The following is a 226,413-nucleotide window of genomic DNA, read 5'->3' on the forward strand; positions in this document are numbered from 1 at the left end:
GATTTCTGGCAGCGGTGAAATAGAACAGGCGCGGGGAGCGGCGCTGGTCGCGCTCGCACGGGCACGGAGCTTGTGTGAGCACTCACGGCGCCCTGCCCGGCGTCAACTGCGGGCACACGCCCCGCGCCGACAGGCGTGAGAGCGCAACTGATGGGCGACAACAGCGCGGGACGAGAGCGCATCCTCGGGGCGCCACGGGACACCGGAGCCCCCAACCCACCGAGCGCTACAGGCGAGAGACACACGTGTGCTCCCTTGCTCCGACACACATGTGCACATGTGTTCCCCGCTCCCGCACACGTCACACGCTCCTTCCACCCACGGGCGACGCTCAACGCGTGGAAGGAGCGAGAGGCGCAACCGCAGCGCGGGTGGGCAGGGGCAGGGGCTGGGGCTGTCCGAGCCCTCGCTGGAGCAGGAAGGCAGAGGCAGCACTAAGGCCACGCTGCTGGCACACAGGCGGGTCGGCTCCTGGGCTCCCACCCGCGGGCCCGGGGCTGTCCGGTGTCTCCGGGGCTGTCCGGTGTCTCCGGGGCTGTCCGGAGTGTCCGGGACTGTCCGGAGTGTCCGAGGCGCCGAGCGCCCCCTGCACGGCGGGGACGGGCGCCCTCTACCGACCGATGAGATCACCGCGACCGCCCCGCACAACCGGGGCCGGGGCACGGGCACCATTGACCGGGGCACGGACACCACTGACCACTGACCAGGGCATGGACAGTCACTGACCAGGGCACGGACACCACTGACCATGGCATGGACAGTCACTGACCAGGGCACGGACACCACTGACCAGGGCATGGACAGTCACTGACCAGGGCACGGACACCACTGACCAGGGCACGGACACCACTGACCAGCGTCGGACATCACTGGCCAGGGCATGGACACCACTGACCAGGGCACGGACACCACTGACCAGGGCATGGACACCACTGACCAGGGCATGGACAGTCACTGACCAGGGCATGGACACCACTGACCAGGGCATGGACAGTCACTGACCAGGGCACGGACACCACTGACCACTGACCAGGGCATGGACAGTCACTGACCAGGGCCGGACATCACTGACCAGGGCATGGACAGTCACTGACCAGGGCATGGACACCACTGACCAGGGCATGGACAGTCACTGGCCAGGGCATGGACACCTACTGCTTGGGATACTGACATATCCACTGTCCCTAGCACGGACACACACTGCCCATGGCATAGTCATTGACCATGGCATGGACACCACTCATCACTGACCACAGCAGGGACACCCACTGGTCATGGCACAGACCCCTACTCCCCATAGCATGGATATTCACTGCCGACAGCATGGACACACCATGCTGTACCCATGGCACAAACACCCAGGACATGGACACCAAGTGACCATAGCACAGACACCCACTGCCCACGGCACTGACATCCAATGCCCAGGGCATGGGCACCCACTGCCCAGGACACAAACACCCTCCCAGGGCACAGACACCCACTGCCCAGCAGCACTGCCAACTCCATTATGGATTTATTATTCAGGTCAGGAGCAAGATGCTCTTACTTTCTATTAATATCAAATTTCAAAACAAAAAACTGTGTCTTCTCCCATTTTCCATGGACTGCACACCCAGAATTCTAACAGACATTTCAATCACCACTTAGCATCACCATTAAGGAACAAGCTGAAAAGGTTTCCACTGTTATCTCAGAGCTCTGTCAACTGTGTGCCAAAAAGGGCTGGGGAGCACTTTCACACCAGCACAATTGTTAATAGTGTTTGTAATGCAACAAGGACTTTAAGCCCTGCTCATCTATAGAGTGTGACTGAGGGACACAGACACTGAATTTTGGACAGTCTCCTCTGGAAGAGTTCATGGCAGTGGAACAGCAGAAACAACACATTGGGACAAAAGAGGAGGAGCAAACAGACAAATATCCAAACAGTGCTTAAAGGAGCAATTGGAAAACAAACCTGCTGTGATTTACTCAGACTCATTGTAATGGGGCAGGACACACACCAAGCTCTTGTGTTTTATTTGTGCTTTTATATTCTGAAATCCCATTCAGGATAAAGGGAAAAGGTGTAAGAGTTGTATAAGAGCTTTGACCTTGCTCCTAAGTCAGCGTTTCCCCAGAGGGGAACCCTCTCACATACCCAGCTTGAACATGAACCCTCAAAGTGCTAAATGCCTTCAGAAGAGGCAGGAACCAAACACATTGGTCCAGGTCAGCAGCTGTGTCTTCATCTGCTCAGAGAAGACCCTTGGAGGTTCTCCACCAAATTGCTTTAATAGGAAGCCACTGGTGGCAAGAAGGACCCTTGAAGTTTCTGTCTATACAATCCATCACAGGAGGATCTGGTGATCCATGAGTGGGATTTTTAGATATTACCACAATACCAAGATCTAAAGATGGGATTAAACAATCTAGGCCATACAGTCCTTGTTGATTCCTGATGCTAAGAGAAAGCAGGGCTAGGAATATTCCTCGCTGGGTAACAGGATCATCCAAAAGGTTTTATTTTAGTTAAGAATAATTTTTAAATTACATTCTTCAGAAGGTGCATATGGTACCTTTTGTTAATATGAGGGCCATCCATCCACTGCGCCATTTCCAAACTGAAGGGTGTGCTTTGGTAGAATGAAAACCCCTCCCAGCAATCAGCCTCCTCCTAGAGAAGCTCTGACTGTGGCTGTGACAAGGGAGAAGCAGCAGACACACAGTGAATTCCCCCAGGGCTGTGGCAGCTGACCAGACTGTCATCAGAGACACTCGGATACAATGGGGACCAGCAGCAGGATCACTCTCTACATGGATTTTGTGCAGTTTCAGGCCTTTTTATAATCCACTAAAATATAAATGGCTAGATAAACTCAAACATCACATATGGAGTTCCTGATTCTTTTAAAGAACCAAACTAATGCCTGCAGGAACTTTGGATAGCAATGGAAAAGTTTCTCAACTCTGGAAGCTGGGTTGTTTTTTTTCACTCTCTCTCCTTCATCCCCTAGAAAGAAAGGACAGCAAGCAGTAGCTGCAGTTCATTTTCAGAGAGGTGCCATTTTCTCTTCCAAATGACTTTTTAATGCAAGTAAATCACTGGATCGTGCAACAGATTGTTTCTGGGGGAATTCGTAAATGGAATTCCTGAAGCAGAGGGGACTACCAAAGAGACAGGAAGGATGGTCTTGTGGTTAAGACAGAAAACTCAGGACATCTGGGGTCTATTCCAGATCTCCCACAGATTTCCTGTTGCCTTGGGCAAGTTGCTCAGTCTCTCTGTGCCTCAGTTTCTGTATCTGCAATACTCAGACAGTGAGCAATTGGAGTGGCAGCTTCCAAACCGAAAGCCATGACGGGACAGAAACCAAGCTCCAACTCCTGCAGGAACAACACAGCAAAACTTCCACGTCTTTACATCCCACAGCCTCTGCAGAACCAAACAGCAGCAGGGCAGGAGGAGAGGGAGCCACGGGAGCCGTGATGTGGCATTAAGGTGCCAGTGGCTTCTCAAGTCTCTGCCTCTCCATGAGGGACTGTGAGTGCTGCATCTTAAAATCAGATTCATCTGTCCCCCAGTCAGTCTTGCTCCAGTTCCAAAGCCCTGGAGCTGGAGAAAGGAGAGGGGAAAAATATCTCTGAGGAAGGGCCCTAACACCACAGTGTTTTTCTCACTCTCTCCCTCTTCTCCTCCCCCTCTCCATTGGCTTCAAGGCCAACAGCTCCTGGAACACAAACACTCTTGTAAACTTCTGAACCACACAGCCCTATGGTGGGTGGGTGTTTGCTCCCTGCCTGCCAGTTCCAATCCACCCACAGATTCCAAAGGCCCAGAACAAAAAGCAGACTCCATTTTCCATATTTAACAGGCACTTCTCCTCCCTCCCCATCGCCTTCACTCGGTGCCTCTCCCCAGCACCGGGTCCCACCTTCCGCACGTCCCCCGGGCTGGGGGGATGTTTGTGCTGTGTTTGTACACACACAGGAGACGTGTGCTCCCCCCAGCCCCCTCTGCTTCTCGCTGCCTGCCTGCTCGGGGAGAGCTGGGGATTAGCAAGGGCTGTGCTGCATATTGCAGCTATTTGACAAAACGTTTGGGAAGGGCCTATTGTGAAGATTGTGAAGAGGGAAGGGGGGAGCGTGGGTGCGAATGCGACACGTCAAAATTCCTGCTGCAGCTCACATGAGACAGCACAGCCCTTGGAGCAGCCAACTTCCACTTGCTCCATGCTTGTACTGTACATATTCATTGCTAATTGTGACACAAGTAAAACGATTTCTGCATGGCCAGGATATTTCCTTCCCTCTTTTCCTTTAGAGATTATCATTTATCAAACTCATGATTTTAACTGATCAATTACAGTGAAACTGGGGAACACCAAACTATCCAGAACCTGAGGAATAAGGTTTCAAACTCTCTGTTGGAAAGGATTATCTGAGAGCCAGGTGGTCTTTTTCATTCAAATCTTTCAATTTTTCATCAACACACATATCCACTTACAGAAAATTATTTCACAAATGTGATCTAATTATCTTTTCGGCCAAAATTAATTTTGAAACATTTATTTTAAAGACGCCACTTCTTTTTGTACATATTTCTCTGAGATATGCACTGAAATAATTGAATTTAAGCCATCTAAAAAGTCACCAAAAAAAGTTTCAATCAGTCAGAGTTAAGATGAACAAACAAAAATTTTTGCTGTCTGAGGTCAGCAATAGACTCATAACAACTAAAATAGTTTTCTTTTTTTTTAATTAATGGAAAAGTCAACTATTTACAGCACACCTTTCAGGACAAAGAGCTCAGTGAGGTGGCTGGGACTTTTCAGCAATGGCAGCAAGGCTGTGTTTTAGGGCTTTGGTCCAGCTCACTGATTTTATTTTACCAGGTTCACAGCAGCTTCTCCCAGAGAACCCCATGGATTCAGAACTCATCATTATTTCCTTAACCCTTTTCCTTTTGTTCAGCTCAGCTCCATGGCCTGCCTCCTGTATCTTTTCTATCTTTCCCAAGTACAGAACCTCTTGGTCATGGACTACTGGCCATATATCCATGATGAATACATGTAATGAACATATGACCTGCTTAAAACATGACTTGCTCTCACCTAAAATTCATATGTAATTTGCAGGAAATCATCAGGCATCCTAGGAAGTATGGGAGGTGAGGGGTTGTTAACAGCACATGAAAGAGTTCTCCATTTTTTGGAATTTTTTCATCCCAAATTGCCTGGTATGTTGCTCAGGGCTGCCCCTCCCTCCCTCACACACTCTGCACCTACATGTCCCAGTGGAGGCTGCCAAACACCTCATTTTAAAAAATCCAAAAAACATGCTTGCTACCTCCAATAGAAAAATGAACTCACTGGGAAAAATCAGAGTTGGAGAAGGGAATAAAGCTGGAACTCCTGGGATTCCCAAAGGAGCTCACAGAATAGTCCTGCAGGGAGTCAGGCTGCACAGACTTTTTGCCATTTACATGAACAGCAAATCTTTCATTTCTCAGCACAGCCAGCAATGAGCAAACAAGGCAGAGCCCCACATCCAGCTGAGGCAGCGACAGGAGCACCAAGCCAGAGCCCTGTCCCTGTCAACAGTGCCCTGAGCTGCTGCTGTCCCCCCTCAGCAGCTCCTCCCAGAGCCACCCTCACCATTCCAGGGAAGAAAAATCAACCATTTGTGACAAAGTTAAGCCTGGATTTAAGCAAGTCTCTCTCACAGCTTATCCCAAGCAATCCATATTAAAGGAAGTGTGCCAGCCTTGCCCTAGAGGAGCTCCTGATCAGCAAAACCTGAGCTGCAGCACACAAGGTGGGTGACCTGCCCTCCCTGGCCTCCCACACACACCCTGCTATGAGGAGAGGCTCTGGGAATGCTGACTGCAGCCAGGGAATTCACCTCTCTCTTCCATAATCTCTCCCATCTTTGAGATCATTTCTCATCATCATGGTATCTGTATTTTGCAAATAATATTGATAAGCTCAATGAACCTTTGCTACAAAGACTCTGTCAGATCTCCTGATCTGCTTGCTGGGTTTTTATCACCACAGCTTCTGATCCTGGTGTCTCTCCTCATGTCCTCTGGTACATCCTTTACAGCAGCTCAACATCCAAAATCATGGCAGGGAATGACTCTGCCTGCAATTTATGACCTCTTCCCTCTTGTTGTAAAGTGATCCCCTGTCTGCTGGTCTGACAGGTGAACCTGCAATTTATTGTAGAGGCCTGTGCCTCCTATAAATAACACACAGAGCACCAGGCACTCTGTGGAGATCAGTGCTTGCATCATCACTTCACTCATTCAGAACGTGCTGTCCTAAAAATCCCACATTTCTACTCCTTTCTCACAAATTCTTATGCCTTGATCTCATATTTATTTCATTTATGGGCTTTCTGAATGAACCTGTGATTAAAGCACATGCACACCTCATTAGCATAATGAGATTTTTCCTACAAGCATGTAATGAAAACGAAACAACTTCATTCTGTCATTTTACAGATGTGGAACTGCAGAACAGAGAAGATACACAACTGACTTAAGGCCACCCTGCAGATCTTTATCACAATCCAAATCTTTTACCCAGTTAGAATCAACTGCTTTTAGCTTCATGACTGGGTTTTTTCCTGACAAAACTCCATGATATTCCTAGAATTACTCCCAGATCAAAACTATGCAATAACAGAATCCAGCACTGAAAGACAAAGAGGACTGGGGTTGTTTGAATTCTCTTTTTTTGTCCTGTTCCATACTTCATTGGACAAGACAGGCTATATTTTGAATCAGCCACTGCAGTCTGGTAGAAGCAGGTAGTGAGAGTCCCCCAGCAGATCTGTATTTACTGAAGTGTCTGATTTAACACTGCCCTGTTCTCTTTTCCAGGAAAAAGGCACTGAACGTTTTCATTTCTAGACAGCATCAACTCTCAGACCAGCTTTTATGTAAAGCATTTTCATTTCAAGCCTCTTCAATTTTTAATTAGCTGTGTCAGAAGAGAGGAGCACAAGAGCTGGTGGCAGGAGGCATTGGGGCAGCAGGCTCCCAGTGTCCCAGTGTCCCAGCAGGACATTTCCACAGCCTGCCCTCCTCCAGCTGCACAGAGCACAGGGGATGTTCCAGCAGGACCTGCTCACATGAGCTTCCACCAGACTTTCAGAGAGTTCCACTCCAGTCTCCAGCAGTTCTGCACTTTCAGGGTTCCCTATGGCTACAGGAATGGTATTTATGTAGATTAAACCCACTTCACTTACGTGGCCCTCTGACAAAGAATGGTGCATAGAAAAAATAACTAGGGTTTCAGATTATTTTAAGTAAGAGATGAGCTCATGCCTAGTAAACTTCTAAACTATTCCTGGGTACAGCATTTATATTAAAATAATGAACAGAGACTGTGAGAGGAAGGACTGCAGGAAAGGCTGGCCTTGCTTAGATTCCCTTTTTCATCTCCACCCTTCAAACATTTTTATGAGATTTCTTTCCTGCACGTGGCAGGCTGACAGTGGGACTCTCTCCTCGCCCCCTCCCATCCATCCTGGAGCTATGATCCTGTCTGTCCCTGCCTGCTGCAGCATCACCACTAGCACCAGCATCCACCAGGGATGTGCCAGCTGGCACCTTTCCCTCCCCTCTGCTTCCCTTCCCTGGGCAGGAGAAACCATTCCTGGCCTTCTGGGGCCAGCCCTGGCCCCACACTGTTCCTCCTAATGAATGCAACCTGTTCTAACCAATGTGAAGCTTATTTGTGAGTGTGGAGCCGCACTCAATTGCCTGACATTTCACATTTCTCACCATAAATCTGGGTAACACTTTATTTTAATTACTGGGACATTTTCTAACTTTTATTGTTTCTGGCAAACACAGGCAAAATGAGCTCATTCATTATATAAGGTATGTGAGCTATTTCTTCAGGGGAAATTGTGTTCTATATTACCCTTGCTATGCAAGAAGATGCCATTCACCTCCTTTGTACATGTCATTAGGTGTCACACAGACTGAGGATTAACTCATCTTCTCCTGAATGGCAGAGACCTTGAAGGTTGATATATCCATCCATCCATCCATCCATCCATGCATCCATGCATGCATCCATGCATCATCCATCCATCCATCCATCCATCCATCCATCCATCCATCCATCCATCCATCCATCCATCCATCCATCCATCATCCATCCATCCATCATCCATCCATCCATCCATCCATCATCCATCCATCCATCCATCCATCCATCCATCCATCCATCCATCATCCATCCATCCATCCATCCATCCATCCATCCATCCATCCATCCATCATCCATCCATCCATCCATCCATGCATCCATCCATGCATCCATCCATCCATCAATCATCCATCCATCCATCCATCCATCCATCCATCCATCCATCCATCCATCCATCATCCATCCATCATCCATCCATCCATCCATCCATCCATCATCCATCCATCCATCCATCATCCATCCATCCATCCATCCATCCATCATCCATCCATCCATCCATCCATCCATCCATCATCCATCCATCCATCATCCATCCATCCATCATCCATCCATCCATCCATCCATCCATCCATCCATCCATCCATCCATCCATCCATCATCCATCCATCCATGCATCATCCATCCATCCATCCATCCATCCATCCATCATCCATCCATCCATCCATCATCCATCCATCCATGCATCCATCATCCATCCATCCATCCATCCATCCATCCATCCATCCATCCATCCATCCATCATCCATCCATCCATCCATCATCCATCCATCCATCCATCCATCCATGCATCCATCATCCATCCATCCATCCATCCATCCATCCATCCATCCATCCATCCATCATCCATCCATCCATCCATCCATCCATCCATCCATCCATCCATCCATCCATCCATCCACCATTGTGCATTTCTAACACACCCATTAATTGTCAGCAGCTTTGTCTCATCTCCACTCCAAAGCTGATGAAGGCACCACCTCAGTGTGATACAGAGGAAAGTCCAAAATGCAAATTTCAGAATCTGGTTTGATTTTTCTGAGGTAATTTTGCTCTACAGGTGTTACAAAGGAGACAAGGAACAAACTGGGGAGGGCTGCACTGCTCAGGGAGATGCTGTGTGTGAGGAATGGGCACCAGAGCCTGCACTCAGGGCCCTGGGGAGACACAGAGGATTTTACAAATGCCCTGAAGCCTTAGTGTAAAAATCCCTTTTTATCTCCAACCCCTCTCAGCAAAGTTCTGTAACTTCACTAAATGAACAGCACTGGAGACCAGAGAGTTTGGACTCCTGCAGCTCTCCAAGGTCACATCAGGAGATCTGCAGAAAAGAACACTCAGCATCTCTGGGCCTTATTTGTCCCACAGCAATCGGTGCCAAATTTCAAACGGAGTCCAAACAAAGATTAGGTTTAGACTCTCTATCTCCATAATGATAATTTGGGGCCACGACTCAGAAGGCGCTGAGCACTCTGCAGGCAACAGAACATCCCCCCTGTAAACCCAGCCCATAACTTTTCAATTACTGAATTCAGACTGGAGAACCATAAATCAGGCCCCTCCTTCTGACAATTCTTTGAGCTCTAGAACTGGACTCCTGCTCCTGGCCTGTGGCAATGGCTCTCCCCTTGTCTGTGCATTACATCCCTCCTCAGACTGTACCTTCCTTGTTCCTACTGAGCCTGAGATGATGGAATTGGCCATTTGCCCAGGTGAAGGGGGAAAAAAAAGGTAGTTACTGTAATGGAAGGGCTTTCTGCCTCCTCTGACTGCAGAGTGAAAATCCCAGGCAGATAGCACAGAGCCTGTTTAATGACTCACACTCCGCTTTTTCACCAGGGAAAAATTTCAGGCCTGCACTCAGTTAAAAAATGGAAATTTTTATAAAACTTCCATTGTGGTATGTTACCATCTGTTCAGAAATTAACAAAAACAAAATCAAAGTAAGCAAATGGGTTGATTTTCTTTCTTTCTTTTTCTTGTAGTAAGAGCTTTCTGTTCTGTAGATAAGAGTGAATCTCCAAGGGGAACTGTGAGCACATGGAGTTCAGCACAAGAAAATAGAGACTGCAGTGTAATTGTCTGCTGGCTGTGCGCAAATCCACGTCCTGCAAAGCCAACTGTGCTCCCAGTGAGGGCCATTTCCTCCTGCAGCCATCAGGAGTGTTCCTGCCACTCAGGGAGGGACACAATTCCTGTGGCTGCAAGCATTTGCATGTGCTCAGCCCCAAAACCTCCTCGGATCTGAACTGCATCCAAGGGCTTCTGATGAGATGACTTTTCTGACAAAGTGTTCCCTCTCCTGGGAACCAGGCCACTGAGGATTTGGAAGAGATGTGTATAATAACACAAAATTTCAAGCTTTTGTTGGAGGAAAAAAATAAAGAAATTGCAGACAGCAAATTTTGCTTCACCCTTTCTAAGGCTTCATAAGAATACATAACTTTTTCCACCTGGTTTTGAGCAAGAACGCTGGTTTTTTTTTTTCTTTTCAGAGTTGAATTCTTGGAACTCATTCCATTTTCATTTGGCTATTTTTACCCGCCCTGCTCCTTCCTGTATCCATGGAGTTTCATCAAAACATTGAATTCCAGCCTCTAATGACATAACCTTCCCCTTTCCTTCCTGTTCTCATGTCACCTCTCATTTTCTCACCAGCTCCAAAGCCTTCTCTGATTTTCAGACTTTTTCTACTTTAGCCTTCTTATTTTCTTTATGTACTTTGCATCAGCACTGTCTTCTACAGAGTGGAATATTAAAAAGTCACAAACTTCTGAATAAACAAGCCAACAAAGCAGCCCTCCAGCTGCCTCAGCTGAGGAGAACACCTTCTCTTCTTCCTTACTCTAAGGAAAAATCTGATTTCAAACATTTGTCAATCTGATTTCAAACAAACAGTTTTGTCTTGCATCGGTATCAAACTGGAATGATTTGACTCCAGTCACTCTCTGAGTGTCTGATCTGCTGGGCTGGGGATAAATCAGCTGCAGGACAGCTCAAGTGAAATGAAGAGAATGATTGCCATGTGAAGCTGAGACAAAGGGACTGTGACACCCAGCCAACAACTCCACTGCCTGTATTTACCCATTAATGTGAGACAAAAGTGCCATTCAATGTATGGCTCCAGTTACTTAATGGATTAGCACTGCAAAATACCTGGCATAGTCTGGCTCTTTGCACATGGATCCCACTCTTGTGTATTCCTGCACCACAGAGAGCTCCAGTGCTGTGTGAGCTTGGAGGGAAAATGTAGGAACAGCAATCTGGCATGAACATTCCTTGTCTCAGGAAAAAAATCGAACTGTGAATGGAATTCATTTGCTGATTTGCAGGAACAATGAAGTCAAGCAACAAAACTTAGCAAACCATATTAAAAAGCATCTTCACAAGTATTTTTGCAGGCAACAGAGGTGTTTATGAACCAAAAAAAGAGGTGTAGAAGTTACAATTGCTCCAGGGCAAATTTTAACTGGTTTCCCCTCCTTATTAGATTTCTCATTCATAAAAAATTGTTGGCTGACTTAGCAGTCACTGCACCATGTGGGATTTTAGGTGTTCCTAACCATCTGCATGCATTTTTTCCATTTGTCTAACTAATTTTCCATCTTCAGTTTATTTGTCTTAATTTTATCTCCCTGTCTATATAATTAGAGTTATCTGGAACACCAAGACAAGCCTTGGTCCCAGCAGAGGGATGGACAGTTTATTTGCTATCAGAAGCAAAGAACATAAGCTCTAAGCTATTCCAAACTCCACTGCCATTCTCTGCTGGCAATAAAGAAAGTTCTTCATGCTTTAAATTATGTTTGATCCTGACAGTTTTCCTGATCTGGAGCCTGGAAGTTCAGAGTCCTTCCAAAGGGTGTCAATGAAGTTCCCAGCCAGGTTTGCTCTCAGAAAATGACATTCTCAAATCCAGAGGAACAGCCCCAAGGGAATCAGTTTGAGCTCCACACTGACAATCTGCCAGGAATTGAAGGTCTCTGTATAAAACTGAAATGTGTCAGGTGCCCAGAATTTCCATCAAATGCAGTGGCTGAGCCATTCAGTGGGATTCAAGGATTAGAACATTAACTTGTGCAGAGTTACACCTATCCATAACTTCCCTATGGGAATGCCCTGCTGGAAGATTACAAGACTAAGTCAGCAATTTCTCAGTCCCACAGACTTATCTCCTGGTGCCCAGCTAAAGTCTTTTATCACCAGAAAACAGCTGGAAAGCTTTATACAAAAAGTTATGATCCTGCAAGATTCAGAATATTATTTGCACGATAAGCTGAGAAATGAGGTTTGAAGTCTTTCCTGTGTTTAAGCCTAAAAAGAAAAGCTTAGTAAGATTCAGAAATGCCAAGTTGAGTCTCCTTAGACACAGAAAATTAGGACTGTTTGGATCCCTGCAGATTACTTTGGGCTAGTCTACAGAAGCTCCATGGGGAACACATCCAGGTTGAAGAAGACATGCAAATAAGAGGTGTGGGACCCAGACTTGTGCTGCCTTTCATGTTTGCTCATACCTAGAAAAGCTCCATGACTAGTGATACCACTAATGTTTCTTTTAGATGTTCAGTCTTACCCACACTGCAGTTGTGTATGTTTACAATTCACCTGCAGTTTATCCATATTGAATCTTTTCCATGCCCTCCTTCCCTGCTTACTCTACACAGATCCTTGACGTTTCCATCAGTTACAATTACAAAGTCACATGGAATGATGGATTTGTGTAAGTCCAGAACTGAATCCCTGGTGCTTCCCCAGCTTGGAAAGGCCATTTCTAGCAAGTCAAACCAGCACAATTTCCTTTAGCAGAGCTGTACATGGGCTGTACCAAGAGCAGTGTGTTACAAGAGCAAACAATGGAGAGGGTCGTGTTTAGTGCCAGGATGAGACAATTTTGTCATGACCTGCTGTGTTACCTACCAAAACCAAGTTTTTGTGCCATGTTTTCATTCCTCCTGATCACAAGGAGCTATTGCCTTAAATTGCCTCTGTGAACAGAGCCTCTTCTCCCTCAGCAGGAAAAACAATGAGGTCCTTAAAAGGGCTGCTTGGAAAAACTCAGCAAGTTCACAGAGATGCTTTGTCATTTCTGCCCATTGCCCAGTGATCTTCCTTATATAATTGATTAATAAAGTCCATGAAATTTCTCTGGAGATAGGCCAGGCCACAGATTCTGTTCTCATTTTATTTTAGTTCTAGGAAAAGCAAGCAAGAAAAGATTGCTTCTAAAAAGCTTCAGCTACTGTTGCTGACACTTGGTTCCCACAGACATCTGTCAATAATGGGGTGGCCAGGAGGTTGTTCCTGTGTCCAGGTCTGTCCTGGTGTCCAGGAGGTTGTTCCTGTGTCCAGGAGATCTGTTCCTTGGCCCAGGTCTGTTCCTGGTGTCCAGGAGGTTGTTCCTGGTGTCCAGGAGATCTGTTCCTTGGCCCAGGTCTGTTCCTGGTGTCTTAGGAGGTCGTTCCTGTCCAGGAGTTGTTCCTGGTGTCCAGGAGGTTGTTCCTGGTGTCCAGGAGGTTGTTCCTGGTGTCCAGGAGTTGTTCCTGGTGTCCAGGAGTTGTCCCTGGTGTCCAGGAGTTGTCCCTGGTGTCCAGGAGGTTGTTCCCGGTGTCCAGGAGTTGTTCCTGGTGTCCAGGAGTTGTCCCTGGTGTCCAGGAGGTTGTTCTGGTGCCCAGGGGTGGGCCATGAGCTGAGCTCTGTGCACTGGTCTCAGCCACCTGAGGGAATGCCCCTCCAGATTTATTTTTAATGAATTTTGCTGCCACACCACAAACAAATAGGAGTATGCACTGTTTGTGCAATTTCAAAATCTTACTTGAAAGTATTTCATGTGCACCACAAGCACTTCCTTCCACCTCCATGTTTCCCTTCCTTTCCAGGGCTTTGCACTGGAATTCTGGCTTCCAAAAGCCTCAGAAGTGCCCCTGAATCTGTCTAAACAAAGAACACGTGCAGTTCATGCAAACCAGAGCATTGCCATCTGTTGGATCTCCCCAGAGCTGACATTTGGTAATGACCATCACCTCCTAAGGGCAGACTGCACCTCCAAGTGAAAACTGTGCCAAGCATATTGGGATTTTCATTTGCAAGATTTAACTTGGAAAGATCTGGTGACAATTCCTGAGTGGAAGTCAACAGCCAGTTGGAATGACTGTTAGCATGCCAGGAGGAGGGGGCAGGGAGGGAAATAAACCTAAATTAGCTGTGGTTTGTGAGCAAGGGAGGTCAGCTCTGAAAAAAAGAACATGGTCCCAGTGGGATAAACAGTACAGCAGATAAATCAGTAACTGGGCCACTCATGAAATACAGGTCCTGCAAATATTTCACAGCCATGGAAGGGGGGCTAAGGAGAAAACAATTGCCTGGTTGGGCACCACATACTCAGAGGGAATGTACAGTCCCTGCAAGGGGGACACTGCAAACTGGACACAGAACAGCCAACCACACACAGGATCCTCAGGATTTGTGTCATCAGTGCTTGGGCACCAAGAACTCAAACCTCAGCAGAGGCTCTGTGGCTGATGCTCTGTAGTAAGCCAAAGGTCACCTCCTTCATCTTCCAAAGTTCAGTTTTGTACTCACTAAACCCATGCTAATTGTCTTCACCAACATTTGAATTTTTAAGATGGTGTTTCTCAGACATTGGATTTGGATAGCAAGTTATACTCTTTGAAAATCAGAAAGATTTGCCTCAGATGATTTCAACTTAGTGCTCCCACGTATCACTCCCTAGAAATGTGAAGTGCAGAAAGAAATCCAGCAGGTCAACATGATCAGTAAGATTCTGAAAGTTTTCTTCAAAAACAGAACCTTGAAAACATCATACACTCAAGCACATAAAGGAATCATTTTTATGTACTTTTCATCACACTAAAAGATTCAAAGACTCTCTCCTTCTTGATTTTCTTCACGAAAAATGAGTCACAGAACAGATAAAAACTAGCACATTTTCATAATGAAGAGCTGCTCTGACCTCTAGTTTATATTAATTGATGCAGGGAAAGAAGGGGAAAATTTCCAAAAAAACATAAGAAAGTAGTAACTGTTCAGTGTAAGTAAGGAATCAGTTGAGCATTTAAAAAAACCTACAAGTGTTTAGGGCCTGGCCTTCAATATTCAACCTGCTGTGAATGGATCATACAATCAACACAAAGTACCCATTTCCCCCTATATTCCAGGTCCTGAGCACAGGTCTGTGCTGCCACCCCAAAAGGTCTGAGCTGTTCTGTGGGGTGTTTCATGCCACATGGCCCCAGTACATCGAGTGACCCACCTCTAGATCAGGATGGCTGAGCACAAAATGCCCTGTGGGGATGGGCTGTGGCTCACACCACCAAAAAAACCCCTGCACAAGGTCACTGGTGTGTCCATGCCTCCCAAAGCTGCAGAGCCCAGGAGCTCTCCCTGAGCTGGAGAGAAGCAGCACTCCCACCCCAGGCTGTAGCTCTTGCAGGAGTTTGCAGTTTGGAAGCCACTCTGCTTATTGGCCATTTCCTGTTGACTGGAGCACTCAGAAGAGGGGAAACATCTGTAGGTGTTGCTGTAACTTAAAGGTTTTCCTTGCACAGCCTGGAAGGACAGAACTGCTTCCCATGTGCCTTAACTCAGAGGAAACCTCTGGTGCCAACCTGCTCAGCTCTCAGTGGAGGACAAGGTCTGAGCTGCCACACACATCCTACAACATTCCACAAAATCGTTAAAGGAGGACTGGAAACAGGAAAAGTAGCAATTCACTGAAAGTGCAGGGAAGTGGGTTCTAAGAAGAAAAGGCAAGCTGGACTATTTGCACTGACAGGGCTGAGGTTATTCAGCACCTCAGCAAAGAACTATCACGTGTAACCTCCACCCCAGGACTGCAACAAGTCCTCCACAGGGCTTCAGAGAACTCAGAAAGGTTACACTGCACTGACAAACTGAGACAAGAGAGGGGAATGAAGCAATTCTCTCAAAAAGCAGAGCAGGTCTGGAGAGAAGCACAGATTTCCTGTGCTTTTAACCAGTCAAGAGGGCTCTGCCTCATCAAGCCCACGCAGGTGATGGAAACTCATCAGAACCAAGGATCATTATGCAAGAGAGAGGATACAGGGCTGCTCTGACACCTTCACCCAGCAACTCACCCAAGCCACAACTCAGAACAGGAAGTTTCAGTCAGACTTTCAATTCCCACACCAGGCTAAATCAATCTAAATCAAATACATTTAAAAGAAAAAGCCTTGAATGGAAAAAACCAGTCTTTTTATGCCACCCACTACCAGAAAGATTATTGTTCTTGCCTCAAAACTATTTCTGATTTGAAAGCTGCTTGAATTTAGAAATCCAGGGATTGGATTATTTTTTCTGTGTTTGAATTTCTACACAGGAAAACTGAGTAATTTGTACAGTTAGCTAAGCCAAAATAACAAAAAAAAAAAAAGAAAAGAAAAGGAAAGAGGCGGCGAGGAGGATGGCCACTGCTGGATTAGAATGAATTTGTGCTGATAGAATGACACTGTCAAAAATCCCTCAGGAATAAACGTTTTTTAAAGTCTTTAATCAGGCCTTATTTTTCTTTTTTTCTTTTTTTTTTTCTTTTTTCATTCCATTCTCAAAAGCTTACTCCTCTGGTCTATAATAATTTTGGGAGCAAGCCTTTCTTGACACTAAAGTGCTGTTGATGTTATTTTCAGCACTGGAATTGCTGCAATGGATCCCATGCAGTGCCCACTATCCTTTCCCTGACACTGGCCATGAAAAGCTGCTTCACACAAAACTTTAAGAGACTTCAAGAGGTACCAATCCACACAAAAAGAAGTCCATCCTTCACAGCAAGAGTTAAAAGGTTCTCTTGTCCCCTCTCTGCTGCATTTTGTTTTAAAGATCATTACTGACACAAATCCGGGGGTTTTGCACCATACAAATATCCCATCATTCCTGGATCCTTCCACACTCTCAGCTGCACAGCCAGCAGTACACAGTTAAAAATACAGATATAAATATATGTATTTATGCTTCACAGTACATGTTACAAGTCTGTGCCTCCACACAGAAGGGAGCTGAAGCAGGGTCTGCCTCTGCTCTCTCCCTTTCCCTGTGCATTTGTTCCCACTGAAGGATATCAGACATGACAGCCCTGGAGTCTGCAGTCCTTTGTCTCCACAAAAGGTCCAGTTCTGACAGCAGGAGGCTGGGACTTCACTTGGACACTGCTTCAGCAGTATATTTCAATCAACAATGCCTTGAGAAATTTCCAGGAACCACCAGCAAAAGTCAGGAATGAGCAATACTGAGGCTAAATAACCAGTCAAGGTTCTCTCTTTCTGAGAGCTCTTTCTGAGAACTACCAAGGAAACCAATTAAGATCAATCGTGTTCATCATTTAGGCCGGAGCACATCGGGGACCATGGCCCTGTTTATTTACGGGCCACTTGAAAATAACCCCATGGAAAACAAGCAGGGAATTGCTGCTGGCACGGACTGGATTTGAAATGCAATCAAAGTTTCTGGTTTCCTCAGCAGAGAGCCTGTGAGCAAAGCACAGCAGCAGCTCTCCCTGAGAGCAGGCTCACAGAGCTGGGGGAGGGAAAGGGTTACCCAGGGCACCATAAATGTCACCAAAATATGCTGGGCACTCTGCTCCCCAGAGGGATTTTATTAGGATTTTCCACTAGCAGCAATGCCACAAGTACCCAGGAGTCAGAAAAAGAAATGGAAGCAGTTGTGAAATTGTCCCTTCTACTTTTACCGTCCACATGGAAAAACACACAAAAAGACTGACGGACACACACTGGGAAAAAAACCCAGATGATGCCCTTCAAGTTCTTTTTTCACAGTTTTATGGAGCTAGAGAACATCCTGAATGTCTAAACTCTCCAGAAGCACTGTCCCTTTAAAGTCAGAATGTGACTTTTTTTCACCCACAAGAGAAAGTGCAGTTTCCCAGGTTCTTACTGGAAACATTTCTTGGGAAAATATTAATTTCCAAAGCATTGTTTTTACACTTTTGGTTCACTGGTTGTTTGAATCTTGTAATGCTTTAATAGTGTTTTTACTCCATGAATGTTTGTAATAACTCAATCCATCCTATTTCCTACAGTATCTCCTTTTAAGGATAATTATATCAATATGCTTCTTACATTTTGTAATCCAAAGAACTTATTTTTTCTAGATTTTTTTTCTTAGTTGGGTGATTCAAAACAAGACTTTAATGGTATGATCCTGGCCCCCACGATTTCTGGAAAAGCTGCTGCACAATAAAACTCAATTCAAAACCCAAAAAAACCCATTAGAAACATGGATAATTATAGCATTCTGTTAAGTTCTCACAGCTTTTCTTCCTAATAAGAGAGTTCAAGGTTAGCTGCAATCTGCTGCATTTTCCAAGACAAAAATCTCATGCATTTCTTTTGTGTTCATGTGCCCTAAGAAACTTTGCTTTGGTTTTCTGGGTTTTTTTCTCAAAAAGAGCTGCAAAGTTTTGTAACAGGCTAAAAGATATAACCATAATTAAACTCTCTTACATATAGCCTTGACTAAGGGCCTCAAGCATATCTATTTACAACAGGAAATATCAAAGGACCTAAGCAGATTTAATAGACTTACACAAGTCTTTTCTAAAGCTACTCATGGCCTTCTGCAGAGGACATTGCTCAACTCAATTCTTCCCAAACTTCTGGGCTATTTTGCCACAGTCAAGCCTCAAAAGCTTTTACAGATTATTGGAATTTAGGAATTAATATGCTTTATGGTCCCACAGCCTGGTCTGGGCATTATGAGTTCATCACTTCAGGGTTTGGCCATGCCTGTCTCCATTCAGCCTCCTCTGCTGCCTTTTCTGATGCTCCACTTGGAATACAAACCAGCAATGGACAATTCTGCAAATGACTAAATTTAAAGGCAGTGATACCTAATGCTGTCAACCAGGACTCCTTGTGTCAAGAACAGCCCTGCTCCCCGTGCTGGGAGGGCTGCAGAGCTGCAATGGCTCAGAGCTGGCTGAAAGGCTCAGGGCTACTGACAGGTCTCAAAGCAGAGATCAGACCCCAGGGTACTTTTCTGCCTCCACACCAAATGAAAAGACAGCACTGCAGCCTAACTCAAAACATCTGGCTTGAAGGCAGTAGGAGCTTTTAGTGCTCCTCAGCCTCCAGAAACAGTCTCAGACAGTCAGGCTGAATTTTGGTAGCCTGGCAGCCACTGTTCCCTCAAAGGTCCTGTGCATAATACTGAGTGAGGGAAGGGCTAATGCTGCTTCTTAGCTGTTCATAAAGGAAACAAGAAGATCCCTTGATAAGATGTTATCTTCTTTCCTTCCTCTCACTGCATTCTCTGATCAACAGGGGAATTTCAATTTTGTGTTCTCTGTCCCATACAGCAATCAGAGGCTCTAAAGGGGACCTCTGGCACTCCAGATCAAACTGTTACCCACTAAATCTCTTTTCTCTGGAACATTAGAGATACTTCTGTAACACATCCAATATGTATCTGATGAAAATTGTTACCAGAATGTTTCAATCTCATAAGTTACAGAAAGAAGCCAACTGACAGCACTTGACAACATGGAGCACAGTGCCAGAATGCAAACCAATAAAGTTCCTTCTTCTTGAAAGTGACAAAATGCTTATTTTAAGCATACTGAGACAATAAAGTGCTGATTAACAGGCAGCATGTTCTTCAATGAAACGTATGAGTGTGTAGCCTTGTGCTAAATACAGAAGATGCTGAAGGTATGTGATGATGAGTGTGAGAACAGCTCCCCGTCAACATCCTGAAATTTAGCTTTAAACCAACTCCCTAACAGAGTGTTTGCAGCTCCAGGGAGGACTGACCCAGTGTCAGGGACAATTTCTGTGAACTCAAGAAGCATAAATGCACGTGCAAGGTTTATTTCTCAACAGCTTAGAGCTGTCTCAGACACATCCATGCCTGTAGCCATGTCTTTGCTGCCTTACCTTGGTACAAAGGGGTGTATTGACTCTCCAGGGATTGCCAGGGAGGGATTACTTTAGCCTGAGCTAGAAACTACAATACTTTCTTCTAATCACAGGTTAACACCATGTTCTGCAGAAATTAATAGAGATAATGCTGAAAATAATACTCACCCACGGAGTCTAAAAATAAGCACCGAAATTTCCCCTCCTCGTTTCTCTCTGCTTTGTGTTTCCCCTCAGGTGATGACACCATTCTCCTCTCCAGCTCTCCTGAAATGCATCATGAGCATCATGGTTACAGACTGCTCTGGGGAACAGTTTCTGCATGTAGGGTCAGAGCTGTGGGATGCACTGGGTGAGGCAAATCAGGGGTTATAGTTTTGGGATGTGCTGCGTGAGGCAAATCAAAATCTCCCTAGACCAGAACAACCAAGAGAAGGCACTGGTTTAACATGGTCTCCAAGAATCAGATACCTAGAAACATATTTGAATATGTATAAACTAGGTGGGAAGCCTGATCACAAGAGAGAGATGAACTAATTACAGTAAACGGGGTGTTTTCAGCTGCATACATGAAGAATACACTCCTTCAGAGTATTTTTGGTGTGACAGACTCTGTTTAGTTTTAGTCCTGCAGCTCAGCCCATCTCAGACTTCCAAATACAAGCCAATTAAAACACCAAAAGCTTATAGAATATTAATTGCTTTAGACTGTGCAATGTATGCAGCCTTGATTCATGTAAACACAGGCATTTTGAGAGCACAATATCCTTAAAATCAGTAAAAGGGCAGTAATTTATCAGGAGCACTGCACAAAGAACTTGCAGTTCCACCAGGCAGACAAACTTCCCAATAAAAAGGACAGGTGGAGATGAAGCCAAGTGATACTACCCAAAAATAGGGAGTAGCAACCCCAGTTTTAGGGCAGTTTGATATGCACCTCTGTAGCACTGACACGTCCTCATGCATATACAGAACACACTAATTCATTCTCAAAACAACTTCTTATGAGACAAGGAAAAAAAGTTTCCTTCTCCCAGATGAAAAAAGTGAGGTCAGTAGGTGTGAATACAGATGGAGCTGGCTCTAGAAGTGGCATGAAAAAAAATGGAGTTCTGGGGATTACACAGCAGACTTGCTAATTTTGTGGTACTGAATTTAGAGAATCTGGCTCGGGGAAGGGAGAAGAATCAGTTTTTCATGACACATTGTGTCTCTCTGCGTGCAGCCCCCGCCATAAGGTGTCCCCAGCCCTGGGGACTGGAGCGGGGAGCCCTGGGGGTGATTCCCTGCACAGCCAGGGTGTCCTGCTGCCAGATGCATGCTCCATTACATTCTTCTAGTCCTGAAGGAAAAGCACTTTGAATTTAGTAATATCCAGTATTCCTGTTAATGTGAGGCAGGAGACTGGCAGCACGCCACTCGCAGAGCCCAGCAATGGAAAAAGCAGAGAGGGAGCTGAGGCTCACAATGTGAAGCAGACAGACCTATTGTGAGCTGTCTCCATCCTCGGGGCTGGATGCTCCAGGCTGATTTATGAGCACAATATTTACAACTAACACACATGAAATGCATTATGAGGAGAAATAAATCTCCTAGCATGCACGGAGAGAAGCTAAGATAAAAGAATGCATATGGTAAACTAGGTGACTGTTTGTCATTAAATGTGGTACTGGAGCCAGAGCACGTCTCTGGGGCAGGGGAGGCTCAGGATTTGCACTGGGGTTTATCAATACTCTGGAAAACACGAGCCATTAGGCAGAGACTTTCAGAAAGATGTCCCAGCTTTTTATTTCTTTCCAGTGAACTCAAAGCTGATGAAAGACACTGTGTTGGAAGCTCTTGGGAGTAAAACAGGGCTTGAAAGGAAGAGCAGTCTTCTGCCTACGCAAAGACCCAGTGAACAGGCCAGAGTTCAGTGCCCAGGTCTTGTGTTACAACAGGCAATATCCTTCATTTGTGTGCACCCATGTCCCAGCTCATAAACAGGTACCAGCATGAAATTGGTAAGAAAGGGCTACTTTAAGGCAGAGGGCACATCATAATTAAGTATTCTGACTTACTGCACCATGCTACAGGCAGTAGAAATTCCCCAAATTAATTCCTAAATTAAATCATCACTGAACAGGTAAACATTTCAGAAAAACAACCATCCCTTACTAAATAACGGGACCAGCAAATAAGGATGTCAATTCTAGTTTCTCTGTAATTGCAAAACCCAAACCCCACTCCCAGAAACACTGACAACAATTCCCTGCTGATCCCTGCTGTCCTTTGAACCCTGCAGTGAGCAGGCTCCTCCAAATCTCATTTGGCTGGACAGGGAAGAGGAGGCAGCTCTCACTTCAATGCATCTGTATCTGCCATTTCTGCCTACAAAGCTGCACTGCTCATAGATTGCATCTCATCATGCCCAGCCAACCCAATTAGGCCCAAACAGCTTCTTGGAAGGCCCAGATTCATCTCTTCCTTTGATACTGAGGTTTGATGGTGCCAATATTTTTGCAGCTCTCTGTGATGTTGCCTCTTCCCTGGTGGGATGTGGCTTTAAGTTAAACAACTCATTTTCTGCAGGGTGCAGCACAGTCACGGAGAGCTCTGAGGCTGCTGCTGTTCCTCAGAGGGCTCTGATCAAACATCTGATTCCAGTATGGGAGGACAGACTCATAAAACCAGGCAAACCATGGAAGCAGACTGTGGTACAAACCAGAGCAAGCACTTCAGCTAACTGAACATGTTTCCTGTCCTCAGCCAGCACCACAACATCTTGGTTTAGCTACCACACATCTCCCTCAGAGCACTTCCCACTGCTCAAAAGGGAGCAACCAAAAATTCCTGTGAGAGCAGGACAGTTGGGTTGAAGGAACAGCAGAAGGGATCTGGGGAGCAGGAGAGGTTCTGCTGGGGAAAATCCTCCAAAATGAGCCCAAGAAAATGTAAATAAACCAAACTCAGCCCATGTGTGATACAATTCAATAAATGACACCTGGAGAAAAAGAAACTAGAGCTCTCCTGTATTTTACTGTCAGGAGTCTAAATTAATCACATTTTATATTTCTTTTATCAAAGCATTAATGACAAAGGGAGGGTGAATATGAAAATACACCCTCCTCAGTGAAAATAATTATATTTGCCTCCATAACTTTGATTATTCCTTCAGACTTACCCTATTTTCTTTCTAAAACACTAGACAGGCCTTAAAAAATTGCAAAACTAACTAAACCTACTACCCACATTTATTGAAGCAATAAAGACATACTCATCTGTTGAATTACATTCTATTTTATGTTGATTTTATACACCATTGTAGTTATGGATAAAATCACACCATATTAACTAGCAGGGTAATTTTGTCCCACTGTTTTGTGGTTTCATGCCCATAAACAAGTGATTTATGGATTTTTTTTTTTGTGGAGTTCCTTAGTATGTTGATTTCAAATGAAGCAAAGAAGAGGAACTCAGACTTCTATTGGCTATAATTTATGAGATATATTTTGAATTAAATAAAAACAAACAAAAAAACCAACCAAAAAAAAACCAACCTAAGAACCAAGAAAGCAAGCAAGAAATAAATATGAAAACCTCAAGCCATATTTCATCCTAAACTCAGAGTCTAAATCCTTTAAAGTATGGGGAGATGATACAAGTCCCTCAGCAGAATTCTGGGCTGGGTTGCAGAACCCAGGGCTCTGTGCCATCAAACCTAATCTTTGTTTGAGATCTGACACATTCTCTCCAAGTTTTCAGTCACATTGCAAAATCCTGAGAGGATGAAAGGCAGATTCTCCTCCTCTCTTACACTAACCCCAGGGCCTAGAAACAGCAGGACTTGATTTAACCAAACACACACTGGGCCAGAAAAATGATGAGTGATCCTGGGACTAGAGTGACACCAGGGAGACTTCATCTGATTCATGGCTTTCCAACGTGATCATTGCATCACCTCAGACTCCTGAGCAGATTGTGCTGAAATGAGGAGAGACCAGAATGCCAAAAAGCTTCTCCTCACTGGCCAAGCTGACAGCAAAGTCAGCAGAGTCTCCTCCTCCCTAGGGAACTGCACTCACCAGGCAGGAGCAACCTCCCAGCCCCAAACAGGCAACATCTGCCAGGAGCCAAGGCCCTGGTGCCCTCTTTGCAGAGCTGCCACCAACAAAAATGCCTCCAGGCCTTCCTTCTTCCAACTGAACTCCTCTCCACTGCCTCTATCATCCAAAAAATTTACTGTACCACACAAAGCCTGGACCAAGCTAAATCTGATGGCTCCCAAACAGGCTTCTTAAGCCTCTAGCAAATCAAGAGTAGGATATTTGTTTCTAAATCTCCAAAGGAGGATTAGGCAGGGTGACCATAATCCTAACCAGCCTCACACCTGCCACTCATTCTTAGTCAAGGAGAGATGCATTTTAGTATCTGGAAGTTGCTAGCAGATGAATCTCTTTGTCCAAGGTAGGATATCAAAGATTACAGTTCCTAGCTCCCTTGTTTCTTGGCTGCATAGAAAAATAAGGGTTTTTTCTGTGAGACAAAGAGTGACTATGACTGTTTGGTGAATATGTTTGAGTGAATATGTTTGTTTTGGTTCTGGTGACATCATCTTTTTTGTCAGCACCATCCCTCAGTAACTGACTCTGATCTGAGGAAGGACTAGAGCAGGTAACTGTCTTCTGAAACTTTATCCTATCATCTCCCTCTATTTCAGTGCCCTAAACAAATACAAGGTCACTGAGAGACTTTTTCATATATGTTGTCCAACCTTTGATCAAAACCCTGCATTTTCCATGATGTTCTCATGCAAGTCCCACTGCAATGACATCAGAGCTTCCCAATACCCATTTTAGCACCAATTAAAGGGCAATGCTCAGAGAACCATTTCTCTTTATTCTGTAGGAGTTTAAGCAGTGCTGTTATTACTTTTGAGGGGGAATTGTGCAGGCTCCTTGTCAATTGGTTTAGGTTGCCTAAATGAAGCCAAATTGCTCTTGCCATCCCCAGCTGCTGCTGCTGCCTGTGTGTTCCACCTTCCCCACATTCACATTAATCCATCAGCCAAGAGCAAAACAACCTTCCCTCAGTGCACCTCCTGCAAACAGGGCAGGAAAACACCACAAAAGGGAAAAAACCACACATCACTTGCAGCATTTTTACATGTAATAGTAACAGTCTCTTGGTGCCATCATCAGCCATGGCATTTCATTCACACAGAACACTTGTGGGCACATCACATATGCTTTTCCATTCAATGTATTTTTAAATGTTTCCCAGGCAACTGTTTCAATACAATATGCCTCCTTGGCAACCTGGTACCCGCAAATGCCATGCTAGTCTCCCTAGTCCTCTTTTTAGGCCTTCCCATCTTGGCATATAAATGTCACGAGGCCAGGTTTTCCATCTCCAGCCACACAGGTGCTGATCTGTCCTTGCTTTTGGAAAGGCTGAATTGAAGAGATGAGTCGTGCACTGGGTGCTGCAAATTCAGCTTTGGGGTGCTACCAGAGGGAGCAGGTTTCAAAGGCAGTGACTTTTTGTGGGAATGTCTCCTGCAACTAAAATTAAGGAGAACCCACAAAACTGCCTCCACTGAACTGACTTTCTCTGGAAGCAGCAATGAGCCTGCACTTCCCAAACTGAAATGCACGTCATCTTTATTGTCCTGACTAAGCCAGTCTTACCCAGCCCTCCTCATTTTGTGGTTTAATTGTAAGACATCACATGAATGAAAAGAGTCAGACTTTCCCATTTCACCACAGCCAGTGATTAGCACTGGACTGAGTGGGTCAGTTTGCTGAGTTACTCTTTCCAGGGCTGCAATTGCTGCCACTGGCTATTTAGGGGACACATTGTGACATTAGAGTGGAGCATTTCAGCTGTGGGACATTTGCTGCAGCAGCTTTCCCTGCTGCTCTGCTCTGCACACTGTGGTCTCTTTGGGGACATTGTCCTTTATTACATTTAGCAGGATGGCCATGCTCATCCTTGAGTGAAGTCACAGACTATTTGACAAGGACAAAAAATTATCAACATGAACTCCCAAGCTAAGCACTGATTAGATAAAATAATTAAAATATAATAATATTTCAATGGTCTAGCAAGGAACAATTTCTTCTGAACATTTTTATCTGATACTGGAGCTATCGCTACAGAAGAAATGATATTTCAGAAGGTCTAAAACTATCAGCGAGCATCAGTCGTCATAAAAAAAGAAGTTTTAATAAAAACTGTATGTGCTTCAGCCTCAAAGTGGCACATTAAAAAAAATAATAGCTCTTGCATGCAATGACATCAGGCTCTGAGAGAAACCCAGCAGAAACTGTGGCATCTCTTCTTCATTGATTACTCCATAACAACAGCTGAAAATTACAGTTTTTCCAGGCTATAAAATGCCTAGCACTCCAAATTCTACACCGGCAGCAAAAATCTCCTCCCTGTCTGTGAGCTGTTGTATCTGTAATAGAGACCCTGCATTACCAAGCTTTCTAATTCTTCCCAAATGCAGAAGCTCTCATTCAATGCTGCAGCTGTTGGGGAGGAAATCAGAAATAGCAGAAGGCGGATTAGTTGATAATGTACCAGTTCTTCCCCAGCAAATGCTGGCACCTGCGTTTTACACTCTCCTCTTTCCCTCAGCCCAGGAAAAGATCACTTGGTTTGTTTGGCAGGCAATTTATAGGCTTTAGTGATTGTGGAACTGTAAAAGGATTAGAATTTGTTATAATAGCCCCTTCTTCCTGAGAGCAAGAGTTAAAACTGAGGCCCACTTTACAGCAAGAATCAGGGACCATGTAAGTAAAGATTAAGCGTGTGCAGCTTGATGAGACTCAACAGGGAAGAGATAACTACACATGCTGGCACTCCATTTACAAGGAAATCCCTGCAGATAATCTGTAGGAGCATTCTGGCTTCCACAAGCTCAAATCCCTTGACCACTGGCTCAAATCCAGTCAAGGCTGATTATGATAAAGACTACTCTCTGCATTTCTAGGAGAACTTTTTTCCTAAGACCACTAAACATTCTAATTATTAAATTAGCAAGACCCAAAATCAAGCAAGAAGTAATAGGATTTCCATGCAGTGGAGGAAACAGAAGATATGGGCTTGTGCAAAGGGGCAAGCCCAAGAACAGATCCTGTTCTACACTTTGCCTTCCTATTCTTAGTACATTATTCATTCTGGAAAGATGCAGATGGAAAATACTAAATGCCCTTAATGGACAAAGACTTCTAGTTTGAAATCTGCAGGTAGTTACAGAAGCAGATAGAGCAAGGATGAAAACATTCATGACATGGTTAGAGTGGGTAAAAAACCTTAGAATTTTCACTTAAATCTACAAAATCCAAATTCACCTACAATCTACACTTGCTACAGAAGCAAGGTTTTCTCCTTTTGCTTTTTACAAGCAGAAGCTGCAATAATAATTTTCCCTATTCTTTTTATTATATTCTTTCATTTGTGGCCCTTACTGCACAATAACCAATTTTTATGTTCTCCCATAATAAAGCTTTTGCAAATGCTGTAAGTGCTCACAGCACCACACAGCAACACCTCCAGCATGAAGAACAGGCTGCACTCCTGATGGCTGTTCTGGGAGAAGTCGTATCTAACAACATAAATCCATGGCTACAACACACGATTTAGCAGCAGAGGATTGTCCAAGGAGTATCCATGGGGTCCTAAAACATAAAACACCAACCCAAACATCACAGGAATAAAAAACCCCTGTGGCATCTCTGACCGTTAGCACAGATACACCCAGGAGTGTGTTTGGACGCTTTCACAGCCCCCTCGGATTTTGTAAAATCCCTGGTTTTGCATAGTCTGCTGCCTCCGTGTGGTGACAGCCAGCGCTGGGCCACAGTTCCCAGCGATCCTGAGTAAAATCCCCCAAGGAACACTTCTTCAGCTGGCTGTGAAATCAGATTTCTACCCCTCCTCTGTCATCTCATTTCCCACCACTTCCACAGCCAAACCCCTCTTCAATTCACACTTTTGCTTTATTTACACCCCCTTTCTCCTGCTCTTCTCTGCTGCCACCACCACCTTCCTCTCCACAGCAGCCTAAACCCTCCAGATCCAGATTCCCCCTTTGCCTCTGTTCCACTTACCTTGTTCCACCTGCAGCTTTTGGGGGAACGCCTTTCCCAACAAAGGAAAGGAGGGCCGATTTCCTGGGATCTCCTTTCACCACACTGGGAAGCAGCTTCTTAATGGCAACAACAGTGACAGAAGCCTGTGACTGTACCTTGGGTGTTCCCCGGGCACTGCAGTGGCTGTAACAGATATTAATGTGGGAAAAGGTCAGTCTTTGTGACAGGGGTTGACTTTTCCAGTAGTTTCTTTCTTCCTGGATTTTATTCTCATTTTACTCTGCCCATCACACAGCTGAAATGCTGGCCCTCTTGTGTGACAATTTTTTATTATTTTTGTTTTTTAACTATCCATTGTATAAACTCCACAGATCCCAGGAGCAACCAAACACTGCACTTCCAAGATTTTTATCCACAAAAGGAAACCTAATAATGCTGCTTTAAAGTTAAGAAATTAGTTATTACACAGAGTTAAAGTCATTTTGGACTCACAGAAACACAAAGTACCTGAAGGGAAGGTGAAGGCTGGGCAGAGCCTCCCAGATCTCTGCACAGACAGAATCATCCTCAGCTGAAACACCTCTGGATGGGGCTGAATGGACCTCCTCAGCTTCAAATTGATGTGAAATGTGAATCTCTGAACTCTGATACCCATTTTCAAGGTTCAGATGCACTCAAAGCACATATTAAGTCCACTGTTACTTAATATATTTTTGCTGGGCTGTGTGACCAACACAATAACTCACTAGTGTAACCTCTAACAATCAGTCAATACTGATGCCTCCTTTCTACTCCGAAAAATCCAAGGATGCCACAGTCCAGACATCCAGGAACACATAAATGCAGTTACAGAGAAGGAGAATGTGGACTTGGACTCATGTTTTACCAATAATAAATTGGTTTTATGCAAAGAGTCCTGTGTGCTGGTGCGCCCTCATAAATACCTGTTACCAAACTAGATTTATTTCCTTGCACATTTTTTGCATCAGTTATTAGGAGTTTAAACAGCACAGTTACTTTCTGATCCTTTTATGTACTGTTGGAGGATGAATTTTCTGTCACCATTCTTCTGGGGTCTGTTTTTGAGACAGCTGCAGGCTGGGGAGTGTTTAAACCCTCTGTAGCACGGCAACACTCCGGCCAAAAACGTCAAATCGCATCACTTCAGACTCTTCTCTAAAAGCGAAATTAGGTCAGAGGTGCGCTCCCAATCCGTTTTACTTTTTGGAAGAACACCTTTGGGTCTGGCCCCCTCAGCAGCTCCAGAGCCAGGGCGGGATCGGCCAGGCCCCACCCGGCGCCATCTTGTCCCCCTCAGCCACGGGGACCACCCAGCACAGCCCTGACCCTGCACTTCCCAACACACCAAAACCCTATAAAAACAAAGTTTGAGGGTAAAAGCAACACAAAAAAGGGCTGTTTTCGAGACAGACCAGCCGCCGGCGGCTGAGGGGTGCAGGGGATGCGGAACGCCGGGGTCCCCTCAGGGCGCCCTTAGCACCGCTCACCGTCTCCGGCCACCCCCGCGCCGTGAGGGCGGCTCTGAGGGCGGCTCTGAGGGCGGCTCTGAGGGCGGCTCTGAGGGCGGCTCTGAGGGCGGCTCTGAGGGCGGCTCTGAGGGCGGCTCTGAGGGCGGCTCTGAGGGCGGAGAGTCACAGCCCCGGCAGCGCGCCCAGGGCAGGAGGAGGAGGAAGAGAAGGAGGAAGCCCCGGCCGCCCTCACTCCCCGCCCTCCCGCGGCCGCCAGCGCCGTCCCTCGGCGAGGCGCGGGGAGCCTCGGCCATGTGTGAGGAAGGAGCCGCCAAGCTGCGCCTGAAGCCGCGGACGGCGCCGCCCGCCCGCGGCCGGGAGCGCAGCCCCTGCCCCGAGCCCCCGCCGCGGCCCCAGTGAGTCGGGACCGGATCGGTCCTGAGGGAAGGAATCAGCTCCGGGGGGGATCGGATCGGCTCTGCAGGCCAGGGTGCACCGCGCCGGCGACTCGCGGCGTTTCGCGGTCAGATCTGTGTCTGTTAAAGGTTATTTCATCAAACACCGCCCGTAGCGCCTTTAAAAAATAGGGATAAAACTGCAGGGTAGAGCACAGCGTGCCCCACGCCTTCCGCACGTTCCTCGGCACAGTACAGCACTAGAGGGGACAGGGCCTGAGAAACGTCAATGTATGAAAACTTAGGTTTCTTTCTTCCAGAATATGGCTCACAGGAGCGGAGAAATATTTTCTGGTTTTCCCAGCCCTGGAGTTCGGGAGGACGGAACGCAGAGTGGCTCGGTTTGTGTTCGAGCCTGGGGCTCAGCCGAGTCCCTTCCACCATGGGCTGGGACAGGTTGATCACTGCTCTTTGTGTTGTTTCTAATTTCTTCCCTGTACAGCTCCATTCTTGGACAGCGACCCAAGCAAACGCATCAGGAAGAATGCTGGAAATACCATTGTGACATAAACAATCCATCCTTCTCTTGGAATTGTCTTTATACATTACCTGTTAGTGCTTATAGTTCCTAGGATCAATTTAATCAAGTTGTTTAGGAAGATAATCAGTAATTTCAAATGGCAGTGTGGGAATGTCCAGACATACACGGGAACTGATGCAATTGCCACCCTCAGTGCAAACACTTCCATGATTTCTGTGCTCAGCAGGTGTTAAGTTGGGTATTTGAGAAGATAAAACAGTGGCTGCACTTAACTGCTTCACTTGGAAGTGAGGATAGTGATAGATGCCTACTGCTCATTTGTTACCAGCAGAAAGGAAAGCATTTAGACATTCATTTTTTGCTAGCTGCCCAAATTACATAAGTCATATAAAGCTGCAAAAATAGTTTGCAGGCTCAATAATGTCTTTGTGTTCCAATAAAAAGAGGCAAACTGGTATCAGTGTTAAGAGCATTTTCTTTGTTCTCTCCCACCTTCAAACTATTGGACTGTGTCTTTACAGGGCATCGACTGACAGATGTTCCTGGTTTGAAAAGGAAGAATTAAATGAGTGTGAAAAGACCTGGCTTTTGCTACTGAAAGACATCAGTCAAGATTCAGAGTGCACAAACTGGGACACAGTGCCCAGCTTTCCAGAGTTCTTGGAAAAGGTAGCGTGCTGTATCCTTGTTTTTGCACTTTGTTCCTGCTTCCAATAGCGACAGCCTGCTTAATGGGAAACAACATGAAACAGCTTTTAGAGATGTGGGCTTTCAGCTCTTTAATCTCTGTGTGCAGTGCTGTGCCTGGGCATGGCGTGGCAGGGAATATAAGGACAGCTACAAGAGGCTTTTTTGGCAGTACAGCAAATTCTTTCCAACATTTTGCTGGGAAGAGGGAGCCTGTGTAAGGATGCTGATTGCCATAAACACCAGCATCTCCCTAAGGAATGAAACTGGAAAGGCAAGCTGTAATGGAGGGGTTAATTGCACAGAACCCACCCTGACATCACTCCAGTGACATCAGACAAGATCACAACATCAAAATCAGTCTTTATAAAGTACTTTTTCCTCCCCTGAACAGCAGCAGGTTGTTTTTTCATCCTTAGTCTCTCTGGAACATGAGTACCCATTGTATCCATTTAGAAAGGCTGAGGGAAGACCCATATTCCATCAGCTCCATGGGCTCCTGGAGGAGGGACATAAATAAAATGTTCTTTTCTTTCCTGTAGTTCAGTTTTCTCAGTATTTGCAATGTGTTCTCAAAGCCTGGGTTTAGGTATTGATTGAGCTCCATGTGCTTAAGACATTCTCTGTGTGTGTGTGTGTTGTAGAAACAACAGGAAAAGAGTCCAGAACACCAGGAAGTCTTTACAGTTGGAACTAAAGACTTTCAGTGGGTATCATTCCCATCTTTTCACCAAGAAAAATGTCTGAACCCCACGGATCTGAGCTCCCAGCAGCCAGCACAGAGCCAGAGCAATGCATTACATAAAGGCCAGGGCCAAGCAGATAAACTGAAGAGTTTATCATCCACAGCTGAGGAAACCTGCAGGGGAGCCAGTACAGGTCAAGCCCAAACTGCCTCTGGAGCAGGCACAGAAGGTGTTTCAGAGCCTTGCAAACTCCCCGGGCACAGCAGCTCAGCGCAGCCCTCGGCGCTGGTACAAAGCCCTGCAGGAGCTCTGGGCCCTCAGCAGCAGCAGCACACAGGGACTGCACAGAGCAGCAGGGCACGCAGGAGAGAACAGGGTGAGGAAAAGCCTCAAATCCAGACACACCAGGAGGAGCTTCCAGCAGGGGAGGCCACGGGGGTGCCTGTGGAGAAGCCTCAGCCCGGGGGTGCTCCTGGGGCTCAGAGCCACAAGGAGAAGGAGGAAAACCAGAGTGAAGCAGCTTCAGCTCTTGACAGTTGTCCCATGTGTCTGATGCAGTTTAGTGGAAGGTAAGTTTGTGTTTTGGTTTTTTTTCATCACTTTCCCATAAATGAACCACAGCAGGTTCTGGAGGCATCCTCTATGTACACAATAACAAAAGCAGACAAAACCTCTACTGTAAGCTCCTTTTTAGCTGTCAGAATGACATACTTTAATCCCATTCACGAGTTGAGTATCTGCCCTACAGTAAGAAATGTTAACACAGTGTCATAGTACCTTGCCTGCCAGAGTTGCTGAAAATGGGCTTTTACACAGGTCCTCTAACCCTGCAGCTCTGTTGGGGGCCACTTTCCCTGTTGTTGGGAGGCTGAACAGGGAGACAAGGAGTGGCTACATTAATATTTAGACAATTTTGGTCCTTCTGTCAAGAGACTTAGACAGAAAAGCTTAAAATGCATCAGGTCTGTGCTACTCAGCTCCAGTTTGAGCAGCAGTAACAGCAAGGGTGGGAGGTTTTGCTAGAGGATTTGGGCACAGGACTGAGTGCCCCACTGAGGTACCAGAACACTTGTGGGAGGGAGTGAAGGCAGAAGGATTGCAGTGACTGTTTGTGTTTGCAGACTCTCCCAGCTGGACATCGATGGGCACCTTGCCAGGTGCTTGTCTGAAAGTGCAGATGATGTCATGTGGTAGACCCAGAGGAGCGGGGAGCACGGCAGCCAGGCCAAGGACGAAGCTTCCTCAAAGGAAAAGGAAAAATGTGCCAAGGAAGCACATCCTTGTCTCTGACTTCAACCACTAACTCAGCAGAAGGATAAGTGCCGCCTGCCTATTTGGTTTTGGTTTATTTTAAAGCCTCTCAAATGCACATAAAGTCATTCTAGTTCTGGAAATGGTGCTCTGGGATGTCCCAGAGGCCCCCAGGGAAATCAGGCTTGGTACTCCTGAAGAAATGCACTACTGAAATCCCTTCAGCTTTGTCTGATGCACCAGAGTTCTGAATCTCTCAGGACAGAAGAAAGCAGCTGAGCAAAAGACAACTGTTACTTAGTGTATTACTTTTTTTTTCTAAACAGATAATCTATGAAAATAAACTCAGTTAAAAAGTAATTTGAATTTGGCATTTTTGTTGTTTTAGTACCTAAGTAAGAAAGTGTAATTGTATCATTGATCCTGAGAGTGTAGCTATTGAAGAGAAAACACAGCTCAAACCAAATAAAGGCTGTGGGGGTTTTATGTTTCTGAAGGAGCCCAGCTAAACTCAAACCCTTGCAGTGCAGGTTTCTAAGTCTCTATCAGTGTTTACAGGTGATTAACACGACTGGGCTAATGAGGCTGCAGTGTCCCAGTGCTGGGCTGCAAAGGGAGATTGAACACAGCCAAAGGAGCTGATTTTGGTACCAGCTGCACACGGAGCAGAACTGCCCAGAGCCTGCAGGGGCTGGGAGGGGCCCAGCTGCTCTGTGGTCACTCCTCAGGAGGAGCAGGGGAACACTTGCCAAGCCTGGCAATGACAATAAATGACATTTAGGGCCAGCTCAGTAACCACAAACCAAGGGATGAGGTCACCAAGCTGCTGTGGCTCATCTCCCTGTGCCCTGGACCTCAAATCCTGCAGCTGAGCTGGGATCCAGGTACAGAATAAACACAGGGTACAGCATAAAAATACAGGAGCTCCTGGAGATTTGATTTACAGTGGGGTCTGCTTCAGAGGTTGGACACGGCCCATTTCACTGATAAATAACAACAGTCTGTTAACTTTTTCATTAAAGTCTTTAATAGATGTGCAAGAATATAAATGATCTCAGCTGTTATGGATTAGTATACCATCTTCTGCACAATTAAAACTGGTCAGCAAAGATCCCAACTAATTAATTATACAAAACTACAAGAACATATTTACTGTTTTACAATCATTAAATTAGCTAGAATTTTCATTTACTATTTCAAATAAGACAACTATATATCATTACCAGATCCATTTGTAATATATTAGGATTTTTTTTTTCCAAACCACACATTTAATTACATCCTTCATTTTCTTTTATTTATAAAACAAGTACTTTATATAAAAAATTTCCCCTTCATCATGAACAGAACATTATTCAAACACTTGCACATGAGCAACCAAACTTGTACCCAGCAAACTATTTGGCAACACAGCAACATTGTAAATGCCTGTAAATTCTTAAATAAAAATCAAATAGTCTTTACAATGTTTGATTAGCAAAATGTGTCTTTCTATTCTTCCTTCCCTCCCTCCCAAAATGTCTGAAACCTGGAAAAAAAGGTTAAAAAAAACCCCAACCCACATTTCTAATATTTCCAGTTTCAAGTTCCATGCCCTGGCATGTCGAAGGACAGCTTAACCTGTCACAGTTCCTTTCATGAGCTGCCTGCAGTCACTCTGATCACTACTGATTAGCCTTAGTACCAGGGGAGTTCAAAACACTGAACAGGAAATTATTCAGGGGAAATAAAATAAGAAGGAAAAGGGGAAAAGGAACAATTAAAAAATGTCAGATTACATTTAAAAGGTAATGTTGCCTTTAGTAGATAATAAAGTATCTAAAGTCCAGGCATTTGAGGCAAGTACTTTTTCCTAGTTAAATTATTTAGTGTTGATTAAAAGACATTTTGCTGAATATGAAAAGCTACAGTCCAACAGAGAAACCCACAACTGAAACCTGAATGGGATTCATAGAACTAAACAACCACAGGTCTGCATAATTGTGGCTAAGAGGGGATACAAAACCTAGATTGTTAATCAATGATTAATTGACTATTTCAAACAATGTTTTGGCAGTCTGGTCCTAGCACCTCATGACTTGGATGTGAATCCCAAAGATGTCATGTTCAGCACCTAATGCAATGCTGTACCCTGAGAAAACCATAGGTTAATGTAAAGAGAGTGAAGTGTCCCAATTTCTCCTGTTTGCCCGGTCAGGTCAGAGGCCAGCGCAGGGCGCGCGTCTCCCTCCCCCAGCAGCCCTGGAGCCCAGCCCGAGGGGCAGAGCTGAGCCCGCCCCGGCTCCCCCAGCTCCCACCACAAGGGATTCCACAGTTGTCTTCTGCTTCTTCCAATTTCTTAGGTATTTGTTTTTCTGCCATTAAAAGAATTGTACTGCTTTGATGCAAATCATTTTGCTGAAAGATCCCATTCTCTGCTGCAGAATGATTAATTAGTTATTAATGCACACTGAGCAACTGTAAGCAGACAGTTTATCATAAGCAGGAGGTGTGCTTTATCAGGAAAGTGGATTTTATCTTATGGTTATTCTAGATTTACTACTTTAAGGCTATGCTTTACTATGCTTTTGCTCTACATCTGAATATTTGTATTGTTGATAAAAATACTTTTCAAAAATCTAATATACAACACAATATCATTGTAGGTGTAGGCACTGCTTAAGTATGTTTAGAAATCCTTTGTGTGCAAATTTAGATTTCTTCAATCTCTACGTTTTGGTAAATTTGGAGTTTAAGACAACAGATTCTGTAATTGATACCGTAAATTCTAATTTGGAATTAATCTCACTGAGTCACTCTGCATTCCAAATTCTGTAAAAATGCAACTAAACATCAGGCTGCAGCTGTGAACTGTACGTTTCAGATGGAATTTTATTTAATATTAGCAAGCAGAACTTACCAGGTGTAAGAACGTCCCAAATACGCAATAATCCTTCAATGCAGTTTATCCATTTAGGCACTTAAATCTTGTACCCAAATTTATGTTTTGATTGCTAATAAAACACAACTCCTTTTAAATATATCTGAGATGTTTAGACAGGTACCACTTGTGAAAAAAGGCATCAAAAATAAGCTTCAACACCACTGTAATATATTTTATTCTTCAGGATGTTACACTGTAATACTCTTCAACTGGGAGCTCATTGCATCGAATGTTTGTAGAAAGTGTGTGGATCTCAAAGTTTCTCATGATCTCCTTTTGCAGGGATGCAATGAACGTTTCAATCCTTCATGAAACAGGCACAAAATGCAAATTCCTTCATTAATGAAGCCAGTTGTGTCAGTGCCCAGAACTTAAGAATCACTAAGTGGCAGAGGACACCCACCAAAATCATAATTCTCTTCTTTGATTTTCAGCAGCAAATTTGTTTTTAGATCATTGGTCTCCATCCAGAGTGAGCAGTCCCAGCCTCGCATGCATATACTGTAGTTAAGGATAAATTAATGTCATTCACACTGTCCCCAACGAGGTCATTCCTTCATACTGTCTCTTCTGTTGACAGCAACAATGGATTAATATATTCAAATCCTTCAAATTCTGACTGATCTATTCTCTTTATTATATCCCTGAAAAACAAATGAGAGCAGGGTTTAGTTTACCAGAACACTGGGCAGCCTTCCACCATATAATGCAAGATACAAAGAGTTTCCAATTTACTGTAACATGACCAAGTTCTAATGGCAAGTACATAATTGTGGGAAATAGTAAAGGTGAGAGGATTTTTAGAAGCAAGATAGTAAAAGGTTTTAAGCTTAATAATGGTGTATTGTGTATTGTTAATAGAAAGAAGACAAGCAAACATTGTGTGGAGCAGGTGTATGTGTACATGAAGTAATTGGCTAAAATAACTGTCTCTAAGTTTTAGCAATGTGCTATTGGCTAAAATGTGTTTAAGATGCTCTGTAACAAAGTCTCAAGCTGCACCAAGGGAAATACAGGTTGGATATTAGGAAGAAGTGTTTTCCAGAAAGGTGATAAAGTTCTGGAATGGCTGCCCAGGGAGGTGCTGGAGTCCCCATCCCTGGGTGTGTTTAACAAAGCCTGGATGTGGCACTGGGTGCCAGGGTTGAGTTGAGGTGTTGGGTCAATGGTCTTGAAGGTCTCTTCCAACCTGGTGATTTTGGGGGAATTCTGCGAATTTAGGAATTCCCAGGAACCGGGGAGGTGCTGGAGTCACCATCCCTGGATGTGGCACTGGTGCCAGGGTTTAGCTGAGGGGTTGGGGCTGGGTTGGACTTGATGATCTTTAAGGTCTCTTCCAACCTGGTCACTCTGAATTCTGTGAAAGAAACCTTTGGCTGTGGCTGTACGTGAGCTTTTGCCATCTACCACACAATGAGGCTGATGCTGCAATAAAAGCTCAAGGAACGCAGCCCAGCAGTGCCATCCCCTTTGTGGAAAGGGGAACCTAAGCACACCAACACACACACACACACAGGCTCTTAGTGATTTCCAGCTGCTCTCTGAATGAATCCCAGCTGTGCAGCTGGGGCAGGGCAGCACATACTCATCATCTGGGGTGAGCTGCACGGGCTCGCTGGTGAACTGCGTGTCGAAGTTGTCCAAGCCGTAATCGTCCGTGATCTGCGGCTGGAACGGGGGCGTCGTCTGCTTCTTCTCCAGCTTTACCCAAATGTGGGGAAAAGGACAGAATTACAGTGGGTAAGAGTTCCAGCATGCCTCAGGAAATTCAAATCCAACTGCTGTAAATGCTCTTGGAAAGGAACATCAAAGTACCAAGTGGTATGGCCTACAAGCCAGGCAATGCACAGCAATATAGTTACTGCTCTGCATTTTAAAATAAAAATGCCACAAATAATTCAGCCCTTTAAGTTTTATCTAAATTGGTAGATTAGATTCAGGATTGATGAATTCCCACAGTGCTGCAATACAGCAGTTAGCACAATATATTTACTTTTGTTCCTGAGGAATCGACCTACTTTCCTTCCTCATTTGTGTGCAATCTGTCACATAGACCAATTCATGGTAGCACAGACACCAACATTCTAATTCTGACATTTATATTCAGGTAAAAAGCTGTCTAGGCTGCAGACCTCCATAATCTACCTCAGGACAGGTAACTGGTGACAGTAAGTAGCAGTGACCACTGATCAATATGATCACTTGTATTACCAACATCAGATAAAATCCTGATTTTAAGGTCAGAATCTCTCATGATGCTTGGTACAGAGCAAACAAAACAGGGAATAAATCCCAGAAAAATCTTGGATTTCGGGTTTCACACAAGAGCACAGGAAGTACAGATGGAGATAGGAGGGAACTGTGGAACTGTCCCAGGGTGGTGCATTAATACATCAACAGCCCATCAATGATCAGGTCTGGGAAAGCACCATGAAATCAAACTGATGAGGAAGAAACAATCAGCTCCTCCCAAACAAGAATGGCAACGTGAAGGAACCAGCAAAATGAATATTTTGGTGGCAGGACTGTCCCTGTGAGCTGGTACCACACACTCACATCCAGGCATTATTGCACAAGGGGTTAAACATCAGACTCCCTCCTTTGCTATACTCAGTACAGCATAAATGCTCTCTTAAATCAGCCAGAGAGAACCTGCAGCCTTTAACTTGAGAAAATGAATGAAAAAACAGCTCTAGAAAGCCCCTCACTGCAAACAGGAGCTGTGGCTTTGTAGCTCTTACTCCAGCATGTCATGGGTAAACACCATGAAACAGGCACTGAGATAAGAACAGGCTGAATATCCCCAAACCATCCAAACCAGACCTGCCCTGGATGCTGCTGAGCCTCCTGCAGCAGAGTGAGCAGCCTCGAGTGCTCTGGGCTGTGCCACGCACTTGGGATGACCAACACCAGCAAAAATGTTCTGGGCTGGCTGCTCTCTTTCCCTGTGTTTATTTTTCCATTTAGCCCAAGCTCCACACAGAACAAGTTTTAAAGTTGGTGTTAGGCTCCTTTCCTTCTGTTACAACTTGAAAAGATTTGGAAAAGCTTTTAAATCCAAATGTTTTCTTTGAAATGCAGGTGGTGAGTAAGAGATTCTAGTAACTAAAAAAGCTTTCCAAGTATTTTCTCATTTTTTCCTGAGTACATTTGCCAAAACTTATTAGAAATTTAACTTCAAATTCAAACTTATTAGAAATTTAACTTCAAATTTCTCTGACGTTGATCCTCCTGAGAAGAACTGTCCTAATCATATCACAAAATAGATCACCTAAATCTTCCCTTTTTTTAAAAAATAGGGATTTAATATTAAAGCTTTCAGCCATAAAAATATGTTAGAAAATGTAAAAATTCAATCAGCATAAGAAATACCAATTTTGATTAAGAGTTTTTTTGACAAATAAACAAAATAGAGCTCCACACCTCCAGGTGAGCTGCACTGGGGCATCACAAGATAGCAAAAAATAAAAGACTAAAAAACAAAAAAACCCCACCAAAACCCAACAACAAACCAAAAGAAATCCCACTAAGGTTGAAGGGAGAACTCCAAGCAAGGGATGTCTGACAAAATTAAGGACAGCCCTCGTTACTGGGAGGACTTTGTAAACATCAGGTGTTTTAAAGCACCAATTCCTGCTGCACTGTGCTCTCTGAAGAATGTTACAATGAAATTCAGAGCAGCAGCTTCAAAGGGAAAATGCAACTGTGCAGCTTTCTCTCATCTGAGCTCTTTCATGTTAGTGCTGCCTCTTCCCACACTTCCTGCAGCCTCCCCAGACTATGGAAATACTACAGACACACTTTGCAATTGTTAACTACCTATTGAAAATGTAATGCTGCCAGGGAGGAGCTCCAGACTCTACAGCTTTAATGCTCAAATGTCAATAAATGTTATTATGGCATTTCTGGGATGGTTTCTGCACTGGAGACAGAAGGTAACACAATTACCAGGTAGCAGAATATTTAAAAACCAGCGTCAATAACTGTTATAATGGCATTTCTGGGATGGTTCTGCACTGAAGACAGAAGGTAACACAATTACCAAGCAGCAGAAGATTTAAAAACACAATTTTGATACAATATTTGCTTGCAAACCCACTGAAATGCAAGTCATCTCCTTCACCATGAACCACAAACCTCCCTCACCTCAGCAGTACTAAAGAAAATCTGCAAACTGTAACCAGAGTCCCTGTATAAACAACCCCACTAACGTAACGAAAGGAACTGATCCTGCTCCTCCTCCTCAGGTCACTGAACCCTGACACCCACCCCAATAATCCTGCTTGTTTTAGGAGTCACAGAATTGGTAAATTCAGCTGGGTTTTGGTGTACTAGGACAACTACTTTGACTATGATGATTTCTAGAATGATTTCTAATGAGTTCTAGAATTCATTTTGCCTGTTTGCAGCAGGGTTGTTTATATGCACACAACTAATAAATGAATGAATGGCTCCTTTGGAACACCCAGAAAAAAAGGAGGGATTTTTACCAGATGCCAGCCTATGCACACAACAAATAAATGAATGAATGATTCCTTTGGAACAGCCAGAAACACAAGCAGGGATTTTTACCAGGTCCCAGTCTATGCTGCGGAAAAACGTGTGAGACTTGATATCAGCAAATCCTGTCTGGGGCTGGCAGCCAAGCCTTTCTTTGGGATCCTGTGGAAAACACAGACACTGGAATTACACACTGCAAGCCACTTGCAGCCCACGTTTGCCAAAAGCCCACAGAGATGACTCCAGCATTGCCATGACTGTGCAAACTCTGCTGGGATAAGCACACTGTGGCTAGCAAAGAATGCTGAATTATTTTTTTAAAATAAAATTTGGAACTTAATTTTTAAATGATCTTTTACAACTTCTTCAAATAATTCATGTCCTTCTTTTTTCCATTCATGATAATGGCTCTTCAGATTTCAATCAGCTTAATTAAATTAGTATTACAGAAAAGAGTTTATAAACAAAGCTGCAGTTCTTTTTTAAAAGCCTGCACCTAGTTGAACATCAAGCCTATGCTGTGGAATTCCCCCAGTAATTTTGAGACTGAATGGGGTTTTTAACATAGAGTATTCCAAGGTTTATAGATTTTATAATAGTAAGCAGATTAACTTCTTAACTGTATCACTTTCAACAGGAAGCTCTGACTTCCAGCTTTCAGATGCTAAAAATAAGAGAATGTTACTTACCTTGTTTAAAAATCCTTTTAACACATGGGAAGCCTTGACAGAAAGAAACCTTGGAATCCGGATTGGCTTCTCCAGAATAACTGTGACAGGTTTAAAAACAGCAATATTGGGTTTTGGCTTGTGACATTGACCATGAATTCAATACAAACATTTATTATTTTGGTATGCTATCAGTTAGAAAATGGAAGATAAATGGAAGATTTAAATTTTTTAAATCATGCAAACAAATTTTTTTTAAATCATGCAAAAATCATACAGGAATTCAAGCATAAATCAGCATAAGTGTTGACCAAGAAGTACCAATTTTGATGAAGAGTTTTTTCTACAAATAAACAAAACACAAATCCAACAGTTGTCTTTTTCCCCCTCTCTCAAAAAACTGCAAAGCAGAACAGAGGCATTGTTCTATTGGCATTGCAGGATTTCCTCAGGGACATGTTACCTTCATTACATTTGCTATTATTTTTGTGTGAATAAGTTTCATTCCTCAGTACAGGGCAAAGTGTGATTGTAAACAGAATTTTAAACAGAAATGGATTTGATATCAGGCCCTTCAAGCAGAACATGTCAGATTCTGGTCCAGGAGTGCAGGAACTGCTTTAGAGAAGCTTTGCCCGTTATGGAGTTGGGAGCACCGTGGGGTAACAGTGGGAAAGGAAACCCCAGCCCTGCCATCAACCTGCCCATTTGGGATGTAGCCACCCCAAAGCACCCCAAAGCCAGGCTGTACCTTGGAAGAGGTAATCTTCAGTGTTCATGTCAGGATTGTCAGTGATGATGTCGAACGGGGACCTCCCCGCCATCATCTCGAACATCAGCACCCCCAGCGCCCACCAGTCCACGCTGAAGCCTGCAGGGCACACAGAGGTGGCTCAGCCAGCACTCCTGGAATGTCATCTTCCCTCACACAGACCAAAGCTGGCTTAGCACTGTGTCCTGGCTTAGGGCAAATGAGGGGGAGAACCCCCAGAGGGGTTTGTGGTGCTGTTCACAGGGGGCCCGGGATGAGGGAAGAGACGAGGATCTGACTCCATGTTTCAGAAGGCTGATTGATTATTGTATCATATATATATTCTATTAAAACTATACTAAAAGAATAGAAGAAAGGATTTCATCAGAAGGCTTGAAAAGAATAGAAAAGCATGCTAATAAAATCTTGTGACTCTCAGAGAGTCTGAGCCAGCTGGGCTGTGATTGGCCATTAATTAGAAACATCCACATGAGCCCAATCCCAGCTGCACCTGTTGCATTCCACAGCAGCAGATAACCATTGGTTACATGTTGTTCCTGAGGCCTCTCAGCTTCTCAGAAGAAAAAATCCCAACAAAAGGATTTTCCATAAAAGATGTCAGTGACAGGGGTTCCTCTAGAAAGCAGATTTAAGTGGCCCCTCCCTCAACCAGTTCAGGAAAATATTTCCTTGGAGAAAAGTGGAAAAGCGATTTCTGGGCTAAACAGCAAATGGGCATCATAAATGCCCATTCAACTTATTCCAGGCTAAACAGACAACTGGGGAAATGAACACCATAAAGTCACCCCAGGAGATACTGAAACCCCTGCCATGATTTACACATCCCTGGGTGAGCCTGAGCTTTCTCAGCTGGGATGACAAATGTAGGGGAACATTCTGCAGGCAGCAAAGCTGCAATTTAAATCTTTTCCTATAGTATCATTTAATAAATATTTTTCAGGCCAAGTATGATTTAAAAGAAGCTGAAATGAGTGATAGGAAGAGAAAAAAATCCCTTTATTTCAGGAAAAAATTTAAACTGTACAACAAGCACTCAAGTTTTATTATATATTAACACAGAAATGTGCAAGTCAAAAAATTAATTGAACCAAAAGAATTAATTTGACCCAAGCTAGAGCTGTATTTATTGTAACTATAGGTTGTGTAGTTAGGCCTTACCATATTCTTCTCCTCTGAGGATCTCTGGTGCAATGTAATTTGGTGTCCCACAGAAAGTGCTTGTAGTGTCACCTGGGCCCAAACCTTCCTACATGCAGAAATCATTTCAGAAATTAAAACCTGACCTCCTTTTCTGGGTATTTCCTTTAATTACACTTAAAACCCCAAGTTACTCAGGGAGTTTAAAGAGCTTCCTTTCACAAAATAAATACTCATAGTGCTCAAAATGGCCTAGGACTCCTCAGCTCCTCCTCAGCAAAGCCGATTAAAACTGAGTCACAACATGTAGGTAATAATATTTTGCTTACAGATAAATTTTTAAAAAATCAGTTAAACAATTTGGAAGTCCTTTTCAAATAGATATTCAGGAAAAAAAAACAACTTCTATAACAATTCAGTTCCAAATGTGGTTCTATTCAACAGTTAAGTTTTTTCAGAATAAAATTCCAATTCCACAACCAAATCCTGGAGTCAGTAACACCAGTGTTAATATGAAAATGAATTTTCTTAGTGTTCTCCAAGAGTGACAGAAGAAAGGTCAGGAAAACCCTACCTTGCACATGCCATAATCTGTTAATTTGATATGACCCTCTGCATCCAAGAGAACATTGTCCAGTTTTAAATCTCTGTAGATGATGCCTCTTTCATGTAGGAAGTTTAGAGCAATACAAATTTCAGCAGCATAAAACCTGAAATTAAAAAGGAGAAAGTTCATATTAGCATTAAGATAGTAAAAAAGCTGGTGCAATTTAAATATCTATCCTTAAAACATCATTTTACAGCCAACTTTTATGTATCAGCAGCATAAAAAACTCAAGGTACATTTATTGATAAGGACACTGGCCTCTTATAAGACTATTCCCCATATAAAAGTGATATTTTCTTTTCATTCTACTAATTAAAAAATATTTATTCTTTATTCCACAGATTTTTATTCTGAAAATTCCACGTAGCAAGCCAAAATACGAAGCAATAAGGAGGAGTAAATTGGAATAACTGCTACACTGCTGAACTGCTGGCTCTCTAAAAATATTCAGGTTCTTCAAAACAATAAAATTTACATTTTTTCCCAGGCAGGACACCCCAAACTTGAGAATCCAAGTGCATGAAGCAGCAGAGCAGAAGCAAAGAGTGCCTGGGGCAGGACCTACCTGGCGTGCTCCTCGGGGAGCTTCCTCTGGCGCTGCATGTGGAACATGAGGTCCCCCCCATTCACGTACTCTATGACCAGGAACAACCTGAAACCACAGAGCACAGTTCATGCATTCCAAGGGAACTCTCCAGAAATGCTGCTTTTGTTCTGCCCAGCTGAGCCATTTCCACTTCCACTCTTGATTCTGACTGCTAGATTTCTTATGGATACCCTTTAAGTCTATTTGCTTATAAAGCTAGTTAAGAGGGGAAAAAAGAGCACTTCTTTGATGTATATTATGTAGCAACACTCCCTTTATTTAGGGGAAAGCTGGTTTTATTCTTCCCATCTGAGCTATTTTCACTTCCACTCTTGATTCAGACTTCCAGATTTCTTATAGATACAAAGCTATTTAAGAGGGGAAAAAAGAGCACTTCTTTGATGTATATTATGTAGGAACACTCCCTTTATTTAAATGCTGCCACCTTTACCTGTAGATATAAATTAATTATCATTAATAATTACATTAATATACAATTATATGGATTAAACAAGTGTGACACTGTACACAACACAGGCACCTGATGGAAGCTCTGGGCTCGTTTGTTCCTCTGGAAAATCAATGTTTGAAGCAGGCTGCTCCAAAGCAGGGACAGAGATCCAGGTGGAACTGGGCAGATAGAAGGATTCTGTTCCAGTCTGCAGGAAAGCTTCTGTCCTTGGGAAAATATGATCCAGGCAATGCTGCCAAGGTCAGAGAGAGCTCAGGATGGACCAGAGCTGCTGGGGCAGGCTGGGCTGGCCCAGAATTTCCTTGTACATTCTCATTTTCCATGAGCTGAAAGCTCATTTCCACACATACACACACTGGAAAACATTCCTTCTGGAGAACATGTGCTCCAGTCTCTCAGGTCACTCTAGCTGGCGATCTGAGTGTTCTTTAGAAAAGGATTCTTCATTTGAAACACTTCAAAAGTGTTAAAACTTAAACCAGGAAAATCTACTGGACAAAATCCAGCTGGCAGGGCTCTGAGTGGCCTCCCCACAAGAAGATAAATGCTAAACTGAAATTAAATAAGCAGCAAACAAAACACATAACAATGCCTTGAGTGTTTTATTGCAGCACTCCTGGTGTGCTTTGCTTCCAGCTTCCCTATCCTATTTAGAAGTCCCCCATGTTTTATCACCATTCAGAACTTGAAATTGCAAGTTCCTTGCCAAGTCATATTCAGGAGTGTCAGCAGTGGCAGGCCTTGCTGGGATTACAAGGATTTACTGAAACACCACCAGGTTTGCAGGATGGAGGTTCCAGGCTGTTGGAAAACACTTCTCTGGCAATTCTGGCAAGCCCAGGGCATAGATTTTATTACAATAATGGAAGAGCATCACCGGTATCTGAAACAATGCAGCTACAAAACAGCTACACACAGCATCAATTAGCCTCACATTTAGCTACACATTTCTGTTAAAAACTTATTTAAAACTATATTCAACAGCAAGAACATTTTTTGCAGCTTTCCCCCCATCAGTACCCTTGTCACAACCTGTTCTATTACAACTCATTTTCTTTGGGCCACGTAACACAATCTGATGGTGATGAATTTATTCACTTGGAATCAGTTTTGTGCTTTTCCTGCTTGATGTAAATGAGGTCATAATTATGATTTTATAACATTACAGCTATAATCAAATTGTGAATTCATGACATTATGGTTATATCCATGGCAAATGGCTGAAGTTACCAACAAAAAATTAGAGTTTCACTGCAAGAAGCAGCTGGGCTGGAAAAGCAGGAATACTCATAAAGATAGAGCAGGAATACAGAAAGCTTTGATTATGTTCAGCTTGGGTTTTTTTCCTATTTCTGCTCTTCAGCTCTGTCAGTGGAGCTGCCAAAGAGGAATGCACGGGATCCTGCTGCTGGCTCAGCTTTTTCCTGGGTTTCAGTAGTTACAAGAAATCTTCTCAATCCCTCACCCTGCCTGACCACTTGAATTTTTATATCAGGTGCCCAATTCTACTTTGTGTTTGGTGAGAAAGCGTTGGGGAATGTTGATTTAACTGAAGAGCCTTCCCCAGCAGTTTCTCAGTTGTTTATTTATTTCTCTAAATGTTTCTTTATTTTTTCTGACGAGTTTGTTTGGTCAAATCCTCACTCAGTGACCTCTGGAGATGATTCTTTATTTCTTTCTCCCTGCTTCCAAGCACTCCTTGGTCCATGTACCTTCAGAACACTGATCAGCTCCTTTAGCTCCTTCAGCTCTGCTTTCCCTGCTCGGGAGAGTTCCTCTGCTCCATCAGGGAGGTGAAATTTTGGGGACTGAAGAGAAGGTGCAGTGCATGGCTTTGTATTTTAAAACTTGGCAATACACATTGCAAAAAACAGGGGATTATTCCTAAGGATAAATGGATAATCCATGAAAACTTGAAAACTTTGCACTCTACACTGCAAGTGAGTTGGATAAATGACAATTTTCTGATTATGACATATATGGCCATTATAAAAGTGTAACAGCAAGCAGGTGCCTGTGAAAACAAAAAATATCCCAAACCACATCCCAGTTCCCCAGGAACATACTCAGGCATGGACATGACATTTTTTGTTTTCTTCATATTCCAATTGCAAAATAAGCAGCAAATTATCCAATTTGGATTGTGCACACAGGGACAAAGAATTAGCATTTCTGAGTTAAGAGTTAAATAAGCACTTTCTCAAAATCACACACTGCTCTGATATGTTCTAGAGGCTTTTAAGCCTCCTAGGTACCAAGAGCACTGTGCAGGAAGGGGTTTATATTATTACTAAAAGGTTTGTACTGGGCAGCCCAGCTCTCAGCTCTTTAGGAACTGCTGAGAACTGATCTGGCCTGCCCAGCAGCAGCTGCTGTCAAGTGTTGGGAAGCTCTGTGCTCCCCATTTCACAGGGCTGTGCTCAGGAAGGCAGGACAGCTCCTCCTCTTCCTCATTCCCCCCTCCCTTCAGCTCTGACCCACAACACCACTCTGAGCTACCCCCTAGAACTGACTTTGCTGCAGCACTGAATCCCTGACAATGCTGATATTTCCTTCCAAAAACTCCTGGCTGAGTGCTGGCAGTGGTTACATTTGCTTTGGGGGAAGCAGTTTAGCACAATGACCAAGATTCTCAAGAGAAAAAGAAAAGAAAAAAAAATAAAAGAATTTCAGATCTTTCTTACCGACTTGTTGTTTGAAAGCAGGAGTGCAAACCAACCAGGAATGGGTTACTGGATGCCTGCTCAAACACGTGTTTCTCTGTCTGTACCCAGTCAATATCCTGAAACAGAGTGACTGAACAGTCAGAAATCCTGCTGGGTGACCACTGTGGGTATTCCCAGAAAAACACCTGGGAACATCCCAGTGCTGCCCTACACACACTGGCATTGTTACATTGTCCTTCAGAAAGGCAAGGATCCCTTAAAATCTGGAGGAAATTACAAAACATTGTAATGCAGTTGTACATTCAGAAGTTGTTTAACCATTTAAGGAAGGCCTGCACAAAATCTAAGCCATTGTTAATAAAGCACATCTGCAATATTTGATAAACTGCTCACACTGCTGCATGGAATAAATTCAGTTCTGAGATAAATGATCCCAAAGCTGCTGAAGCAGCTCATGCCAGTAACACAAATAATGTGAATCTCCAGTGTTTAAAAGGTTCAAGTGAACTGAACTTCATCTCCTCATCTGAAATTCAAATTTAATTCAATGAAACTACAAAACCTGCCCAGTTGGTCCAGCCAAAATCATTAAAAGCATCACAGATATCTTTAATCCTTCAACAGGAAGAAGTTCTGAATACCCAGTGCAAAACCACATCATAAAACCAGTTTGCATGATACTGGCACAGTGCTGCAAAACTCAGAGCTGCGATAACACAGCATTTGAGCTTTATTTCATAAAACCACACACAATTTAAACATCCCAGACAGCTGGGTTTAGCAGCAGACATTCACCCTTCATGCAATGCACTCATCACCCTGCAAACACTCAGGACACTGCCAATACACCAGAATTGCAATTGTTCTAAAAATTCTCCTTTGCCCACAGATATTCCCAGCTTCCCAGCCAATCTGGAGACAAACACAAAACTGAAATGAGATTTTCCTGTCAGGGATGGGTGCTGACACTGACGTCTCAGAGGAAACCAAGAACTGTCACCATGAAATTAAATAAACCTGTTAGGTTTTGTGTGTGGACCCTTGTGAAGACACATCACCTTGGAGGGGTAAACCTGAGTCCAGACCAAAATCCAATTTTGAATAAAGCACCAAATATGTCCACTTCTCCTTGGTTTAACTAAATGAGTTTCTCTTTAAGAGTCTTTAAATTAACTCTTCATTAGTGCACTTGGCATTAGGATTGTGCCAGTGCTTTATAACAAAACTAAGCTTAGCAAACCTGAACAGAAGCCCAGATATTTGATTTCCCTCCATCTCCCTTCTCTCCAGCAGCAGCCATACCCTGAAAGCACCAGCTAATTTAAACATGCTGGTACTTGCTGTGTAATTGATTTTCTTTCTTTGTGGAACACTTCAAAGGTGAAATTTCCATTACTTGCAATATCTCATGCACTCACAGAATTCACTGAATTTCCTATCAATTCCCAGAATTTCATTATGCAGCCTATCTTAGAGAAAAGAAAAACCAATTAGCTCTATCTTCTATGTAATTATGAGAGCCACAATTCCAGCAAGTCTTCTCATCTACCTCTGCTTCCCAAACAGCTGCACAACTCATTAAACAGGACTTGGCTTTGGCTGCCACCTTCTTGGAAAAACACATGTTAAAAAGGAAACCTGCAAATAAACCATACAACAGCCTCATCTTGCTTCACAAAAAGGAAACATCAAATAAATAAGAGCCAAAGGATTTTAGGAGAACTAAGCCCAGCCTCAGGAATAATGACAGAGATGACAGAGCAACTGACTGAAACTACCAACACAAAGAGCACTTAAAATAGTGGTTTGATGCTTTTTGCACAAACAGCCTACTTCCAAAAAAGTGTGTGAGGGGAAAAAGATAAAAAAAACCCAAAACCTTTCCCTTTTTAATTTTCCCCCTAAACTCATGCATTTGAGATTTTGTATTAAAAAAAATCTAAAGGATTTTGAAAATAGTGGAGAAATGCAGCAGATTTCTGTGGCAGACAAAAACCACAGGGATCTCAAATGGCAGTAGGATAATTTCTGAACTCATGGAAGAAATATTTCAGAATACTGAGTCACTTGCACATAGGCTCTGCCAGCATGAGTGTAAGAACAAAGTTTCAGCTCCTTTACTGACACACAGACAATGCTTTTGCCTTGGAATACACATTTAAAAACACATTTCTTTCAAAATTAAATGCACAAAATCCAGCCCATTTATCTCATCACTTATAGATTAGCACATCCAGGTTGGACTGTTTAATACAGGATTTCTACCAGGACTATTAGTAATTGTTAGTTGTTATTAAAATAAGGGACATTTCTGTCAGATTGGTGCTTCAAAAGTCAGAGAAACTTCTCTGCCAGAGAGGTCTGAAACATGAGCTTCTTGTTCAGCTGAATGGTTTTTGTTAAAGCATAGTAAGTTTTTATAGTATGTAAAAGAATGCAATTAACACAGATTTTACCTCATCATCATGGACCAGCTCTTTTTTCACCACTTTCATAGCATAGATCTGATCATTCTTTTTCAACCGAACCAGAAGAACTTTGGCGTAACTTCCACGGCCAATAACTCGGATTAAATCAAAGTCCTGGAGTCCAAGCCCCTGAGAAATCTTAATTCCATCCATTCCATCAATGACTGGTTTGAGATCCTGTATAAAAAGAAACAGATGCTAGAAACTGAAGACATCTCCATAGCAAGTAACTATTAGGGCTGAGAGATCTTTAAGCACTGGACAGAATTTGCTGACTCTGCTTGGCACTGGCACCCAGGGCTGGATGCTGATTGGAACACATTTGTTTAGAAATGTTGGGTTTGCTCTTACTAAAAGTTACTGGTTTTTCCAAGGCAGTTGTTCATCCAACTAATCATTTTCATATTCCCTGCTAGAAAGCAGAAGGCAGTGCCTTGAGAAATGAGGTTTAACCAAATTCCTGAGCCTCAGGCCATGCACATTGTATCCTTAGTACAAAGTGAGGAGCATTATTCATATTCTGACAGATACAGCACAAATTAATAAAGGCTATCTAAAAATAAGATTAATAAGGAAACACTAACTGGCTAATGAATATATCTGTCTGTGTTCAGCTCACTATAATTTTAATGAAAATTAAGATTTCTAACAGGTTCCTGGGAACACACAGAAGCAATTCTCAGTTTCTCAAGTCTGAGAATTTGCAGGAAATATTCCACTATGAAGAATGTTATTTTTAAATTCATTATTTAAGAAAGAGAATTTTTATCACCTTGGCTATTTGCTGGAATGAGATGTGAAAACATGGGACTGAAGATGGAGCAGCTGAACTGGATGAATGCAGCAGGTACTTGGACTTTCAGGTTTTACCAATCTACCCAAGGCTTTGACACACTTCTGTGGCCTATTTTTATCTGACCTCACACTACTGTACTTGCAGACAGATCAGCATTCTGCAGAACTGTGGAAAGTGTTTATATAAAGAATCTTGATCTAGGATTGACTGCTATTAGAAGAGATTGCTCTAAGCTCAAAGATTCTAGACAAAGCTCCCAGAACACCAACTCCTTTCTGTAGGATACCTTCAATCATTTCAGAACAGCTCAAAGGCAAGGTGGGCAATCAGAGCAGTGCCATGCAGGACAGCTGAGCAAACAGCACCTCCCAAATTTCAACACAAACCTGAGCACTGACCACAGCCTAAGTGAGCAATTAAAATTCTCTGATGTGCTTTTAATTTCTACCCTTCCATTTCTGAATTTGAGATAAAACTCTGCAGCTACATGACTGAAAATAAGGCAGTCAGTCAGCCAGGAGCAGGAGCTACTCAAGTGTGAAAGGAATGGGAGTGACAAGCATTGTAGTGGAGGCAAAGGAAAAAGGTGCAGCCTCGCTCGGAGGGGAACAGCAGAGCAACCCCAGTGTTGGGCAGAGTGCATCCCATTTATTTTAAACATGCCAGAAGCATTCTTAAAAGAAATGTCTTTAAGCCCTTTAGAATTGAAGCATATTCAGATTTTTCAGACTGCTCTAAAGGAATAACATTGTTGATGTGCAGAGATTGAGTCAGAGCCTCTCCAAAAGACCTGAAAGAAGAGTTGAAGTGTAGGTTATTCTACTTGTGTTTCCACAGGAGCTGTGTAGAAATGTTTGGGTATTATTTATATGAACCCTCTCAGAGCTGGGTGGTTAATGGGTCACCAGACTGAACCAAGTTCCACAGGAACAGCCTGAGGGTGACAAGGGGTGAGCATCCATTAGGGACAGCAGACAAGGCAATGGCAAAGCCACCGTTTGTTGTAAGGGCCATAGAAGTCAAACCCTCTGCTAAATCACTGTTATTCCAACAAATGGAAGTGAGAAAACAGAAATGCTAAAAGGTATCTTGGATCATGAATGGAATGACAACAGCTTAACACAGAAGAAATCTGAAAAAAATCCAATAAAAATGCTTTAAAAAAAATCATCAACATTCAGAAAAGAAACAAAACCCAGACTTTTGAAAAGGGCAGCAGAAAGCCCAGAACAAATAATCAGCTATTTTATAAAAAGTAGAAAGATTAGGTTGGACCTGATGATCTCAAAGGTCTTTTCCAACCTAGTTCATTCTGTGATTTGGAGTACATAAATGCAAATTGCAAAAATATTTTAAGAACATACCTCAGAGTCATCTTTAATGGTGTCATGTTTTCGGTTTGAAGGAATGTAGGGAACTGGAAAAGAAATCAAAGTTATAAAAGTTATAAAAGCCTTTACTGAAGTAGTTTGAAAATCAATAAACTGAAAGATATTTAGTAGCTTATGGCCAGGTTGCTTTAAACATTACTGGACCATATTGATAATTTTATTGACCAGGTTGCTTTAAACATTGCTGGACCATATTTTGACCAGGTTGCTTTAAACATTACTGGACCATATTGACCAGTTGACCATATTTTTCCACTTTTGTAAACAGGAATAGGAAAAAATGAGGGCAAGAGGGGTTCTAAAGTAAGAAAGCACTCACTTCCATCAGTGTCCTCTGAAGGGAGATCAGCCTCATCGTTTTTGTCATCTAAGCGAGGTTCCTGGGAAGGCATGACCGAATCCTGCCAAACACAGGCACACAAACAAACCCCTGGGCATGCAGCCCTGGGACTGCCCTGCCTGAACCTCCAGGAGATCCTGCCCTCTCCCACCAGGAAAACTGGGTTTTGGAGTCTACATGTCCAAAGATGAACATTTTGTAATGCATGGTAAAGCCAGCCTACCAAAACCTCAATGCTGCATTAGCCATTCCCTGCAGCTGCAACGGGTGCTTGGCTGTCTTCTAAAAATAAGAGTGGGGTGTTTTACAGCAAAGTTCAACATTTTATTCTACTTAAAGACCTCTGAGTGTTTGACATGGACCTACAACCAAGTAAACACTTCAGCATGATGTTACACCATTTAGAGCAATGGCATATTCCTTTCCTGCTTAATAAAAACGTGAATTGCTGCTCATTATGCATAAATTAGTGAAGACCACAGTAAAAGATATTTTATATTGCATTTGGACCCTGGGCTCACCCCCAAGACAAGCAGGACTATTCCAGGAAGTACAGCAGCATGAAGAAAGTAATTGGCAAAGAATTGGTAATGTCAAGGCAAGTCACATACAATACCAGCAAAGAAAATTACTGGTTTAAGTCACAAATATGACACAACCACCAGTGAAATACTGGGGATGAATACAAGAAAGGGCTAAAATTGAGATACACAGATGTTTCGATGTTTTGATGTTTAAAGCCCAGGAAAGACACCAGCACTGAGAACAGTACTGGAGAAACTGAGGTGGCAGGAACAGGAAAGCAATAAACTCTTCTGAAAAGAGAAGTGCAGAAATTATATATAGAAATATATTAGCACATCCAGGCTGGAATGTTTAATACATGATTTCTACCAAGACTATTAGTCTTATAGTAGAAATATATCATAAATAGAAATGAAGAACTAAGGCACTATATATATTATATATAGTAGTACCTATATAATATATATTATATATAGTGCCTTAGTTCTTAAAGCCTTCCCACAGGCTATAAGGAATAACTTCTGAGCTTGTCAGTGTCTAATGGAGAAGTCAAATTCAAGCTTGAGCACGCTCAAGTCACATCACAAGCTTTCTTTCTCACTTTGTCTGCTCACAATCCAAAGGCTTGTCCTCCACAGAAACTGCAACCCAAATACTCGCAGGTGTAACAAACCCACAGCCAGGCCCACACTGCATTATTCAGGACGCATCTACCCAGAGCAGCAGAGGCCAGAGAGGCACCCCGAGCCCTGGCCAGAGCACACACTCACCATATGCCTTTTGCAGGTCAGTGGGACAAGGATGTGACAGCGTTTATGGACCAGCAGCTTGCAGTTGATGCACTTGTAGCCTTGCCTTGCGATGCCCCATATCCTTTCACTGCACTGGCCACAGTACGCTCTCTGCAAGGCACAACGCTCACCATCAGTGCAGGGAATCCCTGCTGCCAAGAGCAGCTCTAGCAGCAAGAGTCCAGCCCAGCCACCTACCAGATGTTCAGGAATAATTTTAGAATGTCCAGAATCATAATAATAGCTGAAGGTTACACTTCACACCCAGAATTCAGCTAAATGCGGTTCTTTTTACATAAATAACTCGAGCATATGGAACACATTACAGTGTGACATTAGCAAATCATTTGTTAGAGAATAAGTCTATTTAGAATCTCAGGTTTTGACAGAGATCACCCAAACAAAACTGCTACAAGTTTGTACTACACAATTATGCATAAGAAGCACCCGAGCTGATTGTGTTGGAGAACACAGGCACAAAATGTTAAGCAGACAATGTATAAAAAGTGTTTTACATCTACACCTATACATTTTAACAGTGGTAGAAACTTTGCATAATTAAACCCATTAATCATGCCTGATATCAAGCTTCTGTGTTGCACTGAGCATCAAAAACCTGTGGTGTTTTTACATATGTAAGAAAAGAGCATGTGAGTTAAACCAAAATGAGGGTAAATGAAGAAGCCAGACATCCTGGTGCTGACTTTAGCAGGAGAGGTTTTTAAATCATTGTATGGTTGCTATGGTCACTTTATCCACTCTACCCAAAGCACCAAACAACAATCTGAGATCCTTGCACACCAAGGAGTCACCCAGACCCAGTATAAGTATAAAATTATTGTTGTATTTTGGCAGCTGTGGAAAACAAGACTTAATTCCATCCCCCTCATCTGTGCAGCCAGTCCTCCTCCATCAGGAGAAACTCAAACTGCACTGCCCAGAGGAAAGAAAAACAACCCCAAAACTGCCTGATGAGAGGAAGCCTGGGACATCTATTGCCACCTCTTCCAAAATTCCTGGCCCACCAGACTTCCTTCAGTGTCCTTTTATAGGTTTTGCAGCAGTAGTATTAAGACTAAATAAAACTTGTCAAGCCCTGGAAGTAGGGGCAGGTCCCAAATTCCACCAGGAATTCAGGTAACCCTTTCATACCTCTCACATGCAGTCAAAACCATATCAGAGAATTGACCTTTATGTTATGTTCAACAAGATTAAAACACAAATTTTTGCATGTGTTCATTTATCTGAATGATCTGAAAAAGTTGCAAAAGGTTACTCTGAAACAGGAAAAAATCCTTAATACTCCAGCCTTAAAAATTCCATCAACACTGAAATTTGGTATTGAATTCAGTAATGCAGACATGACCATAATTTCTCATAAATTTATCAATTTTAATGTCACATTTTACAGTTTATGCCAATCTGCTTACTAACTTCAGCTGGATGTGATTTGTGTTCTGGCTCTGTATGATGTCACTTGCATGCAGGTATAAAAGCAGTCTTGTTTAGGACTGTGACATCCTAATGAGGTATCAAAATCTCTGTGTAGAGTCACTATTTGCCTCATTGCAAATAAAACATCACTATCTATAACATTAAGGATTATTAATGTGGCACTATGAATTCATAGTGTTTCAAAGGAAATATGTTGTTATTATGTAGCAAATAAACATTAAAAATATACTTTCATACTATACATTGTTATATTCCTGTAATACATTAATACAAATCCATGTGATAATTCATATATATATATGATATTTTTAACATATTTAGTGATAAAATGCTGAGTTTTAAGAGGCTTTTCCTTCTTTCAGAGCATTTTTGGGATGGGAAATTTTAGAAAAAAACTCTTACTTCAATTATTAGAAAAAATGTCCCTGCTGAATGAAAGAGTTACCTCTTCTGAGTGCACTGAGTTTTGTGTGGAATTCCCCCAAGTACATTTATATATATGCTGCAATACTTAGGCATAATGGGATAAGTGAAGGAGGTGTCTCAGCCTTAAAGCCACATTCACTTGCTTATGTGGATTAAATCAGGCTCTCCAAATGCAGCTGTATTTCAGCTCAATAAAAAATCTTTTTCAAATTCTTGGATTGTGTAGTACCCCAGATACTAAACAGTTAAAGCTCACATCAGCAGCTGTAACTTTTATGGATGGCAAAGTGTTGTGAAGGTAAAAGATTTTGCTAACAAGCAACCAAAATCACAGAAGTGGAGAGAGGAGAAGCTGCTCCAAGGATGTATCAGCTTAAACAGTCACAAACACGGCATTTTAGACTTTAAAAAGAAATAATTTCCAGCAATCCTCTATTAACTCAAATTCAAACACTGCCAAGTTTTGCCTGCTTGTTCCGACTCGAATAACACCGCAGAGCCCGAAATGTCACATCAACGAGCATCCTGCTTTTCCTTTCTTTCCAACACTCCAACACAGAAACAGCACAGACTGAGGCAAACAATGAGCACAGAACATGAGCAAACCCCAACGTTTCACGCAACAGTACTCACTCTGTTAAAACGTTTGGCCTGAAACAAATGCCCATTGACTCGGTACAGCTTCCTCCATCTTCGGGCTCCCCGGCGGTAGATGGATTCTAGGGAAGAAACCAGAAAGGTGTAAAGCAGCAGCATGGCAGCCCAGCAGCACCACACACAGCAGGGGAAGCAAGTTGTGACTCAGAACAATCTTGCTTTCCTAAATATCAACGCACAGCCACAATCCCTGGGGATTTGGATTTTTTAAGGCGGCCGTGAGTGACGGCCGGGGCAGGATGTGCTTTCACCGCTGCCTCTCCCTTCCCTCCAGCCCTGGCTGTCTCCCTCACATGACCATAATCCCGTTACAGCTCCTGCTCTGCCTCAGGTGAGAGGGACAGAGCTGTTAAAGGAGCAGCTCCTCGGGGAAATGGTGCTGCTGCTCTGCCCTGGCACCTTCCATGGCCAGGCACAGAGGATGGCTGGTACTGACAGCGTGAGTGTTTGGTACTGATAGCACCTCACACATGCAGCATTCAACATGCTCGAAGTCTGCAGACTTACAGCATTTGACTTCATTTTTACCTTGACAGAAAATATTTCCTTTGTTCAGGCAGGTCAAGTGCAGGTCTATGATTATTTTTAATATATTCCAAATGATTTGTTACATTTCATCTGTTTAAGCCAAACCCAGCACCTACTGCAAGTTACTTTTGTTGTGGCTGTTTAAATGCAGATGAGCAGCTCCTGTGTGAATGGCTCATCAGAGAGTTTGATATTTAATATTAAGTGTTGTGCCAAGGGGTCCCTTTTAGAGCTGCTCAAAGCTGTAGGGGTGACACAGCCAAGCCCTGCACACCACCAGGGTCAGCAGCTTCCCACAGCTGGTGCAGGTGGGTTCTGTGAGGTACAGACTAAATCAGTCTGACAGACTTGATTCAGAATTGATATTTTGTCAGAATGAAGCAGACTGTACATTTATAATCCTCAGGAATTAATGCAAAAGCATCTTAGATTTTCATCTTTAATGTTACTTTCAAGTTTCAAACATTCACACTTCATCAAAGATGAAGACTCTTTTTAAATAGAAAAACACAGAGATATTTTCTGTGTCAAATGATAATGCAAGTAGTAAAAAGTTTCTTTGTCAAGAAATTATTTTAACATTATATTGAGCAAGCCAAAACTCACAGGCTACTGACAGCAATGTGTGAACACTGGCTGCAATTCTGGATCTGATTTTAGATCCTCTATTTTTGTCCTTCCAAAGGAAGCATTGAAGTTTCTGTGATTCCACATATCTACAGTGCCAAATCCCCAAACATTCATACCTACTCTATTTGCATGTGCAAATGTTTACTGTGCAAGCATTTGAAACAGATACTGCACTATTAAACTAATTGTTAACAATTTGGAGAAAGAAAACCAAGCAGCTTCTCAAAGCAGCTTAAAGACTGCACACCCAAAGTGGCAAAGAGACAGCCACTGGAACAGAGATGGACACTGGGTATGGCCATTTAGCTCCACTCTTCAAAAGCTGCCAAATATCAACTTTAAAGCAAACTTTTCTCAAGTGCAAAGAAAATTAAAATGACAACCTAGCAAAATGACTCCAAGGTTTTTAACTAAAATATGCTCAAACACAAACACCGATGGAAAACCCTTCCACCATTTCTAGGGTGACTTTTTACCAAGAGGAAAAATCTCCACGAGGATTTTTTTTTCCAAAAGAGTTCATTAATTCATTAGACAAAGCACCATATGGAGGCAATGTAATACATCTGTGATCTGAACATTAGCTTATCACTGACATGGGGAATATTAAGTGAATGATAAGTTAACAAGCAGCTTGTGCTGATGAAGTCTGTAAATAGAGGAGCAAGTCACCTCCCTAATTAATGATAAATATTAAATCAAAGGCAGGGGTTTATATCATCTGCTTGTGAGGCAACAGTCTAACAAAAACTGAGCTTAATATAGACCAGCTTTAAAAAGTGGGAACCCCTACAACTGATCCCCAGGACTGCCATGGTTCAGTGCAGGGGCTGAGGGAAATCAATCCCTATTTCCTATTCCCTGACTCCAAAAGGGGCCAAGGTAAAAAATGAGAAACCAGCAACCCTGCAAGACACACCTTTATAGCAGCCATTCTATTATTACTACACATTAGGATTAAGTTCCTATGACAGAACCAAACCCTCTTGCTCACTGAGGATCCAAAACTGGGACAAGTGGCTGAAGCACCACAGGGCTGTGCTGCCAGAGACCTCAGCCCCTGGAAAACAGAGCAGGCAGGAACCTCATGGAAGGGACATCCTTCCCAGAAACTGCCCCAAGGATAATGCCAGGCTGGAAAAAGCAGTTTAGGTTTGCAAGATCATTGTTATTTTGAAGCATTATCAGCTACAAGTCCCAGCTAGAGCTCTACCAGATCAAAACAACCACCTTGAACAAGAATCAGATTCATAAAATGGCAGTAAGTGCATACCTTGAGTTAAGAAACAATTTATTGTCAGTGTTGTGTGAACAAAGCTCTCATCTGACTTTGCATCTCATCCCTTCACAATGCAAAATGAACCCAAACAACATTTTCAGGGATGTGTTTCTAGAACACTTCAGAATAAAACAAGGAATGGATTCTGTGCTTCCTGGTAAGCAAGAATAAAACCAAATTCTTACAGGATTGATCCCAGCTCCCTAGAAGGAGGAATGCCAGCACAAAAGTCTGACTATTTAATTACTGAGCTTATTGAAAAGGGCTATTTTTAAATTTATTTCACAGCACACATCAGTTAACTCATTAAGGAGTTCTAGTTGGCTGCTTGCAGTCTGATGGAGATACACTCCTAATTAAACAAAGTAATGTCTTCTGATGATTAATATTAAACACAAGACATTACCTAACAAAAAAAAATTCTTTCAAGCCCTCATTTTGTATCTGAAAACGTTTAGATAAAAAAATTAAGTATATTTTAAGCTCTTAGCAGGGATAACAATTTTTAAATGGGGAACACAAATACATATTTTAAATAGAATGAAGGTGCAGAACTTTATGTACTTCCAAGACTGGAAAATTGAAAGAAAAAAACCACAGGCTTTTTCAAAGTAAGAGTACAAGGGAAATAAAAGTACTGAAAATAAAATTAACCAGCTGCCTCTACCTAAAAAGCAGTGGGGAACAACTGACATTTGCTGCTGTGCAATTCTTCCCTCTGTTGTCAAACTGTGCAACTACAGCACTAACAGTGAAGCACAGGAAACCCTGCAAATAGATTTGATATTGGCTTTGCAGTGACATTTCCTAGGACTGGGTTTGGGCTTCTTTCCTCATCTTTTAAAAAATATTGTAGAAAAAAGTTCTAAAGAAAAACATGAAGGCACAAAATTTAACTGTGGATATAAATTGACAAGCAATGTCTATTGCTCAGTGTTAATTCCCAATTAATTTATCCACAGAAGATACTCCCCAATACCATAACGAGGTCTGCAGAACTCCACAGAAAGGATGAGACCTTGGTGCTGAAAAATGTAACTTGGAAAAGAAGGGGAAATAGGAGGAGGCACAATTCCTTTCCAAATGCCAACACAGTTGGTTTCCACCAATGAAGGGCACTAAGATGGCCACAAAAATGACTCCCCCTTCATTTGGACTCCAAATGCACTTCCAAAGATGGCTTTTATGTGATCCAGCCCTAATGAAATCTGCTCCTATCCTGGGCACAGAGGTAATTTGCTATTGCTGCAAATCACTTCTCAGAGATTAATACAACTTGTTTACAGGCCAATTACCCAGCCTGCCAGCTGGACACTACCAGAATGGCCAGTTTTTGTTTTGTTCTTTTAATGTTGTGCTGAGCACACAAGTGAGCATTCTTTCAAAACCAACTCATGAATTACAAGGGGGAAATTGATACTGGCATTTCAGATAGACTGGACTTGATAAAGAAATTACATCTAAAAGTAGAACACATTTTTTGGGAGACTAAATTCCAAAGTACACTTTGATAGTACATTGCTTGACATCTGTTATTTAATTTCCTACAAATAGGTACATTGAAACAATTTACATGCTTCAGAAAGCAATTTTAAAACATACATTGGATGTTAAGTGGCCCTTCTTTTTATTATGAATAAGCTGCTGCATACAATTGAAGTTGGAAAATGAAAAGAGTACCCTTAACAATATCGAGGTATTAAATGCTTTGACCCCTTGCAGTTATTGCAAAATATTAAATGGCCAGAAGATAGCTTTTAAAATTTTAATTTAAGGCTGATTAGCACTTGGGAAATCATCTCCCCATCCTTTTCTTTCCAACAGACACTAAAATTAACTACAAAGCCTGTGAAGAAAAAGCACAATTAAGACAGCAACAATGACCAAGGAAGTTCAGTATCAGTGGAGAACCAACAAGGGAACAAATGCCCCACAGAGCAGCAGCACTTCCTGCAGCACAGCTGGGTGAACATTCCCTCCCCAGGGCCTTGGAAGGGGCAGCTGAGTCCCACCTGCACTGCACACACCCCAGAGCTCCCTCATGCCTCAGCTCCTGGGTGTTCACCTTCAAATCCTCTGCTAGAATGGCTCTGTGGCACTGCAAGGTGACAAAGTGACACCTCCAAGGACAATGCCACAAACACAGCAGTGCCAACGGCTCCTCTGGAGCGAGCCTCTGACTCACAAGGCTGATTTCATGTGCAATTTATCAGATGTACTTGGAAATAACAAAATATCCCAGGTGTTACTCAGGAAATGGTCACAAAGTCCAGTCAGTGACCATGTCCTGGTTCTGAGCATCTCTGGGCACATCAGTGACCACAAGCTGCTGATGTCCTTCCCTGCTCTCCTCCTGTGCTGACACCTGGGCTGCTTGCAGGGCTGGCCCAGACACAGCAGAAACTGCTGCTCGATTTGCTGCTCTGATTTGAAAGAATGTTATGAGAAGGGCCACAAGACAACTGGTGGTGAGCCCATGCTTCTGAAGGTGATGAAGATTTTTGTTTAGGAAAGCAGAAAAGGTTCATATTTTCCCTGCTCTAGCTGGGTCCTCTAAGCCATTTTCAATTCACAGCCTTTCGTGATGTGCAATTGGCTCCTCTGGTTACAAAGTCAGTGGCCACATGAACTCCAAAACCAAACTTGCATTGCATGGTTAATATAAGTCCAAAGGCTTCTTTTGATGATTGCATCATTAATTCTCCCAAAATAAAAATCACTTTCATTAAAAGATTTACTACAGTGAAAAGAGAATTTAATGTTCTATTAGCATCATTTAGGAGCTGCATTAAAATGTTTGATCAAGCTGAAAGAGTACTGAGCCAGTACTTATTTAAAATATTTCATTCTTTAATTTAGCTAACTTAGGACTGAAGTACAGCAAAATGAAGTTCTGAACATTTAAGCAATCTGTAGCATCTGCATCAACTTTCAGGCCACTGTTTCATCCTTAAACAAACCTCTGTGTCTTAGTACACCCACGAAACAATACTTTCTATTATAAATAAAAGCCTGATAACAGAAAGCCTCTGTCTTTTATTCACCCTGGGGTCACTGAAGAAAGCAACCAAAACAGTGAGGAGCAACCCAATGGAGTTTGCTGCAGGACTTTGGTTCTGCTGTATCTCATCAGCAGCCTGCATGATTTAAGACTTGCCGGGAGCTTTACCCTAGACCTGACAGCTCACAGAAATTTCCAAGAAACTGTTCATCCTTTGAGCACATGCAGTTCATACCTGTGGGTAACTGAAAGGGAGGAGAAGTTCAGTTCTTGTGACTGAGTGAGACAGCACTCAGAAGGAACTGAATCCACATTGTTCAAGTGTCACCACTTAAAACTTGTTCAGATCTAGTTTTCACCAGGTCTTTTTATCTTAAAAAGCAAATTATGATATGTCTATTGAAAAGGTCAAAGGAAAAATAAAAAGCTAGCTAGTGACAAATCCCTGAGAAAATATTAAGAGAAGATTTTGCTTGAAGAGTGCCACTTCCCTGGCTTCTTGTCCTTTAGAAAATGGTTAACTGATTTATCTTATCCTAGGTCAAACATGATTTTTAAATAATTTTAGCATATTTGATCAATTGTCTTTGTCTAAGTTGAAATCCTAGTCTCGTCTCCATGCACTGAAACATTCCACTGGCTGGGACCTGTCCCACCCACCCATTTCCCCCTCACTGCAGAGTTACCAGGACAATTCTACTTGCACTGCAAAGTGCTACTGCACGTGAAGCTGATCATCACAGAACCACCCAAAGTTTCCAGAACATGTGCTTGGAATGAAATTGAAATTAAAGTTCAGTAACTTTGTATCAGAGTTGACAAAGTGAAGAACAGGGAGTCTTGTGCCACTCACAGGGCACCTGCACTGCCTTACTGAAGAGCACTAGAAAAGAATCTAAATTATTGGAAGAAGCATAGAATAGCACTAGCAGCAGTAGTAATTTACTGTAAAAATAAAGGCCATACTAAAATCCTGGAGTACTGCCTTGAAATAGCTTCTGGTTTCCTTTTAAACTCATCCCCAGCTAACAATTCAAGGACAAGCCCCAAGAGATGCAGGAGAAACAGCAAAGGAACTCGAGTTACAAATGAGGCACTTTCTGGTCAATATTGAGCAGCTCAGTTTTGCCTTTTTCCCCTCCCATGGCAGGCAGCTCGCTCCCCGTGTGGCTCCAGAATGAACTGCACACTCTGCTCACCCTCTCTGTCTGCCAGTGCTCAGGGCTCCCCAGCCTGTCCTGGAGCCACCCTGGCACCGAGCCTCAGGTTTGCTGCTTTTTGCTCGATTCACCCCCCACACCTGTACTACTGCAGGCCCTCAGAGCTCCAGCTGCTATCAGAGCCTCCCAAGGTTTGCTCCTGGTGCTCCCCACTCCAAATGAGCAGCACAATCTCCCACACAATCTGCCTTCTCACAGTAACCCCAAAATCCAGGAGATCAATGCTGAAAAGCCCACATACCTGCCCTGCAGGCCTCTGCTCAGTCAATTCTGTGGCTCAGTTCAACATAAAAAAATCAGAACTTGCATAGAGAAACTCATTTCCAAAAGTATTACAGAGCACCCAAGTATAATAATGTACCATGAACCTTGGCTGTATAAATGAGGAGTTTCATATTAAACAGCTCTTCCAAGCTACTGAAACACACAGGCCTAACTGGGGTTGAGCAGGCCCACAAATATTCACTAATTCTAGCAAAATCAAAAAGCTTCACCACCTCCTTGCCCATTTTGTTACCCAAGTGCCTGAACATCAAGAGTGGATTTACCAATTTATAAGATATGAGACATAACCCAGGGAGAGGAACCAGACATTACATCAAAGAGAAGCTTTCTGAAAGCAGGTGACATCCTTTCTGCATTTAATATACTACATCCTGAGTAACAGCTAGGAGAGGGGAAGTGCAATAAAGGAAAAAGAGCACAGATTATTTGCTATGACACCTTAAAAACCAGCCCATGCAGTCCTTAGTCCATTGTAGTTTTAGTCTGTAGTTTATAAATTGTAACACAAACATCTGCTAAGACACCCAGCACCTTTAATTAAGAACAGATCTCAAATCCCATAATCAGACTTGGGCTTTATCATTTTATGCCTGAATTATAAAAAGCAAGGTCCAGCCCTTTATTCTTCATTGGATGTTTCATAGCTAAGAAAACTGTTAAGATTATTTAGAACTAGAAATCATGAAATTATTATAAGCAAACCAGACCTTGAACTACAATTCTGTTCTCAGTAACTTATGCTGCCTCACAATCTGTCTCTTTTTCAAATATGTCACATATAACATAAACGTGGTGCAATTAAGACAGAGGAAGAAATTTCAGGTATTCTTGAGAAACTATGACACAGCTATTTTTAAATCCTAAGCAAAAATATCTTACATTAAAATAGTACAGTCCCTCCCTCCCCCCCAGTTCAATTACTAAAATCCAGGAGAGGGTTACTAGCAGTTTCAAAATTGCCTAATTATCCAGTGCAATCCAATCTGCATCTTCAGAACAGTCTCTATGGTGGCAATAGTTCTTTTCTTCATTGGGGGATTAAATTGGTTCACGTGCTCTGAATAACCTAATCACTGCTGCCAATACAGTAACAAATGAAGGGAAAAACCTGCCTTATGAGCTAGAAAAATATTTACAGGCCACACTACTCCAGCAAGAAGCCTTTTAAAGCTATTTCACAGTATCAGGCAGGACATAAGGCAAAATCAAATATCTATCCCTAAACCAAAAAGCCCACAACAACAATTAGGTTACTACGATAGCTTTACTCAAGACTATGATGAAATTTTCAAGAAAGATGGCTTGGGGGGAAAATGAAGTCCAAACACCTAATGCTAAAATACTGAGCAGATAAACAAAGAGCACAGGAGACATGCACAACACAGTGTAATCATTACCAAAAAAATAAGGCAGCAAAATCAGCCAGAAATATTAGATAATAAAAACTATCACACTAACATAATGAGTGCTAAAACATTTAAAACATATTAATTCTCTTCTGTTAATTAATTAAAGGTTTCATAGTCTGCATTCTCCTATTTCATGAAGCCAACAGCAAAACAACCCTAAAATTTGATGGCACTAGCTATCCAAACCCAAGATGAATTTTAATATTAAATACACAGATCTATTTGTAAAGCAGAAGTGAACTAGCACAGTTCATTCTGACAATATTAGAAACTAAGTAACCCTTAATTCAAAACAAGTATTTCACAATTAAAACCAGCCATCTATAACAATCCACTAAGCAGAATTCAACAAAAAGGCCTCAGAAAATGATGCTCCTAACTGGTTAGCCTTTACATCAGCAATCCTACAATAAACAGGCCCTGAGCACATACCGTCAGGGTTTTTGGGATACATTTCCTTCATTAATCTCCAATATTAGCAGCAGCAGCATCACTCACTCTTCCATTCCTCTCCTCCTAAAATACATTCCCCAGGAGTCCTTTCAATGCAATTTTATCAGTATTTCCAGGAGGTCTCTCAGCCACATCCCTACGCACAGAGGCAGCAGGGATCTCTGCATTTGTAACAATCCATGGCTGCAAAGGAGGGTGGCAGGCACAGCGACTGTACCATAACCAAAATGCTGAGTTCTCCTCTCTCCTGCAGCACACGTACACACAGCTCGCGTCAGTGCCCGCCGCTCACAACAGCAACCACAATGATGACACAAAATCTACAGAAAAAGCATGCATTACTCACTGGGTTTTATTCTTTAGCCTCTTCAGCATGGAATTCTTTACAATGTAGTAGGTATGAAATGAAACATTTTCCCTTTATTCCACGGATGCCGCTGTGTGAATACCATTAGACACCAAGGACAATAGGCAGGATCAGCTCGAACATTAAGAGCAAATATTTAATGGAAGACTGGTTACCCCCGTCTCTCCCTTTCACATCTCTGCCTCATGTATCCAGGCACGGGTGGTACTGGCTCCCTTGAGAGGCTGTAGCTAGCAGCTGAGGCACAACTAAAACATGGCATGGATGTCAAGGAGCTGATGTCACCAAAACAAGTATTCCTCTGAAAAAGCCGGCAATTCCGTTAGGGAAGCGCTACAAATCGATGGGAATTGTTCAGCTGGACGTGCTGCGTTACACAATGCACTGCAGCACCAAGAGTGATAAATCAGATCAAGATCTGTCAGGGTAAATAAGCTGAGACTCCAATAACTAAGTTATAAAGCTGCCAATCAGCAGCTGGCATCCACAGACGCTGTCAGGAGCGCTGGCACCTCGAGGCACAGGAGAGAACACACTGAACGCCTCCGAAACAACCTTGTTTATTCCACCCTGAAAAAACTGCCCATCTACTGAGAAAGTAAAAGTGAAATGCAGGACTGGTCTAAAAGTCTGCCATCTTTATCAGGAAACACTGATCGAGCACCCAAGGCTCCAGTCCAGCAGATGCTGGGAACACCCGGGAGAGGTCACATTCATGTCTGGGAAGGGATGGGAGATGTTTCAGCAAGGCTGATGGGAGATGGTCACATTCATGTCTGGGAAGGGATGGGAGATGTTTGTCACCTCCCAGCAGCACTGCCAGCTCAGGGAGAGGGGCTGCTTGGAACCACAGCTGTGCACTCACACTGTGAGCTGGGGCTGCCTTCAGCAACAGCACAGAAATTCAGCAGCAAAGGAAGACAGAGACAACACAAATGCAGGTGCTGGAGACTGTGCAAATTCTGTCTCACAGACAGCACCACATCAGTGTAAGAACAAAGGTTCTTCAAGCACAGAAATAGCTTTCCTTAAGTCATGCAAATGGCATTGAAATATTAGGCATGTGGTTTATTTCATTAATGCATTACAGCTTTTATTTCAAGCTTTGCTGGCTGGTACAATCTCAAAACCATATCAATTTAACAAAGGTGAGGATAGGTAGCAACTCTATTATTAAATTTCAACATAAATGCAAACCCTCCAGTCTGTATTCCTGCACTCTTCTTCCAAAGTATTATTGTTCTGAAGGAGCTGGAGAGAGAAAGCCTACAATCCTACAGAAATAGAGATTTGCACTTCAGAAGACCACAAACTATTGGAAAGAGCCACTCCATGACCTAACATGAAGACATCTGAGCAACAGATTGGAAATGCAATTATTATTTCACAATTGAATAGTTTTATTTAAAAACTCCATTTCAAACTGTCTGTAGTTCTGTAACAAACCAGCAATCCACACTTAGAACTACTAATTTAAGTAGAAGCTCATTTTGGATAGACCAACTACTTCACTGTTTATTTGTCTCTGGAAAAAACCTGAGGCAAACCCATAATCTCCTTTATAGTGCAAACATAATGCTCCAGAAAACATATCCATAGATCACATAATAGTCTCACTTTTAAAGGGATTTCCTATGAATATAACTACTACTTTATTTAGTGATAAAGACTAAATAAGAAATTGAAACAGGATTAATATTTTCTGAAGCAAAGCAAATATTTCAGTCCTGACAAAATAAATAGTTCCTTAAATAAACTGTATCACCAACACCAGTAACATTTCCTTACAGTCCAAGTGCAATGCAGATGTCTGCTGTGGGCCTTTGGCTAACAAGCAACAGTACTCAATGTATTAGTCTATGCTAAATTCCAATTTAAATACAATTTAATAGTTATACCTAGGCCACTAGGCCCAATTTCCATGCAGGCCCCACAGATGCAAAGGGTAATGTGCATCACATTAATTCATGAAACCATGAGAAACCTGACCAGAGATCCCTTGTCAAGCACATCCAACTAGACAGGATTTTTGAACAATCTGAGTTGATCCAACGTGACCTGTAAAACCATACAGGGAGAAAAAGCCTACAGACACCAGAACCAGGTCAGCTGAGCCACACTCAGCTGTGCTTTCTGCAGCTCCTCTCGTGGCTTGAGAGAGCTCAAACTTCAAACAAATTAACACAAAAAACTTTCCTATTACAATATCTACACCTTTAATGAGTTCATTAAATTAGGTGGCTCAGGGATAATTTCTTTGACTCTCCTAATCATAGTAGAAGAGCCTTTATCTGCTGCCCTTGTTCAGAAAATTAGAGGAATTAATGTTGTACATTTACTTTCTTTTTTTCTTTTCTAAAAGACAATTTTAATAACCTAATCAACACGAAAACTTACCTGGTTTTTACAGTCAACCTTTCATCTACTGTGGTTGATGTAGTTAAATGTAGAAAATCATATTTGAACTCCAACTTTCTGGTATTTATTTCACCTGTCTCCATCTCATAGAAGTTCTCAATAAATAACTTATTAGCATATTAGGATAATTTCTCTGATTCAAAACAGCATTCACAACTATTAGCACTGCACTACTCCTCTTTAGCCAGTCTCAGGGTAAATCCTGATCAACCAAGTACTTTTCTCCTAGTATGCATTACTTGCTCTTATCAGCAATTAGTTTTATATCTCCTCTCATATTTCTCAAAGAGAAGAGCAAAGGTCCTTCAAATTCCTCAGTTAGCTTTTTTTAATACTCCTGTGAGCAGCCAAGCATCATCTGGTACCTTTGGCACCCAATTATTCCCATTTCTTTCCTTAACATTTACCAAGATATGAACTAAAGTCCTGATGCCATCCCTCTGTAATGAGAGCTGACTGTACAGCTATTTAATCCTTTTATCCCTGTGCAGTTCAGGTTATTACAAATACAGGTAAACCATATCAATTATGTGTCCTTCCTCTGGAGGTTTATCTACCTCTCACAGGATTATTTTTATAGAGATTAATAACCTTTTTATTAAAATGGCTGTATCTCCCTCTTCAGCACATCATTTCTTTTCCCTGAAAGTTAAAAAACCAGAAGAACCACAAAAAAAGGAAAGGCCTACATTCAAACAGGTATCTTAATTCCTGTTGTCTCTTCCTCCAAATGTATCAACAGCAAAAACCAGCATTAATCCCCAGAAACATTAAAACATCGCTACAACACTGATTTATGCAATTTGTCTGTTGACAAAATGTAAAACGTTTTGCATTCTTTTAAGAAAACAAAACAGAAACACACATATGTAGCACTAATTAAGAAAATCCTTTAATATATTTCTTTTCCATGTGACCAAAAAAAAAAGTTTAGCTAGAATTGGAGAACATTTTAGTACTCACGGTCTTCTCCTGGACAAGGCATGCCGGGTTTCTCTGGAGTACTTGGGAAAACTACAACAAAAACATTACATTTTTAAGGTAAAAGATTCTCAGTAGCACTTCCTCCTTGATTCTTGAATATATTTACACATAAACAGTTTTTGGAAGCCTTGAAATAATTCTACATGAGAAATAATGCAGCCAGAATTTGGTTCTAGACTGGCAGGAGCTTATCCTGGAGTAAAGCATGAACAGATCTGTGCAGTGCTGAACTCAAAGCTCCTGCACAGTTTCAGCTTTGAGCTCCAGTTCCTTCCTCAACACCAAACTCCAGGGCAGAGCTACACAAAGGACACTTGACAGGCAAGGGAGGCACCCCAGGCTCCTCTGAAGCAGCTGCTGGCAGTGTCAGCCCCGCAGGGAGGGATCCTGAGCTCTCAGTACTTGCCATGAATGATCAGCCCCTGGTCCCTGTTCTGGCAGTACAGCCGGAACGCCTCCTCCAGCTCCATCTGAGATGAGATGGTGCAGGGGTCACCTACCAAAAAAGCAACACACAGGCAAATTGACCACTGAAGAAGTGCAATTAGTAAAAAATGTACCAGCTTCTGGTATTGCCTTTTGTTCCATCACTTGATATTAAGCTGGCATTTTGATCAAAGCCAAAATGCAACAACACAATTATTCCTTCCAATTTTATCAAAATTGAGTAGACTGAACTATCCTATAGGATAGTTAGAGAATAAAAGTGAACAGATATCCCTAAAGATCCCCCCCATTTTCTTGATGTCTGCTTGTGGTCACATTATCAGCATTACCTTGGGAAGGTTATTTTTGTTAAAACTGGATAATTAATCCATCAATCCACTTAAGCAGACACATGTGAAGTACAGTACATCCCAATGCACTGAGAGCAGCACAGAAGCAAGGGTGTCACTCTGAACCCTGGCCCTCTGTGGGGCAGCCACCCTCCTGCAGCACACCTTGGCTGATGACACTGGACCTTATGATATCCAGGCCAAGTGATGACACCAGGGTCAAGCAACACTTAAACTTGAATTTGTTATTTTTAAAAAATGTTCTTATTTTGTAAAATTATGAATCCAGGGCCCAGCTACCTCTCTTTGTAGGCTGCTGCTGTTGATGATCTATAAACGCAGCAATAATGCAACATGAAAGACAAAAGAATTATTTGTACTGCAAATCAACAATCCATATTCCTTGTATGTTTACAGGATTTTATCATGAGTGAGCTATTCATAGTTCAAACCTTTTGGATCTTGTCAAAAACAAAGAAACACTATAAAAGCCCAACAGAAAATCTATTTTCTTCATCTCTTGGTAGGTTTTGTTTATTCATTAAGCCATGGGCAATTGTTTGCTTTTAGTTAGTTCAAAGAGAACATCTGTTTGTGCAATCAGTCAAATGAACTTAAATTCCATGTGGCAATAAGTGGAAACACTTGCATGCAGAAATAGGATAACTCACAAAACCCAGGAGGATCAGTAACAGCCAACACAGCAGATTGGCTGAAACTCAAGCACTCAGACCCAGGAAGCACAGAAAGGTTGTACAGGTATTTAACCAAGACTAGAGGAAAATACTTACTAGAACAGAGATTAAATAAATTCTTTTCATTTTAAGTAAACTTCAAAAAGCCAATGCAACAGAGAGCCCAACAAAGAAACATTTAACAGGGCTCCTGTCTTAGAATCCTCCAGCTCAAAACTCAGGGGGTTTTCTTCTTCCCTGCAATAATCTCCCTTTATTAGCAGGCATGCAGTTCAACCAGCTAAGCACAGGCAATGTAATTATCTTCCATGTCCTTCTCATCAGGTTACTTCTTATTACACCACCATTAAACTGAGGGTGGTGCAGTTGCCTCTGTCCTTCTTGGCATTCAAAATATAAAGAGTAAAATTTAGAAGTTTTAATACTACTTGTCCTTGGTGTCTTAAAAAGGGCTGAGTTGTCTTTGACTACCAGCTACCTCCTTCCAAGGTTAGTACTTCAAAATTCCATTTACTCAAACAACACTATCAGCTAAGAGAGCTATTAAAAAACCAAACCACACCATTAAAAGTATTAGCCAAACCAGTCTGGTATTTTTCCACCTTTCTGTATTCAGTTCTAGTTCTTCAGGCCCAGACTTTGACAAGGTGCTTCTGCAGAAGTGAATTCAGGCACTACTGCAATCAACCCTTCAGAGCTTCCTGCTCTGGGACAGGGCTCTGTAGTCAGGTATTTAGAAACAAAAAGCCTCCACAGTATGAGATTTGTTTATAGAAGTTCCTCAATGCCCCTTCTCTGTACCACAGTGACCAACAAACCCTGAGAAGTATTTCAGGCCAATACCTTCATCATCAATCCACTTGAGGGTGATGGGCTGCTCCTGCTGCAAGTTACACATCTCGTGCACTTCATCACAGAGCTCAGCATAGCTCATGGATGCATCCAAGTTGGTTATCAGGATGTCCCTGCAGAAGATGAAAACATCAGCTTTTATCAGAAAATACCTGCATATTCCAGCAGTTCCACCTATGGACAGCGAGCTGCAGAGTGATACAGAATGAGCATTCCTCATAGAAAACACTCCCACTGTGCCAGCAGGATTACACCTCACAGTGCTTACCTTAAAAATACTTCAGTGTGGAGGAAATAAATGTGGTAATTACCAGTCTTTAATGCATGTTTACTCGGGTGAGCCAAGCTCCCTTATTATAATGATCAGTGCTTGAAGTGTTGTTAAAAAAACAAACCAGAAGCTTTCATAATAATTTTTTTTAAATCCAGGTGCTTCTTCCATCAGGAGATAAATAAAATCTCAATTCTTGTAAAACCCTTTAAAACAGAGGCTTTACCTCACATCCACTACATTGTTTGAGATGAAGCTTTGATTAGGTGAATTCTCAGAAGATGTAATTACAGGAAAATTCAGGTAAAATCTTACTCAAATTCTGCATCTTGCACTCTACCTTTGTAGTGTTTAGAGAACAGGAATCCAGTACTGAACTCTCTATGTAAACTATACATTATCTCAGGAATTTGTGACAATAACTTTTGATATAATGGAAATCCACAAGTCCTGTCAAAGCAGGTCAAATACTGAAAAAGGAAAAAAGATTATGCAAAACAAAATCTGATTATTTTGAAACAAGACTTTCTACTACTTTTAAAATATTTTTCAAATAATTGACTCTGGGAAATCAATTAATAAACAAGTGCAAAAAGAAACAGGAGATGAATTTAAATCATTCCACTGCCTTCAAAACTTTCCAGAGGACAATTAGGAAACTGTTTTGTAGTTAATGGCTACTGGCATGTGTAATTCTTTCCCCTCTTAGTGTAATACAGCAAATATATCAGAAGTTGTCCAACATGACTGAGATGATTTGCCTGTTTCCATACTATGTGAGAAGTCATTTTAGAAAAAATGTTACACAACATATTCTGCCTACTCATGTCTTTCAGCAGCAGTTGAACAGTACTACACTGAAATAAGAAACTTAAACTCTACAACTCACATTTGAAATGATATGCATTAATAACTTGCCATTTTGCCTTTGCTGAGAAAAATTCCTATAAGCAAAGCTGTAAAACAATCATCTTAAAGAACTGGACTGTTTCAAATTCAGATTAAAGCACTGCTACCTTTTCAAGTGTATCTTTAATCTATACTTTGTGGCGCTCTCAAAGAGCAGCAACTTCATAATTCTTCAGAACAGCAAAAGAAATACATATGCTGCCTGCCAACCTGTGCATCCACACCATCCACAACACTGAGCTGCCAGGTGAGGCTGAGTTTAAGAACATTTCCCTGTCAAAGAACTCATGTTTTATGCATTTATGAATGCAAGAGACCAAACTGGTTCTCACAGCAATGTTTGAGGGCTGGTACAATGCCTTGCCCCAAGACAAGGGCACCAGCAGATGCATTTATTTAATGCTCATTATTTAAAAGCTCATTATTTAAGGCACTGCCACCACGAGCCACTCATGAAATCAGGCAGCTGTAGATCTGTGGTAACCATGGACAATCAGACTTGCACTTTTGATTTAAATATCTAAATAAAATTCAAAAACTGAAAATACACTGTAAGACAGCACTACTACACACACTATAAACTCCAAATGAAACTGGCAACTACTAATCAGCCTTGAATTGTTCAAATTGTTATAACAGATGTCATATTAAAAGTAAATGAATGAACTTCATATCCATGATGCCCATGTTCCTTTGAGATTTACTGTATTTAATCTTAACATCTCTACAGCCACATCAGGCAATCAGGGCACAGGGAAGTGAAAGCCATTCCTTGTTTAAACAATCCCACAGGACACTTTAAAAAGAATTTGAAACTGGACACTCCACAGTGATATGAAGAGCTAATGATCAGTAAGCTCTGTGTGAGCAGTTACAACAAGAGAAATAATTGCAGTGACAATCAAAGGTGTCACCTCTCAGAGCCAAGATAACCCAGCACAGCAGAGTGCACCCTGCTCTGCTCCAGTGATCCCAAGTAACCAGGTATCAACTGAGGCAAGTTCTGCCATTCTTGCTTCATCATTGCAGTTACTTCGTCTTTCTTTTGTAACCTACTCTGGCAGTGATTTCTACTGTGCTATGTTAGGAACTCTGTCACACCCAGAAACAGGAATACCTGAGATACTCAGCCTCCAGAGATCCACTCAACACTCACATGTTCCAAACTTCCTCATGCTCACATTTCTAGCAGGCATTTCAACATGGCATCTGCACTATCATTTTCATTTCAGCAGTTACTCCCTGATTCTGAAGTTGCCCAGCATCAATGATTTCCTGCAGTCTGGGAAATTTGTTCAAAAGCTGAGTGCAGTGGAGACACTGAGATGATCAGTTATAGAGGCTGTAATGCCAAAAAGAGTCAGTTTTACCTCCCACAATTTGATCAGCAGAACAAAACCAAAATTCATAGAGCTTGTAACTCTTGTTTGTAAACTGACTTCTACAGACTTCACAGCTCATGCAAAAGACTGAATGCAGTGTTTCAGGAAAAACTACAGCAGTTTATTGTAAAACATGGTAATAATAGTTACTTGACTTCTAACACGGGCACAATTATCATCACCTCCCCCAGCTGTGCACAGACAAGTTCCACAGACACACTGCTTTCACCTCATACAAGCACTGCCTGCCAGCAGGCCTCCCCAAATCACTTACACCCACTTCTACTGATGCTTGTAGGGCCTTCCCCACAGAACTGAGCTCTCCCATTGCATTCCCACATTAATTCAATTGTTCTAGAATTCTAAACTCAGCACCTCAAACTACATGGCATTGGTAAGCAGGTAAGTTTAAAATAAAAGCATTTTGTTTTCCATAACATTTGTGAAGTGACTTCCATAACTGTATCACATTTAATTCAAACCAGCATTTTTCTACACCATGATGTAAGAACATGCACAGTGGTAGCTACATTTACTCATTTAACAGTAAAACACCAGAAAAGATCACTCAAGTCACTTATTAAATGCCAACAAGTTCAGTCTAAATACTTCCAATCAACTTTAGGACCTACTTGGGCCAAATATTTAACTCCTCAAATGCCTTAAACTCAGCCTTAAAGGAAGACAGGAGAGATTAAGGCAACATTATTTCACAAGGTCCTCAGAGTGGCAGCAAGGCAATTAGATTAAACATACCTGAAAATTCAAATTTCATGTTGCTGCAATAAAACCTTCCTGTTTCTACTGTCAACTGAGTGAAGTCATAAGGGACCATGACATTCTGATTATAGACAGGATAAAATGTAATAACTGCATGTGGGGGCAGGAGATGGATCTAACCTGGCTGTGACCATGGCAATCAATAATCCATCAACCCACAATAACTGGGGGTTTGTCACTTATGCACATTTTCTCCCCTTCTGAAAGAATAAATTAACTTTTCCTCTTGATCAGCATGCTGCAGGAGTCTGTCTGGTATTTTAATAGCTCAGAAGTTTACCTGCCTGATCTGACATTAATTACAAATCCACCAAAGCCCTGGTTACTTTATCACCAGGTCAGACCACGAACTCCTGCTCAATACACTTCAAAAATAGACAGGTCACAACACAGAGGAAAGGACACACTGACTTACCCACTGTAGTGTGTTTTTACTCTGATGAAGTCTTTGTTCAGATCAATTTTTGAGCCCATTCTGCTAGGCATGGTCTGTATTTAGCAGCTATATAAAATTATAAGTGTGCAGAAATAAGTTGATTGAAGACAAATTCTGAAGTGAAGAGCTTCACATGTGAAATGTGTCTCTGCTCCAGATGATTCTCAATCCAGCTGCACAGATAAAAAAAACCCAGAATATTGATGAATATACACACACTGCCAAACAAATGAGTTGTGTCAAATTTTAGAAACACAGTTTTACACAGAACAGCAAAAAACATCAAAAGGAAAATGTGTAAGACCATTGACCTGCACAGAAATTAAATAAGATTGGTTAAAAATACCCTGAACAATTTAGCTTTACAGAAATATCCCAAGTATTTGAGGATGTTTTCTTAATCATCCAACAGCTCCCTCCTGGCTGAAATACTCCACAGAAGTTTTTACTTATTCATCAACACAGCATCTTACTCCTTTCTCCCAAAGAATCAAGTAACTAAAAATAGGTTTTTTCTGTAAATAAAACATTGTAGTCAATTACTATCAGCTACAAATTTACCCACGAGAAGCAGCAGAGGAACTCCGAGGGGCAATTGAGCATATCTTTATGATTGGAGCCTGACAAACATCCTGTTTATTCCAAACCACCACCGCACACAGAGGTGAGACACCTCCCTAACCTCGCTGTCCGGGCAAGGTCCCGGGGGAGCGGAGACTCCCGAGAGCACCACCCGACCCTCCCGGGGGGCTCAGGGGAACACGCGGCCGCTCCCGCCCGCCCACCCGCGGTCCCCCCTCAGCCCCGGCCTGCGGGGAGCGGCCGGGACGCGGCACCGTCGCTCGGGACGAGCTGGCGCCGGCACTTCCCCGGACGGAGCGGTCTCCCCCGGGACCGGCCGGGCTCCTACCTGCTCCGACCGCCGCGGTCCCACCCCACACAGAGGGGCCCCGCGGCGCGCAGGGGCCGCTCCCTGAGCCCTGCCCGGCTACACCTCCGCGGCCTCAAGTTGCTCAAAGTCCCGCAAGGAAGTTTCGAAGCGGACTTTGCCTCGCTGGCGGCGGTGCCCCGGCGGGGAGCGGCGGCGGCGGCGGCGGCCGGCGGAGGAGCCGCGCTGTCCCTCAGGTGGCCCCTCAAGTCCCGCCCCGGGTGGCCCCCGCGCCCCTCAGCCGCTGTCCGGGCTCGGCACCCCGCGCCCGCGGCAACATGGCGGTCTGAGGGCGGGAGCCGCAGCCAATGGAGAGCCAATCCCCGCCCGGGTCCCGCCTCCCCGCCGCCAATGGCAGCGCGGGAACCGTTACCTGGGGAGCCGGAGCGTCCCGGCCAACCAGAGCGGGCGGGGGGCGGCGGGGAACACCTGCAGCCAATGGGAGCGCGGCGCTGCAGGGAGCGGCGGCTGAGGGAGCGGGGCGGGGGACAGGTGTGAGCGGACAGCGCTGAGGAGACTCCTGTGAGGGGACAGGTGTGAGGGGACAGGTGTGAGGGGACAGCGCTGAGGGGACAGCGCTGAGGGGACAGCGCTGAGGGGACAGGTGTGAGGGGACAGCGCTGAGGAGACTCCTGTGAGGGGACAGCGCTGAGGGGACAGGTGTGAGGGGACAGGTGTGAGGGGACAGCGCTGAGGGGACAGGTGTGAGGGGACAGCGCTGAGGGGACAGCGCTGAGGGGACAGGTGTGAGGGGACAGGTGTGAGGGGACAGCGCTGAGGGGACAGGTGTGAGGGGACTGTGCTGAGGGGACAGGTGTGAGGGGACAGCGCTGAGGGGACAGGTGTGAGGGGACTGTGCTGAGGAGACTCCTGTGAGGGGACTGCGCTGAGGGGACAGGTGTGAGGGGACTGTGCTGAGGGGACAGCGCTGAGGAGACAGTGCTGAGGAGACTCCTGTGAGGGGACTGCGCTGAGGGGACAGCACTGAAGGGACAGGTGTGAGGGGACAGCGCTGAGGAGACAGTGCTGAGGAGACAGGTGTCAGGGGACTGGTCACGGGATGTGTGAGGGGACAGCGTTGAGGGGCTAGGGGAAATGTAAGGGAGATCAGGTGTGAGGGGACAGGTGTGAGAGAGAGCGGTCTGTGCTGAGGGGACAGGGGACAGGTGTGAGGGGACAGGTGTGACAGGAGACTGGTGTGAAGGGGACAGGTGTGACAGGATACTGATGTAATGGCACTGGTGTGAGGGGACTAGGGACTGAGGAGAGGTTCTGAGGGGACATGGATGGGACTGATGTGAGGGGACAGAATTGGAGGGGTCATGTTCTGAGGGGATAAAGGCCAGGTGCTGAAGGGACAGGTGTGATGGGACAGGTGTGATGCCACAGCTGCTTCCCAGGAAATCCCAGCAGGAAGCCCCAGCAGTGATGTCCGGTGAGTGTCAATCCAGCATCCAGCCCAGGGAGGGGCCACTCAAAGTGGCTAAAGCGGGAAAATCACAGCTGAGATAATAAAGAGGGAATAATATCAGACTGGCCAAACGAGAGAAAAAAACAATATATTAGTGTTGGAGCAACCAGAGTTCCACAAGAGGCAGTCTGTGACATGTTTAATGCTTTGTAAAGTTGGGTTTGGATGTTTTTCCCTAAAGATGCTTTGGTATTTTGCTTCCAAACCAAAACAAATCAGGATCTCCTGTGTTTTCCTCACAGAAAGCTGGGATGGTGAGCTCAGAGAGTCCTCTAGTGGAAATGCTACTCATCCTGCCCAAACAGCTGGTTTCCTTGTGTACTTTAAAACATTTCTAAGCAAATCAGCTATCCAAGCAAAAGGGATGCTTTGGGGCTTTTCTTGATGTATTTATATCCACCATTGGGCAACAAGACCCACCACATTTGAAAAATAAAACAGGAAGACACAACTATTAGAGGGGTTTTTTTGGGGCTACCTGGAGTTCAGTGGTCATGATTTGTATTTTGAAATGGAAAAAAATAATCGGTCCTTAGTCTTCTGCTATTCCATGTGTACAAGTTTTTTTCAGGCACATTTAGCACTTTCTCAGCATCTTTGTGGGGCTTTTGGGATTTGTGAGTTGGACAGGTGGCAGCAGTGTAGCTCTGAGGCTTCTTTTGGTGTTTCTGCAATCTTCCAAAATACAAATAAATAATAATTGGCACCAGTTTAATTAGCAGTAAAATGGGAAAATGTGTTCCAATCAGTCAAGATGTTCTCTCTGCCACCAAGGAAATGCATCCCATGGCTTCATTTATCAGTCTGTAATTGAATTATTTGTGTGTCCACTGCTAATTTCATCTTATTAGGAACTCTCAATTTGGTTTCAAAGTGGGTCCTTAAATCTTCATGTGCTCCCAATTTCTCTGCTTAAAATGGAGAACATTATGTAAGGTAGGTCTGCAAACATCATTCTTTCAGGTCAAGGTAGTCTTTGATCTCCATGTCAATGAAATGCTTCAGCTCCTTGAGCTGTTGGATTGGGAGATAAAAGGTTTTTCAGAACTGTGATCTGAAGTTTTCTGTGGTTTATTGCTGTTTTTTTCTTCTAGCACAACTTACCAAGGGGAAAAGCTCAGGTATATTTTCAGTGCTTGATGAAAAAAAAAATCTCAACCATAATACTTTTCCATCTCACAGAGAAATTTTGTAGTTGGTCACTTACTGTCCATGCTGTTGCTTTAGAAGGCTCGTTTTGGGTTGGTTTGGATTTTCTTGTATTACAAGACAGTTTAAGCAGTTGAATTTCTCAATAGATGTTCCCACTTTTGGACAGATGGCAGCTTTTGGAGAGGACCTTGGCTTTGCTCTGTGCATTAGCTGACAAGATTGTAACTGGTTTGAAACACGAGTTGTAAATCCTCAGTGCATTCCTTTTTCAGTGCATTCCTTCTTTCCCCCTTTATTTTTCCACATGGCAGGCACTTTTGTCTTCTACCAAGCCATCCTCAACTTAAAAGTTGCAATATTTCTGTCACCTCCATCTAGATTTGAAGAGCTGACAGGCTCCTACAGGTTATTTTATTTTATTTTATTTTATTTTATTTTATTTTATTTTATTTTATTTTATTTTATTTTATTTTTATTATTTTATTTTTATTTTATTTTATTTTATTTTTATTTTATTTTTATTTTATTTTTAATTTTATTTTATTTTATTTTATTTTATTTTATTTTAATTTTTCCAGGTGGAAATGAGATATCTAAAATTTTAGTTCTTTTAAAAAAATCACCATTAGAATCTTTTCATATCAGGTCATTTAAGAGCAGAGATCTGAAACAATGTTTGAGAAAGAGAAAGCTGAAAAGGTTTGGGTTGTTTTTTTTTTTCAAACATTTCATTTCTGAAATTCTGCATTCAACCTCAGCATCCAAACGTGCCACAGATTATTTGTATCAGCGAAAATGTGATTTATTCAAGAATCTACTGACGGTAGTGCCACTGCTGCAGCCTGGCAGTGTGAATTGTCCTTTTGATTAAGTTAAGAGCTTGCCGAATGTTGCTCTCAGAACATTCTCATTATTTCCTGGCACGGATGTAAATTCCTTTCAGGCTGTACATCCGCGCGTTTCCAGCAGATGGCAAGAGATTCCCAGGCAACTCTGTGCAGACGATGCTTACGAGCCGTGCGTTTTTATTTAGTGCTTCGGGGCGTTGAGAACTGTCCCTTAAAAATCAGTTTAAAAGGAGACAAAAAAAAATCTTTGGGTAAATAATTTCATTAATCTAAAGTACGGCTTGAGCCATCAGACACGAGGTTCTTGTCTGCTTCTGACAGCGCTGACCAGAAAACTCCTCCCTCCCAAAGGCTCCAGTGGAAACATCATTATGGCAGCTGCTTCCTGCAGTCAACTGTTGCAAAAAAGGAGCAGTCGGTGCTGATTTCACCTCGGCAGAAGACAGGTACCCTCTTAGTACTTGAATTCATGACTCAAAATCTTCAGCTATATTAAGACCTTTCAAGTTTCCAAGGTTTTAAAGATTTAGTAGGGATTAGAACGATGCTTTCACACTGTGAACTAAACAACAAAGAAATTGAGAGAGACAGCTCACATCTCCAAGTGCATGTGAAGTGTGAGTAACCAGTTCTGCATCACTTTAGAATAAAAATGCCTCCCCATAGAACGTCTCTAGCAGATCAAACCAGCAGCTCTCCAGCCTACTTACTCTTTTCTTTTGCCAAGGAAGAGACTAGATATTGTTTCCATTGAAATTACTGGCAGTGAAATCCTTGGGTGCAGTGGGAATGAATTTGGGCCAGATGCCACAAAGTTTGGATAAAAATAATAAGGCAAAACATTAATATATTTGAACATAAACTGGAGTAAAGCAGATTTTCTACATAATATCAGAAATCACCATGGCAATTCTTTGTAGATTTTCTTGCTGGCTTGAATATTAGTGTTTTTCTAGCCTGTGTTAAAATAGACAAAATGAATAATGTTTCAAGACTATTTTAAGCCAACACCTCCCTTACTTGTCTGTCTTATATAAGATAGAAGCAACCAGAAGCTGACTCTCTTGTTGACACCTCATTAACCAGGAGGAGAAAGAATTCTATGAGTAGCCCAAACTACACATCTTTAAAAGCAACTAAACCCAAACCTTTGGGCTTCTGTATTAACTTTGTCAGGATATTTAAACAACCTGATTGATTTTACAATACTATGTGCACTGCAATTGATTAAGAAAATGTAGAACCTCCTGTCCTTTCTGCACATACAAGGTTGTATATGCAAAAGTTTCACCTGCAAAGATGAGGGTAGGATAATCTTAAATATATCCATAAAAATGTAGTTAAAGATGTACAGAAATAGTTATTTTGTATTTGTTTAAAGCTGGAAGAAACGCAGCAATAAAGGAAGAACAGCCTGGATGGAACATTATACCAGATGTTTTACAGATTACTCTGTGTTTCATCACTCAGCCTTTATTTAATCTTAAGGCTGTAGTGATTGTAATACTGCAATAGCTCAATGGCCTATATATTGCTTTGCTACTTCCAGCTCTGCCTGTTCCAATTGGCCAAAGCTGGCCAATTATTTATTTCTGTGGAAAGAAAAATGTTCTCCCTACTCCACTTGGAAACCCCATGAATGAAAATGGAGTTTTGTGATATTTGTGCTGCTCTCCTTGAGATTACTTACCCACTGAACAACCAATGCAACCTGGATTTGATAGTAACTGATGTTACCCAGCAACTGTGTTAGAGATGTTTGGGCCAAAATTAGGAAGAGTTTCTTTAAGAGTGTGGAGAATTTGAGGCATGACTTAAACTACCTTTTTCTCTCTATTGCACATATGGGGTTAGTAGTGTGCAGTGAGAAAGTGAAACAGGGAGGAAAGAGTGTGTTTGTGTGGGAGTGTGTTTGTGTGGGAGTGTGTTTGTGTGGGAGTGTGCTGCTGCATTATCACAGGGTTGGTTTCTTGCCTTTTATGTAATAATCATTGGAAGGTACAAAGGTTTGGCAGTTGAGACTCTCAGTCCTGTTTTTCATACCTGAGCAATAAGATTATATTAGTTTTCCCTAATATGTTCTTTTGCCAAAGAAAATGAAAATTTCCTCTTCTTTTCCCCTTTCCAAAAGGAAAAAAAAAGGGAAAGAGAACTGAGGATCAAGTGAAACAGATGTACTGCAAGAGTTAAAGAAAGGATACGTTTCCAGAGCTTTCCAGTGTCTCAGAAATGCAGAATATTTGGATTTACTTTTTTGGACCAATCTTTTCATGGAACAGTGAACTCCCAATAACATCTGATTAGTTCTGTTCCTGCTATATTTTCTGACAGTCTGGGCTTGACTGTCTTCTCAGATTTGTTTTTACTGTGCAGGACTTAGTAAAAGGAATAGCTGTGGCACAAAGCTGGTCCCTGATGCATTATGTAATGAGGGGCTTAGATCCTCAAATTAATTCTATTTCAGACACAGTGCCTTTCTCATCTATCTACCAAATCCATCCAAACCACTTATTCATTGCCAAATTTTTATTCAGTGTTCATTAGGAAGAATCAGCTCTGTCTGTTTGTAACATATATTGCACCCAATGTTATTTTATATCAAACAGCCTTTCAGCCATGGCGAGTGGTTTGAGCTCTGTAATGAACGGGGCAGGAGGGAGTTGCTTCCGAGTTTTTTCTTCAACAAAAATATTCTCAGAAACTTTCAAGAAGCTTTTTGTTATCTGTTCTGCTTCAGAGACAAGCACACAGGGTGCTGCTTTCCTCTAAGCAGAAGTGCTTTTCCAGGGCAATGACTGGGAGTATTTAAAATCAGAGCAATCGCATTAAGTGTTTTGTTGTCCCAACAGCAGAAGCCTCATTGAGCTAAATTGGTTTTGCTACATTATCTATTGGATTAGCAAACCAGTTCAAAACTGATGGGAGAGCTTTTACTTTAACTGGGATAAATGCTTTCATTTTTACCCAGAAACAGGACAGACATTTCTGGTCTTTAACCTCTTCATAGTGCTGTCACTATGAATGCCAGCATTACCTTCAAACAAATGCAGTATCTTGCTCTTCTTCATCTTTCCTCCTGTGCTTTCTGATTCTTTCCAACCTCATGAGGCAGCAATAGCTATTTTTTCACATCAGTACAGCTTTGTGCATAAGTGCCCCCCAGAAAGCTCTCATGAACACACAATGGTGCTTCCTCTTCTGTTGTCAAGGCCAAAGGAGAGTTTTGCAAACCCTTGGGCACTGAAAAGGCAGGATGTCATTATGGGCTGAAATCTCTAGGGTCATTCTGATTTTCCTTCTAATGCATTTTATCTTCCAGTTCAATAGTTGGAATGCCTATTTTGTCCGTTTATAGAAGCTCCAATTTCTGTATATCTACATTTTATTAACACTTCACATTTAGAATGATTACATTAACACATATCCCACTCTTTTTCTCACAGACACGCCAGTCCACAGAGCAGTACTATAAATTGCTGAAAGGAACACAAATGCTCTCAGGTGCAGCACAGAAAAAGTGCCTTCTCATCTGTCACATACTGGTTTTTTATGGCACTAGTACAACCCATCCAAAGTCAGCATTCAACTGACATCAGATCTGGCTTATTTCACTTTAATTTCACATCATGAAATTGGAGTTGAATAGGGAATTGTCTTTAGATGTTAATAGGTCTAAAGCAGTGATGTCTGAGGAGTTTTAAATATGATGATTTTAAATGAAAAAAGAAAAAGTGAAGCGCACACAAAAGTATAGAAGATTCAAATTTATGCAAAACTCCAATCATTTCACCATACTCCTGTGCTGAAATGTCTCCTCAAAAGTTTGAATGGCATCTGAATTTTCAGTTTCTGGCTCTGGAAACCAATTTAAGAAAATCTCCCTCTTGTTGATGGAGGTGTTTTGTCTTGTGCTACTCATGCAAGTGCAACAACAGCAGCTGAAACTCCTGCTCCCCCTCAGATCCCCTTGTTTCTGGGATGGACACGTTGCCATGTGTGTGCTCACAGGGCACTTCTCCAACTCCCTGCAAGCTTCTGAGATATTTTTTGCCTTTTATTTATGCTTCTGTCTACATCACTGTAGGTACTCTGACATTCTGGCTCTGGGGTTTTTTGAGGAGATTGCTGCCACCTTTTACTTTGATCAGTCACGCTGAGCTGTGCACCTTGAAGATCTGCAGTCAAACCAGAGAAAAAATTCACGGAATAAATCTTGTGGGGCAGTCAGCAGGACATGCAGCCTGTGACTGTCTCCCAGATGGAGAAGCAGCTCATTTTGTCCAATAACCCCATGTGATCAGTGCCTTGGCTGCAGTGCAGGGAGTTATGTCAGGTGCACAGTTACAAACTAGTACTGCTGAAGTAATGAGATTGGACATTGCCTTTGTAATATCTGCAGCCATCTTCTTGCTAATTACTCTCAAAAACCGGCCACTGCACACCAGAGGGACCAGGGGAGTGCCTCCTTCTCTGCTCTTTAATAACTTTAATTCCCAAATCATGGATTATTTTCTTACGATTTGCACTCCTCAGGAACTTGCTGTGAATATTCCTCCAGCTGGGTTTAGTCAATAATTTCACTCTTAGCAGAAGTTAGCAACATTGACAGGCTACATAATAAACTTATAGCTGGAGAAAACAGTGGGACACAAAAAGGCTGGATTCTGCTTTCCCAGCAGAAATTAATCTGATTTTAAACTAAAGATTATTTCTGATTTTTACAAGTATAACAGAGAAGGTGGTGGGACCATGATCCTTCTAAAGGAAGTAGTATTTTTGTGGTGATGGATCATGGAAAAAGCAACAACTTAGTAAGGAAAAGGCATTGTAAAGTCATGCTTCTGCTGCTTTTATTCCACTCTGCATTAAATCATTATATAGAGCAGTAGGATTTATTCAGAGGAAGGCAGAAGAGATTGCGTTTCCTTGGAGAGAAAGTGATTATGACCAAAAACACACTTAGAAAAAATATAGTGTATTTCTGAAATGCAGCATTCCATCAGCATCAGGAACAAACAATAAGAAAAACAAATTAGAAAGAGGAGAAGCAGGAGGGAAAGAAAAAAGCTTGGTTACCTGAATATATTGAAAGAAATGCAGATTTTCATTTGCTTTTCAAGTAAGGTGACATTTGAGTGATACTTGGCCTTAATTCAGCATGTGAGCCTGAGAAACAATGGTAAATAGTACCATGAAAGTACTGATTGGATGCACTTACCTAGCTGGAGGATAGGATTTGATTCTCCTGAAGAGCTTTTCTTCTGTAAAACTCAAAGCTAAAGGAAATAAATCATTCTAGCAATTTTTCAGTGGAAGGGTTTGACTGAGATTCCCCAGCAGCTCCGTGGTGAGATGTGGGAGCAGATCCAGGCGTCAGTGCAGGGCTGGGCTGGTGGGGCTTGGTGGAACAATCCCAGCTGGGTGTACTTGGGGTTTCCAGCACTCTCCTGGCTGATAGCTTTCCATGATAACAGAAACTAAAGACTGAGGTGAGCCTAACCTACAGTGGAGCATATTTTCTATTACAGCCAGTTCAAGATCATGATTTTTTTCTTCAAAGCGTTCTCTTACTTCTCTGATATGAGCAAATCTCATTCTAAATTATAAATCAGTGCTAAAACATTTTATCTTTCAGTGCTGGTCATATGAAATCAAACTTTAAATCACAGCTGAGTTAAGGCAGGAGGAATGTGCACATACTCCACCAGGATCAAATCCTCCTTTCGCCCTTATTGCAACTGTAATTGTCAGGCACACGTTCAAGAGCTCCATCCCAAGTGCCAGCAAAGCTCTTCTCTCACCTACAGCCTCTGCCTCAGTCTCTCTCCATGCTCCTTTCCATTGCAGCTTTCAGCCTCTTGCTTTGCTTCCTTCCTTCCCTCTCCCTCATTTCACCTTTTCTTTTGTGGCAGTCTCTATTTTTAAAACAACCTCTCACTTTCAAGGCAACAATATCCAGAAAATAAATTGCCCTTTTGTACTGTATTATATTGGCTTCCTACATTAACAATACTTCAGTTGTTTAATCCATATTCCAATCTATTTACTGTGGAGGTTTTAGAGAATAATTGTGAAACTAGTTTGTTGTGAGTACTGTGTTCACTTGCTGAGCTCACTGAGATTATTTACAGAACAAAGTGTTATTTTGCATGAGTTGGGTGAGAGATCTAGTCCTGAATTAAGCAGTGTGTATGAGGACCCATAAATTTCACTGTTGAATAATGGGAGTGAGGAGGCCTAAGAGATTAGGTCAGCCTCTGAATAAAACCAGCAAAATATCCAAAGCAACAGAATAACTTAGACAGTTATGAAATTTTTTTACTTCCCTCAGCTATTTAGGGACAGATTCAAAAAGGATATTTTCAGAGGCACACATGGTAGATTCTCAGTGAAAATTAACAGAACAAATTCTAAAGTCATTCCTGCAAATGGAGTCTGACTTCCTTCATTATCGAGCACCTTTCAAATTTTCCCCAATCTAACACAGGAAGCCTGAGCTTTCCTTGTGGTTCTAAACCACTTTATCTATTTTGGGGCCTATTAAACTAATAAACATTTCTGTGTTTAAATGTTTAAACTTTCATTAGCTCAGATCTGAAATGTAATACAGTCATTATTAACAATTCAGTAGAATTTTATGTAGTATATTTTATTTCATGCTGTGACTAAGAGCATTGAAATTTTTCAATACTTTACCCAAGACAAATAATATTTTAAGAAAAAACCTCCACTCCCCTCTATTCCCTTTTACTTTGTTCATGAGATTTTTCTGATTAAAAACTCCAACTTTAGCACTACTGTTAAACCTAGACCAGCCCACAGATGCAGAAAACCACTCGTGCAGAAGTGAGGAATGAGCTCTTTCATTACAAATAAAAAGGAAATTATCTGAGTGTGAAAAGCCAAATCTTCATTACTGATCAACCTTGAAGTGGAGGAAAACCATGGTCATTTAAGGTTTAAACTTTTGCTACAAATATGTACATATGAAAAGTTGTCTCATGGTATTACAGGAAAGGAAGAACTGGAATTGTTTGGCAGAGTGCAGTCTCATGTATCAAATCAGGTCAGCAATAAATTGCTGCTTTGAGTAGGAATTCATAGCAGGACCTTCTTGACTTTGGAAGTGTTTGAGCTCGTTGGAAAATACTTTGAGAAGAGGTGCCTCAATTCAGTTTCAGTGAGGGCTTTTTAGCCTGTGGGTATTGTTCAGTTTGTAGGTCTTGGGAAGAGTTTTCCTTTTTTTGTTGCCTTTACATTGTGTATGCAACCCAGTATATAACATTGACTGCTGCAAAGGCTGCTGGGAACACGGCTCTGGCATAAATGTCAATGGTGTCAGCATCAATGGGCTTAAAGAGGGACTTCAGGCCAGTCTTTTTGTCCAGTTTCATTCCCTGCTGCTGTTTTGTCTCTCCAGTTTCTATTTCTATTGTGCCATATGATCCAGGCAGGCTTCTGGGGATTCGGTGCTGCCTGTTGGAAATGGCCAGTTCCTGGTTCACACCAGCTATGGAGAGGGAAAACAGAACGATGGCATTCTTCACGTTGATCTGCAGAGGAGAGAGGAGAACAGTGGCAATTGATAGGGCAAGGACAGTGTCATTTATCCAAGCTATCCATGGCCCCAGCGCGGTGAAACGCCCTGGGATCCATGTGTGCTAAATGGGGTTTAACCCCTGCTTTGGCAGAACTGATGGAAGGCTCTGTGCTACACATAGAATTCTGGTTATGGCTTTACATGCTCTGAATTACTGAGGCACCATGGAGAACATTCTCAAAGCCCTTCTTCTCTGGAAGAATTTGGAGTACAAGGTCATGAAGCAGGGTGATTGCTGTGGCAAAGTTATTCCCAGAATCACACTTACTGACCTCTGCACTCTGCCTTCTCGCCTTGATCTTGTTCTTCTGCTTTTTCATGTAGTCAGCATTGAAATGTGCAAAGGCATATTCCACCAGAGCAGCAAAGACAAACACGTAGCAGATCCAGAAGTAAACGTCCAGTGCCTTGATGGCAGAGGCTCGTGGGAGTGAGGATCGGGCACTGACCATCAGAGTGGTCATTGTAAGAACTGTGGTGATACCTGCAGGGCGCCATGAGAGAGAAATACATGCACTAATATACATAAATATATTTATTAATATGAAGTATTATCATTTTCACAGTAAAACCCCTTTATACTGTGGCTTCTGATTTTCAAAACTTTTAAGAAACTGCATTTGTATGACTAAGGCAGCTTTGAACAAGTTATTCTTGGTTTTGTCCTAGATCAGAAAAAACAAAACCCAAATAATTAACCCTCAAACACTTTTACATCTGGACTGGCAACCCTTAGTCAGACAAAAAGACCCACAAGCTTCAGGAACATTTTTTTTGCCGCTGTCCCAGTTCCTTCAAATCAATTCTTTCATTTCTTTCACAATCATTACTGCTTTTAACCCTCCCTAGTGGGTTATTTGCTGTTCCTTACTGAGGAACTGCTCTGACAACATGACAGATTTTAAACCAGGAGAGAAATCTTTCAAAGAACCCTCCCTTCTGCAAATGTAAACACGGTGGTCATGAATGCACCTTCGTGAGGATTACCAGAGAGCACAATTCCCATTGAGCACTCCCTTCCCCTGAGTGCCCAAGCATCTGCTTTACCTAGTGACACCCTGGCAGGCACAGCTGACTGGCTGATCCAGAAGGACACCCAGGACATGGCCACCAGCAGGATGGAAGGGACATAGGACTGGATGATGTAAACGCCTCGATTCCGCCGGAGGTGGAAGTGGAGACTGAGCCTGGGGAACTGACCTGCTGGAAAAGAGAGCAGGCAGAAGAGATTCTGGCTGTGTGAATTACAGTTGGATTGAGCTTTCAAATGACATTTCAGATAATGACACAGAGCTACACTCTTTAGCATCTCCTGCACAAGGGTCACAAAAAGCTTTTCCGATGCTGTTCGATTGATGCTTCATAAACCCTGCACGAGGTTCTGCAGCTTTCATCAGCTAAGAATAGGTCAAATGATTTGTCTCAGGTCATATCAATGCCAGATCTGAAAATAAAATCATGAGTCTTCTCAAATAACAGTATTGCTTCAAAATGTGTACTGTCTTATCATCTGCTGTAGAAAGTCCTCCAGATACTAAATTTAGATTTTTTAAAAGGCCAAGTTAATTTCAAACTCAAAAAAGAGCTTAGAGGAGATGTGCAGCATAAATGAGAATCTGAATACATGAAAGAGGATGAAAAATCAGCAGGAAAGAAATGACTCCAATCTTGTACAAACATTGCAATAAGCCCAGTGATAGACATACACACCACAGACTTCTACGGGGTGGAATTAGACTGATCTGACTGCACGTCATAAGCTCCATAACATCAGGGCTAATGGAAATTTTTCTTGATCTGAAGTTGCAAATTAGGTCAAGAAAATGTGAGCTATACCTCAAGTGCTTTTTATCAAGTGCTGTCTGGCTACTCCACGCAGCATTTTGTCAAGCAGAGAGAGCTAAAGGACAGAAGATGCTGCAGTGGCTACCTAGAGGCTCAGCAAAGAATGGCACTTCTTACAAGTGGAAGATGAAGAAAACTCTTATCAGAAACCTGACAGGTTCTTAAATTAGTTACTTAAGGAGAAGGATTTTCTATTACAGATAGAGGAAGTTTCTCTCTGCAGGAAAAAAGTCAGATACTGTCCCTGAATTGAAGAAAGGTTCTGTTACCAGATTTGAAGTTCATAATTTCTGTTGTGAACTGGTAATTGGTAATTGTGAATTGAGCAAGCTGCAGCTTATCCAGCCCATGGATCTCCTCCTGGTTTTCTGACCAGTGGTAGACAATGTCCTCTGAAGAGTAACCATCTGCCAAAAGAAAGCTGAATAAACACAAAGTTCAAGGGAGAGTTCAGAGCTTAGAGAATTCATGGTAGAAGTTCTCTAACTCCTCTGCTATGCTGATTTCCACCAGACACGTTGCAAATGTGCTGAGATTCAGTCTGGATCATTCTCTCTGCTTTGGAGAGGTGCAGGGCACCTGGGCCGTGGCAGAAAGGGGATATGAATGACAGGATTTATGTAATATGCAAATCCACAGGAAATCAATCTTTCCTACTTTTGCTGTTCATTGACAACTTGCTACTAAAGCATCCATTTGTTTAAAGAGACTTTATTTCTGTTTGCTTCACTGAAATGAAAACCCTCAAATTCAATTAAAACCTTCAACCCCCACCAAAACTCCCTGCAGAACTCACTGGGAGAGGGAAGGAATTGCTGGGGCACTGTCTGCTGCCTCTGCATTTGGTGATTATGTAAGTAAAACTGTAGATTGCTATTTTTGACAGGATAAAATGGTATTGTGGTTAACAGCCTAGAAAACAAAGTCAGTGGCAAAAAAGAAAACCAGAAACCTGCATCAACAGGCCAAGGGATCTGCTCAGGATCTGCTATTCCCAGATCTCTGCAACCCTCAGGACCTGTAGGTTCCTTGATCTAAAATCCAGATTCACTTTCCCTGGCTGGGTGGTCCCTGCTTGTGTCAGTGGTGATTTTCATTCAGAAGTATTAATGCTCATGGGAATTACATGCTGATCATAGATTAAATACAAGCTGGATAAAATATAAATCCATTCTTCACCCTCCTTTGTGAGTACAAATGAATTAAGCCCATCCATGCAGCATTCTGATGGATTTCTGTGTAACAGATACACGAATGCCAAGGCAAGTTAAAGAGCTGTGTGAAGGTTACTCACAATGGCATTCATTAAAAGCAGGGAATTCTTTCTTTTTCCTATTTTCTCATAAATTAAAAATAGCACATCACATTTTGCCTGTGGGCTTTTCTACTTGTTCTCACTGGATTTGATACAAACCTCAGTAATGCCAGTGACTGTCACAACTGCACAAGGTTTCACATAAAGCACAAAGTTCCAGACATTTGTCAGCAGGACTGTACATTGTTCATCGTCCCTACATCAAATCCTAGAGATTTGGATTGGACCAGGGTTGGCCTGGTATTGAAAAGTCCACAGTCTAATGCCCAACACAGGGAATGAAGAGATTTCTGTTCACTTAAACCCCAAGTGACTAAAGAAAATCATCCCAGGCAAGTCCAGCTATCTCAGCACCATGGATGCAGCTTTGCACAAAACACAGAGGTACTCAGCCCTTACAGCTCTCCAAATCCAACATGCATTCCTGCTCATCCATTGGGTACTTGGAAAGGTCCATGTCACAGGCCACTGTTGAGGTAATCCTATTTGGAGCAACAGGAACACCAGTTAGGGACATTCCGACAGAGCCTTTTCCTCACAACTCAAAAGACTGAGTGGAAAACTTTGAAACTTTATTGCTAACAAAGGAAACTGTTTTCAAAGTCCTGCGGGCTGCTGCCTGAGTCTGTGGGAAACCCAGAGGCAGAGGGAATTGAAAAAAGGTCAAATGACTCGTCAGCGTCAGAGGATTCTGCAGCTACTGGTGATGATAAAAAGGAATTTTCTGATTCCATCTCCTCCCTTTCACTGTCCCCAAGATCACTACCAATACCTTAAGGGGCACTTTGGACTCACAGTTTCAAAGGTGCACATTCATTATTTTTCAGAACATTACACAATTAACTGTCAATATAGTTACTGAGTGCCAGCCACAGCCCTCTTCAAAAGTGAGAAACGTTACTTTGTCTGTGTGAAAGATGGGGAAGCTGAGCCTAAACCAGGCTCCCAGCTCCCTTGGAAAATAAAGTGAGGGAGTGGAGAACAGAATCTTTGCTCTGTATTCAGCACCTCTTTGCCCAGTGACCAAAGCCACGAGGGGCTTCTCTCCCACTGAGGGCATTCTGGACATGGCCAGTGACTGTGCAGTGCAAAATGTGTTAGTGCTGCCAAAGAGACCTTCCTGACCTCTCAGAAAGAAAAGGATAGGGGGACAGGAGCTTTTCTTCAATTTTGAACCAATAATTATTTCAGGAAATCCTCCTAGGAATGCTGACTGATTATAGAACATTCAAAAAGTTAACACACAGCAGAGAACAGTTGTACTGTTTGTCACTCACCTGATGCTGTATAAAATGACTCCATCTGGCTGGAGCCTGATAAGTTTGTTTTCCACAGTCACATCATGGAACCAGGCAGACTTGGCATTGACTATGAAAGTATCTGGCAACCAGAGCTTGTCCACAAACCTGCTGTCCAAGCCCAGAGTCTCGTTGGTGTGGTTGTAAGACAGACGATCGTCTCGCCAGCTCTGGTGCAAAAATACTGTCATGGTGTATTCCTGTGGCAAGAGAAATCCTCATTAAGAAGGGATGCTGACAATGATAATGTCTTGGACCTTAGCCAAAAATCAATGTCTTAGCCTAGAAATATATTATTTGCTTTCAGTGCAAATACATATTTTATACTTAGTCAGCCAGGGAGCTGCCCAAGCATTTGTATTTTGGTCATGTGCTCCTACTATGGATAAGCACAAGATATAAAAAAGTTATTCTATATCAATGTTATACATAACACATTGCAAGAGTTGCATAGGTCTTGACAGAGAAAATCAGTTTACATAGCTCAGCAAATACAGCTTCTGGGTTTGAACCTTTGCTATTTTAAATCAGAACTAAAAAATCTGATACTGTACCATGTTCACTTCTGAGATGTGGTCAATGCTGGCTACTTCAATTGCCAGAGCAACATTAACAGGAGGACCTGAGAAAAAAAAATGTTTGAATGTGGTGATTAATATCATCATAGTACCCATAAAAATCTCAATGACCCCAGACTGTTAATTCTTTCATCAGTTCACTGGAGTGTTTCCCATTATAAAGTACATTCTTAAAGCAAGAGTTTTAAATCTTTTACCAATTGTGCCCTCAATTTCCAACAGCACACCTCACTTCAGAGATAAGAGACACAAGATAAAATCACAAGTACTGAAAATCACAGAATCCTTTCTGCAAATCACATTATCTAGTTTAAGACAGCATGACTTCAAGCAGATGCAGAAATTATCACCATTTAATGAAATACAAAATTCCTTCAACTTAGATGTCAACGATTTAAGAGCTGCATCAGAAGCCTGTGTTGCTGTTGAACAGTCTGTCTCTTGTCAAAATCAAGCAAAATGTTGATTGTTATTTTTTTCCAGCATCCAAGTAAAAGACAATCACAACTTTTAAATTATTTAAAGTATGAATTTGACATAAACATCAGAAGGATTGTAAGAACCAAAGAGACATTATTCATTCTCCAAGTCTCACCTCCAATCCCAGGCCTGAAATTTCGTGCGTACCCTTTCATCAAATCATCCAGGTTGGGCAACCAGGAGATCTCAATGTTGGAACCTATGTAATCTCCGATGTCACTCATAGCTCTGGGTAAAGAGAACAAGTATCTTAAAATTTCCCATGTTTACAAACAGAGAATGACAGCAAATGGAAGTTACTGACTTATTTTACACCAGAGACCACCTACAGTAGAATCAGCTATGCTGGAGATTTTTATAGGTAGGAAAACCATTTCAGATATTCCTGTTTAAATCAAAACAAATTTCAGGCAAGACTGTGGCTTCTTTAAGTACAAGCACATACTTTTAAAAGTTTATTTCTTTCTAAAAAAAGTCGGAAAAATAAATTTAAAAACTTAGAAAAGCATGAGAGAAACGAAGATACTTTGTATACTGCCTAAAATGCATCTGTGAACTCTGAAATGCAGCTGTGACAGCTTCTTACTCTACAACAGCTGAGATCAAGAAGGCTGGAGCATTGTCAAATGTGACAGGAAAACAGGAAAAACTGCACATCTGGAATGTGGATAGCAGGCAGCAGGTTTTGCTTGGGAGAAGATGTGTTGCTGTGGGATTTGTGCTCCTGCACAGCCTCTCCCAGCAGTCAGGCTCCTCTCCCAGGTGCCTCTCCTTGCCTCAGTGATGCTCATGAAGTCTTTGGTTGCCATTTGCCAGCCCCTCAGCCCTGGCACAAGCAGTGATGTGGATATTCCTCCATCTCTTACAAACAAAGGCAAGGTTGTGTTGTCTTCATTATCTGCTAAACCTGGCAGGCTCCACTTGAAGATCTGAGCCTGCTCACATTGTTCCTCTCACTGCACTGGGACTGACAGGGCAGGAAGAGATAAATGAGGAGCTGGACAATGTCTGACAGCACCATTTGCAAAGAGAAAGCTTCCCAGTGGTTTGAGAGGGCCTGTGGCTGAATGCAAGTACTGGATCAAAGCCTGAGCACTGGTTTAGCATCTTCCACTGAGCCCAGCTATAAATGTGGCATTTGAGAGGTACTTATGACTTGTAACAGAAGAGAAATGGTTAAATAGCCATGGAAGGCTGCAGAGTAATACACCACAAACACATTCTGCCTTGGTACTTACATAACTTTCTTAGAGTGTTCATGTGACATTGACCCACATAAAGCACATGGTTTTTATCTCCAAAATATGCCAGCCTGGGCATTCAGCTCAGCACAAGCAGTTATTGCCAGCACAGGAACAGAGTATCCTACAATAACCAACTCTTCTCACAGAGACTGAAAGAAAAACCTTTGATTGCCCTGGTCTTCAAATTCTAGCCTGGACTCAATTATATAAGGGAGCAGTTCTGGGATTGCAGTGTGTAATGTAAGTTTGGAGCAGCACAGCCACTGAAGTCTTGCATTAGCAGAGCTGTCAAAGCCTCTGTGACCTCCCAGCACAGGGACCCTGCTCCAAGTGCAGCTTCATTAGTTCCCAGCAAAATGGGCTGTTAAACTGCATTTCTAAGATTTCCTTGCCATGAGCACACTGTTGTATGCTCCTCTCAAATTATTATCCCAGCTACTTCTCAGGTCCCTGTCTCTTCTGAGGAAGGATCTTGGAACACTCCAAGACGTGTTTTCAGCTACATAAATTGGAATAACATAATTGATTTAGACAAGGGCTTTGAAGATTTATAACAGATCTTGGCAGAGGTATTTTCCTTCTTTATTGGGTCTCATCAACTATATCAACTTCTTTCTATCAGACTGCTGGTCTTTCAATCATCCAACCATCATTCTTTACTGTAATGTAATTATAGCTTTATAATAACTTTGTTTAAAAACATACTTATTTGTAATTCACAAGTCCCAGCCATAGACATGGAAAGGTGTTTCTAATCAGTAAAATGTCAGAGATCCTTTTATATGTAAAGAATGGTACTCTGTGTCTTTTCCTAATTAAATAGCTGCAGTACACTTGAATGAATATATCTGCAGAAAATCTCTTTCACTTCTCAATAGAAGGTGATGCTTTTCAGCTTCTGTTGCTAAAGCAGCAACCAAGTTCAGAAAGTGTTTTGAAAACAGAATTCAAGTCAGGAGGTGACAGCACCGTAGTGATGGATCCCATGTGCTGATCATGTTTTGACAAAGCCTGGAGTTCAGCTGTTCTCCTGTGTCAGGATTCATTTTAATGGCATTAAGGAAAGCCGTGGAGCTCAGAGGAAGTTAAAATGATGAGAGTCGGGTTAAAGACTGAGGGCTACATGTGAGCCTGCCATGTGTTTTAAGAAGATTACAATCTAGAGGGAGTTTTACTTAAATATCCATGACACAATTAAAATAAATCTTGTTTCTATTATTAATAAAGCCTTAGGGTCAGATCATCAGTGTAACAAATGTGCTGGAGTTAGTGGAGCTATATGCACTTAATACCAGGGGGGTTATTAAAATATTACAGCTGAAATAATTTTATGGCTCCATTTACCATGTGGTGAAAACCCCTTCGAGTCATTCCTCTAGACTTCTACACATCACATCCAGGGCTTTAAAGTTACAAGAAGAATGGTGGGAGAATTTACTTCATCCTTGATAAGCAGCTGGGATTATAAATGGCCTAAAATATTATTCATTATTGTACCTGAAAAAGGAAGACCAGCATAGAAAAGATGCATTGGAAGGGATTAACTTTTCATAGTGTAAGCAGTTAGGATGAAAAGAAAGGCAACTATTATTAGTTGATTCAGCAACTTCACTTCCTAATGTAAGCTGCTGTAAAGCTCGTTTCAGTAAGAAAAAGGACTTTGTAAAATCAAGATATTGATTTGTCAAATCCAAGGGGTAAAAAGCTCCTGCAAAGCTTCTCTTTTGCACAGGACAGTGTGGAGGGCCTCACTGCTGAATGGCAACAGTCCTGGGGACCTCTGTCCCTCTGGAAGTCATTCCCAAAGGGAAAGCTGAAGATGATCCACACTCTGACTCTGTACACATCTCCTTTCAAGCAGATGTTTTTGAGGATATGTTTGTATCTGTCCATATCTGGAGCATTGGGAGAACTTCAGCTGAGCTCATTGAAAAGAGATTACTGCTGTCTAAACCATGAAAGCAATCGAGGGTTCTCCTGCATAGACAAAGGGAAAGGAAATCCCCATTGATAAACTGCACAAACCTGTGGAGTTCCTCTGCCCCTAATATTGATAAATATTGATAAATATTGATAAAGCAACTCCAAGCAATGAATGTCATGTAACAGAGCAAAGAAATGTCCCTTTCAGGGCTAAGTACAAGCAGTTCCAGAATAAAAGGTACACCTATCCCAAAATCCTTCCTGTCCAAGCTGACACCTCCCTCCCAGCTGCTGCAGGACCAGGACTTCCTACAAATGTGGAGCAATCTGGGGGAGAACCATCCATCGACTTGGACAGCACATCTTCAAAGGGCTTGTCAGACAAGTGAGCCACTAGCCTGTCTGTGCTCTCCTCCAGAACACTGCTTGAAAACACTTGCTGGAAGTTTATCAATATTACTAGAAAATATCTGGTATTTAAACCACACCAAAGCAAGAGGCAATCTGTGAGTTCCATGTGAATGAGAGCACAACAGCACCGAGCAAGGGATAGTATTAGCAATTTCATTTCTGCCCAGCAGTGCCAAAATCTCCAGGATCACTGCAAAAAAAGCTCAGGATCCTTAAGTCAGTGGCCAGTAGGACGTGGATTTGATGCCTCACTGGTCAGGAGGCTGCACTGATCTTCTGAAAAATTCCCACAGCAGCAAGATGTGGAAAATCGCTTTTTGCATCTTCTGTTTCTTCTCTAGATCTGCTAACCTGATTCTCTTGGGGATTGTGGCATTGTTGTTATATGAATCTTTTAACCTGGCAGATAGAAAAACCAGTTGGACTGGAGGACTGGGATCAGTATATTTCATTTTGATAAGCATTTGGGACAGATGTCCCAGATGTCATCACCACTAAAGAAAACTTTTCCTTGGGAAAACACAAGGGATATCCTGCAAGGTCAGTGAACAATCTGACCTCTGCCAGACTCCAGGATTACCCAGAGCAGGATGTATATCCTTCCCATCTGCCATTCCAGACTCTAAGGGAAGCTCACTGTAAATATGTTTTGTATTTTGAAATGTAATTGAAAAGGCATTAGGCTTAAATCATGGCAACCTTTAGAACATCAAAGCCTCTATAGCAGTTTTAAGCTACAGAAAATGGACCACTCTTTGCATACATTCACGTGTTAAAGCTGCTCTGTTTCCACAAATAGAAGTAAAAGGCTTAGGGAGACACACAGCAGAATGACAATTAAATGCAAGAGTATAAAAGTCACTTAACAGAGAGGAAACTTAAATATTAAATATACACCTATTCTAATTAGAGAATTAAAATCTCTTTCAGTGAGAAATTACACAGTACAGACAAACACCCCAAAACTCCTTTCAGAAGTGCTCTTTCCTCACACAAATGCAGAAATATTTCCCCAAATGTCTTTCTGCAGATGATCTCATTCCCTGTGGCACATTTATTATTGCAGCATCCACAGCATCTCAAACCCTGATAAAACAGTGGAAGCCACAGTCTTTGTCCTGAAGACCTGTCAATCATTTAAATGCCAAATTCCTGGCCACTAATCACTGGCTTGAGCAGACCAAAAACCACTATTTTAAAAAAATGTTTACCTGACAAAAATGTGCTGACTTGGGCTGAATTTGGCTCATTCACTTCAGACAAACAACACACATGACAGAGAAATAGCTAGAGCACCCCAGAAGGGTGTTCAGAAATGCTCTGAGGAAGCAGCCTGCATACATCCCCCACTTCCCCCCTCTGCAAACCACAACATTATTTTCACTGGTGGTTTTGCCTTTGGGAAGTCTTTTGTCTCTTTTGTCTTACTGATGAATTTCAAAATCACCAAAATGGTCTTCCTTTTGGAATATGGGTTTTTTTCAATATACAGTGCACAGAACTTGGGAACAGAGAATTTAGGGGTGTTGGATGGCCTCTATCATCAAAATTCTGAATCACACTGCATTTAGAAAACAAAACCAGGGATTTAAAATGAAGCCATTGGCAGTTTTGCCCATTAATATGCTGCTATTCATAAAAACATCTCGTACCAATAATATTTTTACTAATAAAAGGATAAAATTTCACTTCAGTTCTATTTAACTGATCCAAAGTACACATGCAAGCAAGGCTACTCCCTTTTTACAGTGATTAAACAGTGTCCTGCCATAGCCACCCTAAATCCTGAATCTAAACAGGGAAGCTTTCCTTGACCATGGAATGTCTCACACTTTGAAATATTTGGAAGACTACAACCTGAACAGTTGGAATTTAACTTAGAATTTGCCTTGCCTGAGTCTGCCTTGAGTGGATGTATTCCTACCAAAAAATTCATCACTATTGTGTAACTGGAGAAAGTCAATTAGGGAATTAATAATAAAATAATAATGTATCCACCAAACACATATCCTGTGCCTAGGAGCAGACCTCAGAGTCAGGCTGAGAAGACTGACTCTTGCTTAAAATTCTCTCTTTTTTTGGTCTTATGTACTCAAACATCACTTTTCAACCCCCAGCTTCAATGGTAGCCCAGTTGCAGAGGGAGAAACAGGATCATTGAAATGATGGGCAAGGTGTGGGTGCCCTTAGGTAATAAGCAATATTTCCTCTGCCTTCACTGTACCACTGGATTGCTTCAGAGGATGTCAGGATCTGACCCTGGAGAACAGATTCAAGGTCACAGGATAAATCATTCTGTCAATCCTGACTAAGAGCAGTTGACTTGACACTTTCTCTGAGCAAGATTCTTTTCCTTCCCAGTGAAAAAAATCAGATCTCCCTGATTAATTCCAAAACGTGTAACAACAATGTTATGTTTTACTACAGTTCCCACTTTGCCTCTTCCACTCCTCTGAAGCTATTAAGGATGTCTATGAAGCAGGAGATGTAAGACCCCTTTAATGCCACAACCACCCCTGCTCTGGGGGGTGTAGGCATGTTTTTACATGCAGCAAGTTCTTTTTTACTCCCCCCTCTATTTTCATTGCGTAATCATGGCAAGCTTTCTCCACATCCAGCCTCCAGATCTGGAGAGAATAAGAATATTCCGAGACCGGCGCTGGTTGCCTAGCTAACACCTTCAGAGGAAATGTGACTGAGAGCTGCAAATATGCATCTTTCTTTAAAATTTATTATTTTAAAAAATGCTTTGAGTTCTCCAATTTTTTTTCCCCTAAGATCTCTGACAGTCTCTTCCTGCTAACCCAAGTTCAGGAGACTTAATGAACTCATTAGAAAGGGATGGTTGGATTTTGGGGTTTTAATGGCACCTATGGAGGCCCTAAGCAGAGCTATTCAGTTCGTACCCCACTGGCTGTGCTGGGGTTTAGGGAAGAGTTTCATGTTCAAGCAGGCCCCTACAGAGCTGCTGGAGGGGCTGAGGCTGAGCTGGGATATTGCAGTGCCTTACAAAAAGTGATTGCCCCCAATTTAGAGTAAGTGCCCTCGGGAAAAAGGTTCCAGGAGCATCCTGTTAAAAACATAGCCCCTGACTAAGCCAAGAAACTGCTGCTCAACTGGCAGAAGTGCATTCTCAGCTAGGGAATGAAGAAAGAAAAAACTGAAACAGATGAGGCACATTAAGGAAACTCTTCAGTCAAGGGCCCTTTTTCTCCTGAACACTCACTCCAAGCAGTCGTGGCCCATAAGTGCAGAAATCATCCCTGGGCAAAGTGGGAGCCCCAGCCAGAGCTGGCATCACTCACTCCAGCTACCCCAAGAGAACGGCTGCCTGAGGCCAGGCTAAGAAAGAAGGAGAAGATGTTTTCTTACCTGATACACCTGTGCTGTTGGGTGCACAGTAGAATCAAGGCAGGAAAAACCCAGGTAAGAAATTCCATTTTACTCCCATTTATTAGACAGCAGCGACCAAAACCCAGGTTCCCCGGCTCTCCTGGCAGCTCCAAAGCTCCAGTGGCTTTGCCATTCTTGCCTGCTGCGCTAAGTTGAGGCTGAGTTTAAAGCGATGGATGGTTGCTCAGCAGCAGCAGCCCCCACAATCTCCACAGTGCCCGGGAGCCATGCAGGCAGCCCGGCACGGGAGCAGGGAGCAGGGCAGCTCTCCTCTCCTCTCCTCTCTTCTCCTTCCCTCTCCTCCTCTCCTCTGCGGGTGGCTCAGTCCCGCCCGGCTCCGCTGCCCTGCTCCCGCATCCCTCCCCTGCCGCGGGCTCTTCCTCCGGCCGCTCTGCCCGCCTGCGAGGCTGCTTGCCGAAAATAACCTCCAAAAGGATAGATAAATCCCACGGAGCGGGGTGGGAGCAACTCAAAGTGCTCCGGAGCCACTAATGTCCTGCGCGCATGGTGCCGGGGAGGAGCAGGAGGAGCTGCAGCCCGAGCCCAGGGCAGGGGCGGCCGGTCCCGGGGCGCTCGGGGGCGCAGAGCCGCCGTGCCCGCTCCGCACGGGGCATGTGAACCGCAGCACCGCCGCCGCCGCCGCCCCCCGCCGCCCCCCCGAGCTCCCGGCAAATCCCGGCGGCACCCGGGCACCGCAGCTGCAGCCCGGCTCCCGGCATCGCTCCGAGCGCACCGCCGATGGGGCCGGGACCGTGCCCGGGGAAATGCCGCCTCTCCGCTGCCTGCGCGCTGTCCCGGCCCGGCGGTACCACCGAGAGGGGCAGAGCCCGCGCACAAACTTCTGCCTCGCCGCTCTCGGGCTCCCGGGGGGCTTCTCTACAGTGAAACGCTCGGAGCAGTTCACTGCTCCATCCCGGGCTGCTCGGGCTGCCATCGTCCAGCGCTTCCACCGCTTGTGCCTCGCGAACTCCCGGTCCCTCCGCCGGCTCCCGGGCACCGCCGCTCCCGGCACGGGGCCAGCGCGGACCCGGCCACGGGGCTCCTCGGGACCTCGGGCTCATCTTGACTTGCAGGTCAAACTCGGTTTTCTCCTCCATATTCGCTCTTTCCTTCTCTCCTCCTCCGCCTCCTCGGCTTTTTGGTGCTGTTCAATCCCGAATGACAATTTTAAAACCAACCCACAAAGGAAACAGTGTGAAGGAGACATTTTCAAGAAATTATATTATAAAACAAAAATGATTGTGCAGGTACCTTAAGGCAATGAACGGAGGCACCTGGGGTAAAGTGCTGGATTCATCTTTTTGTCTTCTTAGTTCTGTATTGTTATTTAGTACCAACATTTCAAATGGCTACTGAGGGGTGGTGGGTGAGGGGAATAACAGCCCCATGAAATCCAGGGGAACAGATGTACAACACACACACAAATGTAATACAACAAATACAGGCATGTCATAAGCCTGAGAATAACGTAAGAGGTTATTTTCTTTCTGATCTTTTCCTCTCTCTGCCCATCTCAATGGCAATCCTGCAGCTAACATCCAAAAAGGAGGAAAAGACACAAATTTAACTCAAGGAGTCAGATTATTGCATGATTTTTTTTTTTAGGAAGTAAGCTGAAAGATTTTGAATGGAATTTACCTGGTGACACAAAGAACAGAATAACTTTGTCTCTCCATTTAACACATTCACACTTTTTGGGATATTTTCAGTTGATATTTTTCATATTTTTCCTACTCATAAGGCTGATGGTGCTGTGGGCTACCTACCTGTGCTGAGAATTCCTCAGTGTTGCTCCCCTCTGGCTGGAGAACTGTCACCTAATTTACTAGTAAAAAAGAACATTTTCTATATCTTCAGCATATAGCTGTAAAAATAGCCCAAAAATCCACAGAGGCATTTTTAACATTTGGATTGTGTCTGAGTGGATTTTATGTGTGGATGACACATGTAAGTGTGTGATGTGTGTGCTTGTGTGTTGATATAAGCACACCATGTTGTGAAAGGACAGACCTTGCTACAAAAGTGACCACTGACACAAGTGAAAATACAATGGCAGTCCTAAAAGACATGGGAGAGTTCTCTCAGATAAATAAACTACATTTTATCCACAAGGGCCTTGATTATATCCTCATAAAGGAGGACAAATGTTTGGTCATTCAGCCTTGGATTTAGTTGGTTTTACATACAATACATATTTAAAATAGACTGGTACACACACACACACACACATATATATATATATATAAATATATACATATATGCACAACCCACTCAAAATAAATAACTCCTATTGCCAAAGGGAAGAGAGGAGATAAAATAATAAAGGTCAACAATACATTTAATTTCCTACAGTTCTAGCTAAATATCCCAAACTCATTACAGTCAATGACAGATTATAATTGCAAAGACATAGATTAAGAAACTATTAAAATTGCCATTAAAACATCAAAACAAAACAAAATAAATAAGCTCTCCAAATCTTTCTCATCTAATCCTCTTGAAAATAATTAAAGCTTTCCTTTAGCTTTAGCTCCCGGCTGGGAACTGTCAAATAGTCTTAAAAAGATGGCCCATGATACTCAATGTTTCCTAAGCCTTTTTTTCACTCTAACAAACTCCTCCTCAATCCCTATGGCTGCAGGCACCACCTTCCATGGAAATGTCCATCCCAGGCTCTGGCCTTGCATGGGGGGCCCAGGGACCCTCGGGGACTGGGTGGGGTCACTGCAGCTCCAGCAGGACCAGGACGTCAGGTCAGAGTCACACAGCTCAGGGCAGACTTTGATCTGTGCTGTAGTAAAGCTGTGGCAGATCTGTGGAAGCAACACAGACCCTTAAATCAGTGTTCCTGTAGTGTTTGTCCATGCCAGGTCAAATGCTAATGGGCTCCACCCGCATCTGGGCAATTTTACAATGATATTTAATGATTACTATTTATTGAATCATTAGTTATTACTACTATATCAACAGTAACTAATTCTTGACGTATCTACCCTACTCAAGCACTAATAAAGGTCACAACTTTGAAGTATCTTTTACTACACTGAAGCCAGAATCCCACATTTCAGTATCTGTCAAGTATTTTTCTTCTGGAACGTGTAACAGGTATGAATTTTCCCTGATCACATCATCCATACTCTGTAACTGCTACCATACAATCATTTATTGGATGGTGTCATTTGATGGCATTGAGGAGAAGCATACTCAGTGATTTGGGCCAAAAAACCAATTTTCAGTCACTTATCACTCAGGATTTTGAGACTGTATCAAAAGGATATTATTTCAATTTATTTTATGGCTGCACTGCCTTACCTGGTATTCTTAATAGATCATTTTCTAAATAGAACAGGTGGTTTTACTGCCAGAAAAATAAAGATATCATATTGTCACATATAATTTTAAGAGGCAAAAAATGTACCACACGGATAATTAGTCTCACCCTCCCATGATTCCACCTAAGCAGCTCTTGAAAGACTGTTGTGGCAACATCGCCAAATGTCTCGAGATATATAAATTACACACATATGCCTATTTTTGTAAATGAGATTTGGGAATATCAGTAGCAATTGCATGGTGGAAATATTTAGCTCGTTTCAGAGGTTGTACTGTACTTGCACTGTCTGAACGTCCCCAGCCCCAACACAAACGTGTCTGTATTTAATCACTATCTGGATAACCACAATATTAATTTCCCTTTCACCTTAAGTGCTAGGAATATAGTTTTTATCTGTTTCTAAATGTTCTGTAGAACATCTAGTTCCTCCCTCAATCTGCATAATTTTTTTTATAATCATGAAGCACACTGCAGCCAGACACTTTGCCCTCCTTTTCTTTATGCAACAGATTTGGGATGAAATTCCCCACTTTTCCCCCAAGGCAGGGCTAGTTCCAGGACCAGGATGACATTTTTACCCCAGATGTGCTGCTCTCAGGGGTGCACTCCCAGCTGCTGCCATCCCAGGCCATTCCTCCACGAAGTGCTCTGACAGCAAGTGCCCCTCTCATTTTCTGTCCATACATCTGTAAGGATGAGTCATTGGGAAGATGCTCATCAATGTTTGCCATTATTTACAGTCCGACAAATCAATGTTTGCCATTGTTTACAGGCCAACATCGATCCCTATCAAACAACAGGGCAGACAAGTTGTGTTATGTAATTGATATGAAGCACCCTGCCAAAATGCAGATTCCATTATTGGCATGTCTTCCTGCCTAAACGCCAGAGAGCTCCATATATGAGCTCCTGTCACCTTGGAAACGTTCGGGAGGGAAATGCCAAGTGCCTGTGGAAGCACAGCATGCAGCCATACAGCACAGGGAAGTGGCCAGCTCTGCTGCCTTTCCAGCTGATCCTGAGGTGCTGCTGCAGGAGCTCCACAGAAATGCCTCTGAACTGAACCCTGGCAGAAAACAGCAGGGCTTTCATCTGAATCTGCTCACTCCATGTCCCAGCTTCTCCAAGATGGATCACTGGGGTCCAGAACCCACAAAATCTGGAAGAGCTGCATCAACCAAAGCCTTTTTTGTACATTTCCAGGAGCTTAAATCTTAAAGATTCACTGGCTTTAAGTTGATAGACGTAAGTTGTAGATTGAGAGATAAGAACTTGGCTGGGAAGCCATAATTTCCTTCAGAGGAACTGCAGATATCTTCTTCCTTTCCTATCTCTATGAGAAAAATCTACATTGTCTTTCCCTAAAAACACATTATTCACCTGAAACAAAATCATGACCCTTGTTGATGTTCTCGTTATGAAAATAATTCAAACAGTTGTAAATTGGGACTGAAAAAATACCTTGAAGAAAAATATCCCAAGAAACTGACAATCAGTGATATTTCCAGGTGTTCTTCTGGGTGTTTTCTTGAGGGGAAAATCCGTGCTTGGGTGTTTTTCATCCCAACTCGAGGAGTGTGGGAACTGGCAGGTTCAGAGTTAACACAGTTATAACTATTCCAGATCTGCAGAGAGAGCTATACAGTTAATCACTGCATATTTTTAGCCTACATCTTGTAGCTTTAATCCTGCAAATGTCTGTATGTAATTTGTTTTATGTAATATGAATAGATGCCATAAAATCAAGATTCCACCATTTATAGAGCTAAGAATGCCTGTGTATTTCTCAAGATTGAGGACGTATAGCATAAATGTGGGACAATGCACTGGTCACTGTGAGTAATTTATACTCCATACTGTGTGTGCCAGTGGAAATAAATGCTCAGATTAGCAGCATGTGCTTGGGATCAAAACCTAGACCTTACTCTCATAGCAACGAAAACAATTACAGAAATATTGCTTACAATTAAGGAACGTTTTCAACTAAATAAATCTGAGAATGCATCTGTCTCTGTGTACAGATCAGGGTGTATTTTGGTGCAGATGATGTCTCGGTATTTTAATAACTGAATCCCTGGGAGCCTGTGAATAGCTGGGTTTCTCTGGCACGTCATCGAGGCCTAGTGCCAAGAGTGAGGGAGCTGCTGTGCTGTGGATCCAGCTGCACTGGTCCTTGACTTTGTCAAGGTAACACAAGGAATAGAACAGCAAGGAAACCCAGTTAATCACCAGTTTAGAGCTAAAACCACAGAATCATAGAATGGCCTGCTTTGAGGGAACTCAAAGCTCACCCAGGGCCACCCCCTGCCATGGGCAGGGACATCTCCCACTAGCCCAGGTGGCTCCAAGCCACGTCCAGCCTGGCCTTGGACACTTCCAGGGATGGGGCAGCCCCAGCAGCTCTGGCACCCTAAATCTGGTACTGAACACTTGAAATCAAACACACAGGCTCAGGAGATTCTGCTGCAGGACAGAATATTCAAACTGGTTCACTTTATGAACACAGACATTCACTGTATGTAAATCACTGAAATATCATCCAAAGACCTTTCATGTAGTGATTTTGTGCATATTTATAACAATCAGAGAAGTTTATATGGAACCTCTAGAGCTGGAGTTGCTGCTGAAGCCAAAGGACTGTTCAGAATGTAATAAATGGGCAGCATGAGCAGTACATGATTTCTGCTGTAATAACCTTTAATTAGTAACTAGTGGTGAAATGCTTTTGTCAGGATAGTACAGGCTTAGTTCTGAAAAGACATTTAAGACAGATTCCTTTTGGATTGAAACTTGGAAACCTTCAGTATTCTTACATGAGTGCTCCAACCCCAAATCCACAGGACTTCACATTGCAGCAAGTCATCTGAATTCAAAAAAAGGGTTTTAATCATAATGCCACCAACTTACTTAAAATTTATAAATATATGTGAATAAACATTAAGCTGAAAGCTCACTGGGAATGTCTCTGGCTTTGGTTACCTGAAACCACCCGAACCAGATGTCCCAGACAGGCAGCACAGGTAGAGGTGCTCCCACCAGGGTAACTACTGACACCAATACAATGGAATTGTTAATGTCACTGTATTTCCAAAGTGTAAATCATTCTTCTAAAGAACGTGCAAAAAGCGTGTCAGTGTTCCATATTCTAATCTACCTCTGCCAATAAATAATGTAAACAATCGTCAAGCAGGAAAACTCCCCAGAGAGCTGCTCAAGATGGCTCAGACCTCAAGAACTCAATGATCTGAACAACTGCGAGGACACCAGGGACATCGGACCCAGACCCAGGGACCCCTGGACACCGGACATCAGCCCACGGCCCCTGGCCCTCGGACCCCGGCCCTCAGACACCGGACCCGGACCCAGGGACCCCGGCCCTCGGACACCGGACACCAGCCCTCAGACACCGGACCCGGACCCAGAGACCCCGGCCCTCGGACACCGGACACCGGCCCTCGGACACCGGACCCGGACCCAGGGACCCCGGCCCTCGGACACCGGACACCGGCCCTCGGACACCGGACCCGGACCCAGGGACCCCGGCCCTCGGACACCGGACACCGGCCCTTGGACACCGGACCCGGACCCAGGGACCCCGGCCCTCGGACACCGGACCCCGGCTCTCGGACTCCGGCCCGTCCCGGCCCGCACCACCCGGCGGCCGGGGGGAACCCAGCGAGCTGCGCCGGCAGCGCCGCCCCGCGCCCGCGGCGGTTCGGGGGCGGATCGCGGCCGTGCGTGCGCGGCGCCCCCGCGCGCGGTGGTTGGCGCCGTTGCCGTGGCAGCGCGGGCGGCGCGGCGGGCCCGGGCCGTAAGGAGCCGGGCCGGGGGCTGAGCGCGGTGAGCCGTGAGGGGACAGCGCCGTGAGGGGACAGCGCCGTGAGGGGACAGCGCCCTGAGGGGACAGCGCCCTGAGGGGACAGCGCCGGGAGCACCGACACTGCCCCGGGGTGTCCTGTGGGAGGGCTCGGGCCTGTGCTGTGCATCTCGGCCTAATTTACCCCAAATGTTGTTCTTTGGGAGTTGGAGCCGCACAACCTCACAACGCAGCGATTTGGCTGAAGGCGTTGGGGCCGCTGCTGCATTGGCTGCGTTTGATGTTTGTGCCACTTCTTAGTGCCACCAACATCCCTAAATCAGTAGCCCAGCGTAGGAATCCTACTTGGCTTTCGGGTGGCTTCTATCATTTACTCATTCCTCCTTACTTCAAATCCTGGAGTGTGTTTTCTCTGCTCCCTAACCAGAGAAAATAGATGCTCTCTTTTTGTTGATTTTTCTTGAGTTCTGCAGAAGGATTTACATAAATGCACTCAAAGCTGAGCCACCTTCGTTAAAATTAATCATATGTCCAAGTCTTTCTGTGGGTAAGATGTGAAATGCTCAACCATGTGGTAATAACTCATTCTAGATGACATGCAGAATTTTTACTGAATGCTAATAAATTGTAACAACATTTGGGAACAGTTTGCTTTGCATTGGAGAACTCCACAAGACTCAAGGACAAAGAGTGTTTGTTGGAGTTGTGCCTAAATCATTTGAGGTAAACTCATGGTGTAAGTGGATAAAATACATTCAGAAGGTTTGTTTAATTACTGAGCTGATTGTTAAAAGAAAAAAAAAAAAGGCAGAGTCCTTGCTTTTCACTAAGAGATTTATTATAGTTGATACTCAAAATGTGTAACTAGCACAGAGGTGTTGTATCCAGTCATTTCACATGCATTAAATGCATACTGAATGCTGTGAATTCACCTCCTGAGATAGTCACCACTCTTGCAAGTTGTTGGATATTTGATGTGGAAAACATGTTTTTCTTTTTATTCAGCCTGGTCATTTGGAAAGAGCTGTCAGCATGGAAGGCCGTGAGATCAGTTTTAGTGAGGGAGAACAGCAAATGTCTCCTCTAGTGTTTCTAGAGGAGGAAGAGGAAAGACAAGAAGAGGAAGAAGAAGAAAAAGAAGAGGAAAACAAAGAAAGAGAAGAAGAAGAAGAAGAAAGAGAAAAGGAAGAAGAAGAAGGACAAGAAGAGGAAGAAGAAGAAAGACAAGAGGAAGAAGGAGAAGAAGAGGAGGAAAAAAAAAGAGAAGAAGAGGAAGAAGAACAAGACGAACAAGAGGAGGAAGAAGAAAAAGTAGAAGAGGAAGAAAAAGAAGATGCAGCTGATCAGCTCCTTGACTTGGAAGAACACTGGGAAGGTGAAAATGAATTGTTATGATAACTCATAAAAAACTGACATTAACGTAAGCTTAATGTAAGATAAACATGTTAGATCATTGGCCAGAACCTGACAATACATTATCCTCCCTTGTCCCCCTCCCTGTTCTTGTCTGGGATTTTCCCACATAAATGGGATTCATGGTGACACTTCCACATGAAGGCAGAGAACATTCTCCTGTTCATTTGCAGGTGTATCATAGTCCTGTGTGTTTTGCCATATGAATTTTTTAATGTACACTGCAGTAATGCTATAAAATGTCACATCTGATTCTCCACACTGTGACTTGACAGCAAATATAGAAAGCTTTGCATTTTAAAATTCCAAGTCTCTTTATTAAGCTGTTGTTTCAATATCTGCTAGAATATGAGCTGGAAGAAGAGCTGGATGTTGGTGCCAAGATGGAAAACGAGGACACTTTTGAAGATGCTGGAGACCAGTCTGATTCTACCATGTAAATACCTTGTTCCAGTTCAAACAGAATTTCCTCAGTGGTGCTGAGTGACCAGCTGTGTATGACATGGCTTAAACTAGTTTAAAATGTTCCTGTTAAATTGTGAACTACTGTTCAGGAACGCTGAAATTGCAAAGCCAAGGTGGGATCAAGAGGAGCCGCAGGCATTTTAAAACAAAGACACATCATTAGTGCTTTAAATGAGGGTATAAATGTTCAACATTGGATATCCAATACTGAAAACCCTGGCTTAAGTCCATGCATGCAAACTTCCTATGCTGTTTGTGTTCATGTTCTTCATTATTTATAATGGTCTTATTTGTAACAGTTCTGCTAGAATAAAACAGAAAGCAGGGATGTAAGGATGTCAGACAAACTTCACATTACTACAGTTTCACATTGTTTCTTTGTTGGTTGTGTGTTCCAAATCAAAGGCAAAGCTCAGAACACTCTTTGGGCAGCATTGGTACCATTCAGCCTCTGAAGTCTGCAGACAAAATTCACATATCAAACTCACTGAGAAGCCTCCAATTGCTCGATGACAAGGTCAGGGAAAAGAAACTGATGGTCCAAAAAACCAGGTTAGTGTTTAAACAACCATAATCCATCAGCACAAATCCCCAGCCAATACTGAGATACTGTATCCTCATAAATACTGGAGTTTATAGAACTGTGTATCTGACAGGAATCCTGGCTGTAAATCTTGCCCCCAAAAAGAAGAGTTTCACTGAGCAAAGAACCTACAAAACATAAATGATGTGTTTGTTTCTTGCAGTGACACGCTGAGTGCCTGTCGGCTGCGGAGCAAGATGCTGGCAAAGCAGCTGGATCATGTAGACATGGAAATAGAGAGAGAGGAGGAGGCTGGCAATGTGTAGGTAGAGAGTATTTCTGGATACCAAGGATTACAGGCATCCACTATGCTCATCTGTGTGTAATTAATGAGATAAGAGCAGGAAGAGGTGGAAACTTGGGAATGGGTATGAAAGAGGCATATATTTTAAAATGTAACAACAGGTACTAAATCAGCCTAGCCCACTGCTGTCAGTTATGTCAATCTTCTATTCAGTCTGATGAATCAAGGTGCTGTGACACTCCTGGAGGTCATGGCTTTGCTTCTGGTGATTATTCACTCAGGATTTCTATATGTGTGTGTGAATATATTTTCATAAATGCACACATACATGTGCCATTCCTTTCTTGTGTTGTTCTGGAATGCAGGAATGCCTTTCAGGAGTAGCTCTGCATACAGGAGCTGCTCTGAAACACTTGTGCTATCAAGTGGGAGGCAATTTACTGTACTCTTCACATTTGGTTTAAATAGAAAGCAGTGGGTGGCTTGTGTACCAGGAGCCAGAGGCTTGTGAACAAACTTCGCAGCTGCATTTCTAACCTGTGTTAATCTCCAGGTTAGAGCACGATGAATGAGAGAGAGGAAGGCAGGTTAACTGCCAGGATGGAAGAGCTGCTTAAACAAAACTGATGAGCTGATGCAAATGAGCCTCCTGAGGTGGTGCAAGTGGGATTTCAGAGACAGTAACAAATCCCAGCAAAGACAGAAATGCAGTGTAGTGTTTATCCTTATGATGGGTCACATGGAGAGGTCTAGATGTGGAAAAAATAGCAATTCTCCCAAACCCTTACATTTAGCAAGTGACTAGTGGAGTGAGAAGGCTTAATAGATTCCTGGCTTCTGAAGTTCAGAGTATTTGTGTTTTAGCAATAATGCAAATGCTGGCTGCCATTAGCACTGCCAATGCCAATAAGAGAAATGTTGAATTTAGAGGAGTAGCTGCAGGTAGAAGATCCAATTTTCATTTAGAGGATGGGAGTTTATGTTGAGTATAGTCAGGCCACTGTCTGTGGATCCTGTAGCACACTGTCTGCTAGTTCTCCTGGGGAGAGAGGGAAAATAACTGTGTGGGAATGCTGCAGTTGTTGGCTAAGTGTATGGAATATTGTAGTACCATTTTAAAAGCAAACTCAGCCTAGGTTCTCTAGGTTCACCTACGCTTATCTTCATGAATAATACTACTTTTATCAGTTGGAGAAGTGAATAGTTGCATTAAGCTACTGGTCAGTGCTTTTGAAATTCTCATCTGTTCCTTTCAACTGGTGTGTAAGAGTTTAAAGAAAGCTCTGCCTCAAGAATGGACACTTAAAAGGTTAAACAAGAGGCTGCATAAATTGCTGGGATTCTGCTGAATGAATCTGAGCCTTAGAGCTGTGCTTTGCTCTTGCTGCTCTTGCAAGGGGGGCTCTGCTGACATTTCCTCCTGCTGGTTCTGTCTCACGTGTGCAGTGCAGCCGTGTCCCGCCTGCAGGCCGTGAGCAGCCGCCTGTGCACGGAGCTGGAGAGAGAGAAGGAGCTGGAGCTGACACTTGCCCTGACACTAAAACAAAACTTGTAAGTGAGGGGATGAAGGAAGTGTGCAGGGAATCAATCTTTATTGCCTTCTTCATATGCTGTTGGATGGATTCAAAAGTTAATCGATAGAGAAATTGCTTGTAAATACTGAACTACATCAATCTAGAGCAACTTTTAGCCTGCATGATTCTTCCCTTACAAAGTTGGATGATGTGGCTCAAAACCCAAGTTAGCTTTGCACATGTAAATAAAGTTTTGCTTTTATTATGAGAGGTGCATAAATTGTGACCTAAACAGGTCTCATTTGAAATGTAAAATTAGATGGACTAAAGTAAATCTGTCTGTGCATGAGCATAAATACTTGTAATTTATGCCTCTTAGTGGTTTCATAGGGCATAAAGGAAAAGATAGAAAATGAGCATGATGGAGACATTGTAGCAGTACTGTGTATTTTTATGCCAAGCTAATACTGCTGTTGTAATTGATTGTTCACACATAATAAATTACTCCTTTATATCAGACAGAGTAAAATTGTCTTTTGCAGGAGGCAACAGGTGAGTGTGTTTATATTTTGGTACCACAGGTACATCAAAGGAGGAACACAGGCATGAGCTTCTAGCTGTGATTAGCCAAGTGGTTAACCAGGATACAGTGTGTTCTGCTGCAGTGTTGTGTAATAGCTTTAAAATGCTTGACTTGTTTATTGTGTGATTAGCAATACACAGAACAGATTCATGTACTCAGCTCTATCATATCTGCTTCCTTCAGCAAAGCACAGAAGAATAAAAACTGTGGCCTGGTCTCTGAAGTTATTTGTTGTTGAAGGAAAAGCTATTATTAGAATTTTTCTTGATTTTCATATTTTCTTCTAAGTACATGGGAGAAACACAAACTTGAGGTTTATTTCTTTTACCCTTTTTTCACCAATGTTTTTGATGTCTTTGAAAGGAATATGTTATTAAATATGAGCCTTAGTCTGGACTACCTGTGCCAGTAAAAGGGTTTGGTTCAAAATATGTTTTTAAATAATAAAAGAAAACATGGTTACATGTTTATTTTCCCCATAGAGCCTTCCCTACTCAATTTATCACCTTAAAGTGAAAGACTATCAGTATTCCAATGAAAACAATTCACACTTCTTTTTAAAGGGTTGAGCTGTGGCAGATAGAAACTGAACAGGAAAAATACGACATCCTCCGTGAACAACTTCAAAAAGATGAGGAGGAGCTACAGATGCAATACCAGGAGGAGAGAGAAGTGAGGATTTGGAAGGAAAAAATAACAGCCCTGCAAGCAGAAGGAACACGTCGGACTCGAGAGAAGTAAGAGCCTCAAAGTCAGAGCCTGCTGCCTTTCTTGTTTTATTTTCAGCCAGTTCTCTGCTGCAGGTGCTGAGATTAGCTGCTTCAGATACTGCTGCTACTGTGTGTCTTAGCTGGGTGTGCTTCAGGAATATTTGATGAGGAAATGGAATTAAAATAAGAATTGGCCATGGCCTTGCAGTTATGCAAGTAAAGATTTCTGATCTACAGGAATAAACTTTATGAAAATGAAAAAACTACAAATGCAGGGGGTTTTGTCATAGGAAATGAGGTTTATTGGGTCAGAATAACTGCATGTGTGTGCAGTGCTGCTGGCCTCCAGGACCTTTTGGGCTTATGGTGAAGTCCATTGAGATTTCCTGGAGCAGAAGCAAACACCAAAAAGCACAAAAGTGCTCTCCAAAAGCAGAGCAAAAGTGTGTCAGTCTGTGGCTTTTGTGAAGTTTATCACTTTGTCTGTCATGTGGGGAATGTGGAGACTGGACAAATGTCCTCATTTCAGCACTTATTGATAAACTCCCCAGCCCCATTCTGAGGTCTCACTGTGTTGGAATCAAATTTTCCTTAGTCCTGCTGCAGCTCTTGGTTTGTCTGTGTTTTGCAGAAGAGAGAAGGAAGCCCAGAGAGAACGTGAAGAAAGAAATAAAAAACTTCTTGAGGATGCCAAGAGGAACCATGAGAAGGCAGTCTGCTTCCTGAGGCAGAGCATGGCAAGGTGGGCTTCACTCCTTTCCTGTTGTGCATTCTCTGCTGGCAAAGACTTTATCCTGCAGTCTTTGAAAAATAATGATTTTTCTGTAAGTTGTGTCTTCTGTTTCACCTGGGAACCTCGTGCCAGGTACAGTCTGGTGAGGCATTGAGATCTTACAGGGCAAAAAGGATGTGGAAAGAAGAAAATCCACTCAGTGTCCTGTCATGGCCTCCAGATTCCCTGGAGTCTCTGTTGTGAGGGCTCTGACCTTGGAGGCATTGATGATAATTGGAAGCATTTTATGTATATATAAGTAGTACAACTAAAATCCAGGTTGGAAACCTGCCCTGTGCCATTCTATGTCCTCTCAGAAATGTGGTAAAAAACATCAATGGGTTGATGGGTCATTTCTTTGTGCTGCTGCTCTGGTTGATTTGAAATTAGGTGTTCTTTCCTAGGTTGATGTTTATGTTATTACTCTGGTGTTGAATTATTTTGCTGCTGAAGAAATGGAACATTCATTACTTATTTTTATATATATGTAAATATATCCTAATATATAAATAATAGGACTTAATTGGAAAATGATTGAAATAATTGCACTGTTTCTGTGCTATTTTATTTTTATTAGATAGTGTGTACAAACTGATCATAACTAAGAAAAACAAAATCAAACAGATTTTTTTCTTGACAAATATATCAAACATATCAATCTTAATTGTTTTTCTGGTTTCCCATTATATTTATAGGAATATTCCCAGGTTTGATTCCTGCCCACATATTTCCAACTTGTAGAGTTTTCAGGGTTTATTTTTAGTGTGGGTACATGTGCTTGGCTTGTAAAAGTTTGCTACATAAGGTTTAGATACTGCTTATATGAGCAACACCTGAATTCTTTATTTTAGCAGCCAGTCATATGTCATAACATGAAACACATTCTTCATATCCAAAATTTAAAAAAAAAAATTAAAGTTGTTGAGCAAAATATTTGAAAACCTGTTGGCACTTGGAGCTCGAGCAGTGCCGTGTTTGGAGGAGTCTGCAGCTGCTCCCTGTGCCCACAGCCAGTGCCCACCCAACAGGTCTGCACAGCAGCAGGGCCTGCTGGCAATTACTCCTTGTCAGCTCAGACATTCTATTACCAGGAGCTTTCCAGGATGAGAGCCTGAAAGGTTTTACTTTGCTTACAGAATTCATGAAAAAAATGCAAAGGAAGAAGCGAAAGCTCAGGAGCATATGGAGAGAAGGATCCAAGCTGTGCTTTCCCTGAAAACCAGCATCACTTCCAACAGGGTACTGCTGCTGGGCTGGGATGGCAGTGAAGTCACTGCCTTGGGGGACTGCTGGCTTCTAATGCTCACTTTTCCTTGCAGAGCTGTGTGGGGATTTTTGATCAGATCCCTGACCAAACCCTTTGAAACTGGGGAGAATTTAACCATTGCAGGGATCTGTGTGGGCAGGTTTTGACATTCTGCTGATGCAGTTTATTCTGTCAACAGTCTAGTTGTTCTGGGAGGGGAACTCTCTGGGAAATAATGCATACTAAAAAAAGTTCTCTGGAAGTTCAGCCAGAAGGATTTCCAGTTATTTGGATCCCAATGCAGAAATATTCCACATGGAGAAAACATATGGAAGAAAAACAGTTATTTGAGAATTGAAATAGTATAAATTAGGAATTTCTAAGCTATGCTGCTTTGCTTTTCTATTTCTGTTCTGTAGGATATGAGGGAATGATCTTAATTTAAACCTGATTTGTTTAGAACTGTTATCTTTTCCCATTCCTTCACTGAGCAGCATTCCAGGGGCAGGCTGGAAGGGTAAAGAAGCAGCCTGGACCTAGACAGAGCTTTCTGCATCTCAGCACCCCATGGCTAGAGAGAATATTACAGACAATACCTTCTGCTTCAGAGACATCCACCACAAATGGATGCTTGGATAAGGGGACCAGCATTAGATCCTCTGGTTTATATTCTTTAATATGTCAATCAAGTATGTAACTGGTTTGTGTGACTTTCACAGGAAAGGCTCCAAACTCTCCAGATTTTGAACAAAGCAAAGGCCTTGGAGGCAAAGAAGGAGGAGATGAAAATGAGGGAGGCCATCCTAGCAGAAGGAGGCAATGTTGTCAGGGAAATTTTTCTCCATAAACGACAGCAAGAACACGAGAAAAGGCAAGAGTGAGTATCATATCCATATCAAACTGTGCCTGCTCCCTGGAGCTCAGTCAGGTCCTGAAGGCAGAACATCTCTGATGGTGCCTGGAGGGGCTGAACTCCCTCTCCCACTCTGTGTGTGACACTTGCTCAGTCTGTTCCTGCTGCCCTGAACTCTGCCTTAGGGGTGCTCAGAGCTCCAGAGCCCCGTGGGTGTTCCATGATCGACTCCTCCAGAGGGGAGTTCAGTGACCCCAAACTGGAAAGCTGAAGAAACTGTCCTTCTTCTTCCCCTGAACACTGTGACAGTCTGTATCAGCCTTCTAAAACACTGTAACTGAGTATATTTAGTCTGCAAAAATGTATAAACAGCCTCTGAATCACTTGGTGTCTTGGCACAAATTACCACCGAACCCAACTAAAAGACTTGCTATTTAGCTAAAAGGCTCCAAGGGATCTGGGTTGTAGTTAATATTATTGTTAAACAGCCATGGTTGGGTTAATATTTCTTACAACTTTGGATTACAGAGCTTTCAGAGAACAGCAGAAGTCAAGAAAAATGGAGATTGTGTCTCGAATTTTGCAAGAAAGAGCTGCTACTCACAAGCAGAGCAAAAGTCAGTCTCCTACGAAGGCAATTAAGGCTCGTGGTAAACTTGAGGATCCTTTACTGCAGAGTGGGAAAGCCTGGCAAAGTGAGGAGACCTGCAAACGTCCAGATGGAGAAATATCACAGGTTTAGATTGTCTTGTTTTGTTTTGTTAAATGTGCAGGTCATTGAACTCTGTTTAAAAATAGCACAGACTACAACCAAACATGAGACAGGAGAGAACAAGTGGAGAGTAATTTCCCCATCAGATCTCTTAATATCTGTTAGTTTCCTTTTTCTTGAAGGAAATGTAGTGACTTTTAACATAAAATTTTGTCTGTATTCAGTGTTTTAGGAGGGGATTGGCCTAAGTTGTCATCTTTGACCTCTGAGCCAAAGGCCAAGAGGCCAAAAAGCCAAAGACCTGTAATTTTTGTGTTAAAAGATCTCCTCAGAAATTGGTAACTGTTGAAGTAACTGTAATTTGTAATTGTATCTTCAAAACTTGTGCTTTCACCAAAGCCGTGGTGCCCTCCATCAGTTTATGCCTTGGCTGGGGAGGGAACTGCTCCCCAGGGAGAGAGAGCTGAGAACAAACCCCAGGATGTGCTCCAGGAAAGGGGTGATGAGGACACAGAGAGGGACAAGACCCTCCTGGTACCTGAGTTCCCAGGACTTTGGAGTCGAGAATGTGACTTGCACAAGGTAAATGTTGTGATATCTCCTGTTAGAAACAGAAAAGAACCTTGCTTGAAACCAGTAATTGTGTATTTTGCAGTTAAAATGCAGACATTATGTTATTACATAGATGCAGAAATTCAGATGTGAGAATATCATCAGTCATTGCTGTTTGACACTGTTCTGGAGGAGTTTGTTCTCTCAAAGAGAAAACAGTGCTTTAGGTTTAGTTCAGAAATCTGTGAAGACATAAATCACATTATGTTTACTTCTTTGAATTGAAAAAACTTCAGAATCCGTCCAAAAGAAATCATGTCAGTACATATTCCTAGACTTGCATGGAGAAGCACTGGACCATGACTGAAACACTCCAGTGAAGTCAGCTGATTTTTTTCTCAATGTTTAGTAAGTTGAGAAGAAAATAAAACCCTTAAAGTGCAGCAAAGCTAATTCTACCATGAAAACCATGATTTTCTAGTGTTGGGTGATGATAAACTGCAGAACAGAGAGCTGAGAAGCCATTAAATTCTTCATGGTGAGGTTGGGATGCTGAGTTTGACTGGAGAGAGCCAGAGAGCTGGCCAGGTTCTGGAAGATTCCTTTTGCAGATTTTTCTACTGGAGCTGCAGATTCTGTGGTCACACACAGATCTGGTGCCTTTTCTCCATGTTCCTTTTTAGGTGCCCAGAGCAGAAGATCCAACACAGTTGGCTCTCAGGACAGTAAGGACACAAATGGCAAAGAAAAAAATGGAGAAACTCCAAACTGGAACTCTTCACAAGCAAACTGTGCCTGCTCAGGAGCACAAGGGCTGTGCTTTCCACAGCAAACCCAGCTGCATTCATTTCAAGGTCAGTGGCCATTCTGCATGGAATTGTAGAGAGGAATCTGCTGGAGCTATATCCCAATGTCTTGATCAAAAATCTGTTGCAGCCTTCAATAGGTTTGTAGTGAAATTTGAAACAGCTCTTGCCTTTTTCTCCAACAATCTCTTTGTTAAGTGATAGATTAAATAAATTACTTCTTTTACTATCAAACTGTAAAATACTTCCTTTTCTTAGGGGAGTTTAAATAGTGTCAGAAAGGTGAGCAGATGATGAAACCTTCTGTTGGATTGTGTTGTGTGTTTTTTGAAGGGCAGCATGACTGATACTTGTCTATTGTTTGTAAATACATTATTACTGTAAACTAATGGCCTTAAAGAAGTGGGGACTCCCATGCAGGCAAATTTCAGTTGGTTAACAGAACTGTTAATAACTCACTTAGACCATGAACACCATGTCTCTGACACTCACCTGGTATGTTTGGCATTCCAAGGATTTTGATGTCGGTCAGATCTACAAAAAGAAGATAATTTTGACAAACACATCCTACAGTGTGAATTACTGCAGGCTGGTGGGAATCAGTGAATGTCTCAAGGACTCCATCAGTGTTCAGTAAGTAAATTCACTGCAGACTTGTTTTACCTTTGTACCACAAGAGCTGGAACCCAATTCTGCAGCAGCTGAAATTTCTGATTGTCATGGGTTAACCCTGCAGAGAGCAGCTCCTCACTCCCTCCTCAGTGGGATGGGGGGAAAAAGTCAAACTTGTGACTTGAGATAAACACAGTTTAATTCAACAAAAAAGGAAGGGAAAAAAACTGATGAAATAAAGGAAATCAATCTCAGAGCAAAGAACACTTAAATTGCAATCCTGTGGTCTTTCCCATCAATCTATTCCTGTAATCCTGCTGCCAGGTTATGTAATGAAGCACTGTGCTTACTTGGGAGATTGCAAATTAATCTCAGTTTAACTATATTGATAATTTTATCTCACTGTTTATAAATAAACAAAAGGAGATATCCACAAATGTTTCTTTTTAAGAATTCAGGCACCAGCTCTCTCTGGAGCTGGACTGGGCCTTTAAATGCATAAAAGGCAAGTTGTGAAAAGTAGTATTTCTCTAAAAAATGAAGTTGTGAAAAGAATTTATTTAACTGAAATTCTGTGAAATTCTAAAAGTGAAAAAATGCTGAAGTTCCCGTGTGTAAGTGAAGCTTATGGACAAATAGGAGACATGGAGGTGAATTCCTTTGGCTTACAGAGAAAATTCAGGTTTCAACCCTTCTGCTGGCCTGGAGAAGGCACCTGTGGGACACTTTAATGACACCCCAGTGAATAAAGGAGTTGTTTCACCACTGTGAGTGAGTCCATAGTCCAGAGCTCCTTTCCCAGCTCTCTGCCCACTGTCCTTGTGGGGATAAACCACACCTGGAATTTCTGCATTGTCTGATAAGGACAGGATGCTCCAAGGTGAAGCCATTCTTTGCCCACTTTGTCCCCACAAGAGTCCCAGGATTGTGAACAGAGAGTTCTTGACTGAACAACATCCCTGGAGAGCTCTAAAGTCTGGATCCAGCTGCTCCAGAGATGTGGAGCACTTCATTCCCAGCCTGCTGGAGGTGGATGATTGAGCAGAGCCCTTCAGCTCCTAAACCTGCTCTGCTCCATGTGTAGCTCCTGGCTGGTTCAAAATCACGTGTGTGGATCTAATTTTGACCCACTTACACGTGTCTAATTTCTGTGACAAAGCCTGAAGCTGCTAATCCGACAAAATGAGGGTTTCCTGCTCTCAAAGACTGATTTTTTTCTCTCATTTAGTATGCTGGACAATTGCATATGGTAAATCAGCACCTCTGGTTTTTCACCAAAAATTAAACAATGCTTTTTGAAAGGCCTAAGTCTTTCCTTGCTGTAATTGCCTTTCAAAGTACTCTCCAAATAGCAAGAGTTGTGAATGATTTTTCAATGTCTGATAAATTAATTAACTTTTTAAAATTCAAGTGGTTACCCATACATTTGCCAGCAGGATAGCTAGCAAAAATAATCTAAGATTTTATTCTCCATTTTCATGTTATTAATCAGCAGAGCACAGACCTGTGGACACTGATCTCTATGAAGCTTATCTCAGGTAGAATCAGACATGAATTGTTTGTTACAGAATAGTTTTGCCAAGTATTTTGAAAATACCCAGCACATCTACACTGTCATGGTGTCACTGTCCTTGAAGTCAGTGCACAGGTATTTACAGACACAGCACTTGAGAGCTGTTAGCAGTGACAGGACTGGATTTGCTGATAAAAAGCTGTATTCCAGTGCTTGAAATGAGCAGTATTACACCCATGGAGCCTCTCCTTAGCAGAGTGGTTCTGTGTGTGTTTCTGTGTCTGACACTTTGTGCTCTGAATCAGAACTGCTTTACCAAGGTAACATTTGAAATAAAGAACCATTCCTTAGAGTCCTCCTCAGGAGAAAGTGCCAGGGTTCTGTTCAGAAGATCATGCAGGTGCTTATTCCCTGTTCACATTTTAAGCTCCCGAATTCTGAAGTGTTTTCCTTTCTGAAAAAGTTTCATTTTGCTTTGGTTTGAGTTTAATTTTGTTTTGATAAAGCTGTGAAGGGCGAGTGCTCCATGTCTGCCTTGGCTTAGGGGCTCCCATGGCTGACAACACTTCCTTATCTCCTCTGGCTCCTCTGCCAGGCTCCAGGAGTGCCTCAGTAATTTCATTTACAGTGCAGCTGTGAGATGTCTTGTGATGGGCATTTTCCCTGCCTCACACAGACCATGAAATGAGTGGCAGATTCTATTCAGATCATTTTGATACAGCTGGCAACAAGCAGCACATTCTCTAATCATCTGCAGCTCCCTTCTTGGGTTTTTCCTCTTCATTTTGTGTTTGGACAGGGGAGATGTTACAGAGCAACATTAAAATGGATAATGGGAGAAGTTGCTTCCTAATTGTCTGACTGGGCAGTTCCACCTCTTCTTGCTGGTTTTGAGCCTCAGCTTCACCTCCTTGGCTGCAGTCCCTGTCTTGCCTTTTAAAAGCACTTTGAGTCTTTCTGAATCAAACCTTAATAAAGAATCAGCCTTTGTTGTTTCCCAGTTGCAGCAGGGTTCTGGAGCCTTTCATTAATCTGTCACTCATTCTGACTTTTCTGATAATTAGTCCAAGTGAGGGGGGGAACAAAAAGCAATCTGCCATTGTTACCAGAGCAGGAGCTGGGTGTTCCATCCACAGCTTTAATCTGGAGTTTTATTTTAATTATCTCCATAGTTTTGACCCACCTGGCAAAATGTCTTCTGGGATGTCCTGTGAATTCCTGGTAACATTTAAGCCAATGGTAAGTGCACAGTGAGGAGAATCCTAGTATAGGCCACTATTGTGATTAAAACCATCATTAATTGAATTTCTTAACTGTTAACAAGAAAAAACCCTACATTTTTAGCAGAGCTACTGTTGCACATGGACAGCTGTGTGCATGTTCAAGCTCTGATAAATTGTCATAAAGCAAATTCTGAGGGCATGTTTGGAAAAATGCCTCCAAATGAGAGCAAGTTTCCAAATATTTATAATCTTGCCCAGCTCAAGTTAACCAAGCTGTCACAAAGACTGTTTTAAAGTGGAAACATGGAATCAGTAAAGACACATTTTAATATGGTACTCAAAGAATGAGTGAAAATATTTTTCATCAGACTAAATCTTCTGAAATTACTGAGGGGTTTTTTTTCTGTTTTGTTTTCTAGATAAATAAGGGGCTGGAAGGAGCAGTCATGTTTATGGCCCAGACAGGTTCTTTTTCTGTTCCACTGAAATGCACAGTCAAAACCTGCATGGTAAGAGACTTCTTTTAAGCATGTAGATAATATAATTATTATTCTAAAAAGCTGATGCTCACTTCATTGACATTAGTGCTATGTAGGCCAGTGGTAATTAATGGTTTCTTTTCTCCCAGCTGGCTCTGGATAAGGAGCTCATTGACTTTGGCAGCCTGGTGGTGGGAGAGACAATTTCACGGCCCATCAGCCTGACAAACAGCGGGGCTTTGGGAGCCAGATTCCGAGTGTGGACGTCAGCAGGTGCCACAAGTACCCTCAGAGCAACAGTAAAAGCTGCTCCTGCAATAGTGGTGGGTTCCAAAGCACTTCCCCAAAGGAATAGAAATGTTCTGCTTTGGGAAGTGTGCTGGAGTTGTGCAGTCTCTGTGCAGAGTCACAAAGCAGCTCAGGTCAGAAGGGACTTGGGAAGATCATCTGCTCCAACCTTTAGTACATTTGGGTGGGTATAAATATAATCTGGTAGACCCAAATGTTGGAAGGCAAAAGCAATTATCCTGTGAGGCATGGGGAAACCAGCAATGCTGATTTTTGGAAGTATTTTAGTAATTTATGTCACGATTCCTATTTTCTCCACATTCATGACAATTAGGAGAAAATACTTCAGTTAAAAGAGGAGATTCTGACAGAGTCATTAAAAATCTCAACTCGTGGAAGGCAGAAACATGTGAACTGCTGCAAAACTAGCAATCAAGTGAGGGGTGTGATAAAGAGAGGGCTGGTTTCACCAGACTTAGTTTTGACATAAAACTGCCTGGGTTTCCACTAGAAAAATGTTGGTTTTGTTAATTGTAAAGTAACTGGCACTACACTGCACTGTTCCTGTTACATTATTTACCTGTTTGGGGCAGCCAGCAAAAAATTCAATCTGCTCATTGATAAAGGTCTTGTAGAATGTGCAGTTCTTGGAAAGTGCAACACATTTCTCCATTTATGACACAGAACTGTTGCAAGAAAACACAAATCTGATTTGCATAAAACTTTTGCTGGGTAGAACCGGAGCTGGTGCAAGGCAGAGGAGCAGCCATGGGAGAAAATCCCTCTCTGTGTTTCCTAACAGGTCACTGAACATCCCAGTGAGCCTGAGGAGGAAGAGGAAGGCAGCCCAGGCCCCGTGGCAGCTGGGGATCCAAAGCAGAGCTGTGCTGGGCCCAGGGAGGGGCTGACCCCCTGTGCAGCCCAGGAGCCCAGGAGAAGCAGTGCCACAGGTGAGGTGATGCTTTGAACACAGCCCTGCACTCCCCAGGCCAAGTTTAGCTCTGTCATCTCTGGGAAGAACTGAGCAGCTCAGTTTGCAAAGTTACTCAGTAAATGAAGAGCTCATCACTGCAGCAGTAATGTTATATTTCCTTGTGTGCTGCCTCACGGAAAATGACTAAAAATAATGTCTTGACACCATTATATCAAAAGCAGCAGAGAACCTCACTGCTCATTAGTGATCAACAATTCAGACTCAGAAGAACACAGAACCCAACCAGCTTCAGAAATTGCAAAATTGTTAACATCATCCCTGTCTCAGCAACTGAATCCCCACTTCTCAGAATAGCAATCCACATGACAGGTTTATTTTTATAGTCTGTAATTCTAGGAACAAGGAAGCAGAAGGATGAACCTCCTCAGACATTTTCCATCTCATTCCTAATGTTTACTATGTGCTTAATAAAATCCAGTCTTGTAGAAGAAAGACTTTCTTAATTTGCTTCTTATCTATGTTCTTTAAATTTCTTCCCAATACTGATCATTCCAATTTCAGGAAGCTGAAAGTTCCATGGAAAGGTTGTGGGTGGTTTTTGCAGGTCCTTCTGGCTGCATTCCTTTATCCCACTGAAATTGCTCTTGAATGCCATCCCCACTCCAGCTGAGTCTGTATTTTTGAGCCATTCATGTTGATACTCAGTGGAAGGCTCTGATAGAATTCCAAACTAGACTAAAGCTGGATGGCCAAACAAATATTTCCTTCCAGACATTCCAATTTGCCCATCATGCCTATACATGCCTGGATTTGCAATATTGACTCAAATTAATGTACTTGTGCTTTGTTGGATGTTGGTTTTGATGGACACATCCAGCATTTTATTTTGTTTTGTGTTTGTTTCTTTCCCCAGAAGAACTTGGTCAAGGAGAATTAAATACCAGGTCAGATCTGGACACAGACAATGCAGATAATTTAATGGAACTTTCTCCTGACAAAATACCAATTGAAATTATGCTTGGAAAGGTAATGAATGTCCTGAGATCCAGACAAGGTCTCACTAGGCTGAGCCTACATTGAATAAATTGCTCAAGTTCATGGTCATTCCAAATCCACTGGAGATCACTGTATCACAGTTAATTCTCAAAATGAAATCACAGCACACTTTCTCCCTTTCTTTTGATCTATAGCGACAAAAGGTTTAACCTTTTGTCCTAAAAAATGTTAAAACCTTTTAACGTAGAACTTTTTGTGGCAATTCACATTTGCCACAATTAATTCATTTTTTCTGCTATGTGGTTCTGTGGTTAAACAAAGTCTGATGACAACACACAAGAAAGGGCAGGAAGAATTTCTGGGAAATGTCAGATTTGAGCCATTTTATTGTTCTGATTCTGATTTTTCCTGTGCACAGAGAGTTCAGTTGAGTTACAAACCAGGTGTAGTAGAGTGTGTGTACAGTGAGTATCTACAGCCTCTTTATTTCAGTGCAATTTCTAGAGTTTCACTGTTGTTTCTCAGGTGACTGAGGGTGAGATTGGACCCTTCAGCTCAGTGAAAATCCCAGTCCTGTTTGTCCCAGCTGTCCCTGGGGCCGTGAGGGCAGAGTTTGTGATCCTGTTTGACAACCCAGACTGCAAACCAGTGAGTGACCTGCTTCAAACCATGTGTGAAATAGTTTAAAATCTTCTCATTTGTGCTCTTCTCAAGAATTATGTGTTAGGTAGTTTTATGGGAGTCATAGCTCTTATTTCTGATGCAGGATGTTTATTAAACCTGCTAATTCTCCTAATTTCTATGCAAATAATCCTGATATTCCCATTTTATCAGACATCCTATTGGAAAACATCTCATGTCCTGGAAATAAATGGGGAAATATTCTCCCTTATTCCCAACCCACCTAGTTTATTTTCTTTCTGATCTATCAGAATTGGAATTATTTAGCAGGCAGTAGTGAAGCTGATGTGTGAAAGCTGGAAGAGATGACAACTTTAGTTACCACTTCAGCATATTGTGATTCTAAATTTTATTGGAAGCCAAATTCTGCTTGGAACAGTTCACAGAAGCTTGCCAAAAATGAAAGACAAACTTCCAGCAGCTCAGCACCAGTCTTGGCTGTCCCTGGAGCTGCAGAAGGAGCTGCAGATCCTGCTGAGGCTCTGTGGGCCCTGGTGCCAGGCCTGGGCACTGCAGGGAGCACAGCCCTGTGCTGCCATCCCTGCATTTCTGTGCTGCCATCCCTGCATTTCTGTGCTGCCATCCCTGCATTTCTGTGCTGCCATCCCTGCATTTCTGTGCTGCCTCTCCTGCATTTCTGTGCTGCCTCTCCTGCATTTCTGTGCTGCCATCCCTGCATTTCTGTGCTGCCATCCCTGCATTTCTGTGCTGCCTCTCCTGCATTTCTGTGCTGCCATCCCTGCATTTCTGTGCTGCCATCCCTGCATTTCTGTGCTGCCTCTCCTGCATTTCTGTGCTGCCTCTCCTGCATTTCTGTGCTGCCATCCCTGCATTTCTGTGCTGCCATCCCTGCATCTCTGTGCTGCCATCCCTGCATTTCTGTGCTGCAATCCCTGCATTTCTGTGCTGCCATCCCTGCATTTCTGTGCTGCAATCCCTGCATTTCTGTGCTGCCATCCCTGCATTTCTGTGCTGCAATCCCTGCATTTCTGTGCTGCCATCCCTGCATTTCTGTGCTGCCATCCCTGCATTTCTGTGCTGCCATCCCTGCATCTCTGTGCTGCAATCCCTGCATTTCTGTGCTGCCATCCCTGCATTTCTGTGCTGCCTCTCCTGCATTTCTGTGCTGCAATCCCTGCATTTCTGTGCTGCCATCCCTGCATCTCTGTGCTGCAATCCCTGCATTTCTGTGCTGCCTGGATGAGCTGCAGCCCCAGGGGAGCCTGGACTGGGGCCCATCCACTTCAGCTAAAGGCACTTTAAATACTTCTTTTCAATATCATGGGCAGATGCTCTTCTTTCATGTTCCCTGTCAAGGAATCCAACCCAAAGTATAATTGTGTCTCTCTGCTGGGGCACTGTAACATCTTGGGTTTACTTTGCAAATGATTTTTCTAGGTCTGCCTCATTAAAGAACCTGTTGCACTACAAATAATAAAATATTTTAGTCAGCTGAGTTTATAGCAGAAATCCTTGCTGTAAGTCAGTAAGAATGTGAGGCTGACAGAACTAATCCCCTGCCATTGCTGCCTGCCAGCTGAGCTTCAGTGCCATTGGAGTTTCTGTGGATGTGCCCATCTGGGTGCCCCAGCCCAACGTGGACCTCAGGATCTGCCTGTACGGGCGGCTGTACCAGGACAGCGTGGAGGTGTGCAGCAGGTGAGCTGCCCTGGTACCCCTGGCACTGTGGGTGAGCTGCCATGGGTGCCCCTGGCACTGCCCCTGGCACTGTGGGTGAGCTGCCCTGGGTGCCTCTGGCACTGTGGGTGAGCTGCCATGGGTGTCCCTGGCACTGTGGGTGGGCTGCCCTGGTACCCCTGGCACTGCCCCTGGCACTGTGGGTGAGCTGCCATGGGTGTCCCTGGCACTGCCCCTGCCCCTGGCACTGCAGCTGAGCTGCCCTAGGTGCCCCTGGCACTGCCCCTGGCACTGTGGGTGAGCTGCCATGGGTGTCCCTGGCACTGCCCCTGCCCCTGGCACTGCCCCTGGCACTGTGGGTGAGCTGCCATGGCTGCCCCTGACACTGCCCCTGGCCCTGGCACTGCCCCTAGCACTGTGGGTGAGCTGCCATGGGTGTCCCTGGCACTGCCCCTGGCCCTGGCACTGCCCCTGGCACTGTGGGTGAGCTGCCATGGCTGCCCCTGACACTGCCCCTGGCCCTGGCACTGCAGGGGCACATCCTCTGAGCCCTCTGAGCTCTGGAAAATGTGGGCATCCTGCTAAGCCAGAGTCCCAACACCAGCCCTGGCTATGGGGTAGCCACAGACCTCCCCAGCCCTGCCAGATTCCCAGAGTTGTTCCTGTTCCTGGGGAGAGCTGGGAAGCCCTAGGGAACAGCAAATCCACAGGTTCCTCATGTGGAATTTGCTCACTAAACATTTAGGGAGATAAATGGATCTAAAATTAGCTGCACATTAGGCTGATTCAGCCAGGGATTTTTATGTAGGAATATTTTGTTGTTTCTCAGCTATTTTGTGTTCAATTAAAGTCCTGGGGGGACTTAGGATCTGGAAACCAGTTTCATGAGAGTCTTTCCAGACCTGGAATTAGATGCTGGGTAGATCATGTCAGTCCTTTTGCATTCACTCTGAAATGGGAAAGGTGCAGCTTTTCCTGACCCATGGGGGCATTAAGGTCTCCACTGCAAGGACAGATCCCTGTGATTACACAGAGAGTGAGCAGACACTGAGTGACAGGGGAAATACCTGGGTGTTTCAGAGTCCAAGTCAGTCACATCTGAGGACTGCTTCTGTTTGCACTGGGATATGAAGGGAATATTCCAGCTCCTTGGCTTCTGGAGATTTCCTGCTATTAAAAGTTCTTATGGGAACATTTAATTGTCTTCAGGTGCTGGGTGTCTTCCCTCCACCTAATGCAGTCACTATGGAATTCTTATTTTAACAATTTGCATTTCTTAGAGTCTATTTCAATAGGATTGGGGTGGGTTTGTGGGAGGGTGGGGGAGAGATTGGTTCTATGGAAGGCATCCATTCTAAACCTCTTACCAGAATTACAGACTGCAGAGATTCTTCACAGTTGGAAAGAAATGAGTAAAGCTGTTATCTCAGAAATTCAGCTTACAGATATGACAAGCACAAGTTGTTATGTAAGTGATTTTACTTGGTCTAGATAACCCAGGGATAAAACTTATAAGTGTAGAAACAGAATAACTCTCCTAATGAAACTTAAGAGTTCAAGGGGATCTCAAAGATAGAAGCTGTCAAATTGCTTAGGGCAAAACTTCTTCACTGAGGGAAAAATCCTGCTGATCCTTTGCCAGGTTTCACTAAATTAAGAGCACTTAATATGTAGTAGCCTGTCCTTAGCACCTTGGCAAGTCAAGGCTTTGATTTATCACCCAATTTCCATAATTAGGAAAAATTATGTTATACCTAATTTTAGGTGGGCTGAAATTCAGTGTATTTCATGTGCAGAAATACAGTGTGTCAACTTTTTATCCTGCAAAAGTGGATTGATTCCATCCTTCTGTTGTGGCCTGAGCAGATTCTCCCTCCAGGGGCTCCTGACACTTCCCTTGGTGTGTCAGCAGGAGGATTCCTCCTGGAGCCTGCCTGTGACTTGTAGGGGAAGATAAAGTTTCCAAGAGAGTCAGATACCTCTGGAACTGGAATGTAAAATATTGCTAATATTGGTTTTGTTCTGGGTTTTAGTTGTTTGGGTTTTTTTCTGGTCAAGAAGAGACTGTGGTAATCAGGCAGCAAAAATAAGCAGCATAAAGGGTGAAAGTGTCTTATCAGAACTGTGTTCAATATAAATAATTTTAAAAAGTCATTTCTTCAGCAGGTTATAATCTGCTCTGATTTAATGAAGTAGTATATAATTCTCTTAGATTGTCAACAGTCAGAAATCATTGCAGGCTCCCAGCCCCACTTGCTGTAGCTGTTGATTTAGAGGAGACCATCTGGCCTGACAGCTTGGAAACCAGTCCAGGGGAAGGAGAATGACAAGCTGAAATATTTGTAAATTGCTCGGCAATTTTGCACTTAGGCATAAAATTCCAAAGCAGGGGATGGTCCATGGCTGCTGCTGTGCTGTGATAGGGCCAGAATTCAGTAGACAGGCTGAGGATTCCTGGTCTCCAGTGTGCCATTCCCAGGGCAAATTGATCCCAAGGTTTAGCAGAGGGGCTGGCAGGAGCAGCTCAGGCACTCTGTGACTCCCAGCCCTGCAGGATCTCTGCTGGTGGAGGACAGGTCACATCTGAAATCACCAAGGTTCAGTCATCCTATTGATCCTGATAGAGCCAGTGCATGTTAGACAAATAATCAGCTGATATTTCACAACAGCTTGGCTTTGACTGCCCCTGACCTGGCTGAGCTGTGCTGAGCTCTGACATTTCTCTTTGGATCACTTTGAGCGCTGTTTGCTACAGCTGGGTTTGTTACCGAACTTCCAAGTCCTGTTTTCTGTACTTAAAAGAGAACACAACTGTGTGAGCTTGCTGTGGCAGTTTTCCATGCCCATCATTTTCAAAGGAAGCTTGGGATTGTTCTGATTACAGTGCAGGGGTGGGGGCAGGAGGGGGCAGACTCCAGAGTCACTGAAGTGGCCTCAAAGGCACCTGAGCACGTCTGATGTGTTTGCAGAGCAACAACCACGCTGCGTTTGAAGTTTGAGGTGTGCAGAGAACTGAGCAAGCACATGGAGCTGCTTCCAAAAACAGGCTACATCCAGGCCCAGTCATCCTTCAGTGCCCAGCTCAAGTTCCTGCCCAGGTAACCAACATCAATCCAACTCCAATCTTTCAGGATTTCCGCCAGTGGCAGTGGAAGAGCTGAGCAGGGTGCTTGTTCCCTCCTGCTGTCCGGGCTGGAGCTCACGGTGCTGCTGCAGTGCAGGTCTGCTCTCGCCCTGTCCCCCTGGAAGCTGCCAGATGCTCCAGGAGGAAATGAGCTTGGCTGCCAGGGCCGTGAGGCAATGCTCCCCCTGTGGCGGCAGCAGCGCCGTGACGCTCCGAGCTCTCCGTTCCTGCTAGGCTGCTCTGTGCTGTGGGAAGCTATTCCTGGCCAGGAGGGAGGCTGTTGAGGCAGGTGGCTGCTTCATGGATCACTGATTAAATAATTTCTGGACAAGAACTCCTGTGCTTGCTAATTAAGGTGAGAGTGGTTGGGCTTCCTGTCCATATCTCTCCTCCCCAGGTACATTTTTCTCCAAATGATGAAGGTATTGAATGAATTTCACATGGTGTTTTATGTAACATCTCCTGATGCTAAAAGCTTTAACACAGCAAGCTTTGTTTCTCCATTTTACAAAACATCTACAAATACAAACATAGCTCAGGGATAGGAAACAATTCCAGTTTCTAAAAATTTAAATACCAGAGCTCCCATTGGCCACTGTTCATTTTATTTACCTCATCATTGCCATCCTAAAGAATTCAGCAGGACATTTCTTTTCTAAAAATAATTAATGACATATGGAATTCAGTGTCTTTGGCTTTGATTGCTGCTGCAAACCTGCTGCTTCTTTGATGTGGGTTCTCAGTCCCAGGGATGTGTGTTTGGATTCTCAAAGATGTGCTCAGCACCTCTGGATTCTATCCTGACTGCAAAATTGTCACCAGGTTTGTATTCAAAGAACTGAGAGTATTTACAGTTCTTGCAGCATCTCAAATCCCATCAGATTACAACAGCAGTAACATGGTGACACATTCCAGTTCCTGAACCTCAGCTGCTGTGAGGCACCATTCCCTCTCTGAGGGGATGGAGACAGAGCTTGGATTTAGAACCTTAATCTTCCTTTAAAAATGGGGAAGCTTCAGAAAGGAGATTTGATGAGATTAAGGCATTTCTGACACACGACATAAGTATGTGGCTGTTTGAGGGTACAGATGATTTTAAAGCCCCGGTGCAGGGGGAGTGCTGGGAGCTCCTCAGCACTGAGCCAGTGCCACATTTCCCTCAGGGCTGGCAGTGAGCTGCCATTGGGAGCTCTATTAATAGAGCAGCTGCGTTACAAGTGACACAGAGGGAAGAGAACCCCCCACTCAGCAGTGCTGAGGGAGCAGGAGCTGCCTCAAGGCCTGGGAAGTTCTCCTGAGTGTTCTGTGCACACAGACATTCTTGGGCAGGTGTTCCCAAACCCAGCTCCTGGGAGCTCAAAGCCAACATTTCCTGTTCAGTTGAAGGCAAATTCTCTGCTCTGCTGCCTTTCAGAATTCCCAAACACTACATCCTGTAGTTCCCTGCATTTGGAACTAGTCCTGGCAATCTAAATTTGATTTGTCTTTTGTGCTTCTCTTTAATTGTGCCATTTTCATAGAACTTTCTGAAGGATTCCAGGACGTTTTCCCCAAGGTACAGCATCTAATTTAGAGTCCATCCCTGTGTCCATACAGTTATAAGTATTTTCTTCCCCCTCTGGATTATTATGAAATAGATTAATTTCTTCTGCTATTCAGATGTCCTGTGACAAAGTAAAAGCTGATGCTCCACTCCTCCCTTGCACTTAACCTCAGTTCAATGTGTAAAGAACTTCCCAACATCTTTAAACATCGCCCTTATTGCAAAATAACAGCGAGATTTTGGATCACCATGGTGACTGAGTGGGTGTTATTTTTATTCTTTAACAATACATTAAAGAGTTGCAGGCAATTCCATGAGTAGTAGTAGAACATGAGCACTGTGGAGACCCAAGAAGAGGAAGCAGCTCACTCTGGTGCTCTGAGATATAAATAGAGCAGCAGAGCTAAAAATGCTCCAGGTTTGTATTGTCTTGGCTTGAAGCTCTGGAATGGAGCTCATGACAGCAAGATGCCTCACCTACAGAAAACCTGCATATTCCTTAGCAATTCTAAGGCTGGGTGGGGACCAGGCACTGCTGGGCTCCAGGTTTGTTCATTTTATATCTCTGCTTTGGGATACAAAGGGTTCTGCCTCAGGCTGATCATGAACCTCAGTGGCCGGAGGGAGCCACTGCCTGGGCTGGGTTGGTGGCGTGCTGGGGCTGCAGCAAAGATGCGCAGGCTTTAGATTCTGATTAGAGAGTAAGCTTTTAATTTTTCAGAATTTTAAATGACTGGGTGGCATTTAAAAAAAAAAAAGGATAAATGGATGCTGACCTCTGTGATTGCCCTTAAAATCCTGTGTGTGTCCAAAATCCTGTCTTTAAAAACAAAAAAAAATCCAATATAACTGTACAAGGTCAATCATTCTGACTTCACTGCCTTGCAACCCATGCCCTCCTGCTCAGAGCCTTGCCTGGGACTGCCAGGCTGAGGGAAATCTGGGAAAAATCCAGAATATTCTTGACCTGACTGCATCTTCTTTCCCCTGGTCAGGAAGTGGGACTTCACTGGTCACTAATTTTTGATTGGCATATTCTTCCACCATTCTTTTTCCATTTTCTCTAAGAGAAAAGCAGATTTTTATTGAGAATTCCCTTCAGTGAAGAACTGGAGTTGATACTTAACCAGGTGAATCCTCCAACCTGAGGACAATTAAATGAAGACTAAAAGCTGTGAATAATAAAACTTTCAGACCTTAAGTAACAGGATTCAGTTTGTTTTTCTTTCTGTTCATACATAATCCATCCAAAGTTCATTATATCCCTTAGTGAGAAAATAGTCAGAACGTTTCAATGGCACTGACTGGATCTGTACTTTTGGGTTTTCAGGCAGTCCCTTCCTGAAGATGCAGGGAGTTATTTCAATGCAGAGACAGGAATCCTGGAGGCCCCAGTGACAATCCTGATCGTGGACAAGGTCAGGGATTTTTGTGTTGTTGATTATCAGACTGACAATTTATGTAAATTATTTTAGTGAATTTTCACTTTATGATACCTAATTTTAGATTAGTTCTTTACTAATTGAGGCTCTGTGATAATAAAGATGCTTGAAGTGCTGATATAGATTTGATTTTTTTTCTTGTCTCATATTTGCAATATAGGAAGTTTGATCCTTTCTCCTCAGTGCTGATCTCATGTAACTGTCAAGGAACAGAGGAACTTTTTCTTGCACTTTTCCTTTTGGATGACATTTCATTTAAATCCTGTCCTTGCAACCCACAGATGGAGTTTTTATCCTGTTCTCTTGCATTTGTTCCAGGCTAAAAAAATTAATTTTACTGTCCATGCCATTGTTACTACTTCTGATTTGGAAATCAGCCCAGCACAGATCAGCTTTGGGTACTGCACGATCTATGAAGCTGTGCAGGCAAATGTCACCCTAACAAACAGATCCATCTTGCCACAGGAGTTTGGATTTGTGGGACTGCCAGAGGTATGGACTTATCCCACACACACCCCCTCTGCTGTCAAAATAGATTTCAGTGTCATGGGAACGTGTTCAGTGTGAGTGTAAATAAATCATGACTGGTTCTTGCAGCCCCACGGGAATCCTGCTCTGGAGTTCTGTCCTGGAGTGTGTCAATCTCCCTCTGCATCTGCCCCTCAGTGCAAACCCCTGTTCCTCACCTTTTGCTATCAGAATTCCAGGGGTTTTACACCAAGAGATCTCCTAAAAGAACAGCTGGGACACTTTTACCCCTAAATAAAACTGGCTTGGGGCTGTGGCTGTGGAATGTGCCCACTTTGCACCAAATTCCCAAAGGCTTCCCTTTAAAGTGCTCCTTGGGAACCACCCTAAGCCACGCCTGGGCACTTTCTGAGTGGTTGGAAGTTGATGTGGAAGCACAAATTTCATCACAGGAGCTGCTGGGTTCATGTGGGCTGGGTCTCCTGAATAATTTTTTGGAGGAAATTTGTTCTTCCAGCTCCATAGAGCAGGGTGAGGTGATCACAGTGTGAAATGTTGGCATCAGAGCTGGAGGAACCTGGCAGTTAATTGGGCACTGTCCTGTTCTCAGCTGGCTTAGGGATTAAAATCAAGGAGTAGCTGAAAGAAATTGTTAACCTGAGCTTCATGAGAGCTTTACTACCCAGGATGTGTTTCCTGAGGAGCTTGAAGTGTGCTGGGGAGACTTTCTAGAATCATCTTCAGCTCAAGCACAAAGCACTGCCCAGCTGTGGGTGTGCAACTGCTCCTGTCCCTGCCTCAGACAGGAATCAGCTCTCGAAGGTGTGGGGCAACTGCTGGGATTTTTACCATATTTCATTCAGTTTTCTATGAAGAGTTAATAAACATTAGAGCAAGGTGATTTCCACAGATGGGAAGAAGCTGGGGAAGGGATTCTCCTGAAATCTGAGTTACTTTGAGATGAGAAATCTGCCCCTCAGACTCTGGGCACTGACTCAGACAAAAACTTCTCCCTGGAAGGTTTCTCTTTTCCTGACAGTTCCACATTTAATAACAATTTTTTTTTTAAATCTTGCCAGTAATGTCTTATTTAATTTATTAGTAAACTGATAATTTAATTAACAATTTCTTATCCTGCCATTTTGAAGTTTGTTGAAGTTCAACCCAATGATGGATTTGGAATTATTCTTCCCCTGGAAAGCCTGACACTGGACATAATCTTTAAAGCCACCAAGGCAAAGGAGTACAGCTTTGAGCTCACCTGCAGGACAGAGATCAACAGGTGTGTTCATGGATGGACAGCAGGGAAGCTAAAATCTGAATTTCACTGGGCTCCCACTGCTGACCCAGCTCAGAGACTGAATCCCTGCCTGCCCTGGGGAGGTGAGGCTGGGATGAGCACCTGGGGCAGGTGGGAATTCTGCAGTTGCAGAAGTTGCTCAGTGCCTGTTGGTTTCATCCTTTCATCCTTGCTTTTCACATCTGCCTTCACTGAGGTGACTTTTCCCACCCCTCTGAAGTTTATCCTTGTCCCACACCAAAGCTCCAGCCGCTCAACCTGCAGTGCTCTGCTGCTTTTTCAGCACAATTACTGAAGGGATTCTTTCTGGTAAAAATGCTCTATGCTTTAAGCCATTGCTTCTGCAATAATGATGGCATAAACTTTGATTTGACTGGATGTATTTCCAGAAGTTCACAGAGGAAGAATTCAAGCAGGGACTCTGGCCAATTGTGCATTAAAAATAGATAGTATTATTGTTCATCTTTAGGCAAAATTCCCATTGCAAGCTTGAAATTCTGCTTAAATAGGGACTACAGGATTAGCTCCCTATTTTCCGGGCTGATTAAGACACTATTTTATGCTGAGACAATTTATCATGTGTTTATTTTTAGACAATTCAAGCTGTCATGCAAAGCAGTTGGAGTCCACCCACCTCTTGAATTGTCTCATTCCTTGGTTCAGTTTGCTGCTACAGCCCTGAACTCGGTGTCTTCAGCCACTCTGGATGTGCTCAATTCCCACGTGGATGGGAACCCCCTGACCCACCCTGTGCCACGGATTGGCACTGGCAGCCCTGGCCCTGTTGGCCCCAGTTCCTTTGAATTCCACGTGCCCCAGGACTGTCCTGTGACCATCACACCTTCTGTGGGAACTGTGCTGCCTGGGCAGGTAAATTCACTTGAAGTGTTGGGTGTTCTGCCAAACCTTTGATCATCTGCATCCTTACAAAGGCTGTCACTTGTAAACACAGCTCAAAACATCAGTTGTTGTTAGAATAGCTGGAATATTTTGTATTGTTTAAAAGAATGTTTTAAATCAGGCAGGAGGGTTCAGCACCAAATCTGGCTAATGCCTTATGGGAGGGTGTGGTGGATTTCACAGGGGTCCCAGGACCAGAGAAGAGATGAGAATGTTCACTCCATGTTTCAGAAGGCTTGATTTATTATTTTATGATATATATATATATATATTATATTAAAACTATACTAAAAGAATAGAAGAAAAGATTTCATCAGAAAGCTAGCAAAGAATAGAATAAGAATGATAACAAAGATTTGTGACTGACCAGACAGTCCAAGAGAGCTGGACTGTGATTGGCCATTAATTAGAAACAACCACATGAGACCAATCCCAGATGCACCTGTTGCATTCCAGCAGCAGATAACCATTGGTTACATTTTGTTTCTGAGTCCTCTTGGCTTCTCAGGAGAAAAAATCCCAAGGAAAGGATTTTTCATAAAGTATGTCTGTGACAGGAGTGCTCTGTCCCCAGTGTTGTCACTGTGATTTATGTGGAGAATGTTTAAATATCAAAGTATTGCCCATGTAAACCCAGCCCACTGCAACATCCTGGACTTCCAAAAATGCTGCAAGTGCCCTTACCCTGAGGATGCTGTGACTCCCTCTGAGCAGAGGTGACCTGGGTGTGCTCCTGTGGGGCTCTGCAGGTGTCCCAGGTGCCTGGGCTGAGCTGTGCCCTGACCCCTTCTCAGAATCTCTGCTGCTCACAGGGACCCCAAGGTGTGCCACAAAGTCTCTTTTCCCAGCTCAACAGTCAAAGAAGGAGTCAGAGCTCTTCAGTTCTCAGTCTCAAGGTTGTTCATTGTTTCTCATCTATAAAATTCTTTCTCCTGCCCTGCCAAGGTCTGCTCAGCAGGTCAGACAGAGGCACTCTGGTGTTATCTTTTTATACTAAAAACTTTGTGTACAATATTTACAATTCCTTCCCAATACCCATCACCTGTGTCAGACACTGAGCTTCTGCTCTAAACCAATCCAAAAGTGCCACCATCACAGCAGAAGATGGAGGCCAAGAAGAAGAAGGAGAAAGGCTGGACATGACCAGATCCCTCCATCTTACCCCCTGAACCCCCATTCTAAAAACCCCAAAAATCTAATTTTCACCCTGTGATAAATCCACTATCATTCTACTTAAACTTTCATGGCTTGTAATTCTTCATATAAAGGTTGGTGATTGTGTTTTTTCCAAGGGCTAAATCAAAGCACAGGGGTCTGGGGCTCTGTGCCAGGGTCTCTGAGCCCCCTGGGCAGGGGCTGGAGCTCTCCAGGGCAGCCAGAGGGATGTCCTGGGTTCTGACATCTGCTGTGTGTGCTCTCACGTTCCCAGAAAAGCTCCATCCGAGTGTCCTTCAGGCCGGCGCTGTCGGAGCAGCGCGTCAGGGAGGAGGCAGCACGGAGGCTCAGCACAGCAGCTGTGCCAGAGGCAGCAGCACAAGTAAGGAATGCTAAGAACAGCACATGCTGCTGGTCTGCCACTTCCAGAGAGCTGTTTCTCTGGATGATATTTTTATCATAAAATTATTTGCATATTAATGAAGCCCAAGCTTGTGGTCCATGGGGGACCTGCCTATGAAGGATGAGAGTGTGACTGTGCACTCAGTGTGTGGCCTGTTCACTGAGCAATAATTTAATTTTGTGCTCACAATTATTCCTAGAGGGTTTTATTGCCAACTGAAATACTCTTAAAAAAAAAAAAGAAAAGAAAAAGCTTCTAAACTTCCTGAAGATTTACAGCATCCATGTACTTTATATGCAACCCCTAGGTCAGGTAATTTATGTGAGCACCTGTGGTTGTCTTGGATTGGGAGATAAACAGGTAAAATTCCCATGAGATACTCATCTGCTCCAAGAGGAGACCTCTTATTCTAAGAGGGAGTAAAATATCTCCATTGCAACCTAATTTTTAAATTTTACACTATAGGAAATTTGTCTGTAATAGCTACTGTGTCTGTGGGCTGTCACCATCATCCTGCTATCCCCTGTCCCCTGCTCTGTGTCACCTCCTTGCCCTGTGTCTTTGCTCATTCCTGTCTTGGTCAGATCCCCAGTGATCCCCCTCAGTCTCCAGTGGGCAAAAAGAAGAAAGATTCAAAGAAAGAGCAAAATAAATCGAGCGTTTCCATCTCCAGAGGAAGGACTGGAAGCAGGAAAAGCCTGGCTTCTGTACATGGCCCTGAAGAGCCAAAACCAGAAGAGTTAAAGCCTGAGTAAGTCAACAGAAGCATCTTGTACTACACAGACAGCATTCTCTTTAGAAGTAGTTTAATAAATCTACTAAAGCTGTAGGTAGACAAGAAAGCAAACTGGAGAGGGAACAGCTTCAGCTGTGTTGCAGAGGCTGTTTCCAAAATTAGTGCTGCTTGTGAGCCACACAGCTGTAGCCTCTCATGTGAGGCAAAGAATCCCTTTATGCATCAGAAGGATTGAAGACTTCAAAGAATCTGTCAGGGAGCAGGAGCTGGGGCCGTGCAGGGGGGGCTGAGCCAACACTCAGGGGTTTATGGAAAGGGCAGCAGCAAAGCTCAGCTGGGGGACCAACAGGAACTCCTCAAAGAAACCTCTTGTGAGCACAGCTACAGAACCAGCTGATGGCCCAAACCCATGGCAGAGAGGAATTTCTGGTTTTAATCTCAGGGCTTACACAGTCCAGCACATTAGTCATGGTCAGCATCAGTGCTGGCAGGGAAATGCTGCTGGAAATGTGCATTTGAAGCAGTCCCTGTGCAGTGTGAGCACCTCAGGGAGAGTCAGCATCAACAGCAGTGCTGCCTGCAGCTTGGGACACTCACATGCAAAATCTGATACTTGAGGGCCCTTGTAGAGCAGGTAATTCAGCTTCTCAGACCACACTTCTGCCCAGGCTCAGGAATCTGGAAGTATTTAGAAGTAAATACACACTGAAGCAACAGGCATTTGGCTGTGCTGGATGTTTTGACATCTTTACTAAAATCCCATGTTCATTGCAATCCATTAATTATAATTTTTTAACACTTTCAGCAGAGATTGTAAAAAAATTCCCTATTTTAGGAGTATTGCCTACAGACTGCATTAGAGGAATATGATCCTGTGTGTTTACATGTCACTGAAATGATGTAGAACTACTGGAAGACACTGAAATACTTGAAGTATTCAACCAAAGGAAATTGTATTGAGGTTTTTGCAATCTTTGGTGTAACATTTGTCATCTGGCTTCTTCATTTTTATTCTCTTTTGGCAACAAAAGCCAACCACGTTGTAGGGTGGTCCATTACTGACAGTCATTTAATTTCACTGTTACATTCCATTTTGAATGTGTGACTAAGAAACAATAATCACAAACAGCTCAGCAGATATTTATTTGATGTTTTTTTGCTCTCTCACTCACTGAGATAATTCCTATTCCTGGATTCTCTAGTTCTGATGCTTACAGGGCAGCCCAGGCTTCCCTGACCAGGCGTTTCAGAGGGAGTTTCAACAAATACATCATCCCATGCTCTGTTGCAAGTGGCCATGCCAGTGGAGAGGAGGGCTCTGGGAGCTTAACCTGCAGGTGGGTGCAGCTGCATAACCCAGAGATGTGAGGGAGAAATGGTGGGCTTGCTGATTTATTCATTTGGGGGAGAAATTTGTTTTCTGCTCTTAATTACTTCATAGCTCAGTGGTAGAAACTCATGCTCCCAGCCCACCAGTTGGATAAGAATCAAACACATGAATATCAAAGCAGCTGAAGAAATAATTGTGTGAACACTTTGAGGCAGCTGTAGCTCATGTCTGCTCAGGCACAGTCGGTCACCCAGCCCCGTGCTGTGCTGTCACAGCCTGGGACAGGAGCAGGTCCCTGGCAGTGGTTGGTGTGTCTGTGCTGCCAGAGCTCTGCCCTTTCATTGCCAGCTCTGCCCTTTCATTGCCAGCTCTGCCCTTTCATTGCCCAGCTGCCTTTGCTCTCTCTGCAGCCCTCACAACACCTTGTACCTGGAGCTGCACTGCCCTGCTGTGGCCCCTCCTGTTCTGATCATGTCTGACTCTGGGATCAACGTGGCCAATTTTGGGGACGTTTCTGTAGGTATGGAGTTTGAATTCTGGTTTGGAGTTGTTTCTCTCTGACAGTGAGTTCTTCCCAGCAGTTTTGCATTTTCAAAAGTCAGGATAGAAATTAGCCCTTAGTGGTATTTAGGTGGAAAATAAGGAGTCTTTGGCCAGTTGAGGCCCATGGAAGAGCAGATCTGATCCCCAAACAAGGACCTGGAAGCTCCAGAAGTGACTGGCCCAATCTGAAAGCATTTTGGTGAGCTTTGAGTGGTGCCTTAGCCATAGGCCTGGGATGAGTCTGGCTCAGACAGGAGCACGAGTAAGGGGGAGGAATGGGAGGGATGAGCATCCTCACTTTGGGAAGTGTTTTCATTCCTTGCAGGCCACAGAATGATGAAGAGAATTACAATAGAAAACATCTCCCCAGGGAAGCTGGAGGTATCCTTGTCTGGAGCACATGAGCTCAGCCTTCAGGAGGAACTGCTGGACACTAAAGCACCAGCTCATCTTCTCTCTTGAGTTATTGATCTCTCAAAAGCTTTTAGATGTTTAGTTCAGACCAAAGACATATAAACAATATGTAGAATATATTCTCCTATCTTTTTTCTCAATCTTTATAAATGTTTTTCCTTGAGTTGCACTGTCCTAGCTGGGATTCTCAGTTCTGAATCCCAATGGCCCCTTCCTGTTGGTCAGAGCAGTTGGAACCCTTGAGCCAGGTGAAAATAAACCCCTCATCATCTCTTTTTGTCCAAGTGAGGATAAATGGGTGAGTAAAAGATACAAGGGCAGTGGAGAGGAGAGACAAAGTTCCCTACCCCACATTTGGATCTTGTCTCAGTTCTGGGATGGTCCCTTGGGGGGTCAGCTGGAGGGGTGGGGGTCCCCTGAGCAGATGGACTAACCCAGGCACCCTCTGGGCAGTTCCTGGAGACTCTGGACATCCAGGTGGCACAGACCAACCTGAGCCTGCCCCTGTCTGGGCACGGGGTGGTGCCAAGCACTGAGTGCTCCGTGGGAGAGGTGCTGGACATGGGATACGTCATGGCCAGGGACACAGCGACTGCCACAGTGCAGGTAAGGCCTCTGAGCTGAGCTGCAGAGCACAGCAGGAGTTCCTGGGAGGAGGAACACAAGACAAACTGTCTCCTCCCAGCTTCTGTCCAAGTGTGTCAATGACCAAAGCCCAGGATTTCATGCAGAGGGGGGGTTGGTGTGGCACGTTATGGGCAGCACTGATTGTGCCTCTGGTGGCATTTGGGGACACAGAGCTGCACTAATGCAGCAAAATAAATTCAGCCACTTTGCAAACGATGGATCTTACAGGCCTGAGAGTCAATTTCCTTCATGCCAATGCTGTTGTGTGAATGAATGTCCCCAGATAAAGAACACTTCCAGCATGACCCTGCTGTTCTCTGTACAACTGGAGTCGCTTTCACCAACACGGGACAGAGACCGGCAGAAAATCCCCTCCTTTCTCACATCCTCTCTGCAGAGAACTGAGATTGTTGGTAAATTCCTTTAATTCTTTCCTCTTTTTCCTCTGCTAAAGACTCAGGAGGTGTAAAGCAGCGTCACTGTGTCCTCTTAGATGCACACAACTGTCAGACCTGGGGCATCACAGCCCTGAAATTAAAGACTTCATTTTGCTCCCCAGTAGGAGCTGTAGTAATTCTTTCAATATGGGGAGCTGTAAATTTATGCAGCCTGAGCAAATACCCACAAGTAAGGAGATCTTAGTGTTTAAATCTAAATAAACCCACACAGTAATTGTACATTAAAGATTACATTTAAAGATGTCCAGATCTGTAAAAACACGTCAGAATATAGGAAGGGTTGGTGATGCTGCTTCAGTTCCTCTGGAGATTAATGCATCAAACTGATGGGTGGATGGATTTTTCTGGTGTTCCTAACACCCTGTTTTGCTGCAAAGCCATGTATCAGCTCTTATTTATTTGCTGTTCCAACAAAAATTAAATGGGTTTAAAATTTATGAAGAAGTAAAATGGAGCTGTCCTCCTTTCTTATCTGTATCCTCATTTTTATTTACCAGGAACACAGAACTATAATGGCTTCAGTGTGTTCAGGGTCTCTCCAACAGAAGGAAAAATTGAGGCTGGGATGAGCCAGGATTTTGTGGTCACCTTCAGTCCTGATCATGAAAGTCTCTACTACTCCGACCGTCTCAAGGTTCTGCTCTTTGGCAAGGTGAGACAATCAGGATTATGAAAACAGTCTAAATATTGCATGAACTGATGTAGGGAGGAAAGGGCACGTTTGGGGCCCTCTGACATTTTTCAGGATTAGATATTCAGTTAGTAATCGATAAAAACAGTGATGTGGGGTCCATCCCTGTCACTGCCACCCCACGGCACCGTCGGGAGGGGACAGGAGCTGAGCGCAGCTCCAAGGGGCTCCTGCAGGGAGCATTGAGTGGCCGAGCAGAGGGGAGAGGGGGGCTCCACCTGCCCGGCAGGGCCCGGCAGGAGCAGCAGCACCGGGGAGCGGCTCCTGCAGCCGCTCGGTGCCAGCTTCCATCTGCGGCGCTGCCCGGGATGCTCCGGCCGGAGGCGCAGGTGGCCGCGCCGCGGGCAGCGCTGGGCCCCTGCCAGGACGCCAAAAGTTGGTGCAGAGTGACCACTAAAGCCCAGCAGCAGCACTGCAGACGGGCTGGGCTGAGCGAGAGCTGCTGCTGCCCTTGCAAACTGTGGGGCTGCAGTTGGGAATGCACGGGGCATAAACTGAGGGTGAACGGACACTTGAGCCAGTTTGGCGACAGAAAGGTTTTGCCTCTTTTAGTGGTTTGTGTATAAATGGTTTGTGCAGTGCCCTCCTGAGGCACATTTCCCTGGCTGTTTAAAACAGAAATGCCCAGGGCAGGTGCAGAATTCCTGCGTTAGAGCCCAGGATCACTGGGATCGTTCAGGTGGGAGGTGATGCCGCCACCATTTCCTGGTGCTGCTGTTGTTCAGGTGACCTGAGCTGTCACCTGCAGCCGGGATTTGCTGTCTCACCCAGCACACAGCCCACGAGATCCAGCTGAAGGGGGCAGCCCGGGATCACCTCATGTTTGTGGAGGGGGGAGTGCCCCTGGATGTGCCCGTGGAGTCCTTGGCTGTGACCTCACCTGTGGCGCCACAGGAAGCCCTGGAAAAAGGTAAAGTGCCACCACTGTTTACTATGGAATAGGGAGGGACCAGACATGGGAATGTTCCTCTTCCTTTAAGAAAAAAGGAAATTTAAGGCAATTTTTTTCCAGAATCAGAAAAAAAAAGCATTATTTTACATATATTCATAATACACAAAAATACTACGAAAGTTTCTCTTAAGGAAAGTTTTTCTCTTCGTTTGGATGCAGTTTTGTCTTAATGATGATCTTCTACCTCTGCAGCTTCTTTGAAAAAATGATTATAATGTAATACTACTATGAAGAATTAAGATGCATTTGCTTTCTGCCATTTCTCTGAGGTGTATTAAATGTTTAAGAAATTATTTCATATATAATCACATACCCTGGATCCTCCTGTTTGTCCTGTTATGAAACTTCTGGGGGTTTGAAGTTACTCTTCCTTAATTTCATGGGACAGGATGCAAACAGCTCCTGACTCCGGAGCTGTAAATAAGTCCAGGCACACACACGTAAGTAGGAATAAAATACACAGAGGTGTGTGCCATGGGCTAGAAAACCAGCCTGGAACTTGATAAACAAGTAATAATTGCACTTTGCAATTGCAAATTATCCAAACCCTCCTTTTCTGTGAAAGGATCTCTTTGTCTGTGCCAGCTCCTGAGGTACCACATCACTTTGTTTTGAGCCATCCTGCTGCAGTTTCTGTTGGTTCCAAAAGGCCAAAGGCTCAGTTTGACTGCCTCAGAGTTGACCTGGTTGCTGTTTGTTTAGGGCCACAAGAAGCTGTGAGGTCCCTTCTCCTGCTCCTGGAGTTTGTGGAGGGCTCAGCAGAGCCAGCCAGGGCAGAGATCACCGTGGGGGCCATTCAAAGTCCTCAGCTGGCAGCCAAGAAGGTGAGGGTGATAAAACCTGCAGGTTTGTGCCAGGTGCTGTGTGGGATCCTGGCAGTGTGCAAAGGACTGCTCGTTCCTTCTGTCCAAAATTCACAAATTCATAAAAAGGGCTGCTCGTTCCTTCTGTCCAAAATTCACAAATTCATAAATTAAAAAAGCAGCTTTCAGAGTTTCTAATGAATTTGATATTATAAAAGCACAGTGTTTGAAAAGCTTATTTTTCAGGGGCTAATATAAGGAATTAGCATTATCATACTAAGTCAGCAACAAACTTAATTTAGCAGTTTTCTTCCTCAATTCTGTGGAATGTGGAACTCTGAGCCCAGAACTGAATTACAGGTCTGTTATTTCAATGGAGTATTTGGTGACAGGGTGACACAGGGACTGTCACAGTGGGTAGCTGGATTTCAAGGGGCAGTTGGGGCAGGGCAGCCCCTGCAGCCCGGCTGTGACAGCGCCGTGTCCGTGCCAGGCCGTGGAGTTCAGCCTGGACAGCGGCCCCGAGCTGCCCCGGGCAGGCTTCGAGCTGGACGGGGCCAAGGGAGCCCTGGAGCGCGGGCAGCTCAAGCGCATCGGCGTCTCGTGGGTGCCACCTGCCGACCTGCAGGTGAGCCTGCGACACCGCTGTGACACAGCGCTGCTGCTGGGGGGGTGACACAGGGAGGGGGTGACACAGGGAGGGGGGTGACACAGGGAGGGGGGTGACACAGGGAGGGGGTGACACAGGGAGGGGGTGACACAGGGATGGGGTGACACAGGGAGGGGGTGACACAGGGAGGGGGGTCACACAGGGATGGGGTGACGGAGGGGGTGACACAGGGAGGGGGGTGACACAGGGAGGGGGTGACACAGGGAGGGGGGTCACACAGGGATGGGGTGACGGAGGGGGTGACACAGGGAGGGGGTCACACAGGGAGGGGGTGACACAGAGAGGGGGTGACACAGGGAGGGGGGTGACAGAGGGAGGGGGTGACAGAGGGAGGGGGTGACACAGGGAGGGGGTGACACCGGGCTCCTGGAGGGGTGTGACACAAAGCTCCTGGCAGGTGTCACACAGGGTTCCTGGTGGGATGTCACACCAGGCTCCTGGCAGGTGTCACACACAGGGCTCCTATTGGGGTGTGACCCAAAGCTCCTGGTAGGTGTCACCCAGGGCTCCTGGAGGGTGTCACACAAAGCTCCTGGCAGGTGTCACACAAAGCTCCTGTTGGGGTGTGACCCAAAGCTCCTGGTGGGTGTCACCCAGGGCTGCTGGTGGGTGCCCCATTTCCCTTCTACTGCCTTGTATCTGCCACTTCTGCCTTGTAGAGGTTGGATGTGATGTCCCAACAGCTCCACGGGGCTGTGGTTGCCCTTCCTGATTCACCTCCTGGGGCATTCATGGGGACTGGAGGCACTGACTCCCCGTGTGTGGGATGGCACAATGAGTAGCAGGTTCCAAAATGAAAAGATTTCTGCCATCACAGCAGAAAGAGGCAGCAGAGTTCCTGGCAGGGTGAATCCAGCCTGCATCGTGCCCCCTGGTAACCCCTGCTCTTGCTCAACCCTGAGCACTCACTGGGGGCTGACAGGATCCATTTCCTTCCAGCCCTCCCCGGGCGCTCTGGGGCGGCTGCTGTGCCAGCTGCCATGGCTGTGACGTGGGGACAGTCTCTGTGGGGACACGATGCTGAGTCACTGTCATACCTCACTGGCTGCAGCAGGAGCATCACTTGGGGACAGAGGAGCCAGCACAGTGGCTGTCACCTGTCACCTGTAGCTATAACTGGTACCTGAACACCAAGATGTGAAACAGAGTTCAGAAGGTGATCCACTCGTGTCTCCTGTGTCCAGAAGACCAGGTTGGTTTCTGTGTGGTTCTCTCTGCAGACCAGTGACCCCCCTCTGGTGTCAGCCCTCCTGACTGTGAAAGGTGACATCACAGAATGCTACAGAGTCCTGCTCATGGCCAGAGTTGTGTCTGCAGCTGCTCCCACTGCCTGAGGGATCAGGCCAAAGGGAAAGAAGATGGAGGTTCCATTGCTGGGAGATCTCTGGTGGGACATGGGAGGATTTTGAGATTGTTGCAAATAAGTGAGGGCAGCAGGGATGTGGGAAGGAAGGGCCATGTAACATTTCTGCTCTGTTTCACCCAAAGTTCTCTGTAAACTCTGGTGCCAGTGGCTTCACTTTCCAGCTGACTCTGTGACAATAATTTTGTGTTAGAGGAAAGAATTCCTGAGGGCCCCAAGCAGCTACACCTGCTGTTAATCCCAAGTCTCCCAAAGCCATTCCACCAGGAGGAATATCTGGTTTACATCCACATCAGTGAGTTTCTATCTTTATCCAATTTCAGATGCTTTTTGTAGGATTTGGAAAAGCCTTGACTTTTTCTAAGACCAGAATAAAGTTTCTTATTCAAGCCTCCTCCAAATCATTTGGGGAGTCACTTTAACAATGTACAATCAATGTACAATCAAATGGGGGGAACATTCCTGTGCTGTTCCCTGGATATGGGCAGACACTTGCCAGAGATCCTGGCTGTCCAGGAACTTTGTATTTCTATATTTGCCTTCTGCTGAATTCTAGGTGAGAGCAGAATCCTGCTGTTCTGGGGAAGCCAGAGTGCCCTGCAGGTGGAACTTCTGTCAGGAAACAGCAGCTGGTTCAGGAAGCAGAGCTGGGGAATGCAGGGAGCAGGAAGGCAGCAGCCATTAGGCACAGGATAATCCTGTGCATCTCTTATCACACTCTTTCCTGAGTCACAGGCAGTCTGTGGCAAAGTTCCCTCCCCAGCACTCCGAGGGCGTTGCTGCCCTTTGGCCCCTGGCTGCCAAATCCCTGACTCAGATGATGCAATCAGAAAATAGAAACCTTATTTGTAAATACCCCTGTGGTAACGAGGAACAAGCAGGGGAGCAATTGTCACAAGAACATTTAAACCAGGCTCCCCCTTTGACAGAGGAGGTTTGTGGGAGTGAAGAGGGGGTTCCTTGTTTTTCCAGCCAGTGTTTGATCCATTGAGATGTGTTCTCTTTTAATAATGGCTCGAGTGCCTGTGGAGTCACTTAACTCTTCAGTCTAAAGACTGCAGATGCTGAAGCAGCCCCAGTGTCCTGGGCTGGGCAGCAGCTGGGGGTGGCAGTGCCAGCCAGGGACAGCTCTGCCTTCCTTGCAGGCCCTGGGTGCTGCTGCTGGCACAGCTGGGCCTGGGGCTGGGCACAATGGGCTTTGTGTGCTGGCTCCCCTGCAGCCCCAAAAGGGTGAGTAAATCTCACTACAGCCACTAAAAGCACTGCTCACAGCTCTGCCCACTCCACAGTCGCCTCATGGCAGGGCACTGGTCAGTGAGCAAGGAAGGGCTCAGCCTGTGGGAGTGGAGGAGCTGCTTCAGGCACTGCATTTGTGGGCATCCATTGTGTGAGGATCCTTCAGATTTCACTCCTGGAAACCAAAAAGTGATGGCTGAAACAAATGAGTCTCCAGACTCTGGTTATGATAACCATCCAGAGTGCTGGAAATAAGTGTTACCTTATCTACCAGGAAACAACACCCCTGTCTTAGGAATCTTCCACTTCACAGAGGTCAGGTACTGAGAAACAGCATCCAGAGGACGAAAAGAAGTAAAAAATTAAAGAATGATGTAAAGACAGTGGCACTGGTGCCCTCACAGGGTTAGGCTGGGTAAGGAGCAGCCACCACCGACCAGCTGAAGGCACCACTGGCACCCAGGGGTGAGCAGGGGTGTCACCCACTGTACCTGCATCCCTGGGACTGGAGAGCTTGGATCAATATTTTCACAGGATTGAAGTGAACATAAGTTCTGGGTTTCTCTGGTCAAAGTCTCCACGTTTAAAATTCAGGATGTGTTTGTTGTCTCGGGGGAGGCTTGGACCAGGATAACAGGAACAGGTGGTTATTTCTGGAGGACTGAAAATAAAGTAAATCTCCCTGTAAGCTCCAGCTGACATTCTGTAAAGCACTTATGGAAATCTGAGAAGGTTTTAGTCCCTTTCATAAGAGAAAAGCCTGGTGTTTTAGCTTGTCCTCGAAAATGATCATTCTTGGGGCACAATGGCTGCTCAGGATTGGGTTTCCCTCTCTTGGGTTGCTTTGTTCTTTGGGGACACAGAGTGTGCAGTGCCAGCTCTCACCTGGGGCAGCACTCAGGCAATGAGACACAGAATGATGTGGAAGGGAAAACAAATTGTCTGATGTGGAAAGCAGAGCCCTTGGGAACGTGTGCCGGCTGTGCTGCCTCACCTGGGACACCACTACAGTTTCAAAAGCAAAAGCAGTTCCTGTGTCTGCAGAATGTAACCCTGGATGTTTCACTGCCATTCCATTGACAGCTACCACAGTAAGAATCGTCATGATGCAAACCTGCAATGGTCAGAGATGCACACCTTCAGCTTACTGAAAATGTGGGAATTCTGTGAGGATGCTCCTCCTGCCCACACAATTCTCATGTACAATGTGTGTTATGTGTAACAGCTTCTTGATATTTTTCCAATGAACAGAAAATTGACTGGGACAGCTGAAGATGGAAACAATTCCCTGGTAACTCAGACACATGGAGCTGATCCAGGAGTAGTGAGTGGGTCTGTAGGGAACTCCCTGAGCACGCAGAGAGTGCTGGTGTGTTCTCCTGGCATGGATCAGTGCCACCTCCCAGTGCCCAGCAGAAGCTCAGCACAGCTCCTGCAAGTTCAGCTCTTGGAAAGGCACCAACCCTGTTCAGTCCTGTGCTTCCAGAGTGGGTTATCCACACTGGGCATTAAAACTGCCAGGGGACTCTAGACATGGATCCTGGTGTTTCTGTTCCCCTATCACAAGACTCCAATAGGAATGGAGCTGTTGTTGTGAGGACAAATGGAAAATGTAACCTCAGAAGTATTTCTGCATTATCTGGAAGTTGACTTTTTCTGCTCTTCTAACTGCACTTGTGACCATTCTGCTTTCAAACTGAGTTTTGCAACTGTGACCATTCTTGGGTCCCTGGATACAAACTCGTGCTTTCAGATTTGGATCTAAAAGCGAACATGAACTTCATGGCACTGATGCAGTTCTGGTTTAATGAGCAATTCACACCCCCACGTATGATCTTAATAATCCTTCAGGGCAAACCCAGCTCATTTGTAAAGCAGAGTGAGAGAGCAAGCACTGGTGTCACACACATTTATTAATTCATGTCCTGCTTCTCCAGAAGTGACTTCAGCTATTTCTTCACACGTATGAGCGCAGGTTTCCCTAAATGAGCAATGGCCCCATGACCCTGAGCAGTGCTGGAGGAAAACGCTGCAGTCACTTTGTCACATGCCATTGCTGAGCCTGGAACCACCGGCCTTCAGTTCTAGGAATCCAAAGTAGGGAACATCACCTGGTGCTTCCCAGGCATTGTGTCCATTGGGCTCCCCATGGATTGTGCTGGGCTGGCCCTGACAGGACCCCAGGTGCCACCAAAGCCACTCCATTGCTGCCCTCCTCAGCTGGACAGGGAGGAGAACTCAACAAAGGCTCATGGGTGGAGATAAGGAATTTCTACATTTGAAACATGGGACACAGTTAAATAGCCTGGAGCACAGCAATCCTGAAGGGCCGTCAGTACCTTTTCAGTCGTGTTTCATCTGCTTTAACAAGGCTGGTTTTAGAAGGGGAAATTATCTGCTCTTCTAAACATTTGTTTCTGACTCATATATTTCATACCAGGTTTCTCATTCTTTTATTTCTCCTTCAAGTCCCTCTGACGCAGCAGAGGCTCAGGGTGTGTCCAGGGGCCGCACACCTGATGGGTTCTGGTCTGGTGAGAGCATCTGGTGCAGCCCTGAAGCGCTCCGGGGAAAGCTCTGCAAGCGGAGCTCTGTCCCCTGTACCCCCTCCCTGCCATCCCGGGCTGGGCAGGGACAGGGACCGGGACCGGGGCAGGAATAGGGGCAGAGACATGGACAGGGGCAGAGGTAGGGATAGGGGGGGACAGGGGCAGGAATAGGGGTAGGGACATGGACAGGGGCAGAGGTAGGGATAGGGGGGGACAGGGGCAGGAATAGGGGCAGGGACATGGACAGGGGCAGAGGTAGGGGCAGGGCCAGGGGCACTCCGGGGTATCCGGGCCGCTCTGCCCCGCCCGGCCCCGGCCCCGACCCCTCCCGCGGGCGGGGGGGTGCTGCCCGGGGCTGCCCGGGGCTGCCCAGCCCTGCCCGCCCGGCTCTGCCCCCCGGGCTGATGCCGGTTTATTTATTGCGCTGCCCAGCACGGGCCGGCCCCAGGGCTCGGTGTCCCCTTTCAGCGCCGGCCGCGTGTCCTTGAAGCGGCTCCCGGGGCTCACGGACGCTCGCCCGCCTCGGGAGCCTCCGGCACAGGCAGCAGGGACGGGCCCTTCTCCTCCGGCACAGGCAGCAGGGACGGACCCTTCTCCTCCGGCACAGGCAGCAGGGACGGGCCCTTCTCCTCCGGCACAGGCAGCAGGGACGGGCCCTTCTCCTCCGGCACAGGCAGCAGGGACGGACCCTTCTCCTCCGGCACCTGCTGCTCCACCGCGGGCTCTGCCTTCCCCGGGCATCGCTCTGCTCTGGGAACAAGCGTGACAGCTCTGCCCGGTGAGTAACCGCTGCCTGTTCCCGAACCTTTCCCACCGTGACCAAGTGACATTCCCACACCAGAACGGTGACTTGCTCGTGGCCATCCCTTACAGCTTCTTTTTTGATCTCTAAGACAGTCAGCGACTTTTAAATTTACTTGGCTGCCCTTGCTCTGTGGACTGAGGTGAACGGTTCTCTCCCAAGACGACTCCCAGGTGTCACTGGTTTGCAGTTTGCAGAGGCTGTGCTGTGGTCAGAGCCACCGTTCTGTCACAGGAAATCCATTGCAGGAGGTTCAGCACACACAACCCTGCTGAAATGGCACAGGAGCTGTTCTCCTCCTTTGTGCTGCACCAGAGCTGAAAAAAGCAATTTCTGGCTGCACTGCAGCTATGGAAAAAGTAACTTTAAAATATCTGGGGGACACAGGCACTTGTCCAGACCAGCGTTTCAGACAGGCCCCTGGTATGAGGCACCTCATCTCAGTTACCTTTAAATAACACTGATTTGGCTTTTTGGGAATCCTGCACAAGTCATTCTCTCTCCCAAGCAAGAGTAAAGCACCACTCAAGAAAAAGATTTATTGATTCAGAAGCAACTTTTACAGTGGGATTGTTTGCATGTCCTCATCTGGAGTAATGGTACAACCACGAAGAACAATCTAAGGTGGTTTTGCTCCATACTCTCACTGAATGCTTTCCCTTTTCCACCCCAGGGAAGTGCATTCCCTGTCATACATGCACTGTTTAAATCAGTGAATCATCTGCCTTCCTTCACAGATGCCCTCAGAACATGTCTGATTGGACAAGTCTGTGGTATGTCTGGTAAGTTGGCTTTTAATCTTCCTAACCCAGAACCATTTGGAGGTTTTTACGAGCAGCACTTGGAGCAGGGCAGTGCAAAGGCTTCTCCCAGGCAGGATCAGGGAAGGGTTTCTCTGTTTCCAGAGGAGTGGACTGGATGAGGCCAGGGGAGATTGGGTGTCAGGTGGGGACCAGCATTCACTGAGGGCTGTGTCATCTTTCCCTTCTGAGTGCTCTGAACTCCAGGGTTTGTTTGTTCTTCCTAAACAGCCAGAGCCTTGCTGGCCATTGGCTCTTCCCACAGGGCAGCCTCAGCAGGGATTTGCTGGGCCCTGGCCCTGCCCCATCCAGGGCTCACTCCCTTCTATGGGACAGGGACAAGGGACAGGGACTGTCCCCTCTGCTGGGCACAGAGCTGAGCACAGCCTGCTGGGAGGGGCAAACTGGGACCAGAGGGGGGGTTCCCAACAGGATTCATCTCCTTCCTCGCACCTGCTGTAGGTGCCCTGACGTTGTTTCCATGGTTGGCATTCTGTCCATGCATTGGCTTTGAGCACACAGAGGGAGTTGATTACTTCACCTCCTTCAGCCTGAAGCAGTTTTGGTTGATACACAGAGCTGTTTAAAAAGACACAGTTACCAAAAATAGATTGAGAAGGCTTCTAAAAGCCTCCAGGAAAAGAGGGAGTTGGATTGAGAATCTGAGAGGTGGGAAGGTGGAGTTTTAGTGGAGAGGAGAACCTGAAACACAGGTATATCAGTCTAATTACATTGTAAATTGTTAAATGATAAACTTCCTTAAGCAATAGCTAGAGATAGAATTGTGTTTTCAAGGCATAAATATAATTTAATATGATTTCCATGCTGGTTTATAAAGAGAGGCCCTAGACTTGTGAAAGTTTGTGTTTGTACTTCCCTCCAAGTACAAACCCTCTCTTGCTGTGGAAAGCAGAGCCCTTCTCCCTGCACAGAAGTTGAAAATAACCCAAAATAGTGAAATGTTTCAGCACCTGTGAGCCAGAAGGGGCTGTACTGCTGGGCAGTAATTCTTCAACTCATGACTGAGTGTTTGTAATCCAACTTTCTAACCCAGGATCCAGCCCCATTCACAAGTAAAGCAAGGAGGCTTGGCCTGCTCTCTGACCATTTGGGGTGAAATGATATTGTGGTTCAGAAGCAGTAAAACACAAGCAGTGCAATGGAGCTGTTCCCCCTCCCTCTTTCAGGCTGATCTTGCTGCTGGTGTTCCTGCTCCTGCTCTGTGGGGTCTCAGTGAGCTGTGTCAAGTTCTGCTGCAGGAAGAAAAGGCTCCCAGTGGAGCCCTTCCCTCGGCACCCCTGTGACCTGACAGTGATTGGCATTGACAGTGACAGCACTGCCCACAGCACAGTGACCTGTGAGTATCCTGGCAGTCACCCTGAGCTCCTCACCCTGAGCTCCTCACCCTGAGCTCCTCACCCCATGCTCCTCAGCCCCTCACCCTGTGCTCCTCACCCTGTGCTCCTCAGCCTGTGCTCCTCACCCTGAGCTCCTCAGCCCCTCACCCTGAGCCCCTCACCCTGAGCTCCTCAGCCCGTGCTCCTCAGCTCCTCACCCCGTGCTCCTCACCCTGAGCTCCTCACCCCGAGCTCCTCAGCCTGTGCCTGGAGCTGTGTCCAGCCCTGCAGGAACAGCAATTCCCAGTGAGCTCCCAGAACAACTCCCAGCCCCACAGAGTGGGCACAAGAGGTGAAGGGGGGATCAGGGTGACACTGAAGACCAGGAGTGACCCTATGGACAGCTTCAGTATACAGTGCATTCATTCTGAATACACAAAAGTCTGTAATTTCCTGGTAAAAAGCAGAATTATCTCTTTATATATCAGTGTCCCATGCAGGTGTTTAATTTTTATTTTTAATTCTTTTTCTTCCCAGCATACAGCTCATGGCAGTACCCTCCAAGTGTCCAGATTCCCTTGGTATTTGTGGATATGGATAAGAACACTGTGTCCCCTCCAGCCTACAGCCTCTATGCCATGGACCTGCCACCTTCCTATGATGAAGCTGTTCAAATGGGAAAGCAAGTGGCATGGACAAACCAGAAACTTGATGACATCCCTGAACAGGTGACACCACGTGGGCTGAATCCCAGCCAGTCCCCACCTGACACAATCAGCAGAGATCCAGCAACACAGGCAAATTCAGAAGGTTCAGAAGATGCCACAAAAGAACAGCCACAGGTGTGACTCAGTTCAGATGGGAACTGAACTGAGAAAAGTAAGGGAAGGACTGTAAGAGGTAAAGAAGACATGAAGAGTTTGGGTTTCTAAGTAGGTTATGATGGAAAGATATTTCTTCTCATGCCCTTGTAATGATCTGTCAGAAGAAATGTTTTCTGTGACTGCTGTAATCCCCTGGTAAAGCTTCTTCAAGGATATGAAATGAGGTAAAAGGGCATCAGTTTAAAAATGCCTGTAAAAGTGGGACATGAATGCTTGTTCATCTTCTGATAAAAAAATTGTTCCTTGTGTCCAGCAATAAAAAAGGTTAGGAGAGTTTTGCCAGCTTGGGAATACCCACTCAGAACAGCAGAGACAGGAAGCTGCTGTACTAGAACAGAAGTTTCCCAAGCTGGAGTGGAAGGGGGAATCCCAGCAAGTGACACTGAACAGCCTCTGTGGTTTCTCTTCCTTTGAGAACACCAAGTGCCCAGGAAGCTGCTGAGGACAAAGTGCTGCCCATGTTCCTCCAGGAGCAGGAAGATGCCAGGACAGGAGAACATGGAGGGAAAAGCTTTGTGTTGGTTCACAGCTGCACAAAGGGAATGAGGCACATGAGACACAGACACTTCTGTGCTGCTGCTGGTCATGGGACCCCAAGGGATTGGTTTTGAGGTTCTATAAATCTTTCCATTTCTATTCTCAAGATGTGTTGCCTTGTGGGTGGTTCCCTTTGCTATTTAATTTTTCCACATTAATTCCAAAGAGACACCTGCACACATGGTTCAGTATTATTGATGTGTTTCAAATATTCATCAAATGTTTCAAAGGTACCTTTATATTTTGTTATCTGCTCAGATGTCAGAGTCTCAGGCAGCACAGGAAAGAGAAATCCCAGGTTCCTGGCAGCTTTTACCAGTTCAGCACATGGACAAGCTCAGGAATGAGCAGGTGACACAAAACATGCCTGTGCTGAGCCTTCCAGAGTAAGTCAGAGATACAAATCCCACAGGACAGGCTGGGCAAAAGTTCAAAGAAAATGCTCTTAGGGATGGTTCTTTGTGAAGTACTGATAGAGGGATAACTGCTGGGCATCATTTTAGAACTGGGAGCTTGGAGCTGATTACAGCAGTAGCAGCCCAGACAAAAATATGGGCTCCAGAGGCAGGGTTTTAATGCCAGCTTTTTCCCTTGCTCTGCCATATTCCAAATGGTCCAAATTTTGTCCACTCCTGAGCAGTGATTTTCTTTGAATCCACTTCAGCAAGTGCTAATCTGGCTGCTTTAGGAACATGAGCAATTGCCAGGGTGGCTCATTGCTCTGGGTAAGAGCAGCAAGCAAAGCCTGAGCACTCGCTGCTGTTACTGAATGTAGCATAAATTTAGGTGTCTGTCATTAACAGGCAGTAGAAGTGCTGGGCACAAAAGCCTGCACAGCTTTTACAAGACTGTTGTTCTCTGACAACCATTACTGCAAGCACGGCCCTGGAAATGAGCACTAATGATTTAAAGATGAGGATCTCTGCCAGCCACAGGCCCGAGATGCTGCTGCAGAGTCGTGTGTGAGCTGTCCATGAGTCTGGCTCCCCAGGGAAGGGTCAGTTCTATATTTAACTTGCTTGTAACTTACTATGAGGGCTGACTGGTGCAACAAATCTGCTTCTCTTGTGTCTCCTCTCTGTCATCCTTCATTATATTTCTGCTGTTTTATTCTTTCCTCTGCTTTCCTTATCTGTGTCAAGATGGAGGCTGGGCATAAGCCAGGGTAACTGTTTGGAAGTGTCTGCCTGGAAGGGCAACATATATCCAGCTCTGGATGTCTGCAAGCCATAAACGCAGCTGATGTGTTTCTATTTATTGAAACTTTTCCATCGGACTCAGAACGAAGCCTCTGCCCCTCCGAAGAAGGAATCAGTGCTGGAGGGAAATGGCTGAGCGCCGGGAATGCAAAACCGGGCGAGTGAGAGAACCGTGACTGACACAAGAGGGCAGTGCCTGCCTGCTCCTGTGCCTGCAGGGGAAGGGATCGGGGCTGGATGGAGCAGGGGAACCGCCAGGCTCCAAATCCCTGCCCTGCCCTGGTGCTCCTGTGCCTGCAGGGAAAGGGATCGGAGCTGGATGGAGCAGGGGAACCGCCAGGCTCCAAATCCCTGCCCTGCCCTGGTGCCACGGGACTGCCAGCTCCGCTCTGTTGGTCACAGGAGATGCAAAACCCCAGGAAAACCCCAAATGCCTGTGGGTTCCTAGGAATAAGGGCATAATCTGGTGGGAAAATCTTGTGTTTTGCCCAGGCTGTTGCCTTGTAATGTAGCTCATTAATTCAGAAATTGTTAACAGCAGCTATGCCCCAGTCAGCCCTCAGGAACACAGACTTCCCTCTGCACACAAAAGCAGCTCAGTTTGCTGGGTAACCTTCATAGGTAGGAAATTATTGAGGTCTTTCTTGAGACTGGCCTTCTCCATGCTGGAGTCCCCCTGCAATGGAAGGTTGGAGAGATCCCTCATCTCTGGCCACCATCTGTGATGATCTCTCACTACAGCTTCTGTTTCACAGAACAGGTAGAACTTCACATTTTTGAAAGCTACAATTCTCTATCACTTTGCTTGAAATTTGTCAGTGGATTCAGAAGTTATTGGTTGGGTGTGCAGAGTGGAAGGAGGGGAAGGAGGACATGGATTGGGAATTTGTGATTCCAAGGCTTCACTTCCAGAAGAAACCAATCCTAAAAAGAACACCTAAAAAGGGGGGAGGTTGGTCCCACAGCAGGGGAAAGGCTTGGCCTGATGCAGGATCTCAGAATTCTGATTTGTCACCATCACTGGATCTATTCAAGTCTGATTATATCCACACAAGCTTTGTGACATCTCTAAGGGAAAAGCCCCTCTCTGTAATTACCAAAGTGCATTTTTAATTGTGATTTCAGCTTGGCACTGTTCAGCATGCAATTTTTCTTCTCTCATTTGTTCAGAATGATCATTTTGTCAGTTGTTTTCTGCTGTTCTTTGCTGGCTGTGTGAAGGAGCCTGTGCTGGGGAGAGGGACTGCTGAGGCTGGAGCCTCCATCACTGCCCCTGCTCTCACAATGCACTCAGCACGAGCACTTGTGCTCAGAAAGAAAATGCAGCCATGGAAGTAAATTTTCTCAATAATTCATGGGCTTTATAGCCCAGAGCAAATTATACCTTGGCTCTGTCATGAAACTCAGGCTGCAAATCCCTTTATAGCCAAGCTCGTTAACAATATCAGTAAAGTGGTAGCTCTAGACTGGCTTTGATAATTGATGCATTAGAATCTTTGGAGAGTATTTAGTGGTAAACCTGCAGCATCCAGACTGAGCCATCAGTGGGGGCTGGATAGAGGAAAAACCATTTCTTTGTTTGCCCTGCAGTTGCCTTTGTCTGCCTCAAACAGCTCAGGTTTTGTTGCTTTGTTTTCTACCTCGTTTTGTCTTTATCAGCTGCAGTTTTTTGAGGGAAAAGGATGACTGAGGGAAGGGGATCACTGAGGGAAGGGGATCACTGAGGGAAGGGGATCACTGAGGGGAAAGGATCACTGAGGGGAAAGGATCACTGAGAGAAAAGGATCACTGAGGGGAAAGGATGACTGAGGGAAGAGGATCACTGAGGGAAGGGGATCACTGAGGGAAGGGGATCACTGAGAGAAAAGGATCACTGAGGGAAGGGGATCACTGAGGGGAAAGGATCACTGAGGGAAGGGGATCACTGAGGGAAGGGGATCACTGAGAGAAAAGGATCACTGAGGGAAGGGGATCACTGAGGGAAGGGGATCACTGAGGGGAAAGGATGACTGAGAGAAAAGGATCACTGAGGGGAAAGGATCACTGAGGGAAGGGGATCACTGAGGGGAAAGGATCACTGAGGGGAAAGGATCACTGAGGGAAGGGGATCACTGAGGGGAAAGGATCACTGAGGGGAAAGGATCACTGAGGGAAGAGGATCACTGAGAGAAAAGGATCACTGCCAGGATGGATGAGTGGGACACTGCAAAACCTGCTCATTGATGGAACAAAATATCTCTGCCACAACCACACCTCATGGTCACTCTTGGCTGTCTCCTGGTTCTGATCCTGATCCTCTTTACCTGTTAGAACTCCTTTTGCTTAGGGAGACACTGCCTAATTTGCTGCAAGTAGCAGAGGTTCTTTCCTTCACCCACAATTAAAATACAAACTGTGAGAGAAGCCTTGGAATCCTTCTCAGAGCAGATGATGAAAACAAAAGTATCACAGGGGAATTGTGCTCTAAAAACTGGAGAAGACAATAAATGTTTTATGAAATTCTACATCCTAAGGTCAAACTCAATGCACAAAAAAGGTTTAGGTGCAAACCCACATTGCTGGGAAAATATTTTGTTCTGGTCAGTCAAAATTTAGAATATAAAATGCCAGAGCTGCTCTTTTTATCTTACTGGAAGGAAAAAGGGGCCTGTAGAAAAGAATGCAGACTTTCACATATATTTCAATTTTTTTTAAAAATAACAACGCTCACCTTGGGCACGCAGAGAAAGGAGAAAATCCATTTCTATTTCAAACCTAGAAATGAATCTGCAAACCTGAATCTGTATTAAAATGCTTAATTTTTACTCTTTTTCCCCCCTGCTTTCCCAAGTAGCTCAAAAACGAAACAAGAGAGAAGAGCCCGATGTTGAGCTCTTATTTGTGCGTTGTTTTTTTCTCTCCATGCTAGGAGTTTATGGCATAACTACTTCCTCCAACAAGTGAGGAAGTGCAGTCCCAAGGTCCAAGCACTGACCTGGGAACCCTCTTTGGTGACTTTTCTGCCACAGACTTCCCCCCTGACACTGGTCTGTAGAACAGGGACTCAGCTCTGCCTTTTCTTGCACAGAATTTGGAGGATGAATACGCTGAGCGTGGGCTGTGCTGTCACAGTGAAATACAGGTACAGTCAGAGCATGATGAACTTTGTGTGGGACATGAAGAGCAGGAAAAATCCTCAAATCCCACTCCCTCCCCCTCTTAAGGGGCGAATCTGGAGAAGAAACTGGGGCAAAGGGTGAGGTTTAGAAACAGCCCCTGGGCTTGAGGTGCCTCATCCCAACATTCCCAATGCGGGGGGAGATGGGCAAGGTTTGCTCAGCGCCTCGGGGCCGGAAAGGTTTCTATGCCCAAAATCCTCCCCGGCAGCTGTGCCAGGCCGGGCGCTGGGCTGGGGGGAGAAGCTGCTCTGCCCCGCACGAAAGGGCACCCGGAGGCAGTGGAGCTGCGAGTGGCCCGCAAAGCAGACGGCCATAAAAACAACACAAAAATAACACAAAAATAACACAAAGCACTCGGGGGTGTCTGGAGAGGTCTCCCCCGCCCTTGGCTGCGCTGCCGGCTCCCAGCAGATGGGGGAAGTGAGCCGGAGTGGCCCCGCTGAAGGTCGGCTGGGCAGGCTGCAAGGCCAAGGCACAGAGCAGCGATTCCATTTACTGCGGTTGTTTGGAGGAAAAAAACGTGGCGTGTTTTTATTCCTTACTTATTTCGCATATAGACTTTCTCCTCTTGATAAAAGGCCCACGGTACCTGCTGTAAAACACGGAAATTGAAATGGCTTGGGCCATCTGGGAAATAAAAAAGAGTATATTTGGTTATTTTGCACTGTAATAATGAGGAAAAAAATCGGTGATAATGAGCAGGGTTACCTCTCAATCAAGAAACAGCCTGCAGTGGGACAGACTCCAGCTCCACCACAGATATCCTGGGCATCTCAATAGGTTTCAATGTCTCTGCCTCTGTTTTCCCTGGGTAAACAATTCTAGGATCCAGAGGGTGGAAGGGACCTTTGGACATCCCCTGGTCCAGCCCTGCTGCTCCCTGGGCCCTGCCCACTGTGGCTCTGAATTCTCCAAGGATGCAGAACTCACTGCCCCTCTGGGCAGCCTGTTCCACTGTCCGACCCCTCTTACAGTGAAAATAGGAAATTTTGTCTTGTTGGAGTGGAATTTCCTGTATTTGGGATTGTTCCTATTGCTTCTTACCATGCAAGCGGGTGCCAAGTGAGAAAAGTCTGCCTCTGTGTTCTCCATCCTCTCCCCCAGGTGTTTATACACATTTACAGATCCCTCCTGCATCACCTCATCCTGAGGCCAAAGACTCCCAGCTTGCTCATCCTCCCCTCACACGTCAGCTTCGATGCCTTCATCATCCAAATATTTAACTCCATCTTTTCTCCAGCTTGTCCAAATCACCCAGGAATTTCCCCTGGATCCCAGGGTGCTGTTTAAGGGATTTCTCCTGCCTGTGCACTGAGGAGCTGCAGAAAGCAGAGCGTGAAGTCCCCCGCGGGTGCTGTCCCTGCCATGGCATCACCTCCCACAGCCAGGCTGTGACACCACAGCTGTGACACCTCATGGCCACCCCAGCGTGGCCCCACGGGAAGGCAGAGCCAAGGTGAACCCAGAGCAAGGTGAATCTCCCCTCTCTGCTCTGCACCAAGTGTTTAATCACAGGTGGGTGAGCTGCTGGAACAGGGAAATGAACGCAACCTTCCTCCTGCTTTGGGGTGGGAGGTGCCACAGAAATCCCCCTCCTTTGGGAGACTACGCTTCAGAAGCACAGGAAATTGCCTGGATTTAAAAAAGGAACACAAGGAATAATGCTTTTCCAGGCCAGAGAAGGAAGAGAGATTTCCCTCCCTTTCTCTAGTTTATCACATTGCCACCAACAACAAAACCATGTTTCATCAGAGCTTGGCCTTGCTCCCCCAGGTTTTAATCAAAATTATTATTGATGAAAAATCTTAAGGGAACTGTAGCTAGAGATGCTGCAAACCCACTGCTCAGTGCTGTGCCAGAATAATTGTAATGAAAATTCAAAGTTTCTCATTGATTCCTACCTCTTCATTTCCCAACATATCCCACTATTCTAGGTACAAAACCTACACCCCAAAATCTCCAAGATTTAATCAATGTTCAAGATCCCAGGTAACACACATTAATGTAATTAGACAGCACAACAAAATCAGGATAATTAGAGCATCTGTGGAATTACTTTGGTCACTTCTTCATCCATTTACAGCTATAAATCATGAAAGTGCAAGTGTGTACACGTGTCTAATCAACTGATGGCTGTGACACACAGCCCTTCTTCCTGTCCCCTGCTCCTTTTGGCTCCTTGGTGCCTCTTCCCTTTGTAACTCTGTGCAGTCACTTACCCATGGACCTGTGGTTAATCCTGATACCCAAACTGGCTCCTCCGAGTCTGAAAAAGCATTCAGAGAAATGAAACTAAAATAAAAGGAGTTTCTCATCCATCTGGAGATGGGGTGGGGGATGGAAGAGGCAACTGCTAGGCCCAAAACTCAGTCAGATTGTTCTTTATGACATGAGCCCCAAAGCACAGGTGTGGATGTAGAAAGGGCTTTCTTCAAATCTGCATGTCTGAGTTCTAGAGATTCACACCTAAAGCTGTGGCTGCATATTCTCGAATTCAGGGAAGGCTCCAGTAGAAAATCTCTGGCACAGGAAGTTCAGCTTCCTCTCCAGATTTCCTTCCTCCACCTCCTCAGATGCAGAACAGCGGGGAACTCGCCCAGGCCTGGCCAGTGCAAACTCCCCGCAGAGCAGAGCTGGAGTTTGAGGGCAACACCTGCAGCTCCAGGGGTCAGGGGAGGCAGCACAGCCCAGTGGCTCTGGGGGACAACACTGAACCCCAAATGTCCTCAGCTGCTGAGCTGGGCTTGGTACCTGCACACAAAGCCATCAGAGACACAGGACAGTCACTCAGTGCCATCAGAGACACAGGACAGTCACTCAGTGCCAGCACAGACACAGGACAGTCACCTCAGTGCCATCACACACAGGACAGTCACCTCAGTGCCATCAGAGACAGGACAGTCACCCCAGTGCCATCAGAGACAGGACAGTCACTCAGTGCCATCAGAGACACAGGACAGTCACCCCAGTGCCATCAGAGACACAGGACAGTCACCTCAGTGCCAGCACAGACAGGACAGTCACTCAGTGCCATCAGAGACAGGACAGTCACTCAGTGCCATCACACACACAGGACAGTCACCCCAGTGCCATCAGAGACAGGACAGTCACTCAGTGCCATCACACACACAGGACAGTCACTCAGTGCCATCACACACAGGACAGTCACTCAGTGCCATCAGAGACACAGGACAGTCACCCCAGTGCCATCAGAGACACAGGACAGTCACTCAGTGCCATCACACACAGGACAGTCACCTCAGTGCCATCACAGACACAGGACAGTCACTCAGTGCCATCAGAGACAGGACAGTCACTCAGTGCCATCAGAGACAGGACAGTCACCCCAGTGCCATCAGAGACACAGGACAGTCACCCCAGTGCCAGCACAGACACAGGACAGTCACCTCAGTGCCTACACAGACAGGAGTCACCTCAGTGCTGTGGCACTGGGCACTGGGCACTGGGCACTGCGCAGGAAGGGGTTAATCCCACGACTCACCTGCTATTCCATCCAAGCAAACAGAAAAGAGTCCTTGGGTTTCAGTCCCATCAGATGCTCAGAGTGAGAGATTAATAATAAATAATAAATAATAAATAACAAATAATAAATAATAAATAATAAATAATAAATAATAAATAATAAATAATAAATAATAAATAATAAATAATAAATAATAAACAGGAGCAGCATCAGTTCCAGTGGCAAAGGGGGACGCTGGCTCGGGTGCATTTCTGCTGACTGGTGCACATCAGGAAACCACAGAGCGCTTTTAGCTTTGACTCCAACATTAATTTTGGCAGTGGAAAGAGGTTTTATTAAAAGTACTGAAAATGTCATTCATCTTTATTCGTATTGCATTTGTTACAAGGATTTAAACCCCAATATGGAACTATAGGGAGAAGAAAAAATGGAGATTGACTCATCTGATCATAAAAATAAATGGAACTCTAAACATGTTTTAAATAGTAAGAAGTACATTTGGGTATTATATTTCTAATACTGGAAGGTGGTACTGATCTGAACTGTTTTTCATGGTTTGTTTTTTCTCCAAGGTGTTCTTTCTGAACCCCTTATAAACTAAATTATTTGTAGGTAAGCTATGATGGTAGACCATAATCCATAGGGGAAAAATAAATAAAAGGTGGAAATGTGAAGAATTGAAACCATTCCATTATTTTTAAATATTAAATTCAAAGGAAACAAAACTATTCTTTGCAGTACTACCCAGTAACAGAAGAGATTTGAAATCCTGCTGTAAGTCCATTTACCCAAAATTGTCTTTTTGCCCATTTCAGTTAATGCTGGACAGAACATTGATACTGCTGGATCTTTGCTAGGATGTTCCCAAGCTGAGCTAAGTGGGGAATTTAAATTACTTGCAGTCTAGAACTCCTAACCCGAAATCCAGATTTTTCTGCTGCAAATATAAAATTTACAAAATAAAATTTAAAAAAAATCTGATGCAAATCCCTACTGGCAGCAGTGTGGCAGAAACCACAAAAGCCCAATGACCTTTCTGCTTTATGGGATTGGCACAACAGCACCAGAAATGGAAGAGCTGATTTCCAGCTGCGACAGCTCTGGAGTGAAAATGTCTTTAATCAAGCATCACCTCTCAACACACAATAATCACCTACAAGCAGGTTTGATTCTCAGGTCTGACACTGGATTGTTCAGTGAGTAAAAAGTTAAAGGTGTTTAGAGAGCACTGGGTTTTTATGGGTTTTCTTCCTAGTTCATGATAATGTTATCACTGGGGAAAGGAGGTGGTTTATGTTACTTTGAGTATCTATTTTTTAATGTATTTCTTGACCCTGTGCAACTTCCTAGTCCAGACTTGCTTGTGTTTTAAGGTTTATAAAAATATTTCCCATCAAAATTATTTCTTCAGTAAATATTTTGGCTTGACTAAGCAAAACTATACATGTAGAGGGGCTTCTTTTTTCCACTATATGTAATTGTCTTTGTATAAAAACTAAATTTCATGTGCTGTTTATTTACTAAAACATCCATTCATTCAGCCTCTGAAAATCCAACTGTGTTGGCTGCTTGCACTTTGTCAGTTCTCTTGAGCAGTGGCTACAGAGATGTCACACTTTATATCAAGTTTTGTTTTGCTGCTTGGAAAAATGAATTTTATAAGCACATTCTCTGTAACAGGTTCTCCCAAGGAAGGGTTTCACAGAATTGCTGACAAATGCTTTGAGATTTGAGATATTTACTGGAACAGATCCCCCAGGTCACAGGAAAATTCTCTTTTTTGTACATTTAGAATCCAGCCCAGACTCTCACTCAAAGGACATGAGCAAAATTTGGCTTTAAGTTCTTTCATTCTGAGCAGCAACTGAACTGTGTTTTACTTTTTTCCCAAATACATTTTCCCAAATAAATACTTTTTTTTTTGGAGTATGGGATGTAACCATCACTGAACCTACTCATTTTATTCCCTATTGCAATTCAATTAATGCCTACTGAACTTTCCAATTGACTTCCCAGGGATTCTCCAAGGACAGCGGTCAAGTCCCCTGACCATGAATATTTTTGTTTCCTGGATTCTGGAATCTTGCAGGAGCACTGAAGTTCTCCTTCAGCTGCAGTTGAGGCCCTTGGAGAGAGCAGCAGTGGCTGGCAGCAGCTCCCTCAGGACACACAGCTGTGCCCTTGCCCACACTGCTCCTCCAGGGCTGGAGGAAGGGCTGGAAGCCCACGGGAATCTGACACACAGCAAGGTGAGCAAATCCTTCTTGCCTCTGAGGGGATTTCAAACTCCACCACAGGCCTGGTGTGGCTGCATCATGGAAAGTTCAGCAGCTAGGCTGAGTTCTCAGTGTGGATTCTAAACTCTCAGCATCTCCTGGGTCCCAGTTGTTTTCCTGTTTGCTGCTCAATGAACCCCTTGAGGAAAGTCCCTTTAAATGGGGAAATATGAGGCTTTAAATGGGGAAATATGAGGCTTTAAATGGAGAAATGTGAGGATTTAAATGGAGAAATGTGAGGCTTTAAGCTTTTACTCAAACTGCTTGATCAGCCTTCATGCAGCCCAAGTGTTACCCACTTAAAGGAAGGCCTGCATGTGTGCAATTAGTTGGGTGTGTTTATGGATGTGTGTAAACACACAATGCAGAATCTCATTTCTAAGATTATTATAACAATTCCCTTTGTTGCTTTTATATTATTTTCCAAGAGCAACAAAGGACTTTTAAAAGCCAAGCTACAGCTTGCAAGTTTAAAGGTACAGCAAAAATGGAAACTCATAATAAATACCTGAGTACAAAGGAAAACCAGAATATCCCCAGCCCGTGGCAAAGAGCTCTGATACATTTCTGATTCTAGGGAAAATACAATCAAAGCTATTCTCTTGTCTTCCTCAAGATGGATTTGTTTAAATAGAATGAAAAAAAAAGGAAAATTGGTGTTTGGTAAGTGTATACCATGCTCAGACCAACCTTGAGACACCTGTTTATGCTTCTAAGTTGGAAGATGAAAAAAAAGAAAAGTTCAGAACAGAGCACTCCCAGCAGAGAAGTTTTGTGTTTTGTTGAACAAGTATCTACATTAAATAGATTATAAAATTACAAGATTATAAATTAGATAGATTATTAGATTACAGAATTCTGTATTTGTGTCACTGTAGGATTGTGTCACAGTATAAAATCAGGTGCTGACTGTGAGGAACAGGAGATCCAGGTTCAAGCAACCCCAACATTTCATCTCCCTTCTGTCCATCAAGTGCTGGGTGTTGGTGGCTGAAGAATTTCACATCACTCTGCATCAGCTTCCTAAGTCTAAGACAACAGTATTTGTATTTTTGTAGCTTTGGAAAATGCTACAAGTTCTGCCAAAGATAGGAACCAGGATTAAATTTGTATTATTCTTGAAGTGAGAGATACCTGTGGCAAAGGAATAGGAGCATGGTTTTCCCTGGAAATGAAAGCACCTCCAGCCATAATTTGTGAGAAAAGCAGATTAGAATTTGTGAGAAAACAGAACTGGAGCTAATGCCTTCTTAAGGACATGGAGCCCAGTGTGTCCTGCTCCAATTCTGCCTCTGCTGAGGACAAAATATTCCCAGGCAATCGTATAAGAGCCATGATTATAACACTGCCAGGAACACACCCAGGAAAGCCCTGGCTTTTCACAGCTCTGCTACTTCCCTTCCACAGCAATGGATTTTTCCAGAGGATTTTGGAGTGACTTCCAAAGTCTCTCAAAAATTCTGAATTAACTCTCCCTGACCCATCTCACACATACCCCATCCTGGCCCTCACCAAAAGTGGAATTCAGGAATTCCTTGGCTGTATCAGTTATAAACTCAGTGGATGGACTGTGCTGTTTGACACAAGGACTCTCAGAACCAGCTCTCCTTACCTTAAATCCTTGTCAATTATATTCTCTGCAGACTAACACACTTTTGCTAATTTTATGCCATGTTCTCAGAAGTGTTTAAAATAACTCTTTTGTTCCATAATAATAGGGAAACTGAAAGAAACTGTGAGAATGCAGAATGTAACTAAGGAGACTGAGCTACTCCTACTTTTTGCTCTGCCTGGCCCCACTGAGGATTTCTGTTCAGTTTGCTTTTACTTATTTATTTTCTCTAATGAATGATCTTGATATTCTGCTACCTGGGTCCTTCCTCAGAAGGTAGCAGTGATGATTGTCATCCAATTGTTAAAGAAGTGGCAAATAACAGCAGGTTGGAACTGCTCTGAATTAGGTTTTAAAAAATAAAACAATAGTAAAAACCAGGAGTTTTGAATAGACTCAGGGCTGAAGCACAGCAGAAGTTTAGACATTGTATAAGCTTCCTTTAATTTTGGTGCAATGTCAGGAGAAATGAGAGTTCTGCTTTTCTTTAGGGAGCAAATGGAGAACTTCAAACCAATTCAGAGTCACGGGAGTGTCTCCTTGGCTCCCTCCAGGGCTCACAGAACGCACCCTGCAGCCACCAGAGGATACCAAGGCAGCCCAGATGCTGTGGGATGGGCAATGGTGTGGTTCTGGAACGTGAGGTGGAGTTCTGAGCCAGGCTATTAACAACACTCACCTGAGGTAACACAAAAAGGAGGCAAAACACAATTATTTATTACTTCAACAATAATCTTACACCATCTGAGGAGCTTTGCAACTTTGAGAAGTGCTGATTTTTCACCTTGTTGTAGAAAGCATCGTTTATACCTGTTTGGTGAGAGTTATTCTGTCCGAGCCTAGGGGCACCTTGATTTACCATAACAATCATACAAGAACAACACAACAGGTAAATTTTGAGTATAACCATGGTATTTGTATGCAAAAATCAATTACTTTAAGCAGTGAAACTGCCCAAAGCTTCACCCAACTCAGGATGCTCCCTACAAAGGGGTTAATGGCAGCTGATTGAGAAAAAGGTGCCAGACATTTTGCAATGGAGAAGTGTGGAGCAACCTTTCCACTGAGAGGATTTCTGTAGCTCTAACCCAGGACCAGAACTGTCACTTCAAAGTGCACTAATCAAAACCATTAACATTTGTTTTATTAATTATCCATCCCAGATCTTCAAGTACTCACAGATGTTTTCAGTGAAATTTTGAGTTTTAAACAATATTTTTGCAGTGTATAGAAAGAGATAAACTTATATCTGCTAAGTCCACTTAATTCTGGTGATTTGCACATTCATCCACTGAACAGTGCAAACTATGGCAGTTCATGGAGCTGTGCAAAAAATTAGGATTAAAAATGAAAAATAAATTTAAAAAATAGAGAGAAGGCCTGTGCAGCAGCTTCCAGCACAGGATCATGTAAGGACAGCAGAATAAACCACCTTGTTGCACACAGCAATGAGGGATTCCTCAGATTATAAAACCTCCAGGCTTTAAAAATCAGAATGCTGGAAACAAAACAGAGCTTCTTAGGAGGGGGTAAGATCTGAATGTGTATTTTATTTAAAAAAATCCAAACCGTGTTTAGTCCTTAGAATTGCACCACTGGTAAAAGCATGTAAGAGAAATCAAAGGAGGAAAAGCAGAATCTGCATGATAAGGATGTGCAATGGGAAAAAAGCATGCATTAGTTTAAAATGGTATCAGTTGTAATTATGTAATTTATGACATAATTAATTCACAGTGCAACTGTTCGAGTCCAATAACAGAATCTCAATCCAGCTATTTTCTCAAAGAAGCAGAATGTGATTTACTATTTGCTATCAATCTCAGAATGTTATTTTTGTCCATTACACAGATTCTTTTCTGTATGATCCAGTGCTAGCTGAAAATTTTCCACAAAATCTCATAAGATTGAGAATTTTTCCTTTGTAAAACAGAGACTTTTTTTTAACCTTTTATGTATGGTACCTTTTTTTGCCTAATGTACTAAGTGGTCATTCTTTTCCACATAAATGGAATATTTCCATAAGGATGTTTTAATCTCTGCTAAGCCTAAAAGCAATCTCTAACTAAAAAAAATTAAAAAACCAACACACAACTTGCCTACTATAAATCTCACTTACATTTAACGACTAAAATATTGTGTTTAACTGCTTTTGAAATCTGTTTGCAACTTTGCAAATATCTAATAAACTTGTGGTGTTTCTTAAGCACTCAGATTAAATCAGTATTTTCCAGATGGGGATGCTGGATGAATCTCTAGCCTCAGGAACACTGACATCCCCATCTGCACCCAATGTGGTTCCACAGATTTTCACATTCCTGTCCACATTTCAGGGGTGGAACAGAAATTTCCCCATGGCTACTGGAAAGAATATTAGCAATTTGGGACAGGAATTCAAGAATAATTTATTTTAATGTCAGTAAATTTCCTATTTTGTTATTTGTAAATCACAAGGTGATGAATTAAAGTGTTAATGCATGATAAAAGTTATTTAAAAACAAACATTTGATCATTATAAATCAAAGGCTTAACCACACCAGGATCTAATAGTTTTTCATAACAGACAACCTGAATAATAGCCAATCCACTTTCCTACAGTTTAAATGGCAAACCTGCTCTTTCTTTCACTAATTAAAGGTAACCACACCTCTCTTCAGAAGGCATGACAGAAGGAACACTGGTTTAAATTCTAGGGAAGCAAGAATCTACTGGGGGAAGAGTTTGCAGAACAAATATTGGCCTCATTAACCTTTTTTTGGTTGTTTCTTGTTGTGTTTGTGGGGTTTTGTGTGTTGTGGGGTCTTTTCTTTATTTTCTTACAGTGTATTCGTGCTGGATAGGTTTTAATTGAAAATTGGCTATAATGCTGTGGGTTGTTTTACTTTTACTATAAACCTGTTTTGGTTGCCAAGTAACCTCACCTTTTAGCAGGGTATAAACAAATATTTGGGAAAACCCCCAGATTTAGACCTGTGATAGGAGGAAAAGCGACACAATAGTGTATCTCTACTTACTTCTCAATATTAACTAGGGTTTCAGTATCAGTTCTGGTGGGAAATTATTCCATTTTGGTGGCATGTCTCTTGCCTGGTTTATGTGAGGTCCCATCTGCAAGACAGAAATTGCAAATTTTATGCTTCCTTATTTTTTTTTTTTCTTACTTTCTCTTTCATGCAAACCCTTCCAGATCAGTGATGGATGCTGTGAGAGCATGAAAAGAATGCTCTGGAAACTTTGGCTGTGTGAGTACCTTTATAAGCAAAGCCGGAAAAAAGAAGTTCTAAGCTACAGAATTGCTGTTTGTCGAGTTCCTGAGGGAAAGATCACTGAATCACAGATTTGTGAGGGTTGGAAGGGCTCTCTGGAGATCACCCCGGCCAAGGCAGGGTCACCTGGAGCAGAAATAGGAATAGTGTCAAGATATGTCTGGGATGGCTCCAGAAAGGGACACTCCGCACACAGCTGCTCCCTGCCACCCTCACGGAAAGAGGTTCTTCCTCATGCCGAGGAGGAACTTCTGGTTTAGTTCGCAGCCATTGCTCTCCGTCCTGTGGCTGGGCACCGCTGAAGAGCCTGGCACCATCCCCCGACACCCCTCGGAGGTATTTTTATTCATTAACGAGATCCCTCCTCAGTCTTCCCAGACTAACCAGGCCCAGCTCCCGCAGTCTCTCCTCACACGATGATATGAAGATTTTTATCGCTTGCCAGCCTCTTGTGAGCAGCATTTTAAGGCCTGTGGCCTTTCCCGCTCGGCAGCCCGGAGCACTCCCATTTAACGCGGTATGGAGCCTCTGCCTCTCCCAGCCCTGAGCTTAAACACCATTTGTGGGTCCAGTTTCGTGCCTTTTTGTTCCCATGCGGCTCTTTCAGACTTGTTTTCGGCCTGCAGGGCCGGCGGGGCGGCTGCGATCCCCCCGCCCGCCCTCGCCCTTTGTTCGCTGAGGGGAGGGAGCGCGCGGGAGCGCGGGCGGGAGGCGGGAAGCGCGCGGCCGCCGCCAGCGTAAGGGGCCGAAGGGCGTTGCCCGCGCGGGAGCGCGCACCGCGAGCCTCCCGGTCGCGCGCACCGCCCGCCCGCCCGCCCTCCCTCCCGGCCGCGCTGGGCGGGTGCCCGGTGGAGGCGGCGGAGCCTCCGGTGAGGCTCGCGGCGGCCGGGGCGGCGGAGCCTCCGGTGAGGGTCGGCGGGGAGCGGCGGGGCCGCGCGGGGCGGCGGGCCGGGGCGGGGTGGGAGCCGAGCCGGGGTTTCCCGGGCGGGCAGCACGGGCGGGGCGGAGGGAGGAGGGGAAGGAGGGAGGTTCGCCGCGCCCAGGCTGCCGCTGCCCGATGGCTGCGGGGAGCTGAGCGGGCTGAGGAGGAGTCGAGACCCAGCGACACCCCCTCCCCCGCGGATCCCTCCTTCCCGCTCGGCTCTGCCGCCTTCCCCGGGACCCGCCGGGCGCATCGCGGGCGGCTCCCCCGCTCCTCCTCCGCCGCCTCCTCCTCCTCCTCCGCCCCCCTTCCCTCCCCAGGCCGGCGGGACGCGGGCAGGACCGCGGGCGGCGGACGGACCGGCCCGGTTCATGAGCAGCGGCCGGGAGGGCAGGTAACCGTGTGAGGGGTGCGGGGAGGGCGGGGGTCCCTCAGAACGCGTTTCCCGCCCGCCGAGCCCCGGCCGGCCCCACCCCGGGGCCATCTTCCCTCGGCTCCCCCTCAGCCCCGCTCCTTCCCCTCCCCCGCGCTTCCTCCTCCTGCCGCACTTCTCCTTTCCCTCTCCTTTCCTCCCTTGTCCTCCCCTTCCGCCGCCGCACCGGGGGCCCTCCGGGCCGCCGCCTCCTCATCGCCCCCGTTCTCGGCGACCCCCGGTATGGCGGGGTTGGAAATAGCCCCCCTCCCCCGCGCTTCCCACCTCCTCGGGGCTCCAGCTTCCCCTAAAAAAGAAGTGTGTTTGTAGCTGGAGGAGGAGGGGAAAAAGGTGGGGGTGGGACTGATTCCCTCTCGAAGGCTTCCAGGCGAAAAGGGAGGAGACCTCGGATCTTGCGGGGTTCCATTTTTAATTATAATTACGCTGTAGTGGTCCCTGCTAGACGCTTTTGGGGTCTTGTCTTAAACCACAAAAGGCGAGTTCCCGAGCGATCCAGCCGGCAGAGGGAATATTTGGAGAGAAATATTCAAGGGGAAGGAGGAAAAAAAAAAAAAAGGCAATGGTGTGGCTGCTGTAATGGTGGAAAACTGATTAAGAGGAGCCGGGGGTGAGACAAACAGGGTAAGGCTGCTTGCAGCACCCCCAGCCAGCCGAGGGCTCGCAGATGGGGCTCATGCTGGGTGTGCTGGGCGAGGGAGGGGTAGGGAAGGTTTTGTTCTCGTTAGAACCGGAACCGAGCATGGATTCAAACCGCATATTTGTTCCCCCATGTATTACGGTGCTGCATATTTTTGTGTGCCCGTAGCAGCGATAACGAAGATCATGGAGGGTGTTTGCTACAATAGAAAGATGGAGTTTTCTCCTTGCAAATGTTGTTTAAAATATTGCTTCAGTTCTGAGCTTTTTATCGAAAGGATTTGAGCGTTATTTTTTTTTTTTTATCCATGCAAGGGATATTGAACGTGTAGGGTTTTTAATCCTACAGCTTTGTAGGGAACGAGGATGTGTAAAGCCTTGCATGTAAATATGAAAGAGATAAAGCGTTTTATTAACGAAAAAATCTTGTCCAGAAGAAAATCAGAATGATGTAGAGGTTGTTGTAAGATGTCAATTTATCATTCCTGAAGATGAACTGAAATTTTAACGAATGTGATATTTCATTATTCTCTAACAAAGTCATGGCTGGGACTCGTTTTTAAACCAGGCATCCTTTCTAGGATGTGCCGACTGCCACGTTATTATGTATTGTCTCCACGGGAGGAAATAGGAGGAAAGCACTGTAAATGTAAGGCTTAAGTGATTATTGAAACAGCTTTTGAGAATAGTTGGCTCAACTTGGGGAGGCGATTTAAGACTGAAAAATTAAACGTTTTGCTGCTCTGGGATATCTGCACCTAATCGTGAGACATTTATCCCGTATTTTAAGCTGATCTGGACACGAGGCTGTGAATCGAGACAAAATGCTGTCGATGTGTGTGTGAAATACGTGTGAGGAAATGAAGATAATATGTTAATACCTAAATCCGTCGCTAAATGTGATAGATGAGAGTTTCTTTCTCTCCCTTGTGCTTGAGGAGAGGAGAAGGAGCAGGGGTGATAATAGTGTAGTTGTTTTGGTGGCTGCAGATTAGCCAGGGTGTCTGTTTGATTTTCTTTTTGCTGTGAATGAATGGATCTCTCTGTGCCTGGGCCCAGTAGCTGCAACAAGATGGCGTTTGCAGCAAGGCAGCTCTCATTTTTCAACTCCTCCTCACCCCAGCTTTGCCAAACTAGATCTTATTTCGTAATTGTGTTTTAGATTTACTTTCTCATTCTCTTTGCTTTCTTCTGTTCTGGGGTGGGGGTAGGAGGGGCGTTTGGAAGATTGCTGTGAGAAATCTGGGGGGTTTTTTATTTTTTTTTTCTTAATTTTTGTGAGCTCCTCCAGATAGGAACTAGGTGGGAGGAGTAAATAGTTTTATTGAAATGTTCACATAGGCTCTTAACTGAATAAAGGGGTGCCACAATTTTCGTTTTTACCTTGCAGCGCCTGCTTAACACCACCAAAATACCCCTGGCTTTTGTGAAGCCTGTTGCTAAAAAGCAGTTTTTAAACGTGGAGCGCAGGTACACAAAGGCTGCTGGGCCGCGGGTCTCTGCTGCCAGGTAATCTCAGATCACAGCCTGTGCAGACAGGTGTCTTTCTGTGGCACAGGAGTCTCCTGGCTGCTTCACAGCACTCCCGGTTTGGGGAGGGTTCCGGGCTGCTGCTGACCCAGAATTGCTGCCATCCTCTGGGTAACTGTGCTTTTAATGGGCAGGAGTCAGAATCGGGCTGGGGGTGTTCGAACACCTCTGTGTCTGAGCGGTCTGTTTCAAAATAACGCTGCAAAATTCTACAGCCTTTTGTGTGTTGCTTTTGGTATCTTTTGAGTAAAATGGACTTTTGATTTGGAGCTCCTGTGATATTTCACTCTAGTGCCAAACACCTTAACTTCGGTAGCCTAAATAAAATAGCTTGGTTAATATTTGATATACTGGACTCAGGCTTAAAACAATACACTTCCCAGCAAGAAAAATAAGAAATGCTTGTTATGTCTCCTGCATTCAAGTGACCTCCAAACCTTTGATATTATCAAACATTTTACTACTGTTTATCTATTACTTAATGTATAATCAGTTGTTTGTTAGTTTATTGGAGTAACCCAGCTGTAGCTCATGCAGAAGGAAGCTGGGAACAGCAGAGCTGATTTTCAGTTGAGGCTTGCAGGGCTGGTGTTTTTCTAATTAAAAAAAAAGCTGAAATTAGCTGAGTGCATTTTATTCCTCTGGTGTTTCATGAACATTTTTTTAAAATTAAGAATACTGTCTAATAAACTGTTAGTTCCATTGAAGTTAATGTCCTGTTAAATCTTAAATTACTAAAATTTTTTTGTTACTACTACTTTAGCCCTTTAGTACAGGATCAGAAAGGAGCAGAGTGAAGTGAGATTCTGTTTTGGGTAAGATAAATTACATTTATCCTTGTTGAGTCCTTGCATCTGCTAAGTCAGTACGTAGCAGGCATCCTAGCATGAAATCTTTGACAACATGGTAAATTAAAATTCCACAGGAAATCTTAGCAGAACAGTTCTTTAAATCACCTCCGTGCCTCATGGAAGTGTGGAGATGCTGTATTTGAACTTAATGAGAATTCTTGTGTAAGTAATCAATGAAGTTCTGTATAATCAGGGAGTGGACAGAATTTTGTGCAGCATTATTCTTAATATCATCCCAGAAGAAACCCTCCACAGCTATGAAAAATCTTAAAACTTGAACCATTCAACTAATTTACTTTAGGATAAGAAAACCCTTCAACTCATGCAGCTCCAAGGCCCTTTAATTAGAATAGAAATAGAAATGGTGTTTGTAGGATGCCTTTTCCTGGAATGAAGCAAGACGTTGGCTGCCCTGTGTCACTTCCTGGTGCTTTGGAGGCTTCCATTTGGTCATGTGGAAAACAACCCAACTGCTTCTTCTTAAATAGTAACTTAGTTATGATTTCCCAATCCCTGTGAAACCAGATGCCAATTCATCTGTAACTTCTGTTGTTTTTGTAGATTCCTACCAGGCCTGGAGCTGTGGTTGGGGATGTTAAGCGAGTGTTGGCTTCAGCTGGTTTTGTAGTCACTGCAATCAAAAATTGGAGTTGTTGGCGCTCTGTGAAACCAGCAGTAGATTTGTCTCCTCCGCTCCGGCCTCAGCTCATGTTCGAGGCACTGAATTGGATTAAATTCTTACTGTCCATGGATTTTGGCTCTCAGCATTAGTGGATTGGTAATTGATATTCTCAATTTTCATATCCACTTTGAGCCATATGGCACACCGTGTTGTCTCAGCAATGCATTTAGCGCCGCTTTCTTGTGAGCAGGTTGAAATGGGAAATTGGCCATTCCAGTTGTTCAATCACCCTTGGGTCAGTTGTCCTTGGAGCCTCTAATGCCTCTGGTCATGGCAGAATTTCAGATGGGGTCTTATTTATAATACAGAATTTCAGATGGGGTCTTTTTTTATACAGAATTTCAGATGGGGTCTTTTTTTTAACACAGAATTTCAGATGGGGTCTTTTTCTTATAGAGAATTTCAGATGGGGTCTTTTTTTATACAGAATTTTAGATGGGGTCTTTTTCTTATACAGAATTTTAGATGGGGTCTTTTTTTTGTACAGAATTTCAGATGGGGCCTTATTTATACAGAATTTGAGATGGGGTCTTTTTCTTATAGAGAATTTCAGATGGGGTCTTTTTTTATACAGAATTTTAGATGGGGTCTTTTTTTAATACAGAATTTGAGATGGGGTCTTTTTTTAATACAGAATTTGAGATGGGGTCTTTTTTAATACAGAATTTGAGATGGGGTCTTTGTTTTATACAGAATTTGAGATGGGGTCTTTGTTTTATACAGAATTTGAGATGGGATCCTTTTTTGATACAGAATTTTAGATGGGCTCTTTTTTAATACAGAATTTGAGATGGGGTCTTTTTTTATACAGAATTTCAGATGGGATTTTTTTTTATCCAGAATTTTACTGGTTATGTGGCCAAAAAAAAAAAAAAAAGATAACCTTGAAAGCAGCTTGCTTGCATTAATGAAATGTTTCTTAAGCATGTGACTGAAGATAAAATTGACATTTTTTGAAGGGAGTCTCTTGGTTGCTTCATGTGCAGACTGAAAATGAAAAGAATACATATTCCATTCAAAATGTTTCTTTTCTCCCCACTGATAAAGTTGGAAGTAGCATTAGCCAAGGTCATGATAAAAAACAAAAATACCCCCAAGCCCCTCTGTTTCTATTTAACATAGTGTCTCCATTTATTATTTCTTCCCAGGGTGTCCAGTGTGCTGGGGATTTTGGGAGTGTGGATTTGTTTTTCACCAAACAGAAATATATGCAGAATCCATAGATCCTTGAGCCAACTGGTAGTTGAGCAGAACATTAAGGGGTTTTTAAAAGCTTGGAGCTGGCTATGAGCAATACCTTTACTTGAGATGCCAAAAGAATCAATGTAAATTACTGTGCAAGGCTTCCTAGTACCAAATATGGACACTCCAGGATAGGTTTTTAGGCAGAATACTGCATTTTTGTTAAAATAGTAATTATTTCTGAGTAGAGAGGAAGGAGAGGGTTAGCCTTGGAGTAGAAATACACACTTAAAAATCATTTTGTGAACATAAAAATCAGATCTTCTTGGCCTCTTTTTTACCAGCTGACCTTCTAAAATGAGTTCTTTGCAATTAATATCTTGTAAGAGTATTCATTTGTATTAACTGCAAATGAATTCATGTATGAATATATCAATACTTGTCCACTGCATTTATTGGAACGATGCAGAATATTTATAATTTGTTAATCTCTTAAAAATACACTGGAATATTTCTGGAGGGTTTGAGTGCACTGGCTCCAGGGGTGATGTTTCCCTTGGCCAGTATATTCTCAGAAATGCAGGAATTTTCTGTCTTGAACCCAGCTAGGGAGTACTGACAATATCCTGGGTGCCATCTGGAAGCAGCCAAGATGTGGTGGCTCCTGCTATGTATATCTTACTCTCACTTTTAGTGGGGGTGCTGCAATTAGATGCCTACATGGGAATTTTTGGTTTTTTAATGTGTTAGCCAAAAAAAAAATTCCTTTTTTGGGGACGTTATGGAAGTGTGATTTGTAAGGAGCCATGGAAATAATAACTTGTAAATTCTCTGCAGGGTTTTTAGTGCTGGCCTGAAGTGGCAGAAGATAGAGATGCATCTAGGTGTTGTACATTGACCTGGTTATTGGGATTTGGGCAATGAGGGCTTGAGAAAGCAGTTAAAAAGCAAATGTTGAGATGTTGCTGGAGTTAAGTCTTGTTAAAATGCAATAAAGTAACTCCAGCAGGTTTAAAATTGGAATCCTTTGGGGAAGGTGTTGCAGACATTTTGAAGATGTTCCTAAAGGGAACACAGTCATAAATTTTAGATTTATGAACATGTTCCCTTTATCAAATATTCCCTGGTAATTAAGAATTGTTGAAAACAAGGCGGTTTTGTCAGGAAGGGAAGACCTCCAGTTATTTCTGCATGTGATGGGACTGAAGGGTTAAAATTTGATCCTAATGATGGATCAGTGAGGATGAGGCTGGAGACTGAGGAAGGTGACCTGAGGGGGCTTAGAGGGGACAACTCCAAGGTGGCTCTGTCATTGAGGGTGGGAAGGACAGGCCAAACCTTGGAGCTCTTTTCACAGATCATCTTCAGAACTTGAGGAGGGAAAAATGAGCAGCATCAAATACAGTGAAGGCAGAGAGGCTGGTTAAAAACCTAGCTGCCATTTTAATGGGAAATGGAATTCATTGCTGTAAGTAGTTGCCCTGAAACTGCTTCATTAAAAATAAGTATATTAATTGAGGAGGTAGAATATCAGCTTGTCAAATCACTGCAATTTCTAAATGTCTTCTGTTTAGAACAGAAATACTTTCTAGATGTTAGAAGGATTAATTGAATTGTGTACACTTCAATATTTTTTTTCTCTCTGTTCCTACCTTGATCTGAAGAAGGTTTGCCTACAATTTCATGCCAGTTATGTTTATCATGTTTTTTTTTCAGATGAGAATATTTTTGATGTCTTCTTGAAAACTGCAGTAATGCCTGCCAGCACTCCCCAAAAAAAGAAAATATTAATTATCTGTAATTAGATAGATTAGATAATTTTTTGTAGCTTTATGTAACGTGGTCCTATATTCAAAGCTATGTATAGATTTTTGTCACTATTTTAAGCTTGTTCTTTTTTTTCCCCCAGCAAAGGGAAAAAAAAAAAAAAGTAAAACCAAAATACTTCTCTGTGGAAACTCAGAGTTCCATCCCAACTCCTGCATGCTGTGTGTGAAAGTAGGTTCAGGGAATATTTTATCAGTTCAGATATCACTGCTGATTTGGCTCATCCTCATTAGAAAATCAAACTGGTTTGGGGTGAGGGAATAAAGGAGAAATCTCAAGGCTTTTTCTGTGTGACTTGAGGCAGGAGCTGAGGGTGTTGGCCTTCACTGACAGCAAGGGATGCCCTGTCTGCTGTTACAGTAACCCTAATTCCAGCCCCTGCTGGCTGGTAGTTCCTTTCCCAAAGCAAAGGAGTTTCTGCTGGGCTGTTCCAGGTGAGCTGCTCATTCTGTACATCTCCCTTTGCTCACTGCATTTCTCTTTGCTCTTGCCTGCCTTGGGTTAGGTGTGGGGAACCATCTTAAAAGTCTTCTCAGGCACGTGTGCTCTGTGTTTATCCTGCCATTTCAGGCTTTCCCAAAATCTCTCAATAAATAGAGGTTATCTAAAATTACTTGCAAAACCATGAATTATTTGACAAGCTGAGTGGGTTTTGTTTTATTTTTGTGAAACATTAAAATTTCCTACACTGATCTGGCAGAAGAATCTTTAATTATGAGCCTCAAGATCTGAGTTTAACTTGCATAGATACAGAAATACACAGGCCCAGTATTAATGGGCTCTTCTTTACTGGAAGGGCTTTCTCACTGGCACATCTGTGCTAACATGGGATATTTCCCCAGATTTCTTTTCCTGAGGGTGGCTGGGCAGGATGTTGAGCTTACAGATGTTGTTGGAGATCACATGTCCTGTCCAGATGTGCCTTGCAAGCTTGGGGTGTTGCTGCCCTTCTGCAGTCTGTGGGGAATGTGGCTTTCTCCTGGAACTGGAGAAATGAAATCTCTTCTATCACACAAACCACTTTGTATTCAGTCCAACTGTTTGGAGTTCTGTAGGTATTTGAGAGATTTACCAAAACAAATGAGGGGTAGGAGGTGGGCCAAAGCTGCAAGGTTAAACCATAGAGAAGATGGTAAAAATGTGCCCTTTATTGTTGATGCAGAGATCTTAAAAGTCAGTGCTTGGTTATCTTTGGTAGTAAAATTGGCAAGGCCAGGCAGAAATGTTCACTCTGTCAACAGCACTGATCACAAGTCCTTGAACTTGGTTTGAAATATGTTCAATACTGATATTTTCTAGTAAGATCTTCGTGGTGAAACCCAGTGCAGAAAGTCTGGTTTAGTCATATGTGTGAAGTTCTGTCGTGTTTAACTTCATTTAAATTATATTGGAGCTGATACATGTTGGTTAGCACCAAGTGGTTCGAGGTATGTGTTGAATGTAGCAATGCTTGAATCTCAAAATAAAAAAGTAAACTTAGGTTTCAATATTTAAAATCTAAAAAAAAAATAGTTATAACTGCATAATACAAAACTTACTACATTTTGTTTGCAGTAAATGACACAACAGAGCTAAACAGAGCAGGCCTATGCCTGCCTCAAGAAATCTGTTCATGGTCCTCTTGCATTTTTATCTTTTTGCTTCCCAAAACTCTGGGGGGTTTTCACAAATATGTTGGGAGGTTGGTGTGGTAATTTTCTCTGTTTGTCTAGAGAAACAAGGTAGATGTGATATTCTGCTGAAATCTTGAAAGAAGCTGATCCTGTGCTAATTGAGGAGCTGTCCTTGTTGGACATGTGTTTGATATTCCTGCTGCACATCCCCTGGAGTGGCAGCTCTGGAGTCAGCCTCTGTCTGTGTAACAAAGGTGGTGCCTGGACAAAGATCAGGAGCTGCCTGATGCTCGTGGCACTGGAATTGTGCTGCATTCCCTGCAGCTGGCAGGTGTTATCTGCCCAGAGACTCTGTGCAAGCTCCTTGCTGGAAATGCTGGCTAGCACTCACAGAAAATAAAACTGAACAGGAACCATTTCCTAATGAATTTCAATCTTGGCAAAGAAGTCAAGAAGCAAAAGGTGCCTGAGGTGTTGGGGAAGTGGGTTTCTGTATGTGGAAACTCAAATATCATGGACACTTCGGACAGTGAGGTCAAATTGGTTGGTTTGGCTTCAGTTCTTCCTTCCTTCTCCTAACCATGGGCAGCAGATGAGTTTCAGGAAGTACTGAAGTTCAGCATTTCAGGAAGTGCTGTGGTTGATTTATCCTGGGTGCCTCTGCTGCTCTGGGGTGGGGGAGCCTGTGCAGGGCTGGCTCAGGCACAGCATTTATGGGTGGGAGTACCCAGTGCTCATCCAGAGGGGCTGGGCTGAGCCTCAGCAGCTCCACAAAGCTCCCAGTGCTCACCCAGAGGGGCTGGGCTGAGCCTCAGCAGCTCCACAAAGCTCCCAGTGCTCATCCAGAGGGGCTGGGCTGAGCCTCAGCAGCTCCACAAAGCTCCCAGTGCTCACCCAGAGGGGCTGGGCTGAGCCTCCAGGGTCAGGCAGAGCCTCAGCAGCTCCAGGGCTCAACCTGGCTGCTGCTTTGGCACCACTTTGCAGGTGGTTTATTTTGATAAAATAGGTGGGATTGTCTTCTGATGTTTTCAGTTTTGTTGTTCTCAGTTAATTCTCTGGTGTTACTTATTTTTTTTTCTCAATTTATCGTGTTTTGCTCTAAATTTTGATGACCTTACAAGACAGACACCATCTCTCCAGGAATACAAGTGCTACTTGGAGATTAACAACAGTTTTCAGAGAGTTAATGCAGGTCCCTTGGGAAGAGGAATGTCCAAGGGTGAAGCCAGCATTTCCTGCTGTACCTTTGTGCTTTCTGCTGTGCTCTCCTATCAGCACTGAGCATTGCTGCCTTGTGTGTTCCCAAACTTCTCAGTCTAATGGATTCAAGGTCTCCTGTGTTACTCGACGTTTCAGGCTCAGCCTTGCTTTCCTTGTTCTCCTGTACCTTGTTTTGTACAAACAGTACGTAGCAAAATGCAGCAATTGGGAGAAATCAATGAGCTACTCAGGGCATAAATCATTGCTCTCCAAACCAATGGAGCTGCTTGCACAGTGATTAAAGATGGGGCATGTTGGTTTTGGGGCTAGAGAATGAAGTATTGCTCAGTCTGTTTGGGGTGAAAAGATGTGAGAAATGCCATATTTTAATCTCTGTTGAATATCTTTTATCTGCTACATGCATATAATATATTTTGTTGATTTTTAAGGTCCACTGAAATGCTTCTTATTTTCAGACTGTGCTGGAAAGCAGCTGTTTTTCATGGTATAGCTAAACCTATTCTAACAGTGCTCTGTTAATCTCTTACTGAAGATCACTGTGCTGTTTGAACACTAAATTCTTATTTCAGTGAATTGAATGTATTCCGTTTTTTAGCTGGGGCTTGGATAAAGATCTTTTACATGGTTGTAAAGAATGAATATTTTGCTTTTAGCTGATCTCTGAGGCTTTGTACAGTCTGTGTAGCAGAGGCACAAAGGAGCAGATGGTTTGTTCCAATGTCTTAACTCCCCTATTTTTGTTGGGGCAGATGTGACAGCAGCTATGGTGAGAAGGTAGTTATCAACTCACGTCCAGCCTTTCTCCAATATGGGCTTACTTTTGTTGCTTCTGTTGCATTTTTCTCCTTATTATTTTTACTTCATAAAAGCTTCATACAGTGAAAGCTTGCTTGCTTTCTCTGAGTGCTTCTAAGGCAGAGCAGGAGGAAGAATCCCTGGTTCCTGAAGTGCTCTCTCAGGATTTGATGCTGGCAGCAAAAAGCGTTTTGGGTGCAGCTCCTGATGCGTTTGGAGAAGCACAGTTGAGGTTGGTGGAACATGGGCTGTGCTGCTGCTCCTGGAAGCACAGGGTGCTTCTTTCTCATTAGTGTTCCTCATTACTGTTCTGAGGGCCTGGTGCACTGAGACACGGCAGCGTGTGAGCTGCTCAGCACATCAGGGAAAGGCTTTTCAGAATCCCAGCTGGCCATAATAAAAGATCACTGTAGATCTGGGAGTGCCTCCCTCAGATCAGGAGGTGAGATGTGTCAGTTTGACTGGCTCTCCATCCTTGTTTTGAAATGGATTTACTTGTGAGGATGTGAAAAGCAGGGTGGCCAAGTGTAGCTTTCTGGAAGTTGTTGTATTTTGTAAAAGGGTGGAGACAGGAAGCAGTTGATTCTCCTTTGACTCAGTTGACTCTTTATTAGCTGGCATGTGTAGAACAAAATGGATGATTCAGCTCCTGTTGATAAAATAGCAGAGCTGAAATGTATGGAAATACAAAATACAATAATGGGGATTTCTGCTGATTTCCTGTGCTTATGCAGGCATGGAGTCTTACTGATTTATTTTTTGTGTTAGTGTTTTCCATGTCTATTCCTCAATATTTGTTTCTGGGCTTTTTTTGGTGTTGTAAAGAAGTGGTCACAGAACCCATTTCCTCCTCTAATGTAATAAATATTGTAGTGAAGATCTTAATGTACCTTAAGCTGATGTCACTGTGGTGGTCACATCTGAACCAGCACATGATTTCTAACAAGGTGAAGATCATTCCAAGACAGATGTGTTGGCAAGCAGAGCTGAGAGAAATCCCATCCAGGCTTTTGGAACCCACTTGTTCTCTTACACTTTAATCCCTGACAGGGCAGCTGATCCACTTGATGGATTTCATTGTAATCTCCAGGATTTTGGTAACAGGAGGTGCCTCTGCCAGGTTTTGCATCTCCCCATTCATTTATTATTTGCCTGGGAATTCAGTGCAGTGTGATCCAGTCACACACTGGGCTCTCCTCAGCACCTCCTGGGGAATATTTGGGCAGAGCTTGAGCAGAACATCATCCTGCTAGAGACATCCATCAGTCTTGGTGAGGACTTCTGAGCGTTTTTAAATCACAGAAAATGAGCTGAAGACTGCTTGAAAATTGGCTTACCCAGAAGTGACTTTTAAAAGACAATATTTGGGTACTTAAGGGGAATTCTCAAGAATTACATTTCTTAATAGGATTGCAATTTACTATAAGCATGTTCTTAAAGTGTGGATTAAAAACTTGGTTTGATACCTGAATAAACCTGGTTTTAATGTTAACTTCCATTAAAAAGAAACAACTGTATGAATTTAGGCATGTAAAGTGTTTTCATTTGCTGTGTAATGATTGTGTCACCCTGGGACACTGTGAGCTCCTCCTCCAGCTGTGTGCTTCCATTTCTGGCTTCTAGGAGAAAATGTTCTCCGTACAGCTTGGATTGTGACCTACCCCAAACCTATGGATTCAGCTGATAGACACGAGAGATCACCCATGGTATCAAATAGAATATCCTGATCCCGTGGCATTACTGGGGAATATCACAGGAATATTGCAGTGTTACTTAGTCATGAATTATTAAAGCAAGACTGCAATATTCCTGTGGTGCATGTGCTCTGCCCTGCTTAGGTAAACACAGATTCTGGTGGCTTGGCCAATGAAGTGAAAACAGCAGTAAAAAGTGGAGGTTCATGATAAAAGAGCTGAGGGAAGCAATGAGAAATGACAGCTGAAGTAAGGAACAACTGTTCAGTTACTGTAAGGCTCTGCAGATAGAAGCATCTAGTAATAAATGCTGAGTCATTTCTCTGTTGGTTAATTAATAGGAATTTATTCTCCTTCAGTGCTGCGTGTGGTTTGTTTGTCAGTCTGAAGGGAGATGTCTGCTGGTGTGTGACAGCAAAATTGCTTGGGTTTGGATAAAGGGATACTTCAGGAAGTGCCAATTTTCCATGACATTTTCCTGATAAATGTAGCTAGAAATTGATGCATAAGCAGAAATCGATGCATAAGTAGATGTTAAGTTTTTACTCTGGTTTTGGGGTTTTTACATTCTTTTTGAATGGTAAGGTCAGGAAAGAAGACAGTAAAAACATCACTGACTGGTTGGATAAAATTGGTGAGGTTATCTGTAAATGTGTTGCTCTTCAGAAGGACTAAGTGCATAGAGATAATTGGAATAAAATCTAGATTATTTTTGTGATATAATAAATAAAACTTTGTTGAAAACTTACACTAAATACCAGTAATTTTTGTTCTTAAAATAAGTTAACTTTCCATGCCTGTTTCTTCTCAGGAAGTGTAAAAATGCTTTTAAATGGGAATTTCTTTGAGAGGAAAACAGAAAAGATGTGGTTAGGAAATGTTTGGGCTTGGGTCACTGAAGTACCAAGAGTTATTAAAATTAGTGAATTACTTCAAAGATCTCTTAAGACCTTTCTTTTTAAAAAGTGCTATTTTAAGCATTTGGCTTTAGGCCTCTGTTAAACTTGTAATATCAGTTCTTTTAGTTTTTTACAGCAATTCTCTGCTGTACCTAGAATATTAAAATGATTTTTTTTTTAATAATGCACATGGCTTCCAGATGCATTGAAGGATTAATGAAATGACCTGTTAGAGTCCAGATTTTTTATGCTTAAATATGACATCAGTATGATTCTTTTTTTAAATGTAGGTCATGGGATTAGCATCAGGAAATGTGAGCATTTTGGCAGCGTGGGATCGTGCCTGCCATGAAGGCAGCTGGCTTTGTGCAGTGCTGGTGGCAGGAGGAGGCACTGAGCACACCAGGGCTGTTCATTGCACTCATGTGTCCTGCCATGGTCTTAGCATTGGTGGCTGCTTGGCAGGCTGCTATTTTGAGGAAGTGCTAAACTGCCCAAAAGTTGATTTCCAAGTCCTTGTTCAGCAGAGGGAGGGATGACTCCCTGGAAAATGGAGCCGTGCAAGCAGGAGCTGATGGACTGTGCATGATGAGCATTTTGGTGCCTTTCAGGGGGTGTTCTGTTGTGGTACTGGTGGTAACAACCTCTGGCATATCGGGAATTTGAACGCTCAAGTTTAACTTTCATGGTGAATTATTCATATTCTGTAGCAGTTTTGGAGGAGACAGAAATGCCCTGTTCCTCTGAGACAGTGGTTGCAATTTGGGACTTGGAATGTGGAAGTGCCTTGCTGAATTGGGGTTCTGCAAGGTCTTTCAAGGTTTAATTTTCTGAGATAAAAGCTTAATTTTTTTTCTTTCTTCCTTTTTTTTTCTGACTAGCAGCAGCTATTTATGGTGGATGGGTTTGTTGTGGGTTTTTTGTTATTTTTGTGGCAGTTTGGATTCTCAGGTGCCAAACTGAGGCGGTGTGGGGCACTTGTGCCTTGCCTCAGTGCCTCACAAGGGCAGTTTGGTGCACTGGGGGCTGTTCCATGTGGGTCTGTTCTGCCTGCTTTCTCCTCTTGTATGTGCTGCTTTGTGTCAATGAGGTTACAGGATAAGGGAACGTGGCCAGGACTTTGCCAGCACCCTAGAACTTGACCTTTATTATTCTTTAGCCAACAATTTTTCTGTGTTTTATGGAACAAGGAGAATTTTTTTTTATTCCTAATGTGATCTTAGATCCATGGAGCTGAGTAGAAAAAGTGCACAAGTTTCTTCAGGAAGAAAACATTTCTGGACTTCTTTTACTTAAACCAAAACACAGAAAAACTCTGAAACTCTCAGCATCAGTGAGTCTAGAAATGGAACCTGTCCTTCCCTGTTGAGCTATAGGTAATAGTGAAGCACTGATGAAATCAGGTTGTTGAGTTGCAGCTATTTTTAGCACGTGTAATTATCATTTCAGTCACACACTGCATTGAAAATGGAAATTTGTGAGCACTCCAGCCAGCCAACGTGGCTGCTGCAAGATGAGCATTACCACTGATGGACCTGATGCTTGTTTTGTGTGTACTTCCCACTAATATATGGAAAAATGTCTACTGAGCACAGCAACTGCTTCAGCTGGGAACTTGGCAATTCTTCAGCACGAGGAGCAGCCAATACCTCCCACAGAAACATTCAGCTGTGCTGGCCTCGCACCACACGAGCGCTTTCAGGAAGTTTTCGAAGGAGTTGTACAATCTCCTGTTGTCCCTAGCAGGGTGAGCTCTTTGGCAAACCTGTTGTAGGAAGGTCCTGCTTGCTTTTCAGAGTTGGTGTGCTGGGAAATTACAGACGTGGCAGATGCTTCCCAGAAAGGGGACTTCAGATAAAGGAGGAGTTGGAGCCTTCTGCTCAGCGGGTTCAGATTTATGAATTTGGAATTATTAATTCATACTTCTCTAGGTTGGACTTCAAAGCTGCCCTTGGAGGAGGGGACAGCAAAGACTTGGGTTTCTGGACTCCAGCTCTGCACTCCCCAAGGAAATTCTGAGCTGCAATGAAGTAACTCTTGGAGGGGCACACGCAGATCCTGAAATGTCCTTTGAGCTTCCAGCTGTCTGCTTGAGCACTTAATGGTTTTAGTTAGTCATTAAACTGAAAATGGGATTTTTGGGGGAGTTTTTTGTATCCAGAACAATCTTGAAAGTTTAAATTTGAGACTTAATTACATTGGAATTTCACGATGCTGGCAGTGCTTTGGCAAGGTGCTGTAATCTCCTGAGCATCTTGCTGCTGTTCTGTGATAATAATCAGCCATGTAGACTGGAAGAAAGGATTTTAATGAATAACTTGCAGTTGCTGTTCCACAGCCATTATCTGTGCCTGGTAGGTGCTACATTGCAGTGCTGATGGTGCTGGGTACCTGTGCAAGAGCAGCCTAAATTAGGAACTGCCTGGCTCCATCCAGCCAGCCCTGCTGGCTCAGGGCTGCAGAGCAGCAGAGCAACTTCACTTCAAATGGCTGCTTTATCTCAGTAGTGATACTGAGGGTTGGTAGTAGGTTTTTGGGTAGTTTAAGGGTTTTTTTGGTTTTTTTTTCTTCCCCTCCAGCACAGTTATTGTTGAGTGCCTTGATTAAAACAACCCTGTGTGCCACTCTTGCAGGAGGATGTGTTCTGCAAGACATTTTTAAGATTCGTGTGGTGTAATGGTCATGAAAATCAGTTTTTACTGGTGTTGGTTGACATCCATGTTAAACTGTGCTGCTAAAGCCACTCAAATACCTGTGGATACATGGATTGCATCCCCCACTGAACACATCTCCCAGCTTCACCATTCCTGCAGCAGGGACAACTGCTGGGAGTCCTGGCAAACCCCATCCAGGGTTTGAGCCAGGTCCTCAGGGTCTCCTCTGATGCCTGGCCCCACATCACTGGGCATGAATTGCTGGTGTGTTTTAAACACAAGGATGCCTTTGCAGCAATTCAGATATTTAGCCTTGGCATCCAGTCAATGGGTGTGGAAAGCAGTCTTGAGAAGGTTGGAATTGCATCCAGAATATTTGGGTTTTAAGTCCCTCATTGAATCCATAGGTCAAGAGGAAAATGTGTTTATCTGGTAAATGGCTCTGGAGAGGGTACAGTGAGTGTGTGTAATCTGCTTAGGAAGTTGCTTCATTTTGGAGGGTTATTCAGATTTCCTGTGATGTTCAAACATTTCAAAATGCTTTCCATGCTCTTCCAAATCATTTTTCTTCATTTTCTTCCCTGCTTTCCCCAGCCTCGTGAAAAAAGTTGGTGTCTTCTGCAGAAATCTTCTTCATATGTAGACTTATACCTGGAGTTGAGATGAACTGGATTGGTGAGGGGCTTGGCACACAACCCTGTGAGGAATAACTGAGGCAGCTGGGGGTGTTTGTCCTGGAGAAAAGGAGACTCAGGGCTGACCTTGTTAATCTTAAAATTCCTGAGAAAGGTGCTGTGCTCAGCTGGGGCTGGGCTCTTTCTCCAGGCACTGACAGAACCAGAGGACACAGCCTCGAGCTGCACCAAGGGAAATACAGGTTGGACATTGGGAAAAGTGTTTCACAGAAAGGTGATGGAGTTTTTTCCAGAAAGGTGAGAAAGTTTTTCACAGAAAGGGGATAAAGTTCTGGAATGGCTGCCCAGGGAGGTGCTGGGGTCACCATCCTGGGTGTGTTTAACAAAGCCTGGGTGTGGCACTGGGTGCCAGGGTTGAGTTGAGGGGCTGGGGCTGGGTTGGACTCCATGGTCTTTAAGGTCTCTTCCAACCTGGGGATTCTGAGAATTTGGGGGAATTTTGGGGATTCCCAGGAAGCAGGGAGGTGGTGGAGTCACCATCCCTGGGTGCCAGGGTTGAGTTGAGGGGTTGGGATGGATTGCACTCGATGATCTTTAAGGTCTCTTCCAACCTGGGGATTCTGAGAATTCTCTGAATTTCCCGCTGAGTTGTCAGCTCAGAGTAACTGCTTCATATCTGTAAAGAAAGAAGGATATTGGGCTAGCAGCAGTCAGTGAGGGAAGCTTGACCCAGAAATGAAGAAGTTCTTGACTCGTGGAGTTCCTTTACTCTTTTTTAGCCCAAATGGCTGTGCTGGTTGTTCACTTGCAGCAGGAGGCTGTGGCCGTGTGGGGACACTGGGGACAGCAGCCCTGTGTGGGGCTGGCTCTCCTCCAGTGCTTTGGTGTGATGGTTGAACCACTTGAACCATGCTCCCAGTGTTCTGTGGAACTTTTTGTTCTCTGGTGTTTTTGAAACCCCAGTTTTTGGTGTCAAGGGCCTGCAGCTCTGGGCTCAGCAGGGCTGGCAGGGCCGCGTGTGCAGCTCCTCACCAGAACTCTCCACCGAGGCAGGAGTGAACTGGCCTCTCATTTTCGTGTTGCTTTTACCAGGCTACATTTTAGCTAAAAATGGAAGCTTGTGGCAATGCAGATCTTTTTTTCATGAGTAGCTTGTCTGCTTTTGTCCTTAAATGAGCTCCATCTTTAAGGTAGAATTGAAAATATCTCCGTTGCCAGGACTGCGTTCTGCGAGCATCCTCAAGTAGAAACTTTAACCCTTTGAGAAATGAACTCAACTTTTGTGGAAAAGTTTGCTGTTATGCTTCCTTCCTCTTCTTCCAGGCTGGTTAAAGTGGTGGGGGTTTTTTGTTTTGGTTTTGTTTTTCATTTTTGCAGAAGCCATATGAACTCTGCAGCACCTCTCCTGCATTAATGAGAGTGCAGCACAGGACAGTAATGATGGTGTGTGCTTTGCCCTTTGCTGTTGTGTATTTTGTGTGCTCTTAGTGCACCAGCATAAATTTACTTGGTTGCATTTCAGGTAATTCTTCCAGAATTTCATTAAATTTCATTATCTCTGTAGTGGGGGCATTTTTTTTTTTTTCCTGTCAAGACTTCTGGAACTTGACTGGAGCTGCTCTGTTTTCAGAATTTAAAATGGTCATGTCATGTTTTTGTGTCTGGGGAGTGGAGTTTGGCCTCTAAGTGTGAGTTCCTGTTTATGTCCCAAAGTGTGTTGTTCTGGCAGTAACAAACAAAACTGCTTACTCTGTGATGGTTTCATAATCACAGCATTAAAATGTTTATCTATAAATGAGCTTGGGTGAGGATGATCCATATCCTAAGTAGCTTAACCTCCATACCAGACACTGAAGTGGTTTGTAAATTCTCCAGCTAGTAGTGAACTGTAAAATCAGAAAGGTGCATTTTATGGAGATTTCACTTGGAAGTGTGTGGGGTTCTAGGCTGGCTTTCTGGTTTAAGGTCATTTTCCTTCAGTACCTTCTTGCTTTGTGCTCAGAATAATCTCAGTTTTCCTCATGCAGCAGCTTGGGGTCCCCTGGCATCACCCCCAGCCCTTGTCCTGGTGTGTGACAGAGCCAGACCCAGGTGTTGGGATGCAGAAATGCTCATCAGTGTTGGGCATCTCGGGCTGAGCTCAAATATCGCTTTGTGCTACCTGGGGAAAAAGCTGTGCCCAAATCTCTTACATTTTCCCCTTGCTGCAGAGCCAGTCTGTGCAACCAGGGCCCTCCAGCCCGTGTGAGTTCCTGGATGTGTCAATTCCTTCGGTACTTTCTGCTGCCATGGGGGATGTAAAGTTGTAACTCTGGTGTGCTCTCACTGGAGCTCCTCAGTAGGAGGTTTATGTAACAACTTCTGATAAAATAGATACCATGATACTTAACTGTGATAGGTAACATCTTCTGATAAAATAGATACCATGATATTTAACTGTGATAGGTAACATCTTCTGATAAAATAGATACCATGATACTTAACTGGGATAGGTAACAACTTCTGATAAAATAGATATCGTGATATTTAACTGGGATAGGTAACATCTTCTGATAAAATAGATATCATGATATTTAACTGGGATAGGTAACAACTTCTGATAAAATAGATATCATGATATTTAACTGGGATAGGTAACAACTTCTGATAAAATAGATATCATGATATTTAACTGGGATAGGTAACAACTTCTGATAAAATAGATACCATGATATTTAACTGGGATAGGTAACAACTTCTGATAAAATAGATATCATGATATTTAACTGTGCTTAGAAGGCACATGGAGCTCAGGGACAGGATTGAGCAGAAATAATTCCAGTGTGTTGAAAATGCTGGTTTGGGGAGGGGGCACTTTGTAGGACAGTGGAAATTGTGTGGCTGATACTGCATTCTCTTCTAATCCTAAATTCTCTGATACCATGGACTTCTCTATCACTAGGGCAGGAGAACGATCTCAGGATTGCAAGAATTTCTTGGGAAAAGGTCACAATGAGCTGCATGACACAAATTCATCTTTTGGTTGTGTTACAGTAAATAAACTGTGCCCATTTCCTTCAGGAAGGCAGACCAGCTGCTCAAGTTAGCTCACAGAAATATCTGCACTTTGATAGTCGTTTAATTTCTGTTCGATTTATTGAGAAATGGGTGATCTTTTATGGTAATTACATTAATTGTGGTTTTGGTGTCTTTTTTTTTTCCAGAATTTACATGTTTGACAGCAGAAGTTGGCTTTCTACTGTAGTGAGAGAAAATGTAAGTAGAGAAAAAAGATTTTTTTTTTCCTACTCCCTGAGAAACATCCTATTTTTAAAAAGTGGTTAATTCAGATTTTTGGCTGTTCATCCGTGCAAACCTCAAGTAAGCTTTTTCTCCTTTAGCATGTGTATTCTTGTGTCAACAGGAAGGATCTTAAAATGGCCAGGAAACCTGGTAAATAATAGATGTTAGTGCCTGCCTCTGTCAGAGAGGGAGCTGGCAAAGCACAGGGAGACCACAGATGAAACTGTTTCATCTCAGTGGGGCAGGGAACTGTAATAAATAAAATGATGAGAATAGTCATTCTCTCATGAATGAAAAATTACTGCTCCACCATGTTTGACAAAAGAAGGCCAAATTTCTTTTGAGCAAAGTGGCTCTTGTCAGAATGTTCTTTTCAACGTGGCAGTGTTATTTAAACAGAACCTGACAGTTCCAGAGTTGATATTCTGTGTAATTGTAATTATTACTATTGTTCTTGGAGCAGTAAAATCTTCATTACCTTCCAGACTTCAGCTTGAATCTCTGTGAGGAACGTTGCTAATTGGCCAAGTATTTGCAGAGTTCAATCTGATATTTTCAATTGCTGGATATGTACTGGTTTTCTAAAGACAGGCAGCAGGCCTTGTTCCTCTGCCTGTATCTCCCTCTGGACCCAGGGGACCCTGAATTTTATCTTCTGTTTTAGTTCATATAAGTGAGAGAGAGAACACCTCAGGTTTGTTCCACCAGCAATTCTGATCTGACTGCATTTCCCAGAGAGTAAAAGAGAAACAAGGAATCCATCCCTGCTCCTGAAAACAAAGAGAACCCTCAGCTTTTTAAAATAAATATTATAGAAAATCAATTAAAATAGATACCATAGAAATATCATAGAAATAGCCATCATGGTATTTAACTGTGCTTAGAATGCAAATGGAGCTCAGGGCCTGCATTTTTTCTTCAGTTTTAGTTCATATAAATGGCAGAGAGAACACCTCAGGTTTGTTCCACCAGCAGTTCTGATCTGATGTATTTCCCAGAGAGTAAAAGAGAAGCAAGGAATCCATCCCTGCTCCTGAAAACAAAGAGAACCCTCAGCTTTTGAAAGGCAGTGACGTCGGCTCACTGTAACTAACAGTGACTTGTGGATAATTCCTTTGTCATTGTGGACATGTCCAAGCTGCTGTGCATGTTGCTAATAGGATTTGTGCTATCTGCTAGATTAGCACAGCTCCATTTAATCAGATGTCCTGCTCTGGGGCTGTCTGCTGGCCATGCTGGCAGCTCCTTGTTAAGTTTGGGCTCTGCTTTTGCAAATATTTTGCTTTTCGGCCATGTTGGAGCGATGGGTATTGGCAGGAAAGAGGTTGAGGGAAGAAATGTCAGCCAGGCAGTTCATGGGAGAAAAGGGATTTGCTAAACCTCCTTAGGAAGTTACTGTGCTTGAGTAAAATATGAACCATTTAGCTTGAAACCCTCTGTGCTACAGACACTGCATCCACAGTGGCTTGGTGGGACTGTGTTAGGCTGTGCTAAAAATACCTTGTGGCAAGCAAAGTTTGACCAGCAAGGGATAGAAATTCCAAATATTTGACTTAATGATAGCTGTGATTTCAAATGTGGGGTTTTTTTCTTTTCATTTGTAGAGATGATTTTCAGGACAGAGAGAGGGTGGAAGACTCCATCCTTTTTATTTTTTTTAATAGGAATGGTGTAAGAAAATTAAATAAAGAACTTTTTAGTAAGCATTGCTTCATTGCTGTTACCAGCAGAGGAATTTCAGAGAGGAATAATATTTATTTAACAGTGTTTGGATGAGTTATGTCCAGCTCTCCAGCATCAATACAAATAAATGTGAGGGTGTTAATGATACCTTGGTTTTAGTAACTGGATTTACTTGGGTTGGCACTTTGAGCTGTGGAAAGGACAGTGGAGTTGTTACAATGAAATGAGTGGATTTGAGTTCTTCCTCAACCTTTCAATTTTTCTGTCACTGTTTTCTGAGCAGTGAGTGAATAATTCTTCTTCTTTAAATAAGAATTATTCCACTGGCATGCTGAGTATATCTCCATTTGCAGGAAGCACATGGAAGCTCTGTAAGGCTTCCTGCAGGTGAAAACTTCAGCTGTTGGACACCCAGCTGATGGACCTACCTAATTCTCCTTTTTCACAGGAGTACAGCTCATGGTAGAGTTAGAGAAAAGCAACCCCTGAGCTCTCCCTTTGACATAAATGATGTGACCAATCCTTTGGACACAGCTGAATTGTGGAGTTTTTGGGATGTGGAATGGAACAAATCAGGCAAAGTCAGGTGATTTTCCTGTGTGGGGAACAGAGGGACAAAGTGACTTTTCCATGGGTTCCTTGTCAGAAATGAGGGATTTGGGTCACCTGGAGGAGGGGGACAGGGATGCCCTGAGGTGCTCAGGTTGTTACCCAGCAAGGGGGGAATTACCCACAAGGTGCTCTGCTCAACAGGATTAGGGCAAATAAGCTTAGACCACAGACACTTAAGCACTTCAGCCCTGGGAAGGTCTTGAGGGGGTTGGAGAAAGTGAATTTTATTCCTGAGGAGCTGCCTGCAGGGACACCCTGACACAGTCCACACAGAGGGAGGTAAGCAGGAGTTTGGCTCCTTCCAATTTCTGCACAGCTCTGGGGGAGATGGGGGAAAGGAGTGTGGAACCTGAGGAGTGACTTTTTCTTTTTCTTGATTTGGAAATGCAGTAACTTCTTTGAAAACTCCAGATATAGGATCATCATCCACATCAGGGTTACAGATTTACAGATTCTTCTAGAAACCTTCTTGTAAAACAGGGTTAAATGCCTTTAGAACATGCCAAGAAATAAAAATCTATTTCATGATACTCCATTGTGCTTGTTTGTGATGAGCAGAGACTGTTCAATATATGGCCCATGTCTGTAATATAAATAAATCTGTATGAAATTTCCCTTCTATCAAGAGTGAGAGTGGATAAAAGCATTTTTTCCCCATACATTCTTCTGACCTCACCTGATCTCCTTATTCTTTTAAAAATACTTTTTAAAATACAATACTAGTAAGCTCTGATTTACAGTATAGCTAAAAAGGACATGGGAGGCTGGAAGCCTTTTTTCCTCCCACAGATCTCATATTTCTACCATAAATTCAATTGTCTAAAACTCAGTATAAAAGAAACAGTGGAGCAGCCAAGCTGGTTTGCTGTTTGTCCCATAAATTTTACAGTTTGCTTCAGAGAACTCCTATATTTTCAAGCCCTTGGCTGCTGTAGGGTTGTCATTTCCTGAGTGAGTTCAGTCCTGTTGGCAGGAATTAGCACTTCCTGTTGATGTTGAAACAACAAAGACTACAAAGAGAATGTGGAAATGTGCTTTACACAATTCCTATGGATGCTGACAGAAAGGCAGCTCAGGGTTTGGAGTTGCTTGGGATGCAGAGGGGCCAAGTTGGAATTCTCAAAGTGGATCTATCTTCAAGATGGGAAAATGAACTTTTTAAACTTTCTCCCTTAGGATAAGGGCTCATCTCCTTAGGCCTCTCCCTGTTCCATGCAAAGCTTTGTTTCATTTAAATGCAAGAGAATTCTCTCTCCCAGTGCACGAATTCTGCAGAAAGAAATGGGTGCTATTTTAAGGAGAGCATATCTGCTCTGACTGACGTGAGATTATTCCTCCTATTGTGTTTTTAAATAAAGCTGCATGTAAAGTCTTCACTGTAGTTCCTTGTAGCTGCAGCTGGAATTCTTGGTGTCCTGAGTCTTTATTGCAGTCTCATCAGTGAGTTGCTGTGACCTTGGGCAGAGCACCAAAGTTCTGGGATTTCTTGCTCTGAAATAGGAATGATAGCATCTCTAAGTTCTTTGTCTGGAGTGGTCAGTGCTTGCTTAGTAGGAAATGATGTTATATATTAACTCAGAGAATGGCAGAACTGGAAATGAAGAAGCTGAAAGATCTGAAAAATCACAGTTTATTCTTAAATTACCTCCTTTGTGACAGAAGCAGTGCATCAGTGTTTCACCAGGTGTGGCAGGCTCAAAATTCTAACAGATATCCAGCCCAGAGTGTTTGTCTGAGATGTAAAATGAACAAAACATGTTGAGAAAACAAAAGAGCATTCCAAAGCCAAGCAGGATAATGAAGCACTCAGGATGGGCTTTGTCTTAGCTGGATTTTGGGCTGAGCTGAGCAAGCAATCCTCAAGGGGCTTAGGGATGACCCTGGGACCAGAAGAGAGGAGGAGCAGACCCAGTTTCAGATGAAGTGAAAGGGCCTTGAAGTTGTGTGAGTGGAGTTTTGGGAGAGGAGCCAACTAAAATTCCTTTTCTAAGATACTGTGGGTTTCAGAGAAGAGGAAAAAATGGTAAATGATGCTGTGACAAGATCTGGCATCTGTTCCTAGAGGTTTTCAGTTTGGAATAACTACTATGGAGAGAGCTGCAGCCTAAGTCTGGTTATGGGGGATAGAAATATTTAGGGAATATTCAAGTCTAAACTATTTTGAAGCTTCTTTGAACAGTGATGTTTGTTCTACTACTCTAATTTACCTTGACAGTATGTTCTCTGTTACTGTGACTGCATAAAAATTTGGAAGTTATCCTCATCTTTCTCCTTGGGAAGGGCTTTAGGAAGAAAACAAACCCCACGTGCTTGCAAAGATAAATAAGCTGATTAAATCTTAACAGAATAATATGTAAAGCTGCTAGCAAAGCATTTCCTTTATTTAATGGTAAAGGGTCAATTCTGGCTAATAAAATGTTCTAAAATCACACATTAGCAGTGTCAATTTATAAACTCCAGGTGTTCTGTGTAGTATTTGAAATTGGAATCAATTAATCTTGTTCTGCAGTAAAAGATAAAATTCATCAGCATGTTTCTTCAGCATTTCCATTGCTACCAAGCTGCAGAGATTCTAAAACAAAAAATCAAGGAACAGCTGAGTTGGAGATGTGGAATGCTGAAGAAAATGCCAAGAGTATCTTTCTGGAGCAGACTTTGAAAGCTAAGTTGTGCATGTAATAGGAAATGTCCATATGATTGTGGTACTGGGAGCAGCAGCTCTAAAGGCAAAAGCTGAGGTGGTTCCAGTGCTTGTGATGTTCCCTAGAGCCTCTGTCTTGCAAAGATGAATCTGATCTTTGCCTGATGATAAAATCAAAGGGCTCAAAGTGACTATTCCAATATAATGTATATATATATATATGTGTCATTTGGTGCCTATGGATACTGGGCAAACAGAGGCTTAGAGGGGAGAAGTGTCTGATGGATGTGGTTTCTCAAACTCCTGCCCTCAGCCCAGCAAAACATCCCCGATTTTCCTCTGACAACCCGTTCATGTTACAGTCTGCTCTGGGATCTCAGGCATTTCAGCAGTTCCCAAATAAAACCTTGAACATTTGGGAGTGATCTCCTTTTCTCCACGTAGCAGAACAAAATTTTTCATAACTGTGGTGTTGCAGACAGTTCTTAGAGCATTTTGCTGGTGCTTGTGTCAGTGTAAATCCTTTCTCTGTTCTGGGAGGATTCCTTGCTCTGGTCTGAAGAGCTGCAGGGCAGTTCTGACTTCCATGTCTGAAATTGGTGTTACCTGCTTACTCAGTCCTGGACAACTTGAATTTATACAAAAACAAATCACAACATGAGAAAAGGAATGAAAAAAGGAAAAAAGGTTGGGGCCTGGAGGAGAGGAATAAGTGCAGTTCTATTTTATGGAAGCAAAGCACATCCTTACACTGAGGAGATTTCAGACACACATTTCCACCTGTGTTTATAAATCAGTTTGCTATTTTTTTCCAAGTTTGAAGTGGTTGAAAGGACTTGCAATTTCAAATTCTGCCTTTTCCTAATTGTCCTGCTTGTGCCCTGTTTTTCAGATTTCTGGTTGTTTCAGAGGTGGCAGTGGAGCACACCTTTAGCACAGGAAAATGAGCGAGCTTGACCAGTTACGCCAGGAGGCCGAGCAGCTGAAAAACCAAATCAGAGTATGTATTGTGCCTCAGCACAAATGAGTGTGTCCTGAGCAGGACAGAAACGATGCCTGAAATGTTCCCCCAATGCCAGAGTTCATGAAGAAAGGGCAAACACATATGGCTGCTTTAGAAAATTACTTTTTTGGTCTTTTGTATTGCTTAGGAAATAATAGTTCCAGAAGCAATGCACAAAATTGCTGATGAAATGAAGGTTTACTGAAGTTTGAATGAGCTAGAGAATAGCTAAAGTTAAAAAAAACTGATGGAAATAAGGTCAGTGATAAAATTTGTCAGAGCTTTGTCCACTAAGTTCTCAAAACCCTCTGAGGTTGGATTCTGCACAGCCTCTCTGAACAAGCAGTTCCACTGCTCGAGCACCTTTGTGGTGAAAGTTGTGTTGCCCTTCTTCCAAAAGAAGAGAAATTCCAAAGTTGAATGCACAGTGTGTGTTGACAGCAGGCAGTGCATTATGGTAATGCTGCTGGTAGGATGGCTCCTCTCTGGGTGACAGAAATGTTCTTTGAACCTTGGCTTCGGGGGCCTCAATCAACTTGACAAAACAGAGAAAGAAATGTACAGAGCTCCATCCAATTTCTCTGATTCCCTTCTCTTGCAGGATGCTAGGAAAGCATGTGCAGATGCCACCCTGGCTCAGGTAAGAATTTCAGAGTTTAACAGGAATTAAGAAAATATTTCCTTTACAAAAAGAAAATGCTGTGTAAAAAGGTGAATCTGGTTTTGCCTCCTGTAGCAATTTATTTTTATTTTATTTTGCCTTTGGGTGTTTTCTTCCAGAAATAATTACATGTTTGTCCAGTCCCTGAGAGCAGTGGCCTTGAGCTGAGATTTCTTGGAGTGACTCAGGGCACATTTCTGCTGCTTAATGGAAAATAATGCTGTGCCCTGGAGCTGGGAGCAATACTGGTGTTACCCTGATAATCAGAACCATAAGGCCTGCTGAGGTTAAACTTCTTCAGTGTCTGCCACATTTATCTGTGCAGGAGGAGAAAACCCAGATCAAAGGTCTGAAATCCTAGAAGTCTAAGAAGATATGAGCTGAACAAAACAGTTTCTGGGAGTGTTTATAAATGCAGTAGGCTGCTTGTGTGTGTGATAAAGACATGCTGCTTAACATGACAGAACTTGTGAATGGACAGTTGGGGAAAAATCAGCACTGAGAATGTGGGACTGTGGGAACTGAGTGAGAGATGTGTTTCTGCAGGAGAGGGAAGGGAAGAAGTGAGTGTGTGACCTTTCCCTGTTGCAGATCACAGCCAATATCGACCCCGTGGGGAGGATCCAGATGCGCACCAGGAGAACACTCCGGGGACACCTGGCCAAAATTTATGCAATGCACTGGGGGACTGATTCCAGGTGGGTACTGCTGCCTCACGGGGCTCCACTGCTCTCTGGAGAGCTGGGTGCACATGGAATGAAGAACTCTGAGAGGAGTCAGAAACACTGAATGCCACAGTTTTCCTCCATGGTTGTGTAATCCAAGCCTACATTGGATGCCAAAATCCCAGTCCTTGTCCACTGCAAAATACAGTAATGGTACACCATGAATTCTGAGCAACTGTGGAAATAAAGTAGATGCCATTATCAGTTGTGGGTTTTTTTTCCTTTTTCTTTTCCTTTCCTGTTAACTTCTGATTAATTTAAAGAGAAACTAAATGCCACAGGTATCAGGTGCTTTTATTCTCTTTTCTTTACAATGTTCATCACAAAGGTGTTCCTTGGCTGCCCACAGTGATTGTGTTTCCCTGCTGTTTCCTCCCTAGGCTTCTAGTTAGTGCCTCCCAGGATGGCAAACTTATAATTTGGGACAGCTATACTACAAACAAGGTAAGGCCAGCTGATCCATTGCTGTGGAATTCAGTTGAAAAAGCATCAGGAGGAAATCAGGAGCAACTGTTGCCCATCATCATTTTGGCTCTATTGCTTTCCTAGTTCTAAACCCAAGTTTTGAATTCTCTCAAACAATCAAGTTGTATGTTAAGAACACAGCAGTGCCTTCAGTGTGTGAAAATGTGCACCACAAGGGGAGAACAATTCTTTCCTCCTAAAGAATGTTTTGATTTGTTTTAATACTGCAGGAAGGTGATTAGCAGGGAGCAGGCAGTGATGAGCATCTTGCACCAGAAGGGGCAGAGATTTTGGCCTAGGCAGATGAATTTGTTGTCTGCAGTGAAGTCCTGGAAGACCTGGCATGTTCTAATGAGTCATCCCTTGGTGGCTGCAATCACATGAGGCAGTCCAGGACTACTTTTACTTTCTTTTGACAGTGATTGGTATTTACTGATCATGGCCACTGTCCCAGGGCTGGCAACAATTCCCATGTAGCTCCTTGTGGTTAAGTTGACAGAGCTGCTTGAGTCTGATTTTATTCCAAATACATTTTCCTAACTTGGCTCCTTGTAGCATTAAAATCAATGTTACCAGTGCATTGGAGCAAATGGCATCACTTCAGTAAAAAGTTAATATAATATGGTTTGCAAATTAAAATGAAACCCTCTCATTTTTACCTTCATCCTCATCCTTTGACCCCAGCTTGCAGGTAAATGTCATCTAAATTACTGTGACTGCTGTAGGATGGTGGAATCATCACCGCATCCCATGATTTCTTTTTTGATATCCTCAATTCTTACATCAGTGCCAATTAATCCATGCAATATTCTTTTGGCAGTTCCAGAACACATTGGAAGTAACAGTGTTGTCATCAATTTGATCTTTGCCTAATGATAAAATAAAACAGCTCAAAGTGAATATTCCAAATAGGAGAGACTATTGGAATATTCTAGACTTCTTGGTAGAAGACTTCCAAAAATGAACTGGTTGTGGTTTTAGGACAGGGTTGGGGTTTTTTTAACTGCTCTTTGCTGCAGGACCACTGATTCCTGGCTGCTCCTCTGCTTCTAATGAGATTTTTCCTTAAGAAATTCAGGCACATTGTTAATATTGCATGAAATATCACCATATGTCCAAGGGCACCAGCCCTTCCTAAAGACTGTGAACAAATCCAAGGGGTGAACACAATGAGTTAACAAGACAGAACAGGTTTAGCTTCTATAATTATCTAAAAAAAGTTCTTTGAGCAGAGAATGACAAGGAAACATGGGGTAGTTATTTAAATGTGAAGCTTGATTGCTTGCAGTGGGTTTCCAAAGAAGGATTCAAATGGCAGTGGAAGCAGCGATTTCCTTACTTGTTCATTCACAGCATCTAAGCCTGGAATTGGCAGTTTTGCTGACTGTGCTTGGAAGTCAATATTTTCCTGAACCTATAATAAACCAATAGTAATCAGAGCACTGAAATCATTCACTTTGGACCAAAATTGCTGATGGAACCGGGTTCAGGAAAAGCAAATCTGAGGTTTTATTACGTCACTGCTTGTTCTGACGAGCCCCACATGCAAGTTACCCTCAAAATAGTTCAACACTCAAACAGCTGTTTGATTCTTGCTTCTCTGCCAAAAACATCATCCTGTCTTGAGAGACAGGTGAAAAACTTCCTTTGGAATGCAATTTCTGCACTTGCTGAAGTGCAGCCTGTCTGTGTTGCAGGTGCATGCGATTCCCCTGCGCTCCTCCTGGGTCATGACTTGTGCATATGCTCCCTCTGGCAATTACGTGGCTTGTGGTGGGCTTGACAACATCTGCTCCATTTATAACTTGAAAACTCGTGAAGGGAATGTCCGTGTCAGCCGTGAGCTCGCTGGGCACACAGGTGGGTGCTGCTCCGAGTTACCTCAGCACAGTGAAAACTAAAAAAAAACAAATCCTTTAAATATCATTTCCTAATAACAATCTACTTCTTTTCTCAGGCAGGAGCTTAGCTGCAGACTCTGCTTGGTTTTAAATTTAAAGCTCTTTTAAAGCTCTGGTTTGCTGTGTTTGTGTGATGCAGAGGGATTAAATCTGAAACCATTTGTGTTTTTATTCTCCCCCATGAAGTTCTTCCCCAATGGCAACGCCTTTGGTGTTGGTCTGTGATTGGTCATTAAGTCAAAACAATTTCCATGAATTTCACAGTTTTTCAGCTGTAAAATTGAAGAAAAACTTTTAGAGCTGGAAGTTGATGTTTGCAGGTTTTGGTATTTTCTGCTGTAGTTTGAATTCGGTGCTTTGTGAAATGGAGGTGGTTGGCAGGGAGGCTGATTCTGTAATCAGAGTGCTTCCACTGATGGTTTGGCAGATGGGATTTCAGGAAAAAAGAAGCTTCAGAGCATTCAGATGAACTTCTTTGATGCTGCTGTTGGGAAACATCCAATGTCCATGCTCAGCTCTTTGTACTGACCAGGAATGCAGTTTATTTTTCTCAATGCTTTGATACAGTTGAGGCCATCAGCATTTGTTGCTGCTGGATGCAGTGAGACTGAGATGATTTTCTTAGAAACCTGGGTGTGTGCAGTGCAGGCTCACTGGGATCCTGCCCAGCTTTCCACATTTTGTTCCCCTTCCTCTGGTTGGGTCGAGGTGGTCTCTAAAGAGCCAAACCAAATTTTATCCAAAACATTGCAGATTCCCATACAAAAATAATTTATTGTATTTTAGTCTCTCGGTGTGTTTTGCTGCAGCTTCAGGAGAGGAGGAGGCAGCTTATTAGCAAAGCAATTTGCCTTTGAAGGGAAATCTCTGGCCTTATTTGTGCACCTTTACTCTGTTTCCAGGCTACTTGTCCTGCTGTCGTTTCCTGGATGATAATCAGATCGTCACCAGCTCTGGCGACACCACCTGGTAAGCTGGGACAGGGGGGCAGCACTCTCAGGAAGGGCTTTTCTCATCCATTTTCTGTGCCTGAAGGGAACTTTGTCCTTCCCAAACTTCATCATCACCCACAGGACTCTGGTGATACTGCTCATGTGTCACTTTTTGCTGGTAATTTCAACCCTGTGAGCTTTGGCTGTTTCCTTGTGCCCATGTTCTGAGGAGCCTCACCTAATTCTGTGCTGAGATGTTCTGGGAATTTTTTTTCTTCCTGTGACTATTTGGCTTTTAGAAATAACTGTATTAGACTAATGATTTTCCTCAAAACTCCTTTTGTATTCGGTATTTATTACTTAAACAGTCATGTTTGGATATTTCTAATACAGCATGCAGTTAATGTTGTTATTCAGAAGAGCTCCTAGAAAATATTCTCCAGTGACAATAGCTGGGTTTTTTGAGGAGAATGTAGGTGTATATCTTCATAAACACTGGCTTCTGAACTAAAAAAGGCCTCCATCTTTTTTTCATAGATTTTTCTATTATATCTATTCCTTAAAAGCCTTGCAGTTCTCTCCAGCAGCAGCACTTAGAGCAGAGGTTGTCTAATAAATACCTGTCCTACACAGTGCCAGTCTCTCTGAATGCCTGATTCTGAGTAGCTCTGGAATACATACGGGATTAAAACCAAAAAATGTTTCTGAATATGTGTTGGTGTTTAGAGAACTCAAAAAACTCCAACAAAATGGGAGGGTTTGTAGAAATGATGCTCTTTGTAAGAGAAAACAGCTGCTTCAGGAGTTGTGGAGTAATTCTGCAGCTGTCCTTGCCATCACCTCAGTTCATCAAAGGACTTTATCAAAGTACAGGCACATCTTGTTTACCTGGTTTGAACCTGCTGCTGATGGCTCTGTTTGCTGAGAAATGACAGAAATTAAAAATCCCAACTTCCTCAAGTGTTTAGACTTCTTCTTATGGAGGTGATAGTGTTCTTTCATCCTTTTATACTCTTAATTATCACTGTTGTAGTGATTTGGCTGACTTGAAACTTGAAGATCAGACATAATTCACAAAGTTACTCATCCTCTGTGAGTTTATAAAATGGGAAATGCTGGCTCAGCTTTTGCTGTAGCCTTAGCACTGCTGCTTTCATGGAAGCTGTGGTAGTGCTGGATGGCAGCCATGGCAGAGAACTTTGGGGTGAACAGCCCTCAGTGCCAGTCATCAGTTTTTTCCACTGGTTTTTAATTTAACCCCCCACAATGTTTTAAAATTAAGGATAGCTTTGAGGTCTTCCATGCACAATTCATCTGCAACAGCCAAACCAAAAATATTTATTTCTATTGTCAGGATCAATGTTATTAATACCTGGAGTTTGACCTCAGCAGTGATAAAAAGACATTACAGAGGAGCACAGATATGTTGATTTTTGCACAAATAATCTACAACAGCCAAATAATTCAACCAAAAATATTTATTTCCATTATCAGGATCAATGTTGTTAATACTTGGGAATTTTACCTCAGCAGTGATAAAAAACCTCATGAAGTAGCACAGACTTGTTGATTTTTGCACAATTAATTTTTGCACAAATAATTTTTGTCCAATTAATCTGCAACAGCCAAATAATTCAACCAAAAATGTTTCTTTCCATTGTCAAGATCAATGTTATTAATACGTGGGAGTTTTACCTCAGCAATGATCAAAAACCTCATGAAACAGCACAGACGTGTTGATTTTTGCACTATCAGTTGTGCAAAAATCAATTGTGCAAAAATTAATTGTGCAAAAATTAATCTGCAACAGCCAAATAATTCAACCAAAAATGTTTCTTTCCATGATGAAGATCAATGTTATCAATACTCGGGAGTTTTACCTCAGCAATGATCAAAATCCTTGCAAAGGAGCACAGACATGTTGATTTTTGCACAATTAATTGTGCAAAAATAAATCTGCAACAGCCAAATAATTCAACCAAAAATGTTTCTTTCCATTATTAAGATCAATGTTATTAATACTTGGGAGTTTTACCTCAGCAATGATCAAAAACCTCATGAAACAGCACAGACGTGTTGATTTTTGCACGATCAGTTGTGCAAAAATTAATTGTGCAAAAACTAATCTGCAACAGCCAAATAATTCAACCAAAAATGTTTCTTTCCATGATGAAAATCAATGTTATCAATACTTGGGAGTTTTACCTCAGCAATGATCAAATCCTCACGAAGGAGCGCAGACGTGTTGATTTTTCCCTCTCGAATGGTTCTTTGCAGTGCTCTCTGGGACATAGAAACTGGTCAGCAGACAACCACGTTTACTGGGCACACTGGAGATGTGATGAGCCTGTCCCTTGCCCCCGATGCCCGGTGTTTTGTTTCTGGTGCCTGCGATGCCTCTGCCAAGCTGTGGGATGTCAGAGAAGGAATGTGCCGGCAAACCTTCACCGGCCACGAGTCCGACATCAACGCCATCTGTGTGCGTACCTGCTCCCCGGGCCCTGCCCTTCCTCTGCAGCATTGCAGGGACAGCTGTGCCCAAAGGCTGGGGGAATGATGGGGAGGAGTCTGGGGGTGTCAGAGGGCTCATTAATGACTTTATTATACTGTATTATTCTATATTATATCACACTGCATCTAAACTGAATCTGCCAAGCACAAAATCAACTGCGCAAAATGTTGTGACTGTCATCCAACAGTCCTGACACACACACACACACACACACACACACACACACACACACACATACTTGGCCCTTCTGGGAGGAATGATGGGGAGGACTCCATGGATGTCAGAAGGCTCATTAATTACTTCATTATACTCTGTTATTCTATATTGCACTGCATCTAAACTGAAACTGCCAAGCACTCAACTGCCCTCAATTGCCCAGAATCTGGTGACTGTCAGCCCATAGTCCCAACACACACACACACACTTGGTCCTTCTGGGAGCAATGATGATATCAGAAAGCTAATTAATGACTTTATCATACTATATTATTCTGTATTATATTATACTACATCTCAGCTTCCCAGGAGAAGAATCCTGGGCAAGGGGATTTTTCAGAAAACATGACTGTGACAGTGCAGCTCTGGTTTGCTGTGTTTGTGTGATGCAGAGGGATTAAATCTGAAACCATTTGTGTTTTTATTCTCCCCCATGAAGTTCTTCCCCAATGGCAACGCCTTTGCCACGGGCTTTTTATTTTTTTGTTTTATTAATTATTTTATTATTTTATTTTATTAAATTTATGGTTTTATTCTCCCCCATGAAGTTCTTCCCCAACGGCAATGCCTTTTGCCACAGGCTTTTTATTTTTTATTATTTTATTTTATTTTATTTTATTAAATTTTATTTTATTTTATTTTATTTTATTAAATGTATGGTTTTATTCTCCCCCATGAAGTTCTTCCCCAACGGCAACGCCTTTGCCACGGGCTCGGACGACGCCACGTGCCGGCTCTTCGACCTGCGGGCTGACCAGGAGCTGATGGTTTATTCCCATGACAACATCATCTGTGGCATCACCTCTGTAGCATTTTCCAAGAGTGGCCGCCTGCTCCTAGCTGGGTATGATGACTTCAACTGCAACGTGTGGGACACGCTGAAAGCTGACAGAGCAGGTGAGTGGCTTGGAGGGTTGGGTGTTTCAGTGGAGTTCCCACCCCTGGAGGTGTGCAAGGAGCTCCTGGATGTGGCACTCAGAGCTGGGACAAGCCACAGGTTGGACTCGATGGCCTTGGTGGTGTGCTGGTGTTCTCAGGGGTCCCAGGGTGAGAGAAGATGTAGGGGGATGGAATATAACAAAATAAAGGTACTATAGAAAGTAATCTTACCCCTAAGGAGTTGCAGCTGAGCTGATTATTCAACATTAGGAGCAGGCCTGACTTGAACAGGCCACAGCTGTAGACAGAAAGGAGAAGAGTGTTCTGAAAGAGTGGAGTGGTTGGTTGAGGGGGAACTGGGGTCAGCTGGCTGCTGCAGGAAGAGTCAGTGCCCTGAGGAGCTGCCTGGGAGAAACAGCAAGGAGCTCTGAAACTCTTGCATGAAGGAGACAACAATATGGAACCTTTCCAATTTCATGGCAACAAGAAGAGAGGAGAATCGTGACTCCATGTGGAAGTTTGCAGGCAATCCTGACATGGGAAGAAGAGAGGAGAATCTTGACTCCATGGTTCAGAAGGCTGATATATATTATATTAAAAGAAAATGATAGATTAAAACTGTACTAAAAGAATAGAAGGAAAGGATTTCATCAGAAGGCTTGAAAGGAAGAGAAAAAGAATGATAATAAAATCTTGTGACTGACCAGAGTCTGAGCCAGCTGGACTGTGATTGGCCATTAATTAAAAACATCCACATGAGACCAATCACAGATTCACCTGTTGCATCCCACAGCAGCAGATAATCATTGTTTACATTTCATTTCTGAGGCCTCTCAGCTTCTCAGGGGAAAAATCTTAGCAAAAGGATTTTCATAAAATGTGTCTGTGACATTGGTGGCCTTTTCCAAGCTCTGGATGTGTGATTGAGTCTCAGGCACAGATCTCTCAGCACTCACTGTCTCAACTTCAGAACTCTCTGAAAACTTCTTCAGGCTGCCCAGTGATGGTGCAAATCCATTGGAATCCTGCTCAGGGATGGATGTTGAGAACAGGATGATTGCCATTAAAAACATGGGCTCGGGGTGGAGGGGGTATTTATTCTTTTTTAGACTTTATGGCTTTGTTTGTGCATTAACTATTCAAAGCAATTCAACATTAATGTTGCTGTTTATACACAAGAATTTTTTTCCTGGTATTTGTAGCAGTAGTTGTAGAGACAGCCAGGAAAACAACAGAGACTCTGGAGTTTATCTTTTGAGGAAACAAACATGAAATTCATGGTCCAAAGATGAAGAGATTTTAACTTCAGGTCTTCAAAACTTTGTTGGAAAAAATGTATAAATTAGGCCACAGTTGTTTCATTACTCTGATCAGAATAGGAGATGAGAAGAATATTCTGTGTATTGAAATGTTCCAAGGCTGCAGATTGCCAGGCAGATTTGGCACTTCTGGTATTAAACACTTCTATATTTTCTGATATTGGCACTTCTGTACTAAACACCTTTGTGGTTGTGTGTTCAGTACAAGTATTGAAGATTTGTTGGTGCTGATTTTGTTTTACCAAATTGCAGCACTTCCTGTTGCTGGTGAGAGAATGAGGAGAGTCCTGTGAGCACTCTAATTCATGTAGAGAGATTCATTTCAAGTCTATCAAGAATATCTTGGCTCAGTGCTGTGGACTGGAAAGCTTGAACATAATTAGGTTTTCTTTTTACCTCCTTGAAACTGTTAAAGGGGATAGAGGAAGATGTTGTCTCCCTTAATTTTTCTGTTGAGTGTCTCAATTCTTTCTTTTAATGGTGCTATAATTGAATTGTATTAGATCCCCATATTGACAAATAGATTGTATGGAGGAGTCTGTCTTGTGAATGTAGTAAAAGAAAATCGGATGAAAAATGCTTTAGAGTTCATAACACAATTCAGTTTAACTTCTGGTTTTAAAAGAAAATTTTTACAAATATGAAATTTTGTAAAATTTAACTGAGACCAGTTCAGACATATTATCACTGTGGTGAGGAGCAAGAGCTGTGCAGGGCATGCTTGTAGTGACATTGTCACAATCTTCAGGGCTGTCACTTCACAATCATAGAACACCAGTAAAGGTTATAATATGGGGAATATACAGGAAACATTCTGGAGCAAGCATTTACTGAGTTATCCCCTTAAGAACCCACCCAGCTCTGCCCTGAGCCTATGCTTGTAAAACCAAAGGCATTTTAAAATTCCAGCCCTGTTTGTTCAGGATTTTTGACTCTAGAGCTTGGCTAATCCAAACATGCTGTGGTGTAAGTTGAACAGACAGGAAATGACCCAAACAAAGCAATTTATTTGTTGGCTTCTCATTTCCAGGTGTCCTTGCTGGTCACGATAACCGTGTCAGCTGCTTAGGTGTGACTGATGATGGCATGGCAGTGGCAACAGGGTCATGGGACAGCTTCCTCAAGATCTGGAACTGAAGAAGGTGAGTACCCAACTCACTGAGGCAGCTTTGGGGTCCAGAATGCTTCTTGCCAGCAGTGCTGTTACTGGTGCTGATCATTCAGGGTAGTCTGGAGCTGCAGCAAGGGAAATACAGGTTGGATATTGGGAAGGAGTTTTTTACAGAAAGGGAGATAAAGTTTTTCACAGAAAGGTGATAAAGTCCTGGAATGGCTGCCCAGGGAGGTGTTGGAGTCACCATCCCTGGGTGTGGCACTGGGTGCCAGGGTTGAGTTGAGGGGTTGGGGCTGGGCTGGACTTGATGGTCTTGAAGGTCTCTCCCAACCTGGGGATTCTGAGAATTCTCTGAAAAAGACCTTTGAGATCCAGGGAAAGTCAAGCTCTTAGAGCCACCCATCCAGCACTGCAGAGTGCCAAAGCCTTCCAGAAAAAGGAGAAAAGGAGACTCAGGGGTGACCTTGTCACTCCCTACAGCTCCTGAAAGGTGCCTGTGCTCAGCTGGGGCTGGGCTCTTTCTCCAGGAAATTACAGAACCAGAGCACACAGCCTCGAGCTGCACCAAGGGAAATACAGGGTGGATATTGGGAAGAAGGTTTTTTCCAGAAAGGTGATAAAGGTTTTTTCCAGAAAGGTGAGGGAGTTTTTTCCAGAAAGGTGATAAAGGTTTTTTTCCAGAAAGGTGAGGGAGTTTTTTTCCAGAAAGGGGATAAAGGTTTTTCCAGAAAGGGGATAAAGGTTTTTTCCAGAAAGGTGAGGAAGTTTTTTCCAGAAAGGGGATAAAGTTCTGGAATGGCTGCCCAGGGAGGTGCTGGGTTCACCATCCCTGGGTGTGTTTAACAAAGCCTGGATGTGGCACTGGGTGCCAGGGTTGAGTTGAGGGGCTGGGGCTGGGTTGCACTCGATGGTCTTTAAGGTCTCTTCCAACCTGGTCATTCTGAGAAGTTTCTGACATCAGTGAGGAGCAAACCCAAGCAGTTGGGGCTTTACATGACCATTACCCTAACGCATGCACTGACATTTTCCTGGAGGTCTATTTTTAATTACCAAACTTTCCTGTGTGGGTTTTTGAATAAATAAATATCCCTGGGGAAGGGGGGAGGTAATGCCTGCATGTGTCAGTGGTGGGGACAGCAGATTTGGCCACTTGTTTGCAGTTCCTCAAAGTGCAACTCTCACCAGATGTTTCTGTGTGCCAGAAGAGCAGCGGACTCCAGGACTGGAAGAAGTTTCCAACGGTTGAAAATTAAAAACGATAGCATATCCAATCCAACCATACTAACTTGGACCCCCATCCTCCCCAACTTCAAAGGGCAAGATCTTTTCCGTCTCCTGTTGCTGAAATGAAGAGCACAATTACCTTTCCAAGAAGAATTTCTGTGTTGTAAGCAAAATGAAATTGTGCATTCCTTTTGGGACCATTTTTTTTGTCTTGAGAATTTAAAAACAAATGAAACACTATCATAAAAAGCATGACCAGAAAATAAACTTGAGCATAATTGTGAAACAGTTAGCTTTCACTGTAGTTTCCAAGTTGAAGTTAAGGACTTTATCTCACACACTTGCAAATTTTAAAGTCATGTTTGTAGCAGGATTTTTTTCAAGTTTCCTTTTTAAATACATTTCCTTATGTATTTAATTGAGCAAAACAAGGGAGTCCTAGCCCAGAGCACTGGGGGTTGTTAACGCTGTAAATTTAGTCCCTAATTTTTTTTATTTTTATTTTCTAGTATCACAGATAATTGTTGCACAAAAACTTGGCATATATAGGATAATGTTAAGCAGTAAGGTAACCAAGCACATGCTGTAAAAGGTAATGAATGCTTGTTTAAAGAATCCTTTCACCTTTTATGGATTACAAATGCAATCCTTGGTCCCTCCTGCCCCCCCCTTTTTCACCACACTGATTTTTTTAATCTGTTTTGGTTTGTCCACTTGGAAGGGCAGTTTATATATCCTAACACTATCCTATAAGTCTCAACAACCAGGAATCTCTGTTTTCAAAAGAGACCTATCCTACACTTGGGTATCGAGTCAATTCTTTGTGTATGAAATGATGTACAAATCAATGTTTTGAAAATAATGATCTTGAACTTTCTAAGTTAAACAGAAAAAAAAAACCTTTTTTGATTGTTTGCCATATTGGGTGGGTTTACTCTTAGAATCGCATGCTGTAGAAATGCTAAAAAGTGCATATTGGACTAAGTCCTTAGATGTTTTTTCTTTGAAGAAATAACCTGTTTAAAAACTGTAACCATTGTCGCTGTATTCATTTATTGTTGCTACTCTGTGCATAAATCTATGAAGAACTCCAGTACAAAGCTATGCACGTTTTGGAGTAGCGTGATAAGTCACTTTTTTTTTTTTTTTTTTTAAAGAATAAAGAAAAAAAAAGAAACAGCCTGTTCAAACAATCGCTGTCAAAGATTCTGGGGTGTGGGAGGAGGGAACCTAGACCATCTTCTTTATAAATCAGTTCCTCACAGCCAGTTCCTCTTGCAGGATGAGTCCTTTGCATCTGATCAGAGTCATTTTTGTAACGAGCAGGTTTTCCTGGCTTTCTTTTCAAATAAAATGTTAAAAGCAGCAGTGTTTGGACAGCAGATTGTTCTTTCCTATCTTCTCACTGTATCCAGAAATGCTCCTTCCTAGCAGCAGTAGTAGCTTTTCTCCATTTTGTTTTTTCTGCAACATTCTGTACAAAAATGTGCTGTAATTGTGCGTTAGGCCTGGATTTGGCATAAAAGATGAGTTCCCTCTTACTCTCTTTCATGAAACTACTCTGTAGAGCTTTCTCCACGCCCTGTATCCCTCTTCACCTTTTGTATTTAATTTTAAAGTCAGTGTACTTCAAGAAAGCTGGATGCAAGATAGATACTATATTAAAATGTAATGTTATTTAAGATGTAATAAAGCAGTTTGACATGAGTTTGGACTGATCTGGTTTGCAGCTTCTTGTTCTACATGCAGAACATCTTCTGAGTTGTGGAATAACCACTCAGGAGGAGGGAATGCTGTCCCCACAGAAATGGTTTGGTGGTTTGTCAATGGTCGATTTTTGGGCAGGGCATGCACTTAACTCCAAATTCAAAGAGCCACTGTGGTTCCTGAGGTGCACAGCACAAAAATGCTTTGTGCACGAGTGCAGCACCTGAAGTGGGAAATCAAAGCAAAATGCTGAGTAACTTTTAAAACTTTTGTGTCCTTTAATAGGAAAAGAATTGAGTGGTTCCTGCCATGTGAGGATCTGGCCACAGCAGCTCTGGTGGCACTCTTAGATTGACAGGGTAAGAAGTCATTTTCATGCTCAGTAAGAACAAAGTCTCCAAGAGGCAGAATTTTATCTTAAAAAAAAAAAAAATTAAAGCATTGTTTTATACCCAGAGAAGCAGATTTGTGACATGAGGTGTTAAAAAGCAGTTGGTTCAACAATTTGGTATTGGTTGACTTGGGGGTTTTGTGCTTTTAGTGGGTAAAGTCCCATCTCTTGTTCTGATCTAAACAATGGATTTTCCCTCATTTCACATCAACCAAGAGAAATTCCAAAGCTGTGGATTTGTCTCATGCCAAACATGGAAATCCTCAGCCTCAATGGAGAGGTTTTTAAAAGCTGGGAGTGTGGAAAACGTGGTGGTGGCATTGCCCAACTGTGAGCACTGGGGCTTGGGGCTGCGTGGGACTGGCAAGGAGCTCATGGCGCGAAATGCTGAACTTTGGGAACTCAGATTTGGTGGTTTCCAGTTCCAAATGCTGCAGCTGTGGGGTTTCCACTCAGGTGGAATATTTTCATTCCAAAGGATGTTTCATGTGTGACTCTGTCTGGTCTGTAATAAAATCAATGATCTGGCTTTCCTTAATCTCCATCCATGTGTTAAATCTCTGTGCCCTGGCAATAAAACACCTGCCAGGACAGTGACTTGTGTCAGGAGGCTGCTGTGCAGCCCTTTGGGATTCATTTGAAATGCAAAACAGTTGCAGTTGCCTCTCACTTCTCTTATTTTCGTGTTAAATACGAAATTTTCTTTGATGTAAACATTTTTCATTGTGTGCTTGGTTATTCAGAGAGCTGCTACTGGAGAAAAATGGGTGTGCAAAGGGAGCAGCTTTGAACTCTTGAGTCTGGGCCAAAACTTTGAGTTTTGAATGCCTTTAATTTTAGGATAGACCCAAATCAAAATTATTTATGTCATCTTACCTGCAATTATTTATGTCATCTTACCTGCAATTATTTATGTCATCTTCTCCATCTCCTCCTGTGGGCTTGGAAAAGATTCTGACTTGGAGATAATTGTGGGATGTGGCTCCAAAGAGCAGCTTCCCCCAGCTGCTGCTGAATTTCTGGTGCTAATTTCATATTTCTGGTTCAGATTCCACGACCTGAGAACACAAAATCTGTGAGAATGGGGTTGGAATCCTCTCATGGAGTTTCTGGGAAGGAGTGAAGGAAGACAGAACAGATTTCTCAGTCCCAGGAGCTCAGGTTAAGACCTTTAGCATATTCTGTGCCCCTCAAGGCCTTTAATTTCTTCATGAATTAAATAAAAGATCTGAGGTTCTACTACCAGCAGGAAAAAAAAAAAAATTGAGTTGGGCATTCTCCCTTTTGACCATGAAGTCCCCTGGAGTGTTTGAAATCAGCTGTGAAACACACTTGAAATGACTGATTGAATCATGCCCTATAGGAGCTAAAAATAGGATAATCTGGTTTCTGGGAAGTGGCAGAGTAAATAAAGAATAATAAAAGCTGTCACCCGTGCTGAGCTCTGTGCCTGGCTCTGCAGCAAGGCAGGATCCTGGGTGCTTTTGTGATTAACACTTTTTAGTGTAGGTGTGAGCATGAATTCACATCGGAGGGCAGAGAAGAAAAGAAGTGGCTGATGAACAAGTTCTACCAGCAGCTGGCTGTTTTTGCATGGTGCTGTTCTCTTTTTCTTCTCTTCGTGTAATTTCTGAGAGTCTGCCTCTGCTTTAGCCATCAGTGATGAGTTGCTCTTTTTCCATTGCGTTCCAGTGAGAGCTGGGATGCAGTGGAGAAGTGGGAAGTTGAATTTGTTCTGTGTCAGGGCTGTGTGAGCGAAAATGAAGCCCCAGATTTCAGTTTCCCCCTTGCACCAAGGATGCCTGGTGCATTCCCTGTCCCTCCTGCTGGGAATGGCCCTGGCACATGGCAGTTCCCAGAGGTGGCAGCAGCCATCTGCTGTGCTGCCTCACATGTGCTCGGTGCTTTCAGTGCTTTCAACATCACTGCTCTGCTCCATTTCACCTGATGGCTTCAGAAATTCCTGCTCTGTCTCCTCTCTGTCCTGCCTGCCTCACATGTGCTCGGTGCTTTCAGTGCTTTCAACATCACTGCTCTGCTCCATTTCACCTCATGGCTTCAGAAATTCCTGCTCTGTCTCCTCTCTGTCCTGCCTGCCTCACGTGTGCTCATCATTTAAACATCATTGTTTTGCTCCATTTTACCTAAAATTCCTGCTCTGTCTCCTCTCTGTCCTGCCTGCCTCACATGTGCTCAATGATTTAAATTTAAACATCATTGTTTTGCTCTATTTTACCTGATGGCTTCAAAAATTCCTGCTCTGTCCTGCCTGCCTCACGTGTGCTCATCATTTAAACATCGTTTTGCTCCATTTTACCTGATGGCTTCAAAAATTCCAGCTCTGTCTCCTCTCTCTGTCCTGCCTGCCTCACATGTGCTCAATGATTTAAATTTAAACATCATTGTTTTGCTCCATTTTACCTGATGGCTTCAAAAATTCCTGCTCCGTCTCCTCTCTCTGTCCTGCCTGCCTCACATGTGCTCAATGATTTTAAATTTCAACATCATTGCTCTGCTCCATTTTACCTGATGGCTTCAAAAATCCCTGCTCTGTCCCTCTTTGCCTGAGCACTCCTGTGCTGTGCTCAGCTTTTTCTTACATCAATACTAAGAAGTATTGCAATACAATGTACAAGGAGTATTTTTAAATAAGGATCAGTAACTGCATTGGTAAAATTATCCAGTATTTCACTTAGCTGGGCAAATCAAACCATAGAAATGTGAATAAAAACTGGGTGAAGTCCTCATTGTTTAGAGAGCTGGCTGCTCCAAACTCGCCCTTTAGGAACACAGGCCCTTCTCAATACTCATTCAAGTAATTCCTGGCTTAACCCAAGACAATTTTGTCATAAAATAGAACAAAGAGAATCTTCCTGCTTTAATTATTCAGAAGCCATTTGCTCCGGCTGAGTGCAGTGAGATGTGATTGACCCTGAGAGGGAATTCTCTGGGGAACTGGAAGTGCAAAATGAAAAGTTTATTTGATGTAACAGATTTTTAAATGGCAAAGAGATAAGGGAGGGAAAAGTCTGTTTAAAAGGGGTGGGGAAAAAAAAAATAATAATTAAAAAAAGCAAGGCAGTGCAGCTCCATCTGCTGGTGGAGAGCCCGTGGAATGGTCAGTGCAGGGAGAAACGTGTGTGCCCGAGCAGCCTGTGCTGGGCCCGGCTGCAGCTCGTGTTCCTGCCCATGGAACCCCTCCTTCCTGGGCCCCCAGGCTCCTCTGAACTCGGGCAGATTTTTCCATGAGGCCTTACAAGCAAAACAAGCTTTTCCCAGTGTTCACTTTTGGAGGGATTTTCTTTTCCCAGTGTTTTATGTAAAAAAGCCTCGGCTGGTGAAGATGGAGAGGTTAAAAATGAGGCAGAGTTAACTGGAGCAGGGGCTCTTGGACAACTTTAAAACCAAGTTCTGTTTAGAATTCCTGTTTAGAATTCTGTTTAGAATAGGATTCCCTGCATTTCTCTCCAGCCCCTCTCCCCAATATTCCTGAGCTCCCTCTCTCATTTTTTGCCATGCTCTGTCACAGCCCTGATGAGAATCCCTGCTCTTTTCAGTCTCCCTCCTCTGCCTTAGGTAGGATTGAGGATCTAGAGTCGAAATAATTAATATATTTTAATTGGCAGGGTGCTCTTGTTGATCTGGTGCCCTGTGCTGTGGCAGGGAAGTCCCTCTGCAGTGGAAATTTGGATTTTGCTGTCACACACACACTCCTGTTGCACCTGAGGGAGCCACCTCACACATTCCAAGCCCTCGTTTATAAAACCAAACGCATTTGAAGATGCAGAATTCCAACACTCAGGGTTTTTCCTCTCTTTTGCACAAGCAGGGTTGCTGTTGAGTGAGGAGCAGTAGGCAGCAGCAGCAGCAGCAGCTCCTTTCCTACCCTGGGTGTGCTGGGCAGGGTGAGTCATCCTGGAAACACGTAACTGCATAAATTTATCTCAGCTTCCATTGATTTTTCACCAGAGTTCCTTATCTTTGCTTTATTGATTTTACTTCCTGGGGTATTATAAGCAAAACTGAAAGAAGGTCCAGTGGGAATAATCATGTCTGGTGCTTGGCTCCCTGGAGCTGCTGCTCAGTCCAGTGGGAAGAAGCAGACAGGGTTTGGAGTGAATGGGAGACAACACCTGACTTTTACAATTACTCAAGATTTGTAACTCTGAGTTCTTTTGTTCTGTGTTCTCTTCCACACACAAGGTGCTCAGAATTCCTTCTTAGTACCTGAGGGACCTTTGGAAGCCAAAGTTTATGCCCAATAGGATGAATTTTTGTTTTCCAAAAGGAATGGTGTATTATATTATATTATATTATATTATATTATATTATATTTAGATATTATATATATATGTGTGTGTGTGTGTGTGTTTTATATAAATATATATATAATATCCAAAATGGATGGTATTAGCTGGATATATATGTGTGCATATATATTATATATATATGTGTGTATATATACATATGTGTGTGTATATATATATATATAGATATATATGGATATATTTTATATATATTTTTATCCAAAATGGATGGTATTAGCTGGATATATATGTGTGTATATATTATATGTATGTGTCTATATATATATATGGATGCATTTTATATATATTTTTATATATATATAAAAATATCCAAAATGGATGGTATTAGCTGGATATATATGTGTGTATATATTATATGTATGTGTCTATATATATATATGGATGCATTTTATATATATTTTTATATATATATAAAAATATCCAAAATGGATGGTATTAGCTGGATATATATGTGTGTATGTATATATATATGAATATATATGGATATATTTTATATATATTTTTATCCAAAATGGATGGTATTAGCTGGATATATATGTGTGTATATATTATATATATGTATATATATATATATATGGATGCATTTTATATATTTTTTATTTATATATATATATAATATCCAAAATGGATGGTATTAGCTGGATATATATGTGTGTATATATTATATATATGTATATATATATATATATATATATATATATATATGCATTTTATATATATATATATATATAAAATATCCAAAATGGATGGTATTAGCTGGAGTTGAAGGCATCCCCCTCCTGGAATCACTGAAAATTCAGCCTCACGCTGATCTGTGCTTTGCACATGTTTAGGAATTCAACAGTTCCTTCCACCCTGAAAGCAACGAAAAGCAGGTGAGGAGCGGAGCTGTGAGACACTGAGCTCTGAAGAGCAGCAGTTCCACGTCCCCCTGGTCCCTGCAGGGTTTTAGAGCCCAGGAGCTGCTTGCCTGCTCAGATATCTGCTCCTCTTTCCCTGCTGGGATCTGAGCCTTGAATGAACAATGAGGATGCAGGGAGTGACAGCTCTGGGAGTGATGGACACCGGTTTGCACTAATGAGAGATCTGGGAGCTTTGCCAAGGATGACTGCATCACTTAATTGAACAATTCCATATTTCATCTGCCTCTTGCATCAGACACGTGTGCTTAACCCGCTGCGAGCTGAAATCCTGGCAAATCTTGGCAAATCTTGGCAAATCCAGGTGGCAGAGTCACCCAGGGAATGAGCTCTGAGGGAGCTCTTGAGGAAAGCCAGAGAGGCAGGAGCATTCAGCATGGAGAAAAAGGAATGAGCTTCATTGGCCAGGCTGCGTCTGGCAGCGGCGGCTCTAAAATGTGAGGCTGGAATTAAAAAAGGATCTTTGGAGCTGTTCTCTCTCCCTCCCTCCCTCCTCCCAAGGCTTATTTCAATCAAGTGATAGCATCAGCCTTGGTGGCAGGAAATGGAGCAATTACAGATAGACCTCAAGGAACAGCTTATCACAAGTGAAGGTTGAACTTGCAGAGGCAAAAGGATCATTCCTGTCCTTTGAAGCCTGTCACTGTTCTCTCCACCAAGAGTAACTGAACCAGAAATTCCAGATGGGAGCCTCTGACCTCGGCTCTGGTCTGAAAGTGAAAGTCCCTCATCGAGTTGTAGAGCTTGAATTAACAGGGCTCATTTATCTTTCTGCACTAAAAAAAGGAAATCCAAGCTCTTGGATTTCTGTTTATCTGTTTTATCTGTTTTATGGTGTGGCAGCTGCATTCACCTTTAGAGTCCAAATTATTCTGTCAGGTCTTGGCACCTGAAGCAGCCCCATCAATTAAAATCTGGTAAATTCTGGATGTGAAACAGTGGGTAGAACCTCTGCCAAGAATTCCAAAATCCTCCTGTTGGTTCTGAATAATTGAACTTATTTATTTCCCATTTCTAGTGCCTCAGTGTTTATATTCTGAATAGGAAACAGCAGCATCAGCAATATTTGCTTTTGCAGGGAGAAGTTTGCAAAGAAACCTCTTCACCTCAACCATTTTCTGATTTTTTTTTTAAGAAATCCAGTAATTGTTAAAGCTGTTTGTGCCCATTTGAACCCCTTTGATAAAGCAATGCCTCCATGTCCGTGCATCTGAAAAGGCAATTTCTGACAATGTCTGTCCATCTGAAAAGGCAATTTCTGACAATGTCTGTCCATCTGAAAAGGCAAAACCTCCCAAGGGATTTCCCCATGCTCCTGTAACTGTAATACATTGGGTGTGAGCCACAGACAGCACAAATATTCTTGATTTTACAGTTTATTCTAATTGGACCATCTCAGGGGTTGTGTCTGGCTGAGTTTTCATGGGGCACCCTCTGCAGTTTCAGCTCAGGGGTTTCTTCCTCCTCAGTGCTGGATTTCTGGGGGTGCTTGAGAGGATTTCACCCCTTGCTGTGGACACCCAGCCCTGCTGTGGAGGGAGGCCAGACCATAAAATAATTGAAAAATTTCATAACTGGGCAACTGCATTGCGTGGGAAAGCGCCTTGGATCTTCCCCCTTTTCCCTCCTTTTCCATGTCCCAAAATCAGCAATTTTCACCATTAATCCAGAGCTCATTGGGGTCCAGTGCTGAAACACTGGTGCTGAATTTGATATGGATCCCACCCTTGTAGGAGGGCTCAAATCCAACCTGGGCATCCTGAGCAGGGCCTGTGCACTGAGCACCAACTCACAGCAGTTATTTAGAAAATAATATTTTAAAATATTATTTAGAAAAATATTATAAAATAGTATAATATAAAATATTATTAAATGCATAGAAAAATATAGATATCGATATATTATATAGATTATAATGTATAATACTATAAAAATATTATTTAGAAAAAAGAATTTAATTTTTGAGTGACTTGTCAGGTGCTGTGAACATCAAATTCTGCTTTTCCTGGGCTTTTATGACATTTGGGGGCTGACTTCCAGCCTCTAATCATAGCTATGTAATTAACAATCAGCTTCATTATATCAAAATAATTTAATTTCTGATCGCTTACATTGAAATTTTGGGTTGAGTGGGAAGTTTGACAGCATGTGCTTGAATTTCCCGATTTTACAGAAGGAAACAAATATGAGGTGTGGGGAATAAGTTCATCAGGAGACCCTAAAGTTCATCAGGAGCTCTTTAGCTGTGGATTCTGCCCCGTGCTGGGACGTTTTTATTGGCACTGAACAGATGCTGCTGATCGATAACCGATCAATAACCGCTGTATTGGACTCCTTCGGCAAGATGTCATCCCATGGGGAGCGGGAAAACCGCTCCAAATCCGCTGGATAAGGGGACAAAATTCTCAAATTCTCCTTTTTGCCGGGGAAACGCGGCCGTGCGAGAGAAGCGGGATGCGGCTGCTGCCACCTGGTGCTGGCGCCCAGTTTGGCCGCGGAACTGGGACCAGCGAGGCACCAGGCAAAGGAAGGGTCCTCCTCGACGTCCAGGCTTGGCACGAGGGCAAATGGGACACCAAAATACGGGCTGGGAAAAGATAGGAGAAATTATAAATATATATATATATATATATATATATATATATATATATATATATATATATATATATATATATATATATATATATATATTTATTTATTTATTTATTTATTTATTTATTTATTTATTTATTTATTTTAAATATATATATTTATGTAATTTTTATATATATATATGTATATATGTATTATATATTATGTATATTATATATGTTATTATATATATAAATATATATATGACATATATATATATATATATGACATATATATAAATATATCTGACATATATATTTAGAGGGAAATGAGACACCAAAATATAGGCTGGAAAAAAATAGGAGAAATTATATCTATATAATATATAATATATATTATATAAATATGTATATATGAGATATATATAAATATATATATATGTATATATGAGATATATATGTATATATATATGTATATATGAGATATATATAAATATATATGATATATATATTTAGGGGCAAATGAGACACCGAAAAAATATAGGCTGTAAAAATATAGGAGAAATGATGAATATATGAGTATATATATTATATATATATTTATATTTTTTTAAATATATTATATATTATATATTATATATTATGTATAATGTATTATGTATAATGTATTATATATTGTATATATATGTATATATATGTGTCTATTCCATTATATATCTATATAATATATATAATGGAATATATGGCACTGGTTCCAGTGGATTTGGGGGCGTGGAGTAGCTTAAAGCACACGCTGAGAGGCCACTTGGTGAGCAAACACCACAATTCCCCCAGTCAATTATTCACAGCAGCAGAGTTGCCCCCAGAGCACGTTTGTGTTTCAGTGGTTTGGGGATGGGCAGCTGCTCTTGTCAGGGAATTGTTACAGACAATATTTCTGTAAAATCTCAAAGCACCTCCTGCCACATCCTTCTGGCCCTTTGGGGTTTCACGGGGTGAAATGTGAATTTTCTGCATTCGTTTATTGACATGAAGGCCGATGAGGAGGAATTATTTTTTCTCTACTAATCAATCTTGACAGCCAATGTGTAAAGGAGTCTCAAACCCAATTTTTGTGTGTGTGTGTGTGTGTGTGTGTGTTCCAAACAGATCTAAAAATGTCCTGCAGGGAGTTACAGACAAAGCTGAGCTGGCCTGGCCGTGCTCTCTCAGAGGTGATGGGAGCAGCGTTCTGAGCCCAGGGGAAAAGTTCATCTTGGGTGTTCAAAACCTTCTGAGCTTGATTAAAACCTCCTGAGCTTAAAGAAGGGGCTGGGGAAGAGCTTTGCCGGCTGCGGGAGCAGCAGAGGGCACTGCTGCCGCTCTCACAGCAGCTCTGCTCTGCCTCCCAGGGCTCCGGGGAAACTCAGAACTGCCTGGGGCAAAGGGGGCATCGAGTCCAGCCCTGATCCTGCTCGGGACACCCCGAAAAGTGCCCAGCTCTGTGTGGGGTTTGGAGCGGGGTTTGGGACGTGATGAGCAGCACGGCCCCTCCTGTCCCAGACTCGGGGTGTCGCTGGGGACAGGGGGACAGGGTCCCCATGACCTGTGTGTGCCATGGGTGAGCATCTCTGCCCTGCCCTCAGGGCTGACTGCAGCAGGACAGGACAGGGGTAAAGCCCTAAAACCCAGCCTGAGGGACGTGGGACCTGCTCAAGGATCCCCCAGTCCTGCAGCAGGACAGGACAGGGATAAAACTGAGCATGAGGGATGTGGGACCTGCTCAGGGATCCCCCAAATGTGGGACCTGCTCAAGGATCCCCCAAATGTGTGCCCTTCCCAGGGATCCCCCAGTCCTGCAGCAGGACAGGACAGGGATAAAACAGCTTGAGGGATGTGTGCCCTCCTCAGGAATCCCCCAAATGTGTGACCTCCTCAAGAATCCCCCAGTCCTGCAGCAGGACAGGACAGGGATAAAACCCTAAAACCCAGCCTGAGGGATCTGTGACCTCCTCAGGGATCCCCAAAATGTGTGCCCTCCTCAGGGATCCCCCAGTCCTGCAGCAGCACCTGACAGGGATAAAACTGAGCCTGAGGGATGTGGGACCTCCCTAGGGATCCCCCAAATGTGTGACCTGCTCAGGGGTCCCCCAGCCCTGTAGGTGACTGCAGCAGGACCATGGCAGGGATAAAACCCTCAGGGATCCCCCAAGTGTGGGACCTCATCAGGGATCCCCCAGTTCCGTGGGTGACTGCAGCAGGACAGGACAGGGGTAAAACCCTAAAACCCAGCCTGAGGAATGTGGGACCTCCTTGGGGATCCCCCAAATGTGTGACCTCCTCAGGGGTCCCCCAGTCCTGTGAGGTGGCTGCAGCAGGACCTGACAGGGATAAAACTGAGCCTGAGGGATCTGTGACCTCCTCAGGGATCCCCCAAATGTGTGACCTCCTCAGGGATCCCCCAAATGTGTGACCTCCTCAGGGATCCCCCAAATGTGTGCCCTCCTCAGGGATCCCCCAATCCTGTAGGTGACTGCAGCAGGACCTGACAGGGATAAAACCGAGCCTGAGGGATCTGTGACCTCCTCAGGGATCCCCCAAACGTGTGGGGTGACTGCAGCAGGACATGACAGGGATAAAACCGAGCCTGAGGGATCTGTGCCCTCCTCAGGGATCCCCCAAATGTGTGGGGTGACTGCAGCAGGACATGACAGGGATAAAAGCCAGCCCGAGGCATCCCCCAGCTCTGTTTTCCTGTGGCTGGGAGTTGCTCAAGCGTGCATTTGTAAAGCTGACCTTGCTGACCTGCTTGCTGTCACAACAGGTGATGCTCAGGACGAAACAGGAAGGACAAACAGGATTCAGGATCAGCCTGGGAAGCTGTGCTGGTGAGTGGGGAGCTCTGCCAGCACTGGGGATGATGGAAAGTTTGTTCTGCAGCAATACAGGGAGAAATTGGAAATTGTAGGGAATGAAAAGGAATCTGCTGTTCAGAAAAAGTATAAACTTCAAGGAAATTTTAAGAAAGGGGAAGGAGGTGGAGGCAGGTCTGCTGGGAGAGGACAATTTGGGATGTTGTTTTGGATGATTCTTGGATGATTTTTTGCAGTTTTTTAAAATACCTGCCTGGCCCCAGCGTTAGGAACATCATCTGTGGGTGCAGAGGGAAGGAAAATGGGTGTCTGAGTGTAACCATGAGAACAAACCAGTCCTAGAGAACACTTTGGTGCTTTTCTTTCTGGTGCTTTTTCTACTGAAATGTTTTGGGGAAAGGAGAGGTTCACTGGGGGCCACAGTTACTCTCAGCCTTGTGTCTGAGGCAGCAGGACCAGTCATTTTACCCAGGCTATTGTAAATGCAGGTGCAGAGCTCCTGAGTGTGTCATTCTTTCATCTGAAAAATTACCCTGCTCTTTTCTATGAAGAAAAAGGATCATTTAACTACAGTGCAGGATGTTCTGTTAATATGGGGTATTGGGGAGGTATATTTCCTTTTGTGCACAGGCAAAGGATATCTGCATCACCTTTCTGAGAATTAGAACAAAGGGGGTAAATGGGAAGGGTTTCAAATGCATCTGGGATCTGAGCATCTGCAAAATACAAGGGAGTTTGAATACATGAAAAGAGGAAGTTAATAATGCTGGGCTATGGAGAATTCTGATGCAAATGAAGCAGAAGTTGGCAGAGCCCAGTCTCTTTTCATTTCTGTTTTTGACAGTCACAAGAGTGTGATGTAAGGCTCATATTCAGAACTAATCCTACCTTGTGCTGAAGCTTCTGGATTCCAGACTGATTTCCTCTGCATTTGTGTTGTTCTGATTATATCAACTGGAGGTTTCTGTTTTTAGAATTAGATTTAATTTCTCCCTTTGCAGAGACTTTTTCCTAGCATTAATTTTGTCTCTTCAAGTCCACATTGTGTTAGCACTGGCCTTGGTTTGCCTCTCCTCTTGGTGAAAAGCTCCATCTGATCCTCATCAGCAAATTGGATTCAGGCAATTACTTCTGAAGATCTTCCATCGAGATTTCAGGTTTCTCAACAAGAAAACTAAAAATTTTACTTTAAAAAGTGTCCTGGTGATATCAAGCCACTGGTCAGAATTCTCTCTTGTGCTATCAAAGAACTCCCAGGGCAGCACAAACCTGAAGGTCAAAGGAATAAAGAGCCTCAATTACAAGAGGATGAGCAGCTTTTTTAATCCCTGGATTGTTTAGTGGGGGGTTTAACCAGAGTTTAAGACAAGGGTGGAGTTTCTGATAAGCCAACAACTGCAATGGAGCAGAGCCACACAGTGAGGTGATGGCAGTGACTTTGCTAATTGGGGACAGCAAAGCTCCCAAAGTTAAAACTGCAGAGTCTTAGGGCTGCAAGGAAATTTTTGGTAATGACCAAGCTGCAAATTGGCTCCCTGGAGGCTCTGAGAGCAGAAATTGGTGTTGAGTCCTGGTGAGTTAACGAGGAGCAGCCTCCCTGCAGGATGGATGTGCCTGCAGTGCTCCAAGGGTTCTGGTACCTGCTCAGCCACTGCTTTGGGATGAGGTCTTGCTGTGGCAGCCTGGAAAAAAAGAAAGAGCCCCCCATTATCTTTATTCCCTTTGGAACAAGAACATGGCATTTCACACCTGTACAGAGCCTGCAGTGGTAATCCTTTCCCTTGCCAGCAACAAAAGCAAGGTTTGGCCCTTTGACTTTTCCTGTCACCTGCTGAGCTTGTGCCTGCTGCTGTTTCAGCCCATTCCACAGCTGCCAGGGCCTGCTCACACCTGATAGCAAAGAGGAATCCATCTCACTCTTGCTCTCACTCCTCGGGCTGTTGTCAAAGCCTGGGCAGTTACGGAAGCTGCTGGCCCAACCTCCTCCCTTCTCACTGCTCACTGTTTATCTTGCTCGCTCGACTTGGGTGATTTCTGGCAAGGAAAGGCCCCAGAACAACCAGTCCCACCACTATCAAGGCCCAGCTGGAGCTGGAGTGGTAATTTCAGTATCTTTGAGCAGTTTGTGATGGTGTTGGGTGTTGGATTGAGCCCTTTTCTGGCCCAGAGATGGGGCAACTGAGAGGTGTTTGAAAAACTTTTATTCCATTTTCAGTCTCATGAGGAGGGTGAGACAATACAGATGTTATAATTCACACCATCATAATCAGAAGTTAACTATTTCCTAATTACAATGAGCAATAAGTGGTTTTTGGCTCATCAGTTTTAGTTATACCATGCTGTAGATGCTTTGAAGTCAATAATGTAAAATCACCCCTCGGGGGACCCTGGGAAAGCAGGAATTGCACCAGGGCAGGTGGGGCAGGAATTGCAGCACGGGGCTGCTGGGCTGGGCTGCAGAACTCAGGGTGTGGGGGCTGGCAGCTCCCAAACCCCCCTGCACCTTTGCTGGGTTCAGCTGAGTTATCTGCTCCTCACAAGGAGCACCAACTTGTCAGACAATAACACATGTCCTGACCCAGGGATGGGGCAGCTGAGAGGTGTTTGAAAAACTTTTATTCCATTTTCAGTCTCATGTGAAGGGTGAGACAGTACAGGTGTTATAATTCACTCATCACAATCAGGAGTTAACCATTTCCTAATTACATTTTAAGTGTTTCTTGCCCTATCAGCTTTGGCCACACCATGCTGTAAATGCCCTAAAGTCAATAATCTAAAATCACCCCTCATGGCTCCTGCTCCAATGCATCTTTCATGGTTCTGTCCCACAGTTCTGATGAGGTTCTAGGTGATAGAAAGAAGCTCTTTTCCTTGCAATACTGGGAGCTGGAGTTCTGCCATCCCTCCCGAGCTCCTGCCATAAATGCTGGAAGCGCTGATGGCTCCTGGGCAGGAAGCAGCTGCAGCTCCCAGACCTCCCCAAATCAAAGGCGTTTTATAGGAAACCAAGAGGTTTTCCTCACAGTTCACCCGGAATTACAGACAACTTGGACTTTGCAGTGTGAAAATTTAGCCTAGAAAAGGTTTAAAGGGTGTTTGGCTTTAGAGGGATCCTGCAGAAAACAGAATTCGTTTCTCTGGGCTACACATCTCTCTGGTAAATTGTTTAAAATCCAGTGCTGCAGGGCTGTGCTTGCAGAAGCATCTGGAAAATGAAGCAACCAGAAGCTTTTACATTTTCCAGTTCATCAAGCTGCTTTCCTAAAAGAATCGAGGTGTGCTGGGAACCAAGGTCCTTCCTCAAAAGAGTCACCAGTTTTCCTGAGAACAGTGAAATGCTGTGATAAGCAAACCAGTTTTTAAGAATTATTTTTGTTTACAAGTGAAAACCCATCTGCTTCTGAACACTTCTGGGGCACATGCAATGATGCGTTTCCTGTGTCCGGGAGATTACAGTCCTGACAAGACTGAAAAAGAGGAAAGCAATTGATTTTATCTGTTTTAAAGGCAGAAAAGCACACTCTGTTAGTCACTCAGACACAGAGCACCAAACACACCAAGCTGAATCTCAAATCTCTCCTCCACATCCTGCTTCGAGACAGGAGGTAAGTCCTGGCTGCAGATTTGGATATTCCTCTTCTTGTTAGATTTTTTAAAAAATCCCTCCACTTTTCTCACCTGACTTTCCTTTCCTGGCTGCAGATTTTGATTTTCTTCTTCATGTTAGACTTCTCCAAAATCTCTCACCTAACTTTGCTTTCCTGGCTGCAGATTTTGGTATTCCTCTTCATGTTAGACTTTTTTAAAATCCCTCCACTTCTCTCACCCAACTTTCCTGGCTGCCAGCAGTTCTCAGTCCTACCCTGACACTGTCAGGGATGATCTGGGGATGGAGTTTGGCTATCAGGCCAACATTCCCAATCACTCAGATTTATTAACCCTTATGCAAGTCAATTAATGTAGCTCAGCCTCAAAAGTGGGACAGTGACATTTACATAACGATTGGAGGTGTTGGTAATCAGCCTGAATAACGAAAAGCATTTCCCTGTCTCTGTGTCAGTGTGTGAGCATTGAGAAATCATTTATTTGTCACATTCACGTGCCACCATCTCCAGCAGAATTCAGCCTTTGTGGTACTTTTTAACTTCTCGTGATCCCTCAGGAATTCTGAGTCATCTGAGGCTGTTTGAAATGAGGGTTGAGAGGTAAGAACGATGTTCTTCCACCCTGCTAGGTGTTAATAGAGACAATTTGCTAATTGCTTCCTGCTGAGTGGAAATGCCTCCTTGCTGGAGGAAGGTTTGGGGTGTAGGTGGAGGTTCTGTACCAGGCACATCTGTGCAAGTTGTCAAACAACAGCATTTTTGGGAAATTACCTTTTCTGTTATTTCTAGGAACTGAGAACCCCAGTGGGAAAAAAAAAAGCAGAATGTTTTTATGCTCATTTCTCAAGTTCCTGCCAACATTTCTCTTTGTTTTCTTCCCTGAGAGAAAGGAAGCACAACCTGGCTCAGAGTGCTGAGCTGCAGCCTTCTGCTCATGGTGCCAGGGAGGAAATGTTTAAAAGTCTGAAACATGTGTATTTTATTATTGGCTTTTCACAAATATTAAAATGAATATGATATATGTTGTGTTAGAAAGTAATGCTGTATTGATTCTCTTGAGCAGTGTGTTAAATAGAGTTTTAGGTTATAAAAAATGTTAAAATACAAACGGTGCTATGTAGGAGACTTTTTTTAAAGAAAGGACTCGCAGTGAGATAGCAGCTACAGGACACCTGAAGCTTTCAGAAAAAAAAAGAATTTATTGCTCTCTTATCAGAAGAAACGAACTTCTTCTTGCCTTGAAGGCACTGTCAGGATTCAGAGGAAGAAGCTGATGATGACCAGGCAGAATCCTGTGTTTGAATGGAATTTATGCATCATGTATGAAGTGCATGAATATGCAACAGGCTGTTGTTTTTAAGGGTTAACCCTTTGTTAACGGGGGTCCTTTTTGGGGCTTGTGCTGCCCAGAAAAGGTACCCGGATATCCATAACTCTTTTTCTTTATTGTCTCATATTGTCCTAATTCAAATTGTCCAAATTATTCTTACTCTAATTGTATTACTATTTTTAGAACCATTTTATTACTATTAATCTTTTAAAATTTTTAAAAACAAGTGATTGGTGTTTTTCCCAAAAGGGACCTACCCCCCTTCTGTTTGTCCTGTGTCTGCACTCTGGGGATGGAGGAGCTGCCACAGCCCGGGACACTCATCCCAGCAGAGCTCCAAGGTCGCTGCTGAACCTGCCCAGCTCAGAGCTGCTGTTCTAACAGCGGCCCTTTATAAATAGGACAGGCTCAGCTGCCTTAGCAGCCTTATCTCCACCAATTACCAGGGATAAGAGCCGCTCCTGCTGCAGGGTTCAGGCCTCTTACAAAATGTTGAGCAACAGCAGGGCAGTGGCTGTGCTGCGGGAGGAGCGACTGCCACTTGAAGGGTTTGTATTTGAGCGGCCGATGTAAATTGTCATGGCTGTGAAAAATGCGTGTCTTATGACTGGCTTTTCACAAATATTAAAGTGAATATTGTATGCGTTATGTTAGAAAGTTATGCTGTATTAGTTCTCTTCTGTAGCGTGGTGAATATAGTTTTAGGTTATAACATAAGGTTAAAATAGAAACGGTGCTGTGTAAGGTACTTTTTAACTAACTCAAGAAAGGGAGGAGATTATCAAGAAGTTCTTTGCACAGAGATAACAGCAAGGGGTGATTGGTGTTTGTCACGGTGGGGATTTATCACTTTCACCCTGGTGAATTTGGAAAAGTCCATCCCAAGAGCCAGCCCTGCTCAGTGAGCGGTGGCTGCTGTGTCCAAGCGTCTCTCCTGGGATGGTTTTTCACTTCAGGTTTCAGGGCAATGCTTTGACTCCCTAAAGCTGAATTCCTGCCCAGTGTCATGTTCGGGTGTCCCTTTGCACTTTGAGAATCCCTTCCAGCACATTAAAGGCATTTGGGGCTCTGAGATCTCATTAACCCCACAAAGCTGTGAATTTTGCCTTAATTCCTTGCACACTGGCCTCTGGGATGAAGGGCTAGAGAGAAGTTTTGCCTCAAAGTCCTGTACTTTCAAGAGTGGTGTAACATGGCCAGTGGTATTTTCCCACATCTAGCAACAGCTTCCTCTTTTTCAAGTTTGTTTCAGCCTTTACTGACCATCAGTTATTTACAGCTCCCTGGTTCCCCAAAAACAAATTACTACATAAAGGAAGAAGAAGAAAAAAAAATCCCCGAGTGCCACATTCTCTTACGATGTAATTTGTGTAATTTGCTCTTACTGCGTGAGTTCATCCTGGTGTGATTTATCCCATGAGTGTGGCCTCCTTAAAGCAGAAGATGCAATTTTGAAATTACAAAACCTGATCGGTTTGGTAACTGAAGATTTGTTTTCTTGCTGGCATCCACCCAGGCGCTTGATCCTCCCTCTGTTGAAGTTGTGACAAAGCTCCTGAGGATTTTGAGGTACCAAAACCTTTTATTGTTTTTTTGAGTTCAAGTATGGAGAATGTTTTCTTTACACTTCACCACTTTGTATTTGAGAGGAGCGATCCTCACAAGCGGTGTGGGCTGCCAAGCAGTTTTGTGTCACAAAGGGCATTTCCCAGGTGATGAAAGGGCAGATTAAGGTAAAAGTTGGTGACGGGAGATGCGAGCAGGGTGTGAGGGATGTGCCAACAGCCACACCCCGGCCAAGGGCGTGGTGAGAACCGCAGGGAAAAGGCAGGGGGAGAGCAGGGGATGGTTCAGTGTGTGCCCGAGCTGAGAGGGCATGGAGGAGGTGAGATAAATGGGAGTGGGATGGGATGGTGGGAGGGCAAATGGCTGGAGGGATGGGATGTGTTAGGAAAATTAATCCACAAACACCAGAGGTTTATGTCCAAAAAGGAGACAGAGGAGCCCTTTCTGGCTTTATTGGAATAAAGGGAGAGGCCATGGGGCATTCCCCTGGGGTCTCTCCAATTTTTGGAGGACCCAGCCTCCTTTTTATCCAATTTCCCAGCCACATTTCCCTTCTCTCTTTCCCCATTTCTGAGGTACTTGAGAGGTTCAGACTTCCCAAAACACCTGATCCCAAAGATTTCCCTCTAATGTACAACCCTCCCTTTTAATTTTTAATTCTTACTGAATTTAGGGGTTTTGCTTCCCCATTGTTTCTTTCACCTCTCAATGTCTAATTTCGTTTATCAGCAAACCTAAAGTTTATTTCTAAAAGCAAATATCTCTTTTCATTCATCAATCAGTGGAATCCTTCCCATTGTTTCTTTTATCTTCCAGTGCTGGTTTTATCCACCAGCACACCCACAGCTGGTTTGGAAAGACAAATCCACCATTCCTCTCAGATGGGATGGGATGGTTGGAGGTGTGGGATGGGATGGTGGAGGTGTGGGATGGCTGGAGTGACGGGATGATCAGAGGGTGGAAGATGGGAGGGTGGGATGGTGGGAGATGGGATGTTTGGAGGGTTGAGATGGTTGGAGGTAGGAAGTGAGGG

At 43.5% G+C, this 226,413-nt stretch overlaps 6 protein-coding genes and 1 long non-coding RNA gene across 18 annotated transcripts; 4 read left to right on the forward strand and 3 right to left on the reverse strand.

Annotated features, from left to right (window-relative positions):
- Positions 1 to 29,750: 29,750 nt before the first annotated feature.
- Positions 29,751 to 33,361, forward strand: FAAP20 (FA core complex associated protein 20). The gene is made up of 4 exons (XM_066564098.1): positions 29,751 to 29,857; positions 30,899 to 31,046; positions 31,709 to 32,319; positions 32,872 to 33,361. Exons 1-4 carry the CDS (start codon positions 29,754 to 29,756, stop codon positions 32,942 to 32,944), a joined length of 936 nt encoding a protein of 311 aa, XP_066420195.1. The 5' UTR covers positions 29,751 to 29,753; the 3' UTR covers positions 32,945 to 33,361.
- A 644-nt stretch (positions 33,362 to 34,005) lies between these two features.
- PRKCZ (protein kinase C zeta) lies at positions 34,006 to 75,913 on the reverse strand. 2 transcript variants are annotated; one of them, XM_066563833.1, is made up of 19 exons: positions 75,767 to 75,913; positions 74,836 to 75,029; positions 71,070 to 71,191; positions 69,162 to 69,251; positions 68,735 to 68,785; positions 56,158 to 56,243; positions 53,623 to 53,754; positions 52,307 to 52,388; positions 51,961 to 52,013; positions 49,789 to 49,977; positions 47,351 to 47,448; positions 44,174 to 44,260; positions 43,576 to 43,711; positions 43,023 to 43,110; positions 41,844 to 41,963; positions 41,114 to 41,193; positions 40,497 to 40,586; positions 37,510 to 37,625; positions 34,006 to 36,568 (listed from the first exon to the last, which is right to left on the reverse strand). In XM_066563833.1, the coding sequence occupies exons 2-19, from the start codon at positions 74,904 to 74,906 to the stop codon at positions 36,481 to 36,483; spliced, it is 1,779 nt and encodes a 592-aa protein (XP_066419930.1). In that variant the 5' UTR covers positions 74,907 to 75,029; positions 75,767 to 75,913; the 3' UTR covers positions 34,006 to 36,480. The 2 variants fall into 2 exon arrangements, with proteins under 2 accessions (XP_066419930.1, XP_066419931.1); XM_066563834.1 differs by lacking the exons at positions 68,735 to 68,785; positions 69,162 to 69,251; positions 71,070 to 71,191; positions 74,836 to 75,029; positions 75,767 to 75,913 and adding an exon at positions 64,966 to 65,221.
- Positions 75,914 to 84,214: 8,301 nt separating this feature from the next.
- On the reverse strand, positions 84,215 to 99,821 carry GABRD (gamma-aminobutyric acid type A receptor subunit delta). Of its 2 annotated transcripts, none has more exons than XM_066564206.1 (9): positions 99,322 to 99,821; positions 92,487 to 92,599; positions 91,868 to 91,935; positions 91,293 to 91,513; positions 90,415 to 90,497; positions 88,970 to 89,107; positions 87,903 to 88,055; positions 87,128 to 87,339; positions 84,215 to 86,808 (listed from the first exon to the last, which is right to left on the reverse strand). In XM_066564206.1, the coding sequence occupies exons 1-9, from the start codon at positions 99,387 to 99,389 to the stop codon at positions 86,509 to 86,511; spliced, it is 1,356 nt and encodes a 451-aa protein (XP_066420303.1). In that variant the 5' UTR covers positions 99,390 to 99,821; the 3' UTR covers positions 84,215 to 86,508. The 2 variants fall into 2 exon arrangements, with proteins under 2 accessions (XP_066420303.1, XP_066420302.1); XM_066564205.1 differs by having other exon boundaries at positions 87,903 to 88,058.
- Positions 99,822 to 106,425: 6,604 nt separating this feature from the next.
- CFAP74 (cilia and flagella associated protein 74) lies at positions 106,426 to 144,621 on the forward strand. Of its 2 annotated transcripts, none has more exons than XM_066564203.1 (39): positions 106,426 to 106,516; positions 107,499 to 107,868; positions 108,252 to 108,342; positions 108,777 to 108,923; positions 109,118 to 109,216; positions 110,645 to 110,749; positions 111,859 to 112,032; positions 112,637 to 112,747; positions 113,914 to 114,016; positions 114,743 to 114,900; positions 115,405 to 115,612; positions 115,988 to 116,170; positions 116,824 to 116,994; positions 117,461 to 117,579; positions 120,244 to 120,310; positions 120,714 to 120,803; positions 120,923 to 121,096; positions 121,864 to 122,011; positions 122,909 to 123,021; positions 123,517 to 123,639; positions 125,210 to 125,331; positions 128,280 to 128,408; positions 131,308 to 131,395; positions 131,738 to 131,911; positions 133,036 to 133,169; positions 133,781 to 134,057; positions 135,517 to 135,624; positions 136,230 to 136,396; positions 137,584 to 137,718; positions 138,122 to 138,231; positions 138,580 to 138,635; positions 138,847 to 138,966; positions 139,122 to 139,274; positions 139,579 to 139,708; positions 140,251 to 140,405; positions 141,216 to 141,354; positions 142,099 to 142,220; positions 142,693 to 142,827; positions 144,090 to 144,621. In XM_066564203.1, the coding sequence occupies exons 2-39, from the start codon at positions 107,526 to 107,528 to the stop codon at positions 144,201 to 144,203; spliced, it is 5,295 nt and encodes a 1,764-aa protein (XP_066420300.1). In that variant the 5' UTR covers positions 106,426 to 106,516; positions 107,499 to 107,525; the 3' UTR covers positions 144,204 to 144,621. The 2 variants fall into 2 exon arrangements, with proteins under 2 accessions (XP_066420300.1, XP_066420301.1); XM_066564204.1 differs by having other exon boundaries at positions 143,809 to 144,131.
- Positions 144,622 to 149,544: 4,923 nt separating this feature from the next.
- On the forward strand, positions 149,545 to 152,483 carry TMEM52 (transmembrane protein 52). Its single transcript, XM_066564048.1, has 3 exons — positions 149,545 to 149,601; positions 150,807 to 150,976; positions 151,494 to 152,483. Exons 1-3 carry the CDS (start codon positions 149,570 to 149,572, stop codon positions 151,802 to 151,804), a joined length of 513 nt encoding a protein of 170 aa, XP_066420145.1. The 5' UTR covers positions 149,545 to 149,569; the 3' UTR covers positions 151,805 to 152,483.
- Positions 152,484 to 164,521: 12,038 nt separating this feature from the next.
- On the reverse strand, positions 164,522 to 169,032 carry LOC136565560 (uncharacterized). Of its 3 annotated transcripts, XR_010784886.1 has the most exons (4): positions 168,989 to 169,026; positions 167,354 to 167,495; positions 167,118 to 167,211; positions 164,522 to 164,785 (listed from the first exon to the last, which is right to left on the reverse strand). It is a non-coding gene; the product is annotated as an uncharacterized lncRNA (long non-coding RNA). The 3 variants fall into 3 exon arrangements; XR_010784884.1 differs by lacking the exon at positions 167,354 to 167,495 and having other exon boundaries at positions 168,989 to 169,032; XR_010784885.1 differs by lacking the exons at positions 167,354 to 167,495; positions 168,989 to 169,026 and adding an exon at positions 167,754 to 168,027.
- Positions 168,170 to 207,818, forward strand: GNB1 (G protein subunit beta 1). 7 transcript variants are annotated; one of them, XM_066564208.1, is made up of 12 exons: positions 168,170 to 168,274; positions 188,147 to 188,198; positions 194,054 to 194,161; positions 194,766 to 194,804; positions 195,417 to 195,523; positions 195,931 to 195,994; positions 197,713 to 197,875; positions 198,819 to 198,885; positions 201,126 to 201,327; positions 202,256 to 202,472; positions 204,804 to 204,915; positions 206,090 to 207,818. In XM_066564208.1, the coding sequence occupies exons 3-11, from the start codon at positions 194,105 to 194,107 to the stop codon at positions 204,908 to 204,910; spliced, it is 1,023 nt and encodes a 340-aa protein (XP_066420305.1). In that variant the 5' UTR covers positions 168,170 to 168,274; positions 188,147 to 188,198; positions 194,054 to 194,104; the 3' UTR covers positions 204,911 to 204,915; positions 206,090 to 207,818. The 7 variants fall into 7 exon arrangements, with proteins under 7 accessions (XP_066420305.1, XP_066420307.1, XP_066420311.1 ...); XM_066564214.1 differs by lacking the exon at positions 168,170 to 168,274 and adding an exon at positions 168,393 to 168,685 and having other exon boundaries at positions 206,048 to 207,818; XM_066564212.1 differs by lacking the exon at positions 168,170 to 168,274 and adding an exon at positions 168,394 to 168,685 and having other exon boundaries at positions 206,073 to 207,818.
- The last annotated feature ends 18,595 nt before the right edge of the window (positions 207,819 to 226,413 follow it).

Source organism: Molothrus aeneus, chromosome 21, assembly GCF_037042795.1.
Source record: "Molothrus aeneus isolate 106 chromosome 21, BPBGC_Maene_1.0, whole genome shotgun sequence".
NCBI lineage: Eukaryota > Metazoa > Chordata > Aves > Passeriformes > Icteridae > Molothrus > Molothrus aeneus.

What these genes read in the sequence shown, in the direction of transcription:
- FAAP20 (XM_066564098.1), top strand. Translation starts at nt 29,754, where the DNA reads ATGTGTGAGGAAGGAGCCGCCAAGCTGCGCCTGAAGCCGCGGACGGCG. An exon ending in GAGCCCCCGCCGCGGCCCCA is followed by an intron (nt 29,858 to 30,898) that starts GTGAGTCGGGAC and finishes GTGTCTTTACAG; the next exon opens with GGCATCGACTGACAGATGTT. An exon ending in TTCCAGAGTTCTTGGAAAAG is followed by an intron (nt 31,047 to 31,708) that starts GTAGCGTGCTGT and finishes TGTGTGTTGTAG; the next exon opens with AAACAACAGGAAAAGAGTCC.
- PRKCZ (XM_066563833.1), bottom strand. Translation starts at nt 74,906, where the DNA reads ATGCCTAGCAGAATGGGCTCAAAAATTGATCTGAACAAAGACTTCATC. An exon ending in AGGCCAAACGTTTTAACAGA is followed by an intron (nt 53,755 to 56,157) that starts GTGAGTACTGTT and finishes TGTGCCTTGCAG; the next exon opens with AGAGCGTACTGTGGCCAGTG. An exon ending in GCAGCATAGACTGGGACCTG is followed by an intron (nt 37,626 to 40,496) that starts GTAAAAATCCCT and finishes ATTTGGGTAAAG; the next exon opens with CTGGAGAAGAAGCAGACGAC.
- GABRD (XM_066564205.1), bottom strand. Translation starts at nt 99,389, where the DNA reads ATGGAATTTCTTACCTGGGTTTTTCCTGCCTTGATTCTACTGTGCACC. An exon ending in ACATCTCAGAAGTGAACATG is followed by an intron (nt 91,514 to 91,867) that starts GTACAGTATCAG and finishes CTCTTGCCACAG; the next exon opens with GAATACACCATGACAGTATT. An exon ending in AATTATGAACTTCAAATCTG is followed by an intron (nt 88,059 to 88,969) that starts GTAACAGAACCT and finishes TCTCTTTTCCAG; the next exon opens with CAGGTCAGTTCCCCAGGCTC.
- CFAP74 (XM_066564203.1), top strand. Translation starts at nt 107,526, where the DNA reads ATGGAAGGCCGTGAGATCAGTTTTAGTGAGGGAGAACAGCAAATGTCT. An exon ending in CTTGGAAGAACACTGGGAAG is followed by an intron (nt 107,869 to 108,251) that starts GTGAAAATGAAT and finishes AATATCTGCTAG; the next exon opens with AATATGAGCTGGAAGAAGAG. An exon ending in CAGCTCAAGTTCCTGCCCAG is followed by an intron (nt 128,409 to 131,307) that starts GTAACCAACATC and finishes TTGGGTTTTCAG; the next exon opens with GCAGTCCCTTCCTGAAGATG.
- TMEM52 (XM_066564048.1), top strand. Translation starts at nt 149,570, where the DNA reads ATGTCTGATTGGACAAGTCTGTGGTATGTCTG. An exon ending in ACAAGTCTGTGGTATGTCTG is followed by an intron (nt 149,602 to 150,806) that starts GTAAGTTGGCTT and finishes TCCCTCTTTCAG; the next exon opens with GCTGATCTTGCTGCTGGTGT. An exon ending in TGCCCACAGCACAGTGACCT is followed by an intron (nt 150,977 to 151,493) that starts GTGAGTATCCTG and finishes TTTTCTTCCCAG; the next exon opens with CATACAGCTCATGGCAGTAC.
- GNB1 (XM_066564208.1), top strand. Translation starts at nt 194,105, where the DNA reads ATGAGCGAGCTTGACCAGTTACGCCAGGAGGCCGAGCAGCTGAAAAAC. An exon ending in CAGATGCCACCCTGGCTCAG is followed by an intron (nt 194,805 to 195,416) that starts GTAAGAATTTCA and finishes TCCCTGTTGCAG; the next exon opens with ATCACAGCCAATATCGACCC. An exon ending in CCGACATCAACGCCATCTGT is followed by an intron (nt 201,328 to 202,255) that starts GTGCGTACCTGC and finishes TCCCCCATGAAG; the next exon opens with TTCTTCCCCAACGGCAACGC.